Source organism: Gopherus evgoodei, chromosome 24 (assembly GCF_007399415.2).
Source record: "Gopherus evgoodei ecotype Sinaloan lineage chromosome 24, rGopEvg1_v1.p, whole genome shotgun sequence".
Taxonomy (NCBI): Eukaryota; Metazoa; Chordata; order Testudines; family Testudinidae; genus Gopherus; species Gopherus evgoodei.
The window spans coordinates 3,725,904-4,003,708 of record NC_044345.1 but is presented as its reverse complement, the minus strand read 5'-3'; the positions used below and the strand labels follow the sequence as shown (position 1 = coordinate 4,003,708).

Genomic DNA, 277,805 nt, shown 5'->3' with positions numbered 1-277,805 from the left:
CCTTGGGCTGTATCTGCCCTTTATTAGATTTGTATCGAGGCCTGACACTGTAGTAAATTCATGGGCTCCCTGTTGAGAGCTGAGTCAAAGAGGCAGGGCGATGGGGGAGGATATCCATCCTTCCTTTGCCAGCTCTGGCATTTCCTGCCTAGGGAAGGAGCATGGCCTAACAGGCAGAGCACTGGCCTTGTATTCTCTGCCATTTGCCTCCTGGGTGATCCTGAGTAAAGCACTGTGCCTCAGTTTCCCCATCTGTAAAACAGGGACAATACTGTCCTTTGCAGAGCCCTTTGAGATCTGCCGCACAGCAGTAGGTGACAGCTCAGCATTCGTCTTGTGAGGCCTCGAGTTCAGACAATGGGTTGTTGATGCCAGGCTGATAGACTTTGAAGTGCTGTTAATTAACCTTGGAAACCTCTCCAGTCTGCTCTCCCCTGTTTGCTTCACAGCTGCAGCTTGTGGAATTACTCTGGGAAAGGGAAGGGGTGGAGGTTGAGCCTTTTTAAACAAAGACCGTGTTTCTCCGTAGTGTCCCTGGACATTTGAGTTAAGCATTGGTAACAAGAAAGGGTTTTTAAGCCAAGAATGGGCCAAATCCCTGCCCTTTGCTACCAGGTTTCACTTGATTCTTTTCTCTGATGTCGGACCAGGCAACCGTAGTCATTTGAGTGTCCCTGTTCACTTTTAATGTGAGGCCAGAGCTGAATGCCCCATAAAGCCTCATGGGCCTGGCTTGTCTGATTGGACTGTGAGCTCTTTGGACAGGGATGTGCTCTGGCTGTATGTATAGCCCCTAGCACTGGGGAATCCACCGTAAGACACACCATGGTTGTACCTACATCCTAAACCTCCTGCAGTCTTGTACTCCATGCTACTGCCTCCCAGCTGCGAAGGCTTACAGCCCGGGTAGTAAATCCATCTGTCTGGTCTAATCACCAACAGCGAGGTGTCAAGGTGCAATGGATGGAGTGTCTGAAAGCCGGGGGCGGGAGAGAGGGTTTAGTTATTGTGCAGGAGAAGGCAAGGAAAGAGAAAATGATTTAGTGCCTATAATTCTGGGGTGGATTAAGAGGAGTGTCATATGTAAGATCCAGGAGGTAATTGTCTGGCTCTGCTCAGCACCAGCGAGGGCTCTGCTGGAAAACTTCTGGCCAGTTCTGGGCACCAAGAAAGATGTGAACAAACTGGAGAGTCCAGAGGAGAGTGACAACCACGAGTCATTTAGAAAGCGTGGCCTGGGAGGCTAAGTCGAAAGGCCTGGTTGTGGGGAAGGCTGCGGGGAAGGACAGGAAAAGTCTTTGCATGGGTGAAAGGTGGTCATGGAGGAGGGTGATGCATTGTTCTCCACCAAGCGTGGTACAGCCCTGCACTGGCCCGCAGGAGACCTGGGTTCTGTCACCCCTTCTGCCACTGACGCACTCTGTGATCTGGGGATCTCCCTACAATCACACCTTGGTCCAATTCCTGTTGCTGCTGGGGAGCTTGGGCATGTCACTTCCCAGCCCTGTGCCTCAGTTTTCCCCTCTGTAAAGTGGGGCTAAAGGAGCTGGATTTTCTTCAGTTTTTCCTAAAGGGAAAAACCCCACTGCTTGGGGTATTTCAGACCAGCCTACAGAGAACAGTACAATCACAGGGCATAGCCCTCTCTGGGATAGGGGTTGGGGTTCTGGGTCAGATGAGGCTCTGAAATTACATTCAGGTCCAGCAGAGAGTTAGTACATTGCACCATTTCCTCTGTCTTCAGCCTGAGCGTGGCTGTAACCAGAGCTTCGGTTTTCCACTGTGATGGTCAGACCCAGCGGACCAGGCACGTGGAACCAAGGGGCGCGTGGTGCTGCCTGACATATGAAAACATGGCAGGATTCCTTCCGCCTGGGTAGAATCCAGCGCCTCTCCCAGTTGTATTGACTCTTGCCTGGTCCAAAACTGGTGATAGAGACACAATTACAGGACTGGCTGGGCCTCTGGTCTCTCAGATGTCAGGCCCGGTACTTTTACCTCTCTCAGCCGTGCGTACCGGGCAGGTCCCATCGGGTTCTGCTCTCTGCGTGTCAAGGACAGCAATGAACCAACAGCCGGCTTGAACCAAAGTGTCATTTCAGCTTCGCAGGAGGAGCAAAGCCACAGAGGAAAAGGATTTTAAAGCCACAAACAATCCAGCTGACCTATAAGCTTCTCCGCCCCCTGATATAGCCCCAGCCAACTCACCTAACTCCTTCAGCCCCCGAACAAGGGGGGCCTGGGTCAGCCAGCGCTCCCCAGAAGTGGCCGTCTACCTTAGAGAGGGCATCCCACTTTTTACCCAGCCTGAGTTCTTTGTTCTCTCAGCTTGCAGACTTAGGGCTCTGGGACTCAAAACCCAGTTCAGGGAGCTCAACAGGTGGTCAAGCCGCCTCCCCCGACCCCTCCAGAGTCGTCCATTGTCCTGTAGCAACCCTCCGGGTGTAACGTGTCTTGTCTACAACCCCTGTGGCCCCTTCCTTGTTGATTGAACCCCATGAAGTCACCCAGTTAAACTATGTTGAGCCATCACAGAGCAGCACCAAAGCTGTCACAATAGGGTTTTCTTCGTCATCAGCATCTTCATTAATTGCAGCTAATTAAATGGTGTGGCACGCCCTCCCTCCCTCCCTCCGCGCCTTGTTTGGGATGACAGAGAGCAGGAGGAATATGAGTCAGAGATGTCTACACCCCCTCCTGTGGAAATGAGTCAGTGCCATTAGCCTCATTTCACAGATGGGGAAACTGAGGCACACCACCCACCCTAAGGCCGCCCAGTAAATCGATGGTAGAGGTAGGCATGGAACCCAGGAGTCCTGATTCCCAGGCCCCTGGTCTTACCATTAGTCCCACTCAGGAAAGCTGCAGCAGCTACAGCTCAATCAACAGCTGCCCATGGGTGCATGGCTTTTGCCACTGCCTACTTGTGCTTGCCAGCCACAGGCACCAGAGGGCAGCATTGCCTCAGCAAAGCCTGTGCAGGCTGTGGGGTTTGCAGGCTGGCTTGAGGGGTTGCGGGGGGTTTAGCAGGGAGCTGGGGCCGCTGACTACAACTCACAGAGCGGGTCGGGGGGGTAGAGGAGGGCCTTGGCTGGGCAGGCAGCAACCATGGTCACAAGCCCACAACCCTTCCTGAGCCCCGGAGGCCGGGGGGGATCCTGAAAATCTTTCATGCAGCATCATGCTGCACCCACTCATTCTTGTGGGGGGGTGGGGGGCGCCATGGGCTTGCATGCACCCCAATAGCGGCCTCTGCAGGGTGGCGTTTTACAGCCACGCACCCGCTAAGCCGCTGAGGGGAGAACGTGTGGTGCACCTGCATTGGGATTAAAAAAAAACAACAGGGTGCCCGGTGGTGCCTTAACGACTAACAGATTTAGTTAGGCCTAAGCGTGCATGGGTAAAAACCCCAGTTCTTCTGATGCATGTGTTGGGCTAATCCCCCCATGTGTGGCGTGTTTTTGCAGGCTGCTAGTCCCTTATGTGGGATGATCCTTAGTAAGCCCCAAACCAGCCCTGACCCTGGCAGGGGTTTGCCCAAACTAGGCTTAAAAACAACAAACCCCACTGACAGACAGGCCCTACCAGCCCTTGGCCACCGAGTCCGGCGCATCCCAACCCTTAGGGTGAGCAAGAGTTTCGTAATGCGCCTGTGCTGTTGCTTGCCCCATTCCTCCCTGGCCTGTCCTTGTCTGCAGCACATCAGCGACCCATGCAAAGCCCTGCATGCTCAGTGACGGGCACACAAGCCTGCCGGGACTTTCGCTAGCCAGGTGGAGCAGCGACGCAAGCCGGGCCCGCAGAGGAAACTGGGGTCATTTTCCAGCCTGTTCCCTACCCGCAGAGCTACTAAGCTCCAGTCCGTGGCTTTGTGTGTAATGCATGAGCATCACTGCACCCTCGGGGAATTCTGCTTGGCTTCCCCTGCAGGCCGAGCACCCCAGGGGCATGGGTGGGTGTGTGTGGGGGGGATATTATAAATAATGGGCTGGCTGCCCCCCCCCTCACGGCCGCATACCAGGCCTGGAATAGAAGGTCACACAGCAACTCGCCCACTGATCTGGGCAGCCCCGCCCAGCGGGTGCTGACAGCCCCATGCTGACTGATGGCTGGGCGCACGGGCTGGCTGAGCACTGCTCTATATATACTGCGCCGGCAGCTGGGGTGGGGGGGCAGGGGCAGCGCTATGGGGCGTGGAAGGCGCGGGCAGACGTCGCAGAAGAGGAGGCTGCAGGGATGGAATTGGGGGCAGCGGCCGTGACGGGCCAGGGCTGAGGGCACTATGGAGTGGGGTTAAAGGGCATTGTGCAAGGCAAAGTGGGTCCAGGGAGACCAGGCTTGGTATAGCTGGCGGGGGTGGGGAGGGGGCTGAGGCTCAGAAGTGAGGGGCATTGGCAGAGCTGGGGCGGGGGATGAGCCCCAGGGCTGGACTAGCAGGGGGCAGCTGTAGCTTGGGTTTAGGGGCAGTGGGGCGGGGCGGGACAGGCCTGGCTTAGCGGGGCTGGGATTGAAGGGAGGGGAAGCAGGCCTGGAACTGCAGCTGGGGGGGGTGTCAAACCCGCTGCAGCAATTCCCCCCTTGACGAGCAGGGCCCAGGGAATTGGAGGCAGCATCCGGCAGGCTGCCAGGGATAGTGATTGACACCAGACACTGCTTGGGGGGTGGGGGGGGGAAGAAGGCAGCTGGGGGAGAGAAGAACTAGGGGCTCCCCCTTTGCAGCCAGGAGAACAATGCTGGCCAGGTGCCAGGGCCCGCAGGGAAGACATGGAGCATGAGCAAGCCCAGTTTGGGCAGTTCCCTCCCAGCTGGGCTGGTTAGGGGGTAGAACTGGGCCTGGGAGGAGGCGTGGCAGGACGCCTGGGTTCTAGTCCTAGTTCTCCGGGGGGACTGGTGTCTGATGAGTGCAGCAGAGGACTGAGAAACAGGATCCTGGGTTCGTGTCTCCATTCTGGGAGGGGAGTTGGGGGCCAAGTTGTGAGAGCTGGGCAAGGAACCCAGGAGTCCTGGCTCCCAGCCCCCTTCCTGCTCTGCTCCACGAGACACGCCCACCCCATGACCCACCCGGAGTCAGGAATGGAACCCAGGAGTCCTGGCTCCCAGCCCCCTTCCTGCTCTACTCCATGAGACACCCCCACCCCATGACCCACCCGGAGTCAGGAATGGAACCCAGGAGTCCTGGCTCCCAGCCCCCTTCCTGCTCTGCTCCATGAGACACCCCCCACCCCGTGACCCACCCGGAGTCAGGAATGGAACCCAGGAGTCCTGGCTCCCAGCCCCCTTCCTGCTCTGCTCCATGAGACACCCCCCACCCCGTGACCCACCCGGAGTCAGGAATGGAACCCAGGAGTCCTGGCTCCCAGCCCCCTTCCTGCTCTGCTCCATGAGACACCCCCCACCCCGTGACCCACCCGGAGTCAGGAATGGAACCCAGGAGTCCTGGCTCCCAGCCCTCTTCCCGCTCTGCTCCATGAGACACCCCCCACCCCGTGACCCACCCGGAGTCAGGAATGGAACCCAGGAGTCCTGGCTCCCAGCCCCCTTCCCGCTCTGCTCCATGAGACACCCCGCACCCCGTGACCCACCCGGAGTCAGGAATGGAACCCAGGAGTCCTGGCTCCCTGGCCACCTCTGCTCTAAGCACTGAACTGTGCTCTCCCGCTTTGGCCCAGCAGATGCTATGAGCCCGGAGCTGGGGCCTGGTGCCCACCCCTCCTGCTGCCGCTGCGCCCCGGGGAACACAGTTCGCTTTCTCTCTGCCCCCCCCCGGGTGACCCACAGACGCACCCTTCCTCGCCGGCTCCCCTGCGGTGCCCTGGCAGGACCGTGGAGCCAGCGCATTGGGACTGATCGCACCACTGGCCAAGCACCGCACAGCAGTCCCCCCCCCCACCCCCGCTGTCAGCAGAGTTCATTCAGCATAGGCGGGGGGGGTACCTCTGCCCATCATGTCTCTTTGGGGGTGGGGGCAACTTCTCTTGCAAGACATACGGGGCTATGAGCCAAGTGATCATGAGAAGAGGGGCTGGAGTCAGGCCGCATGGGGCTGCTGAGGGCGTGGCCTCCCCCCCCCTTGGGGGCTGCTACAGACAGGAAAGCCACAGGTGTAGCAAATCTCAAATTCTCAGCTAGGGTGGGGAAACCCAGCTGGCTCCAGAAGGCTGGGAAGGGGCGAGGCAGGTGTGTAACGAGTCTGTCGGTCTCAGCTGAGGGGGGCATTGGAGCCGCTCCCAGGAGCAATGTTGTTCTCAGAGGCGGCTCTGCGATCAGAAACAAATGAGGGTTCAGAGCCTAAACCCCAATATGGGGCCCAGCCCCCGATCTGGGCACCCCTGGGATTCTGCTAAGTTCAAGGGAGGGGATAATAGGATCAGGGGTCTACCCAGATCCTAGCAGACACCACACCAGAAACCAGTAGTGGTGTGGCATCTTACTAAGCCCCCATGGTTGGGGGGCAGGGCAGCTTGCATAGGATGCGAGACCCACTGAATGCTGGCTACACAGAGACGTCACCTGTCCAGTGTCTTCTTTCAGTTCATCCCAGACGCTCAGAAACACCCCCCCCTGTAAAACACACATGATCAGCTCATTAAAAACCAAGCACACACATGCTCCAGGCATGTCAGGGGGCATGTCTGCTCTGGATGGGACGGGGTCACTGGTCACTGGCATGCTGCTGGAAAGGGGAGGTTTGGCTTTTGGCCAGCAGGAAGCAGGGGTGCAGCTGGCATTGGGGAAATTCGTGGTGTCGTGAGTGAAATTCTGGTGAGTGAATCACCAGCATGGATCAGAACCCGTGGTCCAGGTAACCCAGTATCTTGTCTCCCAGGCGGCCAGCGCCCGCAGAAGGTGTGAGAACCCCACAGTTTCAAATGTGGGCTAATCCCCCACCCCACCCCAGGTCTCATTCTGATCTCTAATAGAGCTCAGTTTAAACCCTGACACAAGACATTCAATATCCCTTCTACAACTGTGTCATCGTGAATTATAAATCTGGCTAGCCTTGCTATCCATGTAAATGTCCAGTTCCTTTTCAAAATCTGGTTATGTTTTTTGCCTCAACACCATCCAGTGGCAATGAGTTCCCCAGGCCAGTCACCCACTGGGTGAAGAGGTCTTTCCTTTGGTCAGTTTTGAACTTGCCACCTTTTCCTTCCAGAGAGTGACATGAGTCATTTGGTTGCTAGGTTTCCCTGGCCAGTATCTGGATTGCTTCTTAGCTTGGTTCTCTCTGCCTTTAAGCCCGATCCAGGCTGTGGGGAATAGCTGCCTTTAGACTCTGGCTGCCCCCAGAATGCCTGGGAAAAAGAAATGTGGTCCTGTTGGCAGGGTCGTGAGCCGCTCGCAGCCCCTTCCAGGAACGCCGGCCCCATTCCTGGGCAGACAGCATGACTGGCAGGACAAAGGGAGAGGGGCTGAGAGAGGGAGCCGTCAGAGAGAGGCCCCTGCTCATGGGAACGCGGCCGCGCTGAACTCCTGGGTTCTATTCACGCGTTCTCCAACTGAACTATTGACCTGCCTGGCCCATCCTCGGCCGTGCCAGGCTGCAGGCTCCTCAGGGCAGGGGCTTTGGCCTCGGAAAGCTCTCTCCAGAACGCCCTTTGTCAGGGAGGCACCTTGAGTCACGCCGACCCAGCCCAGCCCCGGGGCTAAGATTACAAAGTGTCGCAACAGCGTGGCTTGGGACGCCGCTTGCAAGCCTCCTCCACCGCCATCCTGAGCCTCTCGCCACGCCCGGCAGTGCGCAGGGAGGTGGGCCAGAATCCCTTTGGGGTGGCTGCACCACTGCCCCGAGGAAGGGAGGAGCCCAAGGGGAGCCAGCCGGCACCCCCACCGAAGCCAAGGCCTGCTGGCCTCTCAGCTGCGTTTGGAGCCTTCCCCTGGAGACCAAGGCTGGGCATTTTTGCCTAAGGGAGTGAGGCACCCAATTCCCATTGACTTGGGCACCCCACTCCCCTAGGCCCAGACCTAAGCCCTCCCCACAGCTGGCACGGCAGAGCCTTTGGGGGTCAGCCTGGAAGCCGTGGGGACAGGGGTGAGAGTCCCCCAAAGCAAGAAGCCCTCAGCCCAACCAGGCTCTAGTGACCGCTCCCCAGTTGTCTGGTTCTCAGATGCCCGGGAACAAGCCCTCGCCCTTCTATACTGCGGACCCCCTGACACCTCCTACATGCCTCCTGTCGAGTCCCCCTTCAGGCTTGTCAGCCAGCCCCATCATTAGGCAGGGGGAGGGACTGAAATCTGGCTGCGCAATTTGGCAGCTGTCCCAGCTCTCGGGGGCTCCAGGCGGCTTCCAAGGCCTCTCCCGAGAATCTTAGCCTGGAATCAGAGCCACCCCGATGCTCGGCAGCGACAGGTCACCAGGGAGGCAGGGCTGGCGCTGGGGCAAGCTTTGGCAGAGCCATAGGCCGGAGTCCACAAGGGAGTGGCAAGGCTGGTCTTGGGGTCAAAGCCCTGAGCTGGGCAACAGGAGACCTGGGTGAATATCTCAGCCCCGCTCCTGACTCCATTTGTGCCCTCAGGTGTGTTATTTCCCCTTTCCATAGCCCCCACCGTGAAGTGGGGCTGATGATACCACCCCGACTTCTGGTTCAGATTAGCCAGGATGGGTCCCCACCTTGGACTCGACCCCAGGCTCTGGGGCCCAGCTCCTAAACAATATTTAGCCACCTAACTCCTGTTGAATCTATAGGAGTGATGCACCTAAATATCTTAGAGGACTTGAACCCATCACTCCAAAGCTAAACCGCCCCAAATTTGGGGCAATTCAGACCGTAGACGGACAGACCCATTTCTACGGTTCACAGACCGGGCGCTAAAGACCCACCAGTACAGTAGTCTGGAGTGGTAGCATTGCAATCCGCAGGAAGCTCTAGCCAAATGCATCCAAAGTTTTGACCCCAGAAGGAAGAAAGGACAGAAGTCCACTAGGTTCAGGACGTCGCTCTTGCCATTAATTTCTCATGGAAGATGTTGAGATGCTACAGTAGTGGGTGATTGTGTAAAACCATCCTACCTAGACAGAGAGATACCCCCAAAGGAGGGTGGCTGGCTAGATTTCCACAGATTCAGGGGATGGGGAGCAGAGCAGAGCTTGGTAAAGTTTTTTTGGTCCCACAGCAAAGATTTAATTTCCATCAAATATCAGAGGGGAAGCATGTTAGTCTGGATCTGTAAAATGCAGCAGAGTCCTGTGGCACCTTCTAGACTAACAGATGTATTGGAGCATGAGCTTTCATGAGTGAATACCCACTGCGTCAAACCCACGAAAGCTTATGCTCCAATACATCTGTTAAATTCCATCAAAAACGTTCTTCCAAAGTTTCTAGGTTTCTGGTGCGAGACCAAAGCTCCAGACATTTTGGGGTTTCGGCACATGGCAAATGAAAGGCATCTTCCAAAAGCAGAACATTTTCAGCTTGGGGCAGCAATTTGACTGGTCTCGGTACTCTTGGCCGGAATCAAAACAAGACATTATTTCCGATCTCACCAAAAACCCAAGAACATTGGCTGAAAAGGAACATGTCCCTGGGGAAACAAAGGTCCATGCTGATGAAAAAAACATTTTTCATTGAAAAAGTGTTTTGAAAGAAAAATTTATCCAGAAGGGAGAGAGAGATGAGAGTGTGGGTGGAAAGGAGAGAAAGAAAGACAGACAATTCACACCAACCTAGCCCTCCCATCGCGCTCCTAGGAAGCCTCAGCTTGACTTTTCAGTTTGCCATCTCGCTCTCTCGTGCCATTTAGCAACACGGGCTGGTGTCTCTGGAGGGGGAAAGCTGCACTGCGAGGAAATGTCTCCTTCTCTAAATGGAGCGCATGTCACAAATGCCTCTCTCCACAGCCTGTAAGGTCAGGAGCCATGAGACACTTACCCCATTTAACTGCCTAGCGAGCCGGCCCCGGGCCCATGCTGGGCTGGGGAGCGTGTGTGTGTGCGCGCGCGCGCGTGTGTGTGTGAGAGAGAGAGAGAGAGATTGGAATGGGCCAACAGGCTCTGCAGAGCAGCTGGCATGCGGAGGATGGGGCCGAGGGCTCTGCACACAGACAGGCCCTCTTCATCCTACAGAAGCAGTAGGAACTTACTGTATCAGCATGGCCCGGGCTTGACTTGACACCCTGATCCGGCGAGGGGCTGGGCTCCTTGCTGAGACCCTGGTCCTTGGAAGGCTGGGAGGAGGTGGGAGTGGGTGTCAGAGCCTTTCCCTGGGTTCAAATCCAGCTCAGCCCCTGTGTAACCAGAGCACGGCATGCTCTTTGGTGATCGAAATGAAATGAGCGCAGCGGGTCTCAGCCCAGCTCCCACCACAACAGGAGCCCCAAAACAACCCGTGGGTGCCAACTGGCACCTCGCTGGCATTGCTAAAGGACTGGCCTTGTTTCTTCACAATGCTGTTTCACAACACCAGCCCTGATGCTTCCTGGATCCAGCATTGCACCACTCATTCCTGGCAGCCCTTTCCCTGCCACTCCTAGCTGGCGTTACCCGCTCTTGGTTGCTCCACTCGAGGTCAAGGCACAAGCAGGCAAACAAGTCCAGCAGCAACCAGCTAATGAGTGAACGTGGGTAGAAGGCACCGTGGCATGAAGGTGCTTGGAACCCAGATCCGTTCTGCTCTTCACGCCGGTCTGCCCAGCATCCACCTGCCACAGAACCTTGAGCCAGTCGCCTTCCGTTGTGCCAGCTTGGGGAATGGCTGGAGACGGGCTAACAGCTCCTGGGGATAAAACAAACCTTCCTGTCTCTGCAGGGAACTCCCAGCCAGGCTCACTACACCGGAGTAGAGGGGACTGGAGCAGCCAGCATGAGCCTGGCTAAAGCAGCGCTAAGGGCCGTGCTCACATTTGATGCAGAGCGTTGATCGCAACAGCCCTTCGCAGAGCAAATCTGGGCAGAGCTGCTCAGAGGGAGAAACGAGGAGAGAAGATCTCACACACACAGGAGGGAGAGCCTGGATCCATGTCGTGTCACCCTGCCCCTCGTGCTGTCCCCTAGCCCAGTGCAAAGGCACTCCGACCTGGTGGGGTTTTCCACGCGTCGTGCACCAGGACCAAGGATGGGACAAGAACCAGATCCAAACCCAAATCCTGGTCCTGGAGGCGGGCGGGTTTGGGCTTCCCTGTCAAACCAATAGGGACATTGGGTCAGGTCCTTCGGGGGGGGTGTATATAGCGACAGGGCTCTACCAACTTCAGCGGCACGACACCTGCTGGGGATCGGGTCAATGGAATGACACAGATTGACACTGACTGCAGATCTGGATCTGAGCTAGGTGGATTCACACCAGCTGGGGGTCTGGCCCATGCCGTCTCCCAGATCTCCCACCCCCCACCTTGCGTACTCTCATGTCTGGCTGGGAGCCACCACAGACCCTCGGCTGACCTGACTAGCTGCCACTGCCCAGCACTGCACGGGAATGGGGGCTTGACTCTGATCTCAGTCACCTGGAGGTCAAGAGGGAACGGGTCCATTGTAGGCAATGGAGCCAGGCCAGGGCAAAAGGCAGGGTGCGTGGGAGCAGAATCAGGCCCCGTGGCATCTAGGGCGGTGCCTGTGAGCGCATGTTTCCTTGCTGTTTGCTGCGCAGGTTGGTGTCGCAGCTGCAGGTGGGACGGATTGCCACGTGGAGGGCTTGTGTTTGGTGCATAGTGATTTGGGTTTTGTACCCAGGGGTATGTTGGGATGCTTGTGGCTGCAAGGTGTAACCCGCCTTGTGCATTCGACTGTGTGTGGGCTTTAATCGGGGGAATGTTGGAAGGGGACGGGACAGCATGAGTGTGTGTGAGAGACGCGCTGTGTTTCGTTGCGTGAGTTTGGGTGTGCATGTTGTGGCTGTGTATACACACACACACACACACACGTGTCTTTATTTTTGTGCGGTGGGTCTGTCCACCCTTATTGTCTACATATGTGGTTGCGTCTCTCTCGCTGGGTGGCATGTACGGTGCCTGCGTGCAGCGTGTGTGTGTGTTGCACACATTCTGTGTATTGTGCCCTGTGTCAGGCTGGGGACTGATGCTCTGGCTACAGCTCACCCACCCCTGTCACCAGCCCAGCTCATCCCCCACTCACAGGTTGGAAATTCCCCAGGTCCTGCCATGCGTGAACATTCCCAGAGCGAGCCCATGAGCCACAAGACCAGGGGGCCCTTTGCAGATCAAATTCCCCAGCAACCCTCTGGGAGCCTGCCTGATGAGGCCCCCTCCTTCTCCAGCCACCCACGGCCCGGCTATGTTAGCCTGTCATTAACCCACCTCAGCAAGCCGACCTGCAGGATGTGAGCTACTCGTGCCTGAGTTCCACAGCCAGGCATTTTGCCACGTTGCCGAACTGGGGCAAAGCCCAACTTCACAATGGACACATACTCGGGGCATTATTCTCCCAGACACCGTCTGCCCGTTGTCACAGGCCCAAAGACAGCAAGGCAAAGCAGAGCCAGGGAAGGACTCCACAGCGAACCCAGGCGTCCAGGTCACAGGTGCTAGTCCATAGCCCTGTGGCCCTAGTGACCTGGTTCTAACAAACACCCCAAAGACAGGTTTGGGGGCATTTCATTAACGTCGCAATGCAGAATTGGAGAAGGCACCCAGGTGTCCTGCACCTCGAACACAGGCTCTCAGTGATCTGCCGGGGCTCCGTTCCAGCAAGCACCTTGACAGTTCTAGGAGTGACATTTTCACTATGACATAGCACAGAGCTGGGAAGAGAACCCAGGAGTCCTGATTTCTAGCGCTGCATCCGACTCACAAACCCTTCCTCACCCGTCACAGCATTTAGGTTCAGATCCAACAAACTCCTCACACTCTGGGTGCCCCCCCGTAGCATCAAATCCCTCTAGTGATTGGTAGGGTCAGGCCAGGTATCTCACAAATGCATCCACAAGGCCAGGGCCTTCTCCTCTGAAAGCGAAGGGGAGACATTTCACGCGTTAACCATTCGTGCTCCTGAGAACTCAGAAACAGTTCAGGGCGAGTTTGATTGGAGGGTGGAATTCTTATTTCATCCCAACTGGTTTGCCTGGCCTTAACTTTGACCCTATCAGATAGAGGGCCTGGGTCTAGGGTGGCAGCATGGGCTAGTGGTTAGAACAGTGGTTAGCCAGTCAGGACACTTGGGTTCCAATCTCAAGCTTAGGAAGAAATGTAGCCTACATGTTCAGAGCAAGAGGCTGGGAGTCAGGACTCCTGTGGTCTGTTCCCGGCTCAGCCTTGCTGGGTGCCCATGGGCGCAAATTGTAGCATCACTCTGTGCCTCAGTTTCCCTCCTCTGAAAAATCAGGATAGCCCCCAGCTATACCATGTGGGGAGGGCGGGTGACTGCAGGGCTACTTTAGTCAACTAAGTGGTGCAGCTAGTTTGCTTTCCCGGGAGCAAACAGAGGTGTGAGCCATTTTCTCAGCAGGTGCCATCTCTTAAGTGCCAAGGGGTGGCTTCAGTTCTTAAGCCAACAGCACCCAACAGGGAGCCCATCTCTTTAAGCAGGCCCTGCTAATAGGTGAGCAACTCATGAAGGAGGAGCGAGTTGCGATTTGGGGATCGCCATTTCCCCAGCCCTCGCAAGCCCCATTCCAGACGGGGTTTATTTAAAGCTGATTTGCGCTTCCTGCAGGAGGGCAGCACTTTTCCCAGGTTAAAGAGGAGAGAGGAGACAGGGGATCATTTACCTGCAGAGAGGGGAGAGATTCAGAGCCCTAGGATGTTAGCGAGTTCCTGAGCGGGTGAGGAGCTGGGCTGAAAGAGATGCTCTGGGCTGGATCACTTCCAGCAGGGACTGGGATGGGGACCCACAGAATATATGTGTTGAAAGCGGAGCCACGTGGGTTCAAAATGACTAGGTCCCCCTTTAAATGGTGTCCATCCTTCCTCATGCATCAGGCGAGTGAGAGCCTAGAGGAAGAAGGGGAAGGCGCTAGGGGCTAAGAGAGAGAGAGGGGTTGCTTCCAGCAACTTCCTGCAGAGAATATACAGGCGGGAGAACTGCCTGATGGTGCATCCACATTACAGCCTCCCTCCTGCCACATGGGACACTACAATCAATCCATTTCAGAGAGAAAGTTAATTAAAACAGCACTCGGTAAGCGTCGCACAAAGCAATGATGGACCAGGCCGGGGGCAAAAGGGGGCAGGTCCTGTGACACAGGCGCCTGGGAGAAAGGCGACTGCTGAAAACCATTCCCATCAAGGCGGGAGAGAACGCGGCCTGGCTTTGTCTGGGAGGGATGAAAGAGGGCCTGGAGGGGCCCCACTGCTCCTTTCTCCCTCCCTTTCTTAGGGCCAGGAGAGCAGGACTCTGTCTCCCCAGGCTGCTGTGGGTCTAAGGTCACCGGAGGGAGATTAGATTCAGATTCACCGAAAGGCCCAGTTCACCCCATGTGAAGAACCCTTTGTCGCCATATAGGGAAGCGCTCCCCACCCGTAGAGACTAGAGACCCGGGCCAGGGATGGGGCATGGGAAGCTCTTAGGAGGCAGCTCTGTTGCTCAGAATCACAGAAATGGAGGCAGGGCCACGTAAACCGAGGGGTGTTTGTCCAACTCTGTTCTTAAAAACCTCCACTGGTTGGGATTCCACACACCTCCCAGGGTGCCTCTCCCAGAGCTGAACTCCTCTGAAGGAGAGACCAGGGGAATTACAGTGAGAAAGCTTTTCCTATAACAATGAACTGAAATCAGCCCTGCTGCAGATGAAGACCATTGCTTCTTGTTCTACCTTTAGTGGGCATGGAGAACTGATCACCAGCCCTTACTTGAAGGTAGATCTCCACGCCTTCATCACAACAAGACCATCTCTTTTAGCTGCTTTTGATACCCTTGGTCTTGAGTCTAGCGAACGAGCGCGAAAAAGACAGACGGACTTGCAAAAAGTTTCTGATCCGGGCAAGCGTGTGCGTCACAGGCTGGCTCCGGTGTCCCCGCTGTGTGTCAGAGAAATGCATTCTGACAACCTTCCCTTTCCCAGTGGTTCAACTCCCAGCCAGTATTAACACAATCAACAACCCAGGAGGAAGAATTCTCCTTTGTGTACCAGACTGCAGTGATCTCAGTGCCAAGGCTGATGGCAAAATGACAGCACACAATCCAGCGACACCCGTGTTAGCAGGGAAACCTGACTTGGGCAGGGGTTGGCAGTGATTTTCTGCATTGCATGCGCCCTGCAAACATATCATCAGAGGTCTGGCCATCCCTCAGAGACACATATGGCCGTTAATTTACTCCCCGTGCGCATGCACTGTGGGTCTGATTTCCCCCAGGCTGCAGGAGACACAATAGGAGTCATTCCATCAGCTTCAGTGGGTTTTGGATCAGGCCCTGCATCCCCAGAGTAAAATCCTTGAGCCACTGGAATCACCGGTGAGGCACCTGATTTGCACCCATGTAAGTCAGAGTCAGACCAGGCCCTGTGGTTTCGGATTAACTCTAGCCCCAGAGAAGAAACAAAACATCCTCTCGGTCAGCCCCTCCCCGGGCTCAATGGCACACAGCAGCACAGACACATTTTAAAGAGATTCCTTGAAACAGAAACCCACAGACCCAAACCTGCTCCTGCCTGGACCCAGCACCACATTCTCTGCTACTCATAAGCCTTTGGGGCCACTGTTCAGTGCATTCTCCATTACCCAGAAGCACCAGCACCAGAACCAGGGGGTGATGCCCCCCCAACTTTTTAACAAAAGAAACATAAGCGCAGAATTCATGTCCCCAGAGATTTTTGTTCCCCCACAGAATAATAGATTCTGCCGGGGAGGCGTTGCAATTACACCTTCCACCCGCCCGGGAGCTGGTGTGGAGCCAGAAGAGAGGGTGGCTGGCTCATCGCAAGAGCAGCCAACACAGAGAGGGAGGAGATGCTTTCGCCTTGTCCCTCCCACTTCTACAAAGGTTCCAGCACTCTTGCCCAGAAGCCCACAGAAGAAACAGGAGGGGAGTCTTGCTTGCTTCCAGCTGTCCAGTTCATAGCCTTCAAATGGAAACAGTAAGAACAATTGACCGAGCAAGCCACATCCCAACCCAAATACCCCCTTATACAACCCGGGAGTCACGAGACGCTGGAGTTGACTTTACAGGCTGAGTTCAATTAGAGCGGAGTCACGCTCAAGTCAGTGGGGTCGCTCGCCCAAGGGTAACTTTCCATGAGCATTTCAGGAATAGCTATTGGCGTTATTCGTGTCTCCGGTGCATTTCGTCTGAAGATCTCCAAGTTCTTTTCTCTACACCCCCACCAGATACGAGGATACCCCCCGTCCCACTAAACACAGGCACAAGGAGGCGAAGGAACATGGCCAGGGCAACAAAGAGGAGGGACTAGAACCCTGCAGTTCCCCCCATATACAAACACACACAACCCCTCGCCAACCACTAGACCATACTCCCCTTCCACACCTGGGAATAGACCCCATCCATCCTCCTGATTCCTCAGCCTGCCCGGTCTAACAAATATTTAGATCGTGCTCCTGACCCAGATCTGGTGTGGGGAATGGGTGGGAAGAAAACAAAAACCAGGTGTCTTGACTCACAGTTCCCATTGCTCTAACTACTAGACAACTCTACCCTCCCAGACCTGTTCTGGCTCCCAGTCCTTGCACCCATTCCCTCCTTGTGTCAGGACAATGGCAGTCAGGAAATCATCTCTAGGCTTTATTTTCAGGGAAAGTGCATCTGGCACACACTCTGAGAGCCGGGAGAAACTCCCTGATGTAATCTTTAAAGGGCTGGTTCTTTGTTCTCATTCAGCTTCTCCAGCATAATCTGGCTTTGATCTAACTAAACATGCCTCTGTGCAAAGACAACATGAAGACTGATGCAATTATGCATGGCCATTCCCTCCCTGCTCTGAGCTAAGTACATTTTATTAAGGCAGAATCACCAAGCCACAGAACACGCAGAGCCCTCGCCTCCCCATATCCCCCAACATAAACCTACAAAGCCTTTACTTGAAATGGGCCTGAAATCGCAACATTTCTATCAAAGCTTCAGCAGCATGTGAAGGAAGAGGGTGACTGGATCCACCATTTTGGTTCTATTAGCCCGGAGACAGGGAACCCCCAGGGCTGAGCTGTGATAAGTATTTGTTGGGGGGGGTCACCAGATGGCACTGTTTCACATAGTCTTATAAGTTCATTTTCTTGGCAGGTGTGTGAGCAAGTTTTCAGTCTTGGAAGAAATGCTGCATTAGGGTTAATTCTGTGATGCTGTTTCTTCCGGGGCAGTTCTTCCACATAGCAAGGGGGTTTGCACTCTGCCTTAATCACTTTAAGTAGAGTCAGTCTGGGGTGAGGTTTCTCAAAGAAAGGATTGCCAAAGTGCCATTTGCAACCACCTCTCTTCCAGGGCTCGGCTATAAAGTCTGAACAAGCAAGTTTCACTAAGCAGATCCCCAGATTCTGCCTCATTAACTTCTCCAACAAGAAATGAAGATGTAAGGCCACCTGCCCCATAGACCGGCTGCTGCTTGGCAGAGGGGATGACAGTACAACAGGAATTCTTGAGCAGACAGGCCGCTCATCTGGTTGTGAGCCTGTTTTTCTATGGTTCGGCCCGTGTCCGGTATCACACCTGGAGGGTGCCATTCTGAAGAGCATGCTACTCCGTCCCCACCGGCAGCACGACCTGGCCTCGCACAATGCGTGCCAGGTTGCTGGAGGGGGTGAGGAGCGCCTCAAAATGGCGTCCTGCTTGCGGCATGACCTCGCACGCACCAGGCTTGATCTGCTGTGTCTGGCAGAGACCTGCGCTCCTCGCTTGGTTCTGCAGATGTTATTAAGAGTCAGCCCGGGAGGCAGTAAAGCTGCTCCAAGAGGGCATCAGCTGACTCTTTAGGGGCACTGAGGCCTCCAGAGCTTGGACTCGGCAGCCTTTCAGTGCCTTAGTGTGCTGGGAATTAAATCTCCTCCCCAGCTCCCACCCCCCTCCGCTCCCCCAGCAAGGAAAAGTGGAATGCAATCCCCTAGGGCACTGGGGCAGAGAAAGCCCAAGCCAGAGGCTTTACAGGCCATGCAGCAGCCCTGGCAGGGCGGGTGGAGGTGGGGAGGAGGTCCAGGCAGGCAACCAGCCTTTCAGAAAGGAAAGCGGTTCCCACTGTGACAAATGGTTTAATTATTTCAGGGGCCGCTTCCGAATGGGAGAGCGTAAATGCGGAACGGGCCCCTGCGAGAGCAAAGGGCAAACCCCTGACAAAGCCGTAGCGGGAGAGAGGCTGGAGGGTCAGGAAGATGATGCCTTGGGAGCTGGATTCCAGAGGGTTTAAAGGAGGGGGTGCGCACCCCCCTCCCCATGCTGATCTGAAGAGAGGAGGTCGCGTTATTGTTTCACCTGACTGGGCCCGAAACCCACAAGCCTGAAGACCTGGAAGGAGTTGCCAAGTTTGGTTGGACATATTCCTGGAGGTTTCATCACAGGACATAATCTTTCACTAAAGTTTAATCATTAATTCTTGGAGCCTCCTGGGCAATCCTGGAGGGCTGGCCACCAAGGCAGGGCAGCCCAGCACTGAGCACTGGGGAGAGGACAGGAGAATCCTGCCCCAGTCCCTAGGCTGATTCATAGATTCATAGACTCTAGGACGGGAAGGGACCTCGAGAGGTCATCGAGTCCAGTCTCCTGCTCTCATGGCAGGACCAAATACTGTCTAGACCATCCCGGATAGACATTTATCTAACCTACTCTTAAATATCTCCAGAGATGGAGATTCCACAACTTCCCTAGGCAATCTATTCCAGTGTTTAACTACCCTGACAGTTAGGAACTTTTTCCTAATGTCCAACCTAACCTCCCTTGCTGCAGTTTAAGCCCATTGCTTCTTGTTCTATCCTTAGAGGCTACGGTGAACAAGTTTTCTCCCTCCTCCTGATAACACCCTTTTAGATACCTGAAAACTGCTATCATGTTCCCTCTCAGTCTTCTCTTTTCCAAACTAAACAAACCCAATTCTTTCAGCCTTCCTTTGTAGATCATGTTCTCAAGACCTTCAATCATTCTTGTTGCTCTTCTCTGGACCCTCTCCAATTTCTCCACATCTTTCTTGAAATGTAGTGCCCAGAACTGGACACAATACTCCAGTTGAGGCCTAAGCAGTGCGGAGCAGAGCGGAAGAATGACTTCTTGTGTCTTGCTCACAACACACCTGTTAATGCATCCCAGAATCACATTTGCTTTTTTTGCAACAACATCACACTGTTGACTCATATTTAGCTTGTGGTCCACTATAACCCCTAGATCCCTTTCTGCCGTACTCCTTTCTAGACAGTCTCTTCTCATTCTGTATGTGTGAAACTGATTGTTCCTTCCTAAGTGGAGCACTTTGCATTTGTCTTTATTAAACTTCATCCGGTTTACCTCAGACAATTTCTCCAATTTTTCAGATCATTTTGAATTATGACCCTGTCCTCCAAAGCAGCTGCAATCCCTCCCAGTTTGGTATCATCTGCAAACGTAATAAGCACCCCATTTGGAGGTGCTCAGGTTTCCAAGAAGTCTCAGCTCCTGTTTGACATGTGATTGGAAAACTCCCCTTTAAACTGAAACCACTACTCAATGCGGTAAGGGGGGCTGTCCCCAAATTCTCTGCACCCAGCTGATTCACTAAGATACACCTGGCACTCTAGACACATGGCACAAACTTTACAGAATTCTCAGCCAGACAAAGGATCTTTGTCCAAAAAGCAGAGAGCAGCCTCAAATTTAGAATCCCCCCCGCTTCCCCAGTCCATAGGATTTGCCATCACTTAACTCTTTGGCTCAAGATACTGAGGCTTGTGGGGCAGCTCTGAAAGACCTGGTTCGATATCCAAGATACAGGCATTACATTCCCCTTCATCGCAGTCACCACCAGAGTGAGGGCGAGGCCTCAGTGATCTGTTTTATACCCCTGCAGGGGCTCCCATCATGCCCTGCTCTTAAAGGGATACTCACACCTGCCATATTCTGCCTTCAGAGTACGCTGATCCAACGTGCAGAAGGGCAAAAGAAAAGCCTGGATCCTCACTGGGTGTAAATCGGCCTTGCTCCATCCATGTCAATACCCATTTACAGCAGCTGAGGATGTGGCCCACTGCCAATCAATGGGGCAAAGAAAGCCTGGCAGCATTCCAGTGCGCCCGATCTGCTTGGGGGTCAAGGCTGGTGCCACAGCCCCCTTCGGACGCAGACCGTGGCAGGGTGAAGCGATTCTCAGTGTGTGAGCTCCAGCCGGATGCCGCAGTCCATGGAATCCCAGCCCAATTCGAGAGGCCAAGCTGAGTCCAGCAACCTAATTAAAGAAGAGGAACAACCAGGGAGGATCAAATCAGATCCTCCTCGGAAGCACAGCCTGCCCGGGAAGCGAGCAGGAATCTTGTTGGTCTCGGGCTAACAATGCAGCATTTGTGTCTTTTCCCCAGGCGGTTGGCAGGGCTGGAATTAGCTGGGTCTTATCGGCACCCTCTGGGCCCCTGCGTGGTCTTTGATTGTTGTTACTCTTCGCGCCAGCCGGGCTGGAAGAGCTCGTGTTGTAATTAGAATCAAAGGAAGCGATTTTACAGCCAGGGGTTCTGGCCGTGCCCGTTCCATGAATCAGAGAGTAAATGAGGGAAGGGGAAAGAGAGAGACTGAAAGAGCCTCGTACCCTACTGCCCCCTCGGGATATTTCAAACCAGGCTGGAAAGGGCTCTAGAACAGGGCACCAGGCAAAGGGATTGTTATTACTGGGGTTCCACCAGCACCCCTCCTGAGAGCGAGACCCCGGCATGCTAGGGGCTGTATAAAGTCCAGTCCCCAAAGAGCTCATGGGCTCCAGCAGGAAAACCACAAAAAAAGGATCATATTATCCCCATCTCTCAGATGTGGAACTGATTAAGTGACTGACATGGGCAGTGCATGGCCCTGCCCCCTTCCTCTCAGAAGAGGATGGCAAGTGGAGATGGGTAGGGGGAAGAGGACCCCTCCCCATTGCTTCTCCTACACAATTGAGCACGGCCTGCCCTCTGCAGCATGTTCACAGGTGCATCGTCCCATCTAGGTCTAAAGGGCCCAATCTTCGGTCCTGTCACCGCGTCTTGCTCTCCTCCACCTCCTCCAGCACATGCTTTCCCTTCCTTTAATTCCACTCTGTTCCTTCGGGCAGGAGCCGCTGCCTCTGTGCTGGGCCAGAGCTCAGTCTGGCCCTGCAGTAGCATCAAACTCTGCATCATCACAGGAGCAACCCTTCCAGTTCAAACCTGAGCTGGGCCTGAATCCAGAGCAGGGGGTTCAAACTCGCTCAGGCTTCGGCAGGGGACAGGAGACCGGACCTCTGAGCCCCTGGGAGTGGCCAGCCCATGCTGACGTAGCTACTGCCACAAGACTCCAGGCTTTGTTCAGCTTGGCACCTTTTACCCCACCCCAGTAGCAGAAAGATATCCCCATACGCGATGCTGCCAGAACTGTGCCAAGAGGAATCAAGGCTCTCAAGAGTGGGCTAGCGGAGCTGGTGATTTTCACCCCCGGCAATTTCCAGGAACGACCAGGACAAGGCAGACTTTCATCAACCGTTTATTAGAGAGAGTTGGGTTGGAAGGACATTGTGTTCCAGGCAAGATCCAATGCTGCACAGACCCGCAGGAGACGGGCTTGTTCAGGGTTTCCTTTTTAATAAAATATTAACAAATAAATACTCAGAAAAAGTTGCAACTACTGAGAGAGGAGCGAGAAAGCACAAGGCCCTACACGGGAAGAGGAATGCATCTCAACTAGGTGACAGCTTCCTCCTACAGGAATATGGAAAAATATTCTGCATAAAATAAAATCAATGCCAGGTTCTTGTTTGTTTTTTTTAAAAAGCACTTTCCACTCTTCACCTTGAAACTCTTGTTGCCCGGATGGATGCGATGCGAGAGGGGGAAGGTGTCTCGGAGGGGGGTGAATTACCCCTGTGCACAAGCCTATGCAGTAAGTCACAAGCAAGGCGGCATAATGTTAGTTTTATGAAGCCCAGCCCTCCAAGGGACCAGTTATACCAAGTCCCTTCCCATTCCGATACCTTCAATGCACCAGGAATCACTTTGCAGGTGGCCTGCAGGACAAGAAGAAAGCAACAAGGGCAGTGCTTGAAGCAGAGAGGATCGCCAGGGGGCATAAACCCAGCCAGAAAACCCAGCACTGTCTTACCAAAGCTGCTGCACTCAGGTTGTGATAGACCCCCCGGCCCACACACGCTTTTTTCAGGCCTCCTGAAGCTCCTGGTGCATTGTACCATACTGTAATTTACACGTACGTACTGTCACTTGGAGAGGCTCGATTGTACGAACTTTTTAATTTTATGGGCTCCTTTGTCTTAAATTAGTTCATCAATTAGAGATTCCACTGTAACACGAGGGGAAAAATTTAAATGAACACTTTTTCACTCAAATTGCCCCTTAAAAAAGGCCATTTCTTGACCACAATCAAAAAAAAACCAAAACCCCAAAATAACCTTTCTTGTTCCCAAAATTTCAACCAGGTGTAGCAGAGGCCAAACTAAACTCACTGCCTCCCAGTGCAATGTACCTCTGAAGACAAGGCCGACTCAAAGGCAATGCACCAATTCACTCCCAGACACTCCGTTTTGAATGGTGTTTTGGTGATGCATATAAAACCATAAGAGAGCCCTGAAATATGCCCATCGGGACATTCCCCGTCTGCCGTGGGTAAGGGCTTTCCAATGCACTGGAAATGTTTATGGAAAAAAATTGTTCAAACATTTGAGGTTTTATTGAAAAAGGATTATTATTTTTTTTAATTAAAACCTGAAATGTTGTGTCTGTTGATATTTTTTGCATGGAAAAAAAACCATCCCACGCAGCACCTGGTATTGATCACTCTACATTGGTCAAGTATGGGAACTGAACCCAGGACTGGGATACCTGAGCCTTGGGGTGGGCTTTTCCTATTACAGGAGGACAAAGCATTGTGCGGCATCAGGGTGCTTACACACAGGCTTTGCGCACAGGGGCAAATTCCATCCAAAGACAGGGCAAATAAAGCCGGGGGGGGGAGAAGAATCAGTGCTCCATTTGCCCACAGTTCAAGTACAATCCAGATGCCTTTGGGTTCTGCCCTATAAGTGGCTTCAGACCCACTCTAGAAGGGAATCTGATCTCAGTGCACTGCTGCTAAGCTGTTTGTCCCACAGGAACGAAGATCTTGTCTACACGGGAAAGTTGCACCAGTTGAACTGAAATCGGCTTTAAAACCGGTTCACTTTAACCAGGGCAAACTCCTGCGTGTGGACACTCTTATTCCGGTTTGAAAGCATGCACCAATGGGTCTGTGTCAGTTTAAATTCATTCCTCTAGTACAACTGTTAGTGGGCCTCCCTGGCCAGTGTGGAGCTGGGGTAAGGGGTCTCCACTAGCCCTGCTCCCAGAGAAGAGGAAATTGGGGGTATTGCTAGCGTGCAGTGCACTACAGATACTCCCTGCATTCGGGAGGCCATGGGGGCAGAGGACAATGAAGAGCAGCCCTGAGGCTGCTCTAACTTACACTGTGGGCTGGGCACAGCACCAGAATACGAGGAGGGCAAAGCCACCTGAACCCATTCCCCCACATCCCAGCTCCACATGCAGGAATGGAATAACCCAGAATCAGGTCTTGGGGATACAGCACCTGGAAATGCAGACGCGTCTCAGAACTGCCAAGCATTTTGGCAGCTGGTGGCTAAATCAGTGCGGAGTGGCTCTCATTGTCATAACCTGGCTCATACTCCAGGAGCCCAAAAATCGGCCAGAAGTGGCAAAGCAGAACCCCCAGCCCAGCAAGCCCTGGACTGCTAATTCACATCCCGATTCCCGTGACTTCAAGGCACGGCCGGATTTGTTCAGGACATGGGCCTGATCCAAAGCCCACCGAAGCTGATGGAAAGCAGGCTTTGGCTCAGGGTCATCTCCGAGCGGAGCACAGACCAAGGTGAGCATTCTCCAGAGCCCACCGTGAACTGGCTGAGAGAGGGCCCCTTACCCATCTTGGCACAAATCAGGCAAACACCCTGTGGCTGGGAGAGACAGCTTCGTTAGCGTCATCTCTAGCCGAGGTGGGGGTGGATACATGGTGACCCTCTGTGTCACCCACTTGGACGAGGGGCTGGGAGGAGTTCACATTGCTCTGTGGGCTGCATGGACAAAGAGAGGCTGTGGGAGGAGCGGGGGGTGGGGGAAGGGGATGGGCTGATAGTGGAATATGAAGTGGAGCAGTGTCGCTGGCCTGCATCATGTAAACGGGATACTCTGGAGTCCGGCGGAATGGTTACTGAAGGTCAGCGGAGAGGCTGCAATTGGCAAGCGGGAATGGGGCGGTGCCAGGAGTACCCGCCGCTGCCCAGCGGAGCGTATCACTCCCTGATGTAGATCCGTGTGCAGACCACGTCATCGGCTGTCATGGTCTGGAACAGCAAGAGGGGAAATGAGCAAAGGGAGCAGACCCCAGAGACGACTGCTCAGAGCCGGGTCACTGAGGGTACGTCTACACTGCAGGGTAAGCCCCTTCCCCCAGCACACACACCCTTCACCTCAGGCAGCCGTTTACACCAGTGCCGGCTCGGGGGTGCGGGTGTAAACCACTGCACCAGGTGCAAGGCACTGGAGTCAGGCCAAAGTCCTGTCCCAGCATGCACTGGGCTCAACGTGACCCCCTGGGATGGAGTCTCTGGGCGGGGGTCTTGTTGGAAAGCCCTACCCAGTTCAGCACACTGGTTGTTTGCAATGTAGGCAGGATCATCTCCCAGTACAACCAGTTGCGTTGGGCCTCCTTCTTCCCAGAAGGCATTGCTTCAGGCGATGCAGGTGCCCTGGGCACTCTCTCCTGAGGCACTATGGGAGCGCTGCCCAGGCTGTCCCAGAATGCACCAGTCAGGCAGCCATCCCATAAACACGGGTGACCCAGATGGCCGCTGCTCAGAGGAGAGCATCACAAGCTGGTTACAAAACACTGTTGCAGCTCTAGTGTAGACAGGGGCATTCACTCCCTGGGCAACTCTTGCATTCGCAGCTGGAGCTTAACCACCCTGTGCCAGAAAGCAAAGGGGGTTCACAGCAACGGGGGGGGGGGGGGGGGGGTTTAACCCTTTGCGTGCAGAGACCAGCCTACCAGAATGAGTTCTCCATCGTTGGTCATTTCCCTGGACCAGCCGGTCTTGGGCCCTTCCCCCTTCAGCAACCTTTGTTCACAGACCATTTTGTTCTCACTTTCCCATTTGGCCAGGCTCTGGAAGGAAGAAAGAAAGGAGAAGATCAATGCAACCGCCTTTTAAATGACAAAGCCCCTGCCATGCCCCTACTAGCCCAGCGGCACAAAAGGCTCATCCATCATGCACTAGGCAGGCCCAGTCCTTGACAAGAGAGAAGCTGGCAATTTGTTCCACACTCCAGAGCAGCCTGACAGTTGTGTGGACTCATCCGTCACCCGGAGGGGTGCTGGGATGGGATGGCGAGGAAGAAAAGAGCCCTCACCCCTTCGGAGGGAGAGAATGGGCGGCTAGCTGTAGAGGCAGGAGTGTGTCTGTGTGTCACAGCGAGCAACTGCAATCCAGTGTGTGTGTGTTACACCTAGTGAGTCGGAGTCCAGATGTGGGTGTGTGTCTGTCTGTCTGACGCTTAGTCCGTGTGTGTGGGGTCACACAAAGTGACTGCAACCCAGACTGTGTCTATGTGTGTGTGTCACACATTGTGAGTTGGAGTCCAGATGTGGGTGTATGTGTCTGACCCTTGTTCCGTGTGTGTGTGTCACACCGAGTTGGAGACCGGGACCCGAGGGGTGTCACACAGTATAAGCTGGAGTTCAGGGTTGTGTATGTGTCACACTGAGTAAACTGCCCCTTTAAGACGCTTTGTTCAGGGGCATAAACCAAGAGCAGGTAGGGCTTCCCCACGACTGCATGGGAGGTTATGTGACGAAAACCTGCCCGGACCTCCCGGCCAGAGACAGGGCAGCCACCCGACAAGGTTCAGAGTCCCTGAGAAAGAAGCCAAGCTGGGACCCAGGAGGGAAACCCCTGTCGTATTTGTCCTGGCAGGGAGCACACAGACGGGTCTTGGCGTACGACAAGCCGGAGGAGGTAAATATCAACAGGAATTGGCCAGGCTCAGAAGGATCTCCCCCATATTTATTAAGGAGGGAGGTTTGCTCAGTTATTTCTTAGCGGCTCTGCCATGGAGACGGGAGCCAGGAGGATCACGGGACATGGCACAAGGAGGCCTCTGCCATCCTTGCGCTGGGGCTTCTACAGCGCCAGCTCGTGACCCATCACGCTCCTGGGCGGCGCTTTTATACTCCGCTGGGACACCGTCTTGTGACATGTCACTCCTAACCGGGGATCCCTACGCCCCCGCCACGGCTCTCCGAGGGACTATTTTACCCCTCCTCGTTAGCGGAGGGGAAGGCGGAACGGTTGTAGAGGACACGGCCCTTATGGGACAGGCTCAGCCCTCGTCTGAGGATTTGGGATGCCCTCTTGTGACTCAGCACTCCCCACAAGGTATCCCTGCCTCGTCGGCACGGTTACCAGAGGGACTATTTTGCCGCGCCCCATTAACAGAAGCAACAAAGGCTGGGCCCCGGTGAAGAATTTGACCCTCGTTCTACAGGCCCAGGCCTGAGCTTCCCTGACTTCTGGGACGCCATCTTGTGACTCATCACTTCCCACGGGTATTCCTACGCCACCAAGAGGACACCCAAGGGACTATTTATCCCCTCCCCATTAGCAGGAGCAAAGCAGTGGCCAGTTGGGCGCCTTCCTGCCACCACTGGACTCATGGGGGTCTCACCAGGGACATACACCCTCAGCCAAGCCCTCAGCTGTCCAGGGGTCTCTCTGCTTCTCCGCCCCAGACTTAGCTCCAAAAAGCAGGGGCCGTGCAGCCCCGGTTGCCCGGAGCAGCTCCCCCTACCTTGCAGGGACGCCCGTCCACGGTCTGCTCCTCGAACTCTTCCCCAATCTTGAAGTTGATCTCCGTGGTGCGCACCGTGGTGGAGGTCTTGATATAGAAGGTCTCACCGTCTTGCTTGATCTCCACGGCCGGCTTGGAAGCCGCGGCCACCGCGATCTTCCTCAGCATCACGTTGACGCCTGCAAATGAGACGGCATCAGGCCACCTAGACAGGGCCTCAGCGGGAAAGAGGGACAGGTTGCCCTCCAAGGGGGGGCCCCCAGCTTCACATCTTTCAGGCTGCCAGGCATAGCAGAGATAAGTTGGGCTCAGGGGTCAAAGCACTGGACTGGGACTCAGGACATGAGCATTCAATTCCCACTTCTACCACCAACTAATGCTGAGCAACTTGCTCCGTGCCTCAGTTTCCCCCACCTGTAAAAATAAGACTCATTATTCTTCCTTGTCTGTTAAGACTGAACTCCTTGGGGCAGGAGCTGTCTTTGTCTGTGCAGCCCCTGGCATGATGGTCTCACTTGGGGCTTCTAGGAGCAACTGTAATACAAATAGCAAGTGGGGACAGAACGCAAATGCTCCTGAGCCACCTACAGTAAAGGAGAATCCCCAGTAGCAGTGGAGGGTTTATGAGACAATGTTGATCAGTCCCAATTCTCTCCAATAGGGGGCAGTGACACATACACAACAGCAGCTGTGTGACAGTAGAAGCCTGAGGAAAAATGGCATGGGGGCGGGTGGGGGGGAATGTGGTGGGAGACAAAATTCTTGCCACCGCGTTACTTAATCTGCACAAGAGACGGAGAGGGGGAAACGTGAGAAGACTCCTGGTCTGACAAAGACAACAAGGGAGATCTAGCCCTAGACAGAGAGATGTCACCTTCCTCTGGGACACCCTGCACCGTGGGAGAATGAGGGCTTTGTTAGCCCGCCGGGCAGAGCTGGCAGCGGGAACGTGTGCAGTAGCCCAGGACTGTGCCGCAGATAGAGGGGTTAGTAAGGGATCGGTGCTGGGGTTCTCTTTATTTGCCTAACAATCCACTAGCCCGTGATTCAAACCTCTATTAGCCATTCCTAAAACAGAAGCTAAGGCAGAGGTGGGCAAACTATGGTCCGTGGGCCACTTCCAGCCTGCAGGACCATCCTGGACCAGGACCATCTTGAGCTCCTGGCCGGGGACACTAGCCCCTGGTCCCTCCCCTGCTGCCCCCCTGGCCCGCAGTCACACACCATGCAGGGCAGCGGAGCTGTGAGCTCCTGCTGCTCTGAGCTGCATGGTAAGGGGGCAGGGGATGAGGAGCAGGGGTGTCGGATAAGGGGCAGGAGGTCCAGGGGGGGCATTCAGGGGACAGGGAGCAGGGGGCGGTTGGATAAGTGTGGGAGACCTGGGGAGCCTGTCAGTGGGCAGGGGTGTGGATAGCGGTTGGGGCAGTCAGGGGACGAGTAACCAGGGGGGTTGGATGGGGTGGAGTCCCAGGGGGCCTGTCAGGGGGCAGGGGTGTGGATATGGGTCAGGGGGTGGGTGGATTGGCTAGGGGCTGGGGTCCGGGGGAGGCCGGTGTGGGGTCCCGGGAGGGGGCGGTAATGGGACAAGAATCAGGGGGGTTGGATAGGTCGGGAGTTCTGAGGGGGGCAGTCAGGGGGCAGGGGCCAGGCTGTTTGGGGAGGCACTGCCTTCCCTTCCCGGCCCTCCATACAGTTTCGCACCCTGATGTGGCCCTCAGGCCAAAAAGTTTGCCCACCCCTGACCTAAGGCCATGCCTACACTTCATCCATGTAAACACCATCCATGTCAATGGAGTCACTGCTAATTCACACAGGAGATGCAGCATGGCCTAGTGGATAGTGCACTGGCATGAGAAACAGCAGACTGGGGCTCTGTTCCTGGCTCCCACACTGAGTGCATCCCTGCCCCGCTCCATGCCTCAGTTTCCCCAGGTGTAAAAGGGGGATAATGCAATTGCCCTCCTGTGTGAAACGCTTTGAATCTACTGGATGGTAAGAGCTAGGGTGTGTGGCTGTTACATCTGGGTCAAGCCAAGCCGTCTGACCCTAGATCCCCCCAACCCCTCTAACAGCTGGGATTCTACATCAGTGTGAACCCAGCCCAGAGAGGTTAAGTGACTCTCCGAGGGGAAGAAGGGAAATAATGAGCTGTCCCTCTGGGAATGTTTTATTGTTTCTGAAAAGGCTCCTTTGAAACCTGAAGTTGTTCCAAGTTCTAGAGGCTGCCAATTTTTGCTTTATTTTATTTTGGGGCTCATTGATTACTAGATGCGAATGGAGATTGCTGTGATTTCATTAAGGGCGTGGTAAGGTTATTCTTCTTATAAAAATTGCTTCATGATGTTAGGTCATAAAAATAACAATTCTGGCATGTAACAGATCATCTTTTATCCTGCATGATCTCAGGGTAATGGATATACTTGGATTGCTTCACTAGCCAGTGCGCTGGGGCCATGTCTGGGGCGGAACATGGCAGCCGTTTAACAGCATGCAGCAATGCTGCAAAGGGCTCACTCAACCCACACAGAAATGCAGCCACTTCTGGGGTGGGCCATGTCAACACTTTAGCAGCTCACAGCAACACTATGCTTCACAGCAATTCAGTGGAAGTGAGGGAAAATATTCCACCTCAACAAAACTCCAGGGGGAATTTTAGGGAAGCCAGTACAGCCACCATGACTGGAATTTGACAACAGGGCCTGTGAAAAGGGATATAGGATACTGAGTAGCCAGAAGCAGTAAGGGTCTTGTTTTACATCGCATCTGCACCATGGAACCCGCAGTCGCACAGCACCCCCTAGCATCAAGCTGGGGAGTTGGGGTCAGCATTGAGACATAGGAAGAGCGCCCCCTACTGAGTCCCCCACCCCCCTCCCTGCTGCACAGCATCCCCTAGCACCTCTGTGCTCATATGCAATGAAGCCACACCCAAGAACTCAAACTAACGCCCAGGACAAAAACCCAAGCACTTTGCCATCTTCAAAGCACTTTCCCGACATGATTACATTAACTCTTTAAGCCCTGCGAGGTAGGAAAATAGGACCATTCTCATTTTACAGATGGGGAAACTGAGGCAGAGAGCGGTCAAGGCCCAGATTTTCAGACACATCTTCTTACATTGAGTGCTGAGCTTGAGACACACAGGGCCTGATTTTATGATGGACATTGAGCTGCAGGTGCTCAGCACCTTGCATAAAACAGGTCTCTAACCCTGGGCCTGATTCTTGGTTACACCAAGGCCTCTTAAACCAGCCAAAGGGGCCTTAAAATTGAGTATGAGTGAAGTCGACAGAGTACAGCAAAGGGGCCTCAGTGTAAATGAAACTCAGACTCTAGTGCCTCCTCCTTCCCAGCCAGAATGAGCCCCCCCGTCCCCCCGCCATCATCCATCAGGGAGTGAGGCGGAAGCTTTGATGTCCCAGGAACCAAAGGGCCAGTTTGTCTTCTTGGAAAGCTCTGTGACAACCGTGCTCCATGCACTCCCCTCCTTTGTCCTCCAGTCCAGTCCACAGGAAAATTGGTAGGTCGGAACAGAACTCAGGCCATGTCTACATCTAAAATTTTGCAGCGCTGGTTGTTACAGCTGTATTAGTACAGCTGTATAGGGCCAGCGCTGCAGAGTGGCCACACTTACAGCAACCAGCGCTGCAAGTGGTGTTAGATGTGGCCACACTGCAGCGCTGTTGGGCGGCTTCAAGGGGGGTTCCGGGAACGCGAGAGCAAGCCGGGGAAGGAGACCAGCTTCGCCGCGGTTTGCTCTCTCGTTCCCGGAACCCCGAGCAAGCAGGTCTCCTTCCCTGCGGTTTGCAGGGTGGCTCCGGGAACGCGAGAGCAAACCGCGGCGAAGTTGGTCTCCTTTCCCGGTTTGCTCTCGCGTTCCCGGAGCCACCCAGCAAACCGCAGGGAAGGAGACCTGCTTGCTCGGGGCTCCGGGAACTAGAGAGCAAACCGCGGCGTTCCCGGAGCCACCCTGCAAACCGCAGGGAAGGAGACCTGCTTGCTCGGGGCACCGGGAACTGGAGAGCAAACCAGGAAAGGAGACTCGCTTCGCCGCGGTTTGCTCTCGCGTTCCCGGAGCCACCCAGCAAACCGCAGGGAAGGAGACCTGCTTGCTCGGGGCTCCGGGAACTGGAGAGCAAACCGGGAAAGGAGACCCGCTTCGCCGCGGTTTGCTCTCGCGTTCCCGGAGCCACCCAGCAAACCGCAGGGAAGGAGACCAGCTTGATTACCAGAGGCTTCCTCCTTCCACGGAGGTCAAGAAAAGCGCTGGTAAGTGTTTACATTGGATTACCAGCGCTGGATCACCAGCGCTGGATCCTCTACACCCGAGAGAAAACGGGAGTACGGCCAGCGCTGCAAACAGGGAGTTGCAGCGCTGGTGATGCCCTGCAGATGTGTACACCTTCAAAGTTGCAGCGCTGTAACTCCCTCACCAGCGCTGCAACTTTCTGATGTAGACAAGCCCTCAGTCTTCACACTGCCTCTCAGAAAGGTTAGGCCAAATCGACGTACTTAGTTCCCCTCTCTGCACAATGAGGCTACTCCCGTCCACCCACCGCTGCAATCAGGGCCGGCTCCAGGCACCAGGACAGGAAGCAAGTGCTTGGAGCGGCCAAGGGAAAGGGGCAGGATGTCTGGGTCCCCCGGTCCCTCTCGGCTGCCGAATTGCCACAGAAGAATGAAGCGGCGGGGTAGAGCTGCCGCCGATCGTGGCTTTTTCCTTTTTTTTTTGTCGCTGCTTGGGGCGGCAAAAAAGCTGGAGCCGGCCCTGGCTGCAATGCCCAGACAGGGTGGGTTCCCAAGTCGGGGGTAGACACCAGGTTTCTGATACCGCCCCGGGAAGGAAGGAATGAGCATTAGCGGAGGTCGGGTGCTGTATAAGATCGCTGGGTATATGGCGGCAGCGACAGGCTGCTGCCAATCCGGTCAATATTCCCCAGCTGTTTGTTATTAGGACAGGATCGGAGCCCTGACTTTCCATGGCGGAGCCTCGTGCTGCAGAGATATAATAATCCCAGCTGCAAAGCAGCACCGTCGGTTTAAATTCCTCTCATTATTTGCTCTCAGAGCTTGGCTGTTCAAGAGATAAATTTGCTGAATAAGGAAAAATAAAGGAGGGGTGCGTCCCGGAGACACGGATCCCAGCAATCCAGCCAGCAAGATGCTCCATGCTAGGGATGGGTAAACTCTTTATTATTGCTAGTACAGTCATGCTAAGAGGCTCGGTCGAGGTCCGAGCCCCATTGTGCCGGGCGCTGCACTGGCACACGGCAAGAGACAGCCCCTGCACCAGAGTTTGCCATCTAAACAGAGGAGACAAAATAACAACACACACAACTCCCCCAGCTCTTCTATAAAGCCTTCCATCCATAGATCTCAAAGTGCTTTGCAAAGGAAGTCAGTATCATTATCTCCACTTTACAGCTGGGGAAACTGAGGCCTGCAGGGCCAAAGTGCCCAGGGTCATCCAGCAGGCCAGTCACAGAGAAGGGAACAGAATCCCACTCTCCTGAGCCCCAGCCCTCTCCACTATGCCACACCGCTCTGAAGAGAAACCAGAGTAAGAGAAGGATTATTCTCATTTTACAGATGAGGGAAACTGAGGCACGTCAGAGTACAATGACTTGATGCAGGTCACACAGGGAACCTAGGGCAGAGCTGAGAACAGAACCCAGGTCTCCTGAGCCCTGGGCCAGGGCCTTCCACCACAATACCAGCCTTTATCAGTGCAAAGACATGAGCTGCTGTATATTGACTGGTTAGCCTGAGCTGCCCGCTGACCATCCCCAACTAGGGGATGAGAGATGGGCCTATTGTCCCTCTGATCTGGTAAGGGAAGAGACAGTCAGGGAAACGGGAAGCAGAGGGGGAGAATCATAGAAGATTAGGGTTGGAAGAGACCTCAGGAGGTATCTAGTCCAACCCCCTGCCCAAAGCAGGACCAAAGCAGGGAGGTGATGGGTTTCCCCAGAGGGTTATCGTGGTGACATATCTGCCTGTAATCAGGGCTCCATTATGCCATAGCTGCACCAACAGAGCAAGAGATGATCCCAGCCCCAGAAAGCTCCCCCTCTGACAAGACAGCCCTGGGTGGGGGGAAGGTTGATTAGCTGCATGTTACAGATGGGGGAAGTGAGGAATTCAGTGGCTTTCCCCCAGGCACCCAGCTGGTCAGCTCCAGCCTGAGTGAGATTCTGTGGCCCAGAGACATCGGGGGACTCCCCATGTAAAATCTAGCCTGCAGAGTGTGGGTCATTCTTGCAAACGGAGGCTGCTGGAGGGTGGAGTGGGCAGCTTTGCCCCCAGCTGACTGATGTGCCGCCTGCTTGGGTCTTGGAGAAGGAAGCGAAAGTCATGACGCAAGGGCAACAGCACAGCTCCTAAAACTCTGCCCCCCGCCGTTTTCTATTTGGTGCTCACTTGCCATGAGTCACAGACGGACGTCATTCTCCCTGCTGCTGCAGAACTCCATCTACCCCGAGTGGCCTTAAAAGGGCACTTGGTTATTGCTCCCTCTGCACTCAGCTACAGACCGAGCCAACGTCTTCGCAGCGCCTTGCTGAGCCACCCGGGACACAACGGAGCTGCAAATCCCAGCCCCATCATAGTCTGGTTTGCTCCAACCGGCAACAACACGGTCACGCTACCACTGCCCGGAATCCAACTGGGGGCTAACAAAGATTCGGGCTGTATGGAACAGGAGGCCTGGCTCACGGGAATAGCTGCCTTGTTCCCTGGCTAGCCAGAGAGCGCTCAGCGCAGAAGCAGGCCTGACCTTTGGGTGCAGAAGGCCACAGTTCAAATTCTTGGATGTTTCTTCTCCTAGTCTGATGCCCCAGGAGTCAAGGCGTGAGCTCTGCCGGCAGAATAGACCCCCCCCCCCGCCCATTTTTCGGCATTCCCATCTCCTCACAATACGGGCCTGTCTCTGAGCAATGCAATGCCCTGGAAGCTGCCCAAACCTCGTGCATAGGTCATTGTTCCCATTGCATGCCACTATTGTGCAGGAGCACCGGGTTAGGGGCTTGGGTTAAGGGTGCCAGCCTCTCTCCCTGGAGCAAGAAAATTCAGGGCTGGCTTCTAAACTGTAGCTCCCAAGATGTTTGGTTTGCATCCACGCCCCCACCATTACCAGGGGGGCAGAAACCAGACAATTCTTGTGCATCTCAGCAATGCCGCATGCCCCACGTTCGTGCCTGTGGAACTCATTGCCACCATGTACTGCCGAGGCCAACTGCTGGGCAGTATTCAGAAGAGGACTGGACACGTATATGGATAATGAGAACATCCAGAGTTATAGTGGGAAGGATTTAAAAGAGGAAGCTTTGGCTATACATCCTCAGGAAGGGAAGTTTCTCTGTGGGTAGGTTATCTCAGGAATGTCCAGCAGAGTTTTCTTTGCAGCTGCCAGTGCTGGCCACTGTAGGCAGGATACTGGGCTAGATGGATGCTCGGATTTGGCCCAAACTGGTCATTCCTATGTGCCTCTCTGAGAAAGCTCAGCTCAGCCAGAGACTGGCCTCACTCAGTAATTAGAGCTTTTCTATTCTGCTCGGCAGCTGCATTGAACAAGTTACAAGTTGGTGGGGGTGAGCTGCCTACACATCTGGGTGAATTCAAACCCAGATGTGACATCCCAGTTAAATGATTTGCAGAAAGAACTGCTCACTCTGCATGTGTGGGGGTGGGGGAGGGAGATCAGGTCTCTTTAGCAGCATGGCCAACCCTTGTGATTTTTATCATGAGCAGCACAACCATAGGTGTTCTGCTTAAAGCCCCAGCTCCTGGAGTCATGGGAAGACCTCAGCTTTCATTTTTTAAAAAGGCTCTCGCCCTCATGCGTGCAGAAAGAAACTTGAAAAAGGAAAGTGAACATTACCCTAAAAGCTCAGACACCAGAAAGCAAAGATTATCGGTTTTAAAAATCTCTTGAGTGTTTCTGGCAATCTCACTAGTTTTGGAGTCCTGACTCGTGATTTTCAAACTCTCTGGGTTGGCCCGGGTGCTTTAGCACCACCCTTCTCTCCCAACTGGGCACCGAGATTAGAGTGACCAGATGTCCCGATTTTATAGGGACAGTTCCGATTTTTGGAGTCTTTTTCTTATATAGGCTCCTATTACCTCCCACCCCCGTCCCGATTTTTCACACTTGCTGTCTGGTGACCCTGCTCGAGATTGAACAAACAAGCAATTGTGACTTTTCAAAATCTTGACCTCGTGTATTACAAGTAATGATCCTACTAAATCCCAGAGTTTGCTCCATTTACACATTCCCCTGGCTGCCTCAGAGACCCTCACACAACAGTGTTTTATGACTTTAGGAAGCAAAAGTGACTTGAAACAAAGGAAGGAGGAAACCAGCTACCCAAGTTCAACTACCTAAACTTAGCCAAATGCAAACGGTAAAACGGCAGGAGCCTGAGGAACCAAGTCTGATCTTTACATTTCATGGCTGATTATCTTGAGTGCCCCCTTCTCCTTTATAGCCGGCCAGTCCGCCCACAAAACAGTAGGTGCCAGGAGAGATCAGCTTCGCTTAATGCTGCTAAGATGCCAGTGAAATCCCATGCCTGATAAAAGTCGGGACCCCTGTTGGTTTTGTGGGAAAACCCAAGATTTACTCCATCAGCTGGCAGATTTATATTTCTACTAAGGCTTCTCCAGCGCCTGTGAGTTCCAGCGTCGCTGATTCGGAGACAGGGGAAGGGGTTAGGGGGGAGAAAACCAAGTGAAACATAAGTAAGTGATAATTATACTGAAGTATTTGTTACATATCCTCTAACCTGGAAAATATTCTGCTCCACTCGCTTCTCGTTTCACTTAAAAAGGGTCAAGCGGAGGGGAGAGCAAGTGAGCTCTGGCAATGGGGGGCGTTTCGCCCCATGGCCTGGTGAGGGTTTGGGAGGAATCTGGGCCTGTCACTGACTTCCCAGAACTCAGCAGCTCCCATTGTTCTCAATAGTGAGGGGGAGGGGCATTTTCCTTTGTCTTCAGTAGGGGGAGGGGGTCTCTCCATTGTTCTCCAGCAGTGGAGGGAGGGAGGAGGAGGGGATTTTTTCCTTGTTCTCCAATGCGGGGAGGGGAGTATTCTCCATTGTTCCCCAGTGGAAGCTCCTGAACGCTTAGGGCTGGGAAATCTGACCCGAAAGGCATTTTCTTACACCCAGGGGCCATTTCACCTTCAAGGGGCCTGATCCTGGTGGCCCTGGAACAAGCGGTTTCCCCAACTTTAAATTCCCAGGTGACACCAGGAGCCCAGATGCTTCTGCCCTACAACATGCACCCCCACACCCCGGGCGTTCCTCACTAATTGTTTCCCTCTGGAAGGACCCCCAAGCTGGGCTGGCTTCACACACAACTTGGCATCTCCTGCCCGGTTGCAGCAGCCTGGATCACAGCCACTCCCAGCACAGATCTTTTTGGAGGGCGAGGGGCCTGTCTCTTTAAGAATCTTCTTCCTGCCCCCCACCTACCCCCACCCCATACACACACTCCTTGCACAAGCCACGAGCTTGCCCATGCCCTCCACAGGGCTTTGAGCCAACCACCCCCCTTTCCATGCAGCTCTTGAGCAGGGGACCCGAGCTCACAGGGCTCGGGCTGTGGGGCTCAGAACTGCAGTGTAGACGTTCAGTTTCCCCTCCCAGGGTCTCAGAGCCCAGGCTCCCGCCAGACCCCGAATGTCTACGCTGCCGTATTATAGCTCTCAGCCCAAGTGACCTGAGCCTACATCAGCGGACCCAGGTGAGCCACAGCCTGGAGACAGACATACCCAGAAGTACCCGGGGTGGGATGCATTGTATCACCCATGCTAATGTGCCATGCTCTTTGGTCACCAGTGGCTGGATCACCTGCACAGGTTTCTTCCTGTCGCTCTGATTCAGGTTTTCAGCTAACAGACGTTTAGTGCCACCAGTAGAATCTTACACCTTTGAGATCCAGAACTCCTGGGTCCAACAACCACAGCCGACCCACCCAGGAGCAGCAGCACCTTTAGCATGGCCAGCAAAGCAAAGACACCAGGGTGCCCTCTCACGTGACCACCAGTTGCCTGGTAGAGGGGACTTTTCAGAGAGCAAAGATATACTGGAAACCTGTTAGCACAGCCACTTAAGAACTCCTTACCATCCACTTAGCAGTTTTCAGGCACAGCTCACCAGGACTGGCTCTAGGCACCAGCACGTGCACGGGGCGGCACAATTCCAGGGGTGGCATTTTTCGCTTCAGCAGTTGTGCTCTCAGAGGGTTTTTGTTTGTTTGTTTGCATGGAGTGGAAAAAAATCTAGAGCCAGCCCTGCAGCTCACCAACCACTTTGCAAAGGAGATAAGCATCATTAGTCCCATTTTATAGAGGGGGAAACTGAGGCATGGAGAGGAGACAGGATTTGCCCGAGGTCACCCACTAGGCCACTTACAGAGGCATGACTAGAAATCAGGTCTCCTAAACACCAGCCCAGTGCGCTATACTCTAGGCCAATCTGCTTAGATCAGGGGTGGGCAAACTATGGCCCAGGGGCCGCATCCAGCCCTTCAGACATTTTAATCCAGGGAGCAGAGTCCAGGGCTTGCCCCACCCCGGCGCTTCAGTCAGGGAGCAGGGTCCAGGGCTTGCCCAACTCCGTGCGTACCATGACTCTGCGCAACTCCTGGAAGCAGTGGCATGTCCCTTCTCCGGCTCCTACACGTAGGGGCAGCCAAGGGGCTCTGCACGCTGCCCCCACCCCAAGTGCCGGCCCCACAGCTCCCATTGGCTGAGAACCACAGCCAATGAGATCTGCAGGGGCAGCGCCTGTGGACAGGGCAGCATGCAGAGTTGCCTGGCCATGCCTCCGTGTAGGAGCTGGAAGGGGGACATGCCCCTGCTTCTGCACCACTCGGAGCTTGCACCCCAAACCCCTCCCACGACCCAACTCCCTGCCCCAGCCCTGATCCCCTTCCTGCCCTCTGAACCCCTCAGTCCCAGCCCAGAGCATCCTCCTGCAACCCAACCCCTCATCCCCAGAGCCTGCACCCCCAGCCGGAGCCCTCACCACCACCACCACCCCCGCACCCCAATCCCCAATTTGGTGAGCATTCATAGCCCACCATACGATTTCCATACCCAGATGTGGCCCTCGGGCCAAAACATTTGCCCACCCCTGGCCTAGACCCTTCACTGCCAAGCAAACAGAGGGTCTCTCTACACAGTAACGAGACACCCGCGGCTGCCCCATGCCAGCTGATTCGGGTTGTGGGGCTGCTTCACATCTGTGGGGCTGGTGCATGGGGCCCAGGACCCTGTGAGCCAGGAGGGTCCAAGAACTCAAGCTCCAGCCTGAGCCCTGCAACGCGGAGTCAGTTTGCTCAGGCCAGCCGCAGGTTGTTCTTTGCTGCGTAGACGTACCCAAAGGGACCGCCCCCAACAGCCACCCTGGAGCGCTCCGCGCAGCTCGCAGGGAGCTAACACCCACCGGAGCCCTTCCACCAAGGCCTAGCCAGCCCTGTTGTGGTTTCCACATCATTTGCAAGAAGCAGCCGGGAAGGAGGATGAGCCCAAAGCCCTCTCTGTGCAGCGCCTCGGCCGGGGCAGGCGAGATCACCACGCGGGAGGCTCGTGCTGGTTAGTCAGAACACAAGCCACAGCAGCTCTCCCAGGACACATGCGGGTTTCCAAACTGCATCCAACAACGAAGGCCCGAGCCGGTGCCAAGAGCTACAGCCCGTATCTAAAACACACCCCAGTGAGCAGCCTGGACTGCCCGAACATCACTCAGGTTGGGTGGTCAGAGAAAGACGAGAGCTTTCTGCAATCGACAGCAGGTGATAGTCACCAGCCGCCCCACAGCTAAAGAGCACACTGGGGAGCTGGGGAAAGTTCAGAGGCGCAGGGCAGTGCTTCATTTGTAATGGAAGGGGGGCCAGGGTGCAAGCAATTTTTTTACACTCATAACGGATGCAACAAGCCTAGCAGTGCCGGGGCTCTGAACTGCCCAGCCCAGAGGGGCCGGGGCTCAGCCCTGGCACAAATTAAGCACAGATGGAGGGAAAATAGCATGGAGCAGCAGTTCGAACAAGGGACTGGATGTCAGGATTCCTGGGTTCTACTCCTGGCTCTGTGAGGGCAGCATGGTGCAGTGAGTGGGTGGCAGGAGGTCTGTGTTTTCTTCCCAACTTGGCTGCTGATGAGCTGTGTGACTCTTAGGCAAGCCCCCCATCCGTGCCTCAGTTTCTCCATCAGTAAAATGGGGATAGCCATACTAAGGTGCCTTTGTAAAGCACGGGGAGCTCTGTGATTAGAAGAGCTGAGCCTTGTTAGTAATTTAGGATGGTCTGACTACCTCTCTAATTCATCAGGAACTGTTTTTCAGTGGGGGGGGGTTATAGATTGTTGTCTAATGGGGTTTTCACATTGTCTCCTGCTTGATTGTTACAGGTGCTCTCCCTACCTGTCTCCCATGGCAGGATGTCCCTGATCACACACACAGTCCCTACAATCCCTGTTACAGGAGAGGATGGGCGAGGGTCCATGGCCTGCGATAGGCAGGAGGTCAGACTAGATGATCATGATGGTCCCTTCTGACCTTAAAGTCTCTGAGTCTATAACAACCAATAGGCAGGCAGAGTATTGTCTATGGTGGCAGGAGGCATGCAATGGGAGCAGCCCACTCCCCCCCCCACACCCGTTTGAAGCCCCCAGACTTTAGAGAGGCTGAGTGGGGAGGAGCAGTTGCAACCCCAACTGAAACTTCACAGATATAACAAGGGGGCTAACGAGCTGTGCCAGGACCCCAGATCCCAGCACCGCCCTGAACGCTGGATCCAGACCAAGCCACCCAGTCACCCCCTCCCTGCAGCATCCCAAGGGGTTTTTTTTACCACACCCCTCTCTGCAGAAATGAAGCACCGATTCATTTTGCCTCACAACCCCCTCTAGGGAGCAGTGTTGTTAGATGGAGAAACTGAGGCACAGGGTCAAATGCTCCTGAAGTCACAGGCTGAGCTCATCACAGAGCCTGTCACAAGCCCATCCGAGAGTGCGTGTCTCCCTCGCACGCTCAGCATTTACTCACTTCCTCTGCAGATATGTGGGGCTGGCTGGAAAGTCCCATCTTCCTCCCGCCCTAGCGCTGGTGGGGTGCACAGGGGAGAAGAAGCCAGCTGGAGATCAGAGCTGAGGCCGGGCAGACCCTCCCCGAGGCACTGGACAGAGCACCCTGCACCCATGCGTGGCAGCAAATGGCCAGAGGGTAGCACTGGGCTCTGCCTCCCATGAGGCAGAATTCCAGTTCGATTCCCAGCTGCTTCAGCCAGCATCCCGACGGGATGATCTGCAACAGTGCCAGTCCTAACCTGTCTTCTGCTGGTAGATCAGACAGGAGAGGGGGCTTGGTGTGAGAAGGGCACTGGCAAGGGAAGCTGAAGGACAGAACCAGAAAAAAGGAGGTGAAGAGAAGGAAAAATTTCCCTGTCTCCAGTTTGGTTCCCGCTACCTTAGCCACTGGGGCCAATTCTCTACTCACTCCCCAGTGGTTTTTCAAGGGCTACTCCTGATTTAGACCAGTTTGCCAGGAGAATCAGGCCCATTGTAGCTCACAGTCACCCCTGAGGTTCGGTATCATCCGGCCACAGGCTCCCTTCGGTTCCTGATCTCCGTTTCCCAAGTGTAAATCCAGAGCCACTCCACTGAAGTGACTCTAAGATTTACAGCAGGAGGAATCAAGGAGAAGTAGCTCGCAGATCCTTCTGTGATCTCAGGGCTGGATTTCTGGTCTCCGTTCCTCCCAGTGTAAATCCAGAGCAGAGTTACTCCGCCAGCTCTGGCGTAGATCCAGAGCAATACCATTCAGCGGCGTGACTCCTGGTGTCAACCCAGAGCAATTCCGTCCGGGAGATTACGCCCCGGTCTCAGGTACACCCGAAGCAGCCGGGAGTGGAGTGACTCCGGATTCAGGCCAGAGTGAGAACGCGGCCCCGCAGGGTCAGTTTCCTGCCCCTCTCCGCGAGCCCGTGGCTAGATGCGCTCCCAGGACCCAGTCCGCTCCCTGCCCCACGGGGTGATGCCGGGTTCATTTCGAGCAGCTGCTTCGTCTCACCCTGAGTCATCTGCTATTTCCCCCCCCCCCCGGCTCGGGCTGGCCCCAGCGCTCAGGGGTCCCGGGGGGGCAGAGCTCCCGCTGACTCACCCAAAACTTTCAGCAGCTCCTCGAAGTTCTCCGAGTGCTTCATCTTCCAGTTCCCGGAGAAATTGGGCATCTCGAAGCGGGGCGGGGGGTGGGCGAGAGAAATGCACCGAGCAGCTCTTAGCTGGGGGCGGGGGGGTGATGGGGGGCAAAGCTCTTGCACTGGCTAGTCACCGACTAACTTACTGGCCCCTCTGCTCTCCCCGAGCCTTGGATAGGACCTGGCGCCCTTCCCCCCACCCCTGGCTGATCGACCCCCCCACCTTTCTTGCTCTGACTCCTAACGAGGCTTCCCGCAAGCCTGGGCTCGGCTGGCTGCTCCCCTGCCCCACACAGGAGCCTCCTTTCTCCCTCTGCTCTCCAGCGCTTTCTCCCCCATCCCTTTATGTGTCATGTTATTGCTCAGCCTCCGTCTAGTCCCTCCCCCCGGCCTCTGGGAGGAGAGAAGAATGTCTCCAGGCTCACCTGTCTGGGGGGGAGCCCCTGATTTCCCCCCCACACACACACACCCCTTGCAAATTAAAAATGAGTGTGGGTGTCCTTTAAACAGCAGGGCAGCTGCCTGCCTGGCAGAGCTCCCTGCCTGCCCAGTTCGGAAGCAATCCAGCCTCACTGCTCCGTTTGCACAGCCCCACACTAGTAATAAAGCCTGACTCTGGCCTGGGCCATGCGTCCCTTCCCACCCAGCCTGGGCCACCTCTTCTCCTCCGGGCCCGCTGCTCCTTTCAGCAGCACGGTGCCTTTTCTGCCTAGATTCGGATCATCTCCACGGCACACACCGCGGAGGGGGAAAAGTCTGGATTGAAACCCGGGGAAAGATGGGGGCGACGCCGCCCGGTGACTGGGAGTTCCTCTGGCAACTGTGGGAGGGGAATGCATCTGCGTTCCCGCTGGTGTGAATCCACAGTAACTCCACTGTCGTTGAGAGCTAGTCCAGATTTACACCGCTCTAACTTACAGCAGAATCTGGCCCTTAGGGAGCATACTGATCAGGACAGACCTGGGGAGGGCAGGATTAGATGCGTTAATGCCAATACCTAACTCTTATATAGCACTTCTCATCCATAGAGCTCAAAGAATCATTTGATCAATAAGGAAACTGAGGCACAGGGAGGGGACTGGAAAGTGACATGCCCAAGGTCACCCAGCAGATCAGTGGCAGAGCTGGGACTAGACCGCAGGAGTCGTGACTCCCAGCAACACCAGTTTCCTTCTTAACTCTCTGACTCTGCTCAGCTATTGAATTGGATCAAATCATCCGCAGATCTGAGCGAGGATCTGAACCCAGGGAGGTTGCGACCGAGCCATAGCGCAGCCCCCCTCCCGAAGAACTGGGGGCGTGTTTGGACCCAAACCAAATCTCCTCCCCACCCACACAAAAATCAATATGGAAGCTGGACTCCAGTTGCAAAGTCCAGATCCAGGTTCCAAAACTCCCCAGCATCCCAGGGGGGTTGTTTCCCAGGATTTTTGGCTCTGACCATTACAAAGATACAGGCCACCTGCAAAACTTGGTTTGGTTCAAAATGCCATGACATGAGGATCTGGGGTTTGGTTCAGGCCCATCACAATCAATACTCTAGTTCTAGCCCAGCCTAGCTGACACATACTGGCAGCTCTGGGGCAAAACCATCTCTCCCCAGTGAAACCACTGGATGTTTTACCGTTGGCTTTAATGACACCAGCATTCAGCTTCCTCTGACAGAGCGGGAGGGCGGCTTTGTGGGCAGGCCCTTACCTGGCACTCAGCAGATTAGGGGTTCAATTCTCTGCCACAGCCAGCTTGGGTGACCTTGGACAAGTCACTTAAACTCTCTCTCTGTTCCCCAGCTGTAAGTGGGACAAATAATCTTCTGCCTCTAGAGACTTTAGACTCTCCAGGGCAGGCACTCATCTCTGCTGCAGGGATGTACAGCACCTAGCACTGTGGGGGTCAGCTGGGGCCTGTAGGCACTACCGTCAAATATTAAGCAATGCCCTCCCCGGCAAGGGGACAGGCTACAATGGACTAAGCCTTCCCAGCTCCAGTTACCATGTTTCCAAGCCCGTGCTTGAGCGTCCACACTGCCTTGTAAACCTGGGCTTGCAACTGCTGGAGCCAGGTCTCATGGTAGCGCTAAGGCGTCCATACTGCCCTGCACACACCTGCGTCTGACTCGGGTCCGTGGCTTGAGCTGCGTCCACTCTGCAAAATGACCGGGTTTGGACCAGAGTCACGGGGTGGCGGGGGGAGGACTCGGGCTTTGACCCACCTCCGCTAGCAGGGTCCCGGGACCTGAGTCCTGAGCGCTCGTCGACCCAAGTCAGACTGATTTGTGTGTGGATAGAAGCGGAACTTTGGGGTCAAACCCGTGTCAGAGCCCTGGGCAGTGTAGACAGACCCTCTGAGCGGGGAGATAAGCTTTTCTTTAAGACCAGACTTGGGGTGCGGAAGGGGGGATGTTAGGACCTCTAGTGAAGCAACAGCTCCGCCTGGTGGCAGTGAACAGAATAGTCCCAGGGCAGAAGTATGTTGAGCAGGGCAGGTTGGAAAGCAAGGAGCAAGGAGTGATGACTGGGGATTGGGGGGGGGATCTTAAAGGAACAGCGTCGAGATTACGGGGTCAGGGGGCTGCATGTCATGAAATAAACAAAAGACCCCTCTGCTGGATTGAGAGTAAGGCAGGTGGTTATAACATCCACCAGAACAGATCCGCACTCTCCAGGAAAAGCCCCGCCAGATTGAACGGCCAAGGCTTGCTTGTCTATAGAATTGAGTTATTGACTTTCCATCCAAGCCCCTGTTACAAGCTGAGCCTTGAAAGAAGAGGGGCAGATATGTGGGTGACAGCGCTGACCCGGGGACCTCGGGAAATCCGCCTTCCTGTTCCTAGTGCTGCTGCTAATTTCCTCTGTACCCCTTGGGCAAGTCACGTCTCTCTCGGCCTTAGTATTCCCATCTGGAAAAGGGGACCGAGAGGCTGCAAACTCTTATGTGTCTGTGCCACACCTGGCACAATGGGGCTCTGAACTTAGCTGGCTGCCACTGAAAGATGAAATACAGCTTCCTTGCCTACCCCCAGCTGTATCTCATTAGTGGAGCACTTAGAAAAGTCATCCTTGAAACAGCAGGGCTTCTGGATCAAAATCAGCGTTTCTCAAATGCGGCCACCAGGGGCTTTTCTTGAAGCCACAGCTTCGGGGGCAGCAGGGCTTGGCCTTGGGCTTCAGCCGTGGGTGGTGGGCCATACAAAAAGCCAATGCTACTGTGAAAAGTGATATTAACAAATATACAAAGACCACTTTTCACAGTAGCATTGGCTTTTTGTATGGCCCATGACCCCATGGCGCTAGGAGCTGTACAGACAGAACAAAAGACAGACTTTATACTTCCGTCTTATACTCAGATTGGAAGCACTCCAGGGCAGGGATCATTGGTTTGTTCTGTGTTTGTACAGGGCCTAGTGCCCCCGAGTCCAGGCCTGTCACTGGGGTCATTGGTGCTACAAATAATAAGAGAGCAGTGATAGTCGGAGCAGGGAATCCACACAGTTAAGTTGATCAGAGGCTGATTTTCGAGCAGTCTCATTTGGCACAAAGGAAAACCCACCCACGGCCGCTGTGAAGGGCCAGTGGTCTGTAAATGGGAATCTGGTCCCAAGAATTCAGATTGCTTACTTCCATTTTATTTCAGAAACAAAGGCGAGTTCCTCCCTCTGGCGAGAGTCTCCGATGTCTCCAGGGGGGCTGGGCTGGCTCAGGGGGTGAGATCATCCACTCGGGTTATTCTCCCTTTTTCTCCAGTTCTTGTTCTCTCAGCAGCAGCTCTCGGCAGCTCACCTCCAGTTTGTAAAAGCTTAATCTCCTGCCCCAGCCCCAGGACACGGTTTACGGGAAGCAGAGGGCATTTGCCGCCACCTGGATCTCAGGTGCGGGAGGGGGATTCCACACGTCACCCTCCTTCTAAGCCGGCAGGGGTCTGGGTTTTGGGCTGTCTGCTTTTGGTGTCACCTGCAAAGTCAGCGGCTCTCATGTCTCCGGCTGGAGCAGCTCAAAGGGGAAAATAGCACTGCTTTCAAAATATTCCACCACCCATGAGAGCCAGGAGCAGTGGGGCCCAGTGGCTCATGCACGGGGCTGTGTGTCAGCAGAGGTCAGACCTAATCCCACCGCTGCCCCTGCGCTGCTGTGTGACCTCAGGTGCTGTCCCCTCCTACCCTTCTTAGGCAGGTATCTTTGGGGAGCATCATCCATCAGCTCTGGCTTGTTGCTTTAGATTGTAAGCTCCTCCTGGCAGTGCCTGACTCTGGTCCCAGCACAATGGGGCCCTGAGCTCCGTGGGAACTGCAAGGTGCTAGGACATGCCAATAACCACACTACAGGGGAAGTCATGGCCCCCATGCCTCAGTTTCCCCCTCCGTGCATGTGCTAAGGGGCTAATGATACCACTGCACAGACACAAAAGGGGACAGTCCCTGCTCCGAGGAGTTTATAATGTAAGTAGACAAGACAAAGAGTAGGAGAAAGGAAGAAGTGTTCTCACTTTCCAGGGAGAAGTGAGGCACAGGAAGAGATGCCCAAGGCGACACAAGGAATCAGTGGCAGAGGACTTCACAGTTGTTACCAGGCCACTCAGAACATCCCAGCAGCAATGGGAAACAGAACTCAGATCCTTCCCCTGCCCACCCAGCCTCCTGCCACCTGAGCTAGGGAGAATCCCCCTCAAACATTAACAGTATTGGGCCCAGGACACATAGTTGGCCTGCTCTGGTTCCTTCTAAATAGGGGGAAGCAGCGATACACACCAGCTAATGGGTGACATTTTTGGAAGTAACCCCGATTGATTGTTCCAGGGTCAGAAGGTCAGCTTTTTTTTTTGTGGTGAAAGAAATGGCATTTTCATTAAAGAATTTCTGGAGCTTGTCAGCTCTGCCATTGTCCCTTTAAAAAACGAGACTGTAGTGTTCTGTGTCAAGTTTGCTTTGGCTCCGGGCCTGGGGTAAAGCACGACGATTAACTGCTAATGCTGGATTAGAAACATGGAGAAATTAGGCCCTGCTCTAGTGATTAATTATTTTCTGGAGTTTCTCCATATTTATTTAAACACCGAAGGTCTCTGCCGCCTTGGGGGACCCTTCTACTGCAGGATGTGGAGTCAAAGACTAAAAGCAAAATCCTGTCCTCATATCACTCATCTTGAGGCCCAAAGCATCTGGCGCCAGGGCAAGCCTACAACAGTGGCAATGGGAATATTTCAAGAGGCGAGATGCTTTTCTAAATATTTAAATCCGCCTCCTTGCCCTGGCCTCTGAGCACCTCACCACCCAGGGGAGGGGAAGGTTTCATCTCCCCCATGTCACAGATGAGGAAACTGAGGCACAGAGAAAAGAAAGCCCAAGATCACCACGGGAGACTGGAGTAAAGCAAGGTATTTAACCCAGGTCTTTTGAGTCTTAACACCAAGCGCCTCAAAGGTATTTAGGCACTAACTTTCCAGATGATTTAGGCTCCTAAATAATTTGGAGGCTCTGGGCCTAACAGCCTTAACCACATGTCGGTGGAACCAACCTGCGGCGGGAATGCCATTGGCTTTGATTTGTATCACAGTATTGCCTCGTTGTGCCATTGTGCCAGGCACAGCCCAGAGCATAAGAAACCGTCCCTGCCCTGGAGAGTTTCCTGTCTACAGAGATGAGGCAGACAAAGGGGGGCTTGCGAGCCAAGGAAGCCCAGAGACATGAAGAAATGTGTCCCTAAAGTGCCCATGACAGAGCCAAAAGTTCATCCCAGGGCCCCCTCGAATCCCAGCCCTGAGCCCATCCTTGCCCTGTATAAACGCCACTGCTCTCCCTTTAACAAACCAACCCACCCGCTACTGCACCAACTTGTCTCCTGACCACAACAGCTAGTGTGTTCCCAGGAGATCCCCTCGTGAAACGGGCGCCATGCCCCGACCGGAGCACGTCGACCAATGTCCTTGCAGAATTTGGAACACGATGTCATCAACGCAGTGTGGGATGTTTATGGATTTTGTTGCTGGTTTTACATCTCATTACACATCTTGATGACAGGGTAGAAGGTGCACTCACAATGGATAGGATGCCCAGATAGCAAGTGTGAAAAACCGGGATGGGGGTGGGGGGGTAATAGGAGCCTATACAAGAAAAAGCCCCAAATATCAGGACTATCCCTATAAAATCGGGACATCTGGTCAACCTAACAATAGATGACTGGATTAAAAGGCCGATAGCTAGATAATCTATGCAATTGTATCAGATTATCTAGTGAGATTAGCTGCACTTATTAAAATTAATGAGATCACTGTTTGTCTAGCAATTAGATTACCATAGGTTATCTATCTAATCAGATTCTCGCTCTGCTCAGAGTACACTCACCTAGCTGATCTTCGTTGTGCAATGCGCCTTTCCTTTACGGAGTCTGCTGGCTGCAACGTCGGCCATTTTGCGTAGCAGAGCCAACGCAGCACGTTAGAGGAGACACACACACACTATGTTCTCTCCCCCGTGGAGAAGTTTCTTTGATTTATTCGTGGGTTGGCTGGCTGACTGACTCTGCACTGGCTAAAACTAAAATAAGAGGCTTTTGAAGCCAATGAGAACAGGTTTTGTATCAGGTCCCACTATAAAACTTCAGATTTTGCAAAACTCATGGTTCAGGAGGTTGGACTTTTTCCACACTCAGGGCCCAATTCCCATTGCTCTGCTTGTCACGCAGCCATTTCTGCCCGTGCAAAGGGAGGGTGAAACACGCTGAGCTCAGAACAGCTGCTTTTTACACTCCTGCTGCTCTGGGGTAAGTGACTACACCAGGCACAGAAGCTGCAGTCTTTGGAAAACCTGCTTCCATTGGGAGCATGCAGCTGCTATAAATCTGGCCCTCAGGTCATCTGAGAATTGCTCTCGGGGCCTCAGTTTCCCCCAGCTGCAAAAGGAGGATAAGGATCCATCCTTTCACCTTCCCTCTGTCGCCTTGTCTGTTTAGATTGTAAACTCTTTGGAGCAGGGACTGGCTCTCAGGGTGGGGCTTCATTAGCATTAACCTGGATGACTCACACCTGGCTGTGTCTGAGCACCTGAATTAGCCAGGCCTAGGTGCAAGCATCCGCACTGCAAAACCCTGCCTGTCCCACTGTGTCCTTGTTTCTGTACCCGTCCCTGTGCGCCTGGGAGCAGACCCCATGGCTCTTTATGCTGAGATGTGCTGGGATCCTTTCCCAGTCAATCAGGGGGGAACTTGTCCAGCCCTTGGGGGAACTGTGGAAAGGCACCAGAGGTCTAGATGCACTCATCCTTCCTGGGAGAACTGAGTGCATTCCAGCCCAAGTGAAACCAGAGCCAGGTTCTAACCCTGGTCAGCTGAGCTGAGCTTAAAGCACCTCCGAACCCGAGTTAGGGTTTGTGCTTGTGGACAGTATGGGAGGTTGGGGTTAAACTCCAGGTTAACTGTGCATTTAAGACAGACCCTGTGTGTTTACACAATGGGACCCCAATCCCAATCCACAGGTGAGCACAACCTTTTTTGTTCCTGTTTCCCTCCTCTTCCACGTGTGAGCACAGACCTCTTGCCATGCAACTTCTGGTAGCTGATTAATTATTACAATTGTTTTACATTTTTAAAACAGTTAACTAAGCCGAGCCAGACGACGTCTCAGCCCTGGAGACCCATCGGCTGCACAACTGGGTTTAAAAAGTAATACAATAGCAAAGTATTTGCTGCTTTCAAGGCAGCTTAGATAGTCCAAATTCTCCTTCTCTGCTTTGAAAGCTCTTTGTACGATTTCTGTCTCAGCGAAACAGCTGGATTGATTGTTCCCCCTCCCTCTCCCCCTCCCCACATCCCCCTACCCCAAGTTCCTAGGCTGGGAATTTTGGCCTGCAGTGTGGTTTTTTTTTTGTTTTTTTTTTTTTAACTGTCAAGCCCTAATCCCCTAAAGAAAGGGATTTATAACAGAACAGGCTGACATTACCCTACCTACAGCACTGCAAACGCAAAACCATAATAAATGAACGGAGGGAAAGGATGATGTTACCAGCGAGCTATGGTGCGAAGAGGACATTGAGGTTACAGGAGGAGCTGGTGCAAGCAGCGTTTGGGTGGGTGGTCAGATATATGCTCCTAGCTCGCAGCAAAATACATGAAACTGAAACGACAAATACACAGATCCTCTAACGATACCATATGTCTATATAGCGCCTCTCATCCCGCAAACCGTTATATGCAACTGCCTTTGGGGTGGAATGTGGTCGCTGTTAAACAGCATGCAGCAACGCTGCTGAGGGGGGATATCGCTCCCCTAGCACTGAAATGCAGCCACCTCTGGTGGGGAGCACGGCAGCTGTTTAAAAGCTTCCCAGCAATGCTACGGATTCAGCCAGGGAGCAAACAAAGATGCAAGATGCATTCAGTTTAGGCCCAGAAGTGAAGAATACTGTCACCAGCTGGAAAAGACGTTTAGGACAGGAAGTGAAGCAGAATCCTAGCTCCAGTCAAAATACAGGTTTGAACAAGAAATGAAGGACTCTCTAGCCCAGTGTTTCCCAGATTTTCTAAAGAGGGGCTTGGCTTTCAAAAGACTAAGGCCATCACACCCTGCCCCCACCCCTTTTTAACCCCACCCTACATTTTTTCTGAGTGCTTGCTCAGTGTAGACAGGCTGTGAGCCCCATACTCAGATCCTCTGTCCTGTTTCATGAACACTTCAACATGTCAAGTATCATCCCTGAGTCAGCCTCTGGCGAAGTGAATGGGGCAGCTCACCACTTGGAGTAACTGTCCCAGGCTCCCTGCAGACTCAGGCAGAGGGTCACAGAGGAGTGGGTGGATGGGCGAGGTTCTGTGGCCTGGGATGTGCAGGAGGTCAGACTAGATGATCACCATGGTCCCTTCTGACCTTAAAGTTTATGAGCGTCTCGCATTTGGGGAAAGGTTCCTGCAGATCAGAGAACAAAGAGAATAGGTTCCTGTGTGCAGCTGAAACTCCAGGGGGAAGTGTAGGGCGCCCAAATCTAGTGAACCAGTCGGAATTTGCTCAGGACCCTGCTGTCATGAACAATGCTGTGATATCCGGGGCTGGCCACAAGCGGCCAGGACCTGAGTCATATGCTGAAATGCGAACCCTAGTGTTTCTGGAGAATGGAAAAAAAAATCTCTATCATTCACAAGCAACTTTGCACCCCTCCCTCCAGCCGCAGGATAAATATAAAGCAGGTGGACCCGGTGCAGGCTCCAAAGAGGATGCAAACTGAAAAGGCTGTTTTCCCACACAGTAACCCCACCAGTTCTTTGCACCCACTCGGAGAGCTCAGCAACAGGGGATAAAACCTCACAGCACATCCCTGAGGAGGCTCCGCGTCCTCACTCCCATTAGACAAGTAAGGAAACGACTTGTCTAGAGTCAGAAACTGAACCCAGGAGTCTTGACCCCCAGCCTGCTCTGCTCTAAGCACTAGGCAGCCCTCCCCTCCCAGAGCTCTGAACAGAACGCAGAGCCCCAATTCCCAGCCCCCCCGCTCTAACCACTAGACCCCACTCCCATCCAGAGCTCTGAACAGAACACGGAGCCCTGATTCACAGCCCCCACCCCCTCTAACCACTAGATCTCCCTGCCAGAACTGGTACCCTGAGTGCCAAGCCTCTGGCTCTAACCAGCAGTCTGAGTCCTGCCCTTTTTCCTGTTACAAGCAACTCGCTGATTAGATCCATGGCCCATTCCCATCTGATCCAGCTTTAGCCTCTGCTCAGCAAATGGGACAGGGAAGGGAAAGCCACCTGGCGCTGGAGTTGGTTATTCAGCAAGGCCAGAACAAAGAGAGAGAGCACGAGCTGGCAGACTCGCGCATCTGGAAAGAATTCTGCTTTTAAAGGTCAGATCAACCCTTTTTCCTATTCTTCCCCCCACCTCCCTTCTCTTCCTTTCCCTCTCCCCCAGGAGCCCCCAGGGCAGGTGGGATTTTCAGAGACCAACATTCCACACTCTGATCCTCGCATAAAACAAAATTGCACAGTAAATCGAGGGGAAGGCTGGGCGCTGGGAGCAGTCAGGAGGCACTCGACATGCTACAGGCAAGGAGCTAGGGTAACCAGTCAGCAAATGTAAAAAGTCGGGACGGTGCGGGGGAGGGAGGGTAATAGGAGCCTATATAATAAAAAAAGAGACACTGTCCCTATAAAATCGGGACATCTGGTCACCCTACAAGGAGCATTGTCTTTTCCCAAGCACCACTGCTCCCTCCCACTGCCTGGCGCTAGTTGGCGGGTGGCAGAGGCCAACAGCTGGATCTGCCCTGGAGGGTGCGGTCTCATCTCCCGGCCCCTGGCCTTTGGAGGGCTCTGTCCTCCCACCCCACCGCAGGCAGGCACAGTTCTGGCATGTGCTAGGACCCTAATGTGTTACCCTCTGTATGCCTCCACCACCCGGTTCCAGGTCCGTAATCTGGGGGCCTGTGAGCCAACCACAGGGACCCAACCCCACTACCAGCTGCTAAGACTGCAACGCATCCTGAACAGAGAGACTCAGTCCAGCGCCTCCGATCAGTGGCCATGAGGTACAGAACCCCGATCCAAACCACGGCCGCTTAAACCCTCCCCCAATCCAACTCTTCTCCCAGCAGCAAATCCCAACCCCACCCCACCACCCAATGCCGACCCTCAGCCCCATTCCTTCTCCCAGCTTTTCCGATCCTCTCCAGGGATGGCATGCGGCTGCCACAAATAGATCATAGAATCATAGACTATCAGGGTTGGAAGGGACCTCAGGAGGTATCTTAGTCCAACCCCCTGCTCAAAGCAGGACCAATTCCCAACTAAATCATCCCAGCCAGGGCTTTCTCAAGCCAGGCCTTAAAAACCTCTAAGGATGGAGATTCCACCACCTCCCTAGGGAACCCATTCCAGTGCTTCACCACCCTCCTAGTGAAATGGTGTTTCCTAATATCCAACCTAAACCTCCCCCACTGCAACTTGAGACCATTGCTCCTTGTTCTGTCATCTGGTACCACTAAGAACAGCCCAGATCCATCCTCTTTGGAACCTCCCTTCAGGTAGTTGAAAGCAGCTATCAAATCACCCATCATTCTTCTCTTCTGCCGACTAAACGATCCCAGTTCCCTCAGCCTCTCCTCATAAGTCGTGTGCTCCAGCCCCCTAATCATTTTTGTTGTCCTCCGCTGGACTCTTACCAATTTTTCCACATCCTTTTTGTAGTGTGGGGCCCAAAACTGGACACAGTATCCAGATGAGGCCTCACCAATGCCAAATAGAGGGGAATGATCACATCCTTTGGTCTGCTGGCAATGCCCCTACTTAGACAGCCCAAAATGCCATTAGTCTTCTTGCACATCCTAAGAATGACCCAGGCCTTTGGAGCCTGCAGCAGCGATGCTTTCAGAATGCACCACTGAAATCTGGAAATAAGCAACCAATTTCAAAAAGTGAAAATAAGGAGCAAGTGACTCCAGCCTCTCGCCTTAATCTGAGCTGGAAGTTCAGACACACATTGCTTTGTATTAGGGCATAAAGTAGTAGAGAAGCTGGAAAAATTCAGATTGGGAACAAAGAAGAAAAAAAGGCCCCTCTCTTTCACAAGAAGGAGAACCAGTGTTTTCAGCTCTTGCAATTTTATCACATATCTCACAATAAATTGGTGTGTTTCTTAAAGCCCCAGGTCCTGGGGCCATGGGAGAATCTCAGCTTGCATTAAATAAATCTTATATATATATAGGAAGTTTCTAGCCCACGTGGCTGCTGACAAGACCGAAAATGTGACCTGAGTGTGATCCAGCAGGCAAAGAAGAACCCCATGATATTTAAAAAAAAACAAACAAACAAAAAAAAACCTATGATTTTAGAGGCCAGATCTGACTCATGATTTCTGAGCACAGGAGGTTGGCCATGCTGGGTAATTAACCATTGGAAGAGATTCCTTCCATGACTCAGAATCTGTACATCAAAGCCAAATCTACACTAGGCTCATCTTCCTAATGTAGACACAGCTGATACTGTTTAAGTGCTTTTACCAGCATAATTTATACTCATTCCCTGAGTAAAATAAACACCAATGGACAGGAACTGGGTTTCCCGTCCCAGGAAAATTTTCAAGATTTCAAAAAGTCCAACGCTGAATTGGGACAAAAAATTCAAAATCTTGAAAATTTTGCCACCCAAAAAATCAAAAGGAAAAAAAAAGTCCGTTTGGGTCCATGTTTCAGTTTGATCATTTCAAGACATTTCTTTTCAAGGTCAATCTTCTTTACTTTTTAAATAAGGGTTTAACTATAAATGAACAAAACATTTCTACACAAAAAGTCATTTCGAGCGGAAAAGAAAGGATTGGATGTTTAGACAATAATAAAATACAGATGATGATGTTCGTCCATCGCTGTCAATGAAGACCTAAACAACTCATGACCGGGCTCTGTGTGTCCGAAGATGACTGATCAGTCCGATTCGGGCGTGGAACGTCCTGTCACATGTCAGGCAGACGTGATGGCACCGTCGATGATGTGCGGGCAGCTCTGGACTTGCAAAGCTCACGCTTTCTTTCAGCCTCAGCAGTACGCCTCGCCTCAGAGGTATTACCGCCTGTGTAAATGAGGCTGCACCGTGCTGGACAGCTCAGAGCGATGGTTTCCCATGTGGCGGTGTTGATCTCAAGGGACTTCAAAGAGATCTTCAGCGTGTCCTTGAACGGCTTCTGTTGTCCTCCATGGGAGCGCTTTCCCTGGGTGAGTTCTCCGTAGAAGAGCTGTTTAGGAATGCGCTCGTCTGACATTCTCACGACATGTCCAGCCCATCTGGTCTGGGCTCCCATCAGCAGTGTGTGAACTGACGGCAGACTGGCTCTGGTAAGGACTTCAGTATCAGGCACTTTTCGTGCCATCTGATTTTTAGAAGCTTTCGCAGACAGGAAATGTGGACGTGATTGAGCCTTCGTGCAGGACTCCGATAGACAGTCCACGTCTCGCAGGCGTACAGCAGAGTTGGAAGCACCACTGCTCGGTAGACCTTCAGCTTCATTGGTAGGCTGATCCCTCGGCGTTCCCAGACGTTGCAGTGCAATCGGCCAAATGCAGAGCTGGCTTTAGCAGTTGTGCAGTTTACTTCATCATCAATTGACACTGCTCAGGAAAGGGTACTGCCCAGGTACGTGAAGTGGTCCACTGCCTGAAGTCTCTATCCATTTAGAGTGATGGACGGTTCTGAGTACGGAGTGTGGGGAGCTGGCTGGTGCATGACCTCAGACGTCTTGATGTTAATGGCGAGACCGAAGTTGTTGCATGCAGATGAAAACTTGTCCATACTGGCTTGCATTTCTGGCTCTGTACTAGCATTCAGAGCACAATCATCAGCAAAGAGAAAGTCTCGAAGGTCAGTTTCCTTCACCTTGGTGATGGCATGCAGACGCCTCAGATTGAAGTTTCCCGTCAGTTCTGTACTTCAGGCCTACTCCTTCAGTGCAGTGTTGAAAGGCATCAGAGTGGCAGAGAATATCATGCTGAACAAAGTAGGTGCTAAAACACACCCTTGCTTGACGCCGTTGGTGACTGGGAAGGCCTCAGATGTTTCACCGTCATCCAGGACACGAGTCATCATACCATGATGAAATTGACGTACCATTCATATGAATCTGTCTGGACAGCCGAATTTAGACATGATCCTCCACAGGCCCTGGTGACTGACAGAGTCGAACACTTTCGTGAGGTCCACAAAAGTTGTGTAGAGTTCACGATTCTGCTCTTGACATTTCTCCCATAGTTGACGTGCAGCGAAGATCATGTCAATAGTCCCACGTCCCTTGTGGAAGCCGCACTGTGATTCTGGCAGTAAGCCCTGCTCCAGGTGAGTGATCAAGCGGTTCAACAGAACCCGTGCAAGAACTTTCCCCGCTGTAGAGAGCAGCGAGATTCCACAGTGATTGTCGCATACCTGGCGATTGCCCTTCCTCTTATAGAGGTGCACGATGGACGCGTCTCTAAATTCCTGTGGAATGGATCCCTGCTTCCAGAAGGACTGAAACAGCTCAGTGAGTTTCCGAAGCAGCACGGGTCCACCGACTTTGAACACCTCTGCTGGTATGGCATCTGACCCTGGGGCTTTGCCACTTGACAGCTGGTTGATGGTTTTCTTCACTTCGTCCTCTTCTGGTGAAGCATCCATGGAGTCATTGACTGCAACCTGGGGCATCTTGTCAATGGCCTCATCATTGATGACGGAGGGGCAGTTGAGAACTGCTTCAAAATGTTCAGCCCATCTCTGGAGAATCTGCGTCTTCTCTGTAAGGAGCAGAGTGCCATCAAAGTTCAGGAGGGGAAAGCTCTCAGAAGACTGTGGACCATAGAGTGTGTTGAGGGCTTCGTAGAACTGCTTATAGTCGTTCCTGTCCACATACGCCTGTATTTCATCTGCTTTGGCGTTCAGCCACAAGTCCCACATTTTGCGCAGTCTGTACTGTTCTGTGAGCGTTGATAAAGGCGGTCTTCTTTGCCGCTGAGGATGGGTTGTTCGGATATGCATGATGCAGGCGGTGCTTCTCAGCAAGTAAGGCCTGGATTTCTGCATCATTTTCGTCAAACCAGTCTTGCCGTCTGCGTGTGGAGGGCCCCAATACCTTCGATGCAGCCGTATGGACAGTGTTGCAGAATCGCTCCCAGGTCTCTCTCAGCATCATCCTCAATACGGAGATCAGCAAGCTCATTCTCTAGGTCTTCCGCTAGATTTTCAGTGACGCGGCTGTTCTTCAGCTTTGACATGTTGATCCTTCTGAGAGCCTTACAGCCTTGTGGTCGTCTCTTCGGCATGATACGAAGCTTCATTTTAGATACTATGAGCCTGTGATCCGTCCAACAGTCAGTGCCGCACACAGCTTTTGTAACCCTGACATCTTGTCTGTCCCTTCCCCCGATGATGACATAGTCGATCAGATGCTAGTGCTTGGAACGGGGATGCATCCACGAAGTCCTGTTACGGGTAGGGAGGTGGAAGACCGTATTGGTGATCAGAAGGTCATGTGCTGCACAAGTTTTCAGCAGTAAGAGGCCATTGCTGTTACACTTTCCCACTTCATTTTTCCCGATAACTCCTTCCCAAGCTGCAGCATCACATCCAACTCTTGCGTTAAAATCGCCAAGCAGGATCAGCTTGTTCTGTGCAGTGCACTGATGATAGCAGAGCATCTAGTTCTTCGTAGAATTTATCCTTCACATCCTCTGGGTTGGTCATTGTGGGAGCGTATGCGCTGATCAAAGTAGCTTGTTTTCCTTTTTGAAGCGGAAGCTGCATTGTCATGAGACGATCATTCAGACCCTTGGGGGGGACTGGCAAGTTTCCGAACAAGATGATTCTTGACAGCGAAGCCAACTCCAGATTCGCGATGCTCATCACTGCTGTGGCCACTCCAGAAGAATGTTTAGCCTCCGTCTGACTCGGACAGCTGTCCTTCGTTAGCAAGGCGAGTTTCGCTAAGGGCTGCAATATCAATGTTGCAGCGTGCGAGCTCTCTGGCGACAAGTGCTGTCTGCCGGTCTCCGGTCTGTCTGCCTTGATGTTCTCCAGTAGCGTGCGCACATTCCATGTGCCAATGGTGATCAGAGTCACTAAAGTTTTGTTTTTGTTCGACCGCTTTTATGGGATGCCCGCCAGCCACAGTATGCTGGCCAGGGTAAGGTGAAGCAGGCAATGTTTAGGGCACCTTTTCTAGCCCCTCCTCATTCTACGGAGGTGAGCAGTGCAATCCTGAATAGGGCTGCTCAGTCGCTCAAGACGACGCTGAGCTCCACTGCTGCTTCGGTCAGTGAGGAACGACCATTATACCCGAGCTGCCTGTGTGCAGGTCCATGGCTACAGCTCCCAGTGTATCCACACCTGCTGCTTCGTCGCTGGCCCATCGCCACAGGACTTGATATGATGTGATATGATGTCGAGACTTGCGCGTAGATTGGATTAAAGCGAGGGAGAGTTGCGCGACGTCAACCTCGCTCTCTCTTCCCAGTTTCTGTCTGTATCCAGTGGCAGGACAAGAGTTGAGACGGCTGGAGACAGGGCAGGGCATAGTGGATGACCAGGACGCCGATGTCTCTTGTCGTGCTCTTGAGCGTTCCACAACGCTTGCTGTCCCCGCCTTCCTGACCAATGAACCAGGTTTCCTCAGTCAGTTGGATCCAGCCTTCGCATGCAATGGGTAGACAGGCCCTAACTCACCGAGGGTCTCAGACTCATCGGCTGCCCTCACCTGGTTTAGCCCGCCAGTCGAGACGGTTTCGGGGTGTGGCCGCTGCCGCATGCTGACAGCTACTTGGAGCCACAGGTCAGAGCTGGGTGTCAATTGGGGACCAAAGTGGACGAGCTACTCCTAGGAGTACGACTGCTCCCCCATCAGAGGTACTACCCCTCCCTGACAACCCCATCCACCCTAATAAATACAAAATAACATTGAATACTTATTAAATATTATTACCACTTCTTCCACAGAGCTTTTCAGGAGTCAATCTCCAAGCACAAAGGAGGTCAGTATCATTAGCTCCATTTTACAGAAGGGGAAACCGAGGCACAGAGCAGGAAAGTGACTTGCGCCAGGTCACCCAGCAGGCCAGTGAGAGAACTGGGAACAGAGGCCAGTCTCGTGATTTCTATTTCAGTGTTCTATCCACTAGACTTCACAGCACTTTGTTGAACTCCATAACAAGACTATCTAGAAGTACCATAATTAATGGTAATTATGAGAGGGGAAAATTAAACCTCATGCTTCAGGGTATAAACACAGATCTAGTTTTCAGAGATCAGAATAAGCCCTAATGTTCCAGGTGCAGATTATCTCACATCTGCTACCGCAAAGTTCTTACGCCTTCCCCTGAAGCAGCTTCTGCTGGCCACCACCAGACACAGGATGAGACAGACTTGAGGTCTCACGCAGCCTGGCAGTGCCTATGGGCCAGGATACACCAAGCCCTTGGATCCCAGCTCTGCAAAAAGCCCTGGATAGGCAGAGCTCTGCTGACTTCAGAGGGGCTCAGGGATCGACACCATAGCGGGACGGCACCTTGAGATATTATACAATTCACTTTGGCCTGGGGGCTGGACGTTAACGTATAAGGAAGTAGTGTTGTTCAGGGATAAGGCACCAAAATGGGAGACCTTGGTTCTATTCCCAGCCCTGCCACTGACCTGCTGTGTGACCTTGGGCAAGTTACTTCCCCTCCCCTCGCCTCAGTTTCCCCTCCCCTCATTTGTTCGCTTTGTCTATTTAGGTAATAAACTCTCTGGGGCAGGGGCTGTCTCTCACTATGAGCAAAGGGGCCCAGATCCTGGCTACAAAAACCCCAGTTCTGGCTTCCCGCTAATCTCCCCTTCATCACATCAGAGGTCTGGTGAGAGATGGGAGGAGCGTATTTTTGTAATGACAGACCCCAGGGACCTTCAGCCCTTCACATCTCAATGTGATTATTGGCCTTAAGATCTTCCTTGGGGAAGGCAACGTGATGATTCAGAGCACGGTGAGTCCCAAAAGCCAAAGAAGCTGCATCCGATCATTTCAATTAGCGCAACTCAACTTTGCAAAACAGGTGGTATTCAGTGGGAAGAAAAAAATAATCTTGACCTGATTCTTCAGTGCAATGACCTATTTCACATTTCCCTGGCACCCCAGGCAGTCACTTACTCATGGCTGGGGGCTGTGGTTTTGTTCTGTCTGTACAGACCCTGGCACAAAGGGGTTTATGGCTCTACAGTAAGGCACCTAATAATTGTAAAAGCTTAAAAACTTGACCCCAAAGGCTCAAAAAAGTGGAAGGCAAAGAAGAAGAACCCAACAGTGATTTATTCATGTCTAATGGTGGAGGTTTTTTTTGTTGTTTTTTTTTACGAAAAGCTCATGATATTTGGAGGTTTGGGGCCAGCAATCCTGAAATCCTCTATAAGTCACCTGGAGGTTCATGAAAACCTGATCCAGCCAGTTATTCTCCATTGGGATTTGGGTGGAGCTGGCTAATTTCTCTTTCCCAGGTTCCACACCTTTCCCATGCCATCCCCTGTGGTCACCACGACTGGCCACACCTGAGAGATTGATTCCCTTGCTAGACATGGAAAGTTATCCCCTCTCCCTGTATCCCAATGCAAACTCATCCCAGCTCAACTCAATGCCCTGGCCCAGCCAGCGGCTTCCCAGTCCCAGCCTCTCATCCCTTCCTCCTGGCCCCAAGCCGAGGTCCCGTGTGCCATAGAAAGACCTAGCCAGCACCTCTGTTTGGACAAGCAGGACTGACTCCGTTCCACGCTCCCTGCTCTGCAGGGAGAAATGAAATGCAGCTGGACACACTTGCTGTGACGCATCCTGCAAAGATGGGAAGGAGGGTGGAGTTGGGACCCCGCCAGCCTGGGCCGGTGGTAGAGCCCCGGGTGCCACGTAGCTGCATGAAAAGCAAGTACATCTCACCACCTTTCAGGGCCTGACACAGCTCCTATTAGGGTGAGTGGAGAAATTTCCCTCTTTACTAATACAGATTCTCAGTTACAGTTGGCCCCTGCGTGCAGCTCTGGCAGCCTAAAGGAGCCTTAAAAGGATGGAAATGACCCCCCAAATTCCCCCTCCCTATGCAGGGGGCTTACCCAGCCAGTGTGGACCTGATGTAAGTGACCTGCCCGAGCCCTGCTTCCAGACTCCAGCATGGGGGCATGGCCAGAGCACAGCGCATTATGGGTATTCTGTGCTTCCCAGGGTCCATGAAAGGCAGAATAAATTAGAGCAGCCTCTAAGGGACACTGGAAGCTGAGCAGGGTCCTGCGCGCTCCCAGGATTTGGGACGCACATTAGTAGCTTAAAACCACTTTAACTCCCCATTCCCTGCCCAAGCGCCAGAATGGAATATCTGAGAATCAGGCCTGCTGTGGCTAGACAAAGGATTCAGTGGGTTGTTTCATACCCCCACTCCTCCACTACCAACCGGCCCTTCCCTCCAAATCGCTTGCCCCCCGGGAATCAGTGTAACGGTCCAGAGCATCTGGAGAGTGGCAGAACCAGCCTGTTCTGGCACAAGCATAGGGACAGGGCTCGTGACACCTGCTCATGTCCCCTTTGGGCAGGGCGGGGAGAAAGCAGAGCTTCCTTGCCAGGCTGAAGGCTGTCAGAGTCAATCAGCATGATGCCAATGCATCATCCCCCTGCCAGGAAAGGTTGTGAGCTCCAAAGTCCCGAAGTTCAGGGGCGGTTTGATATGTGCTTTGCTGGTTGCTGCCATAATTGCTCTCCTGCAAGAGGGCAACTTTTACAGCCAGGATAAAGGGCCTGACTCCTCATTGCCCAGCATCTGACACTATTGTTTACACCGACACACCAGCTGTGTATGCCCGCTTTGCCCTGGTGGACACAACAACCCAACACACACGGCAGTAAAAATGTAAAGGGCCGAGACCTTGGCATCAAGGCACTCCAGGGTCTGGGCCCCACAAATCAAAAAGACCTCGATCCACAAGGCCGCTTCTCTGGCCAAATGGAGCCTGTCCCATCGGGGCAGGAGACAGGCACGTCTCTGGAGCCAGTCCATGCCAGGGGAATGAATTCCAGGAACTAGGGCCCCATCACAAACTCCCCCCACCTTCCGATCCATTTCTTTGGCCTGGCCTGTCTGCAATAAACAAAACCCTCACCCCCAAAGACCCTATCAAAACAAGACACTCCACTGCACACGCAGAAGAAGAACTCACGTAGAACAGAGATCAAGGCCCTTTAAAGTGCACGATCTCACAGGTCCCAGGGGTTCCTTTTCGCAAGGGCTCTATCTCCAACAGAGAAACATAAAACTTCCCAGATTCAGAGCCACATTAGATCAGGATCCCCCCACCCCGACCTGTCACGGGCTCTGGATCCCAACTTGGTCCACTCGCCGCTTAGTTTCCATGCCAGCAAGATCCATCCGGGCCAAACCTCGCCCAGCTGCGACCCCTCCCACGTGCCAGCCGCTCTCTGACCCCACTGTCTACGTTTCGTGCCAACAACCCAACCCAGGGAGCCTTCCCCGCGTTCGAAGGGGCTCGTCCAACATCTGCCGACAAGATGGGGCTGGGCCTGCCTGGTTCTAATTTCCAAAAGACGGTAAAAATTTTAATGACCAGCCATTTATAACCCGGGTCATAAACCCTCTGCTTCAATTGCCTCCCAATCTAGCCCAGACACAACGGCTCCCGAGCGCTCTCCTCTCTTGATTCTCACCTTCCTTTGTGCCTTCAACTTTAAAGGCTTTTCTTTTCCCCTCCTCCTTGGCAAATAAATAACCAGTTCGCTCCCCGGGGCTTCCACTGCACCCCCGCTCTCCCCTGGGGTGACTGTCAGGATATGCTTCCTTTGTACTTTAATGAAGGTCTATTTGTAAAGGGGGGAGAAGTTTGTTTCATAAAGTGCCCCCCCACAAAACCCCACAGCTAACGGGGGATGGATTCTGGAAGCGGTAGAGGGAATTGCTCCCCGGGCTGGCCTCAGCTGCCTTTTCCATTTAACTCTGGCCGAGGTAGCGCTGGGGGAGCAAGGAGGGAAGGGGAAGAGGGATCTGGGAACCAGAGGATGAGCTAGAGCAATGGATGGCGGTTGCTCCAGCCCGGGGAGAATTGAAGACCCCCACACATACACACATCCCACTGTTTGGCTGAGCTAAGCGGCACAATCTCGGTTTCCATGCTGGGCGGGGGCGGACGGCGTGGCTAGATGCAGGTGCCACCCAGGTGCTATCCTCGATTTCCCAGGGGACTGTGTGTGGGGGTGGGGTGGGGGGGAATAAAACCCTGTGGGATCAGTTGGGGAATAAACAGTCAGTAGAGCAGGGTCTGCAGAGGGAAAGGTGAACCGGGGAGGGGGGGGCAATTTGGTGGATCCAAGCCCACCACCCTGCCCCCTTTCTCAACATTTGCTTAGGCCTGGAAAAGTCAGCTCTCCCCTGCCCGCCACCCCCACAGCTCCAGCCTCCTGCTCCCCTTTCCCTGGCTGGCTAGCCCTCTGCAGCAGCGAGGTCTTTTGCCCCAGGGGGGTGTTAATTGATGGAAAGGAATGAAGAAAGCCAGCCCATCTGACAGGCACTTCCTTCTCCCCCAGCCCGGATTAGCGGATGGGCCTTTCATCTTTCGAGGGCTCAGGGAGAGCAGTGGACTGTGCCCAGTGGCGAGGTACCGTGCACTGCCAGCTGCAGGGGTGATGAGATGGCGCAGCTAGACAAGAAGAAGAGTGGCCATGCGGCACCAGAGATTTGGGTTCCATCCCTGCCTCTGCCACGAACAGCATGATCCTTCTTTGGTCTATTCAGCCCCCCAAGAGCTTTGAGGTGGGCTGGGGGTCTCTCTGTGGGGAGTGGCAGACACCAGCTTTGTCTCTCTTTGTGGCCCATCAGTTGGCAGGGGATACATGGGATGGGGAGGAGACCAGGCTATGGGGCTGGGGCCAGTTTTGAGAGAGAGAGAGAGAGAGTTTTCCAAGAGGCTGGAATTCATCCAACTATGGGGCAGAGCTCCAAAGGCCAGCACTGGGGGAGTGAACGCCCCGGCTGCGTGTCCGTTCAGGAGCATTTAACATCCTGAACTTCTCACACACACACACACACACACACACACACACACACACACACACTGTCCTTCACACGGGTGCATGCAAAGCCCCAACCCTTCTGCTCAGATCTGCGCCCCAGGTTCCGGGCCTGTTTGTCTGGAGGTGCCGACTCCACATACAAGAGGCTGCGGCTCTGCCTGAGAGATTTTTACAGACTCAACTGGGGACAAGTTGGCAAACCCATTTTACACGAGGAAACTGAGGTGCAGGGACAAAGCGATCTGCCCAAGGGCACACAGGGAGACTGTGGCAGAGCTGGGAGTTGATCTCTGGAGACCAAGCCTTGTGCCTTAATCACCAGGCCAGCCCTCCTCCTTCTGCTGTCTCACCCCATCGAGGCCTCCTTCAGGCCAAGAGTGAAGCACGGAATGGGGGGGTAACAGGCACTTTGCTGGTCGCTGCCAGTCCGCTGGCCGTACCCACGGTTCTTGGGCTGCCACAATGAGCATTTGTCACTATATTCCTTGGAGAAAATAAAGACCTGGCTGCTATCTAGTACTTGTCAGAGGTGGATCTTAAAGCACTTTAACAAAGGAAGTCAGTATCACTTTCTGTACAAGTGGGGAAACTGAGGCACAGGGCAGCATAGTGACTTGGTCAAGGGCAGCCAGCAGAGCTAGGAACAGAAGCCAGGCCTCAGGTGTCCCAGTGGAAACACAGTTGGACCCCACCCTCCAGAGGTCCCCGCTCCCCACCAATCCACGGGGCGAGGCAGGAAGGTGGATAAAGTGACCTCCGATTCTGTGTGATTCAGGGACAGGCTGGGGGTTGGCGTAACTCGTGCCTAACCCACCGACTGCACCTGCCTTGGCATTAAGAGGCCTGGTCCTTTAGCTTCCAAGGGCCCAGGTTGGAGGCCCAGCTCCCATGACTCCATCTGCAGACCCGTACCTTGCCCAGGGTGCTGGGTTTCTCATGCATCGCTTGACTCAGGGGCAGGGGTTGAGCATGCCTGGGGTGGCAAGGACCTAGTCCTCCGGCTCCCACCCCATGCTGTGGCCGGGCATGGAAAGCCCCTTCTACTTTTGTTCAACCAGAGAGGATCAGGTCCCCAGCCCCACAGCCACAGGCGGGGAAAGGAAGATAGTTGTTTCTCCAAAGGGGGTGGTCCGGTCCCTCTCCTTCCCCCAGGAGGCAAATGGGTTCCAGCACGTAACCGTGGCTCAGAGGGCAAGATTTGGAACCCACTGCCCCCGGCCGTACCCCGCTGGCCTCGCTCCACATTTCCTGCCCGGTGGTGCCACCGGCAGCCAGGAGTCTGAGTGCTAGCGAGGCGCAAGGGGGGAACCTGCGGTGACCGGCTCCCCAAGGACGCCTGTCTGGGTGATAAGCAGCCGGCTCTGAACCCTGGCTGACCTCGACTGGGAAAGCAGCACAGGCCAGAACAAAAGTTCCCTGCTTCCCTCTCCTGCTTTCCCCCTCCCACGTTCACCCCGTCTGATCACCCCGTCTTTCTTTAATAACAGTCAGCGCCTCAGGCCAGCTCTGCTGGGAGTGGGCTGGGGGGGGCAGAATTAGCTCAGCCCAGTCAACAGAGACCCGGGGGTTCTGGAACAATTCTTATAGTGGGGGTGTGGTGAGCCATTGAACCAAATTGTAAATCCTGTAAATAATGGAAACCACTTCAAAAAGTTCGGGAGTGCTGCAGCACCCCCTGCACCCCTAGCTCCAGCACTTATGCAGAGACCCCACTTTGGCCCCCCGGGCAGCCTGGGAGATGCCACCAGCCCCTTTAGCTGTGAGCATCGGCTGTTAGGGAACAATCTTGTCTCCCCGCCTTTGATAGCCGGAGAACCAGGCCTCTGAGTCAGCATTACTCTTAGAGCAATTTTGCCTTGGACTGTGTCCAGCTACCACCCCCAGACCTCCCTGGATGAGTTAAGGGGATGCACCTCATCCCCACTCCCCCACCCCAACCCACAAGGAGCAGCGTCGCCTTATGCTGGCCAGAAAGGAGCCTCAGTGTGAATGGGACACGTGGCCCTGTTGTCTGAAAGCTGAGGCTGGCAACGCCACTGACTTCTCACCCCCAGGCAAACTGGCTCCCCGTGGCCACATGCCTCCACCGGTACCAAGGGGGGGTAAAATCTAGCATTGTGCTGGGATGTAGAGGAAAGAGCCAGGGTAAATGTCATGGCAGGTGCCTGCGTGCTGGGTAAACTCACTGGGTCCTCTTGATTTCTGCAACTTGGGAAAGACCACATTGCCGGCTTATTTGCGGAGCCCTCCAGCCCCAGGACAAGGAAAGGCCCACCCCTGGAGAGGTCTAACATAACTGGAGGCAAATGGCTTCCACTGAGCATCAGATTGCAGATGCAGTGCTGGGAAAAGCCACGCCAGCGCCGTCCTGGGCAGCGTGTCCAACACAGCGTCTCTGCGCCTGACTTGGAGGAGTCACTCTCCAGGACTCATTCTACACTTGGCTATTGTGCCCAGACGGCCAACCATGCAGCTGGTTAGTGCCAGAGGCTTTAGTAAGTAACAGCAATACCTAGCACTTTCCATCCACAGACCGCAAAGCGCTTTACCAAGGAGGTCAGATTTTACGGATGAGGAAACTGAGGCACGAAACGGGGAAGGGACATTCAGCAGGCCAGGAACTGCACCGAACAGACCCTTTTGTTTTGCCTTGAGGAGGTTTACCCCTTAGAAACCCCCGCTTTCCTTTCACACAGAGCCACCCAACGTCCGTCAGCTGACAACAGTTTTGCCAACTTGGCTTGGACTGATCCTGGTGCGCCATCTGCAGTCCCTTGAGCCAGGGGTTCTCAAGCCAGGGTACGGGAGAAATCAAGGGCCCCATGAAGAACCAGCCCTGGCTGTTCTTTTTAAAAAAAGGATAAATAAACCTAGACCCTGCAGCCTCCGTTGCTATGATTAGTGTTACTCCAGGTGGAACTGGGAGCAGAATTTGGCCTGACAACATGCTGCGGGGGAGCTGTCCTCAGTACAGGGCAATCCCCAGAATTACTCGGAGCCATCCAGCCCCCTGAGTGCGTTTGCAGATGCTCGGGGATTGCAGGACAGGGTTGCTTTCGGAGCATGTAGATGACCTTCCTGCCATTCTGCAGCCAGTTATCATTTTTATGCCCTGGAGCTCTCAGACGTTTCTACGACTTCCCGTTTCAGTGACAAGGAAGGAAGTCGTTGCCCCTGTTCTAACGAAAGTTCCTCTGAAAGCTTCCTTGCGCTGTCCATTTGCCTGAGCCTTGGGGCTCGTGGGAATGAGTTCGGTGAAGTGGGGGCCAGGCCTCGAGGATCAGGTACCTGCAAAGTGACCCAGGAACATCTCGGTGTGAGAGTAGCAGAAAGGACCTCGTAGGGAGAGAAAAGGAAGGAACCTGATTCCGGGTTGTTTTAAGTGGTACCCTCACAAACAGATTGGGTAACCTGCCTGGATCAACCACGGGGGTGGAGTGGGGCGGGGAGAAGGCGCCAGCCTTCTTGTAAAGGGGCGGAGAACTGTCCTCAGGGGATACTCTGAGAGGATCCCTCCAGAGGAAAGGCTGGGCTTCTGTGCAGTGAACTAGGACACTTTGGTACCATTCCTGGTTCTGCCACAGTTGCTGGGTGACCTTGGGCAAGTTCCCCGCTCTGTGATTCAGTTTCCCTACCCACCCTCTCTCTATTTAGATAAGCTCTTGGGGGCAGGGACTATTTCTCACTAGGTATATGTACAGCCCCTAGCACAATGGTGCCCTAATCTGAGTAAGAGTTTCTAGGCATTGCTGCAATACAATCCACAAGGATGGCTTATTCCACCCAAATCCCTTTGTCCATCCCTAGCGTCAGGGTTAGCTGTTCCAGGCTACTCCACTGCCACCCTCCAGTCCTTCCCTCCATCTAGCCTAAGGAAATAAAAACCCAGCCCCCAGCACAGGGTGACATCTGACCCAGCAGAGCACAGCCCTGCATGCAAATAGCCTGGTGATCATATTAAGTCATTTGTGACCATGGAGTTTAGAAACTTGGCTTTCCCAAAAACAGCTTTTGAAAGGGATGTCAAGTCCAACCTTCATGCTTCAGGACATCAGCCAACAACTAATTACGGGGGGGTCAGGAAGGAACATTTGGGGAAAAATTTCATCTCTGCTGTTGCTGGGTTCTCTAAAGCAGCTGGTTACTGGTGAGTATCAGAATAAAGACAGCAGAACAGATGGACCCTGTGATCTGATCCAGCCAGGTGATCCCTATGTTCCATATTCCTTTTCTTCTGTCTGGATTCAGATGTTCCTCTTATGGGGGACTTTGAGTCAACCGCTGGTCCCTGGGCCACATCCATTTCACCACAGGCTGGCGATTGGTGCAGGGGAGGAGCTGGAAAAAGCTTTTCTAGGAATCAGGCAGACGGAGAGAGAAGAGGCCAGAAGAGGGTTGGATTCCGGAAGCACATGGACATTGTGCAGGCAGCGACAGGAGTTTTCCCCTTCACCTTGCCAGGGTCATAAAAAACCAAGTGATTTAACTTACTTATGAAGCAGAGACACCGGGCGATGTCAGGCTTTGTTCCTTTAGCCTGAATGAGCTCTGAGCTCTAGCATCCCAGACACATACAGGGCCAGACTGGCCCCTGCCCCAGACCATAGTAGATGTATCAGGGATTGAGCCAGGGATCTCCAGAACCATCCAGCTAGTTGGGGCAGTAACAGACTCATCTCCTCTGTGGATCAGCACCGAGGGGGGCCTGTTACACCCTCAGCAGGCTATGTTTGCACGTCCCTTAGATTGCTGCTGGGAAGGCCATGTTGTAACCTTGGGCAGCCCAGGGTTAGGAATAGGGTGTGGCCTATCGTGCACCCTCCCCCTGCAACTTGTAGCAACAGAGAATGGCTAAGTCAGAGGCCACACCTCCTCCAGACCACTGCCCCAAAGAGCTTGCAAACAAAATGAGAGGGGAAACTGAGGCACAGAGGGTAAGTGACTTGACCTAGCAGAGCCAGGAAAGAATCCAGGAGTCAATCCCTGAGTCTCAGGCTGGTGCAGACAGTTACACAGCGAATCCCCAAGTTGCTACATTTCTGGAGCCACTAAGACGGAGTGGTGTCTAAGATTTCTGTTACAGGCAGCCATAAATTCTTCCAAATGAGACCGTAACCCTTGATCCATCCCGTGTGTGACTTTATCAAATGGCTTTCAGCAGCTTGTATAACAAAAATAAAAGTTTATGCTCAAAGGCTGCGAGAACGAATGTGGTTTTAACAATTGAATTAATATGTTTGGTTAGTTCGTGTTCGAGGAACATTTGATCGTAAAGTTGTAACCCGGGAGATTAGGGTCTGGTGGACTTGGGTCCTCTGTGGGCATGCAGCTGCCTTTGGGGCCAGATCCTCAGCCAGCGTGAACTGCTGGAGCGCCATTGACTTCAGAGGTGGCTTTATCCCAGCTGAGAATCCAGCCCTAGATGTCTGTGAAAGCACCTGTCACCTTCGATTCTTTGGGTCGAAGCTCCAACCACCGGGGCTTCAGAAGAAATTTCTTCCATGGGCAAAATTCTGTAGGTTCTCGCTAAGGAGTTTCTTGCGCCTCCCTCTGAATCGGGGAATTTTTGAGTTTGATCCTCTTAAGTCCCAGAATTCCAGTTGCTTGTACCCCACAGCGAGAAACATCCCAGAATGCAGAGAGCTCAGCAGCAAGGCAAAGCTCCCTCCAGAACGCTTTACTCCACACTAAGTCCCCGCTGTGTAGACACAATGAAGTGAGCGAGATACCTTGGCCCTGCCCTCCCCCCACCATTTAGACAAGGCCTTAGAGACGAGATACTGGGCTGAATGGACGTGGGTCTGTTAATTCCTACATTCCACTCCAGGGCGTGGCTATTAAACCTTCCATTAGAGGTTGTCGCCTCCAGCCAATTCCTGGCAGGGCTGCAGGAAAGCCCAGGGAGATCTAGAGTTGCCAGTTTTGGCTGGATGCAATCCTGGAGGTTTCATCACATGACATAATCTTCAATTAAAGATGACTCTTTCATTCCTGGAGACCCCAGGACAATTCTGGAGGGCTGGCACCCCTACAGCTCCTCAGACGGGAGGTGCTGTCACAGGACCAGTAGTGATCGCTATAGAACAAGACACGTGTGGCCAGATATTCCAGGCCTCAGGACCCATCATGAGGGTCAGATTGCGAAAGAGGATCAGCGCACAAGGCCTTGAGCTCTTTGAAAAAAATTGGGCCACTTATTTCTGTGGCTAAACAGGAGCTGAGTTCTGTATTAAGACCATCCCAGTTCAGCTTCTTAGATCTTGTCTACACTTAAAACCACAGGGGTCTGGCTCCCACCTCCCCAGGAGGCAGCAGCTAGGTCAACAGGAGAATTCTCCCATCAGCCTAGTACTGTCTACACTGCTGGTTAGGTTGAGTTGAGTTAATGGCGTCTTTCAGGGGAGTGGATTTTTTTCACCCCATAGCGATGTAGTTATACCGACCTAATCTCCTAACATAGATGAGGCCTTAGAGAGACGCTGGGCATGCCCGAGGAACTGGCAAGGCCTTGGAGACAACACAAAGAGGAACCATATAATACAGTTCATCTTTGCAAGCAGGCACTATGCAAAACAGCTCCTGGTGCTAGTCAATTCACATCTTCGGCTGGGTCACTCTGGCACAAGGGCTGCTCAGCCTGCTTCCTTGCACAACAACGGGCCGCTGTGCAGGGATCCAGCCGATATCTGATCACGAGAGCACAAACAGAGAAAGGGGAAGGATAGCCCTGTGGTTCAGTCTCTGGACTGGGGTTTGGGAGACATGGGATCTATTCCTGGCTCTGCCCCAACTTGCTGTGCATAGTCACCTCCCTCAGGAAGTGGCAGAAGGTCCTGCTCCCTGCAGCTTACCCAGGGAGGGGTTGTTACCTAGACATAATGCCCCCCAGGTTACATATTTCCTGGAGCAGCGGGGCAAGTAACCACTTCTGCTATCACCTTATCACCACCCCTCCTGAGCTAGACTGCATCAGAGACTTGCTGGGAGGTAACTAATGCAGCCAGTAGGTTCAGCCAACCTGTGCCCTGACAGGGAGGGGAAAAGCAATTTCTCATACCCCTTCAGGGAAGAGGTGGAAGGGATGGTGCATGAGGCTGGGACTTAGGAGAAGTGGGTTGAACTCTCAGCTTAGCCAGAGTCCCTAGGAAAGTCACCGAATCTCTTTGGTTCTCAGTCCCACATCTGTAAAATGGGGATAGGAGTAAACCCTGCCCCCCCAGAGGTGCTGGGAGGGTCAAATCCATTAGCGCTTGTGAGGCTTTCAGCAATGCTGGCGCTACAACGAGAGCCAGTGGTACTTTCTCTGCAAGATTTAAAGCCACAGCCTGAGCCAAATCTACCTCAGGCTCCTCCTACCTTCATGGGCTTTCTCTCTTCCACACTGTGTGTTACCAAAGCCCATAGTAACGCCAACGCCACCCGGCATGCTCAACCCCAGAGACAGCTGCATTACACACCAGAGGGTGAGTAAGAGAATAAACTTTATTTCCTGGCCCTGGTGGTGACTTCTACATACAAACTCCCCACATGCTGTGGGAACCTTTGGTTGCTAATTAGTGCAGTCATCTTTCTAGGTGATAGCCAGAGGCAGCACAATAGAAGACCATGGGTCTGTTTTTGCAGGGTATATCCTAGGCTTCTAGCACGGATCCGTGACAGGGCCCCAGCTTTAGAATGGTCTTTGGGAGGAGTCTCTCAGTGCCAGATCCCCGAGGCATCTCACACTCCCTCCAGGGTAGGGCAGGTGGCTTCACCGCCGCTTTAGAACCGGCCTCTGGGCCAGCAGCACCCCTGCTACACACCGTGAACTCCGGTCAGCGAGGGCCACTGAGACAGATGCCGACGGAGACTCGTATGCTCTTCGGGGATTCATGCCCCTTGTTCAGCATCTGAGGCAACACTCGCTCAGCTGCTGTCAGAACCTTAGGGATCCAATGTGATTAGCCCTCAGTTCAAGCTCTGTCTGACCATCCACTTGGCCTCCTTCCTCCGACTCCAGCTGAGAGTCCTGACTCCTTCCAGCAGCCAGCTTGGATTCCCCCATCTCACCTCCCAGCCCTTTGCTGGGGAAATGCTGCTCGGCCTCCTGGAGGAGAGAAAAAATCCATATCCCCCTGGGTTGTTGGTTGCTAGTCGTCCGGGCAATTGGATTTGCCATGGTCTTCTCAGCTGCTCCACTGATGTGGGGCATAAGCACCAGACAGCTAAGCACCATTCTCACCAGTGTACTAGCCTGGCCCAAACGCAGACAGCCCTTGTCCATCCACTCGGTAACCATGCACATATAGGGGAAACTGAGGCACACACAAGCACCACAAAAATATTACAAATGATCCCCACTTTGTCATGCCTCAAGCAGCACTCCAAGCTCAGAGGGTCAAAAGGGGACACACCAGACCCCATGGCTTTAGAGAAGAAGGTGTCCCATGCAGCTGTAACTCACTGGTAAGCATGTGCGTCATGGATCCTCATCTGTTTCGGGGCAGAGATGCTGTGTTGGTCACGCTGGACAGGTCGGCAGCCCTGGCTCTTTAGATCAGCTCAGGTCCCCAGTGTCCCGGCCAAACCAGTGCCCACCCAGCACCTAGGGGATGGCCATCTGGTAACTGTGGCAGCTGGCCATGGGTCACCTCTGCCAGTGGCCAAGTTTGCCACCTTGTCCGGGACAGCACTGGGGGAGGTCTCTGCAGTTTTGAGAGGGCTCTCCCACTCACAGCACCTTTCTATGTCAGGCTGCCATTTCTCTCACTGAGAAGTCAGGAAGTTTCCTTATTGGGATGGGAAACTGAGGCACGGGGAGAGATGAAGTAATTTACTGAGGCAGGGAGTCTGAGGCAGAGCCAGAAACCAAGCCCAGGGCTCTCGAGTCTAACACCGCCCTTCCTCCCTGTGCTTAAGCAACTGCCACGGCTTTCCCACAGAGGGATAGCCCTTCCATCAGTGCAATGCATCTACCTCTGAAGTGGAACCTGGCAGCTGAACAGTTGTTCTGAAACAACTTTTAATCACCACTGCCTTGGGGCTAGCTTTGAACCCCTGAACAGGCTGGGAAAGACGCTGGAACACCTGAACTAGCCAGCCCATTCCTCTGGTACATGTCCCCACATGAAGCTTCTCCATCCATCACCAGAACATTTCCTTCTCCACATCTGGTCTCCCATACACTCCCCCTGACCCCTGGATATACGCACTAACTATTCCAACTATGTTGTGGCTAATGGGTCCTTTCCAACAGCTGAAATATTTCTGGGGATCAATTGTTTTAATGTCTATTTCACTTCTCTGTTATTTCTCTAATAAGGTCGAACATCTGGAAGGTTGGATGCTTTAAGCGCCACTGCTTAGTTCAGTTTAACTATCACACCATGGCAACAGGAAAAAAATCTATGCTACAAACATCCCAGACCATAAAATGCCACAGAAATTAAATATAAATGCAAAGGCCATGTTTCCTTTGTGGGTGTGGTATGTTTGCAGCAGCCAACAATCAAAGTAAAAATCTCCTAGGACGTGATATGCAGGAGTATGACTCTGAAGGGGAATATTTTAAATTCCTCTTGGGTGGTACAGCTGATGGGCCCCAAATTTCTCTAGAGGCAAAGATTTTACAAACCTGTCCCTGGAATGCAGCCACCTCTGGGGTGCAGCATGGTAACCATACAACAGCCACACAGAACATGGCACAGAGATCATTCACTCATCACTGAAACGCAGCAATCTCTGGGGTAGGGGACAACAGCTGTTTAACAGTAGGGACAGGAAGTTGGGCACGTTTGGATACAACTGAAAGCAGAGAGGAGTTATGGAGGTGAAACGTAATGACACCTTTCAGAATTCGGCCAGCTCTCTGGCATTAAAGCCCCCAACTCTTGCACACACAAGAAGGCACCAAGGATCTTCAATGGCCAGGAGAAACATTTTTTGTGTTTTACCAGCACGGAGGGTACTTCTAGCATTACAGCACTTTCTACAGCTCACATCCCCTGCTGCTCCACCACAGCCAACACGTGTGAACCTTCAGGTCCCACTGCAAAGCCCATCTGTTCGCCCTGAAAGGAGGGGTGAGCGGACGGAGGAGAAGCATGTTTTGCTTTGGACAGAGGCTCCTGTTGGTTTGCAGTTTTTTCCTCCACCCATCACTTGCCAGCTTCCACCATATTTGGCAATGCCCTTTAATCCCCAGCTCCTGGGGTCACGTGATTAGGGCAGAGTCTCCCCTTCCATTTAAAGAAAAGAAAAGCCAAGCTGAAAAGCGTGCCCCCCTCCCCCACAAGGCTCGGACATCGGATGGAAAATAAAAAGAACCCAATACATTGTAGTGTTAATCCGATCTCAACTTTAGGGGCTCAACTCATGAATTTGAAACACTTGGGGCTGCCAATACTGAGCAAGCTCTCTGTGCTGGCAGGGAGGAAGGGAGACTCCCAGATACCCTTGCTGGCCAGAGAATAAAGTAAACCTTACAAGAACATCCCATGGCAGGCTCCCTGCTTTTCCAGAGCTTCAGTTCCAGGGCTAGAAACCCTGCTGAGCTCAATGCAGCCACCACATCAAACGTTACCAAACCCTACAGCTGCCTGTAGCAGCCCTGGTGATAGGAGAGAGGCAGGGCTGGGCTGTGATGAATATGAAGAGGGCTGCTAGGGGCAGACAGACCTTACCATTCTCTCTGGCCGCTAGGCTGGGCTATATAGGTCACTGGACAGGGTTTCCCCAAAGATTAGCTGACAGAAGGATCACATGCAGGCTCTGGAGTTCTGCTCCCATCACCAGGGCCTCTGGCCAACACCCTCCATTAAGTTGGACGTGTTTGCTGGCTAAGCAATGATAACTCCATGCTATCACACATCCCACCAGCCCCTCCACACCCCTTACCTTTGCATTGGTGCCATGCATCCAGGCAGGGGCTGTTGTTTTTGGCACCAGGGCAGAGTGCAATTGCTGACAGATTTCTCCCTCTCTGGTTTTGCTGCTCAGGCTGTAAAGGCAAAAAACTTGGCCAGAGGGAAGGGGAAAGAACTGTGTTTGTAAAGGCCCCTCGGCCGCACCTGATTGATTGATTGATTGATTGATTGATTGATTGGAAGCACATAATGCAGACACGCCTAAAGGCAGCAGAAGCAGGCAGTCTGGTGGTGATTTGGGATTCCATGCCTAGCGGGTAAGCCAGGGGTGACTCTTGCTCAGAATCAGCAGTTTATCCTGATGCTCAAAATCTGAGACCATGTTAGCAGAGACCCTGGATAAAGGACAGCATCTCCTTCCTTTGAAACATGGAGCAGGGACTGCCCCATAGGAGCAAACCCACCCAGTCAGCATCTTGTAATTGCAAGAGGCTCTGGGTCAATGACTGTGTTATTGTTTGTGGTACAGTCTTGTCCAGAGAAGCCACACCTGAGATCAGAGCCCCTTTGTGCCAGGTGCTGCACAGACATGTAGTGAGACAGTTCCTGCCCCGGTGAGCTCACCATCTGAACAGACCAAAGAGGGAGTGGGGAAACTGAGGCACGGAGCAGGGCCGTGACAAAGGTCATACAGCCGGGGAGCTGGGACTGGAATTTAGGACTTCTCACTTGCAGGCTAGACTTACCCATTGGGCCATGCTGCCGTTCGCTCACCACAGCTGAAGAACAGCCTGGAAAAGGGACCCTGAAAAAATCTGGGGGTTGCGGTGGATAATCAGCTGAACAGGAGCCCCCAGCATGCCCCTGGGCCAAGAGAGCTAACGTGATCCTGGGATGCAGAAACAGGGAAATCTCGAGTAGGAGCAGAGAGGGCATTTTGCCTCTGTATTTGGCACTGGTGCAACTGCTGCTAGGATTCCATGTACAGGCCTGGTGCCTACAATTCAAGAGGGGTAAATTGGGGAGGGTTCAGAGAAAAGCCTCGGGAGAGATTCGAAAACCTGCCTTCCAGTCGTAAACTCAAGGGGCTCCATCTCTTCAGGGTAACAAAGAGAAGGTGAAGGGGTGAATTGATTACGGTCCCTACATGGGCAATGAACAGGCTCTTCTATCTCACAAAGGGCTCCCGTGAGCCAGCAGCTGGGAGGTGCAGCTGGACAAATTCAGACTGTACATTTTTTATGGTGGGAATTCTTAACCATTGGAACAATTGACCAAGGGGTGGCTCCATTCTCAAAGATCTGCCCTGGGCATTATTGTGGGGATGGTCTCTGGCTTGTGCTACGCAGGAGGATCACCCAGATAGTCATGTTGGTCCCTTCTGGCCTCAGCATCTATTTCCAGCCAGACAGGGGCACTAGATGCAGGGGCTGGACTTGGGCACTGCAAGATCTCTGTTCTCCTGATGCCCTTGGCATCTGCTCCACCGAAGCCCAGCCTCACAGACAGAAGCCCTGTTTTTCTATGCAGCCCATTCTCTCCCCATGACTATCCTGTGCCCAGCCACTACACAGGGGTCCCTCTACCACAGCCAGAGTGGGTGCAACAGACTGGGGAGCCAACTGCATCTATCTATGGCTCCCGCTATTACCAAAGAACCTCCTACGGTGCTAGGGGCTGTACGAGTATCTGAGCACCTCACCTTCTTTGATGTATTTATTCTCACAGCACCCTGTGGGCAGGGCAATGCTGTTATCCTCATTGTGCAGATGGGGAAACTGAGGCCCAGAGTGAATCTAAAGTCTGTGGCAGAGCAAGGACTGGAACCTTTATCACCTACTTTGCAGGCTAGCATCCTAACCACTGGACTAGCCTTCCTCCCACCTCCATGACATCTAGACCCATAAGCATCATGGGGTCCCCTGTCCAGTGAAGGGGCGGTCTGAGACAACCCTTCCCACCCCCTGACTCATTTCACACAAGTCACTGAACAAATCTGCGACAGTTTTTGCTCACACCCAGCCCGGCTGAGATTCAAACTGGTGACCTTAAGGTGACAGACTCTGTATCCTGTTTCCAATGCCCCCACCGCCCTGTAGCCGTGCAGCCCCCTCCCCCAAACACAGCTCCCTGAGTGGTGTGAGAAACCCTGCAGATGTGAAAGGAGCTAGCCAAAGGCCTTAATTAGTTTGGCATGTCCTGAGGTTTTGCAATCATAACGCCGGGCGGGTGTTTTCACTTTTCATTGTTCGCGGGGCCCCCAGGGTGAGGACGGAGGGTAAACAGGGCCTGTTTCTAACCTTCACGCCATCCCAGCCATTCCCACCGCACAGGGGAGATTGAAAACACTTAAGCAAACGAAAGCTAAGCCTGGGGTCTTTCCTGGCAGTGTCTTGAGCAGATCTCAGATAGGATTTTTTGTTATGACTCTGGAGGGATGAAGGACACCCACAAACCTATACAGATCAAAGGCTCTGGGAGGAGGGGGGGGTCAGCACAGAGGTGGTCTGGTTGAGTTTGGAGTAAGGGGCAGCAGGGACCTGACCCCAAAGTTATTTGCCTTATGGCTTGTTTCATTTATTCCTGGGGTCAGGGCATGCAGGATGAGCAGGCAAAGGGGTGGGGGGGCCTGGTGTTGTTTGCAAAGCACTTGCTGGATTTCATCCAACGCTGTGCAGGGGTAAAGACAGACTAGAGACACTCTGAGGACAAATGGACAGCTTTGTGTTTGAGGCAGTGGATGGGCCCTGGCTTCAAATCCCAGCTCTGCCACTGCTTCCCCTCATCCCTCTGGTCCTCCGCTTTCCCTCTGTCGAATAGAGCTCAAAAGCCTCCCTGTGTCTGCTTAGGCTGCAAGCGAATTGGGACAGGGGCTGTCTCAGAGTGTCTGTGCAGCGCCCAGCACCATGGGGACCTGATCTTGGGAAAGATCTCTTTGCGCTACTGAGATACAAATAGGCTTGGAAGGGTCCGACTGTTATTGACGACAAACGTCAGTTTCACCCTACACACCCCAGCTCAGGAAAGAAGATAATTGAAATTTACAGTCTGGCAATGTAAGAAAACTGAAGTTCTTCGAGTCCTGCCTTCATGTGTTGTCAGGCTGGCCTCAACAGGGCTGGGGCAGCGGTGCCCATTAGGTCGCTTTCACTTGGTCAGTCTCAACATCTCTGATCAATACATAATGATGGCATCATGCCCCACACAGCCCATCGTTTTGCACCCTGGTGAAAATGTAAATGGAATAAAAATCTCAAAACGTGCTAAAAAAGAAACGTCGGGATTCTAGCAACGGAATTCTGTTGAGTCTAAATATCACTAAAAATAACCCTCCTGGAAATTCAGGTACCCCAGCAGTGTCGGCTCTGAGGACCTCCAGCTCATTCCCTGTGTAGGTGTTGGTCTTTCCAGAGCAAAAGGGATCAGAGCCGATTTCTCAGCTCTGAAAGGGAAGATATTGCTCCCTGCGACAGGGACATGGAGGTCAGTACTGATCCAGAGGAGAGCGCCTCCTACTGAGTTCGCTGCTGCACAGCACTCCCTCTACATCAGCTGGATTTTCACACATGGCCTGGCCTGACAGCAGGAAAGGTTATAGCCGCACGGTGGGTTTCCCTCCCCCCAGGGCCCCACCAAGCTATCTTTCATCAACACTTAGCCAGGCTGTCAGCCCCTCTGGCACAACCTGTTTCAGGGTTTGTGGATCGGGCAGGGGAAGCTCATTTGTAACAGGCAGCGAGGCACAGGAGGAAAGAGGTCCTGGGGAAGCAGATGCTGGCGGGTGACTGGTGATGCCTGCAGAGCTGCCTGACAGAATCAATCCTGCCCCCCACTAGGTGCATACTAGGCCCTGGAAATCCTCAGCAAATCGGCTAAGAAAAGTTGGACGCAAACATTAGACAGCTGTATTTTATGGGAGACATTTTTAAAGAGGGGTCACCGGGCAGTTCCCTTCAGCACACTGATTTCCTGGCCAAATTCTAATTAGATTCATTCCCTGGCCTGCCTCCCCAAATTTCCCTTCGTTGTGCAGTGTTGCTAAGTACTGTTAAACTACTGCCACACCCCACCCCAGAGGCAGTTGCATTTCAGTGTTGGATGAGTGAAGCCTGTGCAGCGTTGCTGAGGGCTGTTAAGCCAGTACTGTGTCCCACCCCAGAGGTGGCTGCATTTTAGTGCTGGGTGACTGAACCCTGGGGAGCAGTGCTAATAAACAGCTGTCACACCTCACCATAAGAGGACAGAGCTGTAGTGAAAGGAATGATAGATCCCATGCCTGGCACAGTATTCCACTACTGTACATGGCCTTCACAGCCAACTCTGCCCTTCCTAAAGTAGCCTGAACTTACCCCAGTAAGGTAGGGAAATATGATCTCTAATTTATAGATAGGGAAACTGAGGCACAGAGTGGCAACTTGATCAGCTGCCACAGAAGGTCAGTAGGAAAGGAGGGAGTGGAACCCAGAATCCTGAGTGCTAGTCCTCTGCTCTAACCACTAGACACCACTTCCCTCCCAGAGTTTTGCGTGCGCGCACACACACACACACAGTCCTGACTCCCAGCCTTACACTCTGCTAGATCACACTCACCCCTGCAGAGCTGGGAATAGAAGCCCACCCACCCCCCACCGCCTGAGGTAAAACACACTCATCTCCAAAACCATCCTGATCCACAGCAAAACTTGAAGAAGTTCCAAGGTGAAGTTGGCTCCGGGATGTGACAGGCAACAGGGAGATCAAAAGACAAGTCGGAGGGGGGTTGGGTGCTATCAGCAGGAGCCATCTCTCTCTGTGGGGAGGGAGCACCTCCCTAATTAATCACACCACCACTTACCTGCCTGCATCCCCCACCCAGCACTTCAGACAGGCCAGAGCTTGCAGCTGCTTTATCCAGGGGAGGGTATTAGCTCGGCTCTTCCACCTAGGGGTACTGGCCCATGTCCTAGTGTTCAGGGCCGGCCAGGGCAGGGCTGGGACTCTGGAAATCTGGGTTCACTTCCACCCCGGCTGAGGACGTAGGCCCCGATCTGGGAAAGTATCTAGGCTACTAACACCTAGGAACCCAAATCCCTTTGAGGAGCTGGCTCTGAGTCCCAGCCTTGCACCTTTCTCATGGTTACCTATCTATCCAGGGAGCCCATCACCCGTAGCATCTGGGCTCCTCCCAATCTTTTCTGTATTTATCCACACAGCCCCGTCCCCAGGCGAAGGGCACCTGATCATCAAGATAAGGGTCCCACTGTGCCAGGTGCTGTACAGTCTACACCCGGCAGAGCTTGCAATCAAAGCAGGCAAAGGAGAACTGGCCCCCTTTTCCAGATGGAACCTGAGGTCAGGAGAGACTCGGGAGGGGCTTCACGCAGGCGGCTACATCCCGTTCTGAGATCCTGCTGTGATCCATGGTCCTGCTGAACCCGCAGGCTCCTAAATCCGCTCCGTGCTTACGACTTTGCAGCAAAAGAACCCCAGGTGTCTCCAAGTCCGGGCACCCAGACCTTCAGCTCCCACCTAAGCGATCCAGGAACCAGGCTGGGCGTTCGGCTTCCCACTTCACCCACGCAGCCTGATCTAGTCGGTGTCTCAGCAGCCACCTACCAGCTCGGGGCCCTCAGAGCAGTCACCCCAAACACACAGCTGGGGGGGTGGGACACCCCCACCTCTCTTATAGCCTATTGTCCAGCAGTGCAGATACTCACCTGGGACGCCCCTGGGCCCAGCCCCCTCCCCATGCCCGGTGAGGATCTGCGACCTCTCCGGTGCTTGCCCTCCCCACTGACTAGGTTTCTTCCTAGTTAATTATTCAGCTATTTAATTACGGTGTTGGACTGGGAGAGAGAGTGGATGGATAGCTGACAGGCTGGCAGCTGAAAATCCTGTCTCATCAGGCAGAGTGAGGGACTTGTACCGGGGTCTCCCCCATGCCACCAGGCTAAAGGGCGGTCCCATCCCCACTCCCCCCACCAGCTGGTTTGTGTGACTTCACCCATGGGGCCCAATCCGGCAGCCCCCCTCCAAGCTCATCTACTGGATTGGGACCCAACCGCAATGTAGGTGCCCCGACGCCTGCCTTCCCCAGTTACTGAGAAGCAGAGCTAAGTGCCAAACATTGGGAGAGGGGCAAGGTTCAGGAAACCCCCCCACCCTCCTCCCGTCAGCATCTCCCTGTGTAACCCCAGTCAGGACAGCCCTCGTTCAGCTCGCCTGTGGGTACATCTGCTCTGCAATCAAAGACCCATGGCATGGCCCGGGGACAGCTGACTGGGGCTTGGGCTTCAGGGCTATGAAACCGCAGTGTAGACATTCGGGGTCTGAGACCCTATGAGGGGGGAGGGTCCCAGAGTCTCCCCCAGGGTTAGAACATGGGCCCCCCAGGAAGCGGGGCAGGCTTTTCCCAGCTGTGCAGACAAGAGAAATCCCCGTTCTAACTCGTCGGGGCCGTGGCTCAGGGGAAAGGCCGTCATTGCTGTGGAACAGGCAGAGGTGCGGCTAGACAGCAGAGCGAAGGGACTGCGAAGGCAAAGGGACGAGGGGCCCTTCCAGGCAGGCAGGGGAGGGTTTGAGGGAACTGCAGAAGAGAAGGGGTTAAAGGGAATAGAGCTGCTCCTGATTTACATCAGGATCAGGCCCAAAGGAAAAACCACAGGCCTCTGTTCCACATTGCTCCACCCCTGTGCTTTCGGGGGGCAAGTGGGAAGGTAGCTTTAAGTCTCCTCTGCATTCCCTGTATGGGGCTGTACAGCCCAGCCCTGGGGTCAATCAGAGCAGCCTCTGGGCTGCTCTAACTTACACTTGGCTCCCCATGGCCCCAGGAGGCAGGGAGTAGCCATGGGGGGCTGGAGCAGAGTGGATGCAGGGCCCTTCCCCCAGTTCCACACCTGAATAGGGTGGGGTGGGGTGGGGACTCTTATGGGGCCATTTCCACCTGCTGTCCCCCAGTGTCACTGAGAATCATTCCCCAGCACTGACAGGAGCCTGGGGTGGGGCATTCGCTGCCCACACGGCACTAGGGCCTGTGTGGAGATCGGTGTCTTCAACTCCCACCTCCCATTGCTCATGTTGTCAAGTGTTGCCCAGGAGCTGCAGCCACCCCAAGCCCCCTAACACCGGCTTGCCCTTCCCCTCCGCTCTGCAGCCGGGGTGGGGGAAGAGGAGTGGATTCAAAAGTGCTTCCTGTGGAAAAGCCCCTAGGCTTGCTATTTCCCGGCTGGCTCAGAGTCATGCAGCCCATTCTGCAAGCGCTGGAATGGGGCCAGCTGCCTGGAATTGCCATCAGCCCCGGCTCCCCCGGCCACCTCGACCTGCAGCACCCTGGGGGCCGTCTGAATGCAACGGGAGCTGCGCACGGGTTAATACAAGAGGGCTGAGAGTCAGGATGCCTGGGGTGTATATCCAATGGCGGGAGGGAGCAGATCTCCTGCGGCCACGTGCTCTAACTGCTTCAGCACATCCACTCCTAGAGCTGGGCCTAGAACCCAGGAGTCCTGGCTCCTAGGTCACTGCTCTAACCATTAGCTCAAACTCCCAGGGCTGGGAACAGCTCCCCAGAGCCCCCCTGCTGTAACCACACAAAGATGTTATAATCAGTCCTGTCTCCTGTTAACGAGCGCCTAAGGCAGCACAAAGAGCGGTGTCGAGGGCGGGCTCTGGCCACAGGGCCAGTGGCCCCCACGCTCCCCAGCGCTGCACCCACGGGCCTAAATACCTGCAGAACAGCTCAGCAGCCACAGACGCAGCCGTTCTCGCTGGGAGCCCGGGAACAGGGCTGTTCGGTGGAGGTTTTTTCTCCTGCTCCAGGAGTCCAGAGTGGGGGGAGGCCTCGGGCTGAGCCCAGAGAGGGAGGGCAGCACAGGGCACACCCCCTCCTCCCCAAACACATCAGCCTGCCAGGGGTCCCTCCCCGCAAGAGCGGGAGGAGAGTTCAGTCCCTCTGGTCTATTTGGCCCCTGGCCACAGTGCTACCTGCCGGCCCTGGCCCTGCTGTTCCCCTTCTGGGACCACCCCCTCTTCCCCAGCTCTGCCGCTGCCCCACAGCCCCCTGCTATCCCAGCCCTGCCAAACCACCCTGCACAGTGCATGGGGGGGGGGTCGTGCTTTGTTCCAGCAGCCCCGCCCAGCGTACAAAGCTGCTGTTGCAACCACACTCCCCCCCCAGCCCCCGCTGGCCCTTCACTGACCCCCCTCCCGGACTGGTTTAGATTTGGAAAAGCAACATCAAGGGGATCCAGGCACTCGGCCCCAGTGCAGCAAAGATGTGGGAAATGCTCCCACCCCCACCCCCAGCAGCTCCAGGGCCTGCTCAGCCTCAGCTGTCAGGGGAGGTCACAGCACAGCCCAGCTCCAGGGGGGCAGAGACGGGAGGGGGGGGAAGGGGAGGAGGAGCAGGCCCTTGGGTTTCATCGTCTGACTTCTACTAGTGTGAATACCCCCCCATACACACACCTCCCCACACATACACCCCGTCCCCCTTTCTACACCCTGCCCTACACCCCCAGCATTCCTCTATCCCAGCCCCTCCCTTCCCCCATGCATTCCCCTCCCCATTCTGTCCATGCCCATATACCCCTCCCCAATACACACACACCCCTCCCCCTTTCTCAGACACCCCCCGACTTCCTCCCCTTTCCCCATCATCCCCCTCCCCTGCACTCTGGAGAGTAGCAAGAAATTCAGCCCAAATCCTGGCAGCTTTGGGCCTGATTGGAATCAAAACCCTCCCCTAGGTTGCAGCTGCTTGGCTGCATTAGTCTGGCCCCATCTGGACCCGAGAAGAGCCGCTAATTCGCTGAGAGTCTGAACAAAAGCCCCAGATTTTTAAAGACCCCCACATGTCACTTCCTCTCTGGGCACCGGGGAGATGGTGATGCAAGCAATGATTTCCTCTGTTCCCCAGGTTTGACTGGGGAGCTGGTACGGGGGGGGGGGGCATTATACAATTCAATTTGGCTTAGCAAAGGCCCCGGGAAGAGGGACAGTAGCACCTAGAGGTCTGACCAAGATCCCACCCCCTGGGGGTGTACAGATCCCAACCAAAACCAGGGCCCCACTGTGTCAGGCTCTGCCCAGACCCCGACCGAGATCAGGGCCCCGTTGTATCAGACACTGCGCAGACCCCAGAACAGGCAACTCTATCGAAAGAAGTTTCATAAGGGTGCCCATCACCATGGTAGCTGGGCATCAGGAACATGACCCAGCACTGTCAAGCCCCGCCCTGGGGTCTGATGGGAATTGTAGTAGAGTGCCCCTGGCGAGAACCAGACCTAAAGCTCCCCTGCAGACATTCTGAGCCCCCCGTGAGCACACACCCAGTGCAGAAGAAGAAATGAAATGATCTTTTAGGATTTATTTTTTGATGAGTGATTTCGATAGTGACATATTTTATTTTCAAACAACCCAACTCACTCCCTCAAAGGACCGAATGGTTCATTGCTGCAGGGATTAAAGGACCCGGAAACATTCTGATTTCGAAAGATGCTTGTGCACGGAGCTGTATATGTATGTGAAAAGCACCGTGCTCCGCTCCCCAGACAAACAGTTTGGTCCAAGCACTACGGCAAAGGCGAATTCAAGTGACCATTACTTGGGCAAGCCCTCTCACCGAACGGCTCAACCACGGAGCCCCAGAGCTGATGCCAGCCCTGCCCCACTGCTAAAGCTGGGATCCAGTTCTCCAGCACTCTGCTGCTCCTGTCTTCACCGACACCAATACAAAGCAAAGGGGAAACGGAGGCGGCTTGGAACAGGCAACATTTCACCCCCACTTTGCACTGGTGGAAATGACCATGCCAGAGGGATCCAGCCCTTTAAAGAAGTCAGTGCCAATCTACTTGAAAGAGATCGTAAACTGAAATGCAAGCTGCCACACGAGAGTTGTCCCAGTGAATGATCACGAAGGACTTTACTTCACAACTCCAGTGGGTCGAATAATTCACTTTTGGGGTTCAGTGGCAAAAAGGCCATTTCAGGTCTGTTTCTGAAATGGAAATCTGAGCCACTCTCCCCCACCTCTCGGGTGAGTGCCCTTCGTACAGGGCAACACCACTCCCACTGCCACCTCGGGCCATCTGGTGACCAGCCAAAATTGTGTGTCAAATTCATGAAGAGTGGTGGGCTTGGAAATTGTTTGCCAGCTCTACTCGCAGCACCGCACTGAGGTCAGGATCATCCTCCCCATTTCACAGATGGGGAAACTGAGGCACAGAGCAGCAGCGTGACTTGCATGAGGTCACCCATTAGGCCTGAGTTGCTTCTCGGTCATGTCAATGTAAATCAGGAGTAGCTCCACTGAAGTCAAAAGGACTTACGCCCATGTAAATGAGAGCGGAATTGGACCCAGGATGACCCCAGTGATTAGAACCTCACCCTCCCAACGCCCTGGGCGGCCACTGTAACTGCTAGACCATGCTCCCTCTCCTACAGACTTGTATCTGAATTCCTCCCTTCATCCCTTATAGCGAAAGTTCCCTGTCTGGCACAGTTCACCCATGGAGCCTGAGGGGTTGTTTGGGGGAGCGGGTATCTCCGCTGATTTCCTTAAGCTCATCCAGACTGTGAGTCTGCTACCCGCGTCCTGCCTGCTGAACAGACCCAGAAGCCCCTCTCTGTCTGGTGGCCTGCCCCCAGGCACTGCGGATCGGATGCTGCTCCACCTCAAAGATCCCACCCGTTGCTGTCTCAAACTCGGGGCCACCCCCTGGGTCTTCTCCCAAAACCTGCAATGACATTCCTGCCCATGCTCCACGCTCAGCCAAGCCCGGCCCCAAAGCCTGAGGGAATCGTAGTAGAGCATCTCCTGGCTAGAGTCAGAAGATCAGGGCCTTTGCTGGACTCAAGGGAGTGAAGGCAGCAGCTCCGGGTGACCCGCATGCATGGTGCTGGGAGATGAATCGTCAACCCAGAGGGGTTCCCCCAGGCTGAGGCACGGCCCTCGCAGAGGCAAAGGGGAAGGGGGGGGCAGAGATGAGTCAGCTGCGGCCATGACCTCTAATGAGATTTTCAGTGGCCCAAGTGACCCCATGCTGCCCTAGAGAGGCCACCATCGTGGTGCCGGCTGGCTCAGGGGATCAAAGACAGGGTACAGAGCCTCACTGCTGGAGGCTGCCCTGACCCTAGCACAGGCTGGGTGTCTCGGCAGAGTCTTTCTCCTTGTGTGAGATGAGTCTGGTGGGTCTCGCCTGCTGTCTGCATTAACAAGCCACCGCCGTCTCCAGCGTAACTGCCAGCCTCAGCGGGGGGCCAAGAAGGGAACGGGCCGGGGAGGATTGACTCTCAGAATCCCCCGGCAATGGCAGGTGGCACAGGCCCCGATGCTGAGGGTCTAGAATTTGGGACCGGATTCTCTGGGATAAATCAGTGCTGTGTCAGTGGAGCACCACTAACCGACCAGCTGGGGCTCTGCAGGGCCGTTCATCAGACCCCTTAGAGGCACTGAGACTCGCAAACAGCTGGGCCAACCCATCCCCCCTGCCCCCCAGGGTGGGGGAACTCTGAGAGTCCCTTACTTCTGATCCAAAATAAAGCTATGGTGGGGGGAGTGTTGGGGGGAAGCCACCAAACACCACTGAGGTGCCACAGAAACCTTCCCAGGGAAAGGACCTTTGGAGACGTTTATTTACCAGCGTCACTTTCAGACCCCAAGATCTTCTCCCCTAAAGGTCTGATTCGAACTCACTGCCTGGCCCGTGCCCCCTATGGAAATCAGATCAGAATGAGAACATGATGCGGGGCCTGTCCACATGGGAAGAGGGCACGAATCCCACCTAGAAGCCTGAACCAAGTGGGTTCTAGGACACGAGGGGCTGCCAGCAGAACCCACGGCGTGATCCGGGCTGGGAACACCAGGGAGCAGGCAAAGTATGGGCTCCCCAGCTGGGAGGTAGCACAGTTCCCCTCTGGGGTTAAGACAAGACGGAAGAGGTAGCACTTGGTGAGGCACGTGCGCTAACAGAGACCTGGCGGTGACACTTGATGGCTGCTACTTCCTCGCGCCTCTGACTCCCACCTGTGTCAGAAACGCTGCACCAGGCTCCCAGCTGCCCGCCCGCCCACCTCTCCCTTGCCTGCTTTCACTGGCCCCAGGCACCTGGCCCGTACTCCTACTCCCCAGTCTGGCCTAGGATCCTCCCGCCCTGCGTTTTGCTGATCCCCTTTTCGCTTGCTCTGGGGTTCGGGGCCTGCTCCTTCCTTGGCAGCACTGGGGCAAGCCCCAAGGCCACTCACTCCTGCTTGGGGTTCAGCGCCAGCTGCCTCTCCCACTCAGCTTCGATCACCCGGTACAGCTCCATGGTGGCTTTGGCGTCTTCCACTGAGGAGTGGCCGTTTTTGCCGAGCTGCGAGGAACAAGGGAAGAGAGACACGACCCATGAGGGGTATTAGAATCAGAGATGCTAGCCAGTGTGACCGTCCGACAGCTCTGATCCTCACTCGCTGCTTCCCTAGGTGATCAGCACACTCAGAAGAGCAGGCGACCTCATTAGCCCAACTGCACAGATGGGGAAACTGAGTCCCAGACAGGGGACATGACTTGCCCAAGGTCACCCAGTGACAGAGCGGGAGAATAAAACCCCTGGGCCCCAGTCCTGTGCTCTATCCACTGGGCCACAGAGCAAGCAACTCCTGGGAGAGGCAATGCCTCACCTCATTCTCTAGTGAGGCCTCCTGGCCAGCCATGGGACAGCACTTTATTTTTCCATTCCAGGACTGTGTCTCCCTTGGCTTCTCGAGGGCGCCACTCCCTGAAGTAGCAGCTCAGCTCTAGAGCGACTCCCTGTGGCTGATGCTGAGAACCAGGGGGGACTTTCAGGATGGGGAAATGGCCAGACACAGCACAGGCAGCAAGGAAGAGAGAAGACGTGGGCCTGGACCCAGATTTCTAGGGCTGCCTGCCTGGCCTGGGGCATTGCTAAGCATGGGCATGGTTGGTGCCTGGGGGCCTGTCCCAGAGGCAGAGCATACCTGGATGTCTTTGTGCAGTAGCTGTTTGGTGAGGCGTTTCAGCGAGGCCGACTCGTTCTCCGGGAAGCCGGCCTTGCGGTTCAGCAGTGGGATTTTTGACGTGTCCCTGGTCACTGATTTCGGGTGGAAATACTTCAGCGCCTTGAAGTCGTTGTGGATGGCGTGGCCGACCACGATCTTCCCCGCTAGGAGCTTCAGGATCTGAGGGAGAATCAGGGTGGCTCAGGGGCTGGGGACATCAGGGACTGGCGCTCAGGCAACACGGAACGTGTCAGGGCCATCTGATCGGGGTCAACGCTGGTTCTGGGGGGGAAGGCGCCCCTACTGAGTCACCCATGCTGCTCCCTGCAGCACAGCACCGCCAGCCCCATGCTGGTGCTTTGGGATCGGCACTGACCGCCAGGGGACAGTGCCTCCTACTGAGAAACCCACACCACTCCCTAGCACTGGGGTCAGCACTGGCTCAGAGGGGAGAGCACCCCCTGCTGAGTCACCCACACTGCTCCTGAACCACCCCAGGATCTCCTCCACTCTCTGGTTCCAGCAGTGACCCAGCTTTGTCTGGAAGCTCTGCCTGTCGGCTTATTTCACCCCAGCGCGGCCAGAACCCATCTCCATCGTTTTACAGCTTCGCTAGTACTGGCCTTCGAAGTGGCTGCACCCTGGACCATTACACAAGGTGCTGAAAAGCCACCGAGAGCCAGCTGCACCGAGCTGACACCGGGCAAACCCGTCACCCACCAACATGTCTCAGAGGCAACAACAAAAAGGCATCAGCATATTTGATTAAAGGGAGGGCTGGAGCGCCCCCTAGTGAGCTTTGGACAAAACAGGTTATAGGCAGAGTCAATGCTTCTCAGTGGTCAGGGAGGGGGTTTAAGCAGGGGACGCTGGCCCCCTCGGGCACAGCTAGTTTGGAGGTGCTGACTGCCTGGGGATAGCCAGTGCGAGCTCAGCATGGGTTCAAACCTCTAGTGTAGCTGCAAACGGCCTGTTCCTCAGAGATGCTGAGCACCCCGACCTCCCTGGCCCTGTGGCTCTCTTAGTCTGGTAATGCCCAGAGGCCCCAGCAGAGATCGGGGCTGATGGACCTCAGGAAAGGATGGGGGAGGCCTCATGCCAGTCATGGAGAAGCAAAGGGACCCCAAGCCCCAGCAGGGCAGGGACTTAAGGCCTCTGAAGGGCAGCTCCCAGAGGCACCAGAAACCTTTACCTCAAACTGACTGTGAAGAGAGAGCACCCCACCCCCTCCTGAGTCAAGCACATCGTGGTGCTCCCAGCCACGGTGCTGGGCTGAGAGAGGAGAGCGCCCCCTCCTGAGTGAAGCACGTCACTGTGCTCCCGGCCACGGCGCTGGGCTGAGAGGAAAGTGCCCCCTCCTGAGTCAAGCACATCGTGGTGCTCCCAGCCACGGCGCTGGGCTGAGAGAGGAGAGCGCCCCCTCCTGAGTCAAGCACATCGCGGTGCTCCCGGCCACGGCGCTGGGCTGAGAGAGGAGAGCGCCCCCTCCTGAGTCAAGCACATCGCAGTGCTCCCGGCCACGGCGCTGGGCTGAGAGGAAAGTGCCCCCTCCTGAGTCAAGCACATCACGGTGCTCCCGGCCACGGCGCTGGGCTGAGAGAGGAGAGCGCCCCCTCCTGAGTCAAGCACATCACTGTGCTCCCGGCCACGGCGCTGGGCTGAGAGAGGAGAGCGCCCCCTCCTGAGTCAAGCACATCGCAGTGCTCCCGGCCACGGCGCTGGGCTGAGAGGAAAGTGCCCCCTCCTGAGTCAAGCACATTGCGGTGCTCCCGGCCACGGTGCTGAGCTGAGAGAGCAGAGCGCCCCCTCCTGAGTCAAGCACATCGTGGCGCTCCCGGCCACGGTGCTGGGCTGAGAGAGGAGAGCGCCCCCTCCTGAGTGAAGCACGTCACTGTGCTCCCGGCCACGGCGCTGGGCTGAGAGAGGAGAGCGCCCCCTCCTGAGTCAAGCACATCGCGGTGCTCCCGGCCACGGCGCTGGGCTGAGAGAGGAAAGCGCCCCCTCCTGAGTCAAGCACATCGCAGTGCTCCCGGCCACGGCGCTGGGCTGAGAGGAAAGTGCCCCCTCCTGAGTCAAGCACATCGCGGTGCTCCCAGCCACGGTGCTGAGCTGAGAGAGCAGAGCGCCCCCTCCTGAGTCAAGCACATCGCGGTGCTCCCGGCCACGGCGCTGGGCTGAGAGAGGAAAGCGCCCCCTCCTGAGTCAAGCACATCACTGTGCTCCCGGCCACGGCGCTGGGCTGAGAGAGGAGAGCGCCTCCTCCTGAGTCAAGCACATCACTGTGCTCCCGGCCACGGCGCTGGGCTGAGAGAGGAGAGCGCCCCCTCCTGAGTCAAGCACATCGCAGTGCTCCCAGCCACGGTGCTGGGCTGAGAGGAAAGTGCCCCCTACTGTATCCCTACAAGCCCAGCCGTTGCCCTGGGCACTTACCTCTTTCTGGGCTGTTTTGAACGGGGTGGCGTTCTTCATGTGATGTTTTCTGATGCCACTCCACCGGGTGCGGTAATCAAAGATGGGGTCAATGGGCCGGACGTACTTGTCATACACCACGTCACCATGGTAACTCACGATGCTGCACCTGGCCAGGCCGCTGATCCGGCCGCCAGGGCCCGTGCCCACCATCTCGCAGTCTATGGCCACCACTTTGCTGGGCTTGCCCGGCTGGGGCACTGGGGGCAGGCCGCTGTCATACTCGCTCAGCAGGCTGGCTTTCTGCACGCCAGCGAGGGGCTGGGCGCAGTGGTTCCCAGGGGTCCCACTGGCCTTTGCTGATCTGCACGTCATCTTCCTCGTTCCTGATGGAAAACAAGGCAGAGTGGAGCCAGAGTCTCTGGTGGCGCTGGGCTGGTCAAAGCAACAATGGTTATTTGCCTTGGGGAAGGTTTTTGGCTGATGGGAAAGCCCATCTGTCTGGAAAGAGTTCTGATCCTCGGCGAGCCACTTCTTCTTGGCCCTCCCCCACGAGCGGGAGTCCTGATGGGAGACTTGGTCTTTGGGGGGGTGATGCTGGGGCGGCGGCAGCTGCTTCTGCTTCAGAAAACCCCTCCTCTCCAGGAAACGGCGCCGTTTCACAAAGCGCTGGTGTTTCTGGTTGCTGTCGGTTCCCCTCTTGGGAGCCTGCTGGAGGCCCAAGTCCAGGTTGATGATCAAATCTGACATGGTGGGTTCTGGAGGAAGGCAGCAAACATGAGGAGGGAAGATGGAGAAGGGCCCCCAGTCTCTTTCACAGTACAAGCAGCCAGCCCCATGCACACGGCTCGACAGAGGTTCACGCCCTCACCTGAAATAGAAAATCAAGACCGTTGCCACTCATCAGAAGAATTCAGTGCTTGAGAAACTCTCTCCACATTAGAATCACTCCACGCCCCAGTGAATTGCCCCCACCTTGGTGTGTGCTACACCACAGATTAGGCCAGGAAGTAAAGAAGAATCCGGCAACCAGCTGAAAGTACAGGGAGAACTGAGATTTGGGGCTTTGGCCAGGCCACCAAGACTAACACACTTACGTTTGTAGAAATAATCAAGGTCTCCATGTTATGTCTCAACTAAAAATCGACACTGGCAGTAGAAAAGCATATGGGCCCCGGGACTTTTCCCCAGAGGGCAGGTGCAACATTTAGTAAATATCTGACCACACTGCAGGGAACCCCCTGGGTTTCTCTTCTAGTTTTGACATTATTGTGAAGCTGACTCAACCCTGCTCAGCCTGTGACCTGATGAGATCAGTCTGTGGCACTACAGCAGATAAAACCACCATGGGAAATTTGGATGAGTGGCATAAGACAGCTTGTTAGACGGTTTATCAACCAACCAATAATGAAAGACTCATCTTTGGGGTTTGGTTTGGTTTGGTTCCTTAGCCTTGTGTGTGGAAAATACCCAACCAAAATGTAGGTTTAGGGAACATATACGGGGTGTGTAAAAGACCAAAGCTCCAATGTGTGTAGAACGACAGACACGGCTTTCACTCCTTCAACATAACCCATTTTAATCTGGATTGAAACCTTTCAGTGAAGTGCTGGAGACACAACCAGACCAGCTTTGTGCTGGTACCTGACAGGTGGCAAGTGATTCTAGGGGCACTGCCAATGCCCGTACCTCCATGAGAGCTGAGAGAAGTTTACTAACAAACTCCCCCAGTCCCAGCCCACTCTGACTCCAGATTCACCCCTCCTAACCCTCCCACCCACTGACCCCCCAAGTGCTTCATTAGTGCATCCTGCTCCACTCAAACTCCCTGCTACTGCCTAGTCTAGTCTCTGTCCGGGTCGTACACTCAGCATCACGTCTGGGCACCTTCCAGTTATGCATTAAGCAACGGCACCCACATCTGCCACGTGTTTGTTCTCTCATCCTCTCCCCAGGGGAGATGCAGGTGCAGTGAAGTGTCTTGTTCTTTGTGGGTTTTTAAAAAATGATACACTGTGCTGACCCCCGCCTCTTGCTCATCCCTTCCCCCATGAACCCATAACCTCTTCAGTGACACTTCCCCACCAAGAGAGAAACCATCCCCCTCATTCACCCGCACCCAATGACCTCCTTTTTCACCAACATCCCTTCCCTTCTGACTCCCTCCTCGGCCCTCCCTCACTGATCACCCCTTACCAGCCCCAACAGCACTGCTGCTCCCCACCCTATCATTGATCAACCCCCAACCCCTTCTGTGATTACTCTTCCCCCGTCCCTACCCAGCACTCCCCCATCTCCTCCTCTCAATACCCCCTCCACCCATTGGTCTCCTCTCAGGGTACGTCTACACTACAGGATAAATTCAAATTAGCTAAAACCGATTTTATAAAACAGAAATTATAAAGTCGATTGTGCGCGTCCACACTAGGCACATTAATTCGGTGGTGTGCGTCCGTGGTCCGAGGCTAGCGTTGATTTCTGGAGCAGTGCATTGTGGGTAGCTACTGTAAAAGAATGAAGTCAATAACGTCGATTTGCGTCCACACTAACCCTAAATCGATATAGTAATATTGATTTTAGCATTACTCCTCTCGTTTTGTAGGAGTACAGAAATCGATTTAAAGAGCCCTTTACATCGATATAAAGAGCAGTGTAGTGTGGACGGGTGCAACGTTAAATCGATTTAACGCTGTTAAAATCGGTTTAACAGCGTAGTGTGGACCAGGCCTCATTCCTAATGCCTTCTTCCCTCACTGACCCTTTTCTATCCCAAGGCTTCCTCCTCCTCCACTGATCTCCATCTCAATAGCCCCCACCCCCACTGATCGCCATCTCAATATCCCCCTTCCCCACTGATCTCCCATCCATCCTCCCACTGATCTCCATCCCCACAGATCCCTCCCCCACTGATCCGCAACCCCTGCCCCCACTGATCTCCCATCCGTCCCCCCACTGACCCCCATCCCCCTCCCCCACTGACCCCCATCCCCCCACTGATCCCCATCCCCCTCCCCAGTGACCCCATTCCCCCACTGATCTCCCATCCATCCTCCCACTGATCTCCATCCCCACAGATCCCTCCCCCACTGATCCCCACTGATCCCCAACCCCCTCCCCCCACTGATCCCCCATCCGTCCCCCCACTGACCCCCATCCCCCTCCCCCACTGACCCCCATCCCCCCACTGATCCCCATCCCCCTCCCCAGTGACCCCCTCCCCCACTGACCGCCCCATTCCCCACTGACCCCCCCATCCCCCTCCCCCAGTGACCCCATCCCCCCACTGAGCCCCATCCCCCCTCACCCTCTCTCCTTGGCCGGCCAGACCAAGCCAGGCAGCTGCAGCCGGAAGCGGAAGTGAAAACGGCCCCGCCGCTGGGCACACGGGGAGAGACGCACAACGAACGTCAGGAAGGAGCATGGGCCGCGGAGAGTCGTGCGCATGCGTCAGGGGCGAGCGCGGCGGAGGTGTGAGTGTGTGTGGGGGGAGGGTCAGCCGTAAAACAGTTTACGCATGCGCCGAGGCTGCTGAGGCACAGAGGCGAGATTGTGCGCATGCGTGTGCGCCTCGGGAGGCGCGCGGAGCTGGGAGGGCGTTTGCGCGTGCGCGGTCCTGCGGGGAGGGAGGCCATAGAGAGCTGGCGGTGAGTGGATGCGATGTGCCGTTGGGCACTCTAGCCTTGCGGAGGGTGAGCTCTATGGGGCCAAAGGCGCTGCGGGGCAGGAGCCTCGGGCTGCGCCTCCCTCGGGCGGGGACAGGGGCTGGTGACGTCTGCTGGCGACACAGACAGAAATGCATCATGGGTGATGCCATATCGTCGCGTCGTGCGATGACATCACAATGGTGTGACGTCACAACACTAGGTGTGTGTCACGGGGTGCATCACAGCGTGACGTCACAGTTATCCTGTGTAATGCCATGACAACGTCTCCTGGTGATGTCACAACCCAGTGTCATGGCAATGCCTCACCGAGTGATATTGCACTGATGCCCCGTACATTGCGATGTTGCAATGTAATGTCATGGCAACGTCTCAGGGTGATGTCACAGTGACGTGGTGTCACAGCACAATGTCACGGCCACACCTCACTGAGTGATGCCGCACTGGCGCCCCATGTCATGACATCACAACAATGTCATGTGAGTGTAACGTCATGGCAACCCCTGGTGACGCACGGTGTGCCGTGTGACGGTGCAGCCACAGTGCCCCACCCAGCCAATGCCTGTATGGCACGGCACAGCGCAGCAGTGGCACGAGGCAATGGGCTATGGGGCCTTCCCTTCTCAGGCGCCAGCTTGGATCCAGACCTTAAGAGGGCTCTTCAGCATCATACAGGAAATGAGTTGGCTGGACCTCAGCCCATTTGCTAGTGTAAAGGAGCCCACGTCACCAACCCACTCCCAAACCTGGCAGAGATGTCAGGGGGTGAATGCCCCATTGGACTGGCCTTCCCTCTCCCCCAGGAAGTGCCCCCAAACCCTTTACATAAGAAGCCCCTGGCTGCAAAGAGTAATTAAAGGAGTCAAGCGCATTCATTCAGACCTTCCTGCTCGGTGAGTCTCTCCCTTTTTCCTTTTAGCGGGTTTTAACTCTTTCTTCATGCACCATTTCCCATCTCTCAGGTTCACCCCACAGCCGCTGCCATGACGGGGCTCTCCGGCCAACCCCTCTCTTTGGAGGAGCAGAAGCAGTTAGCAGTGAACATCACCCATGTCCTCTCTCTCTATGGCTCCATTGTGGATTCCTACATCATTGTGAGACCTATTCAAAGCGCGATTGGGCTTTGCTGAGAGGCGGCATGGTCCAGCATGTAGGGCACTGGCCTGGGACTTAGAAGACTGGGGATTCATTCTTGCCTCTGCCATCGACCTGCTGTGACCTTTGTCAAGTCACTGCCCTCCTCTGTGCCTCAGTTTCTCCTCCCACTCTTTGTCAGTTTTGTCTATTTAGATTATAAACAATTTGGGGCAGGGACTGTCTCTCACTATGTATATGAACAGCGCCTAGCACAATGGGGCCATTATCTCAGTTGGGGTTTGAGTGCTGGGGGTGGGCTGGGATGATGAGTGCTGTTGCCTAAACTTTCCCCTTCCCCATCATCCTTTTTTCCCTGCAGGAGTTTTTCACTGATAATCTTTGGGGGAAGCTTCCTTATTCCTGGCGGGCAGTGCTTACAGATCTCCCCTCCCCGCAACTCGCTGCTGTCTTGCTCGAGAAAGGAAAACCAGAGGAAGTTTGGTAAGAACATGCTCCTGTTAAAGGGGCTTTACTAGTGTCCTCTGCCGGCTTGTTTTAGCTGCAGGAGTTTGCAAGGGGCATAGGACCGCAGGCAGGGCTTATGTCTGCAGGCTGCATTGTCAGTTATAACAAAGGATGTTTTTCCCTCTGAGTCAGTCCTAGACCAAAGCCCTCACATGGTGCTAGGGAGTGCTGTGGTGATAGGGGAAATGCCTATCAGAAAGGATATGAAACCCTGACCACTCAGTAGCTGGATATGTTGACAGGTGCTTTGGAAAGGCTTAGAGATACAGATAGGCAGAGACTTGTGGCCGTTAAAGACACCACAGAATTTTTTTTATTCGCAAGAGTCAGGGTGGTATTCCCAGTGGCCTAAATCCAGCATTCTGCCTCCTTAAATTTCCCATTCAGTTCAACTTGGATTTGATTTGCTTTGTTACCGCCCATCCTGAACTTCCACATACTGTTCCTCTGTGCTGTTAAACAGCTGCTGCATTCTACTCCAGAGGTAGCCGCCTTTCCCGGTGGGTGAAGTGATCTGTACAGCTGCAGTCTGTTCAGTCCCTTTGGTGCAACAGCAGTGGGAACTCCTTGTTCATACACTAACTGCGGTCCTTGTTCTTCCAGTTACAGCGTGGTGTGGCCGCTTTCCTTGCTGGCCTTTAAAGCTACAGCGCACACATTGGCTTTCTCCAGAACACCTCGTGGCAGAGGCGGCACGTCGGCGAACAGGAGGCCAGAGGAGTTCAGGGAGAACCGATGTCAGAGCTCGAAGCTTAACCCCCTTTTCCGGAAGCACGTCAAGCCAAAAAAACAGCATGAAATCTGGCAGCTTGGGAAGGTCTGTGGCTAGCATTTCTTGTCCCCAGTAGGAATGATGACTCCAGTCCAGCAGCCCGTGGGGTCTACCCCCATCTCTGGGGTCTAGCTTTCTCCCATCCTAGCCTCCTCCCCTACTTCACATCCCCAGGAGCATCAAGATGCATTTGCTGAAGTCAACAGGAGTCTTTCCATCAAATCCAAAGGCCTTTGGCTCAGGCTCTATCTCCCTGTAGGCAGAAAAGAAGACAGCATGGTACTGTGGCCAGTGCGGTGAATGTTGAGGTCTCGGTATTGCCTGCGGCATTGAGCTCACCAGAACTTGGTGTCTCTGCTTATTACAGCCCCATAAGCTATGTTGGAAGACAGCCTGCATGAAAAGACTGTTCATGAGGGGCCTAACCCAAAGCCCTCTGAAGATGATGGAAAGATGCGTATTGATTGGAACAGGCACGGAGTGCTCAGGAACAGAGCCACAGAGAGAAGATTCCTAGCAGCACGGGGTCCTGGTCCATGACTGAGGCTCCTAGCACTAGGATAGCACAAGTCGTTAAGAGCAATGCTGTATCGTAGGCAAAGGCAGCCTAACGTGCCACCAAGTCACTCCATTATCATGCACCTTCCATCCACCACTATGGCTGGCTGTATCATTCCCCGTTTCTCCACTGTGTCTCCAGCCCATGTGGCTAGAATGCCATCAACACAGAATGAGCAAGAGCCTCCATAGTATAATTCCTAGTAGCAGGGTGATGAAGTGATCAGATTAGTTAGAAGGTGACTCTCCTCAGCTCTGAGGAATGGCATTTCTTGGAGCAGGAAGACCAGTGCTTGAGTCCAGTCCTTCCTCTGGCAAAGGCCAAGATCATGGGTTTCCAGCTGGGGAGTTGCAGGTCCAGAGGGAAAGGAGGTCACACACAGGTCCGAGAGCAGTCACCGCTGTCCTCCCTTGATCAGGGGGTCCCCACAGTTTTTTCAGTTGCAGCATAGAGTCACGGTAAGGAAAAGTGCGAAGGCCATTGGCCAATGTTCTCCTAGCTGAAGGTTCTCCTAGCTGCATCCTTGACTGAGCAGCCCAATAGAAGAGGCCCAGTTTGTCAAGATGTTGTATCCTGAAGTTTGCGGAAGCTGCATTGAGAAGCGGGCCAGCTCCCTAGGTGTTGCAACATGGATTTCGGTGGCTAACTCTCTGCACCCAAGCTGGACAGCCTGAGCCTTTCTGCTGACAAGTTCCTTGATGAGTCTGTACCTTTATCTTTTCCTCAGGTGGTGAAGAAACTGAGCGAGATCACCAGGTGTGACCAGGTGGTAGATATTGGCTCTGGCCAGGTAGGTTGCTGGGAGCCTGTAGTTCCGTGGTTTGCATTGTACTTTGTGTCCCAGATCCTTCCCTGGAGGAGTGAGGTGCATTGTCTCCTGCTGCATAGGAGGGGTGACGGGCTGGCTCACAGGGTTCCTTTCACCTTTATGTCACCCATTTGGAGTCCTGCCCTGGACTGTGGGTGACCCTAAGACCTTGCCAGCTGATGGCACCTGTGACATAGTGGGGAGTAACTCACTTCCCAGGAGACCGTATCCCAAAACTCACCAGCATGATCAGTGCCAGCTGCTTCCCTCGCTGGCAGCCTTAGTGGAGAGGCCAAGGACTGAATGGATTATGGAGACCGAACTCACCTAGGAGTTGTCTCTGCGGTCCCTTTACCCTGGCTTTGCTGGCCTGCCTTGCTTTCTCTCTCGCGTTTTCACTCCCCTCTTGTGCTCTTTACTCTTGCAGTTAATGGGCTAATTATCTCCTTAGCGCTCCCTAGCTCAGGCTGAGCTCGACATTAGTCATTCCCTCCCTCAGTCAGGCCCTTTGGTGGGGCGGGAGGGAAAGAAATTGGATGTACAGTGACCAGAGTGCTGATTCAGCTGCTGGTTCTCAGGACTCCGCCTCAGGCCCCCAACCCAAGCACTCAAAAATCATGACTCGCCCCAGTGTGGGGAAATGCATCCCCCTCCCTCCCTAGTAACCTTGACTCTTCCAGTGCAGGGGGAGGGAAGGGAGCTTTCAGAAACCCCCAAAGCGGCAGCAGTGGTGACGGTCGCTGTGTATTCCCCTTTAAGGGCCATCTCTCTCGCTTTCTGGCCTTCGGTCTGGGTTTGTCCGTCACGGCGATCGAGGGAGATGGACGCCTGGTTGACATGGCGACTAAGTTTGACCGAGAACTGGTGTGGGCGCTGGAGAAGGAGCAAGCACGACAAGCCAAGGTAGACGGTGCAGTGGGGGGCGGAGGAGGGGGCCCAAGGCTAATGCCCTGTGCAGATCAGTGGGCTCTTCATGTCGGACAGACAGCCTAGTGGGTAGGGCACTGGTTTAGGACTCAAGAGACTTGGGTTGTGTTTTTGGCTCTTTGAGCGACCCTTAATCTACCCTGTGCCTCAGTTCCCCATCTGTGAAATGGGATTAAGCCCCCTACCTCCCAGGGGTCCATCTCTTCTAGTGAGGTGCTCAGATAACCCGGTGCTGGAGAGAGGGATCCTCCTGACGCTTCCCGCCCCGAGGAAATCCAGGATGTGGCCCATTCAAGGAGAGGATGTTCATATTTTTACCCTGAAGACTGTCTAGGGAAGAAGCTAGGCTCCAGCTGAGGGGGCATGGTCTAGTACAGAGGTGGGCAAACTACAGCCCCGCGGGACCATTCTGCCTGGCCCCTGAGCTCCTAGCCGGGGAGGCTAGCCCCCAGCCCCTCCCCTGCTGTCCCCCCTCCCCTGCAGCCATGCTGCCGTGTGGGCAGTGCTCTGGGCAGTGGGGTTGCGCTCTCCTGCAGAGCAGCGCGGCAGCGTGTCTGGCTCCAGCTGGGCGGCACGGCTGCCAGACATTCTACTCTGAGCGGCCTGATAAGGGGGCCAGGGCCAGGGGGTTGGATAAGGGGCAGGGGTGTGGATAGGGGTTAGGGGACAGAGAATGGGGGGGTTGGATAGGCATGGGGTGTCAAGGAGCCTGTTGGGGTGGGGGTGTGGATAGGGTCAGGGGGCAGTCGGGACTGGGATCAGGGAGGGTGGATAGAGGGTAGGGCCCTGGGGGGCGGTTAGGCTGGGGGTCCTGGGAGGGGGCAGTTAAGAGACAAGGAGCAGGGGGGATTGGGTGGGTCAGGGGTTCTGAGGGGAGCAGTCAGGGGGCAGAAAGTGGGAGTGGGCAGGGGCCAGGCTGTTTGGGGAGGCACAGCCTTCGCTACCCGGTCCTCCATACAGTTTTACAACCCCAATGTGACCCTTGGGCCAAAAAGTTTGCCCACCCCTGGTCTAATAACTGCTTCATGGGACCGGGTGTCAGAGATTGGGGTTTTCATCCTGGCTGTGCTGGGTGACTTTTCGTTAACAGCTTATTGGGTCTGAGCTGCCCCCGATCAGGACGGCCAGGGTATCCTAAGCTCCGGCTGTAACCAGTCAGTTAGGAGTTAACCCTTTTCTGCCAGAGGCGAAGGAACATCCCTTTATTCCATGGTGGCCCACTGGGACGGCGCAGTTTGCACCTGCCTCCCAGGCAGCCGGCATTGGCCTCTCTTGAAAGCAGAAGCCCAGCCTAGCCAGACCCTTAGTCTGATCAGCTGCTGCAGTGTTGAGCTCAGACAACCACCGCTGAGTGGCTGGCTGTGATTCCTTGTTTCTCCCTTCCTGCAGGATCCGGGGGAGGTCTCCCTCCGTGGGCCGAGCCATGTGGCAGGGTGGGTCAACCCCCAAGCACCATGGCAGGAATTCCTCCTTCCACCACGGTCAGGAATAGACTCAGCTCGTTCTCCCATGGCAGAAAGCGGCCTGTCCCCGGAGGCGGGTGCCACCTACGACTCGCCAGGGCCACGGAAGATCATTCCCCCCACTGCCCTTTGTAGGGGTGGCAGAGATGGGGCAGAGACGGGCAAGGCTGGAGAGAAGGGGACAGGAGGATGGGGCTGCATGGCTGCTGCAAGAGAGGAGCAGGGGGGATCCCCAGATCCCTTCAGAAGCAGAGGCCGTGGCTGCATTCCCAACGGGCCTCACCCTCTTTATCAACCGAGCCACCCAATGGCAGTAAATCCCCTGGGGCCGCTGGCAGAGGGCAGGCTTCTCCTGACCGGCCTCCACACATGCGGAGACCTCAGCGTAGCCCTGCTCAGACACTTCACCCACTGCCCCCACGTGGTGGCTATGACCTCGGTGGCCTGCTGCTACATGAAGCTCACCACTCAGGAGGAGCCGACCCCCCCTGGCCTTGCTGCACCACCCCCTCCTTCCGCCCATCGACCTGAGTATGGCTACCCCCTGAGCGCCTGGGTGGCCGGCCTGCCGGGCCACGCCCTCTCCTACAAGGCACGGGAAGTGGCCTGCCACGCCGTGGAGGACTATGTGCTGCGGCTGAGGAGCGAGAGCCCCGTCCTGCGGACTCACTGCTACCGCGCCATGCTGGAGACGCTGATCCGGGCGGCTGACCCAGCCAAGAGACGCCTTGGAGTGCAGACCGTCAACAAGGCCCACCAGCTAGCCTTCGAGGAGTGAGTCAGCCGGCGCGGTGTCTCTTAGCATAGTCTGGCCTAGCTAACCGACTTACTGCCACGCAGCAGAGACAGGCCTCATCCCATCTCGACAGCCCTAGAAGCCGGGGAGACCAGAGGCAGGGCTCTGGTTCTGGCTCCTTACTGGAGATGGGAGAGCTGATCCTGCTCAGAAATTCCCCAGAACTCTGGGGCTGTTTGAATACAGAACCTCATTGAAAGTGACCGAGGCAACTGTCCCCTGGTTCCTAGCACCCGTCTCTCCACTCCCATTGATTGCCATTTAAACAACTTAGGGGCATGACTCTTCACTTCTCACAGATTGGGGAAACTGAGGCGCAGGAATGTGCCATCACTGATCCACCCCATCTGACTGACTCACCTGAGGGTAACTCAGGGGTTCGTGGGCTCTGGGCACACACCCAGTCTGCTCCCCGTGCTATGTCTGACAACGGATGCCCAAAGCTGTATATGCATGAGTGGTATACAACCCCTGGGTTCCCTTCCCTGCTCGAGGATGGGAATGCGGCTTGGGGGCTAGAGCTAGTGGCAGGGTGGCAAGTGGGGGTGTGTGTCTTGGGCTGGGGCCCTGCCAGGGTCCCGACAGCTCCGACTGAGCTGACAGGGCTATGCTGTTTCCCCTTGGCAGGTACGCCCAGCTGGGCTTGCAGTGCGTGGGGCTGGACCCCGCCGCCCCCCTGGATCAGGCCTGTATGGACACCATGCTGGCCCAGCAACAGAACGTGGTGGCCTTCTTCAGCCTGGCCTTGTTGCTGGCGCCACTGGTGGAGACCCTCATCCTGCTGGATAGGATGATCTACCTGCAGGAGCAAGGTGAGTGCCTCGGACCAACCCACCCCTGGCGCTGGCCTGGGATCCAGGGCACAGACACCCGGCTCCTTCACATTGGGGTAGGGGTGGGCTGCAGCCCTTTGCCCTTACCCTGAGCTGCACCTTGTAGCCGTCTGTCTCTAGCGTGGAGGTATTTAAACCCTCCACCTGGCTTGGACGAGCATGTTCATCCTGGGGATTCTGGATGCTGCAGGTGAGTGTTTTCCCCTCCCCTGTCCCTCGCCTCGCCAATAGCTGCCCTTTGTAGGCCACAGAGCCCTGGCCTCAGTAACTACCCAGGCTACCTCCTCGCCAGGCGAGCGAGCCCTTGCCCCCCTCTGTACGGCTCCCACTTGCTGGGCTAGTGAGCGGGTCCGGCCGTACGGCCTCCCGTTCACCCAGTGAGCGAGCACGTGTTCCTGTCTCTACTGCCACCTCTTCGCCAGGCTAACGTATGCAGCTGGGGAGTCTAGGGGGGAAATGATTCTTTCGAACAAGCCGCCTGACCTGTAAGAACTCACTACAAACCCAGGGGCCGCCCCCACGTGAATTACTTTGTGTCCCTCCCACTCTTCCCCTGCAGGCTTCCAGTGCCAGTTGATTCCCCTGTTTAACCCCAGCTTCTCGCCCCGGAACCTAGTGCTGGTGGCGGCCAAGGCTGGGCTGGACTCTGCGTTATCCACGCTGGCAGGGGAAGACTGACTCACACCAGCCTCCACTGATGCAGGGGAATCACCTGCTGCGGCCTCTGGGGAGGAACGTGGCAGCTGTTTAACAGCGTACGGGAAAGGAGCAGGTGCTCGGTGTACGAAGAGGCGGATACTGGCGGAGTCCGGGGCTGCTTGTGGCAGGCTGTAGCAGCCTCACAAAGTTCAGCAGCAGTTGCACATGGGGAGCGAGATGATGTGGCCCACCCAGGACCAATCCTCCCACCTTCAGCCCCACTCAAGGGCAGGGAGGTTTCTTCCCTCCCCGGCACTGTTTCCTGAGGCTGCAAGGCATGTTGTGGGCTGGAAGAGTCCAAGAGGAGCCAGCCTCGGGCACCAGAGAAAGCCCGGCAGGGCCCTGCTGCAGCAGCGAATCAGGGACAACAAAACTAAGTGATTGGGCAACAAAATGGCAAATGAAATTTAATGTGGATAAATGTAAAGTAATGCACATTGGAAAAAATAACCCCAACTGTACATACAATATAATGGGGGCTAATTTAGCTACGAGTCAGGAAAAAGATCTTGGCGTCATCATGGATAGTTCTCTGAAGATGTCCACACAGTGCGCAGAGGCGGTCAGAAAAGCAAACAGGATGTTAGGAATCATTAAAAAGGAGATAGAGAATAAGACTGAGAATATATTATTGCCCTTATATAAATCCATGGTACGCCCACATCTCGAATACTGTGTACAGATGTGGTCTCCTCACCTCAAAAAAAGATATTCTAGAACTAGAAAAGGTTCAGAAAAGGGCAACTAAAATGATTAGGGGTTTGGAGAAGGTCCCATATGAGGAGAGATTAAAGAAGCTAGGACTCTTCAGCTTGGAAAAGAGGAGACTAAGGGCGGATATGATAGAGGTCTATAAAATCATGAGTGAAGTGGAGAAAGTGGATAAGGAAAAGTTATTTACCTATTCCCATAATACAAGAACTAGGGGTCACCAAATGAAATTAATAGGCAGCAGGTTTAAAACAAATAAAAGGAGGTTCTTCACGCAGTGCAGTCAACTTGTGGAACTCCTTGCCTGAGGAGGTTGTGAAGGCTAGGACCAGAACAGGGTTTAAAAGAGAACTGGATAAATTCATGATGGTTAAGTCCATTAATGGCTATTAGCCAGGATGGGTGAGGAATGGTGTCCCTAGCCTCTGTTTGTCAGAGGGTGGAGATGGATGGCAGGAGAGAGATCATCATTGCCTGTTAGGTTCACTCCCTTTGGGGCACCTGGCATTGCCCACTGTCGGTAGACAGGATACTGGGCTAGATGGACCTTTAGTCTGACCCGGTACGGCCGTTCTTATGTTGACTGGCTGGTTGCCAAGGCTCTGCACCTCCACCTGCCTCCCCAACCTTCCTGGCCTTGCATATCCCTCCCCCCACTTCAGCTGATCCTCTCAACCAAAATAAACAACCCCCAAAAGAGCAGTGGGATGTACCATCAGGTTTGCATTGTTTGTCACTGCTCCCTGCCTTGTCTACATGGGGACAGGCACAAACTCTCCCACGGGTCTGTGCAGAACACGATGGGCGAGGCTGGGCGCTGCCGTAACACACCATGTTAATCCTAATGGGGGAAGTTTATGGATCCCATTACATCCCAGCTTGTGAGGTGTCCCCTCTGGTACTTATCCCACTCCCCCCCACCCAGCATGGTGGAAGGAATTATCATTCCCCACCCCACCCCTTACAGAATGAAACAGAGATTAAGTGACTGCCCTAAGGTCACCCATGCAGCCTGTAGCAGAGCTGGGATCTGATCCCAAACTGGCACCCCAGACACCAGGCCTCCTTCCTCTGTACCCAGAGGCCGAGCCAAACACGGGGGCCAAATGGGGCTATTCTGCCCTCCCCAGTTTAGCCTTGGGGGGGAAATTGATATCCAACTGTCTCGGCCTGTGCGGCTTGGCTGTTTGCTCCAGCCCTCCCCCACTGTCTCTCAAACTCAGCTCCATGCCCCCCCCTTCCCCTCCCACCCTGCTTCTCTCAGATGCCCTCCCCCATTCTTTGCATTCAGTCCATCCCCTGCCAACTAAACCTACCCACAAAATCCCAGGAAACTGCCATGCCACTGCTGCGCTGGCTCCTCGGGGGTGCCGTACCCCTTTCCCCGAGCCCGCGGCTGGTCAGACTGTCCGCTCTGCAGCGCAGGGACTGGCTTTGTACAGCACCAAGCACAGCAGGTTCCCATTCGCGCTCTGCCATAACCAACAGGATCCATAAGCCAGACCCAGTTCTGCTTGGCTTTCTGCCCAGGCGGTGGCAGCGAGAGGCCACGTTTGCTGCCACAGGAGGGATGCGTGCCCTGCGGCTCAGAAAGAAATATGGCCAAGGCTGGCGTACAAAAGGGGTCAGGATGTCTTTATTGCCAGCTGACGGGACAGGCAGGCCCTGAATGCAAAGGGCCTGCAGCCACAGCTATCACCTTGGGCTGGGCAGCAAGGCCTTTGCCGTCCAGATGCACGAAGACAACTGGGGACTTCAGGAGAGTGGGCCGCCCACGAGCCACGTGGCATTAGCGCCGGGGTCACAGGCAGAGACAGCTGCAGACGTGCTAATACCAATAGGACTTCTTGGCTCGACGCGTCTCCACGATGCCCTGCAGCTCCAGGATTTCTTCTTCGAATAGTTTCAGGGACGGCTGGTAGGTCCTGTCCAGCGCATCATCCACTGAGGTGTCCTTTGGCCCATCTGCCCGGGGAGGGGAAGCATGTTACAACCTCGATCTTGGCCCCGTCTCCAGGACCCTGTGGAGAACAGCACCCCTTCCACCTCAGATCTGCACAGCAGAGGCGGCTGTGGGGAAGAAGGGGGTTTGCTCCCGTGGGGCCAGCCCAGCCCAGCTGTGTGTGAGGGAGCTCGAATGTAGCCCTGTGGGGCCAGCCCAGCTCTGGGAGTAGCCGAATTCTAGTCCAGCTCACGTCTCAGGGGAATCGGACTGGGCCACATCATGCCCAAGGCAGGAAGAAAAGAGCCTGGCTTGAGGCACAGATCCAGGGGGAGGGGCTTGCCGCCGTTCTGATCGGGTCCATGCTGGTGTCAGCGATGACACAACATGCTGGGCAGGGAAGAATCAGGCCCATCTCTTGGGACCTGGGATCACCAAGGCACACACTCAAAAGCCACGTGGGTTTATATGGTCGCTTCCCAGACGGGAAACGAACATCAGTAGAAACAGGGCTAATGAGAGGTGTGTGACAAAACCCACTCCTGGCTTCCTCGAGTCTGGGTGAGGCCAAGGCTCTTCCGACCTGGGCTCCTCACCCGAGCCATCAGCTGCAAATGCAGTCAGTGCTCCAGGCTGTGGGGCGACTGACAGTACAAATAACGCAAGGAAACACTATCCCCTCCCTGGCCCAGCGGCAAAGCAGGCTCCACAGAATGCTTTAAACTCCTCGGCCTGATTTTCAGCCCCGTGCCCTCAGGAAAATGTCACCAGTGCCCACTGGAAAGCCACTTGGCCCTGGGAAGCAGATTGCAAATTAGAGCAGCTCTGTGGTTGCTCTCACCTACACCAAGGTCTGTGCAGCTCCAGAACACAGAGCACAAAAGGCAGCTTAGAGCCAGCCACAGGGCTGGAGCGACAGAATCAGGCCCTAAGTGTGCCACATGCTGCAGACACCATCCCATTTCAGCCCTGTTGATGGGAACTGCTGAAAGGTGCCCAAACAGAAAGCAATGGCGGATTGCCCGGGGCCAGGTGGGAGAAGCCCCCGGCAAACAGCTCACCTTTCCACTGCTCGGGGATGATGCCGTCCCGGCGCTGGTGGACGGGTGCAGGGATGATCCTGCCGGTTCGCAGAGACACCCTGACTCGCTCACCCTCTTCGGTATAGCGCCACTCCACCTCGGTGGGCTTCCTAGGGGGAAAGGGCAGGGGGCGGAGGGATCAGACAAGACCCTGGAGGGGTTGCTCAGACCAGCCAAAAGCCTTTGGGGAGGTTTTTACTGGCATCTTTGGAAGTCTCTCTTGCTGCACCAAGGGCATTGCAGTTAGTGCTCACCCAGAGGAAGGAGCACTCTCTACTGTTCCCTCCAGCACAGTGTCCCCTAGTGCCATGCTGGGGCATTGGGGTCAGCACGGACTCCCTGGGGCGGGGCAGAGCACCTCTTACTGAGCCCCTGCCCCCCACTCCCTGGGGCACCGCACCCCCCTCGCACCACACTAGGTCAATTCTGCGTTTCCTATTGATTCCTTGCCATGTTCAGCCCAACTCTTGGTTTCCCTTATTACCCTTTGCCTCACAGGAGCACCTAGCGGCCCGAGTCATTGACCAGGACTCCCCTGGTGCCAGGTGCCATACAGAGAGAACCAAGACAGGCCCTACCCCAAAGAGTTTGGACTCTAACCTTGAGTGTCTCCCATCCAAGTACTGGCCAGGCCTAATGCTACTTGGCTAGACAGATCTGGTAGGTTCATGGCCGCAGGCAGTGCCTTAGGTGAGGGTTTAAACACAGTGCCAGCCTCCCGCGGGCAGCTGGAAGGACACCAGCGTGCCCAGTCGAGCCCCGGGTCGGGATTACCTGTCCGTAGGGTCGACCAGGGCAATCTGTCGGAGCAGCAAGGGTGCCTCATTGGCGATGTACGTCCCCGGGTAATTGGCGGTTTTCCCTATGTAGTGGTAATGCTGGAAATGGAAAGCTGGGTTTCAACCCGCCGCCTCTTCCTCACCCACTGGCCTCGCCCCGGGGTCCCTCGGACAAGGAGACCATCCCGGCCAGGGCATTGGCTGAACCGGGTTGTGGCCTTTTACACTCTCACATCACTAACACTAGCGACTGTTGCGGGGAATAATGCCACCATTCTGCAGCACATTACAAGCTGATTAATCCTCACAGCCAAACCCACATAGTGTAGGTAAGCCCTATCTTACAGATGGGGAAACTGAGGCACGGAGAGGGGAGTGACTTGCCCCAGGGCTTGGAACAGGCTCACTGCACAGTCATTCTCGGGGTTCCTTGGGCACCGCACACCAGAGACTCAGAACTACCCAAGCAGCAATGGGGATAGAACTCAGATCCTCCTGCACTGAGAGCCCAAGCCCCAGCTGCCTGAGCCAAAGGAGAATCCTCATTGGCAGTATGGAACATGTGACACACAGCACAACAGTTCTGATTCCCGCTGGCCAACACACAGGAGATTTGAGGCTTTCCCACTGTCCTTCCCTTACCGTATTCAAACCTTGCACAAAGACCCAGTTGCGAGCTCGGATGACCTGGTTCACCATTCCTTGCTTCCCAGCATCCTTCCCAATTAATATCTCCACCTGAAACCCAACAAATCCCCATTAGAACTCCTTTTGGGACCCCCCGGCTCGGGGCACGGAAACTCAGCGATGCCCCATGCTAGACAATCCCAAAGGGGGACGATTTATGGCTGGGGCTCACCGTGTCCCCGCGGAACACCTTCCAGTCCTCCTTGCTGATGGGCTCCACAAACACCTTCTTCCGTCTCCGCCCGGGGGGGTTGTTGGCCTTGGCCGCCGCCGTCCAGGGCCGATAGATGCCGTGGCGATAGTCCGGGGGCAACTTCATCCTCGCCGCCATGGCGAGCAAGGCGGTTAGACGCATGGCGCCGCTCCGCAAGGGCGGTCACAGGTCAGCAGATCCAGCCAAGGCCAGGCCTAAAGTTACAGAGAAAATCAGCGGCTAAGCTAGGAACCAGAACCCAGGTGTCCTACCTCCCAATCTCTTCCCCTTCCCCACAATCCCCAAACCCACAAAGCCTCACTCCCCTCCCAGAGCCAGGGAAGGAACCCAGGAGTCCTGGCTGGGGGAAAGCAAAGATTCTAAGCGGGACACCAGCAGGAAGCTAGCTTTTCCCAGGGGGTTTCGAGCATGCTCAGGTCCCCATTAGGGTGACCAGATGTCCCGATTTTATAAAGACAGTCCCGATTTTTGGTTCTTTTTCTCATATCGCCTCCTATAACCCCCCCCATGTCCCAATTTTTCACACTTGCTGTCTAGTCACCCTAGTCCCCATTCATAGTAGCCCTGCTTCGTGCAGCACCTACCCCCCAGCATCCCCCCTACTCCCCTGCCCCACGGCCCCTGCGTGCAAGCCAAGCAACGGAGCCCGGGGGGGGGCAGGGGGCAGCCCCCAGGAGCCAGAGGGAGCCGCACCCCTTCTCCCCTTGCTCTTCTGCTGCTCGCAGGCCCCTCCAGCAGCAGTTTGCAGTTGCAATACACTATGCACACGAGTCTTCAGAGGACAGGCAGCATTGCACGCTGGGACTTGTAGTCCTGCGTGGGAGAGCCCAATCGCAATGCACCCTGGGATTTTCAGTCATGGTAGCCCTGCAGCGTTGCACTCTGGGATTTGTAGTCCCATCCAGGGGTCTTGTCGCATTTCTGAGTGTTGCAGTCCCATCTTCTGGCCTCTCTCCTGTTGCATTGCATTCTGGGCTTTGCAGCTCCTCCCCCTCCTCCTATTGCATTGCATTCTGGGCATTGCACCCCCTCTCTCCTGCCCTCTTGCATTGCATTCTGGGCTTTGCAGCCCCCCCCTCCTCTTATTACATTGCATTCTGGGCATTGCACCCCCTCTCTCCCGCCCTCTTGCATTGCATTCTGGGCTTTGCAGATCCTCCCCCCCTCCTCTTATTACATTGCATTCTGGGTATTGCAACCCCCTCTCTCCCGCCCTCTTGCATTGCATTCTGGGCTTTGCAGATCCTCCCCCCCTCCTCTTATTACATTGCATTCTGGGTATTGCAACCCCCTCTCTCCCGCCCTCTTGCATTGCATTGCAGCATCCTCCCCCCCAATCTGTCCTGCTGTATTGCATTCTGGGTATTACAGCTCCTCCTCCCCGCCTTGTTCTGTTGCATTGCATTCTGGGTATCGCAACCCCCCCCAACCCCCCGCCTTTGTCCTGTTGCCTGGCATTCTGGGTGTGGTAGTACCACCCACTCTGCTGTATTGCAGTGTTTTGTGGGATTGGTAGTCCTAGTTTGGTGCCCTGCTTTCTGGCCCTCTGGGGGCTGGGGCTGGAAAGGACATGTTGCATGTCAGAAGCATGTTACACGTGTGTGCGCTGGTGTAGATGGATGCGGGTGGGTCACTTTCCATAGGGGCTCAGACAGTCACTAGCTAGGGAAATGGACACAGAGAGCTGGGGGGACACATCGGCAGCCTCTGGCAACCTCTACCCCACTAAGGAACAGGCAACACCAGATGTCCTCAGGGGATGCCCATACATGTGTATCACAGTGTAGATGTGTAAAAACTGAGGCTATGAGCAATTGTCTATTTTCCAGCAGAATTTTTGACTTTTCAGTGGGAAAAAAATTTCTTTTTTTGGAATACTGAAAAACATTGGCTGGAAAGCAAAATATTTACGTTTTCAAATGTTCATCTTTATTACATAAAATCAAAATTTTCCATGGAAAGCAGATACTTTTTGCAAAAAAAAAAAAGAAAAGAAAAGTGGTTCAGCAAACCCCTTCCCACTCCCACCCACCCCCAATTTTCCACCAGTTTTTTGATGGAGACTTTTTGACCAGCCCCACCGCAAGCCTTTCACTAGAAACAGCCCAATCTATTTTGTCCCCTTTGCGCAGATCATCACTTCATAGAAATGTCAGGCTGGAAGGGACCTCAGGAAGTCACCAAGTCCATCCCCTGCGCTGAGGCCGGACCAAATAAACCTAGACCATCCCTGATGGGTTTGTCCAGCCGGTTCTGAAAAACCTCGAGTGAAGGGATCCCACAACCTCCCTTGGATGTCTGTCCCAGAACTGAACTCCCCTTACAGTTAGAAAGTTCTTCCTAATTTCAAACCGAAACCTCCCTTGCTGGGCAGGTTTGGTTCACTTTATACATCAGCAGTTTTTGCCAGACCCAGACTGTTTTCTAGTATGTGCTTGTCCAGCGTCTAGCACCACTGGGCCCTGCTTCTGCCTGGGGTCTCTGGCGTGCGTGCTCGAATCATACAACATTCCCATGTGGTTTTGTTCCATGCAGACTTGCAGCCATCCCCCCAAGCCACCCCCCCCGGCACTGTAGTAGCCACATCCTGCCACTTTCCATTCTGGCCATTACATTCCTACGGGGATGTGACTGCGCTGCATGCTGGGAGCCGTAGGAATCAAGCCCACACGGCTCTGCACATCGGAAGCTGGCTTTGGCTAGGGTATTTCCACTCTGACCTCTGGGCGCATAGCTGCTATGCCTACCAGACCTCAGCACTTTTCAACACAGACTTCATCAGGGAGGGGTGCAGGGTCAGAACATAAGAACGGCCGCAGTGGCTCAGACCAAAGGTCCATCTAGTCCAGTGTCCTTTCTTCTGACAGTGGCCAATGTCAAGTGCCCCAGAGGGAATTAACAGAACAGGGAATCATCAAAGGATCCAACCCCTATCGTCCGTTCCCAGCTTCTGGCAAACAGAGGCTAGGGACACCATCCCTGTCCACCCTGGCTAATAGTCATTGATGGACCCATCCTCCATGATGTATCTAGTTCTTTTCTGAACCCTGGTATAGTCTTGGCCTTCACAACATCCTCTGGCAAGGAGTTCCACAGGTTGACTGTGCAAATACTTCCTTTTGTTTGTTTTAAACCTGCTGCCTATTCATTTCATTAGGTGACCCCTAGTTCTTGTGTTAGGAAAAGGAGTAAATAATACCTCCTGACTTACTTTCTCCACACCAGTGATGATTTTATAGACCTCTATCATATCCCCCCTTAGCCGTCTCTTTTCCCAGCTGTAAAGCCCCAGTCTTATAAATGTCTCCTCATACTGAAGCTGTTCCACACCTCTAATCATTTCTGTTGCCCTTTTCTGAACCTTTTCCAATTCCACTACATCTTCAGCTGGGGCAACCACATCTGCATGCAGTATTCAAGATGTGAACGTACCATGGATTTATACAGAGGCAATATGATATTTTCTGTCTTATTATCTATCCCTTTCTTAATGATTCCCAACATTTTGTTTGCTTTTTTTGACTGCCACTGCACATTGAGTGGATGTTTTCAGAGAACTATCCACAATGACTCCAAGACCTCTTTCTTTGGTTATAAGAGCTAATTTAGACCCCATAATTTTATATGTATAGTTGGAATTGTTTCCCAATGTGCATTATTTGCATTTATCAAGACTGAATTTCATCTGCCATGTTGTTGCCCAGTCACCCGGTTCTGAGAGATCCTTTTGTAGCTCTTCGCAGTCTGCCTGGGACTTAACTTTCCTGAGTAATTTTGTATCATCTGCAAATTTTGCCACCTGACTGTTTACCCCTTTTCCAGATCATTTATGAATATGCAGAATAGGACTGGTCCCAGTACAGATCCCTGGGGGACACCACTATTTACCTCTCTCTAGTTTGAAAACTGACCATTTAATCCTACTCTTTGTTTCCGATCTTTTAACCAGTTACCGACCCATGAGAGAACCTTCCCTTTTCTCCCACAACAGCTTCCTTTGCTTAAGAGCCTGATTCTATGATTCTGTGTCCAAGGCTTTCTGAACCAGCTTTGCTCAGCCCTCATCTCCCTGCATCAGATGCCAGCACCAGGGATGATTGCACATGCTCAGAAGAGGCTCCAGGGGCATGCTGGGACATGGAGTTCGCTGGAAACACTTGGCACGACTCCAGCTCGTCTCCATTTTCTATTCATGCTCTCTCTCCTTAGGTGCTGCAAGCCTGGGCAGCTGTGCTGCCCCTGGGCTTTGCATGGCCTGGTGGGCTGAGACCTCTGCTCTGCAGTGAACGTGCTTGTAGCTCAGGGCACGTTCTCTTAGGGGGACCTGACAGCAAATGTGAAAAATCGGGACGGGGGTGGGGGATAATAGGAGCCTATATAAGCAAAAGCCTCCAAAATTGGGACGGTCCCTATAAAATCGGGACATCTGGTCACCCTCCGTTCCCTTCAGCAGAGAGGTGTGGCACATTTTAACCCACCTCCAAGACCTCCAGCTCCCCCAGCCTGCTGTAGCTAAAACTCTGGGCCACAGAGGGGGTCAGGCGGGAGCCTGGGTATTTCTCAGCAATCGCTGTGCTTGAGGCTCTTTACAAACAGTGGCCCAGGCCTGCGTTCCCATGCAGTGTAGAATCTAAGCAAGTGCAGTTTGCATTCACCGTGCCCCAAGTAACAGGGGCAGGAAAGTACGGGAGCTCTTCCCTTGTCTTACGATATATTATTTGCCCTGCGGTAGCAGCCAGAGACCCCGACTTAGATCGCAGCCCCATTGTGCCAGCTGCTGCCCCGACACCACCAGCAGAAGCGGCGAGGTTTACAGAGAGATTAAATGACTTGCCCACAGCCGTGCCAGGCATTGAACGCTGCTCTCCTGCACGCCAGGCAAGTGCCTTAGCCATAAACCCCCCTGCAGCCGGCTTCTCACCTCACTGTCAAAGCAGCTCACGCAAGGGCTCCCCATTACAGCTGGGGAAACTGAAGCACAGAGCGGGAACGCAATTTGCCCAAGAGGACAGAGTGAATCGAGAGGAGTAGGTAGGTCGCTGTCACAGGCAGGCATAGCCCACGGGGCAAGGTGCTAATCTGGGATTTAGAAGCCCCAGATCAATCACACACCCCGTGTGTGACCTTGAAGTCACTTAAGCCCAGATTTGCTTAAGGTAACTAAGACCCACCAACCTCTTAGAATTGTTTGAGGGTGTTAATAAGCATGTGGACAAGGGGGATCCAGGGGATATAGTGTACTTGGACTTTCAGAAAGCCTTTGACAAGGTCCCTCACCAAAGGCTTTTCAGCAAAGGAAGCTGTCGTGGGATAAGAGGGAAGGTCTTCTCCTGACTCAGTGACTGGTTAAAAGATAGGAAACAAAGGGCAGGAATAAATGGTCAATTTTCACAATGGATAGAGGTAAATAGAGCAGGGGACGGGGGGACAGGGGTCTGTACTGGGACCAGTGCTGTTTAACATACTCATAAATGAACTTGAAAAGGGGGTAAACAGAGAGGTGGCAAAGTTTGCAGATGATACAAAATTACTCAAGATAGTTAAGTTCAAAGCAGACTGTGAAGAGCTACAAAGCAATCTCACAAAACTAGGTGACATAATGGCAGATGTAATTCTAGGCTGATCAGTGCAAAGTAATGCCCATTGCAATATATCATGAACTGTCCATACAAAAGGATGGGCTCTAAATTAGCGGTCACCGCTCAAGACAGAGATCTTGGAGTCACCGTGGATAGTTCTCTGAAAACATCCACTCAAGGTGCCGCGGCCGTCAAAATAGCCAACAGAATGGTAGGAACTATTAGGAAAGGGATAGAAAATAAGACAAAAAATCTGTTCTTAGGTAGTTGCCTACATTTCTTTAAAAACCTGGTTCTGAGCCACTTTGGACTTCAGATCTGTACAGGGGGATAACAGCACTGCCCTACCTTACAGGGAGTTGTGAGGATAAATACATTAAAGACTGGAAGGTGCTATTTAATGGGAGCCAGCTAAATTCTTGGATCAGAAAGTGGGTAGACACCAGAGGGAAGTTGCCTCCATAGATATATAGAAACCACAGAGAAGTATGTACTATGGCCCACTGAAAGTCAAAGCCACAGAGCCTCAGAACAACCAATGATAAATAACAGCCACTCCTATAATAATCAACATTTTTTATTGTCCTAGAGAATTGAAATCATCTACATTTTTCTGTGTTTCTTTTATTCTCTGTACTATTCCAAAGCTAAATTCAACAATGGTGTTCATCACAGCCTCAGACAGAACCAAGGCACGGTTGTTTGTCTTTTATTTTCCAAATCGGAACATCACATGGCGAGAAGGACGGGAAAGCGAGACAGAAAAAGAGGAGACACCTGGGCTCAGGGACAGGTAGAAACACGAGTTAAAAAATAAGGCAGACTACAAAAAAAAATTGCTAAACCAATGACTTTTCCAGCTACTCATCATAGTTTCGTTTTTAAGAACTTTTTTTTAACATATATATAGGTTAAAATGTCATCGTATTTTTTCTCTCTTTCTTACAAATATTTTGATAAATATTCCCCAGAAACCTTCTGAATTTCCTTTCGGATCCGTGACCACAGGCCACGCTGCGGAAAAACAAACCGACCCTCCATGCATATTTCCACAACGGATGCTGAATGTGTCTTACATCCCCCTGGAGACCTGGACTCAGGTTGCCACTTGGACCACAAGTGAGGTCTAGTTCCCGTTATTTTATAGGCACATTCCCTGGGGTCAAACTGGTGGCCCCTGAGGTTAGCGCTCTGACTCTCAGACATGCTCAAGTTGGCCGTTCGGGGCCTTAATGTAGGTGGAACTGGCTCTCTGGGAATCACACCGGGGCAGGGAGTTGGTGTAAAAGGGCAGATCAGGGCTGTGACTAAAGCACACTGTGCACTGGCTAGTCTCTGCTTCCCAGGGCCCCTTAAGCGACATGGGGAGCAGAGCATAAGTTAGAGCAGCCCCTAAGGCTGCTCTAATTTAAACTGCAGGCTGGGCAGGGCTTCTGCACACCCATGGATCACAGGAGACCTGGTTTTCCATTGCCCTGTGCCTTCTGCAGGATGCTTTGGTATTGATTCGCAGCAGCTAGTGTAACTAAGTGCACAAGGTGATGGGTGAAGGGTAATTGTGCCCAGAGAACATAAAGGAGCTCTAAAACAACTCCCCCCCAATCCCAAACACAACCCCTGCTCTGAGCACAGGAACAGAGCAACCAAGAATCAAGCCAGTGTCTTTCTCTGAGGCTTCATCCCTAGACTTGGTCTCTGGCTACCCCTTTTAGGAGTCTGGCAGCGCCCCTGAGGGCGCTAAGACTGTCTGGTGAGGGCTGGAAGCACCACAAAGGCAGCACTTTCCTTGTGGTGTGGACACCCCCATACCTGTCCCTCACTTCCTGGGATGGTGGGTCTGGGAGCCCTGGAGGGGCACAGCACAGAGCTTCTAGCAAAGGGAGCACGCCCAAAATGGCATCATTGATGGGTTCCCCTTGGCCAACAGGAACTGCTGGAATGTGGGGCTTTTGGAGAAAGGGGATCTCCTTTAGGGAAGACGACTCCTCAGACAGATGTTTCCTAGAAAGGCTCTGCCCAACAACGGCCCATCTCCTGCTGTTGCCCAGCAGACTGCTCAAATGCACCTCCCAAAAACGTCCTGCAAAATCAGAGGGCCCACGCTTAAAAATCTTCTGGCTGTCTCTGTGGAACAGCAGTTGCCCTGCTCGTTCCTGGCACTGAGATCTGCAAACACCTGGTACTCAGCTATCCACAGGCCTGCCCGTGGGACAATCCCCGACACCAGTGCAAAACAAGCAGGTGGCATCATTAGCATTTTTTACCCATGTAAATGACTGCACAGGACGTAGGGCGCTGGAGAACCAGGCCCATTAGACAGGCAAAAAACTGGGCTAGAGGCAATGCAGAGTCCGTTCCTGTTCCCGCTCATGTCAAACAGAAAAACCTGCAGCAAGGCCAGAATCCAGAACTCAAGTAACCCACGTCCACCTTGCTGGGAGACATCTGTGAGCATGCAGGATCTACACGGAACCCCAGCCAAGCCACTAGATTCGCAATGAAAACTACTTTCAACCCAGATCTTTGTTCCGCCTCGGGGCAACAATCAGCAGCAAAGTGCCAGGGAATCACTGCTCTATAGCCTCCAAGGTTTTTCCAGCTTTGTCCTTTCACGCAACAGTCACAAATACAGCTGGTTATGGGTGGGAGCGGGGGGTGAAAGAGCCAGTACGGAGGGGACATTTTTTCCTCTATTGCCTAAAAAAAATTAATGTTTTTGAATTTTCTCAACTATAGAAAATTTTCCCCATTTTTTAAAAAGAATTGTCGTCAACATTTCAGTGTTTGTGAAAATGGCAGCAAAAGTTTCAAAATTCCAGCAAGAATTGTGTCAAAAAGTCCCCATTCCAACAAGAGTTGTGTCACAATTTCAAAACTCCAGCAGGAATTTTGACCAGCTCCAGTCGCGAAAGCTTCGGAAACGTTACATGGGTGGGCAGCCAGCTGTATCAAAGTCCTCATCTCGTTAAGCAAATCTTTGGGTGGCTCCTTTGTTTCCCTTAAAAGACTGAAACAGACTAGTGAACCCAGGCGTCTGAGTTCTAGGAAGGTCGCTAACTGCACCCTGTCTAATGGGTGGGGTGGAGGGAGGGGCTTTAATTGGTAAAAATCTCCAATTCTTTTTCTCAACGGAAATTTTCAACTGAAAGTTTAAAATCTGTCAATCAGCTCTACAGCAGCTTGAAATACAGGTAAAATTGCATGCAAGAGGTCAGCGTTTTCCTCATTCCCCCTCCCACAAGAATTCTGGAAATCTTGTGCCCATCAGCAGCGTTAAGAAAACATCCAGATAAAACATAGCAACTTGTCCGTCTAGCCCAATCGGCCACAATATCACCAATCAGACCAACCTAGGACTAGCAGCGATCACAGGTCTCCGCTAATTCCAAACCACACATGGATGCTAGAAGTGTTAAAACACTTTAGCAATTCAGTTAAAACCAATAATTAAAAAAAACTCTAAGCGGTCTCTATATTAAAGTGCACACTTCATGGATTTCCATGGGTTCACTCATAGAATATCAAGGTTGGAAGGGACCTCAGGAGGTCATCGAGTCCCCCCTCATTACCTTCCCCAACAGGAAGAGGGGGCAGAGTGTGCAGCGAATCGAGGGATTTCTGATCAGCTGAACACTTTGGAGGCAAGGGTTAGTGAGCTGTTGTCAAAAGAGTTTAGATCTGCTTGTAGTTTCCCCTGAAACCTGCAGAATGACACCAGGGACAGACTGTCCAGATTCTTGGGATCACAGACAGGATGGAAACGGCGGATAAAACTCGTCCATCTCCTTATAGGCAAATAGGCCAATCCTCACGGCCACCTTTGAAATTTTGAAAATGAATTTAGTGCTGGGTGAAAGGTACTGGAGGGACAGCCCAAGGCCACTTGATTCATAAGCTTGGGCCTCACACCTCATTCCACCATGTTTCCCCAGAGGCTCATTCGGGCATTGGCTTCTCTGGCAGTCTCAGCAATTTAGGGGCGAATGGTGACGGCTTTCAGACACACCTGTCCCTTGGTCCAAGAGCCATCAATCATCACATGAAGGCCACGAAACAGCACAACCATCCTCCATTGCACTGGATCCAAAATGGGGTCCCAGAGACAAAGAACTTCACAACCTCCCATTAATCTCCTGTCTGGGGCTGGCTGAAAGTTTTTTCCATCAAAACTGGTTTTTGACAGAAAATTGGGTTTGCAGCTAAATGAAATATTTTGGGGAAAATGTCTGTTTTGCTGTGGAAATTTTGAATACATATTTTTTGAGGGGCTGAACAACCAAATGCCCAAAAACAGATATATGTTGATTTGGACATGCAGTCACAGTGCATCATGGGAATCTCCCAGGATGCACCATAGCCAGGGGCTCCCAGGATGAACTGCTTCTTCTCTCTAAGAAGCAAGACTCTGGTGCATCATGGGAGATGTACTCTGACCAGGGAGTCTGGCCTAAACTACAACTCCCATGAGCCTCTTCCACAGCATTTCCCAGTTGACCTTTTTACAGTTTTTTGCCAAGTTTTTTTGGTATTGAAATTCCTGCCAAAAAAATCTAAATTTTCCACAGCAGTAAAAAAAAAAAATTCAGCCAAATCTATCCCCGAGCCATCCAATCCCATCCTGTACCAGCTCAGCCAAACGACCCGCTGACAGATGACCTGGTAAGACAGAGGTGCACATGGCTAGCACGTCCTGTAGTCAGCCTAGGATGGCAGCAAGGCTGCGGTCTGGGCACCGACAGCAGAGCAGCACTCGCCACTGAGTTTGAGGGGAGACCTTGCAAGGAACGAGACCTAAGACTGTCCGACGGACAGGGGCTATGGAAAACAGCAGCTGGGGCAAAGCGGGACATTATGCCCCTGGCCTTGTTTAAAGGGACTCGTGCCCATTAACGAGCAAGAAGCAGAAGCCAATGGTGAATCCCATTTATGGAGTAGGACATGCAGTTAGGTCAGGGGTCTCTGTGGTGAATCCTCACAAGAGCAAAATTCCCAAACCTGATTGGTGCATCTCCCTCTGCCATTGCTCTTCCGGGATTCAGAACTGGAAACAGACCAATGGTCATGCAAAGGGTCCTTCGTGTGCACTTTAAGGCCCTTTTAACACAGCTCATGCAGCACCCGGGGGCCTTGGTGTAAAGCAGAATGAGGCCCAGTTCATCTAAATTTTCCAGACATAGAGGAAACCCCTCAAAAATAAAAACAAAACTATCCAGCAATTCTTGAAAGAGACAGACTCCAACTCTGCCTCTCCTCCCCGGCTTTCCGGTGATCACCTGACTTTAAACCCTCGCGAAAGCCCACTGAAGAGGAAGCAATTCGTAGGAAGTGATAGGAAACATTTTAAAAAGGCATGAATCGCTTTTATTTCAAATCAACTGATCAGCGCCCCCTAGAAATCACTATTACAAGCATGCGCCCTGCTACGGGTGGGCGGGGACAGGGGACGGGGGACGGGATGGTTCGTGTTACTGGTTTCTTTTTATTTCTTTCTTCCCGAATTGCAGACGCGACGAGCCGACGAGGAACGAAACTGTTTAGCACCCAGGGAGCCCAGCAGGAAAGGAACAGCCCAGACGATCAGCTCAGCTTGGGAAGGCCGGCCAGCTACAGACTGCGGGAGGAGAGAAGGAACAGGGAAGAACATCAAGGGCGATGAACGTTGCGGTGGCAGCAATCAGGATCAGGGCCGCATGGTGGAGGATAACGGGGGTGGCTCTGCTCCTGCCATTGGATCCTGCCTGGAGCTCTCCCATCCAAGGGGTAACCAAGCCTGGCCCTTTGACCCCAGCAGAAGGGCAGAGGCCTTGTTATGCACCCTCCCACATTTCTTACATCCCTCTCCCCCCAAAACAGGCGGGCAAAGTCCTGCTGATTTCCATGCGACCTGCACCAGACCCTTAGGGCCTGATGCTGTGATGGGAACCAGACCCCCAAGCGTCCCTCTCCTGGAGCGGTGACGTGCCAGACCCTGCCCTCCTCCAGTCCCCTACCTCTCCTTGTGATCTCTGATTTCCTCCGCGGCGCCTTTCTCCTTCCCCTCTGACTTGGCCTCTCTCGCGTCCGGGACTCCAGCGGGGTCACTGTTCTTCTCTTTCTCCCCTTCGGGGGGGCTGGGCTTCTGTTTCTCTCCCTCCTTGGGGGCTTCTTCGTTCTCTACTTTCTTCTCCCCTTCCTGGCCCTCCGCCTCTTTGGCACGTTTAGGGGAGTCCTGCCAACGGGAAGGGGGGTCAATCGGGACCCACGGTGGTGCCACCACCCCCCCCTGCCCGGGCGTTCAGAGAAGTCCTGAGCTGGCTCATGCTAGGCCCTTGCCTGCAGGCACAGATACCCCCACACGGTGCTGGTGGAGGGGTGTCTCTGATCTTTTCTCAGAAAGCAATCCCTTAACCCCCATCTCAGGGACCAGCCCTGTTCCTCAGTCCCAGGGACAGGCCCCGATCTTTATTCCCTAAGCTCAGTTCCAGACAGCACTGTCCCCATCCGCTGTTCTGTCTCCGATCTACAGCCCACTCCCTCCCTGGGCAGCTCACCGGGGGCCTCCCCCCAACCGCTACCTCCAGGGCATCTTCCGCTTTCCTCTTGATCCCAGCCTTCTCGTTCTTCTCCTTGCTTTGCTCGTCAATCACCAGCTTGCCCTCCTCATCACTGCTGCCCTCCGCGTTGCCTTTCTTCTCACCGTCGCCCTCCGGCTCCTGCTCAGGCTCTGCATCCTCTGGGCAGCTCTTCTTCTGGGTGGGCTGCAGGAGGATACGGGCGGGGGAGGGAGGACAGACAGACAGAGGAAGATGGGAGGGGGATACAGTTATTGCAAGGTGATAGGAAGATCAGTGCCCTTGTCTCTGACCCTCACGCCTGACAGCTGCTCCCTGGTGCCAGCTGCTGTCTAGGGTCAGGGATGGTTCTACACAGCCTATTTCTTCCCCCACAACGACAGCACCCTGCAGCCGGTGGCCTCTGAAAGCACTGTGCAACCGTGACCAAAGGACACACAGAGAGAGCTGCAGCCACTTTTGGGGTGGAGCATGACAACGGCTCGTGGGAGAGGAAGCAGAAAAGTTTCAACGGCAGGGGGAATTTAGGGAGGTGGGACTGAGTTTGCCGATTTTTGACCAGGACTCAGGCCAACACCCTCAATGCCTATGAAAATATGGGTCTCGAATGACCACAAGTCCTTGCTTTTAGCCATCTTCCAGAATATGGCACCTCCCAGAAGCAAAGCACCCTCAGGGGTACTGCCTCCCAGAGAAGAACGTCCCTCTACAAATGCCCCAACCCCACTTGCCGAGTACCCAGAATGTCTTGGAGGTCTCCGATCTACAGCCCAGCCCTCGCTTAGCTAGTAAGAGCTGACAGCATCGCAGCAGAAAGCAGGGCTGCTGCAGGCTACCCAGAAGAATATTTTAGTGATTGCAAAGCAGAGTAGTCTGCAGAGAAAACCCACCCCCGAAATGTTAGTGCAGCGGATTCACTCACTGATTCAAGTCATGCAAGATGCACCTGGCTTGGAGCTGCACCGCCCGCCCCATGCACCTTAAGTAACCTATTACTCTTGACAGGGGAAAGAGAGCAGGCAGCGTGAGCCCACAGTTCAAGCACTGGACAAGGGCTCAAGGGATCTTGGTTATATTCCCAGATCTACCACTGGGTGACCTTGAGCAATTCGCCCCCTCTCCCCCCAGCCTCAGTTTCCTCTCCCACGCTTTGCTCTTGTAGTGTATTCAGACTGTGTTGGACATACAGCTCCTCCCACCTGATATTGGTTGGGGTTTCTAGTACTGTCATAACGATCATCATTAACCGACAATTAAAACAGAGTAATCCTTGAACCTGGAGCTGATCGAAGTTTTCCTGTAGAGATTCCCTACCCCAACGTGGCTTTTCAGCAAAACTGAAATTCTTGTGAAAATCTTCTATTTTTGTCAAAACAATAATCATAATATGGCTTTTCACTGAAAAGCTGAAAGCCAACATTTTTTTATTTTAAACCAGAAATTTTTCAGTTTTGGGGATTTTGACTTTTCAACAAAGTTTTAGTCTAAAAATTTTCATTGAGAGAAATAATTTTCCCACTGTCTTCACTTGCCCCCTCCCCCCTGTAAGGGACTGAAGGAATAAGGCTCTCGTTAACTTCAACCAACTTTGGATCAGGGCAGGAGAGACTAAGGTCAGCTTTCCTGTCTATCCCCATTTTACAGACAGAGAAACTGAGGCACAGAGAGGGACAGTAACTGATTAAGATCACCCAGCAAACTGAGGCAGGGCTGGGAATAAATTCCAGGAGTCCTGATTCCCAGCGCCTCCTGCTCTAACCACTAGACCCTACTCACCTCCCAGAGCCAGAGACAGAATCCAGGAGTCCTGACTTCCAGCCCCATACTTTACCCACATGGCTAAATTCCCTTTCTCCCTTGAGGATTACCTGTCTTTAGGACAGTGGTATCTTGAGCTCAAGCCTGAAAAGATCACTGGGTTGGGGTCTCTTAACCCCTTCAAACTGCCCTGCTCACCTTCCCCAAAACCCCGACTTCGTATGTAGAACGTGTCTCTCCAGTGCCTGGCCCCAGCAACTACAACAACCTGCTACTGGCGCACCCGGAGAGAGATCGCTACTTCACTCCAGTGGAAGACGCTTGGGGTTTTTGCTGGCAAAGGTCCTGGGTTCAATCCCTACCGAAAGCCATAATGCCAGCATGGACTGGCCACGACTTGCTTTTATAACAAAGAAGCCCAAAGCGGAGTTGCTACAGGTAAAATTCACCTCTGGGCAAAGGATGCGCAGACCTCTGCCCAAGGACAAGCTCTGCCCTCCGGGAAGCAGCCGGGGCCAGCAGAGAGGTTTAACAGGTAGACGCACCTGATACCCAGAGGCTTTGACGGTCGGGTTGTTCTCGATCTCCCACAAGCCTTCACTGAACCCTTTCCGCTTGTTGGGTTTCCCGAACTTCTCCTTGCACTCTTCGTAGGGGAAGAGGTCTTTGGGACCCAGGAACGCCCTGCACGGTGGGAAAGAGGAGCAGTAACGACAGGCCACGGGCGATATGTCTCCACAGCACCCCTGGCTGAGGATTGCTAGGCAAACGTTCCAGCCGCGACCTGTCTGGGAGGCAGGGTCCGCTGGTGAAACAGAGGCACCAGGCATGGAAGTAGAGAAACACCGACGTCCTACAGAAACTCAGCTGGTCCCTTAGGAGCTTCGTAAATCCTTGCTCTGATTTCCTGCACCTGCCTTATCCAAGTTTTTTGTCGGTGAATTCAATATTGGGGCTTATTAAAAACAACCCTCCTTTGCTTCAACAGAACTCTGCTTTGGAGTGGGGGGTGTTACATCACTGGAGGGGGAAGGGGTCTCTTGAAACTTCTTCACGATCCAGCTTCCCCCACCCGCCCCTATACAGCAAACCTGGATACATTCCTAGCACCACGAGGATCAAACCACCCCCAGTGGCATTAAATACCTTGATGTGACCCCACCCAGGCACTGAGCTGGGAAAGGCTGCTGCTGGGTTGGAGGCAGACAGGCCTACGCTGGTCAGGGGGATATTAACATTTCTATTATTATTATTATTATTATTTGCATTGCAGTAGCTCCTAGGAGCTCTAGCCATGGACCAAGAGCCCATGGTGCTGGGTGCTGTACAAACACCTGGTCCCTGCCCCAAGGAACTTACAATGGGAATATCTTGGTCTATTACATTCATTTTATTTTTAGTGCCAGTCTGTTGGAGGAGGGAAGCTCCCACCCACAGGGGACAGCTCTGGTTACACGACAGGAAAGGGAAAGGCACTGACGGAGACCATTTCATTTTCTTTCTGGTATCGTTTCATGCTAAGCCTCCCCCTTGTCGCTCCCATGCCCCTCCCTCATCACCATCTCCCCTCTGCCGCAGTGCAGCTGACAGGAGGACGGCTGTCTGGAGAGGGGCACACCTCATGTCCCAAGATCATGGGTGGGGGGGGTCTTGCTGGAAAGAGACTGGCTGCCATTTGATGGCTCTGCGAAGATTTGAATGCAAGACCCTACCCTTGGCCAACTGATGCGTTTGCCTTAACCCTGCTCACGCGATTCTGACTGACACCCCCGTCTCACTCCCCCAACACACACACATTCCCCTGCCCTTACACACACGTGTGTTCCCCCCACCTGCCCCCATTTTAAAAATCTCACTCACGTTTCATGGGTCCCAAAGAAGAAGACTTGGTATTTATTGGAGGAGGATTTGACGGCGGCTTCTGGCATCTCATCGATCTGTCCAGGGGACACAAATCGGGGGGTGAGAAACAGAGAATGAACAGCCCCCTACGCCCCAACCCAAAGCCAGTCTGAACAGATGCAACTCCCCCCCGAGTGTTCTCACCCAAGAGTTACACACACACACACACAAACAAAAGCCTGGGTTGTTGAGGTGCCAGCGCGCCCCAATCTTTACACGGCACAGTCGAGCCTCAGCCAGGCACAACAATACTCAGAGATAAATTGAGAACAAAGGCCGGGGAGTTCAGCAACCCTTGATCCCCAAAGTTCTCCAGGAAAGATGGAAATATTTGGGCCACGTGTTAGAGGCCAATGGGAAGCATCCCTCCACCATTCAGCAAGGGTCAATGTATGAGCCTGAACAATCCAAATCTCCTGTCTTTGTACAGAGCCTTGCTCTTCCAGAGCACCTCTCACTGGCAGATCTCAAAGGCTTCACGAAGGAAGGTCAGTATCATTAGCCCCATTTTACAGATGGGAAAACCGAGGCTCAGAGCGGGGAAGTGACCTGCCTAAGGTCACCCAGCTGGCAGAGCCGGGATATAGAGATTGTGCAGAGCAGCCTGGGACAGACAGGTGTGTGCAGCCTCGTGGATGCGCTAAGTGACGTCTCATGGCATGGGCCAGTTTCCAGTTACTTGGAAATGAATCATTTACTGACAAAGACACAGGAAAAAAAACAAATAATGTGTTTAAGACGTAGTATCCAACTAGCTGCAGGGCTAGATGAGGAATGAAAACATTTATTTGCAAATTAAATTTTTTGCTAATTGGCAGGAGAGGTGCTAGAGGGGATGAGAATCTTAACATAACACTCGCAGGGAATATTATTTCGCCTGCCCTGAGCCGAGGGCCAAGTTAGCAGAAAGGAGCTAGCAGGACCTGTCTGGCCTTCAGCCGTGCACAGATCAGGGCATAGGCAGGGATCAGGGCCAGACATTGTTCTTGCCCCACAGAGCTCACAGTCTAGACAAAGGAAGGATTCATTACCTCCATTTTACAAAAGGGAAACTGAGGCACGGGGCAGAACCAGGGATTAAAGCCAGCTCTCCAGCCCAGTGCCTTTCCCACAAACCCACCCCTTCTCCCAGAGGGCTCTTAGCCACGCTTCCTCTGCCCAGCGTGAAGGGGGATTTTACATCCTGAGACCTGGGCTATACACACCAGCCATCCCAGAATGCACTGCCCCACCTGCTGCTGGTGCTTATTTGCATGTGTGTTGCTCAGGTAGTCTGTCCTTGCTGTGGCATTATGGGATAGCTCCCCAGAGCTGCCCCGCACCACACATACAGACACACACACGGCAAGGACTGACTCTTGTTTTGTACATGCACCAATCCCGGCTGAGGCCTCAGCACAGGTGAAACATTACTGGAATTATTAACCATTTTCTCAGAAGGCACCAGCCAGGTGCTGTGGTTGGCAGCAGTATAGCTGCACCAAGACAGGTGACTTGTGGCAGGGCTGGGACCAAAGCTGCCCATCAGCACAACTTCCCCATACAGGTCATCGTCAGCCAGGGCAGTGCGTGGACGGGACCTGCATGCTGGTTTTGTAGCAACATGATTAACTTGCTCTGCGATATTGCCCGTGGCGCCAGGCGCTGTACAAAACACAGAATAAAAGGACAGCCTCTGCCCCAAAGAGTTTCCAACTGTTCCCTGTCCCTGGGCACAGTGGATGGGGTAAATCAAGCCAGCAGCTATGGCTTTGAAGCACAGCTCTGATCCCTGGGCAGTCAGTGGCCTCCAACTTCCTAGAACATTCACCCTGCAGACATGAATATACTGAACCTTGAAAACTGGGGCATGATCCTCTACCACCCTCGCACAGCCATTCAAACCAGTGCAAAACCAGGGGCCGAAACACAACCAAACCCCCAAGGATCTGGCCTGGCGTGAATGCCTCCAGCAGGCAGGGAGCAGGAATGAAATACAGCCAGAGAACCCAGCAGGCACAGGTCGGGTGTGCTCATAACCTCCGCAGTGACCATGGCCATTTTACTCCGATTCCTGCTGGACACCCCCAAGCTCTTTGGCAGCCAATTAACTCCTCGCTACTAAATTATGCCCGCCACAGAAATAACCTCCCTCTTGCTAAAAACCTTAATTTTCCTGCTCTCCCCCGCTCCCCACCCGTCCAAACCCAGCCTTTGCAACTGGTGACAGCACAGGGCACCAAAGAGCGAGAGATGATTTAGGATTGGCTGTTTTCCTAGCCAACCGTAAGCTCTTGTCTAGACTGGCTCAGACATATTTAGCTCAGCAAATTCGCGGGCCCGCGCTGGGGCCGTGTGCTAAAAGGAATGTCCGTTTCAGAGAATCTGGGGACGGTTGTAACAAAGCAGAAAAAAAACAAAACCACCCACAGATCAGATCCAATCAGGACAGCGCTGAGATGGGGAAGGGGAAATTTCCAACTATCAGAGTTGCTTTTTCCTTCCGTACAATTGAGTTGGGCCTGCTTGTGTTTTCACTTCTTTTATTCTCCTGGGGAAGCATGGTCTGAAACCGTGGTTCTCAACCAGGGGGACACATACCCCTGGAGGTACGCAGAGGTCTTCCAGGGGGTGCATCAACTCATCTAGATATTTGCCTACTTTTACAACAGGCTACAGAAAAAGTCCTAGCGAAGTCAGTGCAAGCTAAAATTTCATACAATGACTTGTTGATACTGCTCTACCCACTATACCTGAAATGTAAGCACAATATTTATATTCCAATTGAGTTGTTTTATAATTATATGGGGAAAACGAGCAAGTCAGCTACTGTTCAGTAACAATGAGCTGGGACACTGCTGTATTTTCATGGCTGATTTTGTAAGCAAGTCCTTTTTAAGTGAGGTTAAACCTGGGGGTACGCAAGACAAATCGGACTCCTGAAAGGGGGACAGTCGTCTGGCAAGGTTGAGAGCCGCTGGTCTGAAACATACATAGATCTGAAAGTTGGGGGGTGAGGGGTAGACCAAGGATCCGTGGCTGTAAACTGGCAGAGGCCCATGGACTTGGTGTAACCCTACAGCAGTGGAGTTGGCTTGCTGGGGTGGAGTCCATTAGCAACTGGGAGCCAGAGAGAGCACTGGCAGGGGGGAGCCACTTTGATTTGATGTCACTTAACCTGAACCCAGCCCTGTGCAATCAGGTTCCTTCCACAGCACTACCGTTATCCCCCCGGGCTGGCCGCTGGGCGATTCAACAGTGCAGCTGCAAAGGGGGCACGGCTTTCACTTCCAAACACAACCCGCCTAAGAGGGCAACAAAGCAAAACAAATCCAAACGCCACTGAGCAACAAGCTGCTCTCTCTCCTGGCCCAGGGAAACAGCCACGAATTAAACCAGGAATGTTTCACTGCCAGATTTAACGCAAATGCACATAGGCACGCAGCCTCCAACCAGCCCTAACGCCCACGCCCGAGGGTCTGCACCAATCTACACATTCCATCAAGCTTCGGAATTCCCCACCCAGCCCCCTCCTCACATCCAGCTGCTGCAGGCAGGGAGCGCTTTTGGGGTCTGTGTTTGCACAGTGCCTGGTACCAGGGAGCACTGAGCAGGGCCCTACCTCGTACTGCAAACACCAATAATGACCAGAAACGTTTATTTTTCTGGTTATTCCTCCGTTTTCCAGGATTCTTCAGAGCCGGGACCCACACAGTGACAGGGTCAAACTGTTTAAAAACTGTTCTCTCATGTGACCTTTTAGATCTTTGCAAAAATCCTGCCCAAAGGGGTTTGCACTGATGCAGCAGGGGCTTGGTGGGTGAGTAGGAAAATAAGCAAGGGGAGGAACCAGACTGAATAGTCTTGATTCCAAGAAAACATCGCAGTATCTTCTTCACACCGAGCCGGGGTCAAGGCCCTTTTTCCAAATCACTTTCTCATGGCAGCACCAGATCCGGGCATTTCGGAGGCCTAGAGGGATGGTCATTTCCACAGCAAACATTCAAAATGTTCCTAGAAGCAGTGCTGGCATCCAGGAAACACGGGCTGGGCAGAATACAACATGCAAGACCCCAAGCATCCCCCCCAAACCCCTTGTTTCATAAATCGCCCTTCCCAGCAGCAGCTGGTCTAGGGAACACGATACCGTGACACAGAGAAATTCCTCTGCCGCCACACTCCTCCCCTGCATGGGGTGTCTGACTTCAACCACAACATTAAAATTCTCCATAGCAGGCTGGGATAACAATGCAGCTTTTCTACTTGGCTGGTGATCAAAGGCTTCCCTGCGGGATCTCTGGGGTGGGGTGGGGCAGGGGAGCTAGGGGGTGGGAGGTCATATCCCGGGGCCCTTTGCATGCAGGGCATAGAAAGCCCCTCTCCTAGAAAGAAATAATCACTCCTCCAACGTCTGCCCTCCACTCCCTGGCTCTAGAAAGGAGGCAGGAGTGGGGGAAGGTGGTCAATTGTAACTGGATCGGCTAAAAACCATCTAGGAAGGTGAGGGGCGCTGTTCAAGTGATGCAGCGTGGGTTAGTATTGGAGGGGGGGCAGCATGGGTTAGTAGTTGGAGAAGAGGGGGGCTGGGAATCAGGACTCCTGGGTTCTAATCCCGGGCCTGGGAGAGAAGCATGGTCCACTGGGTTAGAGCAAAAGGCCCTGGGTGTCAGGCCTCCTGGAAGCTCTGGTGCTGCTGTGCAGTGTGGCTTTCATCAGGTCACTCGCGCCACGCTCTCTGCCTCAGTTTCCCCATCTACAAAATGGGGGACAAGCTGTTTATAAAGAGCTCTGAGATCTGTGTAAGTGCAGCACCCTGAACATCCCCTGGTCTTGGGCCTGCACCCCCACCAACTCCCCCCACCCAGCCCCTACACACACACACCCAACTCCTCCCCCCCACCACATAACTTGGCCCTCCAGTCCCGCCAGGTGACCACACACCAGCTTCCCGCACTGTCACACCAGCTCTTCCACACACAATCACAGTCGCTCGCTCACAATCACAACCCCCCTTAATCCCCTCCCCCAACAGATACAACATATCACACTACCCCTCCCCCACACATGCTCACAGCAGCCCCTCCCCCTTGCACACACCTGTTCCCCTCCCCCTCCAAGAGCAGTTCCCCTCCTGCATACACACACACATCCTGGGCCCCCACCACTCTCACAATGCATCCTTCCATTGCCCCCGCTATCACACCAGAACCCACATGTGCAACCAGATGCACATACACACCATTGTATGCCACCCTGGGCTCCTCCCCCTGGCTCTCTGGCCTGTCCAATAACCGGCTCCCCGTGCTGCCCCGGCCCCCGCCAACTCAGCATGGAAAAAATGTAGCCCCATCTGCCCTGCCACCCACTGCCAGGTCTGACAGAGACGCCACAAAGGAAACCACAACCCCCTGGTTGGGCCCGATCCCCTGCCCCCAGCCACACTCTCTGTCCTCCCCCTACCTCCTGGGGATCATCCACAACCAGACAGACAGGAAAAGAAAGTTTCACCAACAGGGAAACCCGCAAGCGCCCAAATCAACAGTGCAACAGGCAAGTCGCCGAAACGTGGCCCCGTGCAGCTTGAGTGGAGAGCCAAGGGAACGGGCAAGGTGTCTGCCAAAACGGCAGCAAGGACCCCTGCTGCAGAATTCAGGTGTTATTTTCCATCCCCGCCAACAGGAGTTTGGATCTGGAGGTTTCAGGCTGGAGCAGATCACAGGCCTCCCAGATCTAGGATGAGAATCCAGGAGTCCTGTCCCCCACCCCATGCTCTGACTACTAGAGGAGACTCCCCTCCCAGATCTGGGAATAGAACCCAGGAGTCCTGGCTCCTCTTCCCCATGCTCAGATTTCTAGACCACATTCCTGACAGAGTGCTGGGAAGTGAGGTCAGGCATCCAGGTGGAAACCAAACAGAAGCAACATTACACAGCTCAAAGCTACAAACACACAACAGTCCTCAGGAAAAAGACAAGTGGGACGGGGGGTGGGGGGAGATGGTGCAGGCCCCCACATCCTTCCCCTGGATGAGGAGCTGCTGCCTACACCTGCCTTGGGTTTTACGCTAGAATCAGAGCAATGTGGGGTTGGAAGGGGCCACAAGAGATCTTCAGGGCCAGCCCCCTGCGCTGAGGCAGGGCCAAGTAAACCTAGACCAGGGGTCCCCAACACGGTGTGGGGCATCCATGTGCGCCCGTGTACTGGCCGGTGGATGAGCATCCGCTGAAATGCCACCGGAAAGCGCTGATTTTCAGCACTGATGCCTCTTGATGATGCTACTTCAGCAGCATTTCGGCAGCAACGCCTCTGGACGTTGACGCTTCTTGGCAGCATTTCGGCGGATGCTTGTCCGCCAGCCATGGTCTCCGGTGGCTCGTCGTCCGGCACCTGCCACCCGGAAAAGGTTGGGGACCACTGATCTATTCTAGACCATCCCTGACAGGGTTTGGCCAGCCTTTTCTGAAAAGCCTCCAGTGAAGGGATCCCACAACCTCCCCAGGATGCCTGCTCCAGAGCTCAACCCCCCGTAAGGGGAAAGTTTTTCCCAATATCAAACCCAAATCTCTCTTGCTGCAGATTCACTCTGTTATGCCTGCTCCCGCCTGCAGTGGCCATGGGGAACAATTGACCTCCATCCCTGTCCTAACAGCCCTTAATATGTTTGAAGACTGTTCTCAGGTCCCTTCCTCCATCTGCTTTTCTCAGGGCTAAACGTTCTGGCTGCGGCTTATGATCTCATTTCCACCAGTGGCTCTACCCACTGTTTGATGGGGAGAATATCCCCCTTTGGGAACCAAACCAGCAAAGCTCCAGCCCTCCTGCACCCCAAGCCCTCCTCCCTTATCTCCCTCTGGTGCCAGAGCAGGTTATTCTGCAGGCAGGGGTCAAGATAATGTCTCCCTTACAGAGCAAATCAACTTTGTGCACTGCCCAACACAGAGGGCACCTCCAGCCCCTTGGCAAGCAGGTAATGGGGCTGGAGGGCCAGGTTGGGTCAAGCCCCTTGGCCGAAACTGAGTGGTTAACCCTAAACCCCACCCTAAGTGCCATGCTGTCAGGGCAGCACCTGTGGAGGGTCCAGGAGGCTTCCCCCAGTTTATTCCTCTCGGGTTGATGGCAGAGATGGCAACAGAACCCAGGCGTCCTGTCTCTAGTCCCTATCCCTGGCAAGCACTGGGAACTGAACCCAGGAGTCCTTGCTCCCAACTCTCCTCCCACCACGTTAAGAACTAGACACACTTCACTCCCTTCCCGGAGCTGGGGCTAGAACCCAGGATTCCCGCTTCCCAGTCCCTTGCACTAGCCGCAGAACAACTGCTCCCTTCCCCCTGCCCAAGGATTTGGCTACACGTGAGAGTTAATCTGCAGTAAAGCAGGGTGTGAACGTAAAGGGGATTAACTACTCCCAATGACTGCGTGCATGGGCAGCACACCAAGTGGAATTCGGAATCAGGTGCTTTGATTCTGGAATCAGAGCATCCACACAGGGAGTTAATCAGGAACATTCAGGGGCCATTGTTGATGGCTCTGGCCAGAAGGATCAAGGCTAGACGAGAATCTCCCTCCAATTCACCCGTCTTCTTAATCTCTTTGTTTAAAAAGGAAAAGAAAAACGCAAGCTCCCCAGCTTTCATCTTCACCGTGTCAGGGCTGGCTATGCACAGGTGCGGGAGATCTCCCTGGGGAGCCGGGAACACAAGCTGCACCTGCCTTTGGGGATAAAGATGCTCTGGCAACACAACATCACAGGCGGGGGTGGGGATGGACCCAAGAATTGCTCCTCCCCCTAAGCAGAAGCTGGCTAGGATGGAGAACAGAGACTTCTGTCTGTGCCCAAAGCAGACACCCCTCAGGCAAGGTCAGTTTCCCATGCGCCCTGCTCTCTGCCAGCGCATGCCTCAGCCCGGATCTAGTTGAGCAAAATGGGCCTTCAGAGCTTTGGCCTCTTTGCTAAATGACTACAGCCAACTGGGGCGGAGGCTTTCTGTGATTTTTTCCAGCCTGTTGGCCTGCCCAGCCTCCTGCACCACCGGCTGCGGCGAAAGGCATCTAACGGCGGGAACGGGCAGTGATGGCCCAGCCTGTCCATCCCTGGGAGATCTGTCCTAACACCAGGCAGCCAGCGACTGGCTAGGACGGTTCCTATCTCTAGCTGGGGGCAAAGGAAATTCAGGTTTGACCAAAAGATTTTTTTTTTCCAGGAAGCTTCCATTTTTGGCTGAAAACCCCCAAACAGCAAAATATTTCCATTTGGAAAATTGCCGCAGGGCTTTCTGGAAGTTGTAGTTCAGTTGGTTCCTGTCTCAATTTTCCATGATGGGCCTGGCTCCCTGGCCAGACTACACCCCCCATGAGGCTGTGGGACTTAAATTACAAGATGGTTGTTTTTGCTTGGGGTTCAGCTACAGGTAAAGGGCCAGATCTTCCAGTGGTATGAATCAGCACAGGGGAGTGGGGCAGCACCCGTTCACACCAGCTCAGGTTATGGCTCCAAGTCCGGATCATCATCCCACAGAAGGTGTTTATACCGAGTTCAAGTCTCATTAACAAAGCCTGTTTCTTACATAGAGATTTCACTGTAGATTTCAAAGCGCTCGACAATCTTTAGTGTATTTTATCCTCCCAACTTCCCATGCAAGATAGGGAAACCCTGCCTTGTACACATGGGAAACTGAGGCGCAGACAGTCTAAATGACTTGCCCAAGACCACACAACAAGTCCATAGCACTGCAGAGAATTGAACCTGAATCTTCCTGCACATTAGGCCAGTGCCCCAAGCATCGAACCATCTTTCCTCTCTAGTTGTCCCCTTCTCCCCCACCCTCCCCCAACGACAGCCAGTTAAAGCTTACAGCAGGTGCTGTTGTTTCAGCAAATAAAAATCATACACACACGCCACCCATGTGTCAATAAAAGCAAAAAGTCACTCTCTGGATGCTTTTTGTAGCTTCTAAACATAGCTCCAAGTTTCAGCCAGAACTAATTCAGCCAAAATGTCCAGAGAAAGCCATCAAAGAGGGCTGGACGAAAGCCTGAGAGAGGCGTCAGTTTCCTACAACTCAGGTGGGACCTCAGAGGAATCACAGCTTGTTCCTGGGTAGAGAGATGTTGGAATCAAGAACACCGACCCCTGGGAGCCAGGACTCCTGGGCTCTGCCACTGACTCACTGTGTGATCTTGGGCAAGTCACATGCCTTCCCTGTGCCTCAGTTTCCCCATCTATAAAATGGGCAACAGACCTACCTAAATCATAGAGCTGCTGCAGGGAGTTAGTTATGGTTTGAAAAAGGGGTTCAGTAATCCTTGGAGGGAAGGCTGTGTAGGCACAGCACAATATTAGGGCACATTTTAATGTCATACACGCAATAAATTATGTCTAAGGTAACGGATTCTTTATTGGACAGGCGCAGAGCCCGAATGACAGTTGTAGAGAGTGCGTTAAAGATTGGCTGAGGTGCTTTGCAGAATGAAGCAGGGCTGCTGTTTAGCGATGTGGGGAGGCGATCCTGGTTCTGCTCTGGTGATTGAACCTGGGTCACTAACACGTTATTACAGCACCAACGTTAACTCTCCGCTCCCACCCCAGTATTTAAAAAGTCCCTGACCCCAAAGCCAAAGCTCCTCCAAAGCCAACGAGCCTTGGGGAGACCCGGACTCTTTGCAGCTGTTTGCTAACAAGAATTACAAATCAATCGATATGGACTTCAGTCTGGGGAAACCCAGAGTACAGCATGTTCTGAATGAGCAAAGTGTCACATCTAGGAAAACCTAAGGGTCAAATCAGGACAATTCCGTGTCCAGACTGACGATGGATTAGATTGGGAGTCTACCCAGCGCAGTCTCCGATCACTATCAAGGCAGAGGGGCAGTGGACTCCAGTGGGCAGGATACTGGACTGGGACACACGTTCTATGCCTAACATGGGGCTGGCTTTTCAAATGCGCCCCAAACAGAGGGGGGAATTTTCAAAAGAGCTCAGCTCCCGTAGTCCAGAGCTCCTGGGAAATCAGGCCATGATGGTGACGTTGCACTCCATAATGCTTTATAGAAATATGCTTATGAGTGTAAACATGACATAACTGGACTATGTTTTATTCTAGATCTGCCATGTAACATATCTTTGCAAAAGTTATGTTTTTCTGCATGTATTCGGCCTATCCGTATGCATGTATCATTTTTATATCTGAAGTTATGAGCGTTGGCTTTATGCTTGTATTGAAAGTGTTTGTTGTAGAAATCACCTAAGGCAGATTTAGCCAACATAGTGTGAACGGGTTATTCAAGTATTGGGAGTACTTGGCGAACAATGAATCTTGATAGATGCCAATCCACATCTGAGCTTTTCTGGGAATGTCCGGTAGAAAATGGAGTCATGTAAGGGGGGAGGGATAGCTCAGTGGTTTGTGCATTGGCCTCCTAAACCCAGGGTTGTGAGTTCAGTCCTTGTGGGGGCCATTTAGGGAGCTAGGGCAAAAATCTGTCTAGGGATTGGCCCTGCTTTGAGCAGGGGGTTGGACTAGATACTTCCAGAGGTCCCTTCCAACCCTGATAGTCTGTGTGACTCCCAAACTCCATTTTGTAGCTGGAGATTCTACACATGGGGAGAGAGGGGTTTCCACCCAGAAGAGAAAGTCTATTGAAGCCCCTGGAAGCCCCTCCATTTTGTCTTCAGCTGACACAACAGATGGCCTCTCCACCCCCAAAGGATACTTGAAAGAAACTGGAACAAAGGACAGTAACTACAGGGGGGTGGGTGATTGCTGGACCCAGACTAGGGTGGGGCCAGTCTGTAAAAGAAGCTGATTGGAACATCTCTGAGGGTGAGATTTCATCTGTGATCACTTTCTTACCATGTCAGGCTCAGACTTGCGTGTTTTGTTTTATTTTGCTTGGTAATTCACTTTGTTTTGTCTGTTATTACTTGGAACCACTTAAATCCTACTTTTGTATTTAATAAAATCACCTTTTACTTATTAATTAACCCAGAGTATATATTAACATGGGGGGAGAGGGGGAGGGGGAAGAGCTGAGCACATCTCTCTATCACCATTATAGAGGACAAATGATTTATGAGTTTATCCTGTGTAAGCTTTATAGAGGGTGAAACAGATTTATTTGGGGTTTGGACCCCATTGGGAGTTGGGTGTCTGAGTGCTGGAGACAGGAACACTTCTTAAGCTATTTTCAGTTAAGCCTGCAGCACGTGGGGAATGTGGTTCAGATCTGGATCTGTGTTTGCAGCAGGCAAGCATGTCTGGCTCACATCAAGCAAGGTGCTGAAGTCCCAAGCTGGCAGAGAAAACAGGCTCAGAGGTAGTCTAGGCACATCAGGTGGCAGTCCCAAAGGGGTTTCTGTGATCCAACCCGTCACACTGATAGCGCTCTGTGCCTCAGTTTCCCCATCTATCAATCAATAACAATCCTTTCTTTCACCCATCTTTGTTTAGGCCGTGAGCTCTTCAGGGCAGGGACTGTTTGTCCCTGGGGGAAGCACCCGGCGCAACGGTTCCTGATCTCAGCTGGTGCCTCTAGGTGGCTGCTTTAATACATACAAACCACAGAGAGGAGAGGGGTCGGCTTATGAAGGTGCTGCGTTCATTGCACAGGCTGCTCTACAGCCCTGAATTCCATGCACATATCAACAACTTGACTTTACCTTCCTGGGCTGGTGAAACATGGAGGTCAGATCATCATCCTTGTTTAACAGATAGGGAAGCAGGAGAAGGACCAGTCCAAGCTTTGCGAGAGCCAAGACTAGAACTCACTGATTTCCAGCTCCCAGTCTTCTGGTCTGGCCATTTTTATTACTACAGCCCTGCCTAGCGGTGCCAGCATGACAGGCACTGTACATACACCCAGTGAGAGACAGTCCCTGCCCTGAAGAGCTCTCACTTTGTGTAGGAAAAAGATGGGAGGGGAAACTGAGGTAGAGAGAGGGGAAATGACTTGCCCGAGGTCACCCACCAGGTCTGTGGCGGAGCCAAGAAGGGAATGCAGGACTCCCGAGTCCCAGCGCAGGGCCGCTTTAGATCCATAAGCCTCATCGCTTGGGGTGGAGGAACTAAGCTGCAATATGGCCCCCTGCCCTTGTGCACAGGGCTGGAGCTCAGCACCCCCTGGCGTGCAGTGGGACTTCAGCTACCTGGCTCTTGTCCTGGGGAAGGGGGTGGGGAGGAGGGTCAGGTCGCCTCTCATCTACTCCTTGCTCCCGTTGCTGGGAGAGGACAAAGCTGCAGGATCACGAAATATACCTGCCCAGGGACTGTAACCACAGCCGGGGAAGCTGTTAGCCCACAACAGACAGGAAGCAACAGAGTTTTTTATTTCAGTCTGTTTGCTGCCTCCCTGACCGCCTCCCCGCCCCCCGCCCCACAGCCACCTAAAAAAATCATAGAGACTCAAGTCATTTCACACGGATTCTGTGCCCCAGGGTGGGGAGGCTGGCTTCAGTGACACCCTGGCCTGGGCCTTCTTGTTTTGATCTGTTCCCCAGGTGGATCTGTGCCTGGCTCCACTTTGAGATCTCACCCCCCAGAGCAGGACCAACCTACAACACTCGTCACACCGGGGCAGAGAGGGGTGGGCCGCACAGAGGGCTGGGAGCCAGAAGCACAGGCTGAGGCCAGGTGGAGGGAAACTTCCTGACCCCACATCATTTTAACTGCATAAGACTCTGTTTAATGCCAGCGTGCACCAGTGGTAGTGGAGTGGATTCCAGTGGCATTGCTGCACTCGTGCAACCCCCTAGTGTAACAGGTGCTGCACTGATGTAAAAACAAGTGACTGGCTCCCATGCGACTTGCACGGGTTAAAGGAGTTTACCCTAGGGATTTGCACTGATGCAGCGATGTGGGTGCAAAAACCCCACAGATCCCTTGAGCCTGCAGCGACCCAGCCCAAGAGTCTTAGTGTCGTTGATAAACGAAGCCTCCGTGTCTGCAGGTACCAGATAACCAGGGCCGGAAGGAGGCCAGATGCAAATAAGGAGTTACGTGATAGGGACTGGCTACTGTCTGGAAAGTTTAGGAGCAAGGGCCGCGAGCGAGGACCCATGCGGTGAGGCTCCAGTTATGCTATTACAGTAGCTGCAGGGGGCTACAGTGTGGCCTAAGGATTAGAATACTGGATGCAGAGACCTGGGTTCTATTCCCAGCTCTGGCACTGACATGCTGAGTGACTGTGGGCAAGTCAACCCGCCTGGTGCCTCAGTTTCTCCAGCTAGAAAATGAGGCTAAATGACCATGACCCCCTTTATAAAGTCCTTTGAGATCCAGCATAAGAACTAAGTGCTCCTATATTAAAGTATCTTCACACTCCCTCACCACCCTCCACCCCTCATATTAATGGATTTCATTCCTCTCATCTTCTCTGAGAGGCTGGGAAGGATTATCCCCAATTTACAGACAGGGACACTGAGGCACGCAGCAACCAAGGCCCAGATTTTTAAGGGCTCAGCATTGCAAACGTAATGCCTCGAAGAGCCTGAGTCTCATGTGACTAAATCCTTTTCTAGGCTTAGGCTCCTAAACCCGTTAAGTTTGCAACACTGAGAGCAGCAATGCCTCAGTGCCTTTAAAAAACAGAGCCAAAATGGTTGGCCCAAGGTCCATCAGGGATTCCGTAGCAATAGTGGGATCTGAACCCAGGATATCCTACCTCCCAGTCTGGTACCCTACCCACTACCTAGGGGGTAGGTCTGTGACTCCAGATATCACAGCACCCAGAGCTCCACATCTCCACAACACGCCTTTGTCTTTCACTAGCAGTGGTGCCCGCAGCCGTGCACACGGGCAGGGGGGAGGGGGGAAAGGGAGTCTGCCTCAGGCCCCCCATTTGAGAGCTCTCCCCACAAAACCATCACAACGGAGAGGTGGCCGGGCCAAACCAGGGACAGGCTGTGATCCCACATGCCAAGTCGCGATGCCTGGGGCGGGGAGCCAGGCACAGCACCACAGGACAAAAGCCGCCCCTGCAAGATGAGTGCGGTTCAGTCGTGCAAACCACGTGAAAACACGCTGAGGCAGGGCCCTGGACAGAAGCCGAGTGGGGTGACACTGAGCAACGCTTGTTGCTTTCCCCAGCCGTTCTCCTCCAAGGCACCGGGGAGTCTCACCCGCTCACAGTAAGAAGCCTGGGCTGCGGGAGTGGGGATCAAACCCAGCTCAGCTGCCCGGCGATGCAGGGGGCAAGTCCAAAGCTCCTGAGCCAGCCGCCGCCACACCCCCACATCAGACAAGCTGAACACGGAAAACTCTGTCGTATGGTCACGTACGGACTGGGGAGAAGTGACTCAAGGCAGGTGACTAATCGAACTTGTCTCTGCTACATGCGATAGCAGACGATAGGCAAACTTCCCTGGCACCGCTCTGCGTGTGCCCTCCAATCCCACCCCAGCCCCCCTGCTGCCCCTGCCCTTAGCCCCACTCACACAGGCAATCTCAACTTGCAGTACCCCCCCACCTCTGTCAGTGCCCCCTCCAATCCTGATTTGCAGCCCCCCTGCTATTCCAAGCCCTGAGTTCCCCACCCTGGCAACTGTGCCCACAACTCCCCTGGGCCTCCTCTGATTCACAGGCTGTGCTGAGGAGGCTGAGTGTCTGCAAAGTGCTTTGGGATCCTCAGCTCATCAGCTAGTCTCTGGCTTGCCATGTGAAAAGGACCCATTGCTCCTGCTGCCCGAGCAGGAACGTGCCAGGCAGCAGCTGGCGATGGGCTGGCCCCTGCCAATCAGCAGCCCCAGCACGGCTGATGCAGGTTGGAATTGGTTCCCTAGCCTGATTCGGTAGGACAAAGGTCAGGCCCGCCCTTCCGCGCAGCTGTCACGCCCTAGGCTATGCTAGCAAACTACAAGATCACAGGGTTTAATCTTTAAGAATTTGTGTTGCGTAGACTGCCTGCCTCCCCCCACCCCAACCCAAAGGTGTTCCCACATCTGGGCCGGCGTTAGAGTGGCTGTGACTAATCTTGAGCAGCAATGAGAAAGGAACAATGACTCAGAGTCACGGCAGACTAGCTCCCGATTCCATAAACCCTCACCCACCAAAGACAATGCTGGCCCACAGCTCTCCTGTGGGGATTGAGACCCCGGGCCCAATTCTAGGGTTTGCACCATTCCAGCAGCGTAAAGGAGCCTGGGTGTAAACACGTGATGTACCAAGAGTCTGATGGGCCCTCTGGAGTCTGACTCACCTAATTCAAACCGCACAGTACTTCTGGGAAATAGGGATTACACTCACTTTTACAAGTGGGTAAACTGAGGTAGCAAGGGGCCGAAAAGCTGAGTCTGAACTGAGCAGACAGACGGCGGGATGAGAGATGAAACGGAGACAGCACGAGAGAGGAAGACACTTCTCCAAGGGCAGCGGCAGAGCCAGGAGCAGAACCCGGGCTCCTGGCGCAGAACCCTAACCACTAGTCCACCCAGCCTCTCCCAAAGAAAGAGTCAATAGCAGAAATGGGGCTGATTCTTGGGATTCCCTCTCCTCGCCTCCCCCAGGGCCCACCATTGGGCAGCACAGCATCTCTGTCCACCTTGAATCCCACTCTTCCAGTGCATGACTCAAGAGGAGTCTGACTCCATTGGGCTTAGGATCAGGGCCTTTGCAAACCCTACTGCCTTCAGCTAGTGTCACAGTCCCGACGGAGTGTTCCCCTCCTTCCCCAGAAGCATCAGTGGCCGTGTGCTCCAACTCCCCCCTTCCATTCCCCACCCCCGTGTTGTTAATCCCGCTTTCTACAGCAGGGCCCTGCCCCTTGCACAGCCATTTTCTCCAGCACCACATGCATGTGAGTCACTGTTACCCTGAACCCGGGAACCGCTGTGTGCACAAGGCATGATCCCCAGGGGCACCAGGGGCTGAGGGATGACAGGTGACATTTTCAAGCAGGTCTAAATGACCCCTGGCTCTGGGATCCAAGCCAGGGAACTGCCCAGTGCCCTCAGCTCCCTGCAAGATCAGGCCCGTCGGGGAGCAGCGGGAGATGCACCGGGCCTGGCTCTCGCTGACAGCACGCTCTGGGTGAGTGAGAATGTAACCGACACCCACCACAAGGCTCCAGAGCAGCGTAAAGGAGCCTGGGTGCAAAGGAGAAGCAGGCCCCGGGGTTTCGTGTTTACATTTAATCAGCAGGAAGGTCAGGCAGCAACCCAGCTGCCACGTGCAGGCTCCGTGCAGGGAGAGGTCGCAATAACCTAGGGCTCCTTTATCTTTTCCAGGGGATTGCTCAGCCTGCTCGTGTTCAGTCACTTTCCCTGGGCCGACTTTCTCCAGCTCACCTGCAGCTCCCAGTTGCAGCTCTCTGGGGGAAGGAGGGGTAAGAGGCAGGTCATGTGATCTAAACCATTCGGTCACCTCAAGCAGGGGCCTGGGGTCAGAGCACAGAATCCTGAGTTGGACGGGAGTCGAGCCAGGAGCACACTGGGCTCTCTCTTCCACCGCTTCTTATGGGAACTCGGGCATAGCTCTTCCTACACCATGCCTGTGCCTCAGTTTCCCCACCTGTAAAATGGGGGGTCGTGACCCTGACAGGGCCCACGATGAAAATTCAGACTGTTGCTGTAGCAGTGTGACAGGCTGACAATGTTTGTTACCTGTTTAGCTAGAGTGTTGTGAGCAGGCTGTGTGGTCTAATGGCTAGGACTCGGGAAACCTGGCCTCCCTGCTGGGTCACTTCCCCTCCTGTTCCTGCGTTCCCCTTCCCATTCTTTGTCTGTCTTGGCTATTTAGACTGAAAGCTATTGGGGGGGGGGGGGCGGAAGAGAGGCTCTTACTATATGTCCGTACAGTGCAGAGCATAATGGGGTCTTGGCCCATGAGTGGGGATGCTAGCCACTACCACCATGCGGATGGTAAAGACGTGCCTCGCTGCCCTCTGCTGGATGGAATCTGAGCAGTTCAGTGGCGTGTCACAGGCCCTAGACTGCACTCCACGAGCGGGTGATTCTCTCGTCACTCAGAACAGGAGGCTGAGAGTTCTGTCTCCACTGCCTCCACGCCGTGCCAAGAGGCTGTGGCAGGGAACATGATCCCGGGCTTGGTACTGTAGCATTTTTAGCACACGCTGACTCCTTGAACACCAGAGTCCCTGCTTTAGAGAGAGGCCGGCTCCCTCAGCGAGGGATGAGGGTCAGAGCAAGGGACGCTACTCAGACAATAGCCCCCAGGCACTGCCCCAAACAACAGGGCTGGGCAGGAGGGAATGGGACAGGCCTGAAGAACAGGACAAAGAAAAGAAAATAATACTGCACTCACTCTCTGCCACTGGAGAGCCCCAGACATCACCTCAGCCAGCCTGGCATGTGACACGTCTGCATTACTGCACGTCTCATACGCTGGGCAGGGGAAGGGGGGCTGGGCTGGCTCTGCACAGGGGGCCCTGGTGGACTGGAGCCCAGTGAGCAGTTCGGAGGCTCCCAGCACTGCTGAGAGGAGACGGGCAAGGCGAGACCAGATTAACTCCCACAGGCTCTGGGGCAGTATCTGCTCCACACTGCTGGCCTCTGCACCTCCTCCTCCAAGCAGCACCCCGACCCTTTCCCGTGCCCGGATCACGCCATGCGAGGCAAACAGACGTCCATCAGCACAGGCAGAGGCTGGGCTGAGGACAAACACACTCGTGTCATCTGCCTTCCGAAGGAGGGCTCAAAACCAACTCTCTCGGGTGGGTGGCAAAGGGCTACTCGGCAAGTCATGGAGCGCCCTGCAGATGCGCAGAAAGCCAGCCCGGTTCTAATCTCAGAGTAAAACCAGAAATACTCTGGAATTAAATTAGCATCTCCGAGACCGAGATCCAGCTGGAAAATCTGCTGCGGTCTCGTTTATCGAGAAGAACTTCACCCCAGGACTAGCGCCGAGTGAGAATTTTCTAGCAGGACTTTTTTCCACTGGAAAACGCCATTGCGCTGAAATTGAAACTTCCCGCAGGAAAATGGTGACTTTGACAAAATTTAGGGTTTGTCTGCTTTTTTGGGGAGAGGGAAATCAAAATGAAGCATTTTGATAAGGTCGTAATGCTCAATTTTTGCCATCTGCAGAAGAGAACATGTGGACTTTCCATTTTGAAATTGGACATCCTATATTACAGTTGACGTGATAAGTGATAATAAAACGAACATTTCCAAAAAACCTGTGAAAATTCTTTTTGCGGGAAACTCCGACGCTGAATGAAAGCCAGCTTGGAAGTCACGGAAGAGCCAGCCCGGGCCTGAAGGAGACCCTGAGATTGGACACCGTGCCCTGGGGGAACAGGGCGATGCATTTGAAGGGCTGGGTGTGCGTTGAGGAGAAGCTGCCCATTCCCCCAGGGCCATCTCTGCAATGCTGGGGTGGCGTCACTGACGTGGCTGACCCAATTGGCTTTCTGGGAGCGTTTCTAGGAGGTGGTGGGTTATGGGCAGAATGCACAGTACAAGCTAAGCAAGGTCCGCCTCGCTCCATGACTGGAGGGGAAACCCACTGTCCTGCTGGAAGGGGTCCTGATGATTCAATAGGACCCACATGTCTCTCGGTGTCGGGGCAAACCTCTCCCTCAGCCATAGTGCTGGAGGAAGCAGTGCGTGTGACTCAGTAGGGGGCGCTCTCCCTTCACGGCCAATGTGGGGGGTGGGTTAGGTGCCTGGTTAAACGCAGCAGCTCCTGATCACAGCTGATCTGTTAGGCCGAGACCTTGATGGTAGAATCAGGGCCGCCCGGGGGGGGGGTGGGGGGGAAGGGAGAAGTGGGGCAATTTGCCCCAGGCCCTGGGCCCCACAGGGGCCCTGCGAGCCCTGGCCCGGCAATGGTACGGGTCTTCAGTGGCATTTCTGCAGCGGGGGACACTTCAGTGCTGCCGAAGTCACAGAGTGACTGAAGGGCCCCCCCGCCGCCGAAGACCCGGACCGCCACTGGGTGAGTATAAGCACCGGAGCTCCCCTACTTTGTCCTAGGCCCCCTGAATCCTCTGGGCGGCCCCGCCTAGAATCCCAGGCACGTTCAGATCCCATCTCCTTAACTTATCCCCCTCATTCGGTGCTGATAAGACCCTTCTTCTCATCAGTCAAAGAGAGGAAAACACTTGGGAACTTATCTCACTGGCCAAACCCAACAAGACTTTAGTATTGGGGGGAGATTTCCAATAGCAAGGCAAATTGGCCCGATCTACCCACAATCCTTATACCAGTATAACTGCATCAGCTAAGGCAGGGGTAGGCAACCTATGGCACACAAGCTGACTTTCAGTGGCACTCGCACTGCCCAGGTCCTGGCCACCGGTCCGGGGGGCTCTGCATTTTAATTTAATTTTAAATGAAGCTTCTCAAACATTTTAAAAACCTCATTTACTTTACATAGAACAATAGTTTAGTTCTATATTACGGACTCCATCTAAAAACGTTGAAATGTATGACTGGCACGCGAAACCTTAAATCAGAGTGAATAAATGAAGACTCAGCACAGCACTTCTGAAAGGCTGCCGACCCCTGAGCTAGGGGCATGATTTTCTCACTCATCTAGTTATACCAGCACAACATGAAGCACAAATTTAGCTATGCCAGTACAAAGGTACCTTAACCCAGTATAGCTTATTCCCCTGCCTGTACGGGACTGGCTACCCTCAGTTTAAGCACCTTTATACCAGTAGCCCTGCACCCTCGCTGCACCGCTTTAACTAGACCAGTGTTATTACAAAGGTTCTGCTGCTTTGTGTAGACAAGGGCTAAGCGATTTGACCAAGGCCACTCAGCAGGCCAGCAGCAGAGACAGAATTCAAACACGGATCTTCCTGGCCCTAATCCCAAGGCCAGCCTTCCTCACACCCCATTTCTAAATAACAACAACCTCATGCTCTTCAGCAGTAGCTCCTGTAGCACTTTCCAAAAGGTCGGTGTCATAAGCCTTACTTTACAGATGGGGAAACTGAGGCATGGAGTGGGACCTGATCACCCAAGGTTCCCAGCAGGCCAGTGGCAGAACTAGGAATAGAACCCAGGTCTCCTGACTCCCAGTCTGGTGCTCTAGCCACTAGGCCACTTGCAAGCAGCCCTTGAAGCTGTACAGAACTTTGGACATGCTGGGTCTCCCATCACCCTGTAGGCACGTAACAGGCTGCTAGGAGAGGATGCTGATGGATCCAATGTCGCACTGCGCCTGGAAACCGCAACAGGCTGCTCCAGAAAATCCTTTACAGAAAAAACTCTCTCCAGAGCCCACGAGCTGCCAGAATCACCTGTGTCTCTGAGCGGGGGGCGGCTGAGCGTGATGGGGAATCAGGCCCAAAGCGAGAGTCACACCCGGGAACAGCGGTGAGCAAAGAGCTCGGGGGGGGAAAGCGAAGCCAGAACCACCAGGCAGAGGAAGTGTGAAGCCTCGGTCCTGCCGGGACAGTACTTTGAGATCCTCAGCTAAACCCAGCGGCAGCTCCCCTTCGAGCTGCTGAGCCGAGAAAGGCTCCTCCTCAGAGCCCCTTTCTCTCACACGGCCAACAGGGTCAGCCTGCCCAGGTCTGAAACACATCCGCGTGCAGCCTGGTTCTCAGCTACTCCATTGCTGGGTTTGGGGCACTGAGCCCCCTTTGTGCTCCCCAGATTCCAGGGCCGCACAGCCAATCGCAGCAGCCTCAGGGCTGCTCTAATTTAACACTCTGGTTCTGTGCCCTCAGGAAGCAGGGAATAGCCACAGGGCAGTTCACAGGGGCTGGGCCCAGGGCGGATGCAGGGTTATGACAGTCTCACACCAGCCAGGGGGCTCCCCTACTCGGGGGGTAATTCTTAAGGGGACACTTCAACCCATTTTGCTGCCAGAATGGTCTCAGCATCACTGAGGATCAGGGCCCCCCAGAGGCACAAGGTAACAGACCTATCCCAGGTGGATCCAAAGCTAACAGGGCTGGGATCTGGGAGTCCAGCCCTCAGCAGGGTCTCCCATTGAAGCCACTGGGAGCTGAGAGCACTCAGCACTAAGCCCCCACGGCATCCCGCACCATCGGGCCACAGGCTGCTCAACCAGACCCTGCGGCAATCGGTGGCCTCTGGCTACAGCACAGCCTCAACTTTGTCCAGGCGGGGCCCAAGCAGTGACCCAGCCTGGCTAGAAAGCTGCCCCGCCCACCACTGAGAAGGGCGTGACTCAGACAGCGTTATCCAGGAGGGCCTGGCTGCTGCAGAGGGGCAGAATGCAGTGACCCAGGCACCCTCCCTGCAGCTGCTCCCAAGCCAGAACTGCACCCAATCTCTGTGCTTGTATCTGGAGCGAAACATTGGGACTCGCCCTGCAGGCCAGGATCGAGAGGGCAAGGCAGGTCCTGCACTCCAGGCGCTCGCCTGGGAGAGCCAGGCTCAATTCCCAGCTCTGCCACAGATGCCACATGCCCTTGGGCAAGTCCCCTATAGTTAACAGATGGGGAAACTGAGGTTGACGGGGTGGCAAGAGGAGGAAATTCAGGTGGCTGCGGGCGGTGCACAGGTAGCCTGAGCATTCGGCAACATGGGGTGAGACTGGAAGCCAGAGAGGACCACAGGGTCTGTCTGAGTCCAGCAGCCACAATAAAAAGCCTCTTTATATTCAGCCGAGTCCTGTCCTCTCACTGCATCTGAGGATGCGGCCACCATCTCGCTCTGATGCGGGGGCTGAGACCAAACCCGGGATCCCCGTCAGAAATTGGCAGGCTGGGTTCCGCATCACTCTAGAAGGATGGAGAGAGAAGAGAGCCCGGTGGTGTCATGCACGGAGATAGCAAGGGCCTGGGTGCAGATTCACATGGTGTTTCCCTTTAAGAGGCTCCCAACTAGTTTCTTGCCTTTCAGAACAAATGGCGTGCGCGGCCCGCGGAGACCAGCTCCATAAAGCAGCAGCGGAGCCTGGGGCCTGCAGTAACAAGGCCAAAGGGATCCGGTTTCTTGTTTAAAGAGGCAGGGAGCACAAGGAAGGAAGCGCCAAGAACAGTTGAAGGACCCAATCCTGCAGGGTGCCAAAGATCCACCTCCTCCCCCCACAACCTCAGCACCTGAGCCGTGTGTGCATCCAGCCGCAGGAGCCTCTTGGGGCCACGATTCTGAGCACCTTTCCCCCCCTTCCCCTGGAAGAATCAGGAGCAAACCTGCAACACCTCCTCTGAAGTCTCTGTAAATAAATAATGTGGTTGTAATTAAGAAGGGACTTGGATCCCACAGCTGCGGAGGGGACGTCCCTAAGGTCGGGAACGCAGAGCAACTGTAGCTGCTGTGCGCTGTACGTATGCCTGTATTGCTACCTGCACTGATACGCCCCAACAGAGATCAGGGCTCCATTGTGTCAAGGGCTAAATAGACAGAGACAGATGTGATTCCTGCTCTGCCGAGCTGGAATTCTGAACAGACACCATCAAGGTCCTAAAATCAAGAGGAAAAGTGGCCTTGTGCTTAAAGAGCTGGGCTATGAAGACCTGGGTTCTATGCTCATCCCTACCATAGGCCTTCTGGGTGACCGTTCCTCTCAATGCCTTAGTTTCCCCTTCAACTTCGTGTCTATATTTAGATTGTGAACTCGACCAAGGCTGAGATGGTAACAGGTGCTGTACGTATCACACCTACGTACAGCACCTATTATCATCTCAGCCTTGGTCGAGGCCTCTAAATGCTACCATGATGGGTGTAATTATTAGTATGGAGAACAGAGGCCTACAGAGCTGGAGCAACTGGACCCAGCTGACCTGTAGATTAAACCTGGATCTCCTGAGTGCCAGGCTAGTACCTCAACCACAAGGCCAATCGTCCCCTCCATCCCTTAGGTTACAAATATTATTTCATGGGTTAGGTTTGTTGGGATTTTTTTTCCTTTGAGGTGGTAGCGATGACGACGTTCGTTTGGTGGGCCTCTCAGAGCTGTCCAAATCCCATCATGGGAACTGGGAGTTTAAACCCATTGGGGATCCCGGTAAATCTCAACCTAAAACTAAGGAGACATGTTAACAGTGGAGGTTGGTTAGTCATGTTAATTACAGTAGAGCCTAGGGACCAGCCAAGAACCCCATTGTGGCAGGTGCTGTGCAGGCTCTCAGATGGCTCCTGCCCTGAAAGAGCCGACGATCTAAACGAGCTATGATCTAAATAATCTGGCTTTCAAGCAGTCCCCACTGGTCACACCTCCCTCCTGTTTATGTCTCTCTATTTTTAATTTATTGATTGTCTCTTCAGATTCCACTCACACCTGATTTAGACCTGGGGTATTTTGCATGAATGCATCAGCCCAAAACACATCAACAACAACAACAAAAAATCTTTAAGGTTTAAACAAATTGGCTCATTTCTTCTGTGAGCAACCCTGCTCGGTCTACTCACATGAGTAATGGGATTATCTGTGGGAGTAAGGCCAGGAGCATCTGCCCTTCCAAGGCTGCATCCTGCAGCCATTTCCTGCCCTGACGAAGGATTGCTCCCTGGCAGGCGAGTTGCAGGATTAGACTCTGAGTTGCAGGATATTCGCTCCCGACAGCAGTGCTTACTACCATGAGCAAATCTACTGGGTCCTATTCCTACTGCCCTGAAGCCTGTCGTGTCCTTTATCCCAAGGCAAACAGAGAGAACAACGCTGCCATTCTGATCTGGGGGCCTTATACATCACTTTGCACTGGTGCGAACGGCGGCACAAGGTGCAGGGAACAGAGGATACAGCCCCTCATCTTCATATGGCTGCAAAGGGACAAACTTGATTTTGGCATCAGAGAAACAACAGCCCATGTGCTCTTCGGGGCAGAGCACGTCTCTCGCTGTGTGTCTGTGCAGCACCCGGCACCCTGGGGCCCTGACCGAGGTCTGGAGCTCTGACCAGCCTACGAGCAATTCATGAGAGAGCAGTTCTTTGTGTGCACCGAGCTGATCACACGCCCAATACAAAATCTACCTGCGTCCCCCTCCTCCCCCAGCCCCACGCTCTGGTTTTATAATTTGATCTCCAGGGAGCTCAGGCAAGCTGGCTCCCCCCACCGAATTCCCAGCGGAAATTGCAGAGCCAGGTTCCCAGTGACTCCGCGGAGAGGCCCTGAGGCGCGTCAAGGGGCCTTAAAGCGGGTGCTCCTGTCATTCACCCCCTCCACACTCCTAGGCCCCTCTGGGCAGCGTAAGCGAAGAGGAGAATCAGGCCCAGGTCCCTCGGCAGCCCCCAAGGCCACAGGCTGCCAAAGGAAGAGATTTTCCTCTCCTGAAGCAAAACTGCAGCCGGGAATTAAAAGACACATCCCTTTGGGAGGTCCCGGAGAAACGCAGCAGGCCTCTCTCGCCCCTTAATCGGGCTGGGAGAAACATAACTAATCTGAATAGCAACATCGCTGCTCCCCTCAAGCTGGAGATCAAAAACCCCCAAACAAGAACTCGGCCCAAGCTGCCCCCTTCCCATTCCCCCAAATAACCTCCCCCCCCCACGCTGGAAAGGTTCAGAATCTGAGGATCACTTCTTGGCTCCTCCTAGGAAAGCTCCTTTCAGACACATTTCCAGGCCAGAGCCCAGTTAGTAGCCCCCTGCCCCTCCCCCCACACGGTATGAAACTAAACACAAGTAATTCCACAAAAGCCAGGAGGTGGGGGGAGAGAGATGGGGGAGGCAGGGCTGGGCTGCAAAACTCAGGAGGTTTCGAACCCTCTCGATGGCTTTCAAACATGCTGCTCTTTGGGGCGATTTTTCCATTTGAAATCGCTTTCGGTTTCAGCCTGTCCTGTCTGCATTGAGAAGAGGGCGGGGGCAAATCCTCCAAGGAAATTTTAAACTGCATCATCAACCACTTAAAAATAACCAGCAACGTATTCTGAAGCAAGAGTCTGCCTTCCCCACCCTCTCGCTCCAGAGCAACTGGATTCCTGGCGAAGTCTGTCTCTTAAAGAGCTGGAGCTGGCTTGCCGTTGAAGCGCTTGGCGAAGGCTCTCGCTGTCTTTCCATAAGAGCAGGATCAGGCCCCAAGAAGCCCCAAGATAAAGCAGCGAGGAAAACCTCACTCCCCCGGGCAGATATGCTACAGCCCCTGCTCACACCTATGTCTGGGGACAACAGCAGGGCTCAGGAGAGCCAGGGTGCAGGCTCCAATTCTGCCAAGCGCTGCACATGCTTAAATCCCCAGCTATCAGTTAAGTATCAGGGGGTAGCTGTGTTAGTCTATATCCACAAAAACAACGAGGCGCCCGGTGGCACCTTTAGGACTAACAGATTTATTTGAGCATAAACTTTCATGGGTAAAAAACCCACTTCTTCCGTTATGTACATGGGCCAAGCGCTTTGCTGAATCAGGACTTCGGCCCGATCTTCCTCTCATTATTATTAAACGACACTATGGCAGAGTCCAAAAGCCTGGATCAGGGCTTTGCCATTGGCTTGGATGGGCCCAGCCCAGGGAGCGGCAGAACACTCCCCCATAATGCTCGAAATATTCATATTGATTTTTAAAATGTAGGTGTTCACACATGGGCCAACCAACCCCACCTGGGTTCCAGATCAAACAAGGGCAGAATTCCTGCCAGCTGCTACAGAGTCAGGCTCTCTGCACAGACCCGGAGAAGCCCCGACCCTGAGACGGGAGCTACGCCAGGGGTCCAGAGGCACTGATCGGACTGCAGAATCGGGGCAATTGTGTAGGAATCCCACTTTATGATATCCAGCTGTTCGGACACGGCCAGTAACATCAAATCAGGCTCATTACGAAATAACAAAGTACTTTTACCCTGAGCAGCACCACCTAGGAGCGAAATTAAATTATAACCAATGCGTGAATTCTCCGGCAACATAATCCTATGCCTGGGCTCTGCACCTCTCGGTCTCTCCTGGGATTTTTGCTCTACTGTAGCTACATCAATGTACTTAGACACACTGCAACACCTACCCCCTACCCCCAACAAACATGAGCTCCACTGGTGCAATGTGGGGCCTGTACTGATTTCTTTCTTCCTTCACTGGTTAACCCCATTCTGTACCAGTGCAGGGTTTTGCTCTGGTGTGTCATCACCCATGTAGTCCCACTAGGATACAATTCCCTACCCCAGCCTCACGGCATCTGGTACACCACGTGACTCCAAGGACCCCACACGTGCTCAGAAATTACTCGTGGAACCTATGTTACAACCGAGCAGCGTGCGCACACACACACACAAAACAGGGCCCTCATCCCAGTAAGGGAACCAAATGGTCAGAATTCAGAGCTTGTGGGCCTACGACCCAGGTCTGTTAATAGAGTTTCACTCTAACAGAAGCACAAAACTAAATTAGGTCAAAATAAGAAGGAAATGTCTGATCTGAAGTTTGGGTTTGGTTTTGGTTTGTTTTTTTCTGCCATTAGTTTGAAGTAATAAAGAAAACACACGTCCACATTTGTGTTACCAGCTTATAAAATATGTCGTCTGCAGGCCTGGTCTGACAAACCTTCCCCGCCACAAGCAGGCAACGGACCAGCACACGTGCTTCCAGAATTACACCCGCATTTCCTAGGCTGAGCCAACAGCTTCGCAGAGAAACTTTCTTAGCACTAGCTGGGCATTTGCTGTTTAGTACCGTGCAAAATTAAAATTCCAACCAATCAAATGACAAAGGAATCCCCAAAAGGGCCAGGTCCCGAGCTGGTGTAACACATGGGAGCAACTTTACACCAGCTGGAGATTGGCCCACAGGGCCCAGGGGGCCTACATGGAACTATTGTGCCTTTAAATGAAATTTACAAGATAAACAAACAACCCTTAAAGCTCTGACAAAGACTGCAAAAGCAGTTACCAGAGACCTCCTGACTACAGCTTTAATTCTGTTTGGCTGCTAATATTACAAAAATGAAAAAGAGCTCTGTTTGTAGCACTGAAGATGAAATATGACAATCCCATTGGTACCCCCTCCAATTCCCCTCCTCCCACTAAAACACAACAGGGAAAGTCTAGTTTCACTTACTGTCTCCAAAGAGATTAGTAAAAAAATAAAATGCAAGAACACCCCCTAGCAGAAAACTTTGAATACAACCCAGTTTGCTTTTTTAAATAAACTGCACCATTTTCATGAGCAGGTCACAGACCAAGTGATATTTATTTTTAAGTTACAGCAGCTTTTAGCCCTGAGGGAATAATAATGCATGATTGTAGAAAAACACTGATAAAGGTGAAATACTATCTGTGCCACAAAAACACACTGTATATATTTATTATAATCTACTTTGCTTCCCATATACAGGTGTATGATCTAATTTCTGTTCCCAGAGACGCGTATTGCACAGCATGAAACCAGACAGGACTATGTAAACACTCATGGAACACTAACTGGATTCTCGTGCACTTTTTTTTTTTAAATATTCACCTGTCTTCCATATATTTATGAGGTGCTCTTTTCTTTCAGAGCAATATATGTATTGTCCAGCATGAAAATGCTCAGGCCAGAATAGACAAACATTCATTAAAACAAAGTAATGGATTAACCTAGTTACAAATCTACTTTGTTCCCTATTATACGGCCTAATTTCAGTTTTTGCGCTCGCACAGATGCCAGCATTCACACTGAATTTCTTTTTTTCCATATAATTTATCTGACCTGATTTCACACAAACTATATATAAAATACACCTCTCACGTGGAAGCTGAAGTTCGATCCTATGAAATATGGCTGAAAAGAGATTATGAAGAAACTACAAAACCTGAAGGCCGATATCAGACTCTCTTGGGCATTGGTAAAATTGAGAGTTATACAGATAATCGGAGGGTTTATAATCCTTGCGAAGCAGTGCTCCATTTCTAATCGGTAGGCTCCCAGGCCCTGTTCTATCCCAGGTTTTGCAGTGTTATCCCCTAATCTCTGTTTTCCAGGAAAGACTCCATAGATTCCCTGGCTACGTTTAATTTCAGAGCCACGGGGGGTTATAATTCAAATCCCCCTCCTCAGGTGGTGCCCCACTTCCAGGTCTCCGGGCCCCCATGCCTACAAACTCCCAGCCCAGGTTTCTAACCCCATGCACGGGCTGAGTCCCGCTCCAGAGCTCTAGGCTCTATCCCAGATGCCCAGGCTCCCAATAATCTAGATCTACAGGCTCCCCTGCCATGCCATACGGGCAGGGGGGCGGGTGGAAGCCAGCGAGCCTGGGCCAGCCGGGGGCGCTGAGCCTGGTCGGCCTTGCACCCCCCCGTGCAACGTGCAAAAAGCCCGCGTTGTGCAACTGGGGGGCAGTGTCGATCTCCCCCCTCTTTGCACACAGCCCCCCCCCCTTTGCAGGCTCCTTACCCTAGCAGGCCAGTGGGGGTAACCCTTCATCTTGGCAAACACCAGGTCCCCGCATTTGTACTCCTTCTGCCTATTGGACCGGGACATCTTCGCCCTGAGCGCCAGGCTGCTGGAAAGTGGGGGCTTAGGTGTGCGTCTGGGGGGGAGGAGGGGGAAGTTTGGAGGCAAAACCCAGCGATCCGGCAGGCAGCTCTCCCCCACCCCTCCGGAGAGCAAGCGGCCTGGGGGCGGGGGTGGGGGGGGAGCAGGAGCCAGCGGCGCCCAGGTGGTGCTAGCAGCAGGTTGGCTCCCGGGAGACGGGTCGGTGCCCCATGCAGTTGTTTGTGTTTGAAATTCAATTGCTCCCTCCCTTCCCCACCCCCCTCCCGGTGGATGCGATCGGAGGCTCGTTTGCTGATGCCTTGTCCCAGACTCACCACTTGGTGTAACGCACCCCCCCCCAGAGGAGCAGTAAGTGGGGGCGGGGGGTACAGCCCGCAGGCTGAGGGCGCAGAGCCCAGAGCGAACAGATGCAAAGGGGGGGACTCGGGAGAGAAACTCCAGGCTGCAGAAGGCAAACACAGTTGCAAAGAAAGAGTCTGTGGTGCTACATTTGTCTTGTAACAAAATAAAATATTCCTAACACCAAGTTTCCGGGGGGCGGATCTGGCTACAGTTGTTGCAAATCAATAATTGATCAATGAAGTGTCCAGCTCCCAGGTTGGTAGGGTGACCAGATGTCCTGATTTTATAGGGACAGCCCTGACTTTTGGGTCTTTTTCTTATATAGGCTCCTATTACCCCCCCTCCCCCATCCTGATTTTTCATATTTGCTGTCTGGTCACCCTACAGGCCGGGGAGGCAGAATCCAGCTAATCTTGTCATGCTCCACCATACAATTATTACTCCTACGAATACAGCATCCAGGTGACTTTTGGGGAGGTCAGGAGGGGGGACTAACCACCTAGATTTGTCTTGTTGCAAACTAATGAGAATACTAATTATTTAGCCTCCGAGTGGGGGATGGAAGCCTCCAGGTAAATTTGGCTGGTTGCAACATAATAATTAGCTAATGATAAAATATCCAGCTTCTAAGGATGAACAATCAGGCAAATAATGACACAGGATTTTGGTTCACGGTTTTCAAGCTAAAGCTACAAATATCCAGCGACAGTTTCCTCTCTCCTGGCCCCAGAATTAAGTTAAAATCTGACCCCCAGTCTTGCAAAGATTTATGCACCTGCTTAACTTCACATATGAACCAACCCCACTGACATCAATTGAATTTATGCGCAGGCATAAAGTTAAGCATGTGGCCGTGATCAGGGCCTGAGCAGATTTCAATTTGTCTGCTACCCTGGTCTTGCAAAGAGAAGGATAGCTCATTGGCCTCCTAAAGACAGGCTTGTGAGTTCAATCCTTGAGGGGGGCATTTAGGGATCTGGGGCAAAAATCTGTCTGGGGATTGGTCCTGCTTTGAGCAGGGGGTTGGACTAGATACCTCCTGAGGGCCCTTCCAACCCTGATATTCTATGACTCTAAAGAGCTCTGAAACAATTTGAAGGATCAGGCTTTTTGTTTTAAACCAAGAAAAAATAAATGTAGTTAAGATCCTCATTTCCATTACCACTTAAGCACCCAGGTAACTGTCCATTTGTGAGTAGCCCCAGAGCTCATTGAGGCTTACAAAGTGTATTTAAGGTACTCCTTCATGGCAGTGATTTGCAGGAGCTGGGCCTAAATGTGTCTTGTTGCAAACAAGGCAGGAAAAAAAGAAAATACAAGACAGTTCAACTAAAGATACTTTATATGGACAGAACGTTCTGGTTCAGAGCTGCTACTGGTCCTGTACAAATAAATAAGTAAACAGAGTTTCCAGCTATAGTTAATGAACAATGGCCCACATACTTGAGGCCCCAGCAATGAAGCTACTTATGTGTATGTGTCAATGTGGCCAACTCTGGCTGTATTTAGTGTGTTCCTTTAAAGCTGGAGTTATAGGATTAGGTAAGAATCTTGGCTTTCATTTAAAGAAGAGATGTTTCTAGCCCTTTTGGTTGCAAAGAAAAGCTTGGAAACGTGACCCTCCCTGAAAGGCTCTAAAATGAAAAGGGAGATCAAAAGAACCCAAAATGTGGTGGTGGTCACAATCGCATGATTTTGAAGCCAAGGACTTGCTCGTGTGGATCCGAATCCAGGGTCAGGGCCTTGAATAAGGGGACGACTCACAGCCTGTGAAGTCAAGTCTGTGAGTAAATCTTTGCAGGGTGGCAGCCAAAGTTGTGAACAGACCAGAGAGGTTACTGTGTTGTTAATGTCTGATTCATAAGCTCCCTCTACCACCCTTTTCCCCAACACTACGATTAAAAGCAGCCAACTTAAATCAGGACTGAAACTGGTGAAGGTCTGAATATTGGGGATTTCCACTTCTGTACTCCCCCTTCCATATAATTAACTGACAGTCGAAATAGCAGGGTCAAGGGGAGAGCTCCTGGCAGCTGAGGGCTTGATCTTGCAAGGGGCTGAAGATAATTACACCCCTAAACTCTCATTCATTTCAATCGGAGACAGGCACCTAACTACCTTACTGCAGTTAAGTAAAGAGCAGTTCCACGGAGTTCAATCAGACTACCATGTGCTTAGCTGTAAGCATGCGCTGAAGTGCTTCGCTGGGTCAGGATCAGAGTGCTCGGTACCTTGCCAGATCAGCTTAGCTGGCAATTTCCCCTCAGTGGCTTTAATAATCCCCTGGATGGATCGGTCCTCAGCTGTCGTTAAGACTGCACCGATCAGAACACATCCACCATTCTTCTCACATTCTTGCCTTTCTTCTCCACGTTCGTCCGAAACGTTTAACAGTGTGTCACCTTCCCATCTTCTTGGAGGCCGACCAGGTGGTCTTTTCTGTTCTCGCAGGTACCACTCAGGAATGATTGCGGTCCACCCATTGTCCGTGAGCCGTGCTCTGTGGCCCACCCATTGTATCGTATTATATCTGCTTTCCGTGACAATATCGTTCACACCGCTGCGTTCGCTAATAGTTTCATTTGGGATACGCTCCAGAGGGGAAATTCCCAACCTAGCTGGTTGCATTGCCCATGCAGCTACCGACAGCCACTGTTCTCTCTCTGTCAGTGCCTAGGTTTCGCTGCCATTCAGCATGGCTGGCAGCACTGTTGAATTGAAGGCGTTTGTAACACAATGGGAACCTGCTCTCAGTTTAAGCCTTTAGCCACTATTTTAATACTAGTTATTAATTATTTATTATCATAAGTCTTCAACTGAGAGCAGGTCCCAAATGTGTTAGGCAGTATTCACACACACAGCAAGAGACAGTCCCTGCTCCAGGAAGCTTCCAGTCTAAGCAGACAAGACGGACAAAGGGTGAGGAGAAGGAAATTCTATTATCCCCATTTGCAGGTGGAAAATCCAGATTTAATTAAAACATTAGTTCCCTAGAAGTATTGATTATTATCATTATTATTGTATGTGTATTACCATTGGTCCTAGCCCTTGTGGTTGCAAAGCTAACTTCTGATGCAGGAACCAGCTGTAAAGCGAATCAGGGAGGTCTACTTGAGTTTGCCACCCACCTGAAACAATAACTTCAAAAGGTCTGAACTTTCCCATTCATCTCAATGGGTTGATCATTCTGAAGCCTCAGAATGACAGTTGTAATGCTCATGCTGCTAACTACAATATCTCACTACTGGGAGAGAGGGAGGAGGGCAACCGTTTTATCTTGCTGGAGAAGACCCACTCCCAGCTTCTTAAGAGTTTCCTTTATCGTCCGTGTCTGCTTCCCGAGTCACTAGTTCAGCCCTAAAGTCTGGACGCTTCATCCCATCTGGTGATTGTGGTTGGCTGCCCAATAGTCCCCTTTCAAGTTAATGCTGCTTTCTTTCACCTCCCAATTTGACAGAAGACAGAAGGGACTGTCTCTTACCGTGGGCCAGATCGTGCTACTATGACTATCACTAGATAGTGCCTTATGCTTGGCATAATCTCACTGAAGTCAAGGGGGTTACTTGAGGAACAATTTACTACTCAGTGTGAGAAAGGGTGTGGTAATTAACCCTCCGTCTACATACAGCATGTAAAACAACAGGGCCTTGATCCTGGCTGAGGCCAACCCTTAGATCGGGGTCCCATCATGGTAGGCACTGTGTGTGCACATAGAGACAGCCCTTGCTCTGGAGATCTTTGCAGTCTAAATAGTAAAGACAGACAAAGTGGGAGAGGGAAAACAGATGCAGAGTGGGAAACAGCTTTGGCCAAGGTCAAACAGCAGATTTGTAGCTGAACTGGGAATACAACCCAGGTCTCTGACTTTGTCTAGAGAGCCCTAACCACTAGACCAGTGATAGTGTAATATAATTATAATTATCTAAGTAAATCAACCAAACGTATAGAGGGAGAAATAATTCCTCCTCCCTATTCAGAGTTAACACAACCATGTAAAACCAGCCACATCACAAACATAGTAACCAAAGCCCCTTCCGCCAGGTTATAGCTCAATAAATCTGAGGCGTAGCTGCTCCGCGTTGCCACCTAGTGATGTGGACTTCTGAACATCCCAAAGAAGCTCCCACAGTAACTCATAGGATGATCTCTCTTCTCTTTTCTTGTCATTGCCTTGCATGGATTTTGATGACTTCTGGCATTGAAACAGCCCTTGCTGGGAAATGATTTGGGTTCAGTGGTGTAATGACAGTGCAAATGTGCTGCACAAGAGACATTTTTATGAGCAGGTGTGTTTAAGGAACTGCCACAGGCAAAAATACCATGGACGGGAAGGAAAACTATAGAACATGGGATCAAATGGATACATGAAGGGAGCTCTAGAGATCTTTTATGAAGGGGCACTGCTGGTTGTAGTCTTTGGAAGCTCAGGATAGATTTTTTAGATGAATATCAAAGGAGGTGGGAGTAAAGTCCTGACTCTAACTTCATTCATGACACTAAACTTCCATTGACTTCAGTGGGAGTTTTGCCTGAGAAGTGACTGCAGAAGTGGACCTGATAAGAGCTTCCATGATTTTTTGGTTGTTGTAAGTTTCAGTGGAAATGGTTTTCATTAGCTTGTGAAGAGAGAGAGGGAGAGGGAGAGAGCAAGCGAGAGCAGGAAGACGATTTAAACATTTTCCAGCAGTGATGGAAACCCATTCTCTTTTAGGATATGTACAGTAGCATATAAAGGCCCCAAGATCAGAGCCCTGTTGTGCCTGGCACAGTGCACACATGTAGTGAGAGAGAGACAGCCCTGCTTTGAAGACTTTATGATTGAAATAGACTAGGCAGAGGATGAGTTAATATTTCTGTGTCCCAAACAGGGAACTGAGGCACCAACAGGGGAAACAACTCTTGAGGTCACACCATAATTCTGCAACAGTGGCAAGAACTGAATCCCGCTCTCCTAAGTACCACACCACTACCCTTAACTGCCAGACCAGTCCTCCTCTAGCATGCTCTAACATGGCCAAGAAAGTAAAACTGACTAAAAACAAGAGTGAACCCAACCAGTTTCATTTCATAAGAAATGGGAGAAATTCACAATAAAGATCATAATCAGTGAGAAATAAATTTGGAGGTTAACCTTCTTTCAGCTTCTGAAACCTGAGGTCTTCATAACCCATTTTTAGCACAGCAGGGACTTGCCAGTTCTTCAGGCTAATGTCTAGGGGTGACCAACTGCAGATTAGCCAATACCCAACCCTTCAAAAGCGGAAAAATTAAGGCATTTTACTAATTTCTCTTGATTTCACTTTAATGATTTATGTTGATAGTTCACAGCATACTAGCAAATAGGCTTCAGCAGGCTTTGGATCAGGCCCCACATTTCTGAAGAATAATAATATCTCAAGGCTTCATTCTGCTCCTGTAGGAGGACCTCCATTGAAGTCAGTGGAGTGATACCAGTGTAAAAACAGCTTGCATGAGATTATTATGATTATTGGTCTGTATTGCAGTAATGCAAGAAGCGACTTGCCTAAGCAGCAAATCAGTGGAAGAAATGGAAATAGAACCCTGGTCTTGTCAATCAGAATTCATCCCTGGGTCACACAGCCCTTCGCTAAGCAAGATGAGAAGTGGGACTTTTGGTGATAATGATTCAGTCTGTAGCTAATCCAGAGTCAACCCTTTCTGGTCCAAATCCTAGGCACTGAGGGATTTGCCTGGGTGATTTGCACTTGGTAGTATTCCTGTAAACGCAGTGCAATGATATGGCAAAGCAGCATGTGCAGTAACAAGGAAAGGCTGGGAGCGTGGAATCCAGTACGTGTGCATAAGGAAAGTAGGTATTTTGGTTGGGAGGCCTCTGCAAAGATGGACCCAATTACTGCATAACTATTTTATGTGCTACCAGGGGCCTGTTGCTGCACCCCGTTTGACATGTGTAACCTAAATAGTAAAATGGCTAAGTGCTAATGCCCCCAGCTGTACCACCGGAAACAGCGCACAAGGTGAAAAACGGTGGCTTTCTACATTGAGGGAGCAATGGAATTGTTTAGGGGAGCAATGGGGCTGTGATTAAGAACATGACACTGGGAGCCAGGGCTCCTTCCAATGGTTCCTGCAGCCTGGAGCCCCTAACTGAATCCCTGACACCACTAACCATGCTCGGCTTTGGGGTTAGCAGTGACTCTAGGATGTGAAAAACCGAGACAGCGGGTGGGGTGTAATAAGTGCCAAAGTTCCCCAAATCAGGACTGTCCCTATAAAATTAGGACATCTGCTCACCCTAAGTGACTCTGAGAGGAAAGTGCCTGCCTACTGAGCCACTCACCCTGCTCCCTACACCCCTATCACTGCACTGGGGCACTAGCCTTAGCACTGACTCAAAGGGGAGATCACCATTTGGTGGCCACGGAGCAATTACTACGAGTCCCAGCATGCACTACAGCGCCCCCTGCTGTTAGGGACTGAGAAGATTCTCCCTTGGCATTGTGGGAGTTGTAGTCCATCTGCCATAGGGCACTCTGGGTCCTGATTTGGCGATTAACTAACAGTCCTGGCACGTAGTGCGTCAGGTCCCTCTCTCAGCCAATGAAGAGTTCGCCATGGTGCATTGTGGGCGTTGCAGTCCACCAACTGCAGTGCACCATGGGAGTTGCAGTCCTGTCTCTATGAACGCAAATCTCTAGCCGACCTTTTTTGCAGGTAATAAATGGTGGGGTAGGAGAGGGCACTAATTACAATGCATTATGAGAGTTACAGATATTTGAGTCTGGGAAAGCTATTAAATCCCTGCGGGCCCAGTGCCCTCTGGGAGTGGCCGTATGAGACCACGGCTGAGCGTGACCAAATGACTACAAATCCCAGGATGCCCAGCTTCCTGTCTCTGTGGGCATCAAGGTCGTTTTGCTGCAGTGCACTCTGGGATTGGTAGTCTCCCTCGACTGAAGGGGTCCGTTAATGGGTCGTCTGCCGCGTTGCTTTCTGGGAGTTGTCGTCTCGCCTTTGGGTGAGCATGGACTCCCCTTCCCGAGGTGCAGCGCGGCGGCCCCGTGCGGAGAGCCAATGGGGTTCGGCCGCGGGGCCCTCTGGGAGTTGTAGTTTTGTTGTGCTGAGGAGGGGGGGCTCTCTCGGCGGCCATTAGCTGTGTGCGCGCTGGGCTGGCTGAGAGCGGCTGGGTCGGAGCCTTCGCCTCCCCTTTCCACCCGGGGGTGGAGCTGCCATGGCGGCCCGCGCGGCTTAGCTCCGCTCCCCTCCCCGCACCCAGCTACGGTAACCGAGGAAGCGGGCGCGGCCTAGTCGAGCGGGCGGATCCCCGGACTCGCGTAGCGGCCGCTGCCGCCCAGGGCTGCCCCTTGGCTGGCCGCGGGGCGGGGGCCATGTCCCTGGTGGCCTATGGCAGCAGTGAGGAGGAGAGCGATGCGGAGGAGGCCTCAGGCGAGGAAGAGGAGGCCCCACCCATCCAGCCCCCCCCGGGCAGGGGGCTCTTCTCTGCCCTGCCCCCTCCCAAGCTCCCCCTGCTGCCCCCCCCCCAGCTTCTGGGCGCCGGCTTCCCCCTGCTGCCCCCGCCCCACGGGGGGCCACCCCCTCCCTTCATGCTGGGGCCCCCTCCCGGAGTCAGGGGCTTCAGCACCCCGCCTCCAGGCATGAGCCCTGCCCAGGCCTCTGCTCTGGGGCTGGGGCTGGGCCTGCCTGAGCCAGCAGCCTTGGGGAGCCTGGGGGGGGAGCAGCCCAGGCTTGGGGGGCTCCCCCTGCCCCCGCCCAGGGAGCCTGCTGGACTGACTCTCCCCCCTCCTGCCATGGCCTCGGCTGCTCCCCCCGGGGCTGGGGCCGGCTCGGGCCTCCCCAAGCCGAAGAAGAGGATTGTGGCGCCCGAACTGCAGAAGGGGGATGTGAGTATGAAATAAAGTCTTGTGTTCTGGGGATCCAGTGATGCCAACACCCTGAGCCGGGGGTGCACCCGTAGGGAGCATCTCCTGTAACGGGATGGGGGTACCCCTGGTGCGGGGATGTCTTCAGCCCCTGGTGGGGGAGAACCCCTTGGGAGAGTATTCCTGCAACTCTCCCTCGCTTATTGGGGTGATCCCATGGCGGGGTCAGGTGCCCGTGAAATGTTGTCATGACCCCACGCGTCCAAGCACAAGAAGGTGCGGAAAAAAGTTGACACTGACATAGCAGCGTCTCAGGAGAGACATGTCCTTGCCAGTAACTCTAATCCTAAAGTGCTTTGCAGAATTAAGCTGGCATAGAGACCTTATTTACAATCATCATACAGCAAAAGTAGATTATCCATAGGCTTGTTCGTTAGAAAAGTTAACTAGTTAATGAGTTGAAGCCTGACTCTACCAGTTTTGGGATATCCAAAATAATTTTTATTTTGCTAGCTAAAATTTCACGTCAAAACTAAAATTTGTTTATTTAAAACTAATTATCTGAAGGTTTTAGATTTCTCCTGGGACATTTAGGTAATAGGTCATCTGTAACTTGCCTTTGTGTTTTCATAGTGTTTCGGATCCCACTGGGTCCCTAAGCACCATGAAATTGCAACTGATTAGGTGCTGTACAATAGGGAGGGGAGGAGAATATTCTTGGTCAAGAACAGAGGGTAACCACTCCTGCAGAAAATGTCATTCTCAGAGTATGCAGAACTGATGGGACCTCAGTTTCTCTATTGAAAGAGCCTCCACAAAACTCAGTTCTTTTACTGCTAAAGGATTAGGGAGATAGTCTATGTTGCTCGGATTGGAACCTTTGACTCTAGGACATACATATGTCAAACCTAATAGTGAAACTAGTTGGGTTAGGACTACTCCCATCAGCAATGCCTTCTATTTGGAAAGAATCTGTAATATTTTAGCATAAGGACTTAAATATAAACCATGCGTGGGAATGGGATTGATCTGTATACCAGTAGAATGCAACCTCCTCCAGAGTGGAAAGCGACAGCTTTTTAACAGTGCCTAGCATTCCGATTTTATAAGACTAGGACAGGGAGTGGAAGAATATCCTAATCCAATTGCTGTTGTGGCAAAAGCTTGGGGAGGCAGATTGTAGTTAAACCCCACAAAGGGTCAGGAGTTTGTTTTAGGTCTCTACTGAAAGATGGCATTTTCACTGACACGCTGGCTTCCTGTTCCCTGTCAAGGTGTTACCTATTTTATATTGCCTCTCAGGATGCAAAGAATAATCAGCAAAGTGCTGGAGAGACCACAGACTGTCTGTTTTAGACAGGCAGCTGCAGGAGGTGGACTCTGAGTATGAGCTTATAAATAGTTACAGGGATATAATTGGTCAGCCAGCATCTTAGCCTTGGGAGAACTGGAACTGTGTCCACGTCAGATCCCCTCTCACCTTGCTAGGAATCTGCAGGGATGTCAGAGGGGACATTGAAGAGTGTACATTGTTCTTCATAGTCCCAACAACTCAGGGTGCTGGTTTGCCTGTTAAGAGGCCTAGCGTAACAAATTCCAGAGCCATAAATCCCTCTGCCAAGATGACCAAAACATAAGAGATGTGGCAGAGAATGTCTTGTTGCTATACCTTGGGACTGTTTATAGCAAACTTGAATTTAGTCGAAACTTTGACAGACAACAGGACAATTCATTCATTCCATTTCACACCGCTTTGCAATGTGCATGTCTCCATCGCAGTTAGGGTCATAGGGGGAGGAAATGGCTTTGCTTTAGGTGTGCTTCACTCTATCCATCTCTAATATCCTGTGTCGTAATCCTCTTATTTCTATCCCTTTTGCTGGCTCCAGTGATGATGTACATCTTTGGGGCAATGCAATGTATTGATCAGTCTTATTAGCAAACTCAGCAGTAGTGTTCTGCTCTCTCACATCCCCTGTTTGCTCATCCCCTTCTTCACAGCATTTGGCTGAGAAACAGGCATTTCATAATCAAACCTATTGCAGTAAAGTTAATAAGGAGGCTTATTGACAACTCTTGTGGGATAGTCTTACACGAAAGGGATCAGTTTCTCTGCATGTATTGATCTCTCCCTCCCCCCAGTGTAGCAACATATTAACTTTGAACACTTATGTGGCACAGATTATCACTGGCTATCATGTTGATGAGCAAGGGTCAGTAAAAAGAAATGCATAAAAAGGGGGCCATTCTTAATTCTTCACTACTCTGTACCTCTTTTCCATTGTGACAGTCATCCTAATCCTTCAAACCCCTCTTCAAAATTCCCTTCTTTTACCTTGCATCCCACTGAGGAATTCTACCTCAATCTCTTATTCAACATAAAACAGAACTCATCATGTAAATTCTTAAAACACTTGACTCTCCTTATCTGTTTACTTTATCTAGCTTCATGTTCTACGTTTGTATAATGTAGGTAGTAAACTGGGAGGAGGGCCATGTCTCCCTTAATCTCTGTAAATCACCATAGAAAGCTATAGGATTGTACATCTTTAGGGCTGGATTCTCTTGTACACTAAGGCCCTGTTATGGTGGCAGAGCGTGGAAAGGGGCTTCAAGTGTAAGAGAATCAGTCTCCAAACACAAACTTCTAATGGGAGTTGGGTGTCCAAAAGTTCTAAGCACCTTTGAAAAATCTCCATGCTAAATTACCAGATCCACAATGTTATGAGTTTGTCTTTCCACTTTGGTTTACGTTGTCTAAACACAAAAGCAGAGGGCTGTCAGTTTTGGGGTGGGTATTTGTTGTGATTTCAAAAGAGAGCCTTCTTATAAAAGACTCAAACTGAGTTTTGCCTCAATGTTTTATATTAAAAACCAAACAAACAAACAAATCCAGCAAAAAACTTTAAAATGCCAGAGCTGTTGGTATGCTGTGTGCTAATCACTGGTGAGCAGCTAAATAGATGTAAGCTATGCCTCTCATTTTCTCCCACTCACTCCTGCTTTGTAACAGTATTAAAATGACAGTCTTAATATTTTAAATCCTGACTTAAAGTTAAGTAAATGGGGTGGGGTTTTTGGGGCCACATACCTTACAGATGAGCTTAATCTTCAGTTGGACAAAACATTGTTCAGTTGTGTTGAAACTGCTCTTATGAGATTTAAAGCTCTAATACCAGTGTACGTCTTTATATAGCTATAGTTTTTACAGTAGCTTAGTGTTTTATACATGGCCCTCTCCAAACTGCACTCGTTACAACTGTTGCTAAACATAGCAGCAAGCAGCACAGTCTTGCTTCCATTGTGGACAGTTTGCTTATCTCTCATGATAGTAACCAGGGCTGGCTTTCAACAAGACAGCACTTCTTGACCTGATCTCCCCATATCAGAAGGACTGGAGGTGAAAGAACTTCGATCTCCTACCGCCTTTTCAGCAGCTAGGGTCCTTGCAAATCAAAAAGCTGGCCCTGCTGCTAACATGATCTCTTTGATAATGAGTACATTTCTTCTTGTGTTTTCTTTTTTTTTAACTGTCACAAGTGCTACTTAAAATTTTTTTTTTTTGTTTTTTTCTTTCTCAGTCAGATTCAGAGGAAGATGAACCATCAAAAAAGAAAAATTCTCTTCAGGTAATGACTTAAAATGTAATTCTCAAACTTATACTTCCTGTGGAAGCAACCTGATCAGAGGTTCTCAAACTGGGGGTGGGGACCCTTCAAGGGGTCACGAGGTTATTACATGGGGGGGTCACAAGCTGTCAGCCTCCACGCCAAACTCCCTTTGCCTTCAGCATTTATAAAGGAGTTAACTATATAAAATAGTGTTTTTAATTTATAAGGGAGGGTCGCACTCAGAGACTTGCTATGTGAAAGGGGTCACCAGTAAAAAAAAAAGAGTTTGAGAGCCACTGAACTTGATTGTCACAGTCTTGGTCTTACAGCTGGGACTCTCAGGCAGGCTCCTGTCAGGACTAAGGGGGCACTAATGTACAGTAGCAAACTGCCAGAATTCCTAGAGGAGACTGTTTTTGTGGCATACAAGTATGGTATATTCAGGCTCTACAACAACTGGTTAGGCTGGTACTAAAACTTTATCAGTCAGTTGAATCATGTTGCCACAGGTTAGATGACATATGAAACTTAATCTCTAGCAGCAAACAGAATAATTGGCAAAGAGTCAAGTCACTTGGAACTCTGAACCTGCTTCCAAGCCCATAAAATTGCAGGAAAGTAATCAGACACTTGATTATCAAAATGCAGCAGACTTCAAAGTATTGTACTTCAGAAAAATGACTGTAAGCCCAACCCTGCTGCTTTTGAAATCGAGGCATTGCATTGTCTTCAAAATGGATGGCCTTTTGGTCAAGGCACCGGAATGGGGCTTGGGAATTGCAGGTTCAGTTCCTGGCTCTGTCACAGACTCTGTGTGATCCTGGGGACTTAGTTCCTGATCCTGCAACTTGTTGCACTTTGGCAGCAAGATTTTCAGTTCAGGGACCCTAAGGGTCCATTCCTTTATTACTTAGCCAAATTACTTCGCCTCTAGACCTCCATAGACAAACTGGTTACTTCAGTGTTTTCAAACTATCAGCCAAGCAAGCCCATCTCCAGAGACTGGTGGTAGTTCCTAGTAGAAGCAGTGTTTAAAAAAGAGTGTTATACTTGCAGGTGCATTGTAGGTTGGATAAACAGGAGAACTGAAGGTAACAGTTTATTGCTTCCTGTCCTATATGGGTCTGAATATTGTTCAGGAATGGCTAATCTAGTTAAAAAACACCTATCATGAGAGGCAGTGTGGCCTAGTGCATAGAATATGGAAGTAGGACTCAGGAGACCTGGGTTCTTTTTCTGGCTCTGCTACAGGCAAGCTGGATGACCTTGGTCAAGAGGCTTCACTGCTCTGTACCTCAGTTTCCCTTCTGTAAAATGGGGATAATGATAGGGACCTCCTTTGTAAAGTATTTTGAGATCTAATCAAAAGCATGGGGCTGTACGGGACTCTTTAGTGTCTTGTTCCCCCAGTATTCTGCCTCCTATTGCTTCCAGATGTGAATGTGATGATGGAATTTATTATGGCTTATATTACGATAGCTCTGATGGGCCCAGTCGTGGATCAGGGCCTCATTGTATTAGGCTTACAAACACATCAGAGATTCTCCCAACCCTGAGCACTTACGCACTATTCATGGCTTACATTGTAATGAGTGGCCTGCAGGGTAAAGACTAAGCTGTGTGGTGTGAAAAGCCAGCACAGACAGACAACTCATCAATCTTTCCCTTACTTGCAATCAGCCTGTATATATTAAAGTTGGTTTAAACTCCATACTGGAGGGTCTAAGGCAATGGTGGGCTGCAGGTTGCCCACCACTGATCTAATCTTAAAAGGTTTCTTTAGGATAATGCTCTGAACATGGCTTTAATTTGGAGAACATAGACTGATGCCTTTGAGAGCTATACAGTCACTTAAAACCCCCCTCTTAATTTTGGATAAGGAAGTCTCTCTGGCATTTTTCCCTTCTCTGTTGTAGAAGTAAAATAAAACCTCAGTTCACAGCGCTAGCATTCTGTAAAACCTGGTCCTCTGGTGTGTCAGATTTTTTCTGTCACCACTTCAGAGCAGAATATAGCCTCCTTTGTATCTCAGGCCAGTGTAATTTTCAGTCCCTGCAGTGCATGCTGAGTAGTGGAAGTGCCCATTGGCAAGGTTAGATAGAAGTTAAACGGGGGGGATACTGGGCACTGGTTTAGGAAAATAAACTCGCTCATCTATTTTCTTGTCTCCTATTTTTATGAACCATCTTTTCTGAATGAAACAACCAGGGACTCAGCGAGGGCTCTGGCTTGTCTGCTTTGCTTCCTCAACCCAAAAACTTGACGGTGAAAGAGACAAACCGGTTGCTTTTGCCCTATGCTTTCTCAAGGAAAGCAGCAGAAAATGCCCCTGAGTCGAAGCCAACTAAGGCTCCAACCTCCTCCTCCAAGCCAAAACCTTTGTCCAAGCCAGCAGTGGCCACGACTCCTTCGCCATCCGCCATCAAGGCAGCTGCCAAGAGTGCGGCCCTACAGGTGACCAAGCAAATCACCCAGGAGGAGGATGACAGTGACGAAGAGCTAGAGCCAGAGAACTTCTTTTCTTTGTCTGACAAAAGTGAGCCCAGCGTGGTCAGCGCGGAGCCGTATGTGTATTCTGGCACCGTGGTGACAGAGGATCTGCCCCCTGGGACGGAGCCGGAGCCTGAATTCCAGGATGCTGCCGCTAATGCCCCTTTGGAGTTCAAGACGGCTGCAGGTTCAAGCACCACTCAGCACAGCTGGGCCCCCAAGCCCGGAGAAGACTATGGCAACCAGCCATATAACCAGTTCCCTGGCTACAGCGTTGCCAATGCTCCCGGGGCATACTATCAGGTAAGAACCAGGATTGCCCATGGGCAAAATACAATGGCTTTGGTTTCAAACACAGCCTTTAAATGTGTGGGATGAATTACCCACCAGAGCAGGTTATAGCACTTGGAGCTTGAGCCTGTGCGAGCACTTTCGGGCTAACCCCCCAGCACACTGAGGCCCTGCTGTGAGGAGGTCTTGAGGTGTGAATGCTCTATTACCTAACTTCTGAAATGCATCCACAGAATTGCACCTGCCATTGTCTAGGTGCAAAATCAGGGGCCTGTTCGAGGCCATTACAAAACTGAGACAGGTTCTTATTGATTCAGCAGGAGGGTTATGCTAGGGAAATAGCAGTTGAGTACAGGTAGCCAATAGTAGATCTTAAAGGGGAAAAAAACAGGGTGTGTGTCCTATGTGCTGCTTCATAATGCCTGAAGGTGGGCTAGAAACGTCTTTAAGGGTCTCTCGGGGTTTTTTTTTAATTTTTACCATTAGGAAAGGAAACGAGGAAGCGTACCCAACACCCAGCTCAAACTGCAGGGGTAGCGTAGGCAGGTTGAATGGGATCCTAGGAGTTAACCCCTCTGCTCTTGCAGAAGGTCCCCTGCGTTCTTGGACTTGGTTTTATTACATCTCCGAATGCCTGTCGTTGGCACAGCGCCTCCTCACGCTGTGCTGGGGTATTGGTTTGATGTGCTCTTCCCACTGAGTCAGTATGTACTGACACGCCAACCCTGCTTCTAGAGCCTTCTGAGTCTGCCTTTGTGGTCTCACCTGCCAGCATTAACCACTCCTTAATCTACTTTCCACATGAAGCCAAAAGGCGGGGAGAAAGCCTTAACAGATTGTCTGTGTAGTGGAGTTCAGGAGCTCCTCAAATATTCACGGAGACCTTTTGAGGGCAGAAGGAAATCCACGCATGTCAGCTTATCCTGAAAGTAGGCAGAGGTGCAGTGAACAGTACATCAGAGTGTTGGCATGGGGACACTTTAGGTGTGGTGGTGAAGACACAAAGCTGTGGCTCCAGCCAGAGCAGAATATACTGCAGTCTAAGGTAGTAGTCGCCATGTACACATGTGTAAAATGCCACTCAGTCTGATGGCGCTGCCAAAGTAGTGATGAACCAGGGGCAAGGGCTTACAGCAGGATGCATTCCCCCTGAGTGGGGAAATAAATTCTCTTGTTGGGCCCAGGGCAGGGCATGTGAATGGCTCACCATGTGCATCAACAGGCTAACACACCTCTAAGGTCAGGTGATATCCCTGAAGGCGGCCTTTTAAAGGTACCTCACCCTGAGGGCATCTGGTTCCAGATCCAATTCTGCATCTTGGTATCTGGGTCCAGTTTTGTTCCAGTAGCTGTCTGATCACACCTTGATGACAAGCCTATTTTCCTCTTGATTACAGGATTACTACACCAGTGGCTATTACCCAGAGATGGATCCAGCCCTTGGACCACCACAGGAGATGGGCACTGACTCGTCCTTCATGGATGATGAAGCGGTTGGCATTTATTATATATCCTACCGCAGAGTTCACGTTGAGATGTTATAGGGTTATAGGAACATAGGCTCTGCTTGGCAGCTCAAAACACTGGCCTCTCAAGCTTGGTGCCTCGCTACTTGCCATGCCAGATCTGGCTGTTGTTCTTTCAGGTCTAGCGTCCTGTTGTGCGCCTTGGTTGATACCTGCTGCTGCCCACCTCCGCTCCCTTGAAGTACACACAGTTAGTTTGGTAATACCATATCTCATGGTGAAAGGGAAGAATTCCTTAAATGTAACAATAATACATTTGTTTTAATGGTGTTGAGTGCCTTACAAAAACGTTCCTCCACCCCCCCGCCCCAGTTGGATAAGCAGCATAGCCGAAGAAGAAGAGATCAGAAGCAGTATTAACATTGACTGATCTCACGCCAGTCCCCAGAAATAAATAAATGCTTAAGAAGGAAACAAACCCTGGGTTGTAAGTCAGTGGAGCTCTGCTGATGTTGATGGAACTACAGTGGTTTACAGTGAAGTCAATGGAGCTGCACCAGCTTGCATCAGCTGAGAATCTGGCCTTGTTGAGAATGATCATACTGGGTCATACCAGTGGTCCATCTATACCAGTATCCTGTACCCCGGCAGTGGCCATTGCCGGTTGCTTCAAAGGGAATTAACAGGGCAATCATCAAGTGATGCATCCTCTGTCCTTCCGTCCCAGGATTTGGCATTCAGAGGCTTAGGGACACCCAGAGCATGGAGTTGCATCCCCGAACATCCTGGCTAATAGCCATTGATGGGCCTAGCCTCCATGAACGTATCTAATTCATGTGTTTATGTTCTTGGAAGAATGTTTGGCAAAGCCAGTGGTATGTCATTAGGCTTTCCTGCCTTTTTTTCCTTGTATACTAGTCCTCGAGATCACTGATTTCAAGATGGGCAGCTCAGACACACTTTTTCTCACACCCCAGCCTCTTCCAGTGATCTCCAGATCTTCTGCTCCAGCTGATCTGGTTTACTTTATAAGCTGATATCAGATATTTCCAGCAGGAGACAATCCAGCAAGTCCATCGTAATCTTCGCTCAGGATGTAGCAAGGAGTAAATGTCACACACAACATGGGGTATGGTATGCACAGGTGCTAGCTGACTTACAGCTGCAAAGCAATACAAAAACTGCAGCTAAAAGACCTTGGCTCTACCTTACTTAATGCAGCAGTGTGCTCCATTCATGTCCCAAGGGCTCAGCAGCTTCAACTCAAAGTCCGTTTGAAATGTACGACAAATTGCTGCCACTGTCCAGAAACTGCCAGCAAAGCTGGCATCTGGAATCCAATGATGCTGCAGAAAGCACTGGCTGTGGTGTTCAATTCTCTTCCAGCTGCCTCAGCTCATTTCATATGCCACCACCCTGCTGTATTGCTTTGGAGCCCTGTGGGTGAGGGATAGCTCAGTGGTTTAAGCATTGGCCTGCTGAACTCAGGGTTGTGAGTTCAATCCTTGAGGGGGCCATTTAGGGATCTGGGGCAGAAATCTGTCAGGGACAGTACTTGGTCCTGCTGTGAAGCCCGGGGACTGGACTCACTGACCTTTCTAGGTCCCTTCCAGTTCTGTGAGACAGGTATATCTCCATTTTAACCTGTTCAGTTGCATAAGGTGGATTTGCCAGTGAAAACATGTTCAGTGCTTCCTTGACTCTTAGAATAGGGGGCATGGAAGCCAGGACTGCTCAGTTCTATTCCTGGCTTTGCCAGTGACTATGGGCAAATGTCTTCACTTGCTTCTGTCTCTCAGTCTTTAAGATATATTTCCCTACCTCCTGGGTTAGGTGTGGGGGGGAGAGTTTGTGGGGCTCACTGTTTTTAAAGAGCTTTGAGATCTGTTGACCTGTAGAAGAGCAGAGTTATACTATAAACACCGGACTCTCTGGCTGAGAAGATGAGCATAGTCATGGCCCAGCACCACAGGTGATAAGCTGGATTGTTCCAAGACCATTACCTTTGCTTGGTGCAGTGTACCATGTAATATGAGTGTAATTCTCTTCTGACCTGTATTTTAATTCCTTTCTCAGTTCAAGCGTCTCCAAGGTAAGCGGAACCGTGGGAGGGAAGAGATCAACTTTGTGGAGATCAAAGGGGATGATCAGCTGAGTGGAGCCCAGCAATGGATGACCAAATCCTTAACAGAGGAGAAGACCATGAAATCTTTCAGCAAGGTATGGGTAGGAAGTATAGTCTAATGGGTAGAGCACTAGACCAGGATGCAAAAGGGCCTGCCTTCATTTCCCAGCTCAGACCCAGACCAGGGGCAAGTCATTTAACCCACCTTTTGTCCCAGTTCCCCATCTGTAAAAAGGTGATGTTGAGGATAAAATCCATTAATGTTTGTGAGCCACTCGGGTGCGGGTCAGATAAGTAGATGGGTAACAGAGGGATGGCAGGCCACGGGGCTGCTGTTTGTCTGTCCCTTCAGAGCCTTAGAGAGCTTATTTTCACATCTCTGGATTGCATGGACGAGACTGCATCCATTTGTGCTCGCGTTTTAAAAGGAATGGTGAAAAATTGGAGAAGGTGCAAAGAAGATCTACAAAAATGATTTGAGGCCTGGAGAAAATGTCTTACAAGTGAGAGACTTTTGTTTATTGAAAAGATCAAGAGATGATTATGGTGTAGATGATGGGGAGAAAACACTGGGAACTAAAGGGCTGTATAGTCAAGCAGAAAGAGGCAGAACAAGAACCAGTGGCTGGAAGTTAAAGCCAGATCGATACAAATTAGAAATAAAATGCACTATCAGGAGCAAATGGCCAAGAGGAGTGGTGGATTCTCCATTTCTTGAACTCTTCACATCCAGACTGAATACTTTTCTGGAAGATGCTTTAGCTAGACACAAGTTATTGGGGTCAACACAGGCGTAGCAAGGTGAGAGTCTCTGGCCTTTGAAATACATGAGATCAGACTAGGTGACCTAGTGGTCCCTTGTGGCCTTGCAATCTGTAACTAATGTAATGGTGAATAGAAATTAAAGGATACGCCTTTCCAGTTATCCAGCTGCAAAGAGAAGGGCATATGGGAAGCAGTCAGGAACATGGTGCAGCCTGTATGGTTGTGCTGTTCCCAAGCTGATCACTGGAAACTAGCGGTCATGAGACAGCAATGAAGGTTGCAGGGAGGTTGTTGGGAGTGAACAACTGAAGCAGGAAGGCTCTGGTGATGGCCCCAAAGTTCTGCTAGACCTTGAGAACTTAACCCACAGCTAGCTCACTGCTCAGAGTAGGGACCATGCCTTGATTTGTGAGGCACTCGAATCTACAGTTATGTAGGGAGTATGCAACCATGTATAGCATAGAATGGATTTGTACAGCAGTAGGCGCAGCATGACCCTGCTCCTAATCCGTGCCTCTGAGCCATCCCCTAATAGAAATAACAACAAACGATTATTTACTGCAATTGACTGACCACAGAAACAGTGAATCACAAAATAAAATCTTCCCATGTAGCAGGCATGAGGAGTCAGCGTGGTGTGGGGATTAGAGCAGAAGACTCGGGATTGGGAGATCTGGGTTCTATTCCCAACTTGGCTTTGACACTTTTGTGATTTTGTAACCCATTTCACTGTCTCTGCTTCCATTCCCCTCTCTGTAAAATGGGACAGACAGTACCTAGCTTCTGTATGTGCTGTGAGGCTTAATCGGTGGATGAAATTCAGAGCACGTGGAGGAAAGTGCTGTGTAAGTACAAAGTAATTAGACACAGCGGGGCTGCAGAGCATCTTGAAACAGGTGCGTAGCCCCAATGTGTGAGTGGTGAAGACTGAGTAGGAGCTGCATCAACATGGGATCTGTTGTACAGATTCATACATACCAAGGCCAGAAGGGATCATCACGACCATCTGGTCTGACCTCCTGTATGGCACAGGCCAGAGACCTGCCCCACAATAATCCCTTTTAAACTAGAGCTTATCTTTTAAAAGAGAAAAAAAAAATTGCCAGTGATGGAGAATCTACCACACCTCTTGTCACAGGCTTTAAAACAAGCCAAACAGTTCTGGTGTCTGGAGCATTGGCTTCCTGTCCAGGTGACACCATCCCTTGCTGATTTCACTAGGCAGGGCAGTGTCTTTCCAGCACTGATAGTCACTTTGATTTTGTTTTTTCTTTAGAAAAAAGGAGAGCAGCCCACGGGACAGCAGAGAAGAAAACACCAGATCACATACCTGATCCACCAGGTCAGCTGCCTACCGTGGGTGTGAAAACATCCCTTGACAATGTTACAAATGTGCTATCACTTCAGAGCAGAGAGTATCAATGGAAATGAGCTGATGGAGTCAATAACTTCTTCAGTTACAAGAGAGAGGCCCCCTAGTGTGTCCTACATCAGGCAGACCTCAATCTATGCACGAAGAATTTCCATTGCGACCTGTAATGGTTTTGTGGGGGGAATTGAGGGCTGCAGCAAGTGGTATGGGGCAGAGGCCAGGGCTTCCTTTGCTCCTTGCACAGAGCTGAGCCCGCTGTTGGTGCAGCAATAATTTCTGCCCTTGGGTTGAATCCATTTGTGGTGTCTTCTGAGATCCCATCCGAGCCCTGAGCGGATTTCATCTCCCTTTCAACTCTTGTGTACATGCATCTACCAGAAAGGGTCATTAGAGGGTAATGCAAGCCACTTCTGTTCTGCCTGTTTCCTTCCTCCCCAGCTGGGGTGAATGTGCTGTGCAGGCTGGTATGTGTGTGACTGATCTGCAGAAGATAAAAGCCCTAGGAGATGACAGCAAAGCCACGTGGTAGAGGAGAGTGCAGTGACACCATGTGTGTCTGGAATAGCAGACAGCCTTGATGCTTGTCTGAAGTTATGGATTTGTTGCACCATGAGAGACAGCTCAGCTGTGGAGCTTTGGCACCAGGCTAACAGGGTATCCCTACGACATAGGGAAACCGAACAACAGAGGTAGGTAGAGAGGGATCATGCAAACAGTTTACAACCTGGACCTCCCTTTGGCAAGCTTGCCAGTATGTGCATCAAGGCTGGTTACTGTGCAACTTCTCTGGATTCCCCAGACACTCGATTAGCTATACCAGCCTCTTAGTGTTACGGCTGTGCTGCCCACTAGGATATGCCATGCCCAGGCCAGAGGGAAAGGTGAGGATCCTGACAGACAGTACCTCTAAAGGTATTTCTGGTAGATTTCGGATAACTCCCCTGACCTCCCGCACTGCCACCTCCCCCCGCACTCCTCCCGTCTGGGGCTGCATGTAATGGGACCAAATGCTAAAGCCAGTAGTGTCTTGCCACTAGATGGCAGAGGGCCTCCTTTTGTTGGGAAATCACCAACACCACCACTTCTGGCTTCCTGGCTGGAGGGTGAGGGCGTCAGTGCAGTTGCCTTCCTCAGCAGAATATTTTCTTCTCCACCTGAGGCCCAGCATCCCGATGTGGAGCTTTAGAGAGATGGTTTGTCATCGGTTTGTGTTTGGGGGTCAGTGTCATGAGGCCACTGGGTTAGCCACCCACCGTTAGAGTTGGCTGAAGGGAATGTTGACTAATGGCTAGAACGGGAGCCTGAGTCTGGACTCCTGGGGTCTTTCCCTGGCTCTGCATTGACTCGCTATGTGACTTTGAGGCACATTAACCTACTGTGGCCCCCGTCCTCTCACTTTGTGGGTGGGAGGGGAGATGACTGCTCTACAGGGCTTTTGAGACTTGATGTGTGTCTGTGATTGAACCTCTTGGGCAGTCTCTGGGGTGAGACCTCTAAGGAACTAGCTGTTGCGGGAAGGGTTCTGTAGAATCAGCACTGAGCCATTTCCCAGCACGAGTTGAAGGGTGCTGTGCTGCTGTGGATGGGCCTGGCTGCCTGGGGCCACTCAGGATCCCATGGCACTTCTCACGTGACTAGGGACTCCGAGCATTGTTCCAGCTTGGCTTCTCTACATCCACTTGGATACAAGATTATACATTTCCTCTTTTAAATTGGGTGGCATTGCTGTGTGGCTGCTAAGGCTCCACCCCCAAAGGAAGTGGCATTTCAAGCATGGGAGCAATGATGCCTAAGCAGCCCTTATCTATGAATTCAGGTCTCTCTCAGGATATTTATATTACACCAGTGGTTTTCAATCTGTGCTCTGCACACCCTTGGGGGTCCGAAGACTATGTCTAAGGTTTCCAAAGTGGGCCGCATCTCCCTTTGACATTTTTTAGGGGTCCACAAATGAAGAACGATCGAAATCCCATAACCATGGTACCAGAGAACTAACTTAAGTGCTCTGAGCTTCTCACTGTGGAGGGACAGAAGGGCCAAGGACTATTAAAACAATGAACAACTGTTCTGATTTTGACCTCTTCTCAACCCCCTTTTCTGCAGGCGAAGGAGCGAGAGTTGGAACTGAAAAACACATGGTCTGAAAACAAACTCAGCCGGCGTCAGACCCAAGCCAAATACGGATTTTAGCACCTCTCCTATTCTGTGGGCATTAGCCCAGGTGACCTACCATGTGAGACTCCTCCTGGCCTACCTAGAATTGAGGAGGCCCCTGGATCTAACTGTGTGGGTGGGAGGATACAGCACTCCCCTGTCTGCGAAGAGAAGGGTTAAATACTAACCATTTCTGAAACCCAGGCTGTAACTTTTTTAATGATAATGCAGAAGGATCAAATCAAGTCTGGTTCGTGCAGCTGGGGACTCTGGCACTGAACAGCCACAGGCTTGTCCGAAGAGGACGTGACAGGCGCAAGGTTTTGAGCTCTTGTCCTGTAGGTGTACAGACTACCCATTTTTTTCTTTAGTCACCAGAACCTTAGGTAGAATCTCAATAAATTTCCAAGTCCAACACTGCTCCTTTCTTTAGACCTACTGTGTGTCAAGAGTGTAATTTCCTTTTTGAAAGGCAGTTTCAAGGCAAACTTTTTGTATTATTTGAAAAACCCTTTGGGATAGTTGTACATGTGTAGACACATTTCTCTTCTTACAAGCAATCTGTGCAGGTTTGAAGTGTGTCTGGTTATTTTGTTTTCCTTGCCATGTCCTCCTGTAAATTTTGAGTCACTTGTGAGGGAAAATTTTTGTTTTCAAGGTGGATGTTTGCTAACAAGAGAGTGCTTGTTTCAGTTTGAAAACAGCGCACAGATACCCCCAGTCTCTGGACTCCATGGAAGATACTCGGGTTTCCTCTGCCAGCACAAGAAGCTATTGTAAGCTCTGGGACATATAAGAATGGAGTAGGTGTGGGTGTGTGTCCCCAAGCCAAGGCCCAGAGCGCTGTAAAAATCTGATTCAAATACTAGTTGAATCCAAGTATTTCTGGGGTGAGATGGTGCCCTGCAGCTAGCAGTGACCTGAAGCCTCAGCAGTATTGCCTGTAATAATCCAAACCTGGGCAAAAGCTGCCTACAGCACGTTTTTTTTAACTTATCAGCCTATCTGTATAACTCCTACTTCCTGCTGAGGCATCAACTCTGGTTTAAATGTTAACTCCACCCACCTGGGTGGAAAAGGGAGGCAATTTCTAGACTTAAACGTGTTTCACAGAACACTTGAAAAACGAGTTTCTTCATTTCACTTAAGCTGCTGAACTTCCCAGAGGCAGAGATGGGCATGTCTGCAAATAATACACAGGCCAACTCTCTGAAGAGGTGTGTATCTAACCATTCGTGCTGGCCTCGCTTCCTAGTTCGCTGTTTGCTGCCGAACTCTTACAGTGCTGAAACGAGTGAGTCGGTCCAGTTCTTTACGTTACATTCCTGACATCAAAGGTTTTATTTGTTGTACCACAACTAAAGCAGTTGAGTGTGGCAATTCAATTGAGAAAAATGCCAAAGGGCAACTTGCTCTCATCTACTGTGCCCCCCCCCGCCCTCCCCCCAAAAAAGTACCTGGTGAATGAAGTCTGACGGTATTTTAAAATCAGGTTTATAGGTTAATTCCCTGGTTGTTTTAGTACTTTGCAAAGCCCGTTTTGAGTGTTCCAATGACCAGAAGAAAAATTACTGTTGAGTAATTTATTCATATCTGTACAGTGAAATCCTCTGACAAGAGATTTGATAAAGGAATAAAACTTTTAAATGAACCAAGCCACCCCTCTGGTTTCATCTTCAGGGGATGGGATTGTTCACACACTCTTGCCACTCTCAGAAACTGGATTGGCACCAGAGTGATTAGATCTTACTGGTTTTAATATACTGAACCCACGGGGCCTGACTCCTGTACACCAAAGCCCTGTTGCACCCTACTGGCACGGAGCATTACAATGGATACAGCTGTAACTTACACCCACTTGAAGGCCCCTTCTGCCAGAGCTGTGAAAAAGCATTAAGGCTTGTCTACACATACCGTGCTGTAGTGCTTAAGTGAAGATGCTACCTACACCGACAGGGGAGAGCATCTCCTGTGAGTGTAGGTACTCTCCCCTCCCCGAGAGGTGTGGCTTTGTTGATGGGAGAAGCCTTCCTGTCATCGTAATGCTGGGTACAACCGGAGTTCCATCCTCGTAACTGTGGCACTCGGGTGTAAATTTCCCACATGCCTGGGTGATGCAGTTGTGCTGACGTAAGTAGACCAAGCTGAATCAGGGCCAGGACCCTGAGCACTTGGGACTACTCTAAACATATACACGGGTGTGCTTGCCTGAGTATTGGCAGTATTTCTACATCGGAGAATAGGAGGTGACCCTGCTGGGCAAACGGTGGAAACCAGAACGATTCCCCCCTGCCCTGGAATTGAACAGGGAGATTTCAGGGCCATGGAACATTCAAATGGCTTCTCTCGGTGGAGCTGAATCATGGAGGGGCCTCTTGGCCCAGATGCTGGCTCATGTGAGCCCGGCTGTTGCTTTTATGCTGGTCTGTTCAGTGGTGGGGTTTGCGGTTGCCTTCCCCGCAAAGAAATGGTAGGTCTTGAGATGGAGAAGGGGGAAGAATCTGGCAGACACCAGAAGCTCGCTGGCCACCTGCTGCTTAGTAGCCATGTTACCAGGTGCATATTAAGTCAGATCCCCCCCTGTGGGAGGGAGCTGGGTCAGGGAAGAGGTAGAGGTAAGGGCGTTCGAGGTCTTAGGGACCTTTCCCATGGAAGTTTCACCTTCACTCTGAATTTTCTGGCTTTGAAATATTTATTTATTTTCTCCTAACTGCAGCGTTCCCTAGGCCTTTCCTCCGGATGTTACCTAGAGGAACCCTCAGCTGCTGAGACTTCTTGCAAACAGTCCTTGTAGCAAGCAGCATTTCCTGCCTGCCAGCTTCCACAATCCGTCCATTTCGTAGCCCTGCCTCTCTGTTCCCACATCCCCCAGTACCTCCACCCTCTGCTCGCCTCCCCGTGCTGCTCCTAACCATGCGGCAGTGGTGACACGTGGGTTCCTGTCTGCTACTGGGCCAGAGCCTAAAGACCATCCTTCCTCTCTGACAATGCTGCCTTTGAACCCGCCTGTCGACCTGGCAGACTGGGGAGGGGAGGAATTACAGCTGTGCTTGGGCTGAGCAGCATCCGGATCAAATACTTTTCCTTCTCTTCGTTCTCTCTGAGGATGCTAAGACACCTTAAGGGCAGGTCACGGCTCAGTGAAGGCCCATTGCTTTTATTTACAGACAGCACCTGGCGGTGATCAAGGGAAGGGAGAGCGAAATACAGCCCATCATGGTTACAGAGGACTTAACGGAACTTAAACCCTGAGGCCCGCCCCTCATTTAAGCAGGATTTAAATGCTGCCCACCCTGCATGTAAGTCGATTTCATCCCATTTGCTTCTGTTTATTCCCCTTATTTAAAAATAAGGATCCTTCTTATCTGAGCAGCTCTGCGGCGTCAAGTCAGTGAGCATCTCCATCAATCCCAGAGCGTGTTCGTCACCCCATTTGGACTCGGTAGTTCCACCCCATGAAACAGCTTCTATGACTGCCCAATGACACCAAAAAGCAAAGACCCCCCTCCAAGGGGAGAAGGGAAGGAGATGACATCCTAGGTCCAAAACAGACATGAGTCTTGAGTACCAAGCAACCTCTGACAGAGAGCAGGAGGGATGGGAAAACCGACAAAGCTGGTGTCGTAGCTGTGAGGAAGAGGCTTTGTGAGTCGAGGACCTTGCTGGGTTTTTTACTGGGGTTGGATCTCATTGTCCTTTCCATGGAAGGATCTTCCCTGCTTCCTGAATCTCCCACCCTTGGAAGTGGGAGAGCGCACGAATGTGTGAGCGCCTTGAATTCACAGAGCAGGCTGCTCTGCACAAACGTGAGAGAGGCGGTCGGAGCAGCAGTGTCTTGAGGGCTTATGTCTGCAGCAACTCTGCGTCCTAGAGAGCAGCTGATGGGGAAGAAGTCTTCTCCGGCAGCTCTCAAGCCCTGGAATCCTTGGCAGGGGGTGTCCTGCTGGCTTGCCTCGAATGTGGGAGGGCTCTGAAAAGAGTGAAAATGCTTGTGTCAAACATCCCAAAGGGTTGGGTGTTTGCCATTTTCCTCTTTCCAGCTCAGGGAGGGTGGGTGGGCACTGCAGGGGCTGGGCATCAGGGCTCACGGGGGGGATATGAGGGGAGGGACACAGGCATCTTGGGGGGAGTGTAGTGACACAAGCTATGGAGCATGTGACTTCTTGCTATTTAGATGACAGAAAACTTAAATGCCTGTGAGAAAATCTAGCAACTTCCGAAGAGGTTAAGACCCCTCAAGTGTCCCCTCCATCTCGTAGTTCTGTCCTTCCTCTTTCTTCCCTCTGTTGAAGGTGGCCGTGGCTGGCTCTTTTCACTGCACCAGTGTTAATTCTGTGCCACTGGTTTACACATGAGCTAACTAGCAAACAGGCCGGGCGAGTGTCTTTTAAGAGTTGTCGAATTTAGATTCTGCAATGAATATAAAGCTGCAGCTCCGTGGGCCTGGTTCTCAGTAACTCAGACCCACGGATGTTGGCCTGGAGTGTAAAGGGGCCACAAAGCGGATGGAAATGGCTGGCTGAGGAGCCCCGAGCTCTCTGGGTAGTGTGGAGCTGGTGACACCCTGCTCCCATCTGCTGGGGTAGGAGGTGAATTGGGGGCATGGCCAGAGAACCACAGAGGGCCCAGCACCTGCTTATGGGGAGTGCAAAGATGGCTGAAAATCCATCCCAGCCCCAAGCCCAGTAAGGGGGCAACTGATAATAGGTCGCCCTCCAGCTCTTATCACCCATCCATCTCAACATGGGTCACTATCATTATCTCCATTTGACTGATGGGGAAACTGAGGCACAGAGTGGCAAAGTGACTTATACGACAGCAGGCTAATGGCAGAGTTGGGCCTAGAGCTGATGTTAATTGACTCTGTCCTATGCGCTGCCTCCCTTTCATGACTTTGAAGAGATGCTCCCGTCAGTTTAGCCTATTAGTGGTTGGGTTCTTTTCTAAATTAAAAAGCAGATTTCCCTTCCCAAAAGGCAACTACATGAAATGCCTTTCCCCATTCTCCTCTGAGATTCATTAAATCCACTCCCCGCCACCCCTCTTCAATCCCTCAAGGGTTTAAGAGTCAGAGCAGGGCCGCAGGCTGGAGCGTGAGAACCCGAAAGTGACACTCGCCCACGGTGCACGGGCTGCAGTGGTGCACGGGCCTCGTGCTCTCTCTCTCTCTGCACCGGGGAAATTTCAGCCACCGACGGCCTGATCCTACCCCCGCTGAAATCCAGGCCCATTGCAATGGAGACTGGATCTGGCCCATCGGCCCGAGTCCCCCTGTCCCTTGCAGTGTCATTTGCCCCAGCTGTGGGCTGACATGATGCATAAGGGTTGACTTTCCCCTTCTGCCTACCTAATTTCTTCTGGATTTTCCGTAATACCTACCTAGGAGTTACTGCTCCCTGAGGCATGCAGGCTAGGATGGTCTCCAGAAATCAGCTCGTAAATGTTTTCTAGACCGTCCTGTCCCCTGGGGGCCACCGGTCTGGTCAGGCTGGCTGCCTTCCTGCCGTAAACTGGGTCGTCAAACTCCAGCGGGGTCTGAGAGGAAGGAGAAGAGAAGGGGCAAGTGAAAGGGATGCAGAATTGCTCCCTGCCATTCCTATTCAGGCCCTGGGGAGAGGCGTGGGACAGGCAGCGCTGGGGACTGGGATTCCTGATGCACACACAGAGCAGGGACAGCAGTAGATATCCTCCTCCCCCACCCTCATGCACCATTCCCCACCAATATTCCTCAGCCCTGACTTCAGCGGCAGCATGGGCCTGTGATAGGGCACTGGCATGTGACTCAGGAAGCTGGAGTCTGTTCCTAGCTCTGCCACTGCTCTGCTAAGTGAGCTTAGTCATGTCCCTGCTCTGTGCCTCAGTTTCCCCTCCCACCCTCTGTGTTCTCGACATAGATTGTAAGACAGAGACAGGCTTTTGCTATGTATCTACAGCACCCAGGACATGGGGGCCCTGATCTCTGGTGCAGCCTCTAGGCATCACCATAATACTCCAGAATAGTGGAAGGTTCAGGGGAAATCTGTCTTGACCCATTAAGTCCATGGTCTCTACCAGCAGAGGGGGGAAATAGCATTGGTGGGTTCTGTGGGAGAGACCCCAATCCACTAGGATTGGGACTGAGCCCCACCAAACTCATTGAACACAGGCCCCCAAGAACGAGCACACGTGAATAACCAGCTGGATTTGAACCAGCGACCTGAAGTGTTTCAGGGCCCATCAGACTCGACTTGTCCTGCCCCCTTGTGGCCATTTAAAGTGCCACTCCCCACTTTTCCTTCCATGTGGTACCCACCTCTGAGGATGGCCTAGACGGCCTCCCCTGGTCCCCCTCGACAGTGAGAGCTGCAGGCAGCCGCTTCCTCCGGGACCCCTGCGCCGACGTGCTCCGGAGGACCCTGCGGTGTCCTGGGGATGGCTCGGTGGGAGGTCTGGATGAGCCCCGAGGCAGGGTGGAGGCTGTGTCCTGCAGGACTCTGGGTAGAGCCTGGGGCCGGGACCGGCACGCCAGCTCTACCTCCGCGTAGACATTGTCAGGGTCGGGGCTGGGCAGCGAGCCCCGCCCCATGGCATAGAAGGGGATGGGCTCGTCGGGTTCATAGTAGATGTGGCGTTCACGAGGCGGGAAGCCCTCTCGGGGCTCAGCGTAGGTGTGGAAGCGCATCAGCTGCTGGTACTTGACCTCTGTGGGCTGGGCCGGCATGGGCTGCTCAGCGGGGACAGGGGTTTTGCTGATGTGGGCGTAGGGATCTGCAGAAGCCCCTGCCTCTTGCACAGGGCTGCTCGGCCTCAGAGCGGGGCCAGCCTTGGCGGGGAGCAGGGGAACGGAACAGGGAACCTAAGGGAGGAATGAAATGAAATCAGCTTGTCTAAGCAGCCCTGCTCCTTCCCCCTTTCTCTGTGTCCATGTTTACCTTCTTGGAAGGGCATCCCTGGTTCCTTTGCTCTGCAGCCAGCAGGCAGGGATGGGTCTGTTGGCCTGGCGCCTGGGGCTGTCTGAGAACCAGGCTGTATGCTTGGCTGCCTGCTGCTGGGGGGACATTTGCTGGCTCGGGTGGGGCGCCGGACCCTGCTTCGGCTCCAGCTGGGATCCCACCACTGTCTCGGCTCTTGTCGCTCTGCGGCAAAGGGAAAAGCTGCTGAGTGACAGATGTGGCATTAGAAGAGGGGAGAGAGCGTGGGGCAGCGGTTAGGACCATATTTTAGCTGTTTGTACAGCGCCTAGCACTGGGACTCCTAGGTTCTATGGCAATAAAAATAACAAACTGCAACAGAGCACAGGGCTGGGTGTCAGGACACCTGGCTTCTCTTCCTAGGGTGCAGGGCATAGTGGGGAGAATAGAGCACAGGGTATCAGGACTTCTAGCTTCTATGCCACTAACTCACTGTGCCACCCGGAACAACTTGCCTTTCAATTGCCTCATGGTGGGGAAATTCTCCCAGTGCACTGGGGATAGTTCTGTGCTGCTGCACGTCTCGTGGAGGGGGGACAATTCATTCAGGTGCTAATTACTGTAACATCTGTGACTGCCTCATATTCCATGGCTGTCATGGTGCTGATCTCAGCCCCTGATGTTGCACAAGCCCAGACCCTTGCTGCTTGGCCTGGAGAATCCCCATCAGCGATACAGGGCCTAAGACACATAGTGGAGCAATTCTGCTCCCCTCCAGCAGAGGGCAGTGGTGACACCAGCCAGCCAGCACATTCCTGTGCCTGTCTTATGACGGCAATTGTGGCATTCCAGCGATGCCTGGGCACGCAGTGGGATGCCAGGTGCTCTGGGCGAGTCTCTGGCTTACCCTGGGGCATGGTGCTGTCAGGAACTCGTAGTAGGGGGTGACCGGGGCAGTGGTGTAGTGCTGAAGCAGGCCCTGAAGCTCGGCGTGGGCGCTGTCCTCTCCTAGGATCACGTAGCATTCGTCTTCCAGCTGGTCAAGGATGAAGTGCCGGCAGCGATCCCTGCCCCTGGAGCCCAGAGAGAAATCAACATGGGGGTGGTGAAATTCCAGACACGCTGGAGTGAATGGCAATTATGGCACTTCCACCCAGTGCGTCTGGCTCAGCGGCGTCCAGGTCTTCAAAGAACTGGGGAGGCCGGGGACAGGGTGGGGGGGTGGCAGAGGCACTCTCCACGCCCAGGCAGCTGGGCCACGTAATAACAGTGATCCCTAGCTCTGAGAGACCGACCGTCCCCCCTACACAGTGTGATGCTCAGCAACCAGCATTGATGGGAACCTGGCGGAGCACAGAGAGCAGCGAGGGGGGCTGTGGCAGCTTGGAGATCTCACCTGCGGGGCTGGCTTAGGAGCAAGGGACGGCCAGGTGACCTCACCTGTACGACAAAACAAATCCGACTGTGCTTTCACTGAAGCGAATCAGGAAAGAGCCCAGCGGCTTGTCCTGCAGCAGCTGCTCCGTGTCCCTGTGCGGGAAGGACAAATGGGGTCAGAAATAACCCGAGTGGGAGCAGCAGCTCCTGGCTGAGAGAGGCGGCCTGGTAGGGCTGGGGTAGGTGCTGCTGGTAGTTCGGGAACAATATCTCAGCACCCTGCCCCCCGAGCTTGGAAAGGGGCAGTCTAGGCATGGGGACTCCTGCAGGCTCACAACCTCCTGTGTCCTAGCATGCAGCGAGTGGGACAGATCCTGCTTGATAGTAGGAGGAGCTGGGGAAAGAACCCAGGAGTCCTGCTCCCTGGCTTTCCCCACTGTCACTCCCTTAATTTAGGCAGGAGGGTGAAACTCCTTCCTTAGCCCTATTTGTGGCAGCAGGACGTGGCGCTGCCTGTGGGAAAAGCCCTAGGGTCCTGGGGACACTGCTGTGAGGCCGAGGGCAGGCAGCCATGTACCTACCCCTCCGGGGTACCTGCCCCAGCCCCTCACCTCCTGCTGATGAAGCCGTGAAACCAGGGCGGCAGCTCCCCCTGCTGGCGGATCCGGCTCGCCTGTGTTTGCTCGAACCACGCCCGGGTCCAGGCCTGCAGCGCCGACGGGGCCTCGGGAGGATCCAGGCCGGGCCCCAGCCTCGCCCGCATCTCTGCTCCCTGCGCGGGGTCCCCGAGCAGGGACCAGCTCAGCTTGGCGCTGGCCGCTGGCCACGAGCTGAGAGGGGCCTAAGGGAGTGAGGGCAACAGAGGCCCAGATGAGGGGGAGGGTGGCAGAGATGGGGGCCATGTCCTTCCACACACCCCCCCTTAGTGCCAAGCTGGGGCAAGCAGTGACTGAGGGGAGAGCCCCCCGCATCGCCCTGCAGCATGCTGGATGTGGCAGGCGGAGCGCCGAGTCCTGAGCCTGGGCCTGGTGAGGGCAGGAGAGGCCTCGCCCCCTTTGTCAAGCCCCTTCTTTCCGGCAGCCCCTTGGGGTTCCCTTTGTGCTGACGCCGCCGAGGAGCTGATCTCTGCTTCTCAAATAGAGGCTTGAATGGGGGAATAGTCGGAGCTGGACAGAACCCAGCACGTCCTGCTGCTTTCATCAGCTGGAAGCTGGCACCAGGGTCGCTGAGGGTCCTGGATCTGCGAGCAGGGCTCAGAGCTGGGCTCACGGCCTCCCTTTATGCCCCTGGCCTCTCCCATGCTCAGGGCTTGGTGCACCGCCTGCCACGTCCACAGAGCCTGCGTGCTGGGGGCATGTGCCCATACAACCCCGGGGAGATAGCTACTGAAGGGTGGCTAGGCATATGGACCGGTGGGCAGGGACTGTGGGGTGGATGGATGGACAGACGGATGGAGAGATACTGTAGGGTTCTCGGGTGGATAGACTAATGGATGGATGGATGGATAGATACAGGACGGGGAAACAGAAGGATGGACGGATGGACAGGTACTATAGAATGGACAGATGGATACTGGAGAGTAGATTGATGATAGACAGATACTGTAGGGTTGTTGGATGGATAGACAGTGTAGGATGGATGGATGGATAGACTGATGGACAGATACTGTAAAGGTGGACGGATGGACAGCTAGTGAAGGATGGACAGATGGACGGATGCTGTGGAATGGGTGGGTGGGTGGACGCTGTAGCGTGAATGCCCAGTCATAGATGGGTGGCTAGACAGATGGATGGACAGAAGAGTGGGCTGAAGAAGGTACCCGATGCATTTTCCCCTGGCGCACACATTTGTTCTGTTATTTAACCCGCTCTAGCAGCCAGACACCCAGGCACCCTCCCCCAGCTCCCCTCCTTCTGCACCCGTCAGACACTCCCCAGCACCGCAGAGCCACGGGAGGGGTCCTGCACAGCCCCGAGCAGCTGGAGAATGGCCAGTCCTACACCTCCCGTGACAGCAATGCCGTGACACGAAGCCACAAGGGGCTGGATCGAGAGCTCTCGATTCCTACCCTGGTATAAGGGCCCTGGTCCCTCTGAGAGCCAGGCAGCTCCTCCTCCTTCTGGGCCCCGGCTGGCGTCCTGCTGAGCCCAGCACTGGCACTGTCCAGCTGGGCCAGCTCATCCGCATTGTCATCTTTGCTGAGGCCGTTGGGTTTAAATGTGCTGAAGAGGAGGGGTCCCTGATTGTCCCAGACATCAGCCCCTGGGGATGGAAACAAATGGGTCAATCCTCCAGCAGGGTCCCGCTGTGGGCTCAGAAGCCTTCCCCTCCCCCTGTGGGTGCAAGAGTCTTCTCCTCCGCAGCTCTCATTCCCATCCCAGGTCTCTTTCCTGCCTGGCCTTTGGCCCTTTTATGCAAGCCACCTGGGGGGACCGCACTGGGCGGGGAAGAAGAGGTGGAGCTGACCTGCAACATAGCTCTGCATGGCATCCACTGCCCTGCTTCCCATGGACCCTCCCAGCCAAGACAGTATCCATTGATGGGGAAACTGAGGCACAGATGTGCCATGCCCAAGGTCATGGCACAGAATTAGAACCCAGTACCTCCTGAGTACCAGGCTAGTGTTCTATCCACTAGGTCACACTGCCTCCTAAGTGACAAGGGCTGTCTGTCAATCCTAGCCCGACCAGGTCAATGGGAACTTTGGCACTGACTCCCTGGAGCCAGGATTTCACCCTGACACTGGGAAATGGTGCCAAACGGGCTGGCTTGAGGGAGTGCCCTCTGAGCTGGAAAATGCCCTGGGAACAGGGTGGCCTGAGGTCAGACCACCCTGTTCCATTAGCCTGGCCTTGCTACACCTGGGCCGGGTGCTGACCCTACAGGCGGAGAGCCCAGGAGCTGGTGCTGATTGAGGCTGCTTTGTTCTGCTCCTGTGGGGGTGGGATGGGGTTTGAGGCTGGCTGAGGACTGGAGCTAGCCTGAGCCCTTACAGATGGGAACAGCCTGGCAGAAAAGGAGTTTGTTTTGGGTTCTGGTCAGCCTAAGTCTAAAGGACGCTGTTACTCGTTACCTGCCCACTGCAATCTGCAGCTGGAGCAGGCTGGGGAAACTGAGGCAGGGTGGCTGCAATGCCGTGCTCTGCTGTGAGGGGGCGCTCTGAGATGGTATGTCTCACACCCTTCCTTAAAGCCTTGTGGTGCTGGGTTCTTCACACACCCACCAGTGCTTGGGCCTTTATCGCTAGTCTCATGATTCTGGGTGTTTTTCATCAAGCCCCAGCTCCTGGAGTCCTGTGATGAGGTGAGGCCCCTAGCTCTCTCTCTGTTAAAATACATTTCTAGCTTGGGGTGTGTGTGCATTTTTTTTCTCCAAAATATGAGCTCTGGTCTAATCCTAAAGGCACAGAAAACTAGAAGGCAAATAAGAAGCTCCCAGAATGTCTTATTGTTTTAAACAAAATTTCATGATTTTCTGGGCTCTGAATCATGGCTTTTGAACCCTCCTAGTTGGCAGAAGTACACCCTGCAGGTAGCCCTTGGCACCTGTTTTCCCCAGGTGTTCATGATGCCATGGGAGCGGAAGGGAAGGGAATGAATCCCTTGGTGTGCAGCCAGTTTCCAAACACAGCCACTTCGCTCCAGAGGCATGAGGAGAGGCAGAAAGATCATTGTGCATCTTCTTCGCCCAAGCAAAAAGATGCAAAATAAATGCAGCTGCTTTGCTGAATCTTCGCTGAGGATGCCATAAGACAGCTGCTGTGCTGGGACTGCAGCTGGGTCAGCTCAGCCACCCTCTCTGCTGTGCTCTTGTTCTGGACAGCACCGGGAGCAAAGCCTAGAGCTGCCCCTGGGATGCTTTCCCTTCTAACAGGCAGTTTGGGGTTGCTCTGAAACTTTGCCAAACTTCCACCATTTGGGGGAAGTTTCCCACACTGGGTATCTGAATTTTTGGGGAAAATTTCCGCTAAAAGCGTTCAGCTGTTTTGGAGAAAGAGGGTAGGGAAAAATCCATCCTTCTACCCATGCAGAAAAAATGCTTCCTATTCCGTATGTGATTGTGTAATCAAAGACTGCACCAGAATTCAGCCCCCTGGCAGCAAGTTTTCACGGGAAGCCTTAACTAGGCACTTCTAAACTTTGGAGGGTTTGATTTTTTGCAAGCGTAATGTTCTTTTAATGGTTTTTAATGTAATCGCAACCTCTTTCAGGGCAGGGACTCTCTCCCAGTGTGTATATCTAGCACCTGTGGCCCTAATCCTCAACTGAGACTGCCAAGGCTACTGTAACAATCACAGGAAACACAATTGTTTTGTTGTGTTCTAATCCTGATCTAATTACAGGAGATCTCTCAATAGTGTTTAATAACGGTTAATTAAAACAGGAAGTAATTATTTAAACCAGTTGATCCATCCCACCTTCTTAGCATCCCGGAGATGTCTGCCAGCGATTGCCGTGGCATGTTTCAGAGTCCTTTTAATAATACCCATCTCTTGCCACTCGAATGGAGACCAGCGTTGCAAGGCCCCAGTCCTGCAACGTGATCAATGCGTGTTTGTGCCCACAAGTTGATCCCCTTGGAGCTCTGCCCAGGGACAGGGTTGCATTCTCAGGGATCTGACTCCAGGATCGGGGATATCAGAGAGACGAGGTGGGGGAGGCGATATCTCCTATTAGAGTTTTGACTCCTGTTAGGGTGACCAGACAGCAGATGTGAAAAATCAGGACAAGGGGTGGGGGGTAATAGGACCCTATATAAGAAAAAGACCCCAAAATCGGGACTGTTCCTATAAAATCGGGACATCTGATCACCCTAACTCCTGTTGGCAAAAGAGACAAGCTTTCGAGCTACATGGAGCTCTTCTTCGGCGCTCAAAAGTGTCTCTCTTTCACCAGCCGAATTTGTTCCCATAAAAGAGATCCCCTCCCCCTCTTGTCTCTCATTTTTTCCCCCTTTTTTCCTTTAAGAAAGGAAAGGCACCGATTCAGGTCCCCAGCCCCCCGGTCAGCACGAGCGCTGCGGGAGTGCGGGCTGCTGCCCATTCCGCTCAGGCAGTGTTTGACATCTGCTTTGCACTGGGGCAAACAGCCAGCCCGAGGAGCAGGAGGATCGGGCCTCCATCTTTGAAAGCGTTGGCGCTAGGACAGAGACGCGATGTGCTCACCCCTCCCCTTGGAGAAAGCATTGCAAGGATGGCTCCGGAGCGGGGCATAACTGGCCCATCGAACCGTCCGGCCCAGGTCGGCAGCTCGGGGGGCGGTTGTCTCCTGAAGGCTGGCATGGAGCGATCTGTGTGGGTCTCGGAGTGACCCCTGCCAGGCAGGCGTCTGCATTCCCCCAACCCAGCCCCCACTGCTGGCAACCTCCCCAGAGAGTCCCAGGGGATGGGGGCTGAGCTCTGCTCCAAGCTTGGCTCGTGGGAGGGGACCCGGGGCTCCATTGCCTGAGGAGACATGTCCTCCTGGTCACACCCGTGTCTGAACAGCTGCAGGACTCATGCATTGGATCAGCTCAATGCCTAGCAGGCAGTTGTCCTGCTGTGGCATGGGGCGTAGATTCCCCTGGCACCGCTGCCCTACTCCTGCCTGGGACTCTGGTCTCCATGGCTCTCGCCCACATCCCTCTTCAGTGGACTCCCCTTAAGGGAACAAATCAGCTCCTGTGAAGCGTGGTCGAGGTTGCTCCTGTCTCCCCCTGCTCCCCAGCGGCTCCTACCTGTCGTAGGTCCCTCCTTGACCTGGGAGTCCATGCCCTGCAGCGGCCCGAGCGCCGAGGTCCTGGCAGCGATGTCTGCTGGAGGCAGGGGAACTTACAAGTCCTCCTCGTGCTCTCTCTGCGTGCAAAGGGCAGGAAGCAGCTACCGAAGCCACAAGATGCTGCTCGTTCACGGGCGAGCAAAGGAGCGCCGCCGGCGACGTCATGGAAAAGGAAAGTGTCGTGGCAGAGTTCTGGGGCGAGGTACTAGGGCTGGAGATGAGAGGGTGGTGTCACCACAGCGCCGGGCCGGCCCAGGCCTGTGACACAAGGGCTGTGATGGGAGAACGTCCCTGGATCTGCGAGACGCTGCGTGAGCCAGCTGTGAAAGGCTGGGCTCGGTCACTGCTCCGAGGGGTAGCTGCAAACAGTAGGGTGACCAGAAAGCAAGTGTGAAAAATCGGGACAGGGATGGGGGGTAATAGGAGCTTGTATAAGAAAAAGACCCAAAAATCGGGACTGTCCGTGTAAAACCGGGACATCTGGTCACCTAGCAGACAGCCAGCACCTGTAAGCTATTTAACTGGCCCTGATTCTTATCTAGGCTAAGCCCCTCTGTGGCAGTCTGGGACACTGAAAAGCCAGCCAGCTAGTGGCGCCTGGGGATGCTCAGAGGGGTCTTCTGAGGGCCAGACCATAAGACCTGGGTTCAAGTCCAGACGCTGCTCTGGGTGACCTTAGACAAATCACTTGACCTGAGTTCCCCCTTGTATAATGGAGAATCAGCTTTCCTGTCTCTCGTTAGACTAAAAATGGCCGCTGCCCCCTGGAAGGAACTGCCTGTGAGTCTGTGTCTGTGAAGTGCCAGGGGGCCCTGATCTCTGTTGGGGTGTCTGGGTGCTGATGCTAGACAAACAACTACCATCAAACAGGAGACCCGCTTGGTAGTATCCTGCCTGGTGTTTGAGATCAGGTGTATTTGCTATTTGGAGGCCTGACCTGGGCTACATCAGCCAGGGAAGCTGCCTGGAGCCAGGCAAGTCCTCAGACAGGAGATCTCGAAAGCGTCCTGGAGAGCAGGGCACCCTCTGCTGCAAGGAGTGAGGTGGGTGTCCCAGCAGGGGGCGCTCTCCTCCCCAGCAGGGCTGTGCTGCTGAGAGCCGAGCAAGTGACCTAATTCTCTTCCTGAGGAGGCAGGGACATGGGTTCAAGGCTCAGAGCCTCCGCCACCATTCTGTGTGCCCAGAATTTGTCCCAGATTTCCCAAGGGACTGGGTATTTTGTGATTCCGTCGGGAGGCTTGTCAATTAACCAATTAATGTTCGGCCAGGGCTTTGGCAACTTAAAGAGCCTGGTCTCGTTTATCGGATCCAGCCCACAGATCACCTAGTCTGTGATCATCTCGTCTGACCTCCAGGCCAGAGAACGGCCCCAGAACAATCCCTAGAGTGCAGCTTCTAGCAAAAATAGCTCGTCGTGATTTAAAAATGGCCAGGGATGGGTTAAGGAAGCAACTTGGGAGCCAGGACTCCTGGGTTCCTTTCCGAGTTCTGGCAGGGGAGACCTTAGTGGTTAGAGCAGAGGGCTGGCAGGCAGGAGTTCTTGGTTTAAACTCCTCTACCAGTGATCCTGGGTGAGTGTCTTCCCTCCTCTGTGCCTGATTCCTCCCGCAAAATGGGGTGGAATATTTGCCCCCTTAGGCTGTGAGCAGAACCCCCCTCTCTCTGTGGAGTTGGGGGAAAGAGAAATTTAGGAGAGCTTGTAAAGCTGGTGGTGGGATGGGTCAAAGGTTATGGCCCCACCCACCAGCTGATCTTCATACAAATATTTTCCCTTCCCCAAATCCAGGCCAACCCAACCGGGTGTTTTGCTATTAGCCTGTCTGTGAAAAGTCTTCAATCTGTCCAGCCAGGAGGGAGGAACCATCCCATGGGGTGGGGGCGGCCGCCAATCCCACTTCACCAATGGCTCCCACAAGCTGGAGACTTTGTCTGAACAGCTCATTCTTGGCAGGAAAAGGGGGGTGAGTCGTGGGCCACCGGGAAGCAGAAAAAGAGCAAAATCCTGTAATTTACTTATAAGGAAAAATGAACCCAACTCAATGCAGGCAACTGCAAGGCACTGGCTCCCTCTAAGGGGCCAAACGTCTCCCTGCAGCCTAATTAGCCCCTGTGTGTTGCAAATTTGGCTCAGGGGTGATGCCGTGCGCTTCAGCGGGTGCCTTGCTGTTTATATGTCAATCGTTCCCAGAGATCTGGGTTCCAACCCCAAGCACTTTGCCTCTCTCTCACTTTCCCCTCTGTGAAATGGGCGTAGTGCTCCTGACCTTCCTTTGTGAAGCCCTCCAAGTTCTATGAATCTGGACAGCCAGGCTGGTTATCTGGGGTAACACAAGCTTCATTTCTTCTTTGTTGTGTGTGTTTTTGCCCCTTTCCCTGACTTTCTGCAGTTACCCAGCTGGGCATTTCAGGGCCCCTCTGCACAGAAATGCTTCATTAACTCTGTCTAGTGAAGACAGCGGAAGCCCTGTGTTGATAACTTTGGTATAACACCTTGTCTACACAGGAAAGTTTGACCAGTTGCCACAGCGTAACCCCTCATGTTCATGCATTGTTTCAAGTACCAAAGTACCAAGTTTTTTTTGTTTGTTTAGTTAAAACCTCTTCTTAAGCAACATAACTTAAACTGGGGAAAAAATAATAGCCCCTGGCTCTTATAATCCATCGCTATCGACATGCTTTACAAAGGATCTCAGTGTTGTTATTGCCATTGTACAGATGGGGAAACTGAGGAACAGAGAGGCAAAGTGACTTGCTACAGGCCGCCCACCAGCAGAGCCAGGAATAGAGCCGTTCACCTGAGTCCCAGTCCAGTATGCCATCCACTAGGCCACACTACCTCCGTCTGCCAGATACTCTTATCTCAGAATGGCTTATACCAGTATTACTATTTCAGTTTAAATTCTCTCTGTAGGTTACACAGTGCAATTATCCCAGGTGGACAAGATTGCAAGCTCTGTCCCCTCGTCAATGCCTGGACAGCACCTAGCACTTTAGGGATGGGGCTACAAATGCACCCTCAAGCCATTGTGGCATGGCTGAGTTGGGGGAATCCCTGCAGTTCCAATGTCCTTTAACCAGCTGGGGGTTCAGTCCCCACATGTGACATGTAGTTTTATTCTACCTTAAGAGATCTGTCCCTCCTCTTTCTCTTCACACCTCAGCAGCCTCCTAGCCATACCCTGTTTCCCCTCTGGGCATTTTGGTTAGAATATTTTTATCTGTCAAACAGGTTTCCTGTTTGCAATCCCCCAGCTTCTGAGCCACAGAGCAAAGGCAGAGAAAGGGGAAGAGATGCCCTTTTTTACAGCAGATTCGCCCTGCTCTCTGAGCTCAACAACTGCTAAGCAGAAGGCAGGAGATCCTGTGGTTCTGGGAACAGCCGGACTCAAATTCTCTTGGATTTGCTGTTCCAGCTCCGGGAGATATCAAGGCACTGCGCAGTGCTGCTTTGAGTGATGTTAAGAAACCTGTCCTAGCTTCTGCTTGCTATAGGCCATGATTTTCCATTGGGAAGACCGATCTCGGGGCTGTCTCAAGGGAACTTGATGGAAGGATCATATTTTTTTAACAGGTTTTCTTAGGATCTTGCTCATTTCAGAGTTTGCTGCTGCTTATTATTATTATTATTATTTTTAAATCCCATGAAAATCTAGGAACTCTGAGTCACTTGATTTGGAGCCTGCTTTGCTGAGTCTGGGGGTGGTAGTTAAATAAAGAGGAGGAGGAGGAACGAAACAGATGGGATTGGTCAATATCAGAGGAAACTGGCCAGAATTCCCCACCAGGAGAGGTGTCATAGATCCCAGCTCTTTCATATCTATCGCCTCTCAACAGAAAACTAACCAGAGCTGGTTCATCTGAGCTGCCTACACACTGGGGAGATAAGACATCTTGTTGTCCAGGAAAATTCTGGAGCGACTCTCCTGTATTGGTTCTGTGTGCGGTGGGATTTCTGGAAAGGACGCAGTCACAAGCCAGGAGGCTAGTTCCACAGAAAAACAAGAGGATCGTGAGCCGAGAACTTGGTGAGTAAGGATGGACGCGACACAGAGTTTGTTCTCAGCCACCCAAAGCAAACAGGTGGTTGGCTTTGTAATCAGCAGACCCCCAGCTGGTGTAATTCAGCTGAGCTGCAGCAAAGTCAGTGGAGTGATGCTAACTTACCGGAGGGGGGTTCTGACCTCGCCTGGTTTTGCTGCAGGGGGGAAGATCTCAGGGGATGTTCTGAACAGTCAGTGATGGGGTGTGGGAGGTGATCTATCATCTTGTTGTGATCCTTTTAATCCGGCAAGTTTCAGAACAGTGGCTGCAAAATAGTCATAGAAATCGAATCAGAGAAATATAGGTCTGGAAGGACCCCAAGAGGTCCATATTCCCCCCCCCCCGACTGAGCCAGGAGCATTTACCAGTCCATGCACAGAAATTATTTGCCCACTCCAGAGAAAAAGCAAAGGATGTTTTCACTTGCCTGAATGGATCAGAATTTTGCAAAGCTGTTTGTGCCCATCCATGGGCTGCTTTCCCTGCTTTTTGCTAGTTGGACAGGGAGACAGAGGAATGTCTGGATCAAAGGGCTGAGTTATCGCTTTCTCCACAGCTCCGATCGTTGTTGTCTGCCATCCCTCCTCATTTGGGCACCAAGATCGTTTGAAAGTGAGATTCTATATTTGGAACCTGGCTGGCTTCCTTTCGTCTTTATTGATTGCTGCAAATAATATTTATTTTGTGGCAGCTGCTTAGTGGAGAGGAGGCTGATTTCAGTAAACAGCCCCTGTGGGCAGCAGCCGGGAGTGCTGATGTATTTTTGGATCAGCTACCAGGAGGGGATTCTTGTCTCGGGGAGCAGATCGGTACCTGTCACTGGGATCAGTGGCAGATGCGACAGAAACCTCCTGAGCTTCTGCTTTGCTTGGTTGGGTCTGTTTGGAGCAGATAGCTTTGGTTGCTAGTGCTGTTGAGTTAATTCGCAATTCCCTGGCTTGACAGTGATGTGGGTTTTACACAGCTGAAAACAACCCAGCCCTGGGTGTTGACTGGTTTTAAATCCCATTTGAAGCCTTCTGGAAACCGATGTCTGTGTAGGTTATGGAGCCTTTTCTCTTGTAGGTTGCTGTTGTTACTGTTATGCCAGGATATGTTAATGACCATCAAGCAGGCCTTCGATCTAAGACAATCACAGAGCTGGTTAAAGCTAAGCAGCCTTCTTCCAGGCTAAAGGGAAGGAGTAAGTAAGCCCCCTTTTACACAGTGAGAGCTGGAAACAATAGAAGCCACCGCCCAAGGCAATGTGTGGCAAGGTCTGATCGAGATGCTAAATTGTGTGGGCTGAAGGGTTCCTTGACTGCAAAGGCTGGGGCAAGGTGAATAGTAGGCAAGCTGGGTGTGTGAACAGCAGACAGCAAGAGAAGCAATGTCGCGAGTGGTACTGGGAAAGAGCAGAGGCAGAGCTCTTTGGGCACAGAACGCACTGGAGAGGCAGGCGCGGGGATCACTGAACAAGGGAAATGGGGACTCTTTGTTCCTGCTGTGTTCAGGGGCACGAGACCTTGTGCTCACTCTTTGTAAATAAACAGGATTGCAGCAAAGAATATACCTGCCTCGTATCATTTGTTTCTGAATGACCCAGCGAGGCCCTGAATATCGTCTAGACACTCGGGCCAAAAGAGCAACAGAACCCTCTAATATGTGTCCAGTGGCTTCTGTGAAATGGGTCAGCCTCAGCCTGTCTTCCAGCAGACCAGGTGTCAACGTACATGGCACGTAACTGACCGGCTCTGGCTGGTGATCTTCGTGGGTCGCAGAGACCTAATTCCCCGTTAGCCCTTTGAGGGGATCCCAGCAAGGGCACAGCTGAGGAACGTTGACTGCCCGGCTGAAGACCTGGCCCTGCATGTTTTCAAAGTCTCCTGCTGCTCCAATGAGAGCTAAGAAGCTACGTAGTGGGCTTCCGGATAGCTGACCTGGCTCTGAAATTGCATCAAATCTGGATGCTTCCTATTTGGTGGACAGGACTGGGATTCTGTTCTTGGCCCTGCCACTGGCCCTCTGGATAACCATGGGCAAGTCACTTTGCCTCTCAGTTCCTCAGTTTTCCCATCTGGAAAATGGGGATAAAGATCATGCCTTCCTTTGGAAATCCCTTTTGTCTCTGCTGACAAAACGTGCCCGATGAGCAGTAGGTGGTCAGGATGATGTTGTTGTTCAATGTACTTTGCTCTGGACGGGTTGGAAGGTCTGTTTGTATTTTTTGATCCTGGGGAACAGCTGAACTATTTCAAGCTTAACCGAGGGTACGACTCAGGCTCTTAGCCACTCCGCATACCTCCCCTCCCTTCTGGCTGGTTCCCTAATGAAATTCCTTGGGATTATAATGGCCGCACCGCACGCCATCGGCAAGACACTCTCAGCCCAGGCAGTGAAAAAACTGCCAGCTCCCTCCCTCCTTCCCCCATCCTTTTGCAAGCATCACGAACCCACGGCAGTTATCTGGAGCTTGCCTCTGGACCATAAGAATGGCCAGCCTTGGTCGGAACAAAGGTCCATATAGTCCAGTGTCCTGTCTTCCAACAGTGCCAGATGCTTCAGAGGGAATTAATGGAACAGGACAATTAGCGAATGATCCATCTCCTGTTGTCCAGTCCCAGCTTCTGACAGTCAGAGGCTTAGGGCCACCCAGAGCATGGGGTTGCGTCCCTGACCGTCTCGTTCCTCAGTTTCCCTAAGGTTAGACTGGGGACAGTAACACTCCCCTAGCTCTGTCATTTAATTCATGCTCCGCTCGAGAGCAGGCTGGAGGTGCAGGGACAGAGCAGAGGCTGAGACGAATGAGGGTAGATATTTATTAGTAAAGGCAGCAGGGCTGTGCCATATTTGGTGATCTGGTTTCAAGGAGGGAGAGGAGGGTGAAACCCCTTTGGTTTTATGTTCAAAGATCCCTCTCCTGCCTCAGAAACAAGCCTGCTGAAAGTTCACATTCAAGTGATGCAGGTTTTCTTTGGCTATGGTCTCTGAGGCCCCATTCACGCTCTGAACCCCCCGGGAGTGTCATTAACCCCCTTTTATATAGGGGAAACTGAGGCCAGAGAGGGCAAGTGACTTGGCCAGGGTCAAACGGAGCCAGGAGTAGAACCCAGATATCCTGACTCCCAGTCCAGCTCTGCTCCCCTCCCTGAGCTGTGACTATAACCCAGAAGTCTGCCAGTCCCCTGCTCTAACCATTGGAGAACACACCTCTCCTCCCACAGTTGAGTTTAGGAAGCAGGATGCCTGGGTTCTGATCTATTGCCTAGCCATGTTGTCTCCCTTCTGGGCAGGACACCAACACCAGTCAGGGGCCAGTCAGGGAACTGGGCAGTGCCGCATGGCCTCTAACAGCTCCTAGCCCAGAGTCAGATAACTGGAGTATATTATCTGTATCCCCTGGCAGAGGGCTCAGCAGCCTGGCGCACTGTTGCCAAGATCTTCCCATCAAAGTTTCATCCCACTAAAGCACAAACAATGTCTGGAATTTAGCAACTGCAACATATTTTCATGTCAGTAAATATAGCCTAGAGCCACCTCCCCACCCCCTCAATCAAGGGACTGTCCATTGTATTCAGGCTTAAAGGAACAGTTTTGGAAAATCTGGATGTTCCCAGCAGCTCCTCTAATGCCCCTCAATGCCGATCCACAGCCTCCTGCTATCCCACCCTGGGCTCCCCTCCACTGCTCTGTCAATGCCCCTCGGTCCTGACTCCCAGCTGCTATTCCAGGCTTCTCCTGGCCATCCTGCGCCCCCACATTCCTGCACCCCCTGCTTTGGGAGAATCAGGTCCTAGGATCAAAGCTCTTCTCATTCTGTCATATCTGGATGCTCCTGCTAAGCCCACCTGCTGCAACAGGGCTGGTAGTGAAATCCCTGTGGCAGAATGAGCGTCTTCTCTTTGGTCTTTTGTTCCGCTCTGCACAGGGGCTGGGAGCCTGGGCTGGGGGATGCAGCTGATCAGAGAATGGAGGAACATGGCCCAGGGGCTGCAGGGGCCAGGCTGGGAGTCAGGCGACCTGTGGTCTGGTCCCAGCTCTGCCACTGTTCCACTGGGCAACCTTCGGCAAGTCCCTTCCCTGCTCTGTGCCTCGGTTTCCCCCATCTGGAAAAATGAGGCTAAACCTGATGGACCCCAAAAGGACTTGGTTAGTATTTGGGAAGCCCTGCGAGAGTCCCAGGGCAATGCAGCATTTCAGCTCCTGCTGCTGAAGCCTCTAGCACCTAGTCCTTTATCAGAGACCTGTTCCCCCTACCCCCCGTGTTTCTGGCATGTTTCCCCTCCCTGCACCCACAGATTCCCCTTTTCATCTCTCCTTCCTCTTCTTGAGTCATGGGGCCAGATCCTCAGCTAGTGCAAACAACGCAGCTCCTCAAGCCCTGATTCTGGTTTGCACTGGGACCCCTTTGCCCCTCTCTGGCAGAGCAACGTGGTCCTGAAGTAAGTATCGCTGGAATTCATGCCGCCAGCTGACAAATCAACGCACGGATGAGAATTGGGCCCTTTGATGTCAGTAGAGCGATGCTGATTTGCACCAGTTGTGGATCCGGGCCACTGTGTCCTTTTCACTTGAGATAAAACTGGCCATCAATCCTGCCTGCACCACAAGCCCTGTCTGGAGGAAAGGCCAGGGCTACGTTCTTAGCATTTAGCGGTTTGGCGCCTCCCGACAAGGGTCGTGTGCTACCCAGGATCTCGGGGCTTTTGCTCAGCTCCATGCCAGGGGAATTCTGCTGGCAATCAGCCAGGCATTGTTTTTTTCCTGTTGAGGGAAGACCCCACCCTTGAACAGGCAGCTGAACTACCTTGAACTTGCTGCTTACCCAGGGCCTTGTGTGTGCTCAGCAGGGCAGGAGTGTTTAGCAGCGTGGCCTAGGGGACAGAGTCCTCTAGGTGCTTCCGGAATAGAAACAATCGTTCTGGCCCAGGGTCGTACAGCAAATCAGGGGTTGGACCGGGGACAGAACCCAGGAATCCTCTGCTCTACCCACTAGCTCAGTGGTTCTCAAACTTTCGTACCGGTGACCCCTTTCACACAGCAAGCCTCTGAGTGCAACTCCCTCCCCCACCATGAAAAACACTTTTAAAAATATTTAACATCATTATAAAGGCTGGAGGCAAAGCAGGATTTGTGGTGGAGGCTGACACCTCGCAACCCCCCACATTATAACCTCATGACCCCCTGAAGGGTCCCAACCCTCCGTTTGAGGACCCCTGCTCTAGCTCATGCTGCCTCGTGCAGACAAGAGCCAGACCCAGCAGAATGGCAGGCGAAGGATACACTTTAAAAAAAATCATTCTCTATTTTCCTTTTGTATGTGAAATCTTTCCTCTTTTCTTTCGGAGCTCGGGAGGAACCAAGAACAGAGCCGGGGGAAAGTTGGGCCAAACGTGGTAAATAGTTTCGGCTGGGGTGGGGTGGGAAATGAGAAACGTCGAAACGGGATCATGTTGAGTCAGAAATTTACCTTCACCTGATTTAAAAAAACATTAAACCTATTTTTTTTTTAAAAAAACCCTCCTCTAAACTAAAAAAATACTTGTTTTGGGTGGTTGAAAACCAGGCTTTTCCGAATTGGCCACTGAACTGAAGACTTGTTGGTTCACCGGGCTCTGACCAAGCATCAGAAATGGTTGTCGGGGTGGTGAGATGGAGCCAGCCGCTCTAGTCTCTCGGAGCCTTTCGTAGTAACTTGATATTGGTTCTTTCTTGCCTTGTTCCCCTGACTCTCAGATAAGCACCCTAGACTGAATGTGTGTTGCTCGGTGCAGAACAGGGCAGTCCACACTAACAACCTGCTGCAATTCCTGGCTGGGTCAGTAGGGGGTGTGAATGCCGGAGGGGGTATTACAGGCAGTGGAGAAACCAGAGCTGGCTGCATTAGGGTTACTCCAAATTGCACTAATCTAACCTCAAGCCGGCCTTGCAGCCCCGCCTCACCACCCCAGCGAGAGAGCCAGGCAGGGGAAGGGGGAGCAGGAACTGGGTACTAGAGAATACAGAAGTCCTGCCGGTGGCCTCCAGCCCTCGGAAGGGGAAGTGAGCAAGGAGGCCTGGGCGGGGGGAGCTGTGCTGGGAGGTGTGTAGAGAAAGCCAAGGCTCCCGGGCCTGGCCTGCGTCTCACCCCTGCCTCTGAGAGAGGGCCCTAAATTGGTGTCCAAATGCCCCATGCGTAACATAGACCTCAGCCTAAGCATCCTGCCCCTCGAACTCAGCTCTCCCTGCAGGACCTACTCTGTCCCTGACCCGAGTTCCCTCTCCCTTCATCTGCCCCAGCCTTTCTCCTATCCCAAGGGGCTCCCCACTCCCCAGCAGCTTTGGACAGGATCCTGATCAATGCAGCGCTCCTGCCTCTTGTCCACCCCTCCCCCCCGCAAAGTGAGGGCCTCTCTCCATAGGGGGCTGGCAGCCAGGAGGCCAGACGGCTGCCCCATGGATCCCAAAGCACCTGTGTTTGTCTCGATGCCTTGTGAAGGGTTGATCCCAGGAGTGTGAGGGATGTTGTTGAGAAGGAGAGTTGGAGTGGTGGGGTCATGTTGTGTAGGAGGAGCAGATTGGGGTCCAGAGAGGAGTTTTGGGGTCTCCTGCTCTTTTTGTCTCCCCCCCATTGGTTGAATAGCTGGGCCATGATCCAGCATTGGGGCTCCCTGCCCTGTTGGGACCAGTTCCTGGAGAGGGCAGAGGATCGGAGACTGTCACCGGCTCTGCAGTGGTCCTAGGAGAGGGGTCTGCTTTGTAGCTTGGGGAGGGGGGAAGAATCTTAAGGGCTCTTCCTGCCCCAGTCCAGCACCTCTCCGCCCAGATTTAACCCTAACTTCACTCTCCCCTCCCCCCAACTGGTGCTAGGTGCAGTACAAACACAGAACAGACAAGTAGCTTCCAGGCTGAGCCCTCCTTGGGTGCGCCGTGCTTGGAAGTGCGGGTGGGGAGGATCTGAGAGTCATTCCTGCTTCTGGCCCTAGGATGCTCTAGGGGAGAGGCAATGGGGACTAGTGGCTAGGCCCCCTCCCCTCCGTGACCCTCAGGAGAGATGGAGTGACCTGACCTTGGGCCTGTCCCTTCCCCTGAATTCACCCCTCCCATGTGTTCTCTGTCTGTCTCACCTGGAAGCTCTTGGGGGGCCAGGAGTGCATCACCTCATCTGTCTGTACAGCCCCAAGCACAGCAGGGCTGCCGTGGCGAGGGGGAGGGAGGTGTCTCTGGTTTCTATTGCACTAGGACTGGAACCTGCCCAGCACCAGCCCTTCCCTCCAGCCCAGCCGTTCTGGGCAGATCAGCTGCCTCATTGATCCTATATTAAAAACTTACACTCCCAGTGGCTGGCCGGGGTGTGAGCTCCCCCAGAAGTTTGTGTGTGTGTGTGTGGAGGGTCCCTCGGGCTCAGGCCGGGGGGGAGGGGTCCTGTCCTTGTGCCGAGAGGGCTAGCCAGCCAGGACCCCCTTCCCCGGACAGGATTTTCACGCTCCAGCCTGGGAGTGACAATTTTCAGAGGATCCCTCGCTGCGGCTCCACCTCCCTCTTTGGGACTTCCCCCCCCACCCGCCCCCAGGCGTTAGGTGAGCGGCAGCCTCGGGCTGCAGGTGCACTGGGAGCCGGGGCGAGAGGGGGCAGGCAGCCAACACCCCCACCCCCTTGCAGGAGTTTTGCGCTTCGCTGCGTGGCGAGCACTTTCTCCAGGCTCCCTGCCGGGTCACGGCATGGCTTTAAGGGGGCCCCAGCGGGATCCTGCCCCGGACAGGTGAGTGGGGGCCCAGGGCCTGGTGGGACAGGGGAGGGGGTCCTGGCTTTGGAGCAGCCAGGATGGGGGTCCTGCAAATGTCTGTGTGTCCGTCCGACCCAGCCCCGGGCGCGCAAAGGGGCGGGGGTGTGTGTGGGTCGGTTGCAACCGTAGCCCGTGTTGCATAACTGTGTGTGTGTGTGTGTAGGTGCTATGAGCCATGGACACGAACTGCAAACCCTGCCTAGGATGGAAACCGCCTCCAGCCAGGGGGGTGGCAGCTCCCCCCTGCCCCCCTAGTTCCAGCAGCTGTGTAAGTGTGTGTGTTGTGTAGCGCTGCTGGGGTGTGTGCTGTACAGTGGTAGGGGTGTGTGTGCCAGGAAGGGGTTTGCACATAGACAGGATTGTAGTACTGTGTGTTGGAGTGTGGTGTGCATGATGCGGAAGGGGTGGCTGTGAGATCTTTGCAGCGTTGTGTGTATAATGCGGAAGGGGTTTGTGGTGTTGTGTCGATAGAATTGGCCGGGTTGGGTGCAGGCTGAGAAGCGGGTTGCATATTCTTTATGGTGTTGTGTGTCTGCTGGGAAAGGGATGTGTTGTGTCTATAGAATTTGCAGTGGTGCACACACTGTAGGGAGAGGTGTGTATTGTGTACTGGGAGCATTGTGTGTAGGCTGGGGAAGGGGTGTGTGTGTGTAACCTTTGCCACTTGTGGGTATGCTGAGGAAGGGTGTGTGTTGTGTCTATAGAATTTGCAGAGGTGTGGGTGCCTGCTGGGATATATAATCTGTGGTGGTGTGTGTTGTGTGTATATAGAACTTGCAGTGGTGGGCACATCATAGGGAGGGATGTGTGGTGTGTACTGGAAGCATTGTGTGTATGCTGGGGAAGGGGTGTGTGTTGCGTATATAGAACTTGCAGGTGGGTGTGTGCTAGGAAATGGGGGTTGTATGTTACTCTGTGCTCTTGTGCACAGGGAGCGTTGTGTGTCGCTGGGGAAAGTTGTGTCTCTAATCTTTGCAGCGGCCTGGAGATACAGGGGAAGGAGGAGCGTGTGTTGCACAGGGGAACACACAGAGGTGGGGTGGCTTGGGGAAGTGTTTGTCTAGATCAGCGCTGGGCTGTGTGTGATCTAGTGATACGGCGTGAGTGTGGGTGTGTTACGGAGGTGACGGGAATGGGGGGATGACGACAGAGGGTTCCCCAATTAGCTCAAATCCATTGATCCAAGACCCTGTCACCCCCCAACCACAGCGCCTGCTCTCCTACAGGTTCCCCATGCAGATGTATCCCTGCTTGGCATCTTCCCGCTGAAGCACCATCCTGTGCTGTTCCCACCCGCAGTGCTCGGGTACAGGGCAGTTGCACATGGTCCCATAAGGCAGGAAGCTCAGCTCCGAGCAGGGCTCCAGGGAGCAGGGTACCACCCCTTGGAGTGGTGATATAATTGATCCCAGGGCATCTGTTGTGCCCAGATTGTTGGTCGAGGCACCTCCCCGGTGCAAGGACGGAGCAGGGCTGGGAGGCACAGCAGAGCAGAGGAAGGATGGCCTAGTGGTTAGTGGGGGGGGGGGGCTGGGGTTTTCATATTAGAGGGTCAATTCCCAGCTCTGCCACAGGCTCTGTGTTCGACCTTGGACATATCACTTAGCTTCTCAGTTTCCCCAGCTGTACCATGGAGCTAGTGACATGGCCCTGCCTCACCGCAGTGCTGGGGGGATAGATACAGATTGTGAGGACAGATATTGGGGACGGGGGGGGGCAGAGCTAGGATGAGAGGAGGCATAGAGCTGACTGGGGGATCAGTTTTTGTGTTCTCAAGAAAAAATGAGACGAAAACAGAAAAGGTTTTGCCATCTACATTGGGGGGTTGGCTGGTCTGTTTTTTGTTTTGTCAAAAATGGAGCAAATGTTGTGAGGGAAAAAACCCTATAAAATTTCACCCCATAACACAAAATTTTTGTGGGTTTGGCTGGAAATTGTGTTGGTTTTTCAACTGCCCCCCTCCCCCATGTCATCAAAGATGCATGTTTCCTGGAGTCCTGTTTGGAGACCCAAAACCAGGTTTCATTGAGGTGGGGAAATTGTTTCCAATGAAAAACTCTCCCTGTCACAGCTATCGTTGTCCTTGGGCCCAGTGTCTGCATGTGGGGTCGGGGCTTTGGGATCTGTGCACTCAGGCCACTCGGACGTTCTGCCTAGCCTTGTATCCCTTCTCTAGAAGTGAGTGGGTGCGCTAGGGGCAGGTGTAACTCTCTGCAGACGGCGTGCGATTGTGCGGTGCTGTGTTGTAAGAATAGAGATTTCTTCCTGACCGCCCCCGGTGGCTTGTGCCCTGAAGCATCTGTATTGTTGCTATCTGGTGTTTCTTTTCAATATGAAACAAACCTCTGCTGGGCTGTCCTTTTATAATTCTGCTTGCAGTGATCCAGAGGGCTGGCTTCTTGGTGTCTGTCACTTTTCACTGTGACCTCAGAGAGAGTCCATCTGGACCCCAGGGGCAACAGTGCTGGGGGAACTAATTTTGTTTTGCAGTGTAGATTGGCTCTTGTCATGTCTTATAAATTGCATTAAGACTTTAGACTTCTCCCCCACCCACCCCCGTGCCAGGCTGAGACCTCTGTTTTATGCTGCAAGGTCAGTCTTTGTTCCAAGTCCTCTGGCACGGCTGGGTTTGTAACATGCAGATGCAGGCATAGCTACCCAGCTACTTGGTGCCTGGAGCCATCCATCACTGTGTGGTCACCCCATCTCACTGGTGAACTTTCCTGCAGCCTCTAGAGCAATTACCAGTCTAAAATAACTTGGGCACTTTTGAATGTTGCTTAGGAAGTGGAGGCAAGGACAAAACTGAGGCTGCCTGTGGGTCATGCACTGGGCTGGACTCAGGAGGCCTGGGCTTTACCCCAGCTCTGCCACTGGTCTGTTGGGTGACTAGTCGCGTGCTCTCTCTGTGCCTCAGTTTCCCCATCTATAAACTGGGGATAATCCATGTCATTTGTAAAGTGCTGAGAGATCTGCTGATGAGGAGTGCTGCATAAGAGCTGGGTATTATGAGATTGTTCTTTGACCAGGCTCCTAGACAGCATTTGGGCGAGTCTCCATGGGAGAAACCTGACCCTGCCTTTCCCCAGAGAGGAAGCAGGCTGATGCCAATTAAGCAGGGGCTGTGGAGCAGCCAAACGTGTCACCCTCTGGGAGCGCTCGCGCAGCTGTGTCTGAGAGCTGAGGGGACTGGCACTACACAACAGAGACGCTGATCGGCCAGCACAGGGTAGCACCTTTTGTTCTTGCATCTGTCCTGTCTCTGAATGTGGTCATCTCAGAACTGTTTAGCTAAGCAGGTGTTGGCTGGTCAGTTCATGGGTGGGAGATGTCTGTGAGTGTCACCACGTGGTATATGTGCCTTCTCCCCTCTGAATCAGTGCTAGGGGGTGCTGTGGAGTGGGGTGGGTGACCCCTCCGAACAACTATTGAGCTTTCTGCCCTCTGCTGGATGGCTGCTGAATTGCTCAGCGGAGTGTCATAAGCACTAGACAGCTAGCAGGGATCCTCCTTTAGTGCAGTGGGCCATGCTTTTGGATCAGGAGGATCCAAGTTCTGTTCCCAGCATTACCCGGAAGCTCTGGTGGACAACAGTGGGTGGGATCGCATATATGACAGATGCAGTGATCATTTCCCCCATAGATCATTGGGGTCTTTTGTCCATTATTCTTCCCTACCTATCCGCTGAAGTAGATTTAAGAGGCAGATGCTGCTGTTGGTGATGCTGATAAGGCCTGAACTTATCAGACCCAGAAGAACAATGAGACTCGAACGTTTTCATTTCGCACTGTGTGGGCAGTGCCGGTCAGTTTCGCTTCCTCTAGTCATTTTCACTTTCTGGATTGGTGATTGCTAGCCACAAAGCACTTGTGTTCCAGGCAGGGCCGCACGGGGTGGGAAGTGGGGCAATTTGCCCCTGGTCCCGCAGGGGGCCTGTGAGCCCTGGCTTGGCGGCGGTCTGGGTCTTTGGTGGCATTTTGGTGGCGGGGGACCCTTCGCTGCTGCTGAAGATGCAGAGCGACTGAAGGGCCCCCCACCACCGAAATGCTACCGAAGACCCGGACTGCCACTGGGTGAGTACAAGCGCCGCAGCGCCCCCACTTTTCCCCAGGCCCCCTGAATCCTCTGGGTGGCCCTGGTTCCAGGGTTAAGAGAACCATAGCATTTTGATATCATGTGCTTTTTTTCTGGTGGTGGTATGGGGGAGGGCTCTCCTTCGGGAACCCCTTGCTCAAACATTTGGGCCACTGCTCTTTCTCCAGGCCCCTGTGAGGTACAGTGATGTTGAGGACCATGCAAGTCAGCGTGGGAATTTAAGAGCACTTATTAAAACTGGCAGTTAAATGGTAAGTGATTCTCAGCCTTACCTACAGCAGAGTCGCTCCTCCGCTACTGTCCAGAGGGTTTTCGCTTCTTGTGTCCGAACACTTTTGCGTAGCTGGGCCCAGGTTTGGGTAGGAGACCTGGCGGGCGAGCGGCGTCTGGTGCCAAACAGTTTATGCATCTAGGCTGAGGGTTGGATAGAACCTGCCCTTCCTTATGGTGGTTTAACCTCAGTTAATTTCAGGGGAGCTAATCCTGCTTTACCCCAGTAGAAGAAGGAGGAGGCTCCGAAGTGCCTGGGGTTGCTGAACAAGCAGTTGAACTGCTGCAGGGGGCAGATAATACTCCGCTCTGTATAGCGGCTTTGTTTGCATAGCTCTCCAGAGCACCAAGCTGGTCTTGGCACCCTGTTCTCCAGAGGGGGGGAAACAAGGCACGGAGATGGCAAGTGACTTGCTTGAGGTCACCCAGGAGGTCAGTGTTGGAGGTGGTAATAGAACCCCACTCTCCTGAATCCTAGCCCATTGTCTGCTTCACTGGACAGCAGCAGATGATAAAAGCCGCAAGGGCTGCTACTGAAGGCCTGGTCTATGCTAGGAAATTAAGTGGGCTTAACTATGTTGTGAAAAATCCACGCCCCCAAGCGGTGCAGTCAAACGGAATTCTTCAGCCGCCCCACCTCCTGCCCATGTGGGTAGCATCTAGACTGAAGCTCTGCAGCATTTCAAATGTAGACAAGCCGTAACTCCCTGTCTGGCTCTGTAGCCACTAGCCTGTGCTGCTGGATGAAGGGGAGGGAACCCTAGGGTTTGCTTGGTGGTGTTTCATTGCCCCCATCCCCTGGGGCTGGGGGAAGAGTCCCATAGCTGCCTGACTCAGCTGTGGGGCTGTCTGCCGACTGTGGTTCCCTGGCCCGTGATCAGGGCCTGGGAAACACAGACACAGCCGAGGTGTCTGGAGAAGCTTAACGAGGCGCTGGGAGGGTTTTGTCACCAGTGTCAATGGAGTGAGGGCTGGGTATGGGGCCCACAGGGCTCAGCTGTGTTGCTGACACACCGGATTTATGGGCCTGTCACCTGAGCTTCCAAGCCCTGTTAACGTCAGTGAGGGCTTGTCTACATCAGAAAGTTGCAGCGCTGGTGAGGGAGTTACAGCGCTGCAACTTTGAAGGTGTCCACATCTGCAGGGCACCACCAGCGCTGCAACTCCCTGTTTGCAGCGCTGGCCGTACTCCCGTTTTGTCTCGGGTGTAGAGGATCCAGCGCTGGTGATCCAGCGCTGGTAATCCAATGTAGACACTTACCAGCGCTTTTCTTGACCTCCGTGGAAGGAGGAAGCCTCTGGTAATCAAGCTGGTCTCCTTTCCCGGTTTGCTCTCTCGTTCCCGGAACCCCGAGCAAGCAGGTCTCCTTCCCTGCGGTTTGCTGGGTGGCTCCGGGAACGCGAGAGCAAACCGCGGCGAAGCTGGTCTCCTTTCCCGGTTTGCTCTCTCGTTCCCGGAACCCCGAACAAGCAGGTCTCCTTCCCTGCGGTTTGCTGGGTGGCTCCGGGAACGCGAGAGCAAACCGCGGCGAAGCTGGTCTCCTTTCCCGGTTTGCTCTCTCGTTCCCGGAACCCCGAGCAAGCAGGTCTCCTTCCCTGCGGTTTGCAGGGTGGTTCGGGGAACGCGAGAGCAAACCGCGGCGAAGCTGGTCTCCTTTCCCGGTTTGCTCTCTCGTTCCCGGAACCCCGAACAAGCAGGTCTCCTTCCCTGCGGTTTGCTGGGTGGCTCCGGGAACGCGAGAGCAAACCGCGGCGAAGCTGGTCTCCTTTCCCGGTTTGCTTTCGCGTTCCCGGAACCCCCCTTGAAGCCGCCCAACAGCGCTGCAGTGTGGCCACATCTAACACCACTTGCAGCGCTGGTTGCTGTAAGTGTGGCCACTCTGCAGCGCTGGCCCTATACAGCTGTACTAACACAGCTGTAACAACCAGCGCTGCAAAATTGTAGATGTAGACATGGCCTGAGTTTAGCTTCACAACCCCTCTGTAGGGTGGAACATTGTTACCCCACCCTTACAGAGATGGGGAAACTGAGCCAGGAGGGAAAGGGACTTCCCCCAGACTGTCACTAATAGAGTTTGGAATAAAACCTAGGAGTCCTGACTCACAGCCTTCCCCTGCCCCTGTCTCTAACCACTAGACCCCACTCCCCTTCAGAGCTGGGAATGGAACCCAGGAGTCCTATCTGTTGCCTTAGGCACTTGGCCATCCAGAGAGGAAGATTGGCAATCAGCTGGTTTGAGGTCACAATGCCAGGAGGTAGCAGGTCATGTGGGAAAGGTGCCTGAGTGGCCTGGATGTGGGGGCTGTAATTAGCATGTGTGGTATGGGGGTGGGGGGTGGCAGGGCATATAGCGTTGTGATCTCTGGGGCACAGGCAAACAGGCCGTCATCTGTTTCCTCCCAAATGTGCCTGGTTCCCTGTGTCTGTCCTATCTCCCTGGCTCTGGGATTCAGGATGCATTAGGAGCGGGATCCTCTGGCAGGCCCCACTGAGGGGTGGAGCTTGGATACTTGGCAGCCCTGGTGTCTGGTGTTCGGTTTCAGTTTATTGTCCAGCTGAGCTGGGAGATATTTGAAACCTGCTGGCTTGTAATTTCAAGGGAGGAAATCTAATTAAAAATCAATCCGGAGATGCTGGCTTGTCCGGTTTCCAAACATCATCCCTCCCCACCACCCCCGACCCTCCCCCAGCAGGAGCGGTGATTCACATCACCGGGGGCCTTGGGGCTTCACCAGAGAGGGTTTCAAAACAAAACTGTAATTGCTGTCGCCAAAACTGCACAGGGGATGACTTCTCTGGGATCAGTGCTGCAGGCACCCCAGGCAGTGGGCGAGCCGGGGGAATTACAGCCCGGGGTTGGGGTGGGGATTAAAGGCTTTGTGCTCTCTGTATTCTCAGGCTGTGTGGGCCCTTCCCAGCTCTTGGGGCCATTTAGCGCAGCCCTGGGATTGCTCTAGCTTATGCCCTGCCCTCTAGGGGCCCTGGGAAGCAGAGGATACCCATAGTGCAGTGCACTGGGGCTGGGAGCAGGATCCTTCAGCCAGCTCCATGCCGCCTGGGGAGCCCCTGCACAAGAGGATTCTCAGGACCCCTTCTGCTGCCAGAGCGGCCTGGCCAGAGCCTTGGTGAAACTGAGGCTCAGGCCCTGTAGCGATGAAGGCCCTGATCCTGCAAGCTGATCCGCAAAGCCCCATTGGTGTCATTTGGGCCTTTGTCCAGGCCGCATGGACCAACTCAGGGCCAAAAAGTGGCTGTGTGCTTCCCCCTCCCCCCGCCCGATGAACATTAGCAGCTCCGACACACCTCGGGCTGATTCCTTCCCCTCTGTCAGCACCCCCATTCGGCCAGGCCCCTCCAGCAGCTTCACTGGGCCTTCAGGCTGCTGACCTTCCCCTCCAGGAAGTTGGAAAAGGGGCTTTAATGCATCTGATGCTCTGGCCCCACTGACCTCCGGGCAGCAATAAATCAGAGAAGTGGTCCCATTGGAAGATCTGAGGGTGAAGAGGGGGAGCTGCCCCCCCCTTGGGATTTTAATTCCTTCTCCCCCGCTGACCATAACGCTGTAAATCCTTCAGCAGCTCAGCTGTGACCCGGCAGAGTAATCTCCCTTGTAATCGCTCTCCAGGGTCTCCCTGGGCTTTGCTTTCTGGCTGCCTTGTTGTGCCTCGAGTCTGTCTCGTCTCGGCTTCTAATTTCGTTTCATGCGGGCGTTCTTCTGCATCCCTGCGGTCGGGCCCCTTCCGTAGCCCGGGGGGCTGGAGAGGAGCAGGGGGAGCGAAGGGTTAAAGGGCACCCGGCCCTCCGGATTGGGAGTGAAGGTCACAGGTGAAATGAGTTTCTGTGGAGACATGGACCCAGGCAGGAGCTTATTTGGTGGCCTGTTTTCAGGGCTGGGTCAGGATTGAGGGGCATCAGCAGAGGTGTGTGTGTGTGTGTGTGTGTGTGTGTGTGTGTGTGTGTGTGTGTGTGTGTGTGTGTGTGTGTGTTCAGGGCTTGGATAGAAGGGGGGGTTAAGGGGCGTTAGAAGAGCTGGGGGGACATCAGGACTGCGGTTGGGCTGGTGGGTTGGGATTGAGGGGTATCCTCATCCCCACATTCTGCTTTTCTCTGGCAGGTGACCCTAAGTGCCGCTGCTCACGGCCAGGCTTAGCCCATGACGGCAGGGCTCTGCCTCATCCTCAGCACCACATCTCTTCCCAGCTCACCCGGGCCCTTCATTTGTCTTTGCTGCCGATGGCTGAGGGTGGTGGGGCCATGGGCCTTGCCAATGGGGGGGCCGGGAGCCCCTCTGACACTGTCAAGGTGAGAGTTGACCCTGGTGACTGGTGGCTGGGATCTGCTCTCTCCTCGGGTCACTGAGGGGCCGGGGGTCGTGGCTTGGGTGCATGATGCTCCACAACTGTTCTGGCTGTTCAGCTGAGCCTTCTCCCCCTCTGTTTTCCCATCTGGGGATGGCGGGGTAGTGGTGGGGTCTCCAGGGAACAGCCCTCTGCCAGAAACCATTCAGTCCTGCAGAGCTCTGGGACCCAGTAATATCCTGTGGCAGCAAGTTCCACTGGTTAATCTTGCCCTTTTTTTTTTTTTAAAAATTGCTTTTAAATGTATCTGACATACTTATCTGGGCCCATTACTGCAGCATTTGAGCACCTCCCAACCAGTAATGTTTATAGTCTTGAGGCAGGACAACTATACCCAGTGTATGGGTGGGGAAACTGAGGCACAGCAGCTAAGTGACTCAGCTGAGGCCACACAGAGTCTGTTTCAGAGTAAGGAGTTGAGCCCAGATCACCCCAGCCCCTGCTTAGTTGCTTAGCCGCTGGACCAGCCTCTCTTGGCTGCCTTTTGCCTCTATCAACTTTCCTTCAGTTGCTGTAGCCCAGTTCCCCACTAACCCCTCTGTGGACCAGCTGCTAAGGGGCAGGGTCTGGTGGATAGTGCTGTGCTGTTCTATAAACAGGGATTAACGGGCATGGCTTTGTATCCAGGTGAGAGCTGAGTGGTCCGGGGCCTGGAACGAGGCAGGGCAGAAGGCAGCTGGTAGAAGAAGGTTCTTTAATCTGCCAGGTGGCAGCAGAATGAGTGGCTGGAAATTGACCCAAAGTAAGGGGCAAGTTTCTAACCCCAGCTCAGCCTCCTCGCGGACGTGGAGGATTCTCTGTCGTGTGGAGTCACTGACTTCCAAGCCTTGACCCTCTGAGGGCAGCAGGGTGGCCTGGGCTGCTTTTCTCTGTTCAGTTGCTCCTGCCAATTGCATGGGGCGCTAAATGGCTCCTGGTCGGCAGCCTCGACAGAGAGGCCAGGAGTTGAATGAGCTGCAGAGAGTGAGCTCTCCTAGACAGTGAGGTGGGGGGACACAATTCTTCCCATGCCATTGTGCCTCACCCCAGAGCTGGCTGCATTTTGGTGCTAAGGGAATGATCCCAGTACGGTGTTGCAGTGAGCTGTTTTGCCACGACTCACCCCAGAGCTGGTCGCTTTTCAGTGGCAGGTGAATGATCCCTGAGCAGCAGTGTGATGTGCTGTTCAACAGCTGTTGCGCCCCACCCCAGAAGTAGCTGCACTGCTACCATCCCATCTACTGGTTACCAATGAAGAGTTGCTATTTGCCAGCAGAGAGCACAGCGCTGCCCTATCCTAAGTCCTGGGGGGAGCATAGCCTGGAGGTACCGGTGTGCGCTAACTGACAGCGCTTTCTAACGTCCCTCACTGTGTGGGGAATTCTAGCTCCTCAGAGCTCTGGGTCTTTGACGCCCTATTTGGATGGAAGATGCTGCAGTGTGCTGGTGTGGATGGAGGCGAGCCGGCTGAAGCCGGGCGGCAGAGGATGGCGTGTGGGAATGCAGGCCTGCCTGAGGAGTCTCCGGTCAGGGATCATAGCTCTGTTATTCCCCAGGCATGATCCGTGTGACGAAGTGACCCTGTCTGTGAACCTTTTGTGTTACTGTAGCAATGCAGGGTGGGAAAACCCTGCCGTTCCTCAGGGTACCTTAAAGGCGTCGGGCCCCCACGGTGACCGTGGCAGGGTTGATGTTAACCTCGGTAATGGGGGCTTTGCCCCCTCCCATCCATGGGTCCCAAAGAGCTTCAGCCAGGATACCCCCTGCTGCCAGTAACCTCCTTCCCATGGCGAAGTGGGGTAGGCAGAAGGGAAGTGATTTGCCCAGTGGCATACAGGGAGTCAGTAGCAGAGCCAGGAAAGAACCCAGGAGTCCTGGCTCCCACTCTCCTTTGCTTTAACTAACTAGACCCCAGCCCTCTCCTGGAATCAGGGATAGAACCCAGGAGTCCTGGTTCTCAGCCAGTTTCTTTGTCCCAAATCCTGCAGTAGAATGCAGGAGTCCTGGCGCCGCCTCCTCTTTGCTTGAACTAAATAGACTCTCTCCCGTTCCCGGGCAGGGGTTGTACCCAGGAGTCCTGGCTTTCAGGCTGCTGTGCCTTAAGCACACAGCCAGGGCAGGAGAACTGCCCCTGGGGACTGGTACTGAATTTCTGTAACCGCTGGTGGCTGGCTCGGTGTGGATTGAACCGGTGACCTTCTGCAGCAAGTACAGGGGTTTCTACCCACGGAGCTAAAGGAGGGGCTCCTCCTGCAACGAGCCGCTGCCTCAGCCGCCCCCAGGGGAGCCATGGTCCTGGTGGCTAAGCCAGGGGGTTGCATTCAGTCTCTTCCTTCTGCAGGAGACCAGCTGGCCCGAGGATGATGAGGTCTTTGTGACGGAGCGGCTGAGCCCCACCGCCATGGCCACATTCAGACCCGGCAACGTGGAGGAGCTCTACGAGCTGCTGGAGAAGCTGGGCAGGTGAGGGCCGCAGGCCAGGTTGTCACACTGCATCCAGGCTGGTTCTTGGTCCAGTTTGACCCAGAATCCTTTGCACACGTGCCCTGTTGCGGGGTGGGGTGGTGGTGGGAGGTGCAGCCTGGGAGCTGGACGGGGCTCCGTGGGTGGTGGGGGAGAACTCAGGTAGCTCCATCTTTCTTCCTGTGGACGTGTGCCTCTCGCGCAGACCGAGGGTGCTAAGGACGGGGTCTCTCCCCCCAGCTTGGAGCGGAACAACCACAGCAGGAAACTCCTCTTCACCTCCCTCCTGCCCTTGTCACAGATCCACCCCCACAGGAAAACCCCCTCCCCCCCAGCTTTTTCTCACCATCTCCCCACTCAGCTCGGGGCCTGCTGGCTCCTAGGCTCAGACTTTCCCTTCAGGCCTCCACTAGACGGGTTCCTCTGCAAACCGAGCAGCTGAAGGGTCAGACGGCCTCACAAGGGTCCACTGAGTTGAGCCAGCACCAGCAATTGCCTAAAGCACCTTCTCTAACCACTAGGCTCTCCTTCCGTCCCGCAGCTGCAAATAGAACCCAGGAGTCCTGGCTCCTCCCCTCGCTGGGAATAGAACCCAGGAGTCCTGGCTCCCACTTCTCTGTGCTAGACCCACTGCACTCCCTCCCAAAGTTGGGGAGGGGGGAATCCTAAGAGGTCTGACCCCTCCCCCCCCAGCAGCACTCCCTTCCCTAGCTGGGACTAGAACCCAGGAGTTGTGCCGCCTGCTCTTGTGCGTGGATCATGCCACCTCCAATAGACCTCGTCAGAGCTTGCATCTGCCCTCCTCACCCCCCGCCGACAGCTGGCTGGCATTAGCCTGCGGCTGGGAGCGCGTGTCGCAGGCCAAGCCTCGGCGGAACGGTTAGTGTAGCACAGCCAGGGGAAACGGAGCGATGCGATACACCAGGAAGGCCGGGCGTTTATGGAGCCGTCGATTTCGCGGCGGGCTGCGTGCGCGGCCGCGCTCAGGGAACGCCAGGGCTCTCCGGATGCTGAAGGTACATTCCTCACAGGAGGGAGTTTTATGGCTCACGCCTTGTAGAGGTCCCATGTCACGGAGCCGGCACCAGATCCCGCCCCCGGCAAGGCTGTGCAGGGCGTCAGGCAGTGACCGGTCGGGCCCCTGCTCTGTCAGCCCAGGCTGGTCCAAATCCGAGTGTGCAATGGGCTTCTTTCCCTTTGCACTGTTTTTTCATCACTTTGGTGAAAGCACAATTGCTGACGTCTCAGTAGTTCATTGGCTGCTGCGTCTGAGACAGTGGTGTCTAGGGGTTAGAGCAGGGACCTGGGGATCAGAACTCCTGGGTTTGGTTCCCAGCTCTGAGGAGGGAGTAGGGGGAGGGGGCTGGGAGTCAGGACTCCTGGGTTCTGTTCCCAGCTCGGGGGAGGGGGCAGGGAGTCAGGACTCCTGGGTTCTATTCCCTGCTCTGGGAGGCGAGTGCTGGCTGGGGGGAGGAGGCACTGCTTACCCATTCTGAGGTCCACTGCCCAACTCCTGCCCCCGCCGACTGCTCCTGCCCACCAGGATGTGTCTCCACCTCGTCCCTGCAGCGGGCACTTCGGGGTGGTGAAGCGCTGCCGGAAGCGGAGCTCGGGGACTTTCTACGCCGCCAAGTTTGTGAAGATGCGCAAGTGCAAGGGCAGCCGGCTGGGGCTGGACCGCGAGCAGGTGGAGCGGGAGGTCAGCATCCTGCAGCAGCTGGAGCACCCCAACATCCTGCGTTTGCATGACCTCTTCGCCAGCAAGGCCGAGATGGTGCTGATCCTGGAGCTGTGAGTGTGGGGGGGGGGCAGGGCACGTGGGCTCCCCTTCGCCCCACTGTAATAATGCTCTGTGTTTATAGCGCCTCCCCCCCTCCCTGCTGGGGGATCATCCCCCAGTGCACCCATGGGCAAACTGAGGCATAGAGAAACCAACAGAACTTTCACCAAGGTCATTCAGTGGCACAGCTGGGAAAGAACCCAGGAGTCCTGGATCCCGGTCTCTGCTCTAACCCCTATACATCACTCTTTCCCCCCCTCCCGAGATGGGGATAGAACCCAGGAGTCCTGGCTGCAGGTCCCCACTGCTCTAACCACTAGCTCCCACTCTTCACCTGACTAGAAACAGCTGCTCCAGTCTCCAAGCGTGTCATACCTGGGCTCTGAGCTCTGTGCCAGGTCCCCGTGGGTGAGTCGAGGTGTTTGTGATGAATTCCAAAGCCCCAGATGGCAGGAGGTTGCTTAGATCTGCCCCGCACGCAGCAGCTACGGTCCTCTGGCACGGTGGAGCCGTGGGTTCCTGGCCCTGAGTGCTCTGGGATGGGCAGCTGAGGGTTTGAAATCCTGAGCTCTCGCCTTGGGATGGTGCCTCTCTGGAGTGAGGAGCATGGATTTGACTTAGTGTCCGTTTAGCACTTTGAGCTAAGTTGGCTGGTTTTTTTTTCCCCCTCACAAATCCAGGCAAATCTCATTTAGATCCTGCGGTTAATGGGCCTGATTCTCCATTGGCCTGTACTTTGTGCTGGCAAAGTGGGTGCCATGGTAACCTTTCACCCCCCACCTTGTGACTGCACAAGGCAACCAGGACCCTATGTGATTCATGCCTGTATGTGCGTCTGTACGCTCATATCCGTCTGCCTTGTGTGTATGAAATGACAATCTGTCTGGATAGCGCCTCCTGTCTAGAAGGCTTCTACACAATGGCTGTACAGGGATCGCTTTCCTGCCCACACTGAAATGCAGCCACTTCTTAGGTAGAACACTGCAGCTGATTAACAGCAGCATTGAGCAGGGAGCACTCGCCCTCCTCTGAAATGTAGCCAGCTCTGAGGAGGAACATGGCTGCTGTAACGGACAGGAACTGCAGCGTGGAATTGGGGCAGCGTGGTCAAGTGGTTGTGCACAGGCCCAAGTCAGCACTCCTGGTTCTATTCCCCACGCTGTCCTGTCCAGCTCTGTGACCCCAGGACAAATCACTCACCTCTTTGTGCCTTAGTTTCCCCAGGGGGGGATGTGGTACTGACCCCCCACCTATGTCAGGACTTTAAGATCCTCTGATGTCAGGGTGCAGTGAAGCTCTAGCATGAGCTTGCTGCTGTCCCTGCCCCCCAGGCCAGTGTGGCTCCAGCCACTCCCTGGGCCCTGGTGTAAGTGGGAGCAGGATGGGCCCCTCTGTCTCTAGGCCTCACCCGCTGTCCCTCTCTGCTCTCAGGATCTGTGGTGGGGAGCTCTTTGACTTCATTGCCGAGAAGGAGACGCTGACAGAGGCGGAGGCCATCGAGTTCCTGCAGCAGATCCTGCAGGGCGTCGCCTACATGCATGGGCGGCATGTCGCCCACTTCGACCTCAAGGTGCCCAGCCCCCTTTGTGCCTGGCGCAGGCATTGCCTCTGGCCCCATAACCATTGATTCTCAGTCCCTCCTGGCTCCAGCCTTGCATGTGGGAGGGGTTGGAGATGGGCAGGAGGGGGCCAAACACCCTTTGTAGCTTTGCAAGGCTCTCAGTGTAAATCAGAGCAGCCTCAAGGCTGCTCTAACTCTCACTCTCCTCCCTGCGGAGCAGAGAATACCGATAATGTTGCTTGCTCCAGCCGCCCCTCCAATCTGACCTCATTCTGGGGACTGGGACAATGCAGGGCCCGTTACACCAGCTCCACCCCAGCCAAGGAAGCCCCATTCATGGGAGCGGGGAGGGGCTATCAGGGGGCTGCTTCCACCCATTTCAAGGCCCCTTTACACTGCCAGAGCAGCTTCAGAGACCCAGGCCCATGGTGCCCAGCCTGTGGCTTTTCCCATGTCCAAGGGGGTCCGGAATGGACCCATGCATGTGCGTTGGCCCCATTGCAGAGCTGCTCTCCCCTCAGGCTGTCTCCTGCCTGTCCCATCTCCTCTCTCCCCTTCCCTACTGCCCCCCAATTCTCTTCTCACCGAATTCCTCGCTCGGCTTCTGAGATTACACTGACACCTGCTGGCCAGAGGTAACTCTGCAGGCTCTGGCCAGTTTTACACCTGCAGGTCCTCCCCCTGCTGGAGAGCAGCTGTAGAAATTAGATCTCCCCTCTGCTCTGGGGCAGTGAGATGGGGCCAGGGCTGTGGACTGAAATCCAGCCCAGACAGTGGGGCTGTTCTCCCTGGCTGCATGAATCTCCCACGTCTACGCTCAGATCTTGGCCTCGCCTGGCGGGAGTCTCAGAAAGAACTCGCCTGGGAAACCCTGCTGACTTGTGTGTTTCCCACCGTCATCCCTTCTGTATCCCCCTCCAATCACATGCCTGCCGCACGACTAGTCTAACCTCCGCTGCTGCCACAGCCCGGCAGTGGGCACGGGGCAGGCTGTGGGGCGTGGGGCCTGCCAGGCGAGTTGACCCTGTAAGCCCCAATGCTGCCCCTTATGTCTGTTTGCGCCAGTGCAAAGTGGGTGTGAGATGCTGCCCATCCTGATCTGATCACGTTCCTGCACTTGGTTTGCACCGGTGTCAATGATCACGTGGGGGTGTGGGGTGATAGCGAACCAGGCTCATGGTGTCTCCCTCCCCTCCCCCACAGCCGGAGAATATCATGCTGCTGGAGAAAGATGTCCCCAACCCAAAAATCAAGATAATCGATTTTGGTCTGGCCCAAAAGCTGGAAGACGGAGTAACCTTCAAAAGCCTTTGTGGAACTCCTCAGTACATAGGTAAACGGCTGACCACTAATGACCTGCTGGGAAGGTTACCAGGAGCATGTGGGACTCATTGGCATATTAGGCTATTGAGGTTAACCTGTGGAACTCTCTGCCACAAGATATTGTTGAATCACGTGCTTAGGGCCCTACCAAATTCACAGTCCATTTTGGTCAATTTTATGGTCACAGCATTTAAAAAATCCTAAATGTAATGATTTCCACTGTTTAAATCTATTGAAATTTCACAGTCTTGTAATTGTGGAAAAAGGAGTTGTGGTGTGCGGGATGGTGGGGGTTGCAAGGTTATTGCAGGGGAGGTTGTGGTACTGCTGCCCTTACTTCTGTGTGGCTGCTGTCGGGGCATCGCCTTCAAAGCTGAGCACCCAGCCAACAGTCCCCTCTCTCCAGCCACCCAGCTCTGAAGGCAACACAGAAGTAAGCGTGGCAATGCCCAGGCCCCCTTCAAATACTCTTTCAACCCCCCCCCCCCCCCCGCAACTCCCTTTTGGGTCAGGACCCCCAATTTGAGAAACACTGGTCTCCCCCATGAAATCTGTATAGTGTAGGGTAAAAGCACATGCAAGACCAGATTTCATGGTGGGAGAACAGATTTCACGGTCCATGACATGTTTTTTATGGCCGTGAATTTGGCAGGGCCTTGCACAGAGTGTAGCAAGATTCCTGAAAGCCTTAGGCAGGGACTTTAATAATCTCATGTGGTGGGAATACTTGACAGCAAGGAATTTCACTCACATCTAAAATGGAGCCACCTCTGGGGCAGAACGCAGTAGCTACAGGTCTGTCGCATCTTACGCGCATTTAACGTGTGATTTCAACTTTGCACGGTTGGCAAAAACAAAACAAAAAAGGGGGGGGAACTTAGTTTTAATACCCTTTGGACTCAGTTGTCTCTCAATAGATCCTTGTCTCGTGCGATTCCACCCGCCATTACACTCAATGTAATTTTGACTGTACGCGATTTTCGCTTTACACGCTGACTGCGGGACGTAACCCCAGCGTCAGATGCGACAGACCTGTACTTTGAGCAACGTAGAGACACTTTAGGACGGGAAGTGAAGGAGACTCTTGTTTCCTGCTAACCTGCAGTGGGGGTGGAGTGTAAGGAGGCACCAGAGTTTTGGGGGCAGGGGAGATGTGGCTCTGAACAGCCCTTCCCTTCCCAAAGAGATGGAAACCCAGCAAGGTTTAGCGGCGTGAGGGGCGTCCAGGCTGACCCAGGGGTTGTACATAGCGAGATCCTTTCTGCTTTTACTTGCTATACGTCTTGTGTCCCATAATGGGTGAAAGGAGTCAGGCAGGGCATGCAAAGTGACTATTCTGTATTTCTATTTTTGTTTATTTTTCTTCTCCTCCAAGCTCCCGAAGTGATTAACTACGAGCCCCTGAGCTCGGCGACAGACATGTGGTAAGGACGGGGAGCCTGGGTGGCGCCCGTATTAATGTCGTAGCTGGAGGTGTAACGTGAGCTGTCATTGCCTCAGCCGAGTTCTCAGCATCACCCAGGCAGTGTTCCTGGGTCCCCTGGCTTTGTTTTAAACACGCCAAGCGCTGCTGGGAGACGAGTCCCCGGCCTCTTGCAGCCAACTGAAGAACCGCAAAAATGCTCCGGCAGCGACTGTCTCAAGGAGCTCAGACCACTCGGCTTCTCAGAACAGAGATTGAGAGGTGACTGGTGTTTGACGTGCCATCGGGGGGAGCAAACACCAGCACCTGTTTTCTTTCTGACTTTCCTCCCATTGCCACTAGTTGGTGTTCTGCTTAAAAAAGAGCTTCTGTTGTCCCGTCCAGGAGCACGCGTGGGCCGTGCGACCGGAGTGGGGGGTCAGTCGCACGCCGGGAGTGGTGGAAGCGAGCAGTGGGCTAACACGTCACAGAGTGGGAAACTGCTCCGTAAAAGTGAGGGAGTGACGCTGGGTCAGCAGGATTTGGGAGAAGGGTCAGGAGCAAAAAAGGGTGAAATTTACCCCGCTCTGCTATTTGTTTACCAGGGTCCCCTCCTTGATTTCTACCAACGTAGCCTGTGCGCACTGATTGTCCCCAGGCGCAGGCTGGCTAACCTAGAACGTGTCTTTGTTTATTTCAGGAGCATTGGCGTTATTACCTATATATTGTAAGTACCCGACCTCTTGGGTGTCTCTTCTTGTCTGACCCTCCCATCTTTAGCCCTTGCTTGGGGGGGTTTTATCCAGAGAGCACTCCCAAGCGCATCACTGGAGGTCAATATTCTTATACAGAGTGGGGAAACTGAGGCACAGAGCAGGGTCACAGCTTCCCCAGGGGTGGGTTGGGGGCCTTTTGGACTCAGCCGGCTCTCAACAGATCCTTGTCTCATACAGGCTGAGCGGGATGTCCCCGTTCCAGGGCGAGACGGATGCTGAGACCCTCTCCAACATCGTCGCAGGCAACTACGAGTTCGAGGAAAAATTCTTTAGCGAGACCACCGATATGGCCAAGGACTTCATCCGGCAGCTGCTGGTGAAGGAGCCTGGGTAATGCCTGGCACCCGCCACAGCCCGCTGGGCAGCAAGACCCTGAGGCTGGCGCCTGGCAGGAGGCTACTCTGGCAGAGCTGCTCAGAAAGCAGGAGCCCCTTAATCCTTCTGCTGGAGCAGGCCGGGTGGGGGTGACATTCACCACTGGGTACAGCTGGCATAAAGCACCTGGCAGAGGTCTCAGGTGGGAAGCGAGGGGGCCTCGTTCTGTCACCCAGCACTGAGTGATATCTACCCGTAAGGATCTAGGCCAGGTGTGATTCCCAGCTGCGGGGGGAGGTTTGTTCAAGCCAACATACCCGCCCCCAAAACCCCAGCTGGAAAGGCTGGCACAGAGGGTGCAGGCTGGCCTGTGATTGGGTCTGTCCTGCATGGCGCAGGCCAGCCGGACCGCAGTGGGACCACAGCCTGTAACCTGCTGGGGGTGGTGTTGTTGGGTTAGTGCTGGAAGGGGCAGAAGGAGCAGCCAGTCTGACCTGGGTGCCCTGGTGGCACTGGAGAGGGGCTGGCACAGAGGGGACGTGAGGGCAAATTGAAGGGGGACGATTGAATCCTTTGCACTGTGTGGGACATGGGCGGGCTGGGCAGATGGCTCTGGGGGCGGGGGAGAGATTCCTGCCGCGGGAGGTTCTCAGCAGGGCAGGAAGTGCTCGGTGGGTAAGCACTGTGACAGGGAAAGGGCCTGGGGTTTCATAGACTTTAAGGTCAGAAGGGACCATTATGATCATCTAGTCTGACCTCCTGCACAAAGCAGGCCACAGAATCCTACGCCTCCACTTCTATAACAACCCCCTAACCTACGTCTGAGTTAGTAAAGTCCTCAAATTGTGGTTTGAAGACCTCAAGCTGCAGAGAATCCTCCAGCAAGTGACCCATGCCCCATGCTGCAGAGGAAGGCGAAAAACCTCCAGGGCCTCTGCCAATCTGCCCTGGAGGAAAATTCCTTCCTGACCCCAAATATGGCAATCAGCTAAACCCTGAGCATGTGGGCAAGACTCACCAGCCAGCACTCAGGAAAGAATTCCAGATCCCACCCCATCTAACATCCCATCACAGACCACTGGGCATACTTACCTGCTGATAATCAAAGATCAATTGCCAAAATTAATTGCCAAAATTAAGCTCTCCCATCATACCATCCCTTCCATAAATTTATCAAGCTTAGTCTTAATGCCAGATATGTCTTTTGCCCCCACTACTCCCCTTGGAAGGCTGTTCCAGAACCTCGCTCCTCTAATGGTTAGAAACATTCGTCTAATTTTGAGTCTAAACTTCCTAGTGTCCAGTTTATATCCATGTTGTTCTTGTTTCCACATTGGTACTAAGCTTAAATAATTCCTCTCCCTCCCTAATATTAATCCCTCTGACATATTTATAAAGAGCAAGCATATCCCCCCTCAACCTTCTTTTGGTTAGGCTAAACAAGCCAAGCTCTTCGAGTCTCCTTTCATAGGACTGGTTTTCCATTCCTCAGATCATCCTAGTAGCCCGTCTCTGAACCTGTTCCAGTTTGAATTCACCCTTCTTAAATATGGGAGACCAGAACTGCACACAGTATTCCAGATGAGCTCTCACCAGTGCCATATATAACGGTACTAACACCTCCTTATCTCTGCTGGAAATACCTCGCCTGACGCATCCTAAAACCACACTAGCTTTTTTAACGGCCATATCTCATTTGCGGCTCCTAGTCATCCTGTGATCAACCAATACTCCGAGGTCCTTCTCCTCCTCTGTTACTTCCAACTGATGTGTCCCCAATTTATAACTAAAATTCTTATTATTAATCCCTACATGAATCCCTTCACTAGCCTGGGGAGGAGGAGGGGGAAAGATTTTTCTTTTCCGGTGGGAAAGCAGCAAACGATTCCTGTTCTCCCCACTGCAGGAGTCGCATGAGTGCGGCCGAGAGCCTCGTCCACCCGTGGATCAAGGTGAGGGGGCTGCTTGCGTTTCCAGGTGGACGTGGGGGTGCGTGGAGAGGTGGGGACCGCCAGGCTAGCAAGCAGGGGGATGCCCACGGCGGTGTCCGGTGGGTCCTTCTGCGGGTCCTGCTGCAGCCCCTGGGGGTCAGGGCAGCCTCTCCTGGTAGCTTTGTTCTTCCCCGAGGGCCAGGCTGGGGGGAGGGCATGGAGCCTGGTGCAAAGCCAAAGACAGGGGGCAGGCCGCAGAGGCAGCAGGTAGGTGCCTGGCAGCAGAACATTGGCCCAGGGCCATCGAATGTGGGATGAGCCCTGAGTGGCAGGGAAGCCTTTGGAGGGGGCCGTTTTCTGCCCCATGAGGAGTCAGATCTCTGCGGGGAAACCGGCTCGGGGTCTCCCTGCTGCCTATGGGCACGAGCTGGGGCTGGGGGTGACGGCTCACGTGTTTGCCCCCTGGCAGCCCCTGAGCCGGAAGCAGGCTACCAACCGCAGCCGCTCCTCCATCAACATGAAGAACTTCCGCAAGTTCAACGCCCGCAGGAAATGGAAGGTAAATCTGCCCCTGTCCCTCCGGGGACAGCCGGGGTGGTTCAGGGGGCACTCTCCCTTCCCAGTGTGGCGCTAGGGGGTGTTGTGCTGCAGGGGGTGGGTTCCTCATAGGGGCACTCCCCCCTCGTGGTCAGTCACCAACCCGCTGACCCCAATGCCCCAGGGCAGCCCTTGGGGGCACTTGCCCCTTGCAGGTGTGACATTAGGGGAAGACTATTCGTTGTTCCCTGGCATCTTTGAAACAACAGAGGCATCAAGCCCCAAGCTCTGGCTACATTTCCCTGACCTAAAATCCCCTGGCTCATTTCAGCTGGGTGCAGGATCCCTCTTTGCTTCCCATCCTAAACTTTCCAATGGCTGCTGCATTCCACCCCAGAGGTGGCTGCATTTTAACGGCCGGGAAGAAATCCCTCAACATGAAAGAGGCCGCATAACAGTGGGCTTGTTAATAGGGGACGTTGCTCCTTGGTTTGTGTGTGTGTGGGGACCCTCCTTATATGTGGGCACAGGGGCTCAAAGGGTCCTTTGCCTTAAGCTGCTTATTGCGTGGTTTTTTTTTTTCCCTCTCTCTTCCCCCGTTCCCAGCTCTCCTACAACATGGTGTCTGCCTGCAACCGGCTCTGCCGCCTGAAGCTCTTGTGTGGCCAGAGGACGGAGGATGAGACTCTGGTGAGGCCGTGTTGCTTAGCTCGTTCGCTCGCTCCCTGTGCAGGCGGCTCTGGGCGGAGAGCGCCGGGGACCTTCCGCTCCGGACTCCCTGTGTAGGGGGTGGTGGGGTGATGGCTGAATGGGCTGGGGCAGGGTTCTGGGCTGGGAGTGGTGGGATAGGTTCCAAGTTGGGGGAGCGTCAGGGGTCACATGTCGGAGGGTTTGGAGTGGGGTTATGGGGTGAGCATTGGGGGTGGGGTGAGCGCCCAGGGTAGCATTAATTATCCAGGTACCCAATAGGCCCCACCTTGACAGAGCTCCCGGCATCCCTGGGGGTTTAGAGTCAGGGCTGCTGCTGGCCGGCCGCTCTCTAGTTAATGAAACACTTCTTGCCGGCCCTTCGGCTGCTTCTGGGTGCCCAGAGCTGGCATCGACCTTGCCTGCCGTGTGCAGGGTCTGCCAGGGCAGGGCAGGGCAAGAGAGCGAGCACCAGGGGGCCTGTGTGTGGACGTGTGCAGCGGGGGACCTGGGTGTGCAGGGGGAGTGGTCTGTGGGCACGAGAGTCTGGGTGTGCACCTGTACTCAGGTGTGTACATGTATATCATGTGCCCTCCATCCTATCCCCTCCCTGACCCTCTCTGGTGCCTCCCCCTCTTCTAGCGTGGCTGCGAGAGTGACCAGGAGGATGAGGCCACCCACCCGGTGACGCTGCTGCGCCGGCGGAGAAGCAGCTGCTCTTGAGACCTGTCCCCCAACGACAGACTCCAGCATGCTCCTGCTGCCCCCCCTCTGCATCAGCTGGGGGGGGCAGCCAAAGCCCCCAAAGTGGGGAAGGGGGGATCCATGCTCATGGCCCTGTGATATCAGGCACCCTTGGGCCCCACCCCAACAGCTGGCCTCTGTCTGCTGAAGCCTAAATGGCAGAAGGGGCATTGACTTTGGGCGGCAGGGACTGGCTGGGAGGGGACTAGAAATGGGATCCTGCCTCTCTTCCTTCCCCCTTCCCTCCATGTCCCTCTAATCTGGACACCCAAGGACAGGGAGTTGGCTGTGGATGGAGCTGGTGAAAGGGGAACACATGTCATCGGGAGAAGCTGAGGCTGGGGTGATGCCTGCAGCCCCTTGCACCCAGTCACCATGTCTGGGGGGCAAGGTAGTGGGAGTGTGGGAGAAGAGATCTTGCTATTGACCCTTTCATTATTCAAAGAGAGCCCCACCACCGCCACGGGGGCCTTTCAGGGTGCATTTTCTGCACCCCTCTTATGCTTTCCAATAGGAAACCCCCCTGTGGCTGTTCTGTCTGCCACTCATGGGGTTAATTGGAACCTCTCCCTCTGCCCCTTCAGACACTGTGTTCTAGAACTCATGGGGTTAATCCAGCTGGCCACCCCCCTTGTACTTGCCCCAATGTGTTAGGGGTTCTGTTTATTCCAGCACTCATAGGGTTAATATGAGTCTCTTCCCCTCCCCACTCCACCCTGCCCATTGCCCCCCAGCGGTACCCTGGTGGGGGCATGGATGGCGGCTCTGGCTGCGCTAGCGGCTACAAGATGGTGCCAGGTGCCTTCACCCAGCTGCAGCTGTTGAGGGGCAGCCTGAGAGCTGGGTGGATGCCCCTTCCCCAGCACCCCACAAACCCTCATGTGCTGGCCTAAGGTGCATGGCAGGCCAGACCCCCCCCTCCTTCCCCGGCTGCCTGGGGAATATCTTCCCAGCTCAGTCCCCATCTGCCTGATTATTTGTAAAGAAATAAACGTGCCAAGCGTCTCCCCTGTCTCCTGCCTGCTCTGGGTGCCTTTGCAATAAGAACATGAGAATGGCTGTACTGGGTCAGACCAAAGGTCCATCCAGCCCAGTATCCTGTCTACCGACAGTGGGCAATGCCAGGTGCCCCAGAGGGAATGAACCTAACAGGCAATGATCAAGTGATCTCTCTCCTGCCATCCATCTCCACCTTCTGACAAACAGAGGCTAGGGACACCATTCCTTACCCATCCTGGCTAATAGCCATTTAACCACCATGAATTTATCCAGTTCCCTTTTAAACATTGTTCTAGTCCCAGCCTTCACAACCTCCTCAGGCAAGGAGTTCCACAGGTTGACTGCGCACTGCGTGAAGAAGAACTTCCTTTTATTTGTTTTAAACCTGCTGCCTATTAATTTCATTTGGTGACCCCTAGTTCTTGTATTATGGGAATAGGGAAAAGTTATTTACCTATCTACTTTCTCCACATCACTCATGATTTTATAGACCTCTATCATATCCCCCCTTAGTCTCCTCTTTTCCAAGCTGAAGAGTCCTAGCCTCTTTAATCTTTCCTCATGTGGGACCCTCTCCAAACCCCTAATCATATTAGTTGCCCTTCTCTAACCCCCCGTGTGAAGCCGGCTCAGGAATCAGCCTGGCCTGCCCATGCTCTGCAGCCCTGACTCGAATCAGCCAAGCAGAGCCGGCTCTCCCTGGGTGGCGCTAAAGCCCCGCCCATGGTGCTTGGCATCTCCACAGCTGGATGGTTGGTAACTGGGTGCTGGTGCTGTTCAGGACCGAGCCCCACGGCTCTCACGCACTAGGGCGCTGGCTGGCTAATGGCCTGCCTGTCCCTGGAAGGGTAGGAAGGAGCAGCGCTCAGACAGCACCTGGGCAGGGCGTGTCCCTTAAAGGGACGTAACATGGAACGGGTGCTGACTGGCAGGGGCAGTCAATGCTTTTTTGGTCAAGCTCCACGTTTCTTGGTTAAGGTCCAGACGCCGGAGACACATTTTTCAACCACAGTGACAATAGAGAGGATAAGAGGCCGTCCGGATTTGGGGCCTACGGCCTCCCTCTGCCTTACGGGGACAGTGGTGGAGATGACACTGAAAAGTTGGCCCACGCTGGGGGGCCGCGAACTGCTGCGGGCGAGCGCTCTGCCCTCTGTGGCTGCCCTCCCGGGGGCGTGTGCAGAACGAGAAGGGGGACGTGGATGCAGACAATAGCTGGATTTGCAGCTGCTGGCAAAGGTAACGGCCACCATTGCCAATCCCTATTCAGAGCGGCCACTCAGGTTTCTGAGTGATGCCCAGTGCGCTGGGCACTGCTACCACAAAGCACAATAATCTCAGAGCGGAGTTGTACTGCGCACAGGGCCCCGCAGGGGGCTTGGGAATTCAGAGCACATGAGTGGAGCACTTTGCTCAGGCAGAGGGGTTTTAAATCCCCCCCTTTCTTCATCACCTGTGCAAATCTGCAGCCTTCTGTCTGCAGGCTTGGCGCTCCCGGGGGTGTGGATCTGGCTGCTCACGCCTGGGAGAAAGGTGGCAGGTGGGAAAGCCCGTTCCTTGAAACCACTGACTCAGAAAAGCAGTTTGCCATAAACCCCAGGTTACTATTTTCAAGGAGAAAGGCAGCTGGGGCTTTCTCCCATGCCAAGCAGCTGATCAGAGCAGTGGTGGTTTGTTTCGTTAAGCTGAAAGGGAGAGTCCCTCGTAGTGCAGATCTAATGCGCCCCTTCTGCCTCGAAAATTTGCTGCCAGCTAGTTACTGCCTGTGCCAGTAAAAGTTCCTTTGACAAAAGCGGTCAAAGCTGTGTCACTGGCAGAAAGCTCCCCTGCTTGCTCCATCCTGGAGGGATTCTCCACCCCTGCCCTGATCCAAGGTGAGGGTGCGGGAATGCGAGTTACTGTGCTGTGGCTGGATCCCACAAGCTGGGGCGACCGAGTGGGTTCAAAGCAAACCACCCATCAGGCCAGCTTTTCTCCTGCTCCACTGCCCTTCCAGAACCCCTGCCCGGCCTGACATCTCACTGTGGGATGGGGGTAAGTGCTGCATTGCAAAGGGCCCATCATCTCCCCTCTGCTGCTGCTCATGAAGGGGCGAGGGGCCAATCTAGCTGGCCGGGGCAGGAGAAGATTTGGCCATTTCAGGCCCTGCTCGTGCCTAGTACAACAGGAGTGGTTCAAAGACCCCTGCTCCAGCTGCACCAAACCGTTTGCTGGTTGTGTGGGCTATTTGAGCAAGACTGTGTAGGTTCCTTCGCCTGGGATTGCGGGGGGCGGGGGGGAAGCAGGGATTCTCTACAAGAAGTTTGAAATGAGAGGCAGAAAAAAAAAATCCCGTTGGCCTTGAAAGTTTTCCCTGAATTTTCTTTTCTTTTTTTTTTTGGGGGGGGGGAAAATGTCCAGTGGCCTCTCTGCAATTGCGCCCATCCCTGTGGCAGCTGGGTGCTGATCCATAATGAAGGGTCACACCACGTTCCCCCAGCAGCAGCATCCCAATCCTCCACCCGCTATCATGAACCTCGTGACAGCTGGGGAAACTGAGGCTCAGAGACTTGCTAGGGGGTCGTACAGTTGATTGGTGGAGGATCTGGGGCTGTAGGCTGCAACCCCCGCCTCCCAGTTAGCTGGAGCGTTTGAGGGAATCTCTCTTCCCTGGCCAATCTCTGGCTCCTTATTTTTCAAACAAGTCCCCCCCCCCCCCCCCGGCCGTGGTCCAACCCCATCTCGGTTCAGTTTTCAGGCTAAATATTTTGAATGTAGCAATCAAAAACAAAAGTGAACCAGAGCCCAGCCCCTCGTGCCTGCGTGGGGCCCGGCAGCTCGCACCATGCCACCACCCTGCCTGCAACCCAGCTAGGGCAGCGGTGGAAGGAGACAGGGCCCCTAGGCGAAGGTGGGACCACTTTGGTCCTGCCCCTTGGCTGGAGTTTCACCTGGCTGCACTTGGGGCGGGCGTGAGGCAGCTCCACCCAGCTGTCTGCGCCCAGGTCTGCTGTTCGGTGCACGCTCAGAGCTCGACTGCTCGCCCAGCCCTATGCATGCAGCATGGAAATGGGGGAGTGCAGAAGCTGGGGGCTTTCTCCTTAAAGCCCGGAGTGAGGTGAATCGAGGCCAGTTGCAGTGAAGGCCAAGGAGTGGCGCTGTCCCTGCCGGTCCCCTGGGAATGAAGTGGGAGGCGCTCGGGTCCCTCTGTTCCCAAGCTCTGCAGCCAGGGTGGCGCCTGCTTTCCGCCCCATAAGAGGAGCTGCTGGGGGCGAGGGAGTGTGTGCATTCTGCCTCACTTTGGAGAACAGCCGGGGGATTTTCTGTTCACTGACCATGGGGGTGGAGAAGGAGACAGCGGCATCGTCATCCCTCTGCCGCCTGCCGCTTGGGATAGCTTTGCTGGTGCTCAGCCTCGTCCCACTTGTGCCCGCGCTGGCCACCCCTGGAAGTAAGTTTCCCTAGCCTGGCTAGCAGACCTCGAAAGTCCGCTCCTGGGTCGCTGAGAGAGACTATACTAAACTGGCTGGCTGGGGGTGCGCAGCCTCAGCAGACGCTCTCCTGGTGGAGCTGTGTGGGATGGGACGGGTGGGTGACCCAGAGGCGAGGGTTAAGGCAGCGGGCTGGGTCTGCAGACGCAGTGGGGGGCTAGTGGATGGAGCACAAGGCTGGCGGGCAAGAGATCCTGGTTCCTGTTCCCGGATCTGCACCTAACCTGCTCCATGACCTTGGGCAAATCCCGTTAGAGCAGCTGGGCCGGGTCAGCCCAATGGTCCATCTAGTGTCTAGCCTGTCTCGGGTGCTTCAGAGGGAATGAACAGAACAGGGCAATTAGGTGATCCAGCCCCTGTCATCTGGTCCCAGCTTCTGGCAGTCCGAGGTTCAGTGACACCCAGAGCACGGGGCTGCATCCCTGACCATCTTGGCTAATGGCTATCGATGGACCTAACCTCCAGGAATTTACCTAATTCTTTTTTGAATCCAGTTATGCTCCGGGCATTCACAACATCCACCAGCATTGAGTTCCACGGGTTGTGTGTGTTGGGTGAAGTACCTTCCTCCTGTTTGTTTTAAACCTACTGCCTAGTAATTTCAGGGGGTGAGCCCTAGTTTGTGTGTTAGGGGAAGGGGTGCCTCTGTGCCTGTTTCCTGTCTCACATGTGTCTTCTGAGGTTGTAAGCTTTCCTGGAGGAGGGATGGCCTCTTGCTGTGTGTACGTCCTGCACCCAGCACAATGGGTGCTTTAATTCTAGGTGTGACTGTAATACAAATAGCAAAATAATAATGGACCTTGGGAGAGCGGGGGACAGGTCCCAGCTCTGCTGCTGACTCTCTGTGTGACCTTGGTTAAGTCACATTGTTGCTCCATGCCTCAATTTCCCTATCTGTAAAGTGGGGACGACCCTCCTCCATTTGCTGGTCTCTACCTGGATTGTGACCTCTCAGGGGCAAGGAGTGTCTCTGACTGTTGTGTCCATGCAGCCTCTAATGAAATGGGGCCTCCAGGTCCGCACGGTAATTTGGAGCTGGGATCTCAGGAGCAAAAGGCGTCTGCCTGCCTACAGCCTGAGCTAAAAGAACCTGTGCTGCGCTCTGCGTGGCCCAGCCACCCCTAGGAGGGAACAAAATGGCCCATTGTAACTCCCAGTCATTCTCCCATAACCGCAGGGCTCTCTGCACCTTCCTTTGAAGCAGCTTGCGCTGAGTAGTAGGAGACGGGATACCGGGGTAGATGGGCCCCGTGCTCTGAAACAGTCTAGTAATTTCCAGGGTCCTTTGTTGCTAAACACACTGAAATTTCACCATCAATTAATGCTGAGTCCCTCATTTTTCAGTGTAAGGATGAAACAGTGTCCCTGAGAAATTGGCCATTTGACTTCAAAACACAGAGACACCCCCCGCCCCCAGGTTCTGGAGCAAAAAGGAATAAGCAGGAACTTTTGGGGCAGGGTGGGGGGTGGTAGCTGCTTATTTGGGTTCTTACTGGGCTTTTGATTGGTGATGAGAAGTTGATCTGGTGGGGCGAGGAACGCAGGAGTCCAGGCAATAAATAATTCAGTTTTGCAGGGAATCATGGAAAGAGACGTGAAAGTGGAAAATTGTAGCTAAGATGGGGCTGGAGGAATTGAAACAAAGACATCAGCGGGGCTGCAATCAAATGCAAGAGTTTAACCCCTGCTCCTCATGCTGCTCCCGATGCAGTAAAGTGAGGCAGATCGGAGAAAATCCCAAACTGTCTCCTGGAGATGTGGGGAGCAAGGCGGGATGGGAATAGCTATTTCTGGGCATAGGGACTGGAAAGAGAGGCCATTGCAATCCGGTAAAGACCCCTGAGATCTGCTAGAGAGTGGCCTGTAGGCTGAGAGCAGGGGGGTGGGAATCTAGACATCTGACTCCTAGTGCTGGCTTTGCCCAGCCTCCCTGGCAAGTCCCGTCCCCTCCCAGTGCCTCAGTTTCCCCATCTGTGTAATGGGGAATGATACTGACCCATCTTGCGGTGGGGGGGAGGATGAACTAATGATGAGTGTGTGGGGAGCCCTTTGAGAGTCTCAGGGGGATGGGTGTGGAGCAGGACTAAGGGCTGTTATAAGGGGGGGGGTGTCACTGGACCCCAGGGAGGATGCAGCCGCAGGGGTTTGGGGGTGACAGGGGATGGACGGCTGGGTTGGAGCAGTGGCCTAGGAACACAGAATGCTGTGCTGGGTCCTGGGGGCTGCTGGGTAATAGAGAACGTGGCTTTTGGGGCTGGGGCTTTTTATTACCTACCTATTTATTGGGAGCCTGTCTGCCCAAAAGGCCAGGACCTGGGGAGAGAGCACCGCTGGGGTGTCTGTTGGGAAGATGCCGGTGTGCCGCTGGGAGGACGCCATGCCCCTTGTGACCCTGCATGGGAGCTGTGTGCTTCCCTAATTCCAGTCCCACGGGAAGGCTGCTGGGTTCTGAGCATCTCCCCCCAGCTCCTCTGCCCCCTTAGTGGGAGATGAGGCAGGATCGGGGCCTCAGAGGAGTGACTCAGGCATGGCTGAGTGTGCTGCCTTTCCTGCTGGCTGTGGTTTGTGGCAGGGGCAAGTGGGGCAGGGACGGATGCCCAGACTCGGGGGGGGGGGGGCGTCCGGCGTCACCAGTGCAGAGGGGTGTGGGAATTTTTTGCCATTCACATCAAGGGGACCCAGGATCTCACCTCTGGGGCTCGCCCCACTCTGAGCAGCTGGCTGATGCCAGTGTGAACAGACCTGCTGGGGCGTCGTAAACAGGGAAAGCAGCTGTGGGAATCGCTTCTGATTTAGGTGAGTGTAAATAGGAGGAGACTTGGACCCTGTTGGGCCAAATGGATTAGCCAGTGGAGCTGGGGATCTGACCCATTGACTCCTGCCGGGGGAAAGAAAAGCTGGATCAAAATCTCAGTGCTGGCTCCAGATCCAAGCTTCTCATGGCGTGTGCCCTGGCGCTCATTACCCTGAGACAGGAGTCGCTGTAAAAAGCCCGATACAAACCCTGGATGGGAACTAGCCCCAGTCTGGGGGGTTAAAACCCCATCTTTCCCACAGTGCCTGGGCCACTATAAGAACGGCCCAAAGGTCCATCTAGCCCAGTGTCCTGTCGTCCGACGGCAGCCAGTGCCAGGTGCCCCAGAGGGAATGAACAGAACAGGGAATCATCAAGTGAACCATCCCTGTCACTCATATATAATAACTGGTATCCCGGCAGCCCTACGTGAGCTCATCACCCATTGTGCTTGGGGCTGTACGTTCCCACTGTAAGAGACGATCCCTGCCCTGAAGAGTGTATGGTCTAAAAGCCCAGAGAGACAAAGGAATGATTGTCAGCTGGGGTTACGTGTGGGGAAACTGAAGGTCTGATTCTCTATCGCTCTGCATTTTGTGCAGCCTGCTTTGCTAACTCTGTAGCTGGCTGTAGGATAACAGGCAATTTTAGTGACTAGGCTTACAGGGAGTTGGGACCAGAGTAAGGAATTGAATCTAGATCTCTTGATTCGTCAGCCAGCATTTTAACCACTAGGTCGCCCTCCCTCTTTAGTGTCAAGCTGTAATCTTTCCTCTGGAGTTTAGGTTCAGGCACCGTCTCTAATGTCCTTGGTGAGTTTCACTGCAATACTGTAGAGACGTGGGTTACTCTGGGAGTTAGCTAGGTGACCCTGGAACATTTATATGTCATTCTACTATGCGTTTCTCTGGGGGACGGTGCTGGGCAGGAGTTCCTGGAACAGAGATGCAATCAGCGGCCTGGCCCTAAATTACAGTATATAAAAATATCTGGTGCTTACAACCTTCGGGGACAATCGCCTGCTGCCTCGCACGTGTTGTCTGGATTTATAGTCAGGGAATAAAAGGACCTGAAACACCTTTTGTATTTGCAAACAGAGAGGAATCAAATAGCAGCACCTGGCATCTCCTTTTGAAGCTGCACAGGGCACAGATTGTGTTGGGGGATGAAAAGCAAAGTGTCGATGAAACGAATAAAGAAAATGTAGTCAAAACACAATCTGCTGGCTGGCGAGCGGGGGGACCTCGAGCGTCTCACCTGCTCTGGCAGAGGGCAAGGGGGTTAATGAATGACCACAGTAATAACAGAGCTGCAACTGAAAAGCGTGTTTGCTCCAAACAGAGCTGGGAGGTGGCTCCAAACTACTGGCTCTGACATGTGTCACCGGCAATGCCCGCTGAAAGTCGGCTGGCGGCGGGCCCGAAATGCGAGGCAGAAAGAGCCCGGCCCTGCAAAATGGGGCAAAGGAGAAAAGAAACGTGAGCTCCGCCAGCTTTGCTCCGTTGCTCCTCACCTTGGGTTGGCACCTCCACCTGGGCAAACTGGGTACAACGTTGCCACCAGCCCAGCCCGTGGGCTCAGCGTCTGCACTGGCAGGAATGGCCAAAGCTGCTGATTTCCACCGGCGGAGGAGCAGGCTGGGAATGGTTTTGCACAGGTGTAAATGATAGCCCGATACACAAGGCAGGGGAGAAATAGAGAACCATCAGCCAGGAGGCGGCTCCCTTCCAGGAGCTGACAGAACATGGGGCTTGAGGCGGGCACGGGAAATAAAGCCCTTAAGTTATTGCAAGGTTCCCAAATCCCTGAGCCATGTGGTTTGAGCCTCGGCCTGCTAAACCCAGGGTTGTGAGTTCAATCCTTGAGGGGGCCACTTAGGGGTCTGGGGAAAAATCTGTCTGGGGATTGGCCCTGCTTTGAGTAGGGGGTTGGACTAGATACCTCCTGAGGTCCCTTCCAACCCTGGTATTCTATGATCCTCCCTGCTGAAGCTTTGGCAGCTGCCACTTCCCTCTGGAAGAGCTTTCCTGGCAGGTGGTGTGTTTAGGGTTGAAGCCAAGTTCACTGTGTTTAATTTTTGGTGTTTACTGTAAATTTTGTGCTGGAAAGCAGGCTGCCCTAAAAACTGTTCTCTCGGTAATAACTTGGCGTCAGGTTTCACTTGCGGTGTGAACGGGGAGTGGCCTAGGTATCTGGGGCCAGAAGGGTGCTCGAGGAGTTTGACCGCGTGAGAAACTCAAGGGGGACTGGCTAGCCATGGGGATGACATAGCCCATCATGCAGTGCTCTCTCCTGACTGCCCCCTAGACGAAGCTACTGCCCCACGGCTTGGTTCTTGATGGAGCATTGCATGCTGGGAAGTATGGTCTCCATATGTCCCCATTGCTCTGTCAAGCTGGTGACCAGCATGTCGTTTCCATGCCGAGTGGCAGGATGGGAAGACATGGGGTGGGTGGCATGCAGCTCCCTGCCTGCTGGTCTCTAGTATCAGACCCTGGGTGAATTTCCTGGCCAGCGGCCGGACAGGCTTAGGGGCCTGCAGAGTTGGACGTTGGCCTGTTCTGAGCAGGAGAGCGTTCAGGCAGTTTCTTCCAGCAAAGAACATTTATGGGAGTATCCAGTATTACAGTCGGATAGGGCTTAGGGGACCCCCAGCTCCAGTCCCGGGGACAGTCCTCACTAGCAACTGGGTTCAGTCCTTCACATAAGAACGGCCAGACTGGGTCAGACCAAAGGTCCATCCAGCCCACTATCCTGTCTACCGACAGTGGCCAATGCCAGGTGTCCCAGAGGGAGTGACCCTAACAGGCAATGATCAAGTGATCTCTCTCCTGCCATCCATTTCCACCCTCTGACAAACAGAGGCTAGGGACACCATTCCTTACCCAGCCTGGCTAATAGCCATTTATGGACTTAATCACCATGAATTTATCCAGTTCTCTTTTAAACGCTTTTCTAGCCCTAGCCTTCACAACCTCCTCAGGCAAGGAGTTCCACAGGTTGACTGTGTGCTGTGTGAAGAAGAACTTCCTTTTATTTGTTTTAAACCTGCTGCCCATTAATTTCATTTGGTGGCCCCTAGTTCTTATATTATGGGAACAAGTAAATAACTTTTCCTTATTCACTTTCTCCACGAGCAACTACCAGGCTGGTGTCTACAGGCGTCTCAGCCAAGGGGAAGAGGACAGCAGAGCCGCTGCGCCCGGCAGGTTATGGTGCAAGAACCAGTGACCTCTGCAATTGGCACCTAGTGCCCTGGGTCATCTATTGTCCCCTCTGAGCAGACCGGGCTGAAGGCTCTGTTGAAAGACATAGTAAACGGAGTGGGCCTCCACGACAGGTCTCAGAAGGGTAAAGGACGCGGGGCAGTTGTCTGGAATACCTGTGGTGGGCTAGCTCCCTGGTGGATGCTAGTCAGGGAGAAATGCACTTCTGGTTTGCTTGGGTTTTTTGAATGTCCATAATTCTCATAATCCATAAATGTGTCATAATGTGCTCACCTGACCTTAGTATACTTCAGACATTTGACTCTATAATGTGAATGGTTAGATGCTAAATAACTCATTTGCGTTGCAGTTGCAGATGAGCAAAACCTATTCCTAAAAATCATATTCTGTTTGACCCTTGTTTTATGTAAAGGGGCCCTGCTGGTTTAACAGTGGTGCTGGGACCAGTGCTTAAACTTAATCCCAATGTGTGATTTTAATGGATTTGGTTTGGTTTTTTTTTTTAAGTCACAAGCACAGAGCACATGCCAGAATCAGTTATTCAGAGCGTTACAATAGGACATTGAGGGTCCAGCCGAGACCAGAGTCCTGTTGTGCTAGGGGCTGTACATAGCAAGACAAGATAGAAGTATTGTCCTAACTGGGAAATGAGGCATCAAGAACCTAGCCCAGGTTCGTGCAGGGGAAGTTGAGGTAGAACTGGGAGTTGAATTGAGGATTGCATGATGTCCTGCTCAGGGCTTTATCCCAAAGACCACCCTTCCTCTAATTGATTGGGAAATGTGTATATAAAACCATTGGGCAACACATCAGAAATGCCTGTGTGGGACAGAAAGTGCACGTTCTCTGGGCGTGGGGTGTTGAGAACATGCTGTGTTTGTGTGTGTCCTGGTGTCACACACACCTATTTAGCAATGCTGGCCTGGGAGAGGGGGGTTAATGAGAATAACCTCTCAGGAGGTTACTTATCCCCCTCGGTAAATATCAGCCATGGGAGACAGATTAGAGGTGCTTGGGGATGAGAAAATCAGATGCCAGGGAGCTCGGATGGTTGCTACCAGCCAGATGAGGCTGGAGCAGCGTGCTAGCTAAAGATGGAGCTGTGCTGTGAAAGGCAGGTCGTCAGAGGGGCTGGAACTAGGAGTGCTGCTTCACCCCCTGGCTGGAAGTGATTTCCATCCTAGGCAGGGTTTGCAGTTTGGTTCAATGGCTCTCTGCACCTCCTTTACACCAACTGTTCCAACGCCCCTTCAGATTGGGTGGTTTGTATGTGGAGAAGAACCAACTCAAATGTTTCCACTACACCTTTTTCCTGATGAAAAAATCTCAGATTTTTTTAGGGTGGGTGGTGTCGAAACTGACTTTTTTCCACTGGGAAATGTCTTTTTTTTTTTTTAATGGAAGTTTTGATTATTCCCACGGGGAGATTTTGAAACAAAACAAAAGGTTTAGATTCAAGATGACTTATTTTTTTCCCAACACTGGAATGAAAGGGCTGGTTATTTTTCAATATGACTCAAATTTTGATTGGAATCAAATTGAAATGAAAAAGTTTTGTTTCAAAATTTCCCAGGGAAAAATTTCATTTTCATTCCAAAAATTTTCCTGGAGGCAGGGACAGGGTGGGGAAAATAAACCCAAACACTTTTTCATTCAGATCCAACATGGAGCTTTGGTGCTGCTCATTGTACAGATAAAGGCCAGCACCACAAAATTCAGACAATTACTGCAAACCACTCCCTCCCATCTCCAAAATTTAGGTGGTTTGGGACCTGGGCCTTTGGTTCAGCATATAATGATAATATCACCATATCAGTAGATCTCAAAGCATTTTACAATGGAGGTCGGTATCATTATCCCCCTTTGACAGGTGGGGAAACTGAGGCAGAGGGGTGACTTGTCTAAGATCACCCAGCATCAGAGTTGGGAATAGAATCCAGGTCCCCGGTGTCCTAGCTGAGTGCTCTAACCACTGATCCATGCTGTCTTATATGTTACCACTATGCTGTGCAGACATATTTTATGACCATCTGTGCTCATCAAGGTTTGGGTGGAGGGAAATGCAGGGTGGGTGGGCGGATCGTGGGGGGGGGGGGAAGTGGCTGGATTATAGAGGTGTGCCAACAGCAGGCTCTAGGGAGGAAGGTTGGTTTTTGGTTAGAGCGTTGGCCTGGGGCACAGGAGAGCTGAGTTCCAGTCCCTCTTCTGCCACAGGCTGCCTGGCTGACTTTGAGCAGATCACTTAATACGAGTGTTCCTCCATTTGTAACCTAGAGATAATCACCCTTCCTTTGCCTGTTTTGTATCTTTAGATTGTAAGCTCTCTGAGGACGGGAATGTCTCGCATGACACATATGCGCAGCACCTTGCACAATGGGACTCTGATTTTGGTGGATCAAAGCCCCATGAGGCTGGATCATCTACATCAGGGGTTCTCAAACTGGCGGTTGGGTCCCTTCAGGGGGGGTCACAAGGTTATTACATGGGGGGTCTCAAGTTGTCAGCCTCCACCCCAAACCCTGCTTTGCCTCCAGCATTTATAATGGTGTCACATACATTAAAAAGTGTTTTTCATTTATAAGGGGGGTCACACTCAGAGGCTTGCTGGGTGAAAGGGGTCACCAGTCCAAAAGGTTGAGAATCACTGACCTACATGCTACTGTGATACAAAGGGGAGGGGACTGGTGGACAGATCTCCCACTGTCCAGGGGGTTGGGGCTCATCTTGAGCTGGCTGGAGCTCCCAATGCACCTTGGCCTGCAGAGTCTGTCCTTCTGGCTGATCCAGCTGCCATCACATGAGGACATGGTTCCCCAGGCCCAGTGTGCGCTAGGGTGGCCCAGTCCCTTGCTCCCTGCAGGCTCGTCTGCCTGAAGGGAAGCTACAAAGGGCACCTGCCTTCGGCTGCTGGGATTTTCCATCCCTCCCTCCCACAGGTACCAGCCCTTGCCCACTGTGTGGAGTGCTAGGTGAGGCAACCAGTGGAAGTCCAGAGGAGCTGGAAACTTCCATTGAGAGGCTATGGGGAAATAACTAACAGGCACCACTTCTAATCTAGCAACCCACTAAGAATCAGTGTAGACTTTCAAGCCCTGAATTCAAGCTGCCTTGAGTCCCGCTAACCCTGGGCTTACATTGCAGTGTAGACATACCCTCTGTCACCACGTGTATCTATCTGTCTACTTTTCTGTAGCCATATCTATCTATCTATCTATTGTGCCACCCCCTAATTTATCTGTCTCCATCTGTATCTATCTATCTATCTATCCATCATTCTGATTGCACCTACATCCAGTTATTTGCTGGGTTGAGCTAAATCGATTTTAAAATGGTGCCAGCTCTGCTTTCCTCGCACACTTCGGAGTGCTGCAGAGTGGAGAGAAAAACAGAATTTCCATCCTATGGGAAATTCTGGGATTTTGACCATTTTTTTTTCATGCTGAATCGGGACAAAAGGGCAAAATATCAAAACTTTGTAGAAAAGAGAGTTCTGTCCATTTGGAAATGTCTAAATGTTTTGTTTCGGGTCAACATTAATCGCTACGGCCGCCAGAGCCACCACAGTGCTTCATGGGCGCTGTAGTTCTGTATCCTTCATGCCCTTATGTTCCTTTATGGGCCCTGTTCCCGAACCGTTCCACTCCTCCCAAGACACACTGTGGCAATTCAGTCACAGCTGGAAACTGTGATGCATCATGGGAGATGTAGTCCTACCAGGGAGCAGAGTCCCTTAGGGAGAATGGAAGCATTTCAGACCTAGAACCACATCTCCCATGCGGCACGGCAGCGGTTCAGCTGGATGTAGTAACTACTGTTGACCCAACCTGAAATGAAACAGTGAGAAGCTGGGTCTAAGAGAGTGGGGAATTGAAGGCCAGTTCCCCAAAATCGAGGCCAAGGCCCAGCCCTAAGCACTGGGTTGGCTTGGAGGGTTCATGCCTTGTGTTACTCTTTTCCAGTCTGCAGTAGCATGGACATCCGCAATGACGTCTCCCAGCTGAGGAAGCTGGAGAACTGCACCATCATCGAGGGCAACCTGCAGATCCTCCTCATGTTCACCACCGCCGCCGAGGACTTCTGTGGCCTCAGTTTCCCCCGTCTCATCATGATCACCGAGTACCTGCTCCTCTTCCGGGTCTACGGGTTAGAGAGCCTGCGTGACCTCTTTCCCAACCTGTCCGTCATCCGGGGCACTAACCTGTTCTTCAACTATGCCCTGGTCATCTTCGAGATGCCCCACCTCAGGGATATCGGCTTGCATAGCCTGACCGATATCCTGCGGGGCTCGGTGCGCATCGAACGCAACCAGGAGCTCTGCCACATCTCCACCATTGACTGGGGGCTGCTCCTGCTCGACTCGGTAGAGAACAACTACATCGTGAGCAACAAGCAGGTGGAGGAGTGTGCTGACGTGTGCCCGGGCATCCTGGACGTGGAGAAGCCCTGCGTCCAGACCAACGTCAACGGGCATCTAGAGTATCGCTGCTGGACATCCAGCTACTGCCAGAAAGGTAGGTGTCTACCCTGCTCCAGCTCTGAGGTGCTTGGCCAACTTGGTAAACTAAGCAGCTTTGCTTTGGGATGGGAGACCGTGTGGTGGTGTTGAGGCTGTAGTAGAGGGTGTGTGTGTGACGAACTAGGAATGTTCTTAATGTTTTCTCTGAATACTGTATTGGTGCCTCAGTGTCCCCATGGCAGTTCTTAAGTATCTGGCAGAGCAAAGGGCCAGTGCACCTAAATGCCTGACACTCTGTCTCCTAGCAACTGATGGCCTGGGCCCCTCCCCTGCAAAGGTGCCAGCTGAAGGTGTTGGAGACAAAGGGATCAGGTGACCTCCTGGCCCGGGAAAGGGGCTGAGCAGAGAGGAGGGGCTGGAAGGGGTGGTTAGTCTGGAGTTGGCTGGGGTTGAGGAGTGAAGTGCAGACGTGGGGGGTCTGGTTCACTGCCCCCCAGAATGGACCCGGCCGAGGGGTCTGGTTTGCTGTATCTTCAAGCTCTGTTTTAGACCCTGTTCCTGTCATCGAATAAACCTCTGTTTTACTGGCTGGCTGAGAGTCATGTCTGACTGCGAAGTGGGGGTGCAGAACCCGGTGGCTTCCCCAGGACCCCGCTGGGGCAGGCTCGCTGTGGGAAGCGCACGGAGGGGCAGAGGATGCTGAATGCTCCAAGGAGAGACCCAGGAGGTGAAGCCGTGGGAGCTTCTTGCCCTGAACAAGTCTGCTCCAAGGGAGAGGAGGCTCCCCAAAGTCCTGACTGGCTTGGTGGGGAGCAGTTCCAGAGCATTGCCCGGTGACTCCGTGACAACTGGTGGCAGTGGTGGGATGTACTGCACCCCGTGAATGGCGCTGCTTGCAGTAAGTGACTGGGGAGCAGTAAAACAAAGGAGGGATAATGAGGACCAGGCATGCTGAAGGCTCAGAGAGGGACGGTTTCAGGGGGCAGTTAACCTCTGGGAGTGTGCGACCAGCGAGAAGGACTGTTGGAGTAACGGGGTCCCCCTGAGGACTGCAGTGAGCAGTCTCAGGGGTGGAGGAGCTTGCCGCTCGACCCTGGGAGAGAGAAGGATTTTTGCAGTAGCAGGGTTCCCCTGGGGATTGCAGGAGCAGTCCCGGGGCGGAGGAGTCTGCAGCTCGACCCTGGCAAAGAGGTGGTGATCACGAGAAGGGCTGGCACACCAGGGGTTCATCCTGGAAACCATGGGGGAGCCAAGAGCACACAGGCCTGTGAGTCCAGAGCCACTTGGGAATGGTGAAGTGATGGCCTATCACCATCTCCTTGAGAAGGACATTGTGATCCTGTGGACAAAGAGAGGGTTATGCATGGGGACGTTCACCAAGGCACAGTTAATCGTGCAGTTGGAGGAGAAGCACCGCTCCGAGGAGCAGATTCCTGGCCCAGATGGGGCTACAAGAGGATCTGGGAGCAGCTGGAGCATCAGCCAGGCATCCCCGGGAGTCTGGTCCCCAATCAGACTAGGGTCTTCACGACTGGGTTCCCCATCAGGGGATCGGAGATGGATGAGATGGGAGCAGAGCCCGAGAGAGCGAGAGGACCGTGAGAGAGAGCAAGAGCCCGAGGAAAAGCTGCAGGAGAAGCAGCAGCAGCATGGACTGGCGATGGTGGAGCAGAGAGACATAGGGGGCTGCCCAGGGGTCGGTGGGGAAACACGCCTGCGGGGGCGAGACCCTGGGACAGAGAGAACTGTGGTGGTGTAACCCCAGATGCTGAGGGACTGTGGGACCTGGGTGAAGTTCCCTGGGGTGAAGCCCCTCGCCCTGCCTATGACCCAGGAGGGGTCAGGCTGGCTGGTAGTTGGGGTTCTCCAGATATCGGCTGGGAGGCCCTGTTGGGGGGTGACTGTCTCCCATTGGGACAGCATCCAGCCCCCACTCCTGTAACGGCCGAGGGTTTGAATTCAAATCCAGGGAACCAATTGGCTAGGATGGAAATGGTCAGTGAAAATGCAAATGACCTGGCTGGCAGGGGGGAGGGGCTGCTGGGCTCAGGATACCTGCCTACCTGTAACCAGCCCCCTGGGGCTGAGTGGGAGGGAGAGATGCTCCCCGCCCCCCTGCACACCGGAGAGGGGGCTCACGCTGGCTCTGATGCTGTGACCAGAGCAGAGAGCTCGCTGCCTGCCCCCACTGGGACAGCAAGGGCAGCGCTGAGCACGGGGGGAGCTGAGACCGCAGCTGAGTGGGGGGACACCCGGGCAGGGCAGGTCGGCTGCCAACCAGGTTTGCCTGGTCCAGATGTGCTGCTGGGAAGTGATTACACAGCAGGGAGGGAGCTACCAGGGACAGGGCTCAGGGGGGCTGTGACCCCAGGCCCAGCCAGCGAGAGGGAGCAGGCCCCACTCCCTGCCCCAGCAGCTGAATCCCAGACTGAGCTGCAGAGGGATCCCTCCTTGGAGAAGCTGAGGGAACTTGCTGGCCACAGCGCTGCAAACCCCCTTGGGGAAGGCTGCAGGGACAGAGTCCTGCAGGAGGAGGGATTCCTGTACCGGGAATGGGCTCCCCAAGGGGAAGTAGAACTGGGGGGAACCAGGAGGCAGCTGGTGGTGCCCCAGGAATCCACAGGGTTCTTCCCATTTGAGCTGCTGGATGGGAGGAGAGTGAGGGGACCCTTGGACCTGAAGGGGGAGGATTGGATGGAGAAGGGGGAAGACCCCCTGGGGGGATCTCTTCCCTGAGGTGGGAGACAATCTCCCCATCAGGTGTTCCCCGTTCAGAGTCACTGGGAAAGCAACCCGGATCCTGGAGAGAGAGGTCAGGAACATGCTGGCTTTAGATGGGATCCAGCCGTTTTCAGCCCATGGGCCTCACCCAGGGGGCTGATCCCCAAGGGAGACAGGATGGTCTGGTTTTATGGGGGATCTCAGAAGCTTAAAGCCATCACAGCGTCCGATGCCGACCCCATGCCTAGGCCGGGGGAGATTCTAGACAAGCAAAGGGTGATGGAGAACTTGGCCCTGGCAGACACTGATAACGTGCATCTTTAGCCAGACCCGGGAGGAACAGGTGTCCCAGGTGAAGAGGGGGCTGGGCTGCCTCAAGGAGGTGGGACTGACGGTAAAAGCTGGAAAGTGTAAGGGGGGAAGGCAGAGGCGTTGTGTCTGGGCCACAAAGTGGGAAGCGGCTGCCCAAGCCCAGAGCTGGCCAAGGCCAAGATGGGGGCTCTTAACCAAGACAGCCCGAATCGCAGCCCAGAGTGCTGGGAGAAGACCCCGTCCCAGTTTGACCCCCAGGAGTACTGGGGATAGCAAAAGGGTTCAAGCCGCATAAACCTTCCCACATGCGGCCTGCAAGTGCCATGAAGCACACCCGACCTAAGGGAGGGCGTGAGACTGTACTGCCCTGGTGTAACTCACACCAAGGAATGGGAGAGATGCTGGGGCATCCATGGGAACATTGGTGGGTTTGAACTTCCCCAGGTCACTGGCTGGAGTGACCTCGCTCAGTTTGGTCTTGAAGGGGGGAGAGATGTGACGAACTAGGAATGTTCTTAATGTTTGCTCTGAATACTGTATTGGTGCCTCAGTTTCCCCATGGCAGTTCTTAAGTATCTGGCAGAGCAAAGGGCCAGTGCACCTAAATACCTGGCACTCTGTCTCCTAGCAACTGATGGCCTGGGCCCCTCCCCTGCAAAGGTGCCAGCTGAAGGTGTTGGAGACAAAGGAATCAGGTGACTTCCTGGCCCGGGAAAGGAGCTGGGCAGAGAGGAGGGGCTGGGGGGGGTTGTTAGTCTGGAGCTGGCTCAGGTCGAGGAGTGAAGTGCAGACGTGGGGGATCTGGTTCACTGCCCCCCAGAATGGACCCGGCCGAGGGGTCCGGTTCGCTGTACCTACAAGCTCTGTTTTAGACCCTGTTCCTGTCATCGAATAAACCTCTGTTTTACTGGCTGGCTGAGAGTCATGTCTGACTGCGAAGTGGGGGTGCAGGACCCGGTGGCTTCCCCAGGACCCCGCTGGGGCGGGCTCGCTGTGGGAAGCGCACGGAGGGGCAGAGGATGCTGAATGCTCCAAGGAGAGACCCAGGAGGTGAAGCCGTGGGAGCTTCTTGCCCTGAACAAGTCTGCTCCAAGGGAGAGGAGGCTCCCCAAAGTCCTGCCTGGCTGGGTGGGGAGCAGTTCCAGAGCATCGCCCGGTGACTCCGTGACAGTGTGCTTCCCTGGGAGACAGGGTACTGCTAGGGAGTTCTGTTCTGCAGGGATTGGTAAGGCTCTGCTCTATGAGGGGTGCTCTCCCCTCTGAGCCCATGCGCTGACAGCGTATCTGAGTTTCTGCCTTCCCCACGAGGGCTGAAACCAAATTCTTGCCTGCGTGTGGCACTTTTCAAAACCAGAGAGGGTGCGCTGTCAGCGGGCAGGTCCGCAGCGCGTAATGAAGACCCACATCCCTCCATTGCTTCCGCAGTTTCAAGCAGGGTTGGGAATTGCTTCCTGTCCTAAGTGGCGGTGCTGCTCTTGAACAGCTGCCAACAGACTGCCCCAGACAGGGCCGGCACCAGGCTCCAGCACGCCAAGCGCGTGCTTGGGGAGGCATGCCGCGGGGGGCGCTCTGCCGGTTGCCAGGAGGGCAGCAGGCAGCTCCGGTGGAGCATGCCTGCAGGAGGTCCACCGTAGCCGCGGGACCGGCGAGCGGCAGAGCGCTCCCCGCGGCATTCCGCCATGCTTGGGACGGCGAAATGGCTAGAGCCGGCCCTGGCCCCAGAGGTGGCTGCGTTTTAGAGTTGGCCCGGAAGTTTGGTGTATTTTAAAAGGAGCCCTGGGAAAGAGGGACTAGTGGGCAGAGTGCAAGTGAGGTGGTCAAAGTGTCGTGTTCATGAAGTTGATAACATGATGCTGCAATTCACCACATGGACATAAACTCAGAAGGGCCAGGACTGTGAGTCTGATTTGCCTTTTCGCTCCAGGCCAGAAGGGGCAACTGTGGTCGAACCTCCTGCATAACACAGGCCAGAGAATTGCCCCAAAATAATACTGAGGGCAGGTCTTTTTGAATAACATCCAATCTTGATTTTAAAATTGCCAGTGATGGGGAATCCACCACGCCCCATGGTAAACGGCCCTCTGGCATTGAAAAGGGGCCTTGGTGTAAGAATCAGACCCCGTGTCTTCAAATCCTTTTGTCCTGCACCTAGCACAACAGGGCCCTGATCCTTGTTCGGGCCTCTGGGCATTACAGTGATCGAAATGTTAATCAAGTAGTTAAACATATGAATGCAATATTATTACAGGATAATAATAAATCTAAAATATGGGACATAAAATAGTGCTTGATATAGATGGATATAGGGTGAAACTCTGCCTCTAGAGAAATCATTGGCAGGTCTGCTATTGACTCTATCAGGGCCAGGATTTCATTCATAGCATAAGAGAGAAATTGAGCTTGTCTACACACAGCAGCTGCACTGTTTTAACTACAGCGGGGTAGTACAAACACCCCTGGGGCCATGTCCCCACTACAGAGCCTGTGCCCCCAGGGTAGACTCAGCATTAGCTAACAGAATGGGTTTTTCTGCTGGTATAGGAACATCACCTCCCCAGACAGTGTTAGCTACGCCGACCAAAATGCTCGTCTGTCTGCAAAGCTGCATTTTGGCAGAGCTACATCGCTGGGGTGGGCATGGTTTTTCACACCCCTGACCGGTGTAAATTATAAGTGCAGACCTGGCCGTAGCGTGGCTTGTCCGGGTCTGAAGGTGCTTTCGTGCAGTTTATAACTATTCCTGTTGAGGAAGGGAAATAAGCTACCCCACTCACCTTTGTCACGGTCTACCTGGGTTCATTCTAGGGATTGTGCTGGTATAACTACAGTATATCAGTAAAAAATCACCCCCCTCGCTGACACAGTGATATCAGGACAAAATCTGGGTGTAGAGGGTGAGGGTGTGGTGCAGCCTCAAGATTTTATTTGCAAGAATTCGGTGTAGCCATTGAGTGGCAAAGTCACACGTAGGCAGGGCCTGTCATCCCAGGGCACTCAATGAAATTAAAAGGCAAGAGTTGTAAAACCGATTCCAGGAAATGCTGCTTTACAAAGTGTTATTTGCCTGTGGGACTCTGTGCTACTAGACGTTATCAAAGCTGAGAGCTTAGCAGGGTTCAGAAAAGAGATTGGACATTTGCACATGGTTAGTGGGTGTTTTCATGTTTATATGAGAGAGGACAAAAACGCACAAGGGATGTAAACCATCATGTTAGCCAATTGCTAATTGAAAGGGTTAAGAAGAAAAATTCACATGTGAACAGGTTATACCTCTGTTGTCCATTAGGGGGTTTCCTGGACGTTCAAGCATCTGGTGCTGGCCACCTTGAAAGGCCGGATACTGGGTTAGATGGACCCTAGTCTTAAAATCTAGGAATTGCTAGACCACTATGAGCATCTAGTTTGACTTCTGCATAACATAGGCCATAGACCGTCATCCAGTGACTCCTGCGTGAATAAGCCCCTTTACGCATCCTGCAGTGACCACACCTTCGTGCATTCTGTTGATTAGACACCTGTTAGAGGGCATCTATTTTTAGAAAACAGTTAGTTTGTTTATTTAAATTTCATTGGCACCACTGCTGATAATCCTTCCAGCATGTGTCGTCTGCTGGCCACCTGAGTTGACAGGTGTCAGGACCGGGGGAACAAATAAACAAGAGTCACTGAGAGAAGTAGGGAAGCTGGCTTGCCAGAGTTCAGTGGACTAGCTTTGGTGAGCAGCTCACAGAAGTGCCCTGCTCTGACAGTTTGCAGAAACAGAGAGGGAAAAGTATTAACTTTCAGCTTCAAATGACTTCGTTTTAGATCAAGGGGCAAAACCATTGGCAAGAAAGAACTAAAGTGAAGTCTCTTGGGGGAGAGCACAGTGTGTGTGTGTCTCATTGGGTAACAAGCTGCAGCCACTGCGAGAACAGAATAGACTCATAGACTTTAAGGTCAGAAGGGGCCATTATGATAATCTAGTCTGACCTCCTGCACAACGCAGGCCACAGAATCTCACCCACTCATTCCTGTAACAAACCTCTGACCTATGTCTGAGGTATTGAAGTCCTCAAATCATGATTTGAAGACCTCAAAGTGCAGAGAATCCTCCAGCAAATGATAGTTGCTGCTTAGAAATTTTAAAGGGGCGGTACACAGAAAACTAAAAAAACAGGGGTACTTGGGGCACCTTAGAGACTAACAAATTTATTTCAGGATAAGCTTTCGTGGGCTACAGCTCACTGCTAAGGTGCCACAAGTATTCCTGTTCTTTTTGTGGATATAGACTAACCCGGCTGCTACTCTGAAACCTGTCAGAGAAAACAAAAAGCATCACAATTTCGTAGCTGCACTGTATACTACAAACATCTATTTCCAGGTAGTCTAACCAGCCCATAATCTCTCTACCATCTGCCTTGCTCCTAACCCACCTCTCCCCTCTCTGGCCCTTTCCCTTTGAATGACCTGGACTAGGCCTGGAGGTGAGATTTTTTCCCCTTTCTCATTACTAAGCTGCCCCCTCTCCCCCACTGGAGTGTTAAACTAGACAGGGACTCACGTCACAGAATTTGGGGGCCTGGACATCGAACAATCCAAAATTGGAATCCAGGATTTGGGTTTTGGCACATTATAAATGATGGGGTGTGTGGATGGGTGGGAGGGGTGGGAGTGAATCATTGGCAAAATGTGGATCCAGATTCAATTCCGGATCCAGGTTCTGAGGTTGAACGCCCGTCGAAGTTCTGATTGGGGTTTGAGGTACATGAGGATTCAGTTTTTCCCTGGAGCCGAAGGGAGCTGAAAGTCAATGGGCATTAGAAACCTAAGGGGGTTAGGTGCCTGTGAAAAACATCCCAACCTGTAATGACCTAGCAGGTCTGGTTTAACCAGCTGGCTTGAGTCAGACAGACCAGGGACGGTGGCTGCTCTGATCCTTTCCTTGGGGGCTGCCTACACCGGAGGCCTCCATACCAGGGTAGCTCTGCTGGTGCATATAACGGTACTGGTCCAAATGCCACCTGAGATCCCCTGACCCGGTGTTGCCTGTAGCGAGTCCTGCTTTGAAACCTGGTAGACAGACCCCGAGACTTCCCGTGAAATCTGTGGAGGGGGCTGTCGGATGGCTGCTGCACACTAGCAGACGGAGCGGCGCATCTCCACACAGCTGGGGTGCTTGTGCTTCTCGACGGGCATGCAATGGGGAGTAATTGGATCTGCTTTGTTGCATGCTGTTGAGAAGAGGCCAGCTCCCAGCTGCTGTGTTTTCCCAGCAGTGGGGTAAATACGGGACCCACCCGGGCTCGTTTGCTGTAAACAGGAGGCCTCGTAATGAAATATACACTGTAAACACAGATCCTTATCGGCAATATAACCTCCTGCAGCGGCTGCATCGCGGGGACGGGGCTGCACCTCCAGCTGCCCCGTTCCCACCGCAGACCTTGCCAGGGAACTGCGGGGCTCAGCTCGCTGTAGGGATTGCTGTGTCCGCTTGGAGCGATCAGTTCATCCGTCCCCTCCCTTCCCCATCCATCTAGTTCTCTCTCTCTCTCTCTCTCTCTCTCCCTTCCTTCCTTTCCATATGCACCCTTCCATTCATCCCCATACACACCCCTCCCTCCATCCATTCCCCCTACCCCTCCCTCCATCCATTCATCCATCCTTCCATCCATCCCCCTCTCTTTCCCTCCCATCCTTCCTATATGCATCCCTCCATCCATTCCCTCCACCCCTCATCATACACATCCCTTCATTCATCCATTCCCCCCACCCCTCCATCCATCCCTCCATCCCCATACACATCCCTTCATCCATCCATTCCCCCGCGCCTCCCTCCATCCATTCATCCGTCCATCCCCCTCTCTTTCCCTCCCATCCTTCCTATATGCATCCCTCCATCCATTCCCTCCACCCCTCCTCCTACACACCCCTTCATTCATCCATTCCCCCCACCCCTCCATCCATCCCTCCATCCCCATACACATCCCTTCATCTATCCATTCCCCCTGCCCCTCCCTTCATCCATCCATCCCCCTCTTTCCCTCCCATCCTTCCTATATGCATCCCTCCATCCATTCCCTCCACCCTCCTCATACACACCCCTCCATCCATCCATTCCCCCCACCCCTCCATCCATCCATCCATCCATCCATTCATTCATGCATCCCCCTCTCTTTCCCTCCCATTCTTCCTATATGCATCCCTCCATCCATTCCCTCCATCCATCCTCATATACACCCCTTCATTCATCCATTCCCCCCATCCCACCCCCCCTCCATCCATCCATCATCATATGAACCCCTTATTCCATCCATTCTCGCCACCCCTCCCTCCATCCATCCCCACACGCCCCATCCATCCCCACCCCCTCTCTCTCCCTCCTGTCCTTCCTATATGCACCCCTCCATTCATCCCCATACAGACCCCTCCATTCATCCATTCCCCACCACAAACCCATCCATCCTTTTCTCTCTTCCTTCCCATATACATCCCTCCATCCATCCCTCCCCCAACTGTCTGTCCATCCATCCATCCCCAGACACACCTCTTTATCCATCAGTCCCCATGCACCCGCTCCTTCCGACCCCATCACTCGGGTGTCTGCTGCTTTAAAAATGGAGTCCCCCATGATACCTTTGGCCAGCCACACCCTATAGCCATCTCTCCTTGTCCCCAGGCTGGGAAGCTCGAGGGTTTCATCCAAACCCAGCGACACCCTATCTTAGCGGCACAAGTGTGATGGCATCATGGTTTGAGCCAGGCATGACCAGCCCTGTTTGCAGATGGGGGAGACTGAGGGGGAGAAGGGCTAAATGACTTGCCCAGGACCCACTCAGAGGGAGAGCAGAGACCAGAACTCAGGGCCCACTTGGCACCAGCATGAGAGCTCTGCTCTCCTGCGGGGTTTGAACCCACATGCATCCAGCAGCTCCAGCACGTGACCTCCCTAAGGGGATGCAGCATTCCAATGGCGACCTACACCTACCTGTCCATAGCAGCAAAGTCTCCCTCCTCTGTCTCATTCTCTTTTCCTAGCCCTCCCGCCCCCGCCATCTCCAGCACCGGCCGATTTGCAAAACCGCCCAGCCGTGGCTTTTCCCACCGGCGAACGTTCCTTTTTCTTTTAGATCCAAATTTCCCCTTTGTCGCAGTTTGACCCCATTGGTGCTTTTCCACCCTGGATTGCGGCCAACTTGCCGGTGCTTCTGAGATGCTGAGTAAACATGTAAATGAGACAGTGGAAAAGTTGGCTGCTGGTGGAAGTTGTTCCCTTGGAAATGGAACTTTAGAGTTCACACAGTGCCTTTCATGAAAGGCAAAGGCCCTTGGTCGAGAGGCTCTTTGCCTCAGTTTCTCTATGTGATTTGCCTGTGGAGTTGGTGGCTAGGGCAGATTGAAAATTTTGCATCAAAACTTTTTCAGTGAAAAATTGGGCTTTCAACCTCAGTTTTTTGTTGTTGTCTGCTTCTGGTGGAATTTTTAAATTTTTCATTAACAAACCAAACACACAAAATCAGACATTTCAATGGGAAATCAAAATATTTTGGCCAAGAATGAAATATTTTGGCTGAAAATCTAAATATTTTGCTGCTGGGGCACCTCATGGGAGTTGTAGTTTGGGTGCCTTGAGCCCCCATTTTTCTCTATGGGATGGGCTCCGCAGTTGAACTTCATCTCCCATGATGCACTGCAGTCATGCCGCTACCATGATGCACTGCCTTCCCTCATCAAAAGGGAGCATCATGGGAGATGTAGTCTGCCCAGGAAGCCTGGCCAAGCAAGGGAAGTGGGAGCTACTGCCAGCCGTCCTTAGGGAGAAGCCATATAATGAGAGGAATTCGTCCCCACGGAATGGATGCTGTGGGACACCCGTGGAAGGGAAGTGGGGTGGGGCTGAGGACTGGACTGAGACGTGCCATGGCCCTGCCCTGCGCTGTGGTGCTGCCCCCTTTGGAATGGCAGGATGGTTTGTGTCCCCGTCCAGAGAGCGGAAGGGAGTGGTAGGGGAATCTCTTGTCTTCTGCAGCAGGGCCCCCACGACTGACCCCAGCAGCTAGTGAGAATGAGTGGAGGTGGGTCAGGCCTGCTGCACTCCTCCTCTCCTGCCCCCTCAGCCCCTTGCTGAGGTGGGTTTGGCAGGGCCCATCAGAGCAGAGGGGCTTGGAGCTTGTGCTCTAGTGAAAAGAAAGGGGCAGCTCCACCCCTCCCGGAGTTACTGGCTCAGGCTCTCTGCAGACTCAGGCAAGCGTCTCAGAATCAGTTGCACTCGAGCAAGGGTCTCAGGCTCTCTGCATGGTTAGGCCAGCATCACTGCATTGGTTACACAACTTCCCCTCTGGTCCCATTTCTGAGCTGTCCTCTAAAGCACGAGCGCTATAAATTTGTTGTCAGTGGAGGCTAAGGTTGGGATGCGATCTCGCGGCTCGGCACAGACCCAGAGAGCCGAAACCTTGATCCAGCTCTCGTGGGGAGGAGGGTGGCGGGGGGAATGGACTAACCTCTAGTTGATCTCTCTGTCTCTTGACCCCAGTGTGTCCCTGTGGAGATGGAATCGCCTGCACTGCGGCCGGGGAATGCTGCCACCCGGAGTGCCTGGGAGGCTGCAGCCGTCCGTGGGACAGCAGGGCCTGCGTGGCCTGCCGCCACTTCCACTTCAACGGGCATTGCCTGACCTCCTGCCCGACCCGCACCTACCGGTACGAGGGCTGGCGCTGCGTGACGGCCGAGTACTGCGCCAGCCTGCGCAAGGTGTCCGAGAACCCCCGCGACGCCTCTGAGTTCGTCATCCACCACGAGAGGTGCCTGTCTGAGTGCCCCTCGGGGTACACGCGCAATGACAGCAGGTGAGCGGCTCACCTGGGGGCTGAGGCCAAGCCGTGCCCCCGCCCCCCAGCCCTGCATCCTGCCTGCTCCCGCAGTGACCCCCCTGTATCCCATCCGCACCCGCAGTGACCCCCATACCCGAAGTGACAGCTCCTGCATCCCGCCTGTCCCCTCAGTGACCCCTCATCCCCTGCAGTGACTGCCCACATCCTGTCTGCCTCCACAGTGACCCCCTCACATCATGCCTGCCCCCGCACCTGCAGTGACCCCCATCCTCCCCAGTGAGCCCCCTGCATCCTGCCAGCCCCCACAGTGACCCCCCTGCATCTTGTCTGCTCCTGCACCCGCAGTGACCCCCATCCTCCCCAGTGACCCCCCTGCACCCTGCGTGCCCATGCAGTGATCCCCTTGCATCCCACCTGCCCCCGCACCCACAGTGACCCTCATCCCCTGAGGTCACCCCTGTATCCTGCCTGTCTCCACAGTGAGCTGTCATCCCCCGCAGTGATCCCCCCTGCATCCCGCCTGCCCCCACAATAGCCTCCCTATCCCCCACAGTGACCCCCTATCCCCTGCAGTGCCCCCCCCACCCTGCCTGCCCCTGCAATGGCCTTCCCCACATGGAATTGCACGGCTTGGGGGGGGTGCCCCAGGCAATGGGGCACTAACAAATCTGCCTCTGCCTCTCTCCCCCTCCTGCTCCTTCCTTTCCTCCCTAGCATCTTCTGCCACAAGTGTGAGGGGCTGTGCCCCAAGGAGTGCAAGGTGGGCACCAAGACCATCGACTCGACCCGTGCGGCGCAGGAACTGGCCGGCTGCACCTACGTCGAGGGCAACCTGATCGTTAACATCCGCAGGGGCTGTGAGTGTCGTCCCCACACTCCACGCCAGATGGGCCAGCCCCCACACAAATACCCCCACCCGCCTCGGACCTCCTTCCCCTCCCCCAACTGTTGGCGCACAGCCGTGAGGAGCATCAGCCGGGTTTCCTGCTCTATCCCGCCATTCAATATCTGACCCGCTGCATCTCCTTGCAGGTCCCCTTTAGATCCAGCCTACAACCACCAGCTGATGCCCAGGGGCAGCGGGTGATGTGAGTTTGCTGGGTCCCAGCTCACTTCCCAGCACATCCAGCCCAGCAGGAAATGCCCCTCTGACCACTAGCTGGCAGTCTCTGCAAAGTGGCCAAGGGGCAGGTGCTGGGTCGGTGGTGGAACTGGGAACAGAACCCAGGATGCTCAATGCACTGGCCTGCGCTCTCTCCTTTGCAATCCTACGAACGGACCAGACTTGGTCATGGGGCTGGCACTCGCTGGTTTGTGAATTCCCTCCATGGCCCGAGTGCAGGGCTGGTATCGGGGTGGCCGACGCACCCCCAGGGGCATAGATGTCTGTGTTAGATACCCAGGTTTGTGTGCGTGTCCCGTTCAGCCCCCTCTTCCCCTAGCCTCTCCACCTGGCGTTTGACATGGGGAATCTCCAAGGGTGGCCGCCCTTTCCTTAGGGGCTCTTTCTCCCTTCCTGCTTCCAGATAACCTGGCCTCGGAGTTGCAGAACAGTCTGGGACTCATTGAGACCATCACGGGCTTCCTGAAGATCAAGCACTCCTTCGCCCTCGTCTCCTTGTCCTTCTTCAAGAACCTCAAGCTCATCCGGGGGGACTCCATGGTGGACGGGTGAGAAGCCCGAGAGATGGTGCCTCTAACCAGGGTGTAGCCACTGCTTCCATCTCGACCCCTACAGCCACTCACCTCCTTACCACATGTTAGCACATGGCGGATTCCCGGTCCAGCTGGGCTTCCAATGCCTCCCACGTCCGGTGGCCTCCATCCATCTCACCACTGGCGTCAATCCTGCTGCATCTCCAGCTATGGGATAGAGGCCCCTTCCTCTTGCATAGCAAAGGGCAGGACATGTTGTGTTAGGGGAGCAGCTAAGGACTCTTGCCCTGGGCACTAGGAGATTCCTTGCTTGGAAAACGTGACTTGCATTGTATAGCATGGAGGGATGGGAGAGAGAGAGAGACTGTGTCTCTGTGTGTGCACCCATGTGTGTGTGACAGACCTTGGCATACGTGTGTGGCTTCGTGTCATGTGTTCGTGTGCTTCTGTGCTAGGAGACCTCCACGTTTGTGTGAGCGTGTGTGTGTGTCTGGTTTAGGGGTGCTGTGTGTCCGGTGCTGAAGCTTGTCAGAGAGCTGTGTGTGTGTATGTGTGTACGGGAGTGGGCGCCATCTGTCTGTGTGTCTGTGCGCTTCTGTGGGCTGTGAGTGCACCTCTGGGTCGGGGGGTGTGTGCGTGTGTGCATCTGTCTTGTGGGTGTGAGAGAGAGGTGTGTGTTTGGGTGGGCGTGCACACTTCTGGGTGTTTGTGGAAGCGAATCCCCTTGTTTGAGGAGTCAGTGCTGGCCCCTTGGTTCCAGCCGCCTCTCCCTTCACTCTCAGGAATTACACCCTCTACGTCCTGGACAACCAGAACCTGCAGCAGCTCTGGGACTGGAGCCACCACACGCTCTCCATCCCCGTAGGGAAAGTGTACTTCGCGTTCAACCCCAAGCTGTGCCTATCCGAGATCTACCGCATGGAGGAGGTGACGGGCACCAAGGGCCGGCAGAACAAGGCTGAGATCAATCCTCGCACCAATGGGGACAGAGCCTCCTGTGAGTCCCGGGCGCCTGGCTGGGACCTCGTAACACCCCTGCAGCCCTGGGAGCGGGAAGGGAGCAGGGAAACCCAAGAGCATTTGCTGGGTGGCTGCTGAGAGCCCCATGCTGCCATCTGGGGGGCCTGGAGCCACCAGGCAGTGAGGTACCTCCAGCCCCCGGCCGTTGCACAGAGAGACTTTAAGGGATGGGATCAGAGAAGAGCCACCCCCTCCCCTTCAGTAAACCCTAATGGGTGACTTCTGGGGGTGATTGGGTGGATGTCTGTCTTAGAACCAGACCAGCACACCCCTGGGTGACACAAGTTGGGTGGGTCTCAGTGACACCCCCCCCCAGCCCCTCTCTCTTTGGCAGTCTCAGCAGAGAGGCCTCCGCAGGTCCCCACCCCTCTGGGCACCCCCACCCTGAGTCCCCAGAGCATTGTCCAGGAGTGACCAGCCCAGCCCCTGATCCACTGGGTGCTCCCAGACCCTCTGCTCCCAAAGGCACCGTACACACCAACTTCCCCGTTATGCCTCTGACCACGGCTCTGCTTAACCCCCAGCGCTTAGCCTTGGTTCGAGTACAAACAAGAAGTTGATTTAACAAAGGACCGTGAGTCAAGGGGTAGCAAGTTGCCCTGCTGGGACCAAAGGGTTACATGGCAAACGAAACCAAATCATGTGTCCTAGAGCCCAGTCTTCGTTAACAGGACACTGCCTGGCCCCAAAGAGGGTAACTCGCCCCAAAGCCTTTCCAGCATCTCCCAGCCTTTCCCGCTGCTGCTCTGGGCTTTGGGGCAGACCCTAGTGGGGGCTGCAATCTCCCCTGTAAGGGGGCAGCACCAGGGCCGCCCAGAGGATTCAGGGGGCCTGGGGTCTTTGGAGGTGGGGTCCCCCGCCATCAAATTGCCGCCGAAGACCCGGCACTTCAGCGGCGGGTCCTGGGGTGGAAGGACCCATCCTGCCGCGGGTCTTCGGGGCACTTTGGCGGTGGGTCCCGGGGTGGAAGGACCCCCCGGCTGCCGAATTGCTGCCGAAGACCCGGAGCGAGTGAAAGACTCCACTCCAGGGCCCCTGAAAAACTCTTGTGGGGCCCCCGTGGGGCCTGGGGCAAATTGCCCCACTTGCCCCTGCTTTGGGCAGCCCTGGGCAGCACAGAATTGTTAGGAAACGCCATGGGCCTCACACCCCATAGCCTCTCCCCAGCGCTCCTCAGACTCCACACAGCACAGCCCCCCTCCCAGCGCTCTCCCCTCAGGCCTGTTCTCCCCAGGCCCCATTCCTCACACATTCCCCCTCCCAGGGCTCTCCTCTCAGGCCCCTTCCCCCCAGCCCCCCTCCCAGCACTCTCCTCTCAGGCCCATTCCCCCCAGCTCCCCCCCCAGCTCCCCCCAAGCCCCGTTCCCCACACATTCCCTAGTTCCTCCCAGCCCCCCTCCCAGCGCTCTCCCCTCAGTCCTGTTCCCCCCAAGCCCCGTTCCCCACACATCCCCCAGCTCCCCTCAGGCCTGTTCCCCCCAGGCCCCGTTCCCCACACATTGCCCCTCCCAGGGCTCTCCTCTCAGGCCCCTTCCCCCTAGCCCCTCCATTTCCCCCCAGCCGCCCTCCCAGCGCTCTCCCCTCAGGCCTGTTCCCCCCAGGTCCCCCCCAGCTTCCCCCAGGCCCTGTTCCCCACACATTCCCTAGTTCCCCCCAGGCCCCCTCCCAGCCCTCTCCCCTCAGTCCTGTTCTCCCCAGGCCCCGTTCCCCACACATCCCCCAGCTCCCTTCAGGCCCTTTAACTCCCCGCCCCCCTCAACTCTCCTCTGGCCTTGTTTCCCAGAGCCCCCCCCAGCTCCCCTCAGGCCCGTTTCCTAAACATCCACCAGCTGCCCTCAGGCCCCTTCCCCCCAGGCCCCCTCCCAGCCCTCTCCCCTCAGTCCTGTTCTCCCCAGGCCCCGTTCCCCACACATCCCCCAGCTCCCCTCAGGCCCTTTAACCCCCCGCCCCCCTCAACTCTCCTCTGGCCTTGTTTCCCAGAGCTCCCCCCAACTCCCCTCAGGCCCGTTTCCTAAACATCCACCAGCTGCCCTCAGGCCCTGTTCCCCCCAGCCCCCCCCCCGCTCGCCTCAGGTCCATTCCTACCAGTTCCCCCCTAGCTCCCCTCAGGCCTGTTCCCCACACATCCACCAGCTCCCCTCAGACACCGTTCCCCCCCATACTCCCCTCAGGCCCCATTCCCTGCAGTCCTCCTGAGTGACCTGCAGCCCCCCCCCGCTTTTTTGAGGCCCTGTGCCACACAGCCCCCCATGCTCTCTGCTTCCATTGCAGGCAAGACCCAGACTCTGCGCTTCGTTTCCAACATCACCGAGTCCGACCGCATCTTCCTGAAGTGGGAGCGCTACCGGCCCCCCGAGTACCGTGATCTGCTCAGCTTCATCGTCTACTACAAGGAATCGTAAGTGTCCCCATCCCGCCCCATCACCCAGCTCCTGGCCGTGCCGCATCCACTTAGCACATGCCACGCCGCCCCCTCATGTGGCTGGAAGCCAAGAGGGTAACAACCTACTACTGCCGCCAGTGAGTGACATGACTCCTTTAGCTCAAATGCTGCAGCAGTGATGGTTCCGGTCCTGCCAAGGACCCGGGCCAGGGGCTGATGCATTGGCAAACTTGGCTCTTCCATGATATCCCTTGGGATTTCGGGGAGGCTGTGAGGGAGTGGACAGGGGCTGCTCACTTAGGACTAAGCTGCAGACCCCTCTTGTGTAGCATTGCTGTGGTGCTGTTAAACAGCTGCCATGCTCCACCCCAGAGGTGGCTGCATTCATTTCAGTGGCAGGGAAAGTAATTCCTGCAAAGGGCCACAATAGCCAGTAGCATAAGGAGGCAGGGCTCCACTCCACCCAGCTGGTGTGTAACCACACCGTGAGCCCCTTGGTAGCTTGGAGATGTCCCTAATGACTGGGAAACTTAGCGGGCGTGTGGGAGAGGAGAGGGGCTGGGTTCACAGAGGCCCTGGGTGTCCTGTGCACTGACCCCCGGGGGTGGCATATCTTCCGGGCCAGGACCTTTCAGAACGTGACCGAGTATGTGGGGCAGGATGCCTGTGGGGCCAACAGCTGGAACGTGGTAGATGTGGAGCTGCCACTGAACAATGACCAGGATCCAGGGGTGGCCCTTCTGAACCTCAAGCCTTGGACCCAGTATGCCATCTTCGTCCGCGCCATCACCCTGACCACGGCCGAGGAGGGGCGCAACTACGGGGCGCAGAGCGAGGTGGTGTACGTCCGCACCATGCCGGCAGGTAGGAGCGTGGCCACAGGAGGGCACTGGAAAGGATTGTTGCTTAGAAAACATGCAGGGGCTGGTGAGGGGATAACAGCCTACTACTGCGACCAGCTAACAGAGCTGCTCCTTTAGCTTAACTGGGAGAGGCCTGTGCTGATGAGCCTGGATTTGAATCCCCCGTGAATAGACTGAGCAGGCTCCTCTGCCCGGGGTGGGGTGCGGAGATGGACTCTGCCCAGCAGGATCCAGCCCCCTGGGGCACCACGGTGGTTGTGGGGAGGTCAGTGCAGGTGGCTTCATAACAGACACGGGTGCAAAGTGGGGTGTGTGTGTTGGGGGGATGTGGAGCTGGGAGAGGGAGCAGGGGGCTCCAGCCCTGGATCTTTGGGGCTTAATGTAGGTGTCTCTGCAATGCCGGTGTCCAGCCCCCACAGTGCCCCGGGACGTCCTCTCCATGTCGAACTCCTCCTCCCACATCATTGTGCGCTGGAAACCGCCCAGCCAGCGTAACGGGAACATCACCTACTACCTGGTGCTGTGGCAGCAGCTGGCCGAGGACCTGGAGCTCTACGTCAATGACTATTGCCACAAAGGTGAGGCTGGAGGCCCGGGAGAGGGGCTACTGCAGAGCCACAGGTCAGAGCAGCGACGGGAGGTGCTTCTGCCATGCCCTGGAGGTAGATGAGAGATGGGGAGCTCTGTCTCAGGGCTCCACCGGGCCATTGGCTGAGGCTGCCTGCCGCCGGGGCTGGTTAGTGCCCCATGGCGATGGAGCTGAAAGACTGGGATGTGGGCTGTGACAGCACTGGCCTTTCCCATGGCTCGGGCCCGCTCCCAGGGGGTATGTGGGGCCCATCCATAGTGGGGATGGCAGGATCAGGACTCAGGGCAGAGGGAGGGCGGAGTGGATTTCGGGAGTCTCCTAGTTTACCCTTCGTGGGAGGAGAGGACAGGCGAGGTGATGGGGATGGACTCAAAGCATCGCTCAGGGGAAGGGACCTGGAACTGAACATGCCCCCTGGGGCCTTGGCTGCTGTTTCCAATTGGGCTCCCTGGGCCGGAGCCAACACCCCGTGACCCTCCTGGGAGGGCGTCACCCCCTGCTCCTGGCCCCACTCTCTGTCTCTCTCTGCCCACGCCTCCAGGCCTTAAGCTGCCCACCAGCAGCGCGGACACCCGCTTCAATGTGGATGACAGTGGGGGCCCTGAGCTGGAGCAGGACACGGAGGAGCGGTGCTGCCCGTGCCACCGGGACAGCGGGCAGCTGCAGATGGAGGGCGAGGCTGTCTCCTTCCAGAAGAAGTTTGAGAACTTCCTACACAATTCCATCATCATCCCAAGGTACCTGGGCGGGGCTTAATTGGGTGGAGGGGATTCCAGAGGGTGGGACCCAGCTGGGAGGAGAGAGGATTCACTCTCCATCCTTGCAGTGCCATCTTCATAGCCGCTTACGAGGGGGATGGCTCAGCCCTGCCTAGTCTCTCCACTCCATCTCATCTCCACGTGCTGCTGGGTAAGGCTTAGCCAGGTTTCAGGAACAAGGGGGACTGCTGACCCATAGCAGCAGCTCCATCATCATCCACATGGCCCGGGGGTGGGTGGCTTAGCTGGGGTTGGGGGGACCCCTACCCAATCTTTCCTGGAAAGACAGGGATGGGAAGGAAAGTGTGGGCTGGTGATTAGAGCAGGGGACTTCTGGGATCTACTCCTGTCTCTTTGGGGAGGAGTAGTGTCCGGTGGCTCCAGTATTCAGGACTCCTGGGTTTTCTCTCTTGCTCTGGCAGGGAGTGCCAACCATCGGCAGGAGCAGAGCTGCTGGGAGCCAAGGGTCTTGAGTTATATCCGTGCTATAGCCCTGGCACAAACTTGCATTGTGACCTGGGGCCAGTCCTTTTGCCTCTCTGTGCCTCAGTTTCCCATGTGTGAAATGTGGATGATGATGGACAGGACGGGCGCACCTGGGGAGGAGGTTTAGCTGAGCTCTGTGCTGACCCTGGCCCCAGGGTGGGGTTTGCAGTGAAATTCCACACCTGTTTGTTAAGAGTAATTTTCTGCCACTCTATTAGGTCTATGTCATAAACAGATAGCTAAGGGTTAATGTCTCTTTCACCTGAAGCACCTGACCAGAGGACCAATCAGGAAACCGGATTTTTTCAACTTTGGGTGGAGGGAAGTTTGTGTCTGAGTCTTTGTTTTCTGTCTGCCTGCTTTCTCTGAGCTTTGGAGAAGTAGTTTCTACTTTCTAGTCTTCTGTTTCTAAGTGTAAGGACAAAGAGATCAGATAGTAAGTTATATGGTTTCTTTTCTTTGGTATTTGCATGAATATAAGTGCTGGAGTGCTTTGATTTGTATTCTTTTTGAATAAGGCTGTTTATTCAATATTCTTTTAAGCAACTGACCCTGTATTGTGTCACCTTAATACAGAGAGACCATTTGTATGTATTTTTCTTTCTTTTTATATAAAGCTTTCTTTTAAGACCTGTTGAAGTTTTCTTTACTGGGAAATTTCAGGAAAATTGAGTCTGTACTCACCAGGGAATTGGTGGGAGGAAGAAATCAGGGGAGATCTGTGTGTGTGTGGGATTTGCTAGCCTGATTTTGCATTCCCTCTGGGGGAATAGGAAAGTACTTTTGTTTCCAGGACTGGGAACAGAGAGGGGGAGTCACTCTGTGTAGTTTCACAGAGCTTGTGTCTGTGTATCTCTCCAGGAGCACCTGGAGGGGGGAAGGGAAAAAGGATTATTTCCCTTTGTTGTGAGACTCAAGGGATTTGGGTCTTGGGGTCCCCAGGGAAGGTTTTTCAGGGGGGACCAGAGTGCCCCAAAACACTCTAATTTTTTGGGTGGTGGCAGCAAGTACCAGGTCCAAGCTGGTAGCTAAGCTTGGAGGTTTTCATGCTAACCCCCATATTTTGGACGCTAAGGTCCAAATCTGGGACTAAGGTTATGACAGACTAGGGTTTTGGCCAGCCAGAGAGACTCACGTCTTTGCCTCTAGGGTCCCTGCCATTCTGGACTCTGGGGTTCGGCACTGTCCACGATACTCTGCTAACTAGTCCCCTTTCATTGATGTCTTTTCAGACCCCCTTGGAAGGTGACGTCTGTCAAAAAGAACCCTCAGAGGTAAGTGAGGCTCAGTACCCCATTGACACACACAGGGTAGGGTTAAGAACAGCTGTGAAGAGAACTCAGGAGTCCTGACTCCCAGCCCCCTCTGCTCTAGCTCACTGGTGCCCACTCCACCCCAGAGCCAAGGATAGTCCTGCCTCCCTGCTCTAACCACTAGACATCACTCCCCACTTCTCTCCCGCAGAACTCGGAAGAGGCGCAGAGACATCTTGGCCATGACCAGTTCTGGCCACCCCCTCTCCAATGCCTCCTCTCTGGAGCCCCCAGGGAAACCGCCATCCCTGAACTTAACAGGTGCCGGCCCCAAAGCCCAAACAGATTTCCGGATCTTTGAGGACAAAGTGGTGCGGGACCGGACCGTCATCTCCCAGCTGCGTCATTTCACCGAGTACCGCATCGACATCCACGCCTGCAACCACGCTGCCCACACGGTGGGCTGCAGCGCGGCCACCTTTGTCTTTGCCCGGACTATGCCTGAGCGTAAGTACTGGCCCCGAGGGCTGGGGTGGCAGCGGGAGGTGTGGGTCAGACGGCAGGGTATGGAGCAGCATGTTTCTGGGCTGGTGCATTTCAGCCTGGCCCAGCCCCTCCGCTCCCCACCTGCTGCGGGCCCCTGTGGGGGTGAACTGGCAGGTCTTTGCTTTTCTCTTCCTCGTTTTGGTGGGTTTGGTGTTGAAGTGGGGGGCCAGGGCTGACAGCCCGGGAGGCTGAGCTGCACAGGGGATCCGCACACGCTCCAGTGCTCAGATCCCCCCACCCCATGCTGAACGAACCTCTCAGCCTCTCCTGCTTTGCCCCTCTAGTGGAAGCAGATAACATCCCCGGCAACGTCACCTGGGAGCCGGCCAGCAAGAACAGCGTCCTGCTGCGCTGGGAGGAACCCAAGAACCCCAACGGGCTCATCCTCAAATACGAGATCAAGTACAGCCGGGAAAACGAGGTGATAAGACCCGTCCCCCCTGAGCCTGCTTGGCTCATAGCACCTGCCTGCCCTGCCCCAGGATAGGAGACCCCACCCACACCACATTCTTGCATGTTCCTGTCCCCGCCACTCCCTGCTATGGGTGTTGCTCCCATGCAGTCAGCTCTGAGGGTCCCCGGTTTGAGCTCTGGGGCTGGCTAAACTGGCAGCTGGTGCCTGGGCTCGGTCCAGCCCATCCTCTGGCTAGCAGCTGTGTTGCTGGAGTGTGCTGGGTGAGTAGAGAAGGGCAGTGTGCGGTAGTGGACAAGGCCCTCAGTGGGGGCTCAGGACATCTGGGTTCCATTCAGGGCAACTCCACTTGCCTGGCCTCTCTGTGATCCAGCAAGGGCTCCCACTTCACGCTCCCAGCTCCTCAGCTGTGGCCTCTCTTGGCTGGAGACTCATGTGTCTCTCCCTCCTGAGCGGGTCATTTTCAGGCTGCGGAGTCCCCTGTCTATCCTGTGATATCGCCCGCAAGAGACAGACGACTGGAGACAGCCTGCTCCATGTCTCTGCTCACGCACGGTACCCAGTGTCCTCATCGGCTGCCACCTGACCCTTTCTGAGCAAGCGCATTTACCTGTAAGGGGGAAAGCATTACACTAAGCAAACATTAACGCCATCAAAGATCCTAGGCTCAGGCCTACTAGCTCACCTGAGCTCACCCCCACGCTTCTCCCTTCATGGGGCCTGTGGGCCCCCTCCCCGGTGGAGTTACAGACAGGACTACAGAATCATTTGCCTTTTTAATACAAGGCACTTATTGAATACTTAAACCCTGTGTGGGGCTCAGGACACCTGGGTTCTTTGCTTTCTACCCCTGTGCAAGTCCCTCACCCTCCCTGAGCTTTCTCCCTCTCCTCCTAACGGGTTCTTTTTAGCCTGTTGAGTTCTCGGAGGGAGACTCTGGCTTGCACGGTGTGTCTGAGCTGCACACCCAGGCCCTGCTCTAGGAGCTACTGTAAAACCTCCCAGAATAAATCCAGGGCTAGTCAGCACAGATGTCACGGTGACTGGCCCTGAGTCCGCGGGAACATCCATCCGTCTCTCTCTCTCCCTGTCCCAGGAGGTCACCACTGTGGTGTGTGTCTCTCGCCACCGCTACGCCAAATACAGGGGTGTCCACCTTGCCCTTCTGCAGCCGGGGAATTACTCTGCCAAGGTCCGGGCCACCTCGCTGGCCGGGAACGGGTCGTGGACTGGACTCATCAAATTTTACATCCTTGGCCCGGGTATGTATCCTTGGCAGTTCCATCTCTCCCCAGCAGGGGGCTGGCTGGGGGGGTGGAGCTCCCAATGGGGAGCGGTGCAGAGCGGAGCTGGGGGAAGGGGGGGGAATTGCTGGCTACTCCTCTCCCTAGACTCTGCTGTCCCAGGGGCAGGGGTAGGTCTGCTGGCTTGGGAGAGCCACAGTCTGTATGGAAGCCCTGCCTGTGCAGGAGACCACAATTCCTTCCCATCAGAGGTGGATTAAGAACATAAGAATGGTCATACTGGGTCAGACCAAAGGTCCATCTAGCCCAGTTTCCTGTCTTCTGACAGTGGCCAATGCCAGGTGCCCCAGAGAGAATGAACAGAACAGGTGATCATCAAGTGGTCCATCCCCTGTCACCTATTCCCAGCCTCTGGCAAACAGAGGCTAGGGCCACCATCCCTGCCCATCCTGGCTAATAGCCATTGATGCACCTATCCTCCATGAACTTATCTAGTTCTTTTTTGAACCCTGTTCTAGTCTTGGCCTTCACAACATCCTCTGGCAAGGAGTTCCACAGGTTGACTGTTCATTGGGTGAAGAAATACTTCCTTTTGTTTGTTTTCAAACCTGCCGCCTATTCAATTCATTGGGTGACCCCAAGTTCTTGTGTTAGAAGAAGGAGTAAATAACACTTCCTGATTTACTTTCTCCACACCAGTTATGGCCACTGGTGTAGGAGAGGGCCCACCGGAGCCCTGTTCTCTGTGCCCACATCCCAGAGGAGAGGGGTAGCTCTGCTGCTAGCATCTCAGTAACAGGCCTGTTTATTCCCCCCACTTCTCCCCCATGCAGCCGAGGAGGAGTCTGGCGGCTTCTACGTGCTGCTGACCATTATGCCCATTGTCCTCATGGTGGTGATCACCTGCCTGGTTGTCTTTGTCTTCTTCTACTATAAGAGAAGGTAGGTAACACCGCTTGGCGCTGGGGAAGTCTGGGAGGGTGGGAACCACTGGCTCTGGGCTTGGAGCCGGTCACCTCTGGGACCTGGCTATGGAATCCCATTGCCTGTTGCCACTTCCCAGGTTCTAAGCCTCGTGAAGGAGGAGTGCAAAGGAGCCTGGAGCCAGCCAGGAGAGATTCCCCTACCCAATGTTGCCCCCTCTCCCCCCGGTGCAGGGTGGGGACATGGCTGGAAGGCTCTGCACCCCAGCTGTGGGACACTGCTTTGTATTTAGGGCAGACCCTGAGTCCCCTGGGCCGGCTCAGGATTCAGGGGACACAGAGCCACCTTTACTCCCGTCTCCTGCTGGGCTGCGCCTCCAGACAGGGGCTCCCTGCAAGACCCGAGCTTCTGTTTCCTGCGTGTGGTGAATACACGCTGGCTTTTTGCACAGATGCTTGCAGTGAGGTGTCTTGAGCTGTCCAGGGGGAGATGATCCATTCCCTGCACTACGGGGAGAGCAAACAGGACCCCCCCCACACACACACCGTCATCCCCTGCCCAAGTGCAGGACCAGAGGCACTGAGATTCCAGGCCCTCCATATTTGAAAACCTTGCGATCATGTCTAGGAATGTGCCTGGAAACAGGCTGTATTCTGTGCTTCAGAAGCTGCCAGAACCCAACCAGACCAGCCATGTATCTAGTAACTCAGCTGGGTATGTTGTGTATATTCATTAAATAACAATGGCTCTTTACAGATGAGGTCAAATTTGCTTAAAAGACAGTTTTGGGGGGTATGTATGACAGGAATTGGGGGGGATGGCAGCAGATAGAGGAACCAGAATTAAAGGACCCTGTTTGCAATCATTGGCTTTCACTTCCCCTCTTTCCTCACCTGCCCTCTGCAAAGGTGACTAGCACTGATTCCCCCCCTCCAAATCTTTCATACACCCATGGCCCGGGAGTACGTGACAGCAACTCTCAGATCCCAGCCCAGATAGGGCGCCGCCTCCCTCCATTTTATTTGCTTGCCCGAGTCAGAACAGGAAAACACCAGCTGCTGAGCCTTAGATTGCATCAGTTTTCAGAAAATAACCACCCCACGGATTCAGATGAACCCTCAGCCATCCAGACGCAGCTGGCATGGCCCCTGCCGCGGCTGGTAGGAGTGGACAGCAGTCTGGCTTGAATAGACCAGGTTGCTCAATTCTTGTGTTGCAAACCAGAAGCATCTCTGCATGTGAATGGGAGAGCTGAGATCCAGGTGTGTATTGTGATGGCCCTGGATCTCTACATAGCTCAAAGGGGCCAGATCCCTTCCTGTCTTTGGTCCTGATTCTTATCTACACAAAGGCCTTGGCAGTGTAAAAGGGGTGTCGAGTATCACTGATTCCTGCTTCCAGAGCCGTGTGTGCTACCGAAATAGGGTGGGCAGAGTCCTTGGTGTGAATGAGAATTTGGATCGTCTGGCTGCATTTTGACTGGATTTGAATTTTCAGTGTTTGCATTTTCCCCAGTAGCTGCAACTTCCCCTTCTGAACTTGCAGGAGTGTTTTACAAACTGCTTCGAAGTCCAGTCCTGTTGGAACACAGGCTCAGCCCCTGCAGGGGTTACTTGCCTCCTGAACGGGGCCCTCTGATGCCTGGAAGGGCCAAATCCCCCTTTTGCAGTCATTTGCACCAGTGCATCACCTTCTGGATGCTGTAGCTCTGTATACCGTCGCTGCCCTGGGGTAAATGACCATGCCAGGTGCGGAGCAATGGAGAATCGGCCCCTCGTGCACATCCGCTGAGAACAGTAATTCCAGAATTGCTAGTCCTGGGCTGTATCTTGAGAGGAGCCGAGCTGCAGGGGCTTGGGATGTGGATGAGTTATGGCAGGTGCCTGTTACACTGGGGAATGCTCCAGGAGTTTGACAGGCTTGGAATGACTTACTGCCCTCGCCGGACGTTGTCAGAGCGAGGCACTTACTTTTGTCCTGCTTTTCCCTCCTCGTAGGAACAATGACGGATACCCAAGCGGCACGCTTTATGCTTCGGTCAATCCGGAATATTTCAGCACCTCGGACAGTACGTGTGGCACTTTCCAGAGAGGCTGGGACTTGGGCAGCTTCCAAGAAATAGCCATTGCTGGTTCCAGCATCGAGGGGCCGCTAAGTGATATTACAACTTTAGGGATGGGGGAAATCGAGGCACAGAAAGGAATAGCGTCGCACAGACAGTGCTGACTATCCTGAGTTTGAACCACCGGACCCCTGGGCCTTGCTTAATCTCTTAGCTCAAGATAGGAGTCTTATTGTGAAGGCCTCTGGGGCTGCTTCTTTGGCCCCAATCCTGCACTTGGGTGCATCCTTGGAGTCTGCTCCAGAGAGGTGCTGAGCACCTGCTTCTCCCAGCCATTTCGGTGGCAGTTGCGGGTGGCCAGGATCAGGTTGTTGGTGAGTCAGTCCCACAGTGGGTCACGTGGCTGGGTCGTTGTGCCTATAGGGTTCCCGGGGGCACATGAATATAGGCTTTTAAACCACTGGCCATTTGTCTTGGAGTCACCTAAAGGGTTAATCTCATCCCCACACCCGTTAGCTTGGCCCGTGAAGCAAAACCCCACACTGTGGGTCCCAGCCAGGATGGGACCTGCAGCACTAACAGCTCGAGCTAAAGGAGCAGCTTCCTCAGCTGCTGGCAGTAGTAGACTTTGATTTTCTTTTGTGGCTCAGCCTCTAGATGGAGTCACGAAGCACCCTGTGGGAGCATTGGCATAATCCTGGCCTGTGTCTTCCTTGTCAGTGTACATCCCAGATGAGTGGGAGGTGTCGCGGGATAAGATCACGGTGATCCGGGAGCTGGGGCAGGGATCCTTTGGGATGGTCTATGAAGGGATCGCCCAGGGCATCGAAAAAGAGGACGAGGAGACCAAGGTGGCCTTGAAGACTGTCAACGAACTGGCCACCATGAGGGAGCGGATTGAATTCCTGAACGAGGCCTCGGTCATGAAGGCGTTTAAGTGTCACCACGTGGTATGTGTGGATCCAGTGGGGAGGGGACCGGGGATGGATTCTAACAAGGGCTGGTCGAGGTAGAGTCTCTGTCTCAGGATATGCACGAGCTCAGCCACAAGCTATGGGCTTGGTGAAGGAATCATTGGGTGATGTTCTCTGGCCTGTGCTAAGCAGGAGCTCAGAATGGAATCTATTCATTACAAACACTGCGACCATTTTTTGGACCCTTTCCATGTTGGTTTTTGTTTTTCTTTCATCAAAATGTAACATTTTGAAATCTTAGAAAAAAATGTGACACACAGGGGAATTCCCTGAAATGTTGTCTCACATCTTTCCCCTCAAAATTCAAATTTTCAAGCAAAACATTTACATGAAATTTGAAAAATTTGGACCAGCTCATTTTAACTTAATGTGAGAGAGCTGAGTGAGAAATATTTTTCCCCCCCTGTGAAAAATGTTGACTCAAATGAAACAGTTTTGGTTGAAGATTTTCTTTTCTTTTTTTTTTTTTAGGTTTTCATCAAAAAGCCCAAAACTGAAAAGTTTCAGCTGAAAACAGGAAAATTTATGATTTTCAAGGTTTTTTTTTTGAATGAAAACCTGAAAAATCTAATTGAAAATAGACGTTTTCCTGCAGAATTTTCTATTTAAACAAAAAAGCCATTTTCTCTTGCATATGGAATATTTTCAGCCAATTCTACACTCCCTTTTAGCTCCCATCCCAGACAGACACCATCACTTTCCTTAGGGGAGCTTTGTTGGCGTTAATGTTTGTTTGCTATGCCCACCCAGATCAATGGGCCATCTCTTCTGCTGCCTTATCTGCTGATATATCAGGCCAGGCCATTTAGTTTGCTATCCTGCTATCCTGACCCCTTGTGGAACAGAGCAGTCGTCCATCCATTGGGGGTCCTGCCCCACAAGACAGCCCAATGGTCGATCCAATCTGTGGTGCTGCCCCACAAGACAGACCAGGGGCCCGTGTGCTACACTATCCCACCAGCTGCTGTCTGAGAACAGATTCTTGGGCCATCTAGATCGGTTTCAGGTCTGCTGCCGAACGGGACAAGGGCAGGGATCTGGCTAGCATCAGATCTTGCCTCCTGCCCAGACTGGGTCAGACCAGTGGCCCCTCTAGTCTGGTTGCCCTTCCGGCTCCCCAGCCCCTTCTGGCCCAGCCACCCCCAGCCTTTGGTACTGCTTTTCTAACTCCTGTCTGGCCTTGGCTGTAGGTCCGTCTCCTTGGTGTGGTGTCCCAGGGCCAGCCAGCCCTCGTCATTATGGAGCTGATGACCCGAGGGGACCTGAAGAGTTACCTCCGCTCTCTCAGACCGGACGCAGAGGTGAGTGGCTCGCTGGGGCCGGGTCTTGTGCTGTTCTGCTGCCCGGGGCCTGGAACGCAGGAGCTGGCTGGGGGAAGGAGACGGGACCCAAACTCAGGCTGATGGCCTGTCTCTCCTGGGAAGTGGCCAGTCAGCTTCTTGATGGGTGAGGAGGGAATGTTAGAGCACGTGAAAGGTGCTTGCTTTCTGGGTTTGGCTGGGTGGGGCTGACATCCCTGGATACACAGAGTGGGGACTGCCTTGGCAGCCACAGGGGAAGGTTCCTCCCATTTTGCCACTGGTCAGAGCCCCCCAGGCCTGATATGGAGGGGCTACATCCGGACTCCATGGCCCACTGACTCTCTGTCATCATCCTTCCCTATACTGTCTGTCTGTCCATCTGTCCATCCATCCCTATATATTCATATCTATCCCTCCATCCCCATACTGTCCATCCATCCCCCCATCCATCCATCCATCCATCCAACCCTACACATTCTATGTGTCTGTCTATACCCCTACCTGCCCTGCTGCCAACCCCCTTAGCTGTCTCATAGGTGATTTAGAATTAGAAGATACTCCCCACATTTGGGGTGGGGATTGGAAGCTCTCTGTGGCAGGAGCCGTCTCTTTGCTCTGTGTTTGTATAGCACCTCGCACCGGGGGGCCTGAGCTGTGACTGGCTGCTTGCCAACTATCACAGTACAGATAATACAAAAATAATTTAGGTCCCAGCTGGTTTGGATCTCCTAAGCCCATGAAATTCAGATGTGGAACTGCCAGGACTCTGGTCCCGCAGCTTTTTCCACAAAAATTATCCATGGATGTTGATGGAGGGACTTGTGTACCCACCCCTGGACCCGCCCCTCAATAGCCACATGCCCTTCATTCCCCTCCATTTTGATGTGTCACTCAGAATAACCCTGGCCTGCCGCCCCCGTCACTGAAGAACATGATCCAGATGGCAGGGGAAATCGCCGATGGCATGGCCTACCTCAATGCCAAGAAATTTGTGCACCGGGACCTCGCCGCCCGCAATTGCATGGTGTCGGAGGACTTCACGGTGAAGATTGGAGGTGGGTGATGGACATCTCAGTCCCGGGCTGGCCTGGGGTCTATCAGCCCCTGCTGATCCGGGGCTCAGCCCCTTGCAGGGTCAGCTCCTCACTTTATCAACTCTTCTGCATGTGAACGTTGCGTGTAAATTTTGCTGGCTCAAAAGGCTTGGAGAGTTCGGACCAGTCCCAGGCAGAGCCTCCGGACCTCTTGGATCAGGCCATCTCTGAGCAGAGTCCGTCTCTGCCTTGAGCCACTGGAGATGTGGGTGAACACTCAGGATTTCTGAGCGTCAGTCTCTGAGCTGTTATTTTCTCCTCCGTGCATAGAAGGCAGAGCTTTTTCTGGACAAGGAGCCCGGACTCTTGGGTTCCTTTCCTAACGTGATGACTGACCTGGCAAGTGACCTTGGGCAAGCCCCAAAACGGAGCAGGTTTGGGGTGTCAGTTCCCTGCCTCCTTGTGCCACAAGGCGCCGTGTAGATGCCAGTGTTACTACCAGAGAGCTCAGCCGAGACAGATTGTCCTTGTGAGTGACCCCTTTTCTCCTTGGCTCCTTCTTCCCTGAAAGATTTCGGCATGACCAGAGACATCTACGAGACGGATTATTACCGGAAAGGTGGCAAGGGGCTGCTTCCCGTCCGCTGGATGTCCCCGGAAGCCCTGAAGGACGGGATCTTCAACACTCACTCCGACGTCTGGTAGGTGTTCGAGGACCATCGGGAGTTGTCTGGTCTGTCCAGTATCCCGCTCCCAACAGCAGACAGTACGTGATGCAGTGGAGGAAGATGGGATTCTCCCATAATGCACCTGGCTGACTGAGCAATTCTGGATGTGACTGGCATATGAGGACTGTGGTTTGGTGATTTCTGTTGAGGGTGAGGGTACCCTGCCTCAATGGTTACGCTGTTGCCACGGCTTGGAGGCTGATCCGAGCTGTCCCTGTGTCCCGGCAGGTCGTTTGGGGTGGTGCTCTGGGAGATCGCCACGCTGGCCGAGCAGCCCTACCAGGGCTTGTCCAACGAGCAGGTGCTGCGCTTTGTGATGGACAATGGCATCCTGAAGCGGCCTGAGAACTGCCCGGAGAAACTGTAAGTTGCTCCCGTGCCCCTGAGCTCCCTGCCTGGGGTAGGAGGCCAGGCAAGAGCGCCTTCATGGATGCGTCTGTTTCCCCTGCCCGTCCTACCCTGGGCTTTAAGTGTAAGGACCAGGTCCATAGTGCCCATCACCATCACCATAAGAGTCTCTGGATAAGACCCAAAGCTGGGGGAGAGCACAGTCCTTTCTCCCTGCTCAATGGAGAACAGGAGACAGGCCTGGCCCCGCTTCCTAGTGGGAGGGACGCCACCAGCATGGACTGGTCCCCTGGCCGGCAGCCTCAGCAGAGAGGCCAAGGGCTGAATGGGAGACCCAGCTCGCCCCTGGGGCAACCCTGAAGGGGACTTGGGCAGGGCAGTGCGTGAGGACTGTTCTAGGGGCCGATACCCTCAGCCCCTAGGGCATAAGTCGGGTTCCTTGAATGCCGGGCGAGGAAGGACTGATCCTCCGGCTGGCTGGATCCGATTGAAACCATCTGTTTCCGTTCTCCCTCCCCCTAGCCACGAGCTGATGAGCTGGTGCTGGCAGCAGAACCCCCGCCAGCGCCCCAGCTTTACCCAGCTACTGGAGAGCATCAAGGACGACATGGACCCCACCTTCCGCAACATCTCCTTCTTCTACAGTGCCGAGAACAAGCGCCGGGGCTCCTGCGAGCCCTCAGACGTGGAGACGGACAACCTGCTGGAGGAGGAGCCGTCCACCGCCCTGGCTGCCCTGCGCCTCCCCCTTGCCACCAACGGCAGCCCTGGGCCCGCCGTCGCCCCACAGAAAGACCGGAGCTGTTCCAGGAACTGCTGTCACTTGAACGGGGCACCGTACCTCTGAGAGCTGGAGAGCTCCCGGCCGCGGCTGCTTCCAAAGCCTTCATTGCAAAGAAGATCCCGTAGCCATTCTCTGTTCCATAAGGACCCTGCAATGGATTGTCTGGTTCCTCTTCTGACCTCCCTGTAGGTCCAGATTCCCAGGGATCCCCACGTCCACTCATCGGAGCACTGGGATTGGATCTGATCCGCGGGAACAGCTGGTTTTCATCCCTTCTGGCAGGGGAAAGGCCCCAACTGCACCCTACGAGTCCTTCGGGTCCCCTGCCTCCTGGGTGCCAGGACTTCTAGCAGGCTTTGAGAGGGGCGGCAGAGCTAGAAGCTAATTAACCGTTTGGGGGAGATGGTGACTTGGCCTTTGAATTGCAGCAGAGAGTGCCTGGGCAACGGGGAAACCTGGGGCGCTCCCCTGCAAGCACAGAGCCCGCTCTGTCAATGACGCTTTCGAGGTGGTGGATGCCTAAAACGGACACTCCTGTTGCTGATGGGCAAAGCCATTGGGACGAGCAATGTACTGAGCCAGCTCCTTGGCTAGAAAACAATGTCCCACTTCTTTGGGCCCGGACAGCAGAGGGCTAGGCCGTTCTCTGGACACGGGTCTTTTCTCCTTTGGTGGGAAATGCAGGCGAGCGGCTGCTCCTGTGGGGTGTGGAGGGAGGGGAGTGGACCCTCACTTCTTGCCCTGTGTTTTTTTTCTCTTGGTTCTCATTTGAGTTGTTTGTGGGGAGTGTTGAAGGCACTTTGGGATGTTTTTCCCTTCCTGGCCAAGGCACAGACAGATCCTTTGCGGGGTGGAATCGTCAGTGCCCCGTTGAACTCAACAGTTCCAGCTAGAGGGTGTGCTGCGGGGTGCTCCAGGTCTTTACCGGAGCGACGGCCTCCGGCTCAGAGCGGGCAATGGCTGGAGGTGGATCTCTGAGACGTGGGCAAGGCTGAGGCTGTGTGGGCTGGCATGCTCAGACACTACCGATGCTTCCAGCCTCTGGGACGCACACACCGGTCCAGACCTCAGCTGGCATAACCGGACACAGCTCCATTGCGGCATTTTCCACTGGATGGGAGGGCCTGTTTGCTGTCGAATCCCTCCTCCCTTTTTGCCAGGGAAGGACAAGTTGCACCTTCTGGCTCCCAAGGACGGACGTTCGTTCTCCAGGCCGGTCCTAGATGTGGGTTGGAGGCAACTCTCAGTCTCATCCTGAGGTCTCTTTCTAAAACCCACCTCAGGACAGTCTACGCTGCAGCCAGGCTCTAGGGAATGTCAGTAGCTGCTGGCTCCCCCAGGTAGGGATCTGCACGGACAGCAGTGTGGCATAGTCCTCTGGGACGATGGGGGTCGGCAGGCAGAAGGGCTGAAAGCCTCCAGATGTTATTATTTATTATCTGTGCTAGGTGCTGCACAAACACCAAAAAGATGGTCCCTGCCCCCTGAAGTGGACAATCTAAGGGCAATGTTGTCGGGAAAATGTTTCCTCTCCAGGCTGCCGATGAGGGGTAAGATCTTCCCAGTCTTGCTGAGTGGTTTCCCCTTGGAGGCCGGTGGTGCAGAGACTTTAAGGATGGGAAGGGAAAGACCCCTTGGACCACCTAGTGCGAAGCAATTCCTCTCCCTCCTCGTCCAATCCTTGTGCTTGATTTCTGGAAGTCACCCCTACCACCACCCAGCTCCGCGGGACTTTTGCCCGTGGGATGGCTGGGAGGACTAACCCTTGAGTTTCAGATGTTCAAGTCCTTCGTTCCCCTAACCTCGCCCCGCATCACCTGTCTCACCAGCCCTTAGGTGTCTCTTGCTTTTCACCAAGCTCCCTCTACACGCCTTGTCATCTTTTTTGTATCCAGGAGATTCAAACTCGGCACCTTGTCCTGACTGGCTACCTACCAGTTCCAGGTAATTGGGGCTCTGCTCCCCTGGGGACATCAGTGAGGGCTTTGCAGTATCATTCCTGATTTCAGCATGAGTCCCATGAGATTTGATGTTTCTTCTAAAGCTCCAGCTGCTGGAGTCATGTGATGATGTGAGAATCTCAGGTTTAATTAAAGTTTCTGTCTCTTGTGGTTGTGAAGAAAATCTTGGAAACTTGACCCCCAAAGGCTCAGAAAGCGAACAGCAAAGAAAAAGAACCCAAGGTTGATTAAAAAAAAATCTCATGATTCACAAACCAGTCTCAGGATTTTTTGGGGCCTCCCTCATGCTGTCTGAACTCCTGCAGTGAGAATGTTCTGCCACATTGGACGCTCACTGCTGAGAAGTTTGAGGCTTCTCCAGCCATTGTATTTCATGCTATGAAAGTGTTTGTTAATGACAGAGCCTTCATCCACAGGGCCGGGCCCCCTGTTCCTTAATAAACTCTGCTCCCTCCGTTCCACCACCCTCTTTCAGATCCCTGGCGGGAGATCTGTGAGGACAGAGTTTTACTGATTTTTTTAAAAAAAAAAAATGTACAAAGGTGATTTTTTTTTCTTTTTTTGTTTTTTGGAGGGAAAGGAAAAAGAAAAAATGGAAGGCTTTAAAACTGTCCTGGGGTAACGTGGCTGTGGACAGAAAAGCCCCAGCTGAAGCTGGAGAAAAAACAGGATTGGTCTGGTGAAGATTTGAAGCCAAGAGGTTGTGGAACTCCAAACATCTCCCTAGCCTTGTTCATCAGTAGATCTCAAAGCTCTTTACAAAAGAGGGCAGTATCACTATCCCCATTGCACAGATAGGGAAACGGAGGCACAGAGAGGGAACATGACTTGCCAACGGTCACCCAGCAGAGCCAGAAGTTGAGCCCTGATCTCTTGCCCTCCGTCCAGTGCTGTGTCCACTTGGCTGCACTGCTTAAAACCTTCATGCTCTGGACCAAGCCATGTTCTCAGTGACACACCTGCAAACTCAGTGACTTTGGTGGGCGTGGTCACAACATGTTTTGTGTGTTATTTGTTGGAGCTGGTTTCTACAAGGGACTTCGGAGAAGCCAGCAGTTGCACAGAGAAGTACAAATAAAGGAGGTCGTAAAGCTCCATGTTGTTTTTTAGTCATTGCTAGCGAGAGTGTGTGTGTCACTGGTGGCATCTTGGTTCCTGCCAAAACATTCTGTCAAAGCTACGTGTGGATGGCAAAATCAGGTTTTTGACAAACTTTATTTTATTTTATTTTTAGTGAAAAAAGGGAATTTCTGCTTTTCGTCAGCAACCTGGAAACTTTTCTAGTATTTTGGCAAACAAATAATCTGTAGAAAATGGAATGCCCCTTTTGTTTTGTGTGGAAATTGCCCCCTTCTCCCTATCCCGCCACCCCGAGTTTCCATCTAGCTCTGGTCTGAGCCTGTGACCATCAGCACCCATCGGGACCAGCGGAGTTAAGGAAATAACTCGCAGCTCCTTTGCCAGGTGTCTTAGCCAGCATGGGACATAAAGCCAGGGACTCTCCAGGATTAAAAGCAGCCGGCTCTACCCCTTGAGCTACGGGCACTGTAGCTGGGGCTTTAACAATCTGTGGATGGGGCAGGGGTGTGTGTAACACACGCTGGCCAGTGGCTTACACAAGCAGCGGTAGTAGGCTGTTATCCTCTGTATAACTAGCCCCTGAAGTTTGAGGTGACATACAGCGTGCAAGCAGTTTTCTTGGGTTTCATTTTCAGAGCCTGGAGTCAAAGCTGGCTGGGTTTGTTGACTGGACTGATCGCATGCCTGGCTCCGATGGGCTATATTCAAAATACACAACGGGTTGGGGTGCGACACAAAGTGACAGGCCAGGGGCGTTGAGGCCTGGGTTGTTAGCACCACAATCTTTACTGGGGTAACCTACAGTGTGTGTGTCATGCCCCTGCTCTAACAGCCGGCCTGCTAGAGAACAGTCTACTACTGCTGCCAGCGAGGTGCGTCATTCCTTTAGCTCAAGAGGTAGAGATCTGTGCGCGGGTACCAAAGGTTGCCTGGCAGCCCATCTCTGCTGTTGGAATGGGGGAGAGAGGGAGCCAGCCCAGGCAGACAAAGCCCTGGTAATGGGCTCCTGGCAGGTGTAACGGTTCCCATGCTGCTCTGCCAGGGGCAGGTTCCCCCCGGGGCCTCTCTCATGGCCGCCCTGGCCTCGAGCGAACGCAAGGGGAGGGGATTGAAAATCTGGGGCCTGTAAGGAGGGGTTCAGTCCAGCTACATGGGACCCAGCCACCCTTAAGTCCATTTTCCCTGCCCCAAATGCAGCAGGGCGTTACAGCAAACGTCCACTGTGACTCACTGCCCCCCTGCCCCTATTGCTTGTCAGTCAGCACATGGAAACCCTGAATCATCGTCACCTCCGGATGAGCTTTCATCAGTGCCGGCTCACCCCCGGCGCCTGTCGGTGCCTGACAGCTGGGGAAACTGAGGCACCCCGCTCGGGGGCAGTGACTCACCTAGCCAAGCAGATTCACCTGGCCCATGGCAGCCCTGCTCTCTCCAGTGCCCTGAGAGCTTGCCCCTCATACAGTCCCCCTTGCCATGTGCCTTGCCCCACCTGGAAGGGACTCATCCCACCCTGACCTTCTCTGCTGATTGACCACTGGTTGTGATGCAGACACAGGAACTAGGCTGAGACCTCACCAAACTCATTTCACGCAGGGGCCCCGACATGGAGAGGCCTGGTCGTTACTTCCTGAGCCTGGATCCGAACCAGCAGCTGTCTGACCCCACTGTCCCTTTCCTCCTTGGATACTTGTTGGATCCATGTCCTTCCTGCGACTGCTGGCCAACAGCCTTGGGGCAGGACTATAAACACCTTGTCCGACACTGTTCAGCCCCCTACGCTACCTGCTGGGTCCGGGAGAGGGGACCTGTCAAGGAGGTTAATGAGTAACCCTCTTGTAAATGACACAGCCAGGGCCTGCCAGGGCACCAGACACAGGCGAACATGTGGGCTTGGGGCCAGCCAGGTTCACTGGGCCAGGAAGAGGGCTGAGCTTGCTGGGGAGTGAGGGGAAGGGACAGTTCATGAAAGTGGCTGACAAAATGAGCCCTTGGGAGCCGGCCAAGCCGGCCACCCTCCCTGAGCATTAATCCCTTGGGCACGTGTAGCCCCCCCTGTTCTCCGTACACCCCCAGAAGGACAGGGAGAAGGGATCTACCAGTGATTGTGGCAGAAGCACAGTAAGACATTGCTTAGGGCCCCACGCAGCTCCAGGGGAGGGAGGGAGGATTTGGCGTTACCCTCCAAATAGCGTTCATTTGATTTCACACAGACTTTTTCACAGGAGGGCAGCATGCGCTGTGTTGCGCTGGTTTGTGCATTTAGCATTTTTAGGGGATGAGTGATACATGATGAGGGGGAGGACAAAATATTCCTGTTTAGGGCCCCCACTGGGTTTGCAGATCTGGGTGAGCCAGGGACTGCAGTACGCCCCCCCACTCCCGCCCTCCAGCTTCCTGCCCTCATCTACCACTCTGAGTCCTTGCCAGTCCTCGCCGGACTCCCCCCTTGTACGGTGGGGCGGGGGACTGAGATGGGGGCCACAGAGCAGAGAGATGGGAACAGTGTGCACGAGCCACACACACACAGTGACTAATCACCGTCTGGGAACCAGCAACGGATCCATCTCCAGGCCTCAGATCCGCTTTCTGGGAAGCTGCTTAAACTGACGTCCTGCTGGCCCCAGAGATCAGCTCCTGGGCTAGAGGCGACCAGCTCTGCCTTGTGGCTGCAGCCCCAGAATGGCAAAGTCAGAGCCACAAGAGCCCGCAGTGTTGCCCATGGTCCCTGCGTCGAGCCTGGCATCTGGCTTTATTTTCCAGGGAGGGGAAGAGAAAGACAAATTGAACCAACTCTGCTGGAAATATCCCTCGCTGACTACGAAAAGCCTCCAGCCTCTGGCAGGGCTGGAACTGGGGAACTTCAGCACCACAGCACAGACCTCTGGGCCAGTGTGGAGCAGCTCCGTCAGCTAGCAGCAGTAGTAGGCTGTTGTCGCCTAACCAGCAGGCCAGCCAGCAGCGGGGGCCATGATGCACTCAGCGAAGGGGTCATGGTAGCAGAAAGTGAGATTTTTGCAGACACTAATCTGGCCCCAAACTGCAGATAAGAGTGACCGGCATTTGCCCCAGAAGCAGGGTCCCCAGCGGCATGCCGGGCGGATGCTCCTCGCCCCATTCCCAGGCTAAGGTTTGGGTGGCACTTGGGGTTGCCAGGATCTGTGGGGCAAACCCTGATCCCAGGCTCCAGCTCGGGGAGCCAGGCTGTGAATTTACAGGGACAAAGGAGAGAGGACAATGCTCTCCATAGCCCTCCACCCCAGTCCACTGCAACCGCAGTGCCTCCAAAACCTAGTGGATTTACACAGCCATGGACCCCCCAGCCCTGACCTAGCTCCCAGCATAGAAATGCAGCTCCCTCTGGGGTGGGGCGTGGCAGCTGTTTAACAGATGTGCAGTGGCGCTTAGGAGAAGAAGTGAAGAATGCTGTATCCATTTGAAAAGGGAGTGACAGGGTGCTTTCCCCCCGAGCTGGAGAGGGGGCAAGTCTGGGTTTGGCAAACCCAAGGCGATGAGGGTGTGAAACAGGAGGCCAGACCCATTGGCTGTTCAAAGCCTCCCTCATGGGGTGGGGTGGCTGTGTCCCAGAGAGTGTCCAGGAGGGGGCAGCATTTTTCCAGGCTCAGGGGATGGGGTTAGCTGGACCCTGAGAACTAAAATTAGCTACCTCGGCACAGCTGGGGGGTGATCAGTGCTGGGCCAGGGAGGTGGCTGCTTCTCTGTCCAGGGAGGGGGAAGCCCCTGCTGAGAGGGGAGAGGTGGCTGGATCAGGAGGGCTGGAGCTGGAGGGCCTGATGCCAGCAGAGGTGAGAGAGGCCAGGAGGCTTGGTGGCTCTGGTGAGCTGCCCCCTTTGCGTTAATGCTGGGGGTGGGTGTTGTGTCCAGGGGCACAGTTAAAGTCAGCAGGCTGCATGGAGCAAGGTGTCTTCCCAGGGCATCAGTGCAGGACAAGGCTCTGACATGAGGCTGAGTATTTTCAGGGGACCCCAGGTGCTGGGGCAGGGCAGGGCAGCCCTGGGTGTTGCACCCCCCATGAGGAAGTGGGGCAGTTTTGCCCGTGGGGTGGAGGCGCATTGGTTGGGTGGCAGGGGTGGGCAGTGGCCAGGCCCTACAGGCCCCACCTGGCTGCAGGGATGTGGGCACAGAGGGATGGCAGGGGGCTGTGATGGGGCCCTGCTGGCCAGTAGGCACTGGGCCCAGCGGAGTCAGGGGGCACCCACAGGGAGCAGAATTCATGCCTGTGTCGGGCCAGGGAGCATGGGCAGTCCAGCCATGGACCCACAGCTCGCTGAGGTGCCTCAGGTCGCCTGGCACCAGGCTTGGGAGCCTGCTTGGTTCTGAACAATTCTGCCGGGAAGCCCTGGAGATGGGCCCAGCGCTGCCCTGTGCCCCCAGGGGCAGAGCATGCCGAGCACCTACCGTGCCAAAAGCCCCCTCCCTGGCCTCACCCTTGGGAGAGGACTGGGTGGATTGTTAACTCTGACACCTAATGGGGTTTTCCATCAGTGTCCGTGCCGATCATCTCAGCATAAATGTGGGGAGTGGGTGACAGTGCGAGAGCCCGGGATGGGTGGGGGGAGCATCTGGCAGAGAGAGAATATTACTGGGGCAGTTGAAGGTGGGGAGAGGGGGACACACTGTTCACTGAAGGCCGGAACTCCTCCCTCCGAAGGATCCAAGGGGCTGGGTACAATGCCAGTAGCCAGCCGAGGCTCAAGGTCACACAGTCAGGCTAGGAACAGCCCCACCCACACATCCCCGTCGGCTCCCCCAGGCCGTTGAGCCGCTTAACACCTGCACACCCTGGGGTGGGGGCAGAAGCCGCAGGCTGGGTAGCTACGAGGAGCTGGGAGTCCTTTAGCATAGGGCAGCCCCAGCCCGGTGTCCCAGGCCCCCTGTACTGGCTGGGAGCACGTGTGCAGGGATTTCCCAGCTTAAAGGCAGGGAGGAGCCTGCGTCTCCCCAGCAGGACCCCCTCCTGGGATGCCGTGTAATGGGTGCACCAGTCCGTCTGCGCTGGCACTGCCCCTTGGACGGGAGCTGCCAGGCCTCGGAAGAGACGTAAAACTCCGCCCTTGGCCCCGTGGGCTTTTCATTCCAGCACTCCCCACGGCGCGGCGAGCCTGGTGTTCTGGGTAAATTCCAAGGTGAGGATTTGACACAGTGATTCCCTAAAGTCCCCCTACAGCACCGTCAGGGTGCGGGGTCCTCCTCCACCTGCTGCCCTAAATGGCTGGGCAGCATTGCTGGAGCTGCTCATCAGCTGCCACATTCCATGCCAGAGGGGGCTGCCGCTCAGTGGTGGGTGGAATGATTTCGCTGTGCGTTGCAAAGATGGTTAATCTCCGCCCCCACCATGGGGCCTGCAGGAGACCCTGAGACCGAACCTGGCACCACAGGCCCTGGCATTGTGCACCCAGGGCACCACGGCTCAGCGAGATGTATTGTCCGCGGATGGACTGAGTTGCCTGTCCCTGTCCTATCCCATGATGTCACACGGAGAGAGAGCACGGGCCAGTAGCCGGGGTGCTGGAATGCCAGTTAGGAGACTCCTGCCTCAGTTTCCCCAACTTTACAATGGCAGCAGTGGTATGCAGCCCCCTCTGTGCAGGGCTGGGCTCTGGGCCTGGATCGCAGGGGGCCTTAAGATCACAGTCAGTTTTCTGACGTTTCGAATGGCACGAGTGCAGGTGGGCAAAGGCAGCCGGTTCCCAAGCTTAGTAGCAGATCAATAACTGGCAGGGGTGGGTTAGGGGGCGTAACTGTGTGCTCAGCACAGTCAAGGCCCCTGCTGCGTGGGCTGCAGAGACCCAGCCTCTCAGCGGAGGTCCCAGCTGGCAGCATCTCATCCTCTTAGAGGTCAGTGACCCAGAAATTACCCATGAACCCCAGTGGCCTGGCAGGAGCAGAGGGCTGGGGCCTCATTGCCCTGTGGGAAAGGACAGGACCCACTAGACCACCCTGCTTTCCCCAAGCTGGGCACAGTCCAGACTCCTTCCCGTCTTTAGCCACGCACTGGTCGTTCTGCAGGCAGTGCGGCCCCTCCCATGCGGGCTCTGTTTGGGGCTGCCATGGGGCGGCTGGGAGCCTGGTTAACCCACCGGGGAATGCTGGGCATTTCTATGACAGGGCCGGGGGCGAGGGTCTGACTCATGATCTTTGAACCCTTGGGGGGTGGCCACATAGGGGAACTCTTAAATCCAGACCCGCTTTGCGGGAGGAAACACCCAGTTTGAGTGACCTGACGGCCTTAACTCTGCCCCATGGCAGACTCTCTCCACCCCCCATGTTGTTAGCACTCAGTGGCAAAGCACAAATGAAGCAGCATGGGAATGACGCCTCTGGCAGGATGAGGGGAGGTGGTGCTGCCTAGTGGCCACAGCAGTGGTCTGGCAGCAGGGAGACCTGTGTTTTATTCCCAGCGCTGGCCTGCTGGGCGACTTCTGTGCCTCAGTTTCCCAAGACGTAAAACAGGGATGATGGTACCGACCTCCCTTCGTCAAGCACTTTGAGATCCACCGACGAACGGTGCCAGGGCTGGTGATTAATGGCAGCGCTTTCCTGGAATTCTCCCTCAGCGAAGGATTCATCATTTTTTATCAGGCAATAACACGATCTGAGACGCAGGCGGGCCCTTCCCACTCTCTCCCGCTCCTGCTTCCAAGAAGGCGGGAAGGGCAGGGCCAGAGAAATCGCTCGCTGCCAGTGCCCCCGGGGGGCTGGGGACCAAGGGGCGCAATCTGCAGAAACACCGTTTCCACCCAGGGGTTCTCGGGCATGGCCCAGCTTGTGTGAAGTGGGGGAGGATGGGGGGGAGTGCCAGCGCCTTTGTGTAGGGGTGTGATGAGGGGTGTGCAGGGAGGGGGTGTGTGATGTGGTGAGGAGTGTTGGCCGTGTGTGTGTTGCACGTGTTGTGAGAGGCAGGGACTGTGCAGGTGTGTGTTGGGGTGAGGGGACAGTGCCCCCTACTGAGCCCCACTCGCCCCACGGTGCTGTCACAGCCCCTGCTCTGGGGGCCAAGTGAGTTATGGGCCATGTCGGGGTCACTGATCTCTAAGGCCTGAGGTGCTGCCTGCTGGGGCTTGTCTGTCAGCTGATGAAAGGCCCTGGGGGGGGATGTGACCCCCATGACCCGCTGGCTCTAGGGCAGGCCATGAGCAGGAGGGCCTCTGGGGGCTGGGCAGGCACCTCACTCATGTTAGCTGAGGACTTCCACAGAACCTGACTCACGGGCTGCCTCCCACGCCCACAGGCTGCCAGGTTCCTAGAGATCCCACCCCACCCCTGGCTGCAACGCAGCTGGGGATCCCGGGGGCCCAACCTGAGCCCCGGAGCCGCCTGCCCCACGGCTAATGGCACCACCTGTTACTGCTGTTCAGAGCTCCGCTCGCAGCACCACCGATGCCCCCTGCTATTCCAGCCCCAGGCTGCCACCCCAACACCCCTCTGCCCTGGCCTGCTGCCTCCTCCCCTGCTAGCCCAGACCTGGGCTCCCCCCAAGCGCTGACAGAGCCCCTCAATCCTGACCCGCAGTCCTTGCTAGCCCAGCCATGGGCTACCCCCTAGCTGTCCAGTGTCCCTGACTCCTGACCTGCAGCCCCCTCCCCTGCTATTACAGCCCTGCACTCCCCCAGCTCAGCTGATACCCCTCAATACTGACTCACAGCCCCCTCCCCCCTGCTATTCCCTCCTGGGCTCCCCCTGTCCACAGCTCTGCC

General features: G+C 53.8%; 9 protein-coding genes across 26 annotated transcripts; 4 read left to right on the top strand and 5 right to left on the bottom strand.

Moving 5' to 3' along the window:
* Window positions 1-21,495: 21,495 nt before the first annotated feature.
* CRABP2 (cellular retinoic acid binding protein 2) lies at window positions 21,496-41,277 on the bottom strand. Its single transcript, XM_030542504.1, has 4 exons — window positions 41,025-41,277; window positions 26,863-27,041; window positions 25,064-25,180; window positions 21,496-24,359 (listed from the first exon to the last, which is right to left on the bottom strand). Exons 1-4 carry the CDS (start codon window positions 41,092-41,094, stop codon window positions 24,309-24,311), a joined length of 417 nt encoding a protein of 138 aa, XP_030398364.1. The 5' UTR covers window positions 41,095-41,277; the 3' UTR covers window positions 21,496-24,308.
* A 41,464-nt stretch (window positions 41,278-82,741) lies between these two features.
* Window positions 82,742-92,222, bottom strand: ISG20L2 (interferon stimulated exonuclease gene 20 like 2). Of its 2 annotated transcripts, XM_030541966.1 has the most exons (5): window positions 92,107-92,222; window positions 89,300-89,673; window positions 88,824-89,188; window positions 86,373-86,573; window positions 82,742-85,747 (listed from the first exon to the last, which is right to left on the bottom strand). In XM_030541966.1, exons 2-5 carry the CDS (start codon window positions 89,550-89,552, stop codon window positions 85,634-85,636), a joined length of 933 nt encoding a protein of 310 aa, XP_030397826.1. In that variant the 5' UTR covers window positions 89,553-89,673; window positions 92,107-92,222; the 3' UTR covers window positions 82,742-85,633. The 2 variants fall into 2 exon arrangements, with proteins under 2 accessions (XP_030397826.1, XP_030397825.1); XM_030541965.1 differs by having other exon boundaries at window positions 88,824-89,673.
* Window positions 92,223-92,348: 126 nt separating this feature from the next.
* RRNAD1 (ribosomal RNA adenine dimethylase domain containing 1) lies at window positions 92,349-101,334 on the top strand. 2 transcript variants are annotated; one of them, XM_030541963.1, is made up of 9 exons: window positions 92,349-92,446; window positions 93,427-93,558; window positions 93,921-94,042; window positions 94,670-94,883; window positions 96,125-96,187; window positions 96,965-97,108; window positions 98,522-99,369; window positions 100,019-100,203; window positions 100,784-101,334. In XM_030541963.1, exons 2-9 carry the CDS (start codon window positions 93,448-93,450, stop codon window positions 100,900-100,902), a joined length of 1,806 nt encoding a protein of 601 aa, XP_030397823.1. In that variant the 5' UTR covers window positions 92,349-92,446; window positions 93,427-93,447; the 3' UTR covers window positions 100,903-101,334. The 2 variants fall into 2 exon arrangements, with proteins under 2 accessions (XP_030397823.1, XP_030397824.1); XM_030541964.1 differs by lacking the exon at window positions 92,349-92,446 and adding an exon at window positions 92,484-92,666.
* A 1,911-nt stretch (window positions 101,335-103,245) lies between these two features.
* MRPL24 (mitochondrial ribosomal protein L24) lies at window positions 103,246-107,216 on the bottom strand. Of its 2 annotated transcripts, none has more exons than XM_030542253.1 (6): window positions 107,042-107,216; window positions 106,297-106,532; window positions 106,080-106,175; window positions 105,433-105,536; window positions 104,638-104,768; window positions 103,246-103,599 (listed from the first exon to the last, which is right to left on the bottom strand). In XM_030542253.1, exons 2-6 carry the CDS (start codon window positions 106,477-106,479, stop codon window positions 103,463-103,465), a joined length of 651 nt encoding a protein of 216 aa, XP_030398113.1. In that variant the 5' UTR covers window positions 106,480-106,532; window positions 107,042-107,216; the 3' UTR covers window positions 103,246-103,462. The 2 variants fall into 2 exon arrangements, with proteins under 2 accessions (XP_030398113.1, XP_030398112.1); XM_030542252.1 differs by having other exon boundaries at window positions 107,032-107,215.
* Window positions 107,217-117,255: 10,039 nt separating this feature from the next.
* On the bottom strand, window positions 117,256-150,628 carry HDGF (heparin binding growth factor). The gene is made up of 6 exons (XM_030541737.1): window positions 150,286-150,628; window positions 122,087-122,163; window positions 120,772-120,910; window positions 118,472-118,654; window positions 117,908-118,125; window positions 117,256-117,528 (listed from the first exon to the last, which is right to left on the bottom strand). Exons 1-6 carry the CDS (start codon window positions 150,370-150,372, stop codon window positions 117,522-117,524), a joined length of 711 nt encoding a protein of 236 aa, XP_030397597.1. The 5' UTR covers window positions 150,373-150,628; the 3' UTR covers window positions 117,256-117,521.
* Window positions 150,629-157,827: 7,199 nt separating this feature from the next.
* On the top strand, window positions 157,828-174,305 carry PRCC (proline rich mitotic checkpoint control factor). Its single transcript, XM_030541764.1, has 7 exons — window positions 157,828-158,612; window positions 162,173-162,220; window positions 164,411-164,995; window positions 166,381-166,476; window positions 168,526-168,669; window positions 170,616-170,681; window positions 172,815-174,305. Exons 1-7 carry the CDS (start codon window positions 158,100-158,102, stop codon window positions 172,899-172,901), a joined length of 1,539 nt encoding a protein of 512 aa, XP_030397624.1. The 5' UTR covers window positions 157,828-158,099; the 3' UTR covers window positions 172,902-174,305.
* On the bottom strand, window positions 173,848-191,258 carry SH2D2A (SH2 domain containing 2A). Of its 3 annotated transcripts, none has more exons than XM_030541760.1 (10): window positions 191,053-191,258; window positions 186,848-187,247; window positions 185,550-185,664; window positions 183,201-183,394; window positions 181,196-181,285; window positions 180,663-180,828; window positions 179,777-179,980; window positions 179,158-179,700; window positions 178,245-178,400; window positions 173,848-176,835 (listed from the first exon to the last, which is right to left on the bottom strand). In XM_030541760.1, exons 2-9 carry the CDS (start codon window positions 187,051-187,053, stop codon window positions 178,245-178,247), a joined length of 1,674 nt encoding a protein of 557 aa, XP_030397620.1. In that variant the 5' UTR covers window positions 187,054-187,247; window positions 191,053-191,258; the 3' UTR covers window positions 173,848-176,835. The 3 variants fall into 3 exon arrangements, with proteins under 3 accessions (XP_030397620.1, XP_030397621.1, XP_030397623.1); XM_030541761.1 differs by having other exon boundaries at window positions 186,848-187,099; XM_030541763.1 differs by lacking the exons at window positions 185,550-185,664; window positions 191,053-191,258 and adding an exon at window positions 181,744-181,973 and having other exon boundaries at window positions 186,848-186,974.
* On the top strand, window positions 190,167-221,907 carry LOC115639271 (death-associated protein kinase 2-like). 13 transcript variants are annotated; one of them, XM_030541768.1, is made up of 16 exons: window positions 190,167-190,913; window positions 201,703-201,902; window positions 202,936-203,019; window positions 207,154-207,341; window positions 208,522-208,702; window positions 209,718-209,839; window positions 211,409-211,630; window positions 213,051-213,189; window positions 214,384-214,513; window positions 215,879-215,927; window positions 216,606-216,632; window positions 216,859-217,011; window positions 218,903-218,948; window positions 219,397-219,486; window positions 220,071-220,154; window positions 220,794-221,907. In XM_030541768.1, exons 5-16 carry the CDS (start codon window positions 208,628-208,630, stop codon window positions 220,872-220,874), a joined length of 1,218 nt encoding a protein of 405 aa, XP_030397628.1. In that variant the 5' UTR covers window positions 190,167-190,913; window positions 201,703-201,902; window positions 202,936-203,019; window positions 207,154-207,341; window positions 208,522-208,627; the 3' UTR covers window positions 220,875-221,907. The 13 variants fall into 13 exon arrangements, with proteins under 13 accessions (XP_030397628.1, XP_030397626.1, XP_030397630.1 ...); XM_030541767.1 differs by lacking the exon at window positions 190,167-190,913 and adding an exon at window positions 198,456-198,649; XM_030541766.1 differs by lacking the exon at window positions 201,703-201,902.
* Window positions 221,908-225,209: 3,302 nt separating this feature from the next.
* Window positions 225,210-267,112, top strand: INSRR (insulin receptor related receptor). The gene is made up of 22 exons (XM_030542071.1): window positions 225,210-225,324; window positions 235,345-235,896; window positions 247,387-247,699; window positions 248,399-248,541; window positions 249,211-249,355; window positions 250,123-250,337; window positions 252,632-252,758; window positions 253,369-253,607; window positions 254,017-254,184; window positions 254,737-254,932; window positions 256,672-256,713; window positions 256,904-257,199; window positions 257,523-257,659; window positions 258,747-258,912; window positions 259,728-259,836; window positions 261,816-261,886; window positions 262,601-262,830; window positions 264,045-264,155; window positions 265,051-265,210; window positions 265,761-265,890; window positions 266,146-266,280; window positions 266,788-267,112. The coding sequence occupies exons 1-22, from the start codon at window positions 225,210-225,212 to the stop codon at window positions 267,110-267,112; spliced, it is 4,125 nt and encodes a 1,374-aa protein (XP_030397931.1).
* Window positions 267,113-277,805: the final 10,693 nt, after the last annotated feature.

What these genes read in the sequence shown, in the direction of transcription:
- PRCC (XM_030541764.1), top strand. Translation starts at nt 158,100, where the DNA reads ATGTCCCTGGTGGCCTATGGCAGCAGTGAGGAGGAGAGCGATGCGGAG. An exon ending in CCTTCATGGATGATGAAGCG is followed by an intron (nt 166,477 to 168,525) that starts GTTGGCATTTAT and finishes TTCCTTTCTCAG; the next exon opens with TTCAAGCGTCTCCAAGGTAA. An exon ending in TCACATACCTGATCCACCAG is followed by an intron (nt 170,682 to 172,814) that starts GTCAGCTGCCTA and finishes CCTTTTCTGCAG; the next exon opens with GCGAAGGAGCGAGAGTTGGA.
- SH2D2A (XM_030541760.1), bottom strand. Translation starts at nt 187,053, where the DNA reads ATGACGTCGCCGGCGGCGCTCCTTTGCTCGCCCGTGAACGAGCAGCAT. An exon ending in ATCTCCGGGATGCTAAGAAG is followed by an intron (nt 183,395 to 185,549) that starts GTGGGATGGATC and finishes TTCCATCCCCAG; the next exon opens with GGGCTGATGTCTGGGACAAT. An exon ending in ACCAGGGCCCTTATACCAGG is followed by an intron (nt 181,286 to 183,200) that starts GTAGGAATCGAG and finishes CTTCCCGCACAG; the next exon opens with GGACACGGAGCAGCTGCTGC.
- INSRR (XM_030542071.1), top strand. Translation starts at nt 225,210, where the DNA reads ATGGGGGTGGAGAAGGAGACAGCGGCATCGTCATCCCTCTGCCGCCTG. An exon ending in CAATGGGGACAGAGCCTCCT is followed by an intron (nt 250,338 to 252,631) that starts GTGAGTCCCGGG and finishes CTTCCATTGCAG; the next exon opens with GCAAGACCCAGACTCTGCGC. An exon ending in CGTCCGCACCATGCCGGCAG is followed by an intron (nt 253,608 to 254,016) that starts GTAGGAGCGTGG and finishes GCCGGTGTCCAG; the next exon opens with CCCCCACAGTGCCCCGGGAC.
- LOC115639271 (XM_030541770.1), top strand. Translation starts at nt 208,628, where the DNA reads ATGAAGAGTTGCTATTTGCCAGCAGAGAGCACAGCGCTGCCCTATCCT. An exon ending in TGGAACTCCTCAGTACATAG is followed by an intron (nt 214,514 to 215,878) that starts GTAAACGGCTGA and finishes TTCTCCTCCAAG; the next exon opens with CTCCCGAAGTGATTAACTAC. An exon ending in CTGCTGGTGAAGGAGCCTGG is followed by an intron (nt 217,012 to 218,902) that starts GTAATGCCTGGC and finishes TCCCCACTGCAG; the next exon opens with GAGTCGCATGAGTGCGGCCG.
- MRPL24 (XM_030542253.1), bottom strand. Translation starts at nt 106,479, where the DNA reads ATGCGTCTAACCGCCTTGCTCGCCATGGCGGCGAGGATGAAGTTGCCC. An exon ending in AGGTGTTCCGCGGGGACACG is followed by an intron (nt 106,176 to 106,296) that starts GTGAGCCCCAGC and finishes GTTGGGTTTCAG; the next exon opens with GTGGAGATATTAATTGGGAA. An exon ending in CATCCCCGAGCAGTGGAAAG is followed by an intron (nt 103,600 to 104,637) that starts GTGAGCTGTTTG and finishes CTCCCCGGGCAG; the next exon opens with ATGGGCCAAAGGACACCTCA.
- HDGF (XM_030541737.1), bottom strand. Translation starts at nt 150,372, where the DNA reads ATGTCCCGGTCCAATAGGCAGAAGGAGTACAAATGCGGGGACCTGGTG. An exon ending in TTCTTTGGGACCCATGAAAC is followed by an intron (nt 120,911 to 122,086) that starts GTGAGTGAGATT and finishes CCCACCGTGCAG; the next exon opens with GGCGTTCCTGGGTCCCAAAG. An exon ending in TCAAAGCCTCTGGGTATCAG is followed by an intron (nt 118,655 to 120,771) that starts GTGCGTCTACCT and finishes ATCCTCCTGCAG; the next exon opens with CCCACCCAGAAGAAGAGCTG.
- RRNAD1 (XM_030541963.1), top strand. Translation starts at nt 93,448, where the DNA reads ATGACGGGGCTCTCCGGCCAACCCCTCTCTTTGGAGGAGCAGAAGCAG. An exon ending in CACCAGCTAGCCTTCGAGGA is followed by an intron (nt 99,370 to 100,018) that starts GTGAGTCAGCCG and finishes TCCCCTTGGCAG; the next exon opens with GTACGCCCAGCTGGGCTTGC. An exon ending in GATCTACCTGCAGGAGCAAG is followed by an intron (nt 100,204 to 100,783) that starts GTGAGTGCCTCG and finishes CTTCCCCTGCAG; the next exon opens with GCTTCCAGTGCCAGTTGATT.
- ISG20L2 (XM_030541965.1), bottom strand. Translation starts at nt 89,552, where the DNA reads ATGTCAGATTTGATCATCAACCTGGACTTGGGCCTCCAGCAGGCTCCC. An exon ending in TCAAAACAGCCCAGAAAGAG is followed by an intron (nt 86,574 to 88,823) that starts GTAAGTGCCCAG and finishes ATTCTCCCTCAG; the next exon opens with ATCCTGAAGCTCCTAGCGGG. An exon ending in TACTGCACAAAGACATCCAG is followed by an intron (nt 85,748 to 86,372) that starts GTATGCTCTGCC and finishes TGTTCCTCGCAG; the next exon opens with CTCGGCAAAAACGGCCACTC.
- CRABP2 (XM_030542504.1), bottom strand. Translation starts at nt 41,094, where the DNA reads ATGCCCAATTTCTCCGGGAACTGGAAGATGAAGCACTCGGAGAACTTC. An exon ending in GGAGCTGCTGAAAGTTTTGG is followed by an intron (nt 27,042 to 41,024) that starts GTGAGTCAGCGG and finishes TCTCATTTGCAG; the next exon opens with GCGTCAACGTGATGCTGAGG. An exon ending in TGGACGGGCGTCCCTGCAAG is followed by an intron (nt 25,181 to 26,862) that starts GTAGGGGGAGCT and finishes TCTTCCTTCCAG; the next exon opens with AGCCTGGCCAAATGGGAAAG.